At 44.4% G+C, this 288,358-nt stretch overlaps 1 protein-coding gene and 1 pseudogene across 1 annotated transcript; both read right to left on the bottom strand.

Annotated features, from left to right (window-relative positions):
* Positions 1–17,493: 17,493 nt before the first annotated feature.
* On the bottom strand, positions 17,494–17,612 carry LOC134945220 (5S ribosomal RNA; annotated as a pseudogene).
* A 55,235-nt stretch (positions 17,613–72,847) lies between these two features.
* On the bottom strand, positions 72,848–229,269 carry MATK (megakaryocyte-associated tyrosine kinase). Its single transcript, XM_063914846.1, has 11 exons — positions 229,162–229,269; positions 228,489–228,604; positions 227,988–228,207; positions 224,434–224,527; positions 180,126–180,191; positions 127,413–127,512; positions 95,150–95,234; positions 75,554–75,627; positions 73,340–73,535; positions 73,135–73,221; positions 72,848–73,052 (listed from the first exon to the last, which is right to left on the bottom strand). Exons 1-11 carry the CDS (start codon positions 229,264–229,266, stop codon positions 72,885–72,887), a joined length of 1,311 nt encoding a protein of 436 aa, XP_063770916.1. The 5' UTR covers positions 229,267–229,269; the 3' UTR covers positions 72,848–72,884.
* Between the last annotated feature and the right edge of the window lie 59,089 nt (positions 229,270–288,358).

Raw genomic sequence — 288,358 nt, forward strand, 5'->3', positions numbered from 1 at the left:
TCTTATATTTGAATGTATGTGAATTCATTGCTACTATGCTACCAGGCTCAGACTGACACACATGCTGCGTACAAACCACATCTTATATTTGAATGTATGTGAATTCATTGCTACTATGCTACCAGGCTCAGACTGACACACATGCTGCGTACAAACCACATCTTATATTTGAATGTATGTGAATTCATTGCTACTATGCTACCAGGCTCAGACTGACACACATGCTGCGTACAAACCACATCTTATATTTGAATGTATGTGAATTCATTGCTACTATGCTACCAGGCTCAGACTGACACACATGCTGCGTACAAACCACATCTTATATTTGAATGTATGTGAATTCATTGCTACTATGCTACCAGGCTCAGACTGACACACATGCTGCGTACAAACCACATCTTATATTTGAATGTATGTGAATTCATTGCTACTATGCTACCAGGCTCAGACTGACACACATGCTGCGTACAAACCACATCTTATATTTGAATGTATGTGAATTCATTGCTACTATGCTACCAGGCTCAGACTGACACACATGCTGCGTACAAACCACATCTTATATTTGAATGTATGTGAATTCATTGCTACTATGCTACCAGGCTCAGACTGACACACATGCTGCGTACAAACCACATCTTATATTTGAATGTATGTGAATTCATTGCTACTATGCTACCAGGCTCAGACTGACACACAGTAGAAAGAAAATGTATACCAGCGCTGGCTGAACCAATTAATTAGTATTAAATAAAATATTAATAAGGATGGTTTGCTCTATGTAAAAAAGTAACAATTTATTGACATATCACATGTAAACAAATCTAAAAAGAAGGAATTCCTGTTGCCACAAGGTGGCGATAAAACTTGGTAATGTCTTATCTGAATAAAATTTCATGGATTTCACATTCTCCTATATTGAAATTGTCCATTCCTAAAGGCTAGGACACCCTCTCCTTGTGCATTCACTGTAATAGGTAAATAATTACCAGATCCCCACGTTAGTAAGCATCAGCGTTGGAACAAGTCCGTTTTGCAGCTGTAGGGGTAGATTAAACCGGTTTTGATGAATGAGTCCAGTGATGGGAGAGAAGTCCAAAGTATGCCGAAGGATGTCAAAGGCTTTGCGGGCCGGTTGGAGAGTGAAGTCCAGATGAGTAAGGAAAGCTCAACGCGTTTCACTGGTATAATCCAGCTTCCTCAGGAGCATAAGTTCCATATGTATGGGGTACTCTATTTATACCCTTACTGATGAATTGATAAGCACCACCTGTTTGGGTCAATATTAATACTTAAGAGCAAACCATCCAAAATAACAATGTAAAAAACTAACAATACAAAACACAAACTTAGTGTCTATTTATAAAATATATATATTTTTTTTTATTTAAAAACGAGTGTTATTACTCTATTTAAACAAAGGAAATATAAGATAGTGCCGATCATGTGACGTACCTCATCACATGATCGGCAAAAAGGCAGTCCCATTGGTCAATAGATGTAACTTAGTGGTCCCGTGGTCTCAGACACATGACCAACCATGTTCTTAAAACACCTTCCTCTAAACGTACAATCTCACTCCTAAAATTATATTTCCTTTGTTTAAATAGAGTAATAACACTCGTTTTTAAATAAAAAAAAAATATATATATATTTTATAAATAGACACTAAGTTTGTGTTTTGTATTGTTAGTTTTTTACATTGTTATTTTGGATGGTTTGCTCTTAAGTATTAATATTGACCCAAACAGGTGGTGCTTATCAATTCATCAGTAAGGGTATAAATAGAGTACCCCATACATATGGAACTTATGCTCCTGAGGAAGCTGGATTATACCAGTGAAACGCTTTGAGCTTTCCTTACTCATCTGGACTTCACTCTCCAACCGGCCCGCAAAGCCTTTGACATCCTTCGGCATACTTTGGACTTCTCTCCCATCACTGGACTCATTCATCAAAACCGGTTTAATCTACCCCTACAGCTGCAAAACGGACTTGTTCCAACGCTGATGCTTACTAACGTGGGGATCTGGTAATTATTTACCTATTACAGTGAATGCACAAGGAGAGGGTGTCCTAGCCTTTAGGAATGGACAATTTCAATATAGGAGAATGTGAAATCCATGAAATTTTATTCAGATAAGACATTACCAAGTTTTATCGCCACCTTGTGGCAACAGGAATTCTTTCTTTTTAGATTTGTTTACATGTGATATGTCAATAAATTGTTACTTTTTTACATAGAGCAAACCATCCTTATTAATATTTTATTTAATATTAATTAATTGGTTCAGCCAGCGCTGGTATACATTTTCTTTCTACTGTTTAGTTTTGAGGAACTGACCTTCCTCTTACCTGCTGCTGTTGGTCGCGCACCTGCTTATTTATTATTCAGACTGACACACATGCTGCGTACAAACCACATCTTATATTTGAATGTATGTGATGTTTTTCTTGTAATTTCCTATGTATGTGATTGAATTTATTGTGAATAGCTAGAGTAGTTTTAGTCTGTTGAACCACCCTGTGCAATTTGTTCTATGATCAATTAGCATTTCAATCAGGTGACCAAATGTTCAGAGGTAGGCCTGTTCCTAATCAGAGACAGTATTTCCTTAGAGTCAGTTAAGGGGTCAGCTTGCTGGGGGTAGCTTGCTGGAATTTAATAAGTGTGAAATTAATAAGTGTGTTATCCGAACAGTTAAAAAAACAGTTGAACAAACATTGAAAAACATCAAGAAAAGGTAACTTACGTTAACAATTTACTCTAACTCCACTTAACCCATAAAACACAAACAACCTCAGCATGTTCATCAAACTACTGTGTCTAATTTCAATTCATGGAATTCTCACCAAATTTAACACATTCTACACTCACCCTGAAACTCACCCCTCTGTACACATTACAGCTTCTATTCTCCACTCCCCTCTTCTAAACACTCATGAGATTTATACTTTCCTCTCTGCAAGTACTTTGACAACCACAATTGGCCACCAGTACAAACACTCGCAAACATCCACCAAGATTTATCTCACTCTTCTGCTTTTATTAGCTGGTGATATATCACCAAATCCAGGCCCCAACCATCTTTCCCTCTCACACTCTGCTGTCGCAAAACAACATAGAAATCCATCTAACCTCATAAATATCACGTGTCTCCCATCCCCCTCCAAATCACTAAAATGTGCCTTATTGAATGCACGCTCTGTTTGTAACAAATTAACATCCATCCATGACCTCTTCATATCTCACAACTTTAATCTGCTGGCTATAACAGAAACATGGCTCACACAATCAGACACTGCCTCCCCTGCAGCACTGTCACATGGTGGTTTCCACTTCTCACACACATCTAGGCCTAATAATAGTAAAGGTGGTGGGGTCGGAATCTTACTGTCACAGTTTTTCACATACACTGTTCTACCTCAGGTTCCATCACTTGCATTCACCTCATTTGAAGTTCACTCTATCAGGATTTTCACCCCCTTCTCTCTGCGTGTTGCAGCTATCTATCGCCCTCCTGGGCAACCTAAACAACAATTTCTAGAAGATTTCTCTGCCTGGCTCCCACACTTCTTATCCTCTGACATCTCCACCATCATTATGGGCGATTTCAATATAGCTCTTGACAGTCCACAATCCGTTCATGCATCCAAACTCCTCTCTCTAACCTCCTGTCTTGGCCTAACCCAATGGTCCGACTCCTCTACTCACCATGAGGGCCACTGCCTTGATCTTGTGTTCACCAGGCTCTGCTCAGTTTCCGAATTCACTAACACTCCTTTCCCTCTCTCTGATCACAACCTGATCACCTTCACAATCTCTTCTATTACTTTAAATTCTAGGACACTAAAACCAAGCAAGCCTCCTCTAACCCGCAGAAATACTAACAATATACATTTTCAACAACTTTCCACTTCTCTGCAACAACTGCTCTCACCAATCTCGACATTTACTACACCTGACACTGCTGTATCACACCTGCACCAGACCCTAGAGAGTGCCCTTGATGAAGTGGCTCCAGCTACCCATCACACTCCACGTAGGCTTAGATGCCAACCATGGCACTCTAAATCAACAAGACACCTACAAAAACTGTCACGTAAAGTAGAACGTCAGTGGCGGAAATCTCAGAATCCAAGTGACTTTCTCACATATAAGACTACCTACCACTCCTATCGTCAGGCCCTGGACACTGCCAAACAAACATATTTCCAATCTCTCATCTCTTATCATGCCAACAACCCCAAGCGACTTTTTAATACATTTAAATCACTTCTTTACCCTCCCTCACCTCCCCCACTAGCTACTATCCGTGCACAAGAACTTGCTTCCTACTTCAAGGATAAGATTGATAAAATCCGAGATGAATTGTATGCTCTAACTCAGCCAGTGACCTGCTCAATTCCCTACCTGAACCCTCTGGCACTTTCTCTTCATTTGATCCCACAAGTGAAGATGAAGTATCAACACTCTTTTCATCCTCCTACTCCACTACCTCTCCTCCTGATCCTATACCCTCACAGGTCAGTAAAACTTTGTCTCCTGTGCTTATCCCAGCCTTAACTAAAATCTGTAATCTCTCTCTCTCTACTGGTATCTTTCCCTCTCTGTTTAAACATGCAGTCATTACTCCCATTCTAAAAAAACACAACTCTGACCCAAACACACTCTCTAACTACCGTCCCATTTCTCAGCTACCCAGTCCCTCCAAGCTACTTGAGAGGCTTGCCTACACTCGCCTTACACACTTTCTTAACTCGCACAACTTATTGGATCCACTTCAGTCAGGCTTTCGTGCCCAACACTCCACAGAGACGGCACTGACCAAAGTAGTGAATGATCTAGTCACTGCTAGATCAAAAGGCCATTACACACTACTTATTCTTCTAGATCTCTCTGCTGCTTTTGACACTGTTGACCACTCTCTTCTCATACAAACACTACAATCCCTAGGTCTTCAGGACACAGCCCTTTATTGGTTCTCATCCTACCTATCTAATCGCTCTTTCAGTGTTCACTTCTCTGATTCTACCTCCTCTTCTCTACCTCTATCAGTTGGAGTACCGCAAGGCTCAGTCTTAGGTCCTCTGATTTTCTCAATCTATACCTCCTCTCTTGGTAAACTAATCAGCTCCTTTGGATTTCAGTATCATTTGTATGCTGATGATACTCAAATCTACCTATCCTCCCCAGATTTGTCACCACCAGTATTGGCTCGTGTCACTGGATGCCTGTCTGCCATTTCATCTTGGATGTCATCTCGCCACCTCAAACTCAACATTTCCAAAACCGAATTAATTATTTTCCCACCAGCTAAGAGTAGTTACCAACCTGATATCTCTATAACTGTTGACAATGCAACTATCCACCCCACCCCACAAGCTTGTTGCCTAGGTGTCACCCTTGACTCTGAACTGTCCTTTGTTCCACACATTCAATCTGTCTCTAAATCATGTTACATGCACCTTAAAAACATATCCAAAATACGCCCTTATCTTACACAAGACACTGCAAAAACTCTAATCCATGCACTCATCATCTCCCGCATTGATTATTGTAATAGTCTCCATACTGGTCTTCCCAAACATAGGCTATCACCACTTCAATCCATTTTAAATGCAGCTGCGAGGCTAATCTTCCTTGCCAGACGTTCTTCATCTGCTGATCCGCTCTGTCAGTCCCTCCATTGGTTACCGGTATTCTACCATGTGAAATATAAAATACTTTTACTTACATACAAGGCTATTAACCAAACTGCACCATCATACATCTCCTCACTCATCTCAAAATATCTCCCTACCAGACCTCTCCGCTCTGCACAAGATCTGCGTCTCTAATCCACATGTATTACCTGTTCCCACTCAAAATTACAGGACTTTACCCGGGCTTCACCCACTCTGTGGAATGCACTCCCACGCACAATAAGACTCTCCTCTAGTCTACAAACCTTTAAACGTTCTCTGAACACTCATCTCTTCAGACAAGCCTACCAAATTTCAGACCCACACACATAACCTTCACAGCTTCCCTATCAAGTTACATCCCCTCTGTACAGTCCACATAAACTCACATTTTGTCTTCCAACATTGCTGGGTGATCATATCATATACAACCCATTAAGAACCTAGCAACCTGTGGAACCATTATGTGACAGGTAGCATCTATCCTTGTGTATCAATGCCTATTTCCCTATAGATTGTAAGCTTGAGAGCAGGGCCTTCCTACCTCTGTCTGTCTGTCTGTCTGTCTTTGCCCAGTTTTGTTCTATAATTGTTGTTCTAATTGTAAAGCGCAACGGAATATGCTGCGCTATATAAGAAACTGCTAATAAATAATAATAAATAAAATAAATAGAGTAAATAGGCTCTTAAGGTACATACCTGGATATATTAATAATAATTAATAATAATAATAATAATTTTATTTATATAGCGTTCTTTCTCCAACAGGACTCAAGGCGCTTACAGCATTAATAACCATAATTGGTTTTACTTGGACATGATAAAATATTTGTATCTACAAGAAAAAGGGGGAATTGGTGTTTGATTGACGTGGGGTATATCAGCCATTTGAGACCACACCCAAACAATATAAACATACAACCCATAAGGTATAACCGGAATACAAATATTTTTATGTGCACTGAAACTTCCCAGTAGATTCACAGTTGAATCTTAAAAGTAAACAACATTAATTCAGTTTTCATACCTAAATGCAAATAACACAGAGTTCTTTATAAGAACGTCTGCTTATTTTAACTGTAGCCTTTAAAAACAGAAGGAAGTAAATGCGTTCCACCAGTCATGATCTAATATTTACTATAATAAACTTTTTTTTCAAGGCTACAGTTGTACAAAAAAAACCACCGTAACAGATAATAGTGTAACACACATGCCATACCTTGATACATATACATAATAAAAACACATATAAGTAGTTTATACAGCTTTTAAAAAATTACATAATTACACTACGTGAAATAATCAGAAATACCCTACATATAGTAATTTTAATAGGTTACAAGAACTTTTAAGTATAGCATAAAGTGTACTGCCAAAAGGTTCTTTATTAATTAATTTAATGTGTTATTAATACATTCATCTTTTAGTAATTAAATGGTGACTAAATAATTATATTGACTTAATTGGGAATAGGTCTTAAAAAAAAACCTTCCCAATATTATTAATAGGTTTTTACAGTGAACTAGTGAGACCCTGTGTTCCTGATACTTAGTGAGGAGATTATAATGATCTCATAATAATCCTTTAGGTGATATCATTGTGCTTAATCTATCTTTTTATAAAAAGGACACAATATCTATGTTCTTATTCAGTCCTTTTGGAGAGAGGGTGTTTAGAGTGAGAAGAGAAAGTGCTTTTCTCTATCACCCCCTCTTGGTCCTAATCGCACCAATTCTAAAATAGTGAACTTAAAATCCTTGGTATTAGAATTATGTGACTCTAAAAAATGCTGAGGTAGGCTGTGATTTATGACTTTATTTTTTATACTTTGTAGGTGCTCTTGTATTCTAAGTTTGGCATTATTTTTCCGTTTTGCCAGCGTACATCAAATTACAGCTGCATGTTATTCTGTAAACTACGAATTCACTGTTACAATTTACTTTTTCTCTTAGGGTATATTTTGACCCATTTTCAAACTCCCAAGAAAAAGTGTTTTTTTTCCATGAACTTGCAACAGATACAGCGTTTACAAGGGAAACATCCCACACTATTCTTCAAAAAAGAGGATGTAATAATTTCTGATTGTGTGGCTGATTTTCTAGAACGTAATGCACTAGGTGCTAAAATGTTTTTCAAATTGTAAGCCCTTTTAAGCACTACTTGTGGTTTGGAGGGGAGTGACGGTCCAAGTATAGGGTCCTTCAACAGGATGGGCCAGTGTTTATCCAAAATCTTAGTGATTAGACGATTTTCTTTACTAAATTGGGTTATAAAAGGCTTGCATTTCTTGTCTTTCACATTATTAGGTATTGTATTTTTAAATAAGAGACTGTCAAGAAGTCACTGAAAATACTACAATTTTTCCTTAATCTGAGGAACTGAGAGTAGGGGACTCCATCTATACAGACAGGATGATGGCAGCTGGATGTAGGAATAAAGTTGTTAGCATCAACTTCCTTGAAGAAAGTTGTTGTTTTCACAATTTCTCCTATTTTGCTCTCCAGTTTGAGCTCTAGATAGTCGATTGTATTTGCATCAGATTTATAGGTAAACTTCAAGTTAAAAGAATTGGTCTGGAGATGGTGGCCAAATTGTTCAGCGCTTTGCTCGTCTCCATTCCATATAATGATTCGATTGTCAATATATATCCGATAGAACTTGATGTGATCCCTCTCAAAGTTGGTTCCATAAATGTCTGACTCTTCCCACACCCCCATCAGCAGGTTCTCATACGATGGGGCAAATTTTGTCCCCATCACAGTCCCCTGCTGCTGGAGGTAGTGGGAATCCTCGAATCGGAAATAATTATGTTTCAGAATGAAACTTATACTATCCAAAATGAATTTCCTTTCGACCTCCGATTTGTCAGGATCGTCTGTTAAAAAAGACTGAACTGCCTCAATCCCTTTGTTGTGTGGAATGGAGGAATATAATGCCTGAACATCAATAGTCAGCCACATTTCCTCTACACTCCACATATATTTATCTAATGTTTGTAATAAACTTGTGGAATCTTTAAAATACGAAGGCAATACTTTCACGTATGGTTGTAATTTCAATCTATATAATGAGAGAGGTTAGCGGTTAATGAATCCACACCCGAGATAATTGGACTGCAAGTTCTTATGCACGTTTGGGAGATTATAAAATATAGCTGTGATGGGATGCTCCACCCATAAGTAATCCATTTCTTTTTTTACAGATTACGTTATTCCTTTGTGCATCATATAAAAGAACTCTGAGGTCCTCTTTGAATGTTATTGTGGGGTCTTCATTGAGCTTAGTATATGTTAAAGTATCATCTAATATATTGTGGGTTTCTTTAAGATAGTCTATTCTGTCCTGGAGGACCACTGCTCCTCCCTTGTCTGCACTTTTAATTATCAAATTGTCAACTTTTTTAAGTTGGTTGAGAGCTTTCTTTTCCCCTAAATTAAGATTAGAACTAAACTTATCGTTTTTTATTTTTTATTTTTTAAAATCATCCTTGACTGACTCATAGAAAATGTCTGTATTGCTTCCCCTCAACTCTACCAGATAGAACTTTGTATAATAATAATAATAATAATAATAATAATAATAATAATAATAATAATAATAATATATTATATTAAACAGCATTAATAACCATAATTGTTTTTACTTGGACATGATAAAATATTTGTATCTACAATAAAAAGGGGGAATTGGGTGTGGTCTCAAATGGCTGAATCAATCAAACACCAATTCCCCCTTTTTCTTGTAGATACAAATATTTTATCATGTCCAAGTAAAACCAATTATGGTTATTAATGCTGTTTAATATATCCAGGTATGTACCTTAGGAGACTATTTCCTCTATTTATCTAATATAGACACCCTAATTAGAATATATGACACATTTTGCCCTCCATCTCCATTAGGTGGTTCTGAGGACATCAGTTCATAGGTGCCAATCATTTTTAGAACTCTAATATAAGCTTATTTAGAAGCTAATTTTGGAAGCCCCATATAAGATGAATTCACTTTTATATGAGGTACGTCCATTAAGTTAAATAAATATAAAAGAAAATGACCACAGTGTATATAAATTATATTACACATAAATAAATGATACAGAAACTTTTATTGTATAGATATCCAGAAAGAGTATGTTCTCTTTTCGAGATTGAGAAAATAACCTTAAAGAGTGTGTCTTTTTTGTTCCATCCAGGCTACCGTATGAATTCTCATTCACTGATTCTAAAATTATCTATTCGGTCCTACTGTTATTATTGGTAGGTACCTGCACATTTAATTAAATTCCCTACTACACTCATTAATCAGTATTTTAATTAAGATAATTAATTTGTTTATCCCCAAACAAGTTACTCCTGATGAAGTTGAATAGACGAAACGCGTTGGGTCTGTCAGCTAAGAGTCATTAACCCAGTTTGTGGAGACACTCCCTTCTTGAGCTCACACCTTGATAAGGTGAGGGAGTATCTGAACCACCGCCACATTCTGGACATTTCTCACTGATGTACATATTTTAATTCTTTGTACAAATTCTATGTAAAAATTTTTTTAATAAAATCTTTTTAATATATATGTGTTTAATCTGTGACATTAAACCAATATTTTGTTCTAATTGGCCGTGGGCCTCTTGTTTGGGTGATTTTCTGGTGAGGGGTTATCTGTTTCAGGACCCCAGGAATTAATATTCTCCAGTATACAGAGTATATCCCAGTGGGTCTTCTTGGAAGAATTCCTGCAAATTTCATGCAATCAATATAGCGCACTTGGGAATTGTGGCCCTCATTCCGAGTTGATCGCTCGCAAGGCGATTTTAGCAGAGTTACACACGCTAAGCCGCCGCCTACTGGGAGTGAATCTTAGCTTCTTAAAATTGCGACCGATGTATTCGCAATAATGCGATTACTAACTACTTAGCAGTTTCAGAGTAGCTCCAGACTTACTCTGCCTGTGCGATCATTTCAGTGCTTGTCGTTCCTGGTTGACGTCACAAACACACCCAGCGTTCGCCCAGGCACTCCCACCGTTTCTCCGGCCACTCCTGCGTTTTTCCCGGAAACGGTAGCGTTTTCAGCCACACGCCCCTGAAACGCCGTGTTTCCGCCCAGTAACACCCATTTCCTGTCAATCACATTACGATCGCCGGAGCGAAGAAAAAGCCGTGAGTAAAAATACTATCTTCATTGTTAAATTACTTGGCGCAGTCGCAGTGCGAATATTGCGCATGCGTACTAAGCGGAATTTTACTGCGATGCGATGAAATATACCGAGCGAACGACTCGGAATGAGGGCCAGTGTTCTTTTATTTGTGTATTTGAGATTTATCAACAGAGATCTCTCCCATAGTGCTGATCCTATTCGGGTGCAAGATAAGGATACTGTTGTTTTGTGTGTGTGTCTATATATATATATATATATATATATATATATCTCGAGGGCCCCAGTATTTATATATCTCGAGGGGCCCGGCACTGCTGATAGTAACGTTTCTTAGCTGGTTGCCCGCAAAAGAAAGAAATGTAGAATTCAACAGACAGCTGCACTCCAAACAATAATTTTCAATGCATTTACATATCATACGATATTTTCATCAGGACTCCTGGAAATCGCGATCTGGCGCGGCCATTAGGAGGTGGGCTGCGCGCACTGGTGTGGACACTGTGTCAGTACAGGGACCCCACTAAACCACCAGGGCAAGGGCACAGGTCGGTTTTACTAAAAAACTTTTTCATATGGCCCACAGTGCCCGGTGGTGAAGTCCAGGAAGGGGATAAGGCTCTGACCTGTAGCCCATCCCCCAGCCCCAGGGCGCCATTTAGAGTAAATGTTCCCACCCTGGAGCTGCATCATTCTCTCTCCCTCACTCCCTGTCAGTGTTTGGGCGCCATTTTCACATGCTGAGCTGATCCTGGGACTGTTTGGGCAAAGCTTCCTCTGTAAAGCCGCCTGCATTATCATCGCTGTGCATTCTACATGTCTGTTGACAGTGTTAGTTAAGAAATAGTGCATTACTTCAGGGCTATGTAGTACAAGTACCCTGTGATATACATCCAGTCTTTACTGTGCATTGTTATATCTATTACTCTGTATAGCTATATTTAGTATTACTTAGTATTGCTAGTCCAGTGCAGTTTTATTGCTTGTCATAATTTCTGCATTGTACATGTGACTGTGTGTGTGCATGTAGCGGCTGCGTGATTTCTACTCCGTGTATCTCACTCAGATTGCTATCCCTATATTCTGTACTCTAAGGGGGGCTAGGTGCGTCAGGGCCATTATTTGATATAAGTGTTTCACAGGATATACTTATTGTGTATTTTTCTCTGTGATTTTCAATCACTGTATACCTCTCGAATCCTCTGTGCTATCACACTGCACAGGGGGTTCTTGGTCAGGTATTATACTGCTGATATTGTACTGTGTTGCCCGTGATTTATGCTTACAGATATGTCAGCTTCAAGGGGCGACGGTTCTGCGGCTGATACCACAATGTGTGGTGGTGACGCTGCAGACACATTAGAGGAAAACATAGCAGCAGAGGGTTCAGGTTCTAGGGGTTCCCTACCCTCCAGTAGGGCCGTAACAATGGGGGTCCATAATGACCCACCTTTGGCTACTTTCTCTACTCTACTAAATACGCTGGTAACTAGACTTACGCCCCCTATGGGATCTCACGTGCCGGTACAGCCACATATTGTCCCTGCGGTTAATCCGCCATGGGCATATCTTCTGTCCACTCAGTTACAGCAATTGAACCACTCACTGAACAAACAGAAACTTAACCCTCGTCTGCTTAATTCCAAGGGGTCCTCTAGGCGGGCCATTACTTCCTCACAATCCACCCATGTTCCAGACACTTCATCTGATAAAGATGGTGTATATACTGACCCCTCAGACACTGATCCAGATGCTTCTGATGGGGAATCTGTTTCACGGGTGTATGTTCCTGACCTAATGGAGGCTGATTCTTCAAATTGCTGATGACCCAGAACATGTTGTTACCTCTAAGAAACCAGATAGATTTAAACGTCAGAAGGTTATTAAACATGTTTTACCTCATTCTGACCACTTAGTTGACATAAGAAATTCACACCTCACAAGAAGATGCTGGCTCGCTATCCCATCGCTGTGGAGCTAAGTAAGAATTGGGAAACACCACCACCGGTGGATTCGCAAGTGGCACAGCTGGTGGTGTCCTCTGCTATGCCTGTAATTACTGTTACCTCTCTGAAAGAACCGACGGATAAGTGTGTGGAGGGTTGTTTAAAAGCTATTTACACCCTCGCAGGAGCTGTGCATCGACCGACTATTGCAGCTAATTGGGCTGCAGAAGCTATTGAAGCATGGGCTCAGGGTGGTGGAAGCAGAGCTGCCGTACAATTTTTCTGATAATGCTAGACAATGTCTCTCGTATATTGTTACAGCATCTCATTACATTAAGGAGGCGGCTACTGATGCCGATATTCTGGCGGCCAAGGCTTCTACTACGTCCATTTTGGCTTGTTGGATTCTCTAGTTATGGTCCTGGTCTATGGACCTAGACTCTAAGAAAACCCCGGAGGTGCTCCCTTTTAAGGGAGACATTATTTTTGGTAAGGATCTCAACAAGATTGTGGCTGACTTAGCCTCTGCTAAGACGGCGTGTCTTCCTAGTACGGCTCCTTCCGTCCCGAAGGTTAAGAATACTTCCTTTCGATCATTTTGTCCTCCAGGTAAAGCAAAGGGTCAGGTATACCCAAAACAGGCTTGCACTTCCAAAACCACTAAGCCCAAACCTAAGCGTGCCTGGGCTGCCCGTCAGCCTTCTTCCAAATCAGTCAAGCCTACTGCATGACAGGACGGGCCGACTTCTAAGGTTTACCCAGGAATGGTTGAAGACCACTTCTGATGCCTGGGTATGGGAAGTCGTCACTCACGGATACGCCATATCCTTCAAGAATCGTCCCCCTCATCGATTTTGCCTGACGGACATCCCTTCGGATCAGGTGAAGGCAAAAACTCTTCATTTGGTGGTACAATCCCTCCTGGACACAGGAGTGGTAGTATAGGTGCCTCTGGCTCAGAGAGGCAAGGGGTACTATTCACCGCTGTTCCTAGTCCCGAAACCAAATGGTTCCTCCCGGCCCATTCTCAACCTCAAGTCCTTGAACAAATTTGTGAGAGTCTCCAAGTTTTGTATGGAAGCTCTTCGCTCTGGCTTTGGAGCCTGGGGACTATATGGTCTCCCTGGACATACAGGATGCTTACCTCCATATTGCGATTTCCATGTCGCATCAGCAGTACCTGCGGTTTGCTATTGGCAACCTCCATTATCAATTTTGGGCTTTACCTTTTGGTTTGACCACAGCTCCATGAGTCTTCACAAAGGTTATGGCGGTAATGTTGGCTGTACTTCGCCGTCAGGGTGTCATGATCCTACCGTATCTGGACGACCTGCTGATCCTGGCGAATACCCCAGAAATTCTCCTCCGTCTCATGGATCTGACGGTCCAGTTTCTGAAAGCCCACGGGTGGCTCATCAACTGGAAGAAATCTACCCTGGTCCCTGCTCAGAGCATGGTGCACCCTGGGGCATTGTTGTTCTTGTCTCAGGAGAAGGTCCTGAACCTTCAGGACAGAATTCGATGCTTCCTCTCTAGTCCACGGGTGTCGATTCACTCGGTGATGCAAGTACTAGGCCTCATGGTGTCGGCTTTCGACATGGTGGAGTACGCTCAATTGCATGCCCGCCCTCTGCAGAGATTGATTCTTGCCAAGTGGGACGGACTGCCTCACCGGCTCAGGTCTCACATGATCTCATTGTTTCTAGAGGTTCGTCGGTCACTGAATTGGTGGCTCCAGGACCAACAATTGAGCAGGGGTCGTCCCTTCTGGATATCCAACTGGGCCCTTCTGATAATGGATGCCAGTCTGAGGGGTTGGAGAAACACTCCCTTCAGGGTCGGTGGATCAAGGAGGAGTCTCTCCTCCCGATAAACATTCGGTAATTGCGGGCGGTGTTCAATGCTCTGACCCTGGCCCAGCATCTGATACAGCACAGGCCTGTTCAAGTGCAGTCGGACAATGCCACCATGAGGATGTACATAAATAATCAAGGCGGCACTCGAAGCCGCATGGCAATGATGGAAGTATCAAGGATTCTTCAGTGTGTGGAACGCCATCTGCCAGCCATATCGGCAGTGTTTATTTCGGGGGTCCTCAACTGGGAAGCGGACTTCCTCAGTCATCAGGACATACACGTTGGAGAGAGGAGCCTCCATGCAGAAGTATTTCAACTCCTTGTGGACAAGTGGGGCCTACCAGACGTAGACCTGATGGTGTCTCGACACAATCACAAGGTTCCGGTCTTCAGAGCAAGGACAAGGGATCCTCAAGCAGCATTCGTGGATGCACTGGCAATTCCATGGAACTTTCGGCTGCCGTACGTGTTCCCTCCAGTGTCACTTCAGCCCAGGGTGATAAGGAAGTTCAAGCAAGAAGGAGGAATCCTGCTCCTGATCGCTGCAGCGTGGCCCAGACGGCATTGGTTTTCAGACTTTCAGGGTCTCACGATAGAGCGTCCTCTTTTACTTCCTCATTCAGGGCCAGACTTCCTCATTCAGGGCCCTTTTGTATACTAGGATTTGGCCCGGCTGGCTTTGATGGCATGGCTCTTGAAGCTTCAGTTCTGAGGGCCAAAGGAATTTCTGAGGCAGTCATTCAAACCATGTTGAAGGCCCGGAAACCATCTTCTGCTCGGATTTATCATAGGGTCTGGAATTCTTACTTTGCTTGGTGTGCAGCCAACAATCATGACGCTTACAAGTTTAGTAAGACCAAACCTTTGGCTTTCCTGCAACAGGACCTGGACTTGGGCATTCGTCTAGCCTCCCTCGAGGTTCATATTTCTTCCTTGTCGGTTTGGTTTCAGAGAAAAATTGCGACTCTGCCTGATGTTCATACATTCACTCAGGTTGTGTTGCGGATTCAACCTCCCTGTTGCCTGTGGCTCCTTGGGATTTGTCGGTGGTTCTGGAGGCCTTGCAAGAGTCTCCGTTTGAACCTCTTGAGTCTGCGGACCTTAAGTGGCTTACTCTTAAGGTTTTATTTCTGCTGGCTATTGCCTCTGCTAGACAGGTTTCAGATTTGGGTGCCTTATCCTGTTGGTCTCCCTTTCTGAATTTTCACCGTAACTGGGCGGTTCTTCGGACACGCCCTGGTTATCTACCTAAGGTGGTGTCTTCTTTCCACCTTTACCAAGAAATTGTGGTTCCGGCCTTTATCTCTCCTGAATTGTCATCCAAAGAGTGGTCTTTGGATGTGGTACGGGCTCTCCGTATTTATGTGAAGAGGACAGCTTCCATTCGGAAGTTTGATTCTCTCTTTGTCTTTTTTGGTTTTCACAAATGTGGCTGGCCTGCGAATAAGCAGACCCTGGCTAGATGGATTAGAATGGTGATTGCACAAGCTTATGTACAGGCTGGTCTTCCAGATCCTGCTACCATCAAAGCCCATTCTACTCGGTCGGTTGGACCTTCTTGGGCGGCCCGCCGTGGTACTACCCTTGAACAATTGTGCAAGGCGGCTACATGGTCCTCAGTGAACACGTTCTTAAGGTTCTATGCCTTCGATACTTCCGCCTCCCAGGATGCTTCCTTTGGATGCCGGGTTCTTATGCCCACTACAATGCGTACCCTCCCATGAGGAACTGCTTTAGGACATCACTGATGTTATCCCTGTGGAACCCAGTGTACCTCGCTGCAGAAAAGGAGATTTATGGTAAGAACTTACCATTGTTAAATCTCTTTCTGCAAGGTACACTGGATTCCACAGGGTGCCCACCCTGACGCACTTAGCTTATTTGGGTTTGTATGGCATTAGCCGCTGATACCTTCTCCTGTCTTGAGAATGTGGTGTATGTGGCTACTAACGGTTGTCGTCTCTTTTGCCTGCTACTGCATTGGACTGGTTAACGAAACTGAGCTACTGTGCACGGAGGCGGGGTTATAGAGGAGGCGGCACTGAGCATCTTGGGAACAGTCAAAGCTTTAGCCTGTTGATCCCTTGGATCAAGATCCTACTCTACACCCCGATGTTATCCCTGTGGAACCCAGTGTACCTCGCAGGTAGAGATTTAACAACGGTAAGTTCTTACCATAAATATCTCTCTCTCTCTCTCTCTCTATATATATATATATATATATATATATATATATACATTTTCTTCAATTATTTTTGTAAAAATGTCACTATTGGAGAGCGCTGGGTGACACGAATTTGGGATTACTAAAGCTAACAAAGCGCTTTGCTCCTATTGGAACACATCATTAATTAATGAAAAGCTATGTATTAATGGGCCACACTGATTGTAAATTCTACTGTTTTTAAAGAAGTATGTTTTAAATAAATTGAAGTTCTTTAATCTAATGATATTTGGTTGTACTCAAGAATACTGATAATACTATTGGTTACCAGCCAAGTTGAAACAATTTAATAGGCACCCCTGTAGATACAACTATGCTATTCATATACTATATATATATACATATACTGTGTGTGTGTGTGTGTGTGTGTGTGTATATATATACTGTATATATATATATATATATATATATTATATATGCAGCAAAAAGGAATGGGGATAAGCGACCAATGGTGCAATAGATAATTAATAAGGGAGCAATACCCAATGTATATAAAAAGATATACAATTTATTGTAACAACAGGAGCGTAAAGGTAAAAGATAAAAATGATATTAAATAGTTATCATCCTTTATATAGTGATATATTTCTAATTATTGTTGTTACTGGACTATTGTACTCACGTTTGGTTCTTACAGTACCTGATATTCCCAGGTAGTCTTCCTCCCTGGTACTGATCAGGCCCAACACTGCTTAGCTTCCAAGATTGGGCGGATTTGGGCATTTCCAGTGTAGTTTGACTGTAGGTAATATTGTGCTGTACACATTCTACAATATTTATTAATCTTTATTAAAGTGAAACAGTGAGTCATATATAGTATACAAATAGATGTGAGGAATATATACATAAATGACGTCTTTACAGGAAGGGCGCAATTTCATAACTTTCATTGAAGCCTGAGGGGTACATAGTCTGTAGTTGAAAGATCCAGAACATCTCACAGCATGATTACTTATTTGCCAAGTCTCATCTCTTTCTCCTAATTTCACAAGTTCAGTGGGTTTAAATGTCAGTACATCTGGATCTGAGTTGTGTTCCGAGATAAAATGTTTAGATACCGCATGACTTTCTACTTTATTCTTGATGTTCTGAATGTGTTAATGTATCCTTAGTTTTAGTATCCTCTTGGTTTTACCACATATTGTTTACCACACTTGCATTGTAATAAATAGATCACTGATGAAGAATTGCAGTTCATAAAGTCTTTGATCTTGTATTCCTTTGTATTTCCTATGTAGGTGAAGGTCTTTCTTTTGGGATGTAAATACTGGCACACATTGCATCGTCCACACTTGTATGAGCCTGTAAACTTTAACATAGTGCAGTCGCTGTCTATTTTTTGTGTCAACATACTCGGTGCTATTAGGTCTTTTAGGTTTTTGGATTTTTTTAAAGATAATTTCCGGGGCGGAATTGCCGGGCATGCCCAGAACTGAGTGTCTATCACCGGAAGTGTGGCGGAAGTGCCGTTTTTATGTTATATTATGTATTTTCTGCTGCTATATCTATAAAGACAACTAGTTTTTAGCATAAATTAATACATTATTAATCAGCACTTTGGTCACTTTATATAGATACCAGTATTTACGAGAGTTGATATAATTAGGTCACATGACATGTGATGATGTCAGATTTAGAAACCTCATTACTATGGGTATAAATAGACATATAGTCCCATCATGTCCCTACTCCATGAAGAAGTCTGTATGACGAAACGCATTGGTCCAACCAATTAGATAACCTCCAATTGAGATCAGAGATCAATATATATATATATATATATATATATATATATATACACTTTTTTAAATGATTTTTTTTAGATGTTTTCATTAAAAAATTACACATTTTTAATGAATCTATGTCACGTGAAGTTTTTATATATATTTTTTACCTTTACACTCCTGTTGTTACAATAAATTGTATATATTTTTATATACATAGCGTATTGCTCCCTTATTAATTATCTTTTGCGCCATTGGTCGCTTATCCCCATTCCTTTTTGCTGCACACATTTTTTACGCGGACCTACCACCCCTGGGTACCTTGGGGAACAGCGGACACCATTATATATTAGGGAGTGCAATTTTATATCTAGTACATATATATATATATATATAGCAGTGGAAAAAAGCTATTTCCTCTTCTTCAGGAACTGGTCCCCGAAACGTTGATGCCACTTTTATTCAATACACTTTGATTACACAGTCTCCGAGTGCCGCCTCTTTTTTCCACTGCTGTCTGTACCGGAGGGAGACCCCCGGAGGGGGAGGGCCCAGGAGCGAGACATATCCTACCGTGGATAACGTGAGTGCCGGGGCTTTTGTACAGATATATATATATATATATATATATATATATACCTTTATACGAATTTGAAGTGTCCTAATTATTGCCTGATAAAATCAGGTTCATTTCACAAGTGGTGCTGTATTTTTCCATGATAGACTATATATATATATATATATATATATATATATATATATATAAATAAAAAATACATATTTGCATTTTCTTGAATAAATTATTTTTGTAAGAATGTCACTTTTGGAGAGCGCTAGTTTAATATTTGTTTATATCAATTGTATTCTGCCAATCCTGATCAGACTAATTTTTGCATCATGTTGCTAATTAAATTACCCTCTTGCAAAAACTGTTTATCTAGAAACTAATCCCACAGCCCACAGCTGCAGCTGGCTCCATTTTCAGACAGACACTAGAGGTCATAACTGACCTGTAGTGTCTGTGCGGCGCTGTTATGGGAGAGACGTCATGACGTCTATCCCATAAAGAGGAGCCGACGGTGGCCAGAGACGAAGCAGAAGCAGAAGCAGCAGCGGTCGGGAAGCAGAAGTAGAGCTGGTTAGTATTGGTTTGTTTTTTTATTTTTAGTATTTGTAAGCGGTGCTGCAAGGGGGCATCTCTACTGGCAGCACATCTAATGGGGGAATCTCTACTGGGAGCACATCTAAGGGGGCATAACTACAGGGACACCTCTACTGGCGGAACATCTAATGGGGGCATCGCTACTAGGGGCACATCTAAGGGGGCATAACTACAAGGTCATCTCTACTGGGGGCACATCTACTGGGGACACAACTACTGGGAACACAAATTCTGGCGGCAAATCTACAGGGGGCACAACTACAAGGGGCCATGCCCCTTCCCTTTGAAGCCACGCCCCTATTTTTTTACGCACTAACCCTGTCGGGGAAGGGGGGGGGGGAGGAAACTTTTTCCTGGATGCAGCACCAACATTGTGAGGATATCATAGAGGCAGGAGGTGACTAATCTATTATTGGATCGTATACTGTGTTAAACTCACCGCCGATATTCAAGGAATACAGAGTACGGCTGGCCAATATTTGAGTTGGGTAATGGAAAAACGCACCGGGGTTGACATTAGGTGTGTAAACATTTACCTAGGTATATCATGTGCCCTCCATATCCACATCTACCACCACATACTGACTATTTGGATCAAACACAGATTCTAAAATGGTATATCGTAAGTCTCTGTGAAAGAGTATGGCCACACCACGCGATTTTGGGCGATAAGATGCCGACAGGCATTTCCCAACCCAATTAGCCCGAAGAGTGGAGCCATTCCCCACCACCCAATGAGTCTCCTGCAAGAAAATCAGCTGAGAGCGTAACCTATGAATATGCGTGAGCACCTTTTTGCGTTTTATTGGAAAATGAAGACTACATTCCAGGACAGCAAAGAGATAGAAGGCTGTACCTGGGGAGCAGAAATACTATCAGCCTGTGCTGCCATAATGTGTACAAAAAAGGAATTTGCCTAAAAGAGACAGGTTCACAGCACTCCCCCCTCGGCTCCCCACACACCCCTCCACATAGTGACATCATACATCAGAAACATAATGTACAGATATTAAGTGCATACATTTCAGGAAAACAGTCAATAGTGCAAAGTGGTGCAAATATTTTCCAAACCAAATAAAGAAGAAAAAAACAAAAATGGTGGAGCACCAATTGTTCCACCAACATAACTGGAGGACCCCACCTCTGGGGAAGGTGGGTGCTCCCAATAAACAACCATATGGTAAATGAGAAAAAAAGAAAAATTGCATACATTACAAAATGGGGTCTATAGCCTAAATAAGAAAAGGCCGAAAGCAACAAGAATTATTATAAGTGCAAATTTTAATAATCAAGGTATCACGTTCTAGAACCTTCAACAGATCTGGCTACAGAGTTAGAAGGAGAGGGCGAGTGACCTCTTTGAAAGTGAACTTTGGCCCTTTGAGGGTCTGTAAAGATCACGGGGCAACCATTAATCATTACTGGAAAAGTGTTTATAAAAAACTTGAACAGCGCTGGTATGTGGCTAAAAGATATTAGCTTTTATTTATAGATACATAAAAACTTAATAAAATAATCTCAATATTAATACATTATATAAACATACAACGGCCAGCCGTTATCCAGTACTTCCACATCTGAAATATGGAAGTATATATTTTTATATATTCCTAAAAAGGATATCAATGATAACAACTGAAAATATCCAATGTGCAGTATAGTATCAGTTCAGATCCACTCTGCTTGTAACGTGGGATTGTGGAAAGTTTCCAGTAAAAAACACAAGAAGTATTTGTGCTTGCTATAGCACTATCTCCCTGCAGAGGTATATTAATATCTGTTTTGTATTTGTTACAGTTATTAAATGAATAGTGCTGCCGAGCTCAACTCATTACTGTTAGTAATCAGCATACAGAGGGAAAGTCATGAGATGTATATATTACCGCTGTCTTGCATCTTACAAGCAAAGTCCTCCCAGCCACTGGTGCTGTTCATCCATTGATGGTGGCCATATCCAGAGGTAAAGGATGAATACCTGCATGTGTATCGGTATGAGTGAATTCCTCTCACCGGCTCCGTGATTGATCTTGAAATATTAATATATGGTGACTATGCAAAGGGAGATTTTGCTTGGCTCGATAAGCCAAATGCATTTGTTCTTTGGCCCGATAATCAAGGAACTTGGCTATGACTGGACAGGATCTGGAGTCACCATTGGACGCATGGGTCTTATTCTATGTACCCTCTCAATTTGCAGAACATTGGCATCATTATGGAAACCCAAAGCTTAAGGGATTTGAATACTAATACATTTACTCAATTCTGCATATCTGACATACTCAAGAATGCCAATAAAGCATGGATTACTATGGATTACTATGATTATTCCTGTTTTCTAAATCGTCGAGTTTTTCTGACAGAATGAATAGTCTGGGATTGGGAAGCGACAGTTGCCTGTATGGTATGTACTTTGTCTTCGGTTGCACTAGTACGCTGCTCCAATGCCTCTATTCTTGTAATATTAGCATCTATTTTAGCTAAAGATGTATGACAGCGAGCATGGAGATCTTCGAAGTGTTTATCCATTAAGGGCATTACCAGAGAAATAACCTCTTTGGCATTGTCTGCTGGAGATGGAATAGTAATGCCTGTTGGGATTTGATGATGGACTGGGACATCTCCAATAGAAGAAGGAGACGAGGCTGTTTGAGATGGAGGGGAAAAGGGGTTTGGAGTTTGTGGGGGAGGTTGTTTCCATATCATATTAGTATTAGCAGAGTGGTTAGATGTGTTGGAAGTACCTGGTCGATCCACAAATCTGTCCATAACATGATAAACTGGTCAGCATTAATGAGAGCTCACTGATAGGGCATTCAAAGATAAGATACGATAAGATAAGATACCACTCTGAGAAAGCTTACACTTAAGGGGGTACTCACGGAGCGATCCCAGCCTAAAATCCAAGCAATCTGACTAGATTGCTTAGATTTTAAGAATGATCTCTCCATGTGTACCCCCCAGAGCGATAGCGATGCGCAGCCCTGCGCATCGCTATTGCTGGTGCTAGATTGCCCCCCCGCACGCTCAGCACACATCGCGCTGTGCTGAACGGGGGGAGAGATGTGTACTGAGCGGTTCGCTCTGCACACATCTCTCCCCACATCTGCCTGTGAATTAAATGACCCACAATTGAGAATGTAATTACATGTCTTTTGAACTGTGTTTCAAATGCGATATACGCAGAGGTGTTTTTTCAAAGACACTAAGTGATCTTCCACAAATAGGTGTGGCGTAGCTGCTTTTGTTATGGTGAGACCATAAACCTCAGTAGAATCATACACTTACGAATAAATGAAGAAAAAAAAAGGAATATTGGAATGCAAATCAAGGTACAGTATAGCCCCAAGATGGTGAATTACGCAATACAATTATGCTGAGTGAGTTAATCAAATTCCCAGTTAGGAGTAATTGTATCCAGACAGTTGAGCTACTTAATCCAAAGGTAGTATTAAACAGTCATTAATATCACAAACAAAAATGGTATCTTGTACTTACAGGTAAGTGTGAAGATACAAGACAAGCTGAGATCACCAGGTGGCTGTTGTGGTTTTAGTGCACACTCACAATATGCAATTACAGTGTATTAAGCAGAAGCCACCAGGTGGAAATACAGAACTGCAAATGGTATCAGAATAGACGTTATTGTAATCAGTGGCCACCAGGTGGAGATACAGAGCTATAATTGATATCAGAATAGCAGTAGCTGTCAGTAGATGCCACTAGGTGAGGATACAGAGCAGCAAATGGTATCAGAATAGCCATTATTGTTATCAGTGGCCACCAGGTGGGGATACAGAGCTATAATTGATATCAGAATAGCAGTAGCTGTCAGTAGATGCCACTAGGTGAGGATACAGAGCAGCAAATGGTATCAGAATAGCCATTATTATTATCAGTGGCCACCAGGTGGAGATACAGAGCTATAATTGAAAACAGAATAGCAGTAGCTGTCAGCAGAGGCCACCAGGTGAGGATACGGAGCAGCAAATGGTATCAGAATAGTAGTTATTATTAGTAATGTCCACCAGATGAGGATATAGAGCGATGAATGATATCAGAATATCAGTAGTTGTCAGCAGAGGCCACCAGGTGTGGATATAAATCTGCAAATGGTATCATAGTAACATAGTATTTGAGGTTGAATAGAGGCAAATTGCCCATCGTGTTCAACCTGTTTTAAGTTGTGATGATTCTACATACTTGTTGAATAATGTTTTATGACTAGTTCGCTACTGTAACTCATGTTACCCCCGGATTAACCACGTTGATATTTTAAGTATTATAACCTTGGATAGCTTTTTCATTCAGAAATTTATCCATTCCTTTTTTAAATCCAATTACAGAGTCCGCCATTACCACCTTCCCTGTCAGGGAATTCCACATCCTGTTTGCCCTAACAGTGAAGAACCCTTTCCTCCATTCAGTTGCGTTCGGAACTTTCTCTCCTACAGTCGCAGCGAGTGCCCACGTGTCCTAAACTATGTTCTTTTAATAAATAATTCCTCTGATAACTCTTTGTGATGTCCCTTTACATATTTGAAGATATTAATAATATCTCCTCTTAGGCGCCTCTTTTCTAGTGTATACATATTCAGCCTAGTAAGTCTTTCCTTATAGTCCAGTCCTTCTAGGCCTTTAATCAATTTAGTAGCTCGCCTTTGAACACTTTCGAGTTTACTGATGTCTTTTTTATACAATGGTGCCCAAAACTGAACACATTCCAGGTGTGGACGTACCAATGCCTTATACAGCGGCATGATTACATCCGAGTCCTTTGTCTCAATTCCCCTTTTTATGCACGCTAGCACCTTACTTGCCTTCTTTACTGCATTTTGACATTGTGTATGGTCATTAAGCCTATTATCAATGAATACCCCCAAATCTTTTTCCAACTCTGTTTCCCCTAGGCGTTCCCCATTTAATATGTAGGATGCAAGTTTGTTTTTAGTCCCAAAATACATAACCTTGCATTTGTCTGTATTGAACCTCATTTTCCATTTAGACGCCCAGAGTTCAAGTTTAGGTAGATCATTCTGCAAGGACTCCACATCCAATTCTGAATTAATTACCTTACACAGTTTAGTATTATCTGCAAAGATTGACACTGTGCTTTCCAGGCCTATTTCTAGGTCATTGATATATGTTGAACAGTAGTGGTTCGAGTACGGACCCTTGTGGTATTCCGCTGACTACTGGGGACCAGGTTGAGGACTTCCCGTTGACCACTACTCGCTGTACCCTGCTATCCAACCAGCTACTTATCCATGTGCAAATAGTTTTTCCATAGTTGATCATCAGTCTCCTGTGAGGAACTGTATCGAAGGCTTTTGCAAAATCTAGGAAGACCACATCCACTGCTTTTCCTTGATCAAGATTATTGCTCACTACCTCGTAGAAGCTAATTAAGTTAGTCTGACATGATCTGTCCCTCACAAACCCATACTGGTTCTTGCTAATATTCCTAGCGGACTGTAGATACTCCTGTATGCCGTCCCTTAGAATTCCTTCCAATATTTTCCCCACTAAAGATGTTAAACTAACTGGTCTGTAGTTTCCCGGAAGATTTTTGGATCCCTTTTTAAATAATGGCACTACCTCAGCTATACGCTAATCCTTCGGTACCATGCCTGATCTAATTGAACTATTGAAAATCAAGTATAGGGGTCGTGCTAGTTGTAAACTAAGCTCCATAAGAACCCTCGGGTGAAGTCCACAGGACCAGGTAATTTATTAATCTTAATTTTGCTTGGTCTCTCCCGGACTACTTCTTCGCTTAAACAAGTATCTAACCATGAATCATTACTGTCACAATTGTTATGCTCTACTCCCACCATCAGTTCTTCACTGGTGAATACTGATGAAAAGAATTTGTTCAGTATTTCCGCTTTTATTTCGTCATCATTTATCAATTCTCCTAATTCATCTTTTAATGGACCTATATACTCCTTTTTTAACCTTTTACCGTTTATGTATTTAAAAAACGTATTAGGATTGGTTTTACTCTCTATAGCGATTTGCTTTTCATTTTCCATTTTAGCTGCTCTTATTGCTTTTTTGCATTTCTTATTACACTCCTTGTAATACTTGAAAGACTCCACCTGTCCATTAGATTTAAATGCTTTGAAAGCCCACCTTTTTTTATCCATTTCTTCCTTAACCTTCTTGTTAAGCCACATTGGTTTGAGTTTAATACTCCTGCGTTTACTGCCCATGGGAATTAAATTATGAATATTGCTATCCTGCAACCCTTTTAAAACATCCCACATTTCCGAAGTGTTCTTGTTATTAAACAGAACCTCCCACTCTATGTCATTAAGTGCACATCTAAGCATACTGAAATTAGCCTTCCTAAAGTTAAAAGTTTTGGTGGTACCCCTGTAGCTATGTTTCCTGAAACTGATGTCAAATGTGATCATATAGTGATCACTGTTACCCAAAGTCTCCCCAACTTTAGTGTTTGATATAATGTCCACATTATTAGTAATTACTAGATCCAGGGTAGTTTTACCCCTAGTTGGGTCCTCGACTAATTGAGACAAGTAGTGATCCCCAAACATATTTAAGAACCTGCTGCCCCTCGCTTTAGCACATGAATCGTTACTCCAGTTTATATCTGGGTAATTAAAATCCCCAATCACAAGGATGTCCCCCAGTCCCGCAGCCATTTTGATTTGCTGCAATAGTTGTTCTTCCTCATGTATGCTAATTAGAGATGAGCGGGTTCGGTTTCTCTGAATCCGAACCCGCCCGAACTTCATGTTTTTTTACACGGGTCCGAGCGACTCGGATCTTCCCGCCTTGCTCGGTTAACCCGAGCGCGCCCGAACGTCATCATCACGCTGTCGGATTCTCGCGAGGCTCGGATTCTATCGCGAGACTCGGATTCTATATAAGGAGCCGCGCGTCGCGGCCATTTTCACACGTGCATTGAGATTGATAGGGAGAGGACTTGGCTGGCGTCCTCTCCGTTTAGAAATTAAAATAGATAGGAGAGTGAGAGTGAGACACTTCATTTACTTACTGGAGCTTAGGAGGAGTTATACTAGTGACTGATGACCAGTGACCTGACCACCAGTGCAGTTTTATAATTTATTATTATTTAATAATCCGTTCTGTTCTTGTTCTCTGCCTGAAAAAAACGATACACAGTGACTCAGTCACACTCACATGCCATATCTGTGCTCAGCCCAGTGTGCTGCATCATCTATGTATAATATCTGACTGTGCTCACACAGCTTAATTGTGGGGGAGACTGGGGAGCAGTTATAGGTTATAGCAGGAGCCAGGAGTACATATTAAACAGTGCACACTTTTGCTGCCAGAGTGCCACTGCCAGTGTGACTGACCACTGACCACTGTGACCAGTGACCTGACCACACTGACCACCAGTATAGTATATTGTGATTGAATGTCTGCCTGAAAAAGTACACTCGTCGTTTGACTTGTGTGGTGTTTTTTTATTCTATAAAAATTAAAAAACTCATTCTGCTGACAGACAGTGTCCAGCAGGTCCGTCATTATATAATATATACCTGTCCGGCTGCAGTAGTGATATATATATATTTTTTATATCATTATTTATCATCCAGTCTATACTAGCAGCAGACACAGTACGGTAGTTCACGGCTGTAGCTACCTCTGTGTCGGCACTCGGCAGTCCATCCATAATTGTATACCACCTACCCGTGGTTTTTTTTTTCTTTCTTCTTTATACATACTACATCTCATTATCATCCAGTCTATATTAGCAGCAGACACAGTACAGTACGGTAGTCCACGGCTGTAGCTACCTCTGTGTCGGCACTCGGCAGTCCATCCATAATTGTATACCACCTACCCGTGTTTTTTTTTTTCTTTCTTCTTTATACATACTACATCTCATTATCATCCAGTCTATATTAGCAGCAGACACAGTACAGTATGGTAGTCCACGGCTGTAGCTATCTCTGTGTCGGCACTCGGCAGTCCATCCATAATTGTATACCACCTACCCGTGTTTTTTTTTTTCTTTCTTCTTTATACATACTACATCTCATTATCAACCAGTCTATATTAGCAGCAGACACAGTACAGTACGGTAGTCCACGGCTGTAGCTACCTCTGTGTCGGCACTCGGCAGTCCATCCATAATTGTATACCACCTACCCGTGGTTTTTTTTTCTTTCTTCTTTATACATACTACATCTCATTATCATCCAGTCTATATTAGCAGCAGACACAGTACAGTACGGTAGTCCACGGCTGTAGCTACCTCTGTGTCGGCACTCGGCAGTCCATCCATAATTGTATACCACCTACCCGTGGTTTTTTTTTTCTTTCTTCTTTATACATACTACATCTCATTATCAACCAGTCTATATTAGCAGCAGACACAGTACAGTATGGTAGTCCACGGCTGTAGCTACCTCTGTGTCGGCACTCGGCAGTCCATCCATAATTGTATACCACCTAGTCCTACCCGTGGTTTTTTTTTTCTTTCTTCTTTATACATACTACATCTCATTATCATCCAGTCTATATTAGCAGCAGACACAGTACAGTACGGTAGTCCACGGCTGTAGCTACCTCTGTGTCGGCACTCGGCAGTCCATCCATAATTGTATACCACCTACCCGTGTTTTTTTTTTCTTTCTTCTTTATACATACTACATCTCATTATCAACCAGTCTATATTAGCAGCAGACACAGTACAGTACGGTAGTCCACGGCTGTAGCTACCTCTGTGTCGGCACTCGGCAGTCCATCCATAATTGTATACCACCTAGTCCTACCCGTGGTTTTTTTTTTCTTTCTTCTTTATACATACTACATCTCATTATCATCCAGTCTATATTAGCAGCAGACACAGTACAGTATGGTAGTCCACGGCTGTAGCTACCTCTGTGTCGGCACTCGGCAGTCCATCCATAATTGTATACCACCTACCCGTGGTTTTTTTTTCTTTCTTCTTTATACATACTACATCTCATTATCAACCAGTCTATATTAGCAGCAGACACAGTACAGTACGGTAGTCCACGGCTGTAGCTACCTCTGTGTCGGCACTCGGCAGTCCATCCATAATTGTATACCACCTACCCGTGGTTTTTTTTTCTTTCTTCTTTATACATACTACATCTCATTATCATCCAGTCTATATTAGCAGCAGACACAGTACAGTACGGTAGTCCACGGCTGTAGCTACCTCTGTGTCGGCACTCGGCAGTCCATCCATAATTGTATACCACCTACCCGTGGTTTTTTTTTTCTTTCTTCTTTATACATACTACATCTCATTATCAACCAGTCTATATTAGCAGCAGACACAGTACAGTATGGTAGTCCACGGCTGTAGCTACCTCTGTGTCGGCACTCGGCAGTCCATCCATAATTGTATACCACCTAGTCCTACCCGTGGTTTTTTTTTTCTTTCTTCTTTATACCTACTACATCTCATTATCATCCAGTCTATATTAGCAGCAGACACAGTACAGTACGGTAGTCCACGGCTGTAGCTACCTCTGTGTCGGAACTCGGCAGTCCATCCATAATTGTATACCACCTACCCGTGTTTTTTTTTTTCTTTCTTCTTTATACATACTACATCTCATTATCAACCAGTCTATATTAGCAGCAGACACAGTACAGTACGGTAGTCCACGGCTGTAGCTACCTCTGTGTCGGCACTCGGCAGTCCATCCATAATTGTATACCACCTAGTCCTACCCGTGGTTTTTTTTTTCTTTCTTCTTTATACATACTACATCTCATTATCATCCAGTCTATATTAGCAGCAGACACAGTACAGTATGGTAGTCCACGGCTGTAGCTACCTCTGTGTCGGCACTCGGCAGTCCATCCATAATTGTATACCACCTACCCGTGGTTTTTTTTTCTTTCTTCTTTATACATACTACATCTCATTATCAACCAGTCTATATTAGCAGCAGACACAGTACAGTACGGTAGTCCACGGCTGTAGCTACCTCTGTGTCGGCACTCGGCAGTCCATCCATAATTGTATACTAGTATCCATCCATCTCCATTGTTTACCTGAGGTGCCTTTTAGTTGTGCCTATTAAAATATGGAGAACAAAAATGTTGAGGTTCCAAAATTAGGGAAAGATCAAGATCCACTTCCACCTCGTGCTGAAGCTGCTGCCACTAGTCATGGTCGAGACGATGAAATGCCAGCAACGTCGTCTGCCAAGGCCGATGCCCAATGTCATAGTACAGAGCATGTCAAATCCAAAACACCAAATATCAGTAAAAAAAAGGACTCCAAAACCTAAAATAAAATTGTCGGAGGAGAAGCGTAAACTTGCCAATATGCCATTTACCACACGGAGTGGCAAAGAACGGCTGAGGCCCTGGCCTATGTTCATGGCTAGTGGTTCAGCTTCACATGAGGATGGAAGCACTCAGCCTCTCGCTAGAAAAATGAAAAGACTCAAGCTGGCAAAAGCACCGCAAAGAACTGTGCGTTCTTCGAAATCCCAAATCCACAAGGAGAGTCCAATTGTGTCGGTTGCGATGCCTGACCTTCCCAACACTGGACGTGAAGAGCATGCGCCTTCCACCATTTGCACGCCCCCTGCAAGTGCTGGAAGGAGCACCCGCAGTCCAGTTCCTGATAGTCAGATTGAAGATGTCAGTGTTGAAGTACACCAGGATGAGGAGGATATGGGTGTTGCTGGCGCTGGGGAGGAAATTGACCAGGAGGATTATGATGGTGAGGTGGTTTGTTTAAGTCAGGCACCCGAGAGACACCTGTTGTCCGTGGGAGGAATATGGCCACTGACATGCCTGGTGAAAATACCAAAAAAATCAGCTCTTCGGTGTGGAAGTATTTCAACAGAAATGCGGACAACAGGTGTCAAGCCGTGTGTTGCCTTTGTCAAGCTGTAATAAGTAGGGGTAAGGACGTTAACCACCTCGGAACATCCTCCCTTATACGTCACCTGCAGCGCATTCATAATAAGTCAGTGACAAGTTCAAAAACTTTGGGCGACAGCGGAAGCAGTCCACTGACCAGTAAATCCCTTCCTCTTGTAACCAAGCTCACGCAAACCACCCCACCAACTCCCTCAGTGTCAATTTCCTCCTTCCCCAGGAATGCCAATAGTCCTGCAGGCCATGTCACTGGCAATTCTGACGAGTCCTCTCCTGCCTGGGATTCCTCCGATGCATCCTTGCGTGTAACGCCTACTGCTGCTGGCGCTGCTGTTGTTGCTGCTGGGAGTCGATGGTCATCCCAGAGGGGAAGTCGTAAGCCCACTTGTACTACTTCCAGTAAGCAATTGACTGTTCAACAGTCCTTTGCGAGGAAGATGAAATATCACAGCAGTCATCCTGCTGCAAAGCGGATAACTGAGGCCTTGACAACTATGTTGGTGTTAGACGTGCGTCCGGTATCTGCCGTTAGTTCACAGGGAACTAGACAATTTATTGAGGCAGTGTGCCCCCGTTACCAAATACCATCTAGGTTCCACTTCTCTAGGCAGGCGATACCGAGAATGTACACGGACGTCAGAAAAAGACTCACCAGTGTCCTAAAAAATGCAGTTGTACCCAATGTCCACTTAACCACGGACATGTGGACAAGTGGAGCAGGGCAGGGTCAGGACTATATGACTGTGACAGCCCACTGGGTAGATGTATGGACTCCCGCCGCAAGAACAGCAGCGGCGGCACCAGTAGCAGCATCTCGCAAACGCCAACTCTTTCCTAGGCAGGCTACGCTTTGTATCACCGGTTTCCAGAATACGCACACAGCTGAAAACCTCTTACGGCAACTGAGGAAGATCATCGCGGAATGGCTTACCCCAATTGGACTCTCCTGTGGATTTGTGGCATCGGACAACGCCAGCAATATTGTGTGTGCATTAAATATGGGCAAATTCCAGCACGTCCCATGTTTTGCACATACCTTGAATTTGGTGGTGCAGAATTTTTTAAAAAACGACAGGGGCGTGCAAGAGATGCTGTCGGTGGCCAGAAGAATTGCGGGACACTTTCGGCGTACAGGCACCACGTACAGAAGACTGGAGCACCACCAAAATCTACTGAACCTGCCCTGCCATCATCTGAAGCAAGAAGTGGTAACGAGGTGGAATTCAACCCTCTATATGCTTCAGAGGTTGGAGGAGCAGCAAAAGGCCATTCAAGCCTATACAATTGAGCACGATATAGGAGGTGGAATGCACCTGTCTCAAGCGCAGTGGAGAATGATTTCAACGTTGTGCAAGGTTCTGATGCCCTTTGAACTTGCCACACGTGAAGTCAGTTCAGACACTGCCAGCCTGAGTCAGGTCATTCCCCTCATCAGGCTTTTGCAGAAGAAGCTGGAGACATTGAAGGAGGAGCTAACACGGAGCGATTCCGCTAGGCATGTGGGACTTGTGGATGGAGCCCTTAATTCGCTTAACAAGGATTCACGGGTGGTCAATCTGTTGAAATCAGAGCACTACATTTTGGCCACCGTGCTCGATCCTAGATTTAAAGCCTACCTTGGATCTCTCTTTCCGGCAGACACAAGTCTGCTGGGGTTGAAAGACCTGCTGGTGAGAAAATTGTCAAGTCAAGCGGAACGCAACCTGTCAACATCTCCTCCTTCACATTCTCCCGCAACTGGGGGTGCGAGGAAAAGGCCCAGAATTCCGAGCCCACCCGCTGGCGGTGATGCAGGGCAGTCTGGAGCGACTGCTGATGCTGACATCTGGTCCGGACTGAAGGACCTGACAACGATTACGGACATGTCGTCTACTGTCACTGCATATGATTCTCTCAACATTGAAAGAATGGTGGAGGATTATATGAGTGACCGCATCCAAGTAGGCACGTCACACAGTCCGTACTTATACTGGCAGGAAAAAGAGGCAATTTGGAGGCCCTTGCACAAACTGGCTTTATTCTACCTAAGTTGCCCTACCACAAGTGTGTACTCCGAAAGAGTGTTTAGTGCCGCCGCTCACCTTGTCAGCAATCGGCGTACGAGGTTACATCCAGAAAATGTGGAGAAGATGATGTTCATTAAAATGAATTATAATCAATTCCTCCGCGGAGACATTGACCAGCAGCAATTGCCTCCACAAAGTACACAGGGAGCTGAGATGGTGGATTCCAGTGGGGACGAATTGATAATCTGTGAGGAGGGGGATGTACACGGTGATATATCGGAGGATGATGATGAGGTGGACATCTTGCCTCTGTAGAGCCAGTTTGTGCAAGGAGAGATTAATTGCTTCTTTTTTGGTGGGGGTCCAAACCAACCCATCATATCAGTCACAGTCGTGTGGCAGACCCTGTCACTGAAATGATGGGTTGGTTAAAGTGTGCATGTCCTGTTTATACAACATAAGGGTGGGTGGGAGGGCCCAAGGACAATTCCATCTTGCACCTCTTTTTTCTTTAATTTTTCTTTGCGTCATGTGCTGTTTGGGGAGGGTTTTTTGGAAGGGACATCCTGCGTGACACTGCAGTGACACTCCTAGATGGGCCCGGTGTTTGTGTCGGCCACTAGGGTCGCTTATCTTACTCACACAGCTACCTCATTGCGCCTCTTTTTTTCTTTGCGTCATGTGCTGTTTGGGGAGGGTTTTTTGGAAGGGACATCCTGCGTGACACTGCAGTGCCACTCCTAGATGGGCCCGGTGTTTGTGTCGGCCACTAGGGTCGCTTATCTTACTCACACAGCTACCTCATTGCGCCTCTTTTTTTCTTTGCGTCATGTGCTGTTTGGGGAGGGTTTTTTGGAAGGGACATCCTGCGTGACACTGCAGTGACACTCCTAGATGGGCCCGGTGTTTGTGTCGGCCACTAGGGTCGCTTATCTTACTCACACAGCTACCTCATTGCGCCTCTTTTTTTCTTTGCGTCATGTGCCGTTTGGGGAGGGTTTTTTGGAAGGGACATCCTGCGTGACACTGCAGTGACACTCCTAGATGGGCCCGGTGTTTGTGTCGGCCACTAGGGTCGCTTATCTTACTCACACAGCTACCTCATTGCGCCTCTTTTTTTCTTTGCGTCATGTGCTGTTTGGGGAGGGTTTTTTGGAAGGGACATCCTGCGTGACACTGCAGTGCCACTCCTAGATGGGCCAGGTGTTTGTGTCGGCCACTAGGGTCGCTTAGCTTAGTCATCCAGCGACCTCGGTGCAAATTTTAGGACTAAAAATAATATTGTGAGGTGTGAGGTATTCAGAATAGACTGAAAATGAGTGGAAATGATGGTTTTTGAGGTTAATAATACTTTGGGATCAAAATGACCCCCAAATTCTATGATTTAAGCTGTTTTTTAGGTTTTTTGGAAAAAAACACCCGAATCCAAAACACACCCGAATCCGACAAAAAAAATTCGGTTAGGTTTTGCCAAAACGCGGTCGAACCCAAAACACGGCCGCGGAACCGAACCCAAAACCAAAACACAAAACCCGAAAAATTTCCGGCGCTCATCTCTATCCGGCTGCTTATAGCATGTGCCTATGACTAGTTTTTTTGCATCAATTCCCCCTCTTGAGATTTCAACCCATAGTGACTCCACATTATCGCCAGTCTCCTCATAGATAACCTCCTTTAGGTATGGTTTAAGTAATGGTTTAACATAAAGACATACAACTCCTCCTCTTTTGTTACCCCTGTCCCTCCTGAAAAGAGAATACCCCTCCAAGTCGTGAGAGTCGTCCCACCATGATTCTGTAATACCTTTAATGTCATACTCAGCCTTTGATGCTAACAATTCCATTTCCCCCATTTTACCTGCTAGACTTCTTGCGTTTGCAAGCATACATTTTAGTTTATCGGTTCCTTTATTTGTTTGTTTTCCTAAAGATTTCCCATCCTGGTTAACTAGTGCATCTGTAGAGTTACTGATACAGACTGTCCTTCTCGTTCCCTCTCCAACCCCACCATACTTAGTATTGCCCACCTTACTTTTCTCTTTGGTCAACCCAATGTTCCCGTCTAAATTCACCGCCCTGACATAAGTATTGTCCCTTAAGTCCCGTACAACATTTTCTATAGGCTGTAATGATGACACATAATTGTTATTTAATGCTTTAGCAATACCTTTCTTAACACCCTTATTAGAACCCATCTAAATACCCTTACCGGCTGCACTTTCCCTCCCCCCTTCTCCACCACCTTTTATCTCACTACCACCATCCCTACTATACTCGCTGCATGACCCATAGTTTCTAGCTAAACCCTACCCCCAGGCTCCTAGTTTAAAAGCTCATCCAACCTACTAACCATCCTACCCCCCAACACCGCAGCCCCTTCCTCATTCAGGTGCAATCCGTCACGAGAAAAAGATAGCACCTGACTGAGAAGTCCGCCCAGTGTTCCAAGAACACAAACCCCTCTTTCCTACACCAGTCTCTGAGCCACACATTTACCTCCCTAATCTCCCTCTGTCTCCCTGGGCTAGCGCGTGGCACTGGTAATATTTTGGATAAAATTACCTTAGATGTCTTTTTTTTAGTTTCTGGCCTAAGTCCCTATAATCTTTCTTAAGCCCCTCCCAACAATCTATCTACCCGGTCAGCGATGTGCCGTACCCGACCACCCGGGAGACAACAGACCATATGGCGATCATGGTCCCGGTAGCAGATTGCCCTATCTGCCTTCCTACTGATAGAGTCCCCTACCACCACCATCTGCCTGGGCGCCTCTCTAGCTTTCATCCCACCTGAGCCAGAGGGACCACTCTTCTGGTTTCTAGAGGGAGCAGTCTCCTCCAGCTCCGTCATTTCATCGCTATCATCCACCGAATCTTCGTCCAATCGGACAAATTTGTTCGTGTTTGATATATCCGAGATGTCGTGCCTCCCCCTCTTTTTCTTCCTTCTAACAGTGACCCAACTGCCTACCTGATTTTCCTCATCTACCAGTGACCCCTGCTGCAACTCATCCACCGTTCTATCTAAACTTCGCTCAAGATTGTGAATATCCCTCAGTCGCGTAACGGTCTGCTCTAGATCAGTTACCTGGGCTTCCAGGGCAACCGTTCACTCACATCTCGTGCATATGTATTCGCCCTGGGTCGGCTGCTCCAGGTGCGCATACATCTTGCACGACATGCACTGAGTGAGACTCTCAATCACGGCCCCTCCCATTGTTTGAAAACTCAACTCCCTATTACCTTTCGAAAGTACAATAAAGAGAATAAAAACGAACTAAAAACCAACTAGCCAATACAATCAATACACAATAAGTAAGTAATCAATACTTATCTGAGTGGGACCTCTTCTGCGGCACAGATACTCCACCTAGCAGTTGAAGTTGTTCCAGCTCACTGCACCTGTAGGTTCTTTCCCCACCGGCAGCGTCACTGGGCAGTATCTAGTATGCTCACACACAAAATAAAACAAAAACAAAGACAGAAACAAAGGCAGCCCTAAAAAAAAATAAAAAAAATCTGCCCCTCACAAACGCAACAATCACAGCCCCTCTGCTACTCCAAGTTAGAGACCCCCTCACTCACTCACAAGGTCAGCCCCTTGCAGCCTCACCAGAAGTTTAATGGTATTGCAAATATGTGTGTTCCTGATTGTGTATTATAAAACTCACCTTTTTCTGTATTCTTAAGGCCAGTACTCACGGCCCGATGCTGGAGAGATGTGTGCTGAGCGAACCGCTCAGCACACATCTCTCCCGGCGCTCAGCACAGCGCGATCTGTGCTGAGCGTGCGGGGGGAGACTGGGGGGCAGCTCACTTCACCCAGCGGGTGAAGTGAGCGACCCGCTAGATTGGCCTGCATGCAGGCCAATCTAGCAGCAGCGATAGCGATGCGCGGGGCTGCGCATCGCTATCGCTGTTAGGGCTACACACGGAGCGATCTTGCTGAAAATCTAAGCAATCTAGTCAGATTGCTTAGATTATCGCTCCGTGTGTACCCCCCTTAACTCACCTGCTGCTGATTCCAACTCACATACACTTAAAAATCCAAGCTTCACTTTAAAATACAAGCCTCCTTACAATGAGCAAACTTTAATGAGTCTGTTCACTGATTATATAGGCTCTCAGCCAGCTGCTGTAATCAGCCCCTGCTCCTCCTGATTACTCACACCTGATTCAACCCCCTCCCCCTGGATTTCTCCTCACACCTTTTAAAAGAAGCACAGTACAGACACAGACAATCACTCAGATTCACACTAACTTTCTCCCACAATATTACTTTCCCTATACGGGTAGACAGAGAATAATCAGAAACTCACCTGCTGCTGATTCCAACTCACATACACTTAAAAATCCAAGATTCACTTTAAAATACAAGCCTCCTTACAATGAGCAAGCTTTAATGAGTCTGTTCACTAATTATATAGGCTCTCAGCCAGCTGCTGTAATCAGCCCCTCCTCCTGATTACTCACACCTGATTCAACCCCCTCCCCCTGGATTTCTCCTCACACCTTTTTTTAAAAAAGCACAGTACAGACACAAACAATCAATCAGATTCACACTAACTTTCTCCCACAATGGGGGTCATTCCGAGTTGTTCGCTCATTGCCGATTTTTGCTATGCTGCAATTTGTTGCTAACTGCGCATGCGCATGGTACACAGAGCGCATGCGCTAAGTTATTTAACACAAAACTTAGTAGATTTGCTGGTGTTAGAGCGACGCTTTTCAGTCGCACTGCTGATCGGTGAATGATTGACAGGAAAGGGGCATTTCTGGGTGGTAACTGAGCATTTTCCGGGAGTGTGCTAAAAAACGTAGGCGTGTCAGGGAAAAATTCGGGAGTGTCTGGAGAAACGGGGGAGTGGCTGGCCGAATGCAGGGCGTGTTTGTGACATCAAACCAGGAACTAAACAGACTGAGCTGATCGCAATCTAGGAGTAGGTCTGGAGCTACTTAGAAACTGCAAGAAAATATTTAGTAGCAATTCTGCTAATCTTTCGTTCGCTATTCTGCTAAGCTAAGATACACTCCCAGGGGGTGGCAGCGTAGCGTGTGCAATGCTGCTAAAAGCAGCTAGCGAGCGAACAACTCGGAATGAGGGCCAATATTATTATCCCTTTATGGATAGACAGAATAATCAGAAACTCACCTGCTGCTGATTCCAACTCACATACACTTAAAAATCCAAGCTTCACTTTAAAATACAAGCCTCCTTACAATGAGCAAACTTTAATGAATCTGTTCACTGATTATATAGGCTCTCAGCCAGCTGCTGTAATCAGCCCCTGCTCCTCCTGATTACTCACACCTGATTCAACCCCCTCCCCCTGGATTTCTCCTCACACCTTTTAAAAAAAAGCACAGTACAGACACAAACAATCAATCAGATTCACACTAACTTTCTCCCACAATATTACTTTCCCTATACGGGTAGACAGAGAATAATCAGAAACTCACCTGCTGCTGATTCCAACTCACATACACTTAAAAATCCAAGCTTCACTTTAAAATACAAGCCTCCTTACAATGAGCAAGCTCTAATGAGTCTGTTCACTGATTATATAGGCTCTCAGCCAGCTGCTGTAATCAGCCCCTCCTCCTCCTGATTACTCACACCTGATTCAACCGCCTCCCTCTGGATTTCTCCTCACACCTTTAAAAAAAAAAGCACAGTACAGATACAAATGAGCAATCAGATTCACACTAACTTTCTCCCACAATATTACTATCCCTATATGGATAGACAGAGAATAATCAGAAACTCACCTGCTGCTGATTCCAACTCAAATACACTTAAAAATCCAAGATTCACTTTAAAATACAAGCCTCCTTACAATGAGCAAAACAATAGCAGACTAGCAGTTATTGTTATCAGTGGCCACTAGGTGGGGATATGGAGCTACTAATGATATCAGAATATCAGTAGTTATCAGCGGAGGCCACCAGGTGGGTATATACATCTGCAATTGGTATCAGAATAGCCGTTATTGTTATCAGTGGTCACCAGGTGGGGATACAGAGCTATAATTTAAATCAGAATAGCAGTAGCTGTCAGCAGAGGCCACCAGGTGAGGATACAGAGCAGCAAATGGTATCAGAATAGTCATTATTATTAGTAATGTCCACCAGGTGAGGATATAGAGCTATGAATGATATCAGAATATCAGTAGTTGTCAGCAGAGGCCACCAGGTGAGGATACGGAGCAGCAAATGGCATCAGAATAGTCGTTATTATTAGCAATGTCCACCAGGTGAGGATATAGAGCTATGAATGATATCAGAATATCAGTAGTTGTAAGCAGGGGCCACCAGGTGGGGATATAGATCTGCAAATGGTATCAGAATAGACGTTATTGTTAGCTGTGGCCACTAGGTGGGGATACGGAGCTATTAATGATATCAGAATATCAGTAGTTATAAGCGGAGGCCACCAGGTGGGTATATATATCTGCAAATGGTATCAGAAAAGCCGTTATTGTTGTCAGTGGCCACCAGGTTAGGATACAGAGCTATAATTGAAATCCGAATAGCAGTAGCTGTCAGCAAATGCCACCAGGTGAGGATACGGAGCAGCAAACGGTATCAGAGTAGTCATTATTATTAGCAATGTCCACCAGGTGAGGATATAGAGCTATGAATGATATCAGAATATCAGTAGTTGTCAGCAGTGGCCACCAGGTGGGGATATAAATCTGCAAATGGTATCAGAATAGCTGTTATTGTTATCAGTGGCCACTAGGTGGGGATACAGGGCTATAATTGAAATCAGAATAGCTGTAGCTGTCAGCAGATGCCACTAGGTGAGGATATGGAGCAGCAAATGGTATCAGAATAGCCGTTATTGTTGTCAGTGGCCACCAGGTGGGGATACAAAGCTAAAATTGAAATCCGAATAGCAGTAGCTGTAAGCAGAGGCCACCAGGTGAGGATATGGAGCAGCAAATGGTATCAGAATAGCCGTTATTGTTATCAGTACCCACCAGGTGAGGATACAGAGCTATAATTGAAAACAGAATAGCAGTAGCTGTCAGCAGAGGCCACCAGGTGAGGATACGGAGCAGCAAATGGTATCAGAATAGTCATTATTATTAGTAATGTCCACCAGGTGAGGATATAGAGCTATGAATGATATCAGAATATCAGTAGTTGTCAGCAGGGGCCACCAGGTGGGGATATAAATCTGCAAATGGTATCAGAATAGACGTTATTGTTATCAGTGGCCACCAGGTGGGGATACAGGGCTATAATTGAAATCCGAATAGCAGTAGCTGTCAGCAGAGGCCACCAGGTGAGGATATGGAGCAGCAAATGGTATCAGAATAGCTGTTATTGTTATCAGTGGCCACCAGGTGGGGATACAGAGCTATAATTGAAATCCGAATAGCAGTAGCTGTCAGCAGAGGCCACCAGGTGAGGATATGGAGCAGCAAATGGTTTCAGAATAGCCGTTATTGTTATCAGTGGCCAGCAGGTGAGGATGCAGAGCTATAATTGAAAACAGAATAGCAGTAGCTGTCAGCAGAGGCCACCAGGTGAGGATACGGAGCAGCAATTGGTATCAGAATAGTCATTATTATTAGTAATGTCCACCAGGTGAGGATATATAGCTATGAATGATATCAGAATATCAGTAGTTGTCAGCAGAGGCCACCAGGTGAGGATACGGAGCAGCAAATGGTATCAGAATAGTCATTATTGTTAGCAATGTCCACCAGGTGAGGATATAGAGCTATGAATGATAACAGAATATCAGTAGTTGTCAGCAGAGGCCACCAGGTGAGGATACGGAGCAGCAAATGGCATCAGAATAGTCGTTATTATTAGCAATGTCCACCAGGTGAGGATATAGAGCTATGAATGATATCAGAATATCAGTAGTTGTAAGCAGGGGCCACCAGGTGGGGATATAGATCTGCAAATGGTATCAGAATAGACGTTATTGTTAGCTGTGGCCACTAGGTGGGGATACGGAGCTATTAATGATATCAGAATATCAGTAGTTATAAGCGGAGGCCACCAGGTGGGTATATATATCTGCAAATGGTATCAGAATAGCCGTTATTGTTGTCAGTGGCCACCAGGTTAGGATACAGAGCTATAATTGAAATCCGAATAGCAGTAGCTGTCAGCAAATGCCACCAGGTGAGGATACGGAGCAGCAAACGGTATCAGAGTAGTCATTATTATTAGCAATGTCCACCAGGTGAGGATATAGAGCTATGAATGATATCAGAATATCAGTAGTTGTCAGCAGTGGCCACCAGGTGGGGATATAAATCTGCAAATGGTATCAGAATAGCTGTTATTGTTATCAGTGGCCACTAGGTGGGGATACAGGGCTATAATTGAAATCAGAATAGCTGTAGCTGTCAGCAGATGCCACTAGGTGAGGATATGGAGCAGCAAATGGTATCAGAATAGCCGTTATTGTTGTCAGTGGCCACCAGGTGGGGATACAAAGCTAAAATTGAAATCCGAATAGCAGTAGCTGTAAGCAGAGGCCACCAGGTGAGGATATGGAGCAGCAAATGGTATCAGAATAGCCGTTATTGTTATCAGTACCCACCAGGTGAGGATACAGAGCTATAATTGAAAACAGAATAGCAGTAGCTGTCAGCAGAGGCCACCAGGTGAGGATACGGAGCAGCAAATGGTATCAGAATAGTCATTATTATTAGTAATGTCCACCAGGTGAGGATATAGAGCTATGAATGATATCAGAATATCAGTAGTTGTCAGCAGAGGCCACCAGGTAAGGATACGGAGCAGCAAATGGTATCAGAATAGTCATTATTATTATTAGCAATGTCCACCAGGTGAGGATATAGAGCTATGAATGATATCAGAATATCAGTAGTTGTCAGCAGGGGCCACCAGGTGGGGATATAAATCTGCAAATGGTATCAGAATAGACGTTATTGTTATCAGTGGCCACCAGGTGGGGATACAGGGCTATAATTGAAATCCGAATAGCAGTAGCTGTCAGCAGAGGCCACCAGGTGAGGATATGGAGCAGCAAATGGTATCAGAATAGCTGTTATTGTTATCAGTGGCCACCAGGTGGGGATACAGAGCTATAATTGAAATCCGAATAGCAGTAGCTGTCAGCAGAGGCCACCAGGTGAGGATATGGAGCAGCAAATGGTTTCAGAATAGCCGTTATTGTTATCAGAGGCCAGCAGGTGAGGATACAGAGCTATAATTGAAAACAGAATAGCAGTAGCTGTCAGCAGAGGCCACCAGGTGAGGATACGGAGCAGCAATTGGTATCAGAATAGTCATTATTATTAGTAATGTCCACCAGGTGATGATATAGAGCTATGAATGATATCAGAATATCAGTAGTTATAAGCGGAGGCCACCAGGTGGGGATATGGAGCAGCAAATGGTATCAGAATAGCCGTTGTTTTTATCAGTGGCCACCAGGTGAGAATACAGAGCTATAATTGAAAACAGAATAGCAGTAGCTGTCAGCAGAGGCCACCAGGTGAGGAAACGGAGCAGCAAATGGTATCAGAATAGTCATTATTATTAGTATTGTCCACCAGGTGACGATATAGAGCTATGAATGATATCAGAATATCAGTAGTTGTCAGCAGAGGCCACCAGGTGAGGATAATGAGCAGCAAATGGTATCAGAATAGTCATTATTATTAGCAATGTCCACCAGAAGAAATTATAGAGCTATGAATGATATCAGAATATCAGTAGTAGTTAGCAGGGGCCACCAGGTGGGGATATAAATCTGCAAATGGTATCAGAATAGACGTTAATGTTATCAGTGGCCACCAGGTGAGGATAAAGGGCTATAATTGAAATCCGAATAGCAGTAGCTGTAAGAGAATGCCACTAGGTGAGGATACGGAGCAGCAAATGGTATCAGAATAGCCGTTATTGTTATCAGTGGCCACCAGGTGGAGATACAGAACTATAATTGAAAACAGAATACCAGTAGCTGTCAGCAGAGGCCACCAGGTGAGGATACGGAGCAGCAAATGGTATCAGAATAGTCATTATTATTAGTAATGTCCACCAGATGAGGATATAGAGCGATGAATAATATGAGAATATCAGTAGTTGTCAGCAGAGGCCACCAGGTGTGGATATAAATCTGCAAATGGTATCAGAATAGCAGTTATTGTTAGCTATGGCCACTTGGTGGGGATACGGAGCTATTAATGATATCAGAATATCAGTAGTTGTCAGCAGAGGCCACCAGGTGGGGATATAAATCTGCAAATGGTATCAGAATAGACGTTATTTTTATCAGTGGCCACCAGGTGGGGATACAGGGCTATAATTGAAATCAGTGTAGCAGTAGCTGTCAGCAGATGCAACTAGGTGAGGATATGGAGCAGCAAATGGTATCAGAATAGCCGTTATTGTTGTCAGTGGCCACCAGGTGGGGACACAGAGCTAAAATTGAAATCCGAATAGCAGTAGCTGTCAGCAGAGGCCACCAGGTGAGGATATGGAGCAGCAAATGGTATCAGAATAGCCGTTATTGTTATCAGTGGCCACCAGGTGGGGATACAGAGCTATAATTTAAATCAGAATAGCAGTAGCTGTCAGCAGAGGCCACCAGGTGAGGATACGGAGCAGCAAATGGTATCAGAATAGTCATTATTATTATTAGCAATGTCCACCAGAAGAAATTATAGAGCTATGAATGATATCAGAATATCAGTAGTAGTCAGCAGGGGCCACCAGGTGGGGATATAAATCTGCAAATGGTATCAGAATAGACGTTAATGTTATCAGTGGCCACCAGGTGAGGATAAAGGGCTATAATTGAAATCCGAATAGCAGTAGCTGTAAGAGAATGCCACTAGGTGAGGATACGGAGCAGCAAATGGTATCAGAATAGCTGTTATTGTTATCAGTGGCCACCAGGTGGAGATACAGAACTATAATTGAAAACAGAATACCAGTAGCTGTCAGCAGAGGCCACCAGGTGAGGATACGGAGCAGCAAATGGTATCAGAATAGTCATTATTATTAGTAATGTCCACCAGATGAGGATATAGAGCGATGAATAATATGAGAATATCAGTAGTTGTCAGCAGAGGCCACCAGGTGTGGATATAAATCTGCAAATGGTATCAGAATAGCAGTTATTGTTAGCTATGGCCACTTGGTGGGGATACGGAGCTATTAATGATATCAGAAAATCAGTAGTTGTCAGCAGAGGCCACCAGGTGGGGATATAAATCTGCAAATGGTATCAGAATAGACGTTATTTTTATCAGTGGCCACCAGGTGGGGATACAGGGCTATAATTGAAATCAGAATAGCAGTAGCTGTCAGCAGATGCAACTAGGTGAGGATATGGAGCAGCAAATGGTATCAGAATAGCCGTTATTGTTGTCAGTGGCCACCAGGTGGGGACACAGAGCTAAAATTGAAATCCGAATAGCAGTAGCTGTCAGCAGAGGCCACCAGGTGAGGATACGGAGCAGCAAATGGTATCAGAATAGACATTATTATTAGCAATGTCCACTGGGTGTAGCTATAGAGCTATGAATGATATCAGAATATCAGTAGTTGTCAGCAGAGGCCACCAGGTGGGGCTATAAATCTGCAAATGGTATCAGAATAGACGTTATTGTTATCAGTGGCCACCAGGTGCGGATACAGGGTTATAATTTAAATCCGAATAGCAGTAGCTGTCAGCAGATGCCACTAGGTGAGGATATGGAGCAGCAAATGGTATCAGAAAAGCTGTTATTGTTGTTAGTGGCCACCAGGTGGGGATACAGAGCTATAATTTAAATCCGAAATAGCAGTTGCTGTCAGCAGAGGCCACCAGGTGAGAATATGGGGCAGCAAATTATATCAGAATAGCCGTTACTGTTATCAGTACCCACCAGGTGAGGATACAGAGCTATAATTGAAAACAGAATAGCAGTAGCTGTCAGCAGAGGCCACCAGGTGAGGATACGGAGCAGCAAATGGTATCAGAATAGTCATTATTATTAGTAATGTCCACCAGGTGAGGATATAGAGCTATGAATGATATCAGAATATCAGTATTTGTCAGCAGAGGCCACCAGGTGAGGATACGGAGCAGCAAATGGTATCAGAATAGTCATTATTATTAGCAATGTCCACCAGGTGAGGATATAGAGCTATGAATGATATCAGAATATCAGTAGTTGTCAGCAGGGGCCACCAGGTGGGTATATAAATCTGCAAATGGTATCAGAATAGCCGTTATTGTTATCAGTGGCCACCAGGTGGAGATACAGAGCTATAGTTGAAATCCGAATAGCCGTAGCTGTCAGCAGAGGCCACTAGGTGAGGATATGGAGCAGCAAATGGTATCAGAATAACCGTTGTTGTTATCGGTGGCCACCAGGTGGAGATACAGAACTATAATTGAAAACAGAATAGCAGTAGCTGTCAGCAGAGGCCACCAGGTGAGGATACGGAGCAGCAAATGGTATCAGAATAGTCATTATTATTAGTAATGTCCACCAGATGAGGATATAGAGCGATGAATAATATGAGAATATCAGTAGTTGTCAGCAGAGGCCACCAGGTGTGGATATAAATCTGCAAATGGTATCAGAATAGCAGTTATTGTTAGCTATGGCCACTTGGTGGGGATACGGAGCTATTAATGATATCAGAAAATCAGTAGTTGTCAGCAGAGGCCACCAGGTGGGGATATAAATCTGCAAATGGTATCAGAATAGACGTTATTTTTATCAGTGGCCACCAGGTGGGGATACAGGGCTATAATTGAAATCAGAATAGCAGTAGCTGCCAGCAGATGCAACTAGGTGAGGATATGGAGCAGCAAATGGTATCAGAATAGCCGTTATTGTTGTCAGTGGCCACCAGGTGGGGACACAGAGCTAAAATTGAAATCCGAATAGCAGTAGCTGTCAGCAGAGGCCACCAGGTGAGGATACGGAGCAGCAAATGGTATCAGAATAGACATTATTATTAGCAATGTCCACTGGGTGTAGCTATAGAGCTATGAATGATATCAGAATATCAGTAGTTGTCAGCAGAGGCCACCAGGTGGGGCTATAAATCTGCAAATGGTATCAGAATAGACGTTATTGTTATCAGTGGCCACCAGGTGCGGATACAGGGTTATAATTTAAATCAGAATAGCAGTAGCTGTCAGCAGATGCCACTAGGTGAGGATATGGAGCAGCAAATGGTATCAGAATAGCCGTTATTGTTGTCAGTGGCCACCAGGTGGGGACACAGAGCTATAATTGAAATCTGAATAGCAGTAGCTGTCAGCAGTAGCCACCAGGTGAGGATATGGAGCAGCAAATGGTATCAGAATAGCCGTTATTGTTATCAGTGGCCACCAGGTGGGGATACAGAGCTATAATTGAAATCCGAATATCAGTAGTTGTCAGCAGAGGCCACCAGGTGAGGATATGGAGCAGCAAATGGTATCAGAATAGCCATTATTGTTGTCAGTGGCCACCAGGTGGGGACACAGAGCTATAATTGAAATCCGAATAGCAGTAGCTGTCAGCAGTAGCCACCAGGTGAGGATATGGAGCAGCAAATGGTATCAGAATAGCCGTTATTGTTATCAGTGGCCACCAGGTGGGGATACAGAGCTATAATTGAAATCCGAATATCAGTAGTTGTCAGCAGAGGCCACCAGGTGAGGATACGGAGCAGCAAATGGTATCAGAATAGTCATTATAATTAGCAATGTCCACTAGGTGTAGCTATAGAGCTATGAATGATATCAGAATATCAGTAGTTGTCAGCAGAGGCCACCAGGTGGGGCTATAAATCTGCAAATGGTATCAGAATAGACGTTATTGTTTTTTTTGTTTTTTTTTTTCAAAATGTTTTATTGGACATTTCCAAAAAATATAAGCATACATTACAGTATATGACAACTGAAAATGATGTTAGTATGTCAACATGGCATAATAGAAACAATAAACATTAGTGGTCAGGCAAAGGAAGAAACAGGTTACAAACCATGTCAGTTTAACAATTCCTAGAAAGGGGGGTGACCTAGGATAAGTGATTCAAGATTATACCAAGTGGTGTATTTTACAGCCTGTCGGAGGGGAATCTTGATAGTATCATCTAACCTCTGCACATAAGGGAGCCATATATCAAAGAATTTTTCAGTTTTACGTTCTTTATCAATAGACATCTCAAGCCACTCCATGTGAAATAGGTATGATAACCTTGGTAGCAACAGAGCTAGGGACAATGAATCAGTAGCTATCCATTGTGACAGGATAGTTTTTTTGCTTGCAGCTGCTATCTTGGTCAACAGCCTGCGCTGGCCAAGGGACAGCCCAGGTGTTGAAGATTGACAGTGGACGTCCCAAATAGCCCACCCAGGGGTGGCCACCACATCAATATGTAGTTTATTTTTAATATAGTTTTGTACTAGATCCCAGAACTTGAGGATTTCAGGACAGCTCCATAGACAGTGATATATATCTGCCTCAGGCGCTCCGCATTTAAAGCATTTGGAGTCAGGAGCCGTACCCATTTGGAATCTTAATTTCGGTGTGATATAGGAACGATGTAATATTTGATAGTTCATTTCAGCATAGGATGCCGACGGGAGAATTTTGTTGATTTTGTTAAACGCTATGAGCATATCGGAAGTGGTGATAGTTGGGAAGTCCACTGCCCATTTAGTCAGTCCTGTTGGTGTAGTTTCCCAGTCTATGACCCTTTTGAGAAATGTGTAAAGAAAGGCTGTAGAATATCGAGTCTTTGGTGTGTCTTGTAGGGCGACATCTAAACTGTTAGTTTTGTCATGTACTGTCATTGCGGCCAATGATTTGTGAAGATAGCTACGAATCCGAAAGTATACAAATAGTGGGATTGGAAGTTGTGGAAACCTCTCGCAAAGAGTGGGATATGTGTACATCTGGTAAGTGTCTCGAGCAATCAACTGGTACAGTAATCTAATGTCTTGTCGTGCCAGAGCAGCCAGCGTGTTATGTATAGCCGTTCCACGAAAATCTGGATTGTGTGATAAGGGGAGAAAGGTGGTGGTATTGCTGGAGACGCCCATCCTAGAACGTGCTTGTCTCCAAGCCGTGCATGTCGACATTAGTAGGATGTTACGTTGTATCTGAGGGGGGAGAGAGGACGGACGTGTGTGTAGCAAGCTAACGAGTGGGGTGTCAGGACAAAAGGCCTGTTCCAAGCCGGTGTTAGCGAAAGCCTCCAACCCATGTATCCAGTCGACTGCGTAACGATAATTCGCAGCCAGCGTATAACTTCTGATGCAGGGTAAGTTGACACCGCCCAGTTTTTGGGATTGGGACAACTTAAATAGCGAGATCCTAGGTTTCTTATGTGCCCAGATAAATTCACTGAAGGTCTTGTTAAGAGTTTTCAGGTCTGTCTCAGAAATCAGTAGAGGCAACATTTGAATGGGGTATAATAATCTCGGGAAGGTGATCATTTTAATCAGCTGGCATCTGCCTAGGTAAGAGAGGGGTAAGTGTTTCCACTTCTGAAAGTCGTCAAGGATACGTGCAATGACTCGTGGGTAGTTGTATCTATATAAGTCAGCTGGGTTTATAGGTATAGTAAGGCCTAGGTATGTGATCGTCTGTTTTGCCCATTGAAAAGGGAATTGGCCATCCCAGTCGCGGGTCGCTCCGGGATGGAGGGCTAAAGCTTCAGTTTTGGATTTATTGATCTTGAACCCAGAAATTGATTCAAAAACCGTCAGCAGAGACATTAAGCTAGGAAACGCATCTATGGGATTCGAGAAGTATAGCAGTAAGTCATCTGCATAGGCCGTGACTTTAAGGTCCTGATTACCAAGTTTAATCCCGCGCCAGGTGGTATTGAGGTGACAGTGTCTGATGAGCGGATCCAGTGCCAGGTCAAATAAAAGTGGGGATAGTGGGCATCCCTGTCTCATGCCCCTATGCAACATAAAGGTATCAGTGTTCATTCCGTTCACAGTGAGGAATGCGGTCGGAGAGGCATAGATAGTGCGAAAAAATTTAACAAAATCAGCCCCAAATCCCTGACAATGAAGGACTCTCAGCAGATGTGACCACGACACACGGTCAAATGCTTTATCAGCATCGCAACTCACCAGTAGGGATGTTCCCCCCGGGGACTGGGTCGATGCGGTCAATGCCGCCAACAATTGTCTGGTATTATGTACCGAGGTTCTCCCCTTTACGAAGCCGGTCTGGGACGGATGTAAGAGTGTGGGCAGTAAAAGTTGCAGCCTATACGCCATCAGAGCACTTAGAATCTTAAAGTCCTGATTTAGGAGGGAAATTGGGCGATACGACTGAACTTGGGTGGGGTCTTTCCCCGGTTTTGGTAGAACTATCACACGGGCTTGATTAAAAGTGGAAGGAGCATCATTTCCTGATAAAATGGAATTAATGAGTGATAGGAGATGAGGTGCAACATGGGGTAATAATAATTTATAGTATTCTGCGCTCAAACCGTCTGGGCCAGGAGATTTGCCGTTAGCTAATTGTTTAACCACCGTCACCAATTCTAAGTCGGTGACCGGTGCCATGAGGGAAGCCCTGTCTTCTCCAGTCAGTGTAGGGGATCCGGCAGAGCGGAGGAAGGCCATGCCACTAATAGGTTCATCTGGGGGGGCAGTGTAAAGTTCCTTATAGTAGGTCAAAAAGGAGTCTGCGATGACCGTTGGGTCAGAGGTCAATTGAGGGCCTGCATGCAGGGATAAAATAGTTGGGGTGGGGCGCTGACTACGAACCATGTTCGCTAGAAGTTTGCCTGCTTTGTTGCCCCATTTATAATATCTATGTTTTTGAAAGTCCAGGGCGTATTGCGCCCTCTCCGTGCAAAGAGTATCATAGAGGTGTTTCGTTTCGATATAGGTTCTACGGTTATCATCTGTTGGGGAAGATAACAGTAGTGCATATGAATTAGTGAGTGCCAGACCCAGCTCCTGATATCTCTGATTAAGGTTCTTACGCTTATTTGCAACATATGCAATTACGTGACCTCTCATCACCGGCTTGGAGGCAGACCAGAAGAGATTTATGTCATCTGCATGCTGTGCATTGTCTTTAACATAATGTATGAAATTAGTCTCTAAGTAGGTCTTAAATTCAGGAGATGTGTATAAGTAGGAGGGAAATCTCCAGTTAAATGAGGTAGTTTGGGGAGATTGCAGGTCTAGTGTGAACCAGGTGGGTGCATGGTCAGAGATGGCAATGTTTTCTATTTTGGAGTCTCCTACCCTGGAGAGCAGTGTATCGGAGAGCATCCAGTAGTCAATTCGGCTGGAAGTGGCATGTGGGTGCGAGAAGAACGTGTATTCTCGGCCGACAGGATGCTGATGTCGCCAAGGGTCAACCAAATTAAGCGAGGACAATAGAAATTGTAAAGCGGCTGGTGTGGAGTGTGCGCGGCCACTAGGTGTATCTGATCTATCCAAAGTAGGGTGAAGTGTAGAGTTGAAATCTCCCCCAATTATTATCCTGCCCTCAGCCCAATCCTGAAGTCGGACATATATATCCGTGAAGAAAGCGTTATGTTCTGAATTAGGCGCATATAACGTCACAAGGGTATAAAGTTCCCCTTCTAGTTGTAGTTTTATAAACAAAAACCGGCCTTCTTCATCAGTATGGGTATCTAATATCGTATATCTGAGAGATTTGTGGAATATAATTATCACACCTCTCTTTTTGGAAGTGTATGAGGCCGATTTGTAGTCTTGGAACCAATTGTCTCTCAGGACATTAGGATCTCCTAATTTCCAGTGTGTCTCTTGTAACATCGCAACATCTGGCCGTAGCCGCTTAAGGTGTTGCAATATCTTCCTACGCTTGATCGGGGTATTTAAGCCTTCAACGTTCCAAGTAAGGAGCTTGAGATTTGTCTTAGTCTCCGAAGAAACTGCCATTTTAAACAAAAATCAACCGATGCATGTCCTGTCGGACGTGTAAAACATCAATACAATAAACCATGTGGCTCTCCCCATCCCAGCGAGTAGGGAGGCCCAACTATTGTAAATACCAATGAATCCATGCCATGTGTTCAGTAGGAAAAACTGTTGTATGCAAAATATAGTGGTGTGTCCATTTTCTGATGTAGTTTTTTTTAACCCAAAACAGTGGTCCAAAGGACACTTTATAGACCATAAACATAATTCTATCTAAATAAACAGAAAAGGGAGGGGGAAGAAAAGGAATGAGGATTAAGTAAAGAGGGAGAAGGGGAATGAAGGGGGGCAGGTATATCCAGGAACAATCGGTTCCACAAACATACAGTGCAGTAATGACCATGACAATAAGGTAATTTGTAGGCAGCCATACATTACCAAACATGAAAGCATTAGGAAAGATGGGTAATATTCTGAGTCCATGGGAAAACATGTTATAAGTCTTTGTCTCTGGAGGCCGGCGAGGACGGATCTCGTAATGATTCCGCAAACATCTTGGCTGCTGAAGAGGTGTCGAACAAATACGTTTTCCCATTATATTGAGCACGAAGCTTTGCTGGATAAAGCAGGGCGAAACGGATTCCTTCTTCAAATAGGATCTTGCAAGCTGGAGAGAATTCCCGCCTTCTCATGGCTACATTATACGAAAAGTCTTGAAACAGAAGCAATTTATCGGCGTGATAGGCGAGGCCTTGAGCTTTGCGGTATGCTTCCATCGTCTTGACCTTGTCCGTGTAGTTAAGAAATTTAAATATGACTGGCCGGGTCTGCGGCGGTCTGCCTGGAAGTCAGGGCCAATGCGATGAGCTCGCTCGATCGACATGGATTCACCTCCCGGCAAACATCCAAGTTCCATCGGCAGCCAGGTAGAAACCAAGGACAGCAGCTCTCGAGGTTTGACTGATTCCGGCAAGCCGATCAGCCGGAGATTATTTCGACGATTACGATTTTCTAAATCTTCGAGCTTTTCTTGTATGGCGGAGATAGTGGATGCTTGACTATCGACGATGGAACGCGTCGCCGTCAGATCATCTTCCAGGTTCGAGACCCGTTGTTCGGCCTCATCCAGCCGGGAGCTGTGTTCTTTTAGCTGCGTCATGGTGGAGTCAATGGCGTCTTTCAGACCGGCGAGTTTCTTATCCAGCAGCGGCGAGAGGATGTCAGAGATTTCCTGTGCCCTGGTCACCGCGTCTGCCATGTATCTGGAGGGGTCCGGTACACTGTCCAAGACATTGGCATTGGGTGAGGGAGGCGGAGAGCAAGCATGCATGGAGGCCGAGGCCCTAGTCTCCTTAGTTTTCACCGGTGCGGATCCGCGACCACCTCGCTGAGATTTCGCCACATATTTATCCATGATAATAAAAAGAGGATGTGTCGTGTCACGATGAGAAAGTAGATGAAATTAATTATCCTGCCCTGCAGGGAGTATTATGTCCGTCGGGATACAAGTGCGTGGGTACAGCTGACGACGATGCGGCACATCAATCGCCTATGGGATAATATACGTTCTGCGCGCAGCAGCTCCAGAAGCTGTGCGAGGGTCAGCAACCTCTCCCCCCTCTTCACGGAGAAATGTGTCGGCACAAATGGATGGTAGGCAGGGTTGTAGGGAGAGCAAGTAGGAGGGCTGTATTTACAGATCCTGTGGCACCTGTGGTATGGGAGAGGCACCAGGCAGTCATGCAGGGCGCAGCCAGTAGCTTTGGAGAGCACACCTCAAGTGCTTGTACTGTTGCTGGCTTATACTGCGCAGCAGAGCAGTCTAGTGCGGTCAGTACCTGTGTTTGTATTGCGGGGGAGGAGGGGGGCCTGCACGGCGTCTTCCCCTGGCTTCCAGCGGCGTCGTCTCCCCGCCGGCTGGGTCCCGCTCCGTTGCCTAGCAGCGTCCGCTGCTACGAGCCGGGACACAGGGGCGCGATGGTCCGTCACAGCACCCGCTTTGCTCGTGTCGGGGGGTAAGCAGGACGGGGGAGAGGGGGAGCAGGGCGCCCGGCCACTTTCAAGATAGCGGCCGCGGGCAGCACACGCCACAGCTGGCGTCCGAAATCCGGGGTTGGAGGCGGCGGGGAGCCGGGGTGTTGGTGCCCTCTTACCCACCTCTATCTCTGCCAGGCCCTGTGATATTTTGAGGGGCCGGAGTGTGTTTTTGCTCCCCTTATTAGTTGGTAAGGGAGCAGGGGGACGGAGAGCTCTGGTTAAAACGCGGCCAGCCGTAGGTCCGCCCACCGGAAGTCCCATAGACGTTATTATTATCAGTTGCCACCAGGTGGGGATATAGGGCTATAATTGAAATCCGAATAGCAGTAGCTGTCAGCAGATGCCACTAGGTGAGGATATGGAGCAGCAAATGGTATCAGAATAGCCGTTATTGTTGTCAGTGGCCACCAGGTGGGGATACAGAGCTATAATTGAAATCCGAATAGCAGTAGCTGTCAGCAGAGGCCACCAGGTGAGGATATGGAGCAGCAAATGGTATCAGAATAGCCGTTAATGTTATCAGGGGCCACCAGGTGAGGATACAGAGCTATAATTGAAAACAGAATAGTAGTAGCTGTCAGCAAATGCCACCAGGTGAGGATACGGAGCAGCAAATGGTATCAGAATAGTCATTATTATTAGTAATGTCCACCAGGTGAGGATATAGAGCTATGAATGATATCAGAATATCAGTAGTTGTCAGCAGAGGCCACCAGGTGAGGATACGGAGCAGCAAATGGTATCAGAATAGTCATTATTATTAGCAATGTCCACCAGGTGAGGATATAGAGCTATGAATGATATCAGAATATCAGTAGTTGTCAGCAGGGGCCACCAGATGGGGATATAAATCTGCAAATGGTATCAGAATAGACGTTATTGTTATCAGTGGCCACCAGGTGGGGATACAGGGCTATAATTGAAATCAGAATAGCAGTAGCTGTCAGCAGATGCCACTAGGTGAGGATATGGAGCAGCAAATGGTATCAGAATAGCCGTTATTGTTGTTAGTGGCCACCAGGTGGGGATACAGAGCTAAAATTGAAATCCGAATAGCAGTAGCTGTCTGCAGAGGCCACCAGGTGAGGATATGGAGCAGCAAATGGTATCAGAAAAGCGGTTATTCTTATCAGTGGCCACCAGGTGGAGATACAGAGCTATAATTGAAAACAGAATAGCAGTAACTGTCAGCAGAGGCCACCAGGTGAGGATACGGAGCAGCAAATGGTATCAGAATAGTCATTATTATTAGTAATGTCCACCAGGTGAGGATATAGAGCTATGAATGATATCAGAATATCAGTAGTTGTCAGCAGTGGCCACCAGGTGAGGATACGGAACAGCAAATGGTATCAGAATAGTCATTATTATTAGCAATGTCCACCAGGTGAGGATATAGAGCTATGAATGATATCAGAATATCAGTAGTTTTCAGCAGGGGCCACCAGGTGAGGATATGAAGCAGCAAATGGTATCAGAACAGCCGTTATTGTTATCAATGGCCACCAGGTGAGGATATGGAGCAGCAAATGGTATCAGAATAGCCGTTATTGTTGTCAGTGGCCACCAGGTGGAGATACAGAGCTATAATTGAAATCCGAATAGCAGTAGCTGTCAGCAGAGGCCACCAGGTGAGTATACGGAGCAGGAGGAAGAGAGATGCAGATGCACACTCCTAGCACTAAGAACACTGATAGTAAAAATAATTTAAATAAACTCTCACAATTAAAATGGAGTATAATTGAAGTTCTTAGCACACATTTGCGCAAATATGCGGGCCCATGTACCGCGGCCAGGTGACTTCATCACATGGGTACCTAACATTCCTAATGCTATCACATTATATAAATTTATACAGGACTTACCTCTAAATAGTGCCCTTACAATGTGTGATCTGAAATGCAGGAACCTAGCTAATTAAAACACCTGAGAGTAAATGGGAGGGGTGCCAATACCAGAGGAAGGAAGCCTTGCCTTCCAGTGTACAATATATACACAAATATAGAGGAAAAAGGGGGGCCTGGACTGCACACCCTAATACTAAAGATTTCAAGAGGTGCTATCATGCTGAGGCTTCTAATACTATGCTGGAGGAAGAGAGATGCAGATGCACACTCCTAGCACTAAGAACACTGATAGTAAAAATAATTTAAATAAACTCTCACAATTAAAATGGAGTATAATTGAAGTTCTTAGCACACATTTGCGCAAATATGCGGGCCCATGTACCGCGGCCAGGTGACTTCATCACATGGGTACCTAACATTCCTAATGCTATCACATTATATAAATTTATACAGGACTTACCTCTAAATAGTGCCCTTACAATGTGTGATCTGAAATGCAGGAACCTAGCTAATTAAAACACCTGAGAGTAAATGGGAGGGGTGCCAATACCAGAGGAAGGAAGCCTTGCCTTCCAGTGTACAATATATACACAAATATAGAGGAAAAAGGGGGGCATGGACTGCACACCCTAATACTAAAGATTTCAAGAGGTGCTATCATGCTGAGGCTTCTAATACTATGCTGGAGGAAGAGAGATGCAGATGCACACTCCTAGCACTAAGAACACTGATAGTAAAAATAATTTAAATAAACTCTCACAATTAAAATGGAGTATAATTGAAGTTCTTAGCACACATTTGCGCAAATATGCGGGCCCATGTACCGCGGCCAGGTGACTTCATCACATGGGTACCTAACATTCCTAATGCTATCACATTATATATTTATATAATGTGATAGCATTAGGAATGTTAGGTACCCATGTGATGAAGTCACCTGGCCGCGGTACATGGGCCCGCATATTTGCGCAAATGTGTGCTAAGAACTTCAATTATACTCCATTTTAATTGTGAGAGTTTATTTAAATTATTTTTACTCTCAGTGTTCTTAGTGCTAGGAGTGTGCATCTGCATCTCTCTTCCTCCAGCATAGTATTAGAAGCCTCAGCATGATAGCACCTCTTGAAATCTTTAGTATTAGGGTGTGCAGTCCAGGCCCCCCTTTTTCCTCTATATTTGTGTATATATTGTACACTGGAAGGCAAGGCTTCCTTCCTCTGGTATTGGCACCCCTCCCATTTACTCTCAGGTGTTTTAATTAGCTAGGTTCCTGCATTTCAGATCACACATTGTAAGGGCACTATTTAGAGGTAAGTCCTGTATAAATTTATATAATGTGATAGCATTAGGAATGTTAGGTACCCATGTGATGAAGTCACCTGGCCGCGGTACATGGGCCCGCATATTTGCGCAAATGTGTGCTAAGAACTTCAATTATACTCCATTTTAATTGTGAGAGTTTATTTAAATTATTTTTACTATCAGTGTTCTTAGTGCTAGGAGTGTGCATCTGCATCTCTCTTCCTCCAGCATAGTATTAGAAGCCTCAGCATGATAGCACCTCTTGAAATCTTTAGTATTAGGGTGTGCAGTCCAGGCCCCCCTTTTTCGAGTATACGGAGCAGCAAATGGTATCAGAATAGTCAGTATTATTAGTAATGTCCACCAGGTGAGGATATAGAGCTACAGTATGAATGATATCAGAATATCAGTAGTTGTCAGCAGAGGCCACCGGATGAGGATACGGAGCAGCAAATTATATCAGAATAGCAGTTATTGAAGCAGTGGCCACCAGGTGGGAATACAGAGCTTTTAATGATTCAGAATATCAGTAGTTATCAATGGAGGCCACCACAACACCCCGCGGCAGTAAACCACAGGCTAGACTAAGGACTAATACAGCAGCCGGCTTGTGCTCCACTGCTTTTGCCGTCCCACAGATCAACAGCAAGTGGAGACAGTCCCAGCACAGCTCCCGCTGCTACGATCTAGGGGGTGACCCAGCGCTATAACCAGTCTCTCAACGTCTCAGCGGTCAAATATGGAGCGGACAGCAATATACGATCAACACCCACAGACGACTTGTTAGCAGACTGTGCACCGAGAGGTTCCACCAAAAAAAGGTCACCCAGAAGCAGGATAGCCGGTCACAGCCAGGGCACATCGCTGGAGGGGACGTCAGACCAGAGCCAATGGCATAGAAAAGGCCCACGGTCCAGCCACATTCTGGCGCCATTGCAGAAAAGTGCTGTCGACTCCAGTATAGGTAGGTCAGCTCTGATTGGGGACTCCAAGTGCCGCAGGATAATAATCACAAACGAGGATAGGAGCAGTCCACCGCCACACCGGTCCTTAGGAAAGGAGGCAGCAAGGGCAAATAAATGACCCTGCTGTCGGGATCGGGTACCAGCTGAAACTACAGACCTATCAGCAGCAGGGAAGGCGGCCATTCAGCTCTGGGAAGCGGCAATGATTTATTAAAAGGTAATCAACCGCAGGCATAGGCAGAGCTATTTGTAGAGAGGGTTCAGCAATTAGGCTAGGGTGGCGTGTTCCCACGAGAGAGGTGATGTTTCCAACCACACTGACACCCACGCCGAGTTTCGCACCATTTCCTCTGCATTCATGCAGGCCTCCACAGCAGGCTGCCAGACTCCGGTGTAAAGGTAGTTTCCTGAGTGGATAAGCACACCTCCAGAATCCCCACCACCTCATCTTCACAATGGAACAAATCTTGTTCCCAAATTCTTCCAATTAGTGGAGGATTAGGGCCGATTGCAGAGGATTCTCTTGGGAGCTCATCTAAAAGGTGGCCATTCCAGATGCCCTGCCCACCGGAAGTATCCAGACAATTTTTTTAATAGTGCACAACAAACTTTTCCACCCACTTATTCTGTCATGTTGTATCCATGAAGCCACCAACTGTGAGGATGTGAGTTAATTAGCCTGGCAGAGGAGTGTATTGGTGCAGTGTCATGGTGCTCAATCAGGATCCAAGCACAGTTTTTTCAGGTAAATATATGAAATACTGTTTTACTGGCAGCATAATAACTGAAATAAACAAATAACAGCTTAGCCCCTATTTAGGGCACCAATTCACTGCTTGGCCCTTAATTCACAAGGCAGCTAGTCTGTATCACAGAGTTATAGAGTCTCATTGTCTTAGCCTGCCACCTGCACGCTAACACAGGCTTTGGTCTGGCTTGGCTTGCTGCTGCAGCTCTGCAGTTGCAGTGTCATAGTTTGGTGGTCTTTTTGTCTTCTGCAGGTGTAGACACTGGCCTCCTTGCCCTGCATCAGTGGCTTCCAAGTGTACACTGGTCTCTGATTACAGTCCCACTTGAACTCTGTGCAAACGGCAGCTCTCCTGACTGCAGCAGTCTTCCACACTGACTCACTCTCCAGCTTCAGCCATTAGGTGCAGGGGCGGATTTGTCTCAGGGGGCCCCGCCGCAGCCTCGGATTGCGCTCAGCGACAGAGGATTTTTTTTGCATTTTGCTGTTTTGACAGCTGCCGCAGGGACCAGAGCCAGCTCACGCCCACAGTCAGTCAGTGCAGCGGCCCCCCCTCCCTCCTCCTCTCCTGCTGCAGTGCATGTGACCGGAAGACGGAGCGGGCTGAGGGACAGGCTCAGCGGGCAGCGTAGTGGTGCGGTGGACTGGATTTCTCTTCCAGCCACACAGAGAGGAGAGGCGCCGCGGCCAATCGAAGCAGGCAGCAGCAGCAGGAACAGGACGGAGACTCACTGTATATCAGCCTTACAGTGAGTATGCTGCTGTATCGCGGCTGCCAGGCGGGGGGCCCAATCGGCACTTGATGAATCAGTAACCACTGCCACTAAGACTGACAGTGTGCCTGCCAGTGTTGGCCTCACCTCCAGCAGCACTGTCCTGGCAGGCACCCATCCCCCCCCCCCCACACACACACACGCTGATTGTTGGCCTCACCTCCAGCAGTACTGACTACTGAGGCCAACAATCAGCATGTGGGGGGGTGGGGGGATGAGTGCTGCTGGAGGTGTAAAAAGGGGATGCTGTCTGCCATAATGTGTAAAAAGGGGGACGCTGTCTGCCGTAATGTGTAAAAAGGGGGCGCTGCCTGCCGTAATGTGTAAAAAGGGGATGCTGTCTGCTGTGATGTGTAAAAAGGGGACGCTGTCTGCCGTAATGTGTAAAAATGGGGACGCTCTGCCGTAATGTGTAAAAAGGAGACGCTGTCTGCCGAAATGTGTAAAAAGGGGGACACTGTCTGCCGTAATGTGTAAAAAGGGGGGCGCTGTATGCCGTAATGTGTAAAAAGGGGGACTGTCTGCCGTAATGTGTAAAAGGGGCTCTACCTGGTGTAGTGACGCTACTGTGCGGCGTAATTTGAATAATGGAGACTACTGTGCACCGTAGTATGAATTGGTATTATTTTGTGGCAACACCCCTTCCCTATAAAGCCATGCCCCTAAATATTTTGTGCATGCCTACGCCGCGCACTGCCCCTGTTTTACACAAGGGGGGCGCCAATGCCGTTTCTTGCACACAGCGCTAAAATGCCTAGTTACGGCACTGGCCTCACATATATATCTCATCCTTTAATAAATCTGTATATAACCCCCCTTCCCCCCCACATGCTGATTGTTGGCCTCACCTCCAGCAGCACTGTCTGGCAGGCATCCATCCCCCCACATGTTTAAAGTTTTAAAAAGTAGACAATGTAAGGGGAATAAATCTGGAATGAAAATATAGTGTTATGGATTGTTTGAGGAAGGGGGACCCAAATCAGTGTCTTGCTTAGGGCCCCATGAGATCTAAATCTGCCTCTGATTAGGAGTGCTCACACCTTCCTTTTCCTCTCTGTATGAATGGATACCTCCTGCCCTATACTGAAACAGCTGGTGACCCTGCCACAAAACATAAAAACCGTGCTATTGCTGATGAGAACATCATAATACATGGCTATGGTGTAAGTAAATTTCCCAGAAACAATTAAACCACACTAGTATTGGGTCATTCAGTGCCTCAAAGGATGGACATGGAAGAGGAGGACATCAATACAGATGGTATGCAGGGGATTTAAGGAAGAGTGAAATTGGAGAAGTATGTAGGAGAGATCCCAGATATTAGTGGTACAGACATTACTTAAGTTGTTTTATGAGTTACTGCTCTGTGGCCTCAAATACATTCATTAGATTGGCTTGGGCTGGACAGTGAAGGGAGTCAAAGCATAGGCCACACTTTGTATTTTAAATAATACCGTTACCACAACATCAATATTTAAGAGAACCATGCATCTTTTATTTAGTTTTTTTTTACAGTATTTATAGGCATGTTTGCAAAACTGAAATTGCAGGAAATATCCCCCCAAAAATCAGATTCCTGCAACATTTAAGTATCTGCTGCATTTATGATGGAGGGATCTCAGCAGAAATCTCCAATATGTGGCCCCTCCATTTGTTATGGCAAACCTGCCCTCATAGGTTTCTATGGGTGCTGTTATGCAGTTGGTACTAGCAACCAAGCTTGGTCCTAGTTGCTATGAAGATAGTGTTACTCTCTAGTAACCTATGAGCTACTTTTGTGAATATTCTTTCAGAGACGGAACCTCCTGCCAGCCGATGGACATACATGTTCAGTACCCACAGTGAACCCAAACCAAGAAGCAGAGTAATACCGTAAGCTATAAATCTGCTTCCATCTCTGCCAGGACAAGCTCTTATTGGAACCAGAAAGAGCATATTCCTAAATTTGTACGAAAATATTAATTTTCATGTTGCAAGTTTAGGCAAAATTATTTAATTGCATCTGCATCTTTAATGCAAATTCAATTAAGGAGGGGGGGGGGGGGGGGCTTGTAAATTCAGTGTTAAAAAATATAGCTTCATTGGCTAAAGTAATTATCACTGTCAGAAAGGGGATTAGACGGGTGATAGGGGAGGTTGTACTCCACATGGAGAAGTCAGCAAGAAAAACAAAACATCAAAGGCGGGCAGCATACAACAAAGATACCAAAAACAATGAAGGCTCTGGATATGAACATATAGATTGCTAATATGATAGAAAAATAATAATACATGGGTGGTCATTCCGAGTTGGTCGCCAGCTGCCGTTGTTCGCAACGCAGTGATCAGGCTAAAAATCGGCTTTTCTGCGAATGCGTATGCTCCGCAATGCGCATGCGCGACATACATGTACAAAGCCCATTGTGGTTGTGCACAGGTTCTAGCGAAGTTTTCAGTTGCACTGATGGCCGCAAGAAGATTGACAGGAAGAGGGCGTTTCTGGGTGTCAACTGACCGTTTTCAGGGAGTGTTTGCAAAAACACAGGCGTGTCTGAAAAAACGCAGCCGTGGCTGGGCGTTAGCTGGGCGGATGTATGACGTCAAATCCGGACACAAATAGGCTGAAGTGATCACAAGCGCTGAGTAGGATCAGAGCTACTCTGAAACTGCACATACTGTTTTTGCAGAGCTCAGGTGCACATGCATTCGCACGTCTGCTAAGCTAAAATACACTCCCCAGTGGGCGGCGGCATAGCGTTTGCACGGCTGCTAAAACTAGCCAGCACGCGATCAACTCGGAATGAGGGCCCTGGTGTGGACCAATCTGCTCTTCAGTGACTGCAAGCCCCCCAAAAAATAACCAACAAAAGGGAAAAAGAACAGTGCTGCATGCATGCATACATAGCAATGTGCAAATAAATGTTAGAAAAGAAAAAGAAATCCTGCCGCAGATACTGTATGCTAAAATAATTACAAATGTAATGAAACAACATAAAAAATGAATATAAAAGAAATACATAAATGCAAAAAAAATACAACTACATAAAATATAAAATCTGAATATGATAATACAATAAAATAATGTTGCATAAATATTTAGCACTTAATGGATAAACAAACACAGTAATTCAAGAGCATGGAAATTATTGATTGAACAAGATGTGTAACAATGTGTCCTAAAACACGCTAGAGCATTTAGCATATTGTAGCACATTTATATTGTAGCATTTCAAAAAAGATATTTATTGTCTCATAATTTGTATCTGCACATCTGTATGAAAAATGTTAATGCAAGATTACACCATGATGAAGCATATTTGGAGAACCTAGGGTTATACTGGGAGATTTTATTGATACTGGACCATGGGGGGGAGGGGGGGATATAACAAATCTTGGAGAGAAATAAAATGGGGAGACAAAGTACCAACCAATCAGCTTCTCTCATTTTACAGGCTATGTTAGAAGCTAATTTGTTGGTAGTTTATCTCTCACCACTTTTTCCAAGGTTTAATGCATCTCCCCCCATGTTTTATATGTATCCTTTCAAAAGAACATAGGATTGTAAGATAATAGGGTTCAAACATCTAGCGGAGTGTAGCAAGACTGCAGGGCCATCCGATTTAAAATACAAATTAAAAAAGCAGTACAGGAGAAAGCCACATATGTCTGGGATACCTAGACAGAGGCAGATTGGACATAGGGTTCACAGGGAAGATTCCTGGTGGGCTGACGCACCCGTGGTGGCCTGTTTTGTTTGAGGACATGTGGTCCTTTTTATAGACATAATGAATAAGATGCTAAATAATTTGCATATATGAAAATTACTTTGCCACTTAGCCTGTGATTGCAGATGATCTAGTGTATGCTCTGTCTGCCTGCTTGGCTGACATATAAGATTGAGTGAATAGTGATTGGGATACGGTTGGTGTAATAAGCAAGAAAATATATCTTTCTAAAGAATTATAGTTTCCTAAATTCTGAAGGTGTATCATATAATGTGCTCATAATATTTAATTTTATTTATTTTTAACTTCCCCCTTGATGCTGGACATGCCCACTATCTGGAAAGTCTTGGGGGGAGGGTGCTGCTGCCATGGCCCATGGCTAGACCTTACACCCTGGCGCTGCCCATTTGGGGCCACTATTACACATTTTTCCAGGGCTGCTTTTTGCTCCCAATCCGCCCCTGTACCTAGATCACCTTATTGTTTGAGGAGGAACAATTTTTTATTTTTTTTGGTCAACCTGTGCTTTTTATGCAGCCAAATAAATTTAGAATAGTTTTAAGCGCATTTAAGGGTACCTACTTTTGTTATAAAGATAGGGACATTGGATATGAGAATTTGGGGAAAGTAACTCTTTTCAGAACTGCTATATGTAATGAAAATATTAGAAGTTTCCAATTATTTAGTTGTTGCATAATTTTATAAATAATCAGGCAAACTTGAATTTATATAATTGCCGTAAATTAGATGGGGTGAAAATCTCAGTGAAGAGAGATGCAATTTGGTTTAGAAAATAAAAGAACATTAAGGGATACCAGATCCAGGGCCTGATTCATTACCAATTGTAAATGTGAGATTGCACGCATGCGCTGCGAACGCATTGCGTGTGCACGAAGGGCAAAATGCGATTGACTTGCACATGTAGCCTAATTGTTAAGTGAACGCATTTTGATTGACAAGAAGTGAACGTTGTGGGTGGTAACATGGCGTTTGTGAGGAGTGGTTGGAAAAACGCAGGTGCGTCATGGCTGTTTTGGGGGAGCGTATCTGCTGCATTCAAAAACATGGCGTCCAGTGCGATTGCATTCTCACTGATTTGAGTATGCTGGGGTCAGCCACAAATGTCGATGGTGTCCTTTTTTTGCGTACGCATTGCAAATCTGCTAATGCCTATGCACTAAGGGCTTCTTTTATCCTTTCTGGGAGGCTAATCACATGCAAATTGTAGGAACAGTAGATTTGTGAACATCGCTATCAAAGCCTCAGTAGCGATCCATAATGAATCAGGCCCCCAATTTGTTCATATTGATTCTATAACATGTCAATGAACTGAACAATACTATAGTATCTAATATTGACAGTATAGCTACTAGAGGATATCTGCAAAAATGCAGCGATGTGTGGTGAGGTAAATAGCTGAGGAGGCACTGGATAGTACCAGAGCCAGACTTACACACAATATATGAGCCAAAGGGTGCATATTGGCATTATACACAGGTGCAGCAATATATACTGCTGGAAGTTTGGTGAGGTGTGTGGAAAAGATAGGCAGGGGAGACACTGTCTCACCTTTCATAGACTTTTTACTCCAGAGTTTTGACTATAAACATGATTACAATAATACAAAGAATCTATTTCTAACAGATTCTTTGCATTTTTCATATACTTTATACAGTCGAAACTCTGGTTTAAATGTTAGTATGATGGGAATGGTGCTCCCCCCACCCCCACCACCACTACAAGCACCACCACTGCATCTCACTGCAAAAATGTAAAATTGTCTGCAAAGAGAGAGAGAGGTTATTTCTGCAGATGCCAGCATGTATACAAGCAAATTATGTATTGTTTATGTATTGATTTTTAATGCAGGTGTCAAGGGTTTGCAGTAAATAATAAAGGGGAATGGGGGCAGCCTTGGCAAATGCCTCATTATATGTAAAAAGAGGGTCATTAGTTACAATTTGAGTATGGGGAATGGTATATTCTGTTCAGATCAATTGGACATTGGAAAGCCAAATCCATGGAGTGCCTCAAACAGGTAAGATAAGAAATATGCATTAGGAAAGTAAAATCTTGGGATCCACCTGTTGAATCCATTAATGATTTTAAAATTGTTAGGAATTTTCATATATTCGTCACTGAATTACAACCCCAAATAAGGCCAGACTGATCTTTATGCATTAAGGGAGGCAAGATTAACTTCAACCAGTCTGATAACATTTTTTTTAAGAGTTTATAATTCATATAGACGAGGAAGATAGGTTGGTAAAAGTCTGTGGATTTTAAGGGGTAAATTTACTAAGCTACCGTGTTTCAGACGATTTTGACCGAGATCAATCTTGGCTGACATCGGCCGTTTTAGATTGCAACTTTTTTTTTTTTTTTAAATTCTTTATTTTGTATGGTGAAACAAACTGGAAAGGACAAATGGTTATAGAACCACCGTCCAACATAAACCATATTATTTTTGGAGAAAAAGAAGAACAACAATTGGAAGAAAAAAAACAATCGTCAGGAAAGCATCAAATGTAGGAGGGGGGAAGGAGGGTAGGGAGGGATGGGGGGACCACGATACAGTCATATATTAATAGATATTTTGAGAACTTTCAAAGAAGAATAGAAAAAGAGAGAGAAGGAAAGAGGAAGGAGAAAAAGTAACAATTGTCACCCATGGGTCCACGGAAGGAGCTAACAACAGGAGGGAGGAGGCGTTAATCTATGCTCTGCAAGGAGCCAGGGGGTCCAAACCTGATCAAAAGTGTGCCCTTGATCATGAAGAAAAAATGTGATCTTCTCCATAGCTGCAATGTGCCATATTTTGGCTTTGAGAGCTGAGAGAGAAGGGGGAGACGTATTTTTCCAATTAAGAGCGATCAGCGATTTTGCCGCACTTAAAATGTGTGTAGCCAGTTTTTTGGAGAAGTTATCAAGGATCGGGGGAGGGTAACATAGCAAAAAATTCCAGGGATCTTTCGGCACCGGGGATTCCAGAAGGGAATTCAGGAGGGAATGGACTAAGTTCCAGAAGGGAACGATGATTGGACAGGCCCACCATATATGTAGCATAGTACTTCTGCAACCGCAATCCCTCCAACAGTTTGGAGAGGCAGACGGGAATAGTTTATGGAGTCTATCAGGAGTATAGTACCAGCGATAGTAAATCTTGTATGCTGTCTCTTTGATAGAGGTAGCAATAAAGCTCTTAGCTATCCCCAGTCTCATGTCGTCCCAGTCCTCGTCCTCCGGGGGAGCTCCAAGATCCCGTTCCCAGGCAATTTCGCGTGGGACCTGGAAGAGGGAAGGGTGGAGTCCAGGAGGAGGGAATAAAGCTGGGATATTAAGCCTTTGGAGAGGTGATGGTTTTTACATATATTTTCAAAGGAGGTAAGGTCCCGAAGTAGAGTGGAGGAGGGCAAAGAAGATAAAAAGTGGCGAATTTGTAGGAATTGGAAAGGGTTGAGTGTCCGTGAAGGAGTCATCTGTTTGAGATCAGATAGGGGTAACCATTGGCCCCGTTTGGCAAAATCAGCTGGGAATTTAAGACCAAGCAGTGTCCATGTACGGAATCTCGTGATCGAGGATCCCGGTGGAAACAGGGGGTTCTGCCAAATAGGGGTCAAGGGCGAGGGATAGGAGGTAAGATTCATCTTCACAGAATAATAGTCCCAGAGTTTAAGATTAAATTTGATAGTGGGGAGTAGTTTGGATGTGGGGGGTCGGGAAGCGGGAGATAGACCCCACAAGGCAGTTAGGTCTGGAAGATTAATGTAGGCTGATTCAATATCTAGCCAGGAAGCAGAACCATAAGGAGCATAGGAGGTGACAATGTGGGAGAAATGAGAGGCCAGATAATAGAGTTTAATATCAGGGACACCCCTACCGCCAGCGGAGACCGGTCTTTTCAGAGTATTGGCAGCAATGCGGGGGGGCCTGTGATTCCAAATGAAATGGACAAGGGCTTTCTGGATATTGCGATGGAAGGAAGGAAGCAGGGACAGCTACAGGGAGGGTCTGGAAGAGATAGAGCCATTTGGGGATTATATTCATTTTGACCGCTATAAATCTACCCAGCCACGAGATGATAAGACTATTCCAAGATGACAAATCAGATAGCGTCTTGGAGAGAAGTTGTGGGAAATTTTCACGAAAGAGAGAGTCGTAGTGGGAGGTCAAATAAATCCCCAAATATTTGATTTTTGTAGGTTGCCATTTAAAAGTGAAGTTAGTTTGAAGAGTTTCGGCCTCCTGGGGGAAGGGGGACACATGGAGCAGCATAGCCTCTGACTTGGAGTAGTTAATCTTATAGCCCGATACAAGACTATAAGAATGGAGGACCGAGAATAAGTTTGGGAGCTATATGAGAGGTTGAGTCAGGAAGAGGAGGACGTCATCTGCGAAGAGAGAAATTTTGGGGTCGGTATGGCCCACTTGGACACTATGTATGTCCCGATGGGATCTAACTTGAGAGGCGAGCGGTTCAATTATAAGGGCAAACATCAGTGGGAATAAAGGGCAACCCTGCCATGTGCCATTAGAGATGTGGACTGGGGCAGACGGGACGCCGTTGATCAACACCGTAGCATAGGGAGTGGAGTATAGTGCCAGGACACCAGCGAGTAAGACACCAGACAGGCCATAGGCCTCAAGAGCGGCTTTCAGAAAACTCCAGGAGATCCAATCAAAAGCCTTTTCGGCGTCTAAAGAGAGCAGGATCATAGGGGACCCCCTGGAGTTCGAGATATGAATGAGATCAACTGCGCGTCTAGTGTTGTCCCTTGCCTGGCGGCCCGGAACAAACCCCACTTGGTCATAGTGAACCAGAGAAGGGAGATATGGGTTCAGGTGGTTAGCTAGAATTTTAGCAAATATTTTTAGGTCCAGGTTCAAGAGGGAAATAGGTCTGTAACTAGCACAATTAAGGGTATCCTTACCTTCCTTAGGGATCACTACAATTCTAGCTTCCAGTATCTCAGGAGGAAAAGAGTCGCCATGGATAATCCTATTAAACAGTGAGTGGAGGTGGGAAGTGAGCAGGTCAGAATTTTTTTTATAGTACAAAGCCGTGATAGATTGCAACTTTTTGAAAACAAAATCGTGAATTTACTGTACTAAGATCCCGTGTTTGTTCAATTAGAATTTTCCAATGCCGATGTCAGTCGTAATGCAGAGCAGTGTTTTACGGGGGAGTTTAGTAAAGCACTGCAGAACTTGAAGGCATAAAACCCATCATGTGTAGGGCTTCATTGTGTTAAGTTTTGAAACAGTTAAAAATGAAAAAATGAACTTCACAGGGTTTCCCCCTCATAAGCATAACCAGCCCGGGCTCTTTGAGCTGGTCCTGGTTCTTAAAATGCTGGGGAACAATTGCATAGGGGTCCCTGGTATTTTAAGAACCAGAGGCAGGCTATTGGACTGGTCCTGGTTCCAAACATATGGAGGGGAAAGGACGCAAGGGTCCCCATATGTTTTAAACCATCACTGCGCTCCATTAGTAAATAAGATAATGCCACAGCCAGGGGACAGATTTATATAGGTCCCCAAGGCCGTGGCATTCCACTCCCCCCCCACCCCACACTAGTCAGCCCTGGCTGGGGTTCCCTGGAGGAGTGAGGACCCCCCTCCAGGCACCCAAGGGTCAGGACTGAAGCTCAAGGCTGTCCCTGGCACCTGTGGGTGGTAGGAGACAGGGCTGATAGCCTTTGTGTTAAAATCAGAAAAAATATTGTCTTTTGCAGTGAAACTATTGGTGCCAGCAAGCCTCCCCCGCATGCTGGTATTTGGAGAACCACAAGTACCAGCATGTGGGGCAAAAAAGGGCCTGCTGGTAACTGTAATTCTACTGAAAAAGAAATATTAGAATAAAGACAAGGCACACACACCTTACACAGTATAACTTTAATAAAACATAACTGCACACTCACACTTACATATACTGTACTTACCTACATCCCACATAGCTATTCACATCCACTTGTCCATGTAGAAATCCATAGGTCACCTGAAAATAAAAAAATTATTCTCACCTATTTCCAGTGTAGATTGTTCCTCTTCAGTCCATGTAGGCATCCACAGGGTTAAAAAATAACAAACCGCAAAAACCCGAACCAGAACAGACAAGTTCAAGTATATGTTTACACATACACTTGTACTACGCAACTGCCAGGCCTCCACATGACTAATGTCACTAAAGGCACCTGGCAGCCAATCAGAAGTCGCTGCCATAGCAAAAGCTTACTGACTGACTTGTCTCCCTGGGCCCAAACTACCACTGTTTGACTATAGGAATGAATGGAGACACTCTGGTTCATTCATTCCTATGGTGGAAACTACTTAATTAAAAAATCCACAAGGGCCATCCCCAATTGACCTTGTGGTTAGAGGGAGAAACACTTTTACACAGAGAAGCATGCACTAATCTCACTAATCCATGCATGATTCTCCAAACACCCCAGCCAAAAGCAGGTCTATTTTTGTAAGAATTCCATCCTTTTGCAGTAATGTTTTTGCAATGTCAGTAGTGATTGAGAATACCAATTCTTGGTAAACTGCTGTGTTCTATGATGTGTATGTAAAAATCCAACCGTGTTTGGCCAATGGTATATTTATTTGTACAGGTGTGACCGGCCATGTAGCTCAATACTAAATGGTGAAACTTTATTGTGATTGGTGTTTAGTAAATTACAGCGATGCATTTTCGACTGGCAGTGCAATCTGGAATGGACACGGGAGCTTAGTAAATTTACCACAAAGTATCTACCTGGCTTAGGAAGGATCTTCAATAGGGCAGAATTAAAATATAAAAGGAAAAAAAAGAAGTTTTTTAGTGATAATATGGGGTTACACCGCTTAGCCCAGTGGGCTTCAAAAGGCTTCAGACCTTTGTTAGCTTGTTAAGCCCCGTACACACGGGGAGAGATGTGTGCTGAGCGATCAGTCACAGGCCCTCATTCCGAGTTGTTCGCTCGCAAGCTGCTTTTAGCAGCATTGCACACGCTAAGCCGCCGCCTACTGGGAGTGTATCTTAGCTTAGCAAAATTGCGAACGAAAGATTTTCAAAATTGCGAATAGAAATTTCTTAGCAGTTTCTGAGTAGCTCGACACTTACTCTGCCACTGCGATCAGTTCAGTCAGTTTCGTTCCTGGTTTGACGTCACAAACACACCCAGCGTTCGCCCAGACACTCCACTGTTTCTCCAGCCACTCCCGCGTTTTTCCCAGAAACGGCAGCGTTTTTTCAAACACTCCCATAAAACGTCCAGTTTCCGCCCAGAAACACCCACTTCCTGTCAATCACACTCCGATCAGCAGAACGAAGAAAAAACCTCGTAATGCCGTGAGTAAAATACCAAACTTCTTAGCAAATTTACTCGGCGCAGCCGCAGTGCAAACATTGCGCATGCGCAGTTGACGGAAAATCGCACCGATGCAAAAGAAAATAACGAGCGAACAACTCGGAATGAGGGCCACAGACTGCTCAGCTTACATCCCTCCCCTCGCTCAACACAGTATGATGTGTGCTGAGCGAGGGGGGAAGGGGGGTGGTGGTGGGGCGCTCATTTCACCCAGCGGTGAAATGAGCGACCTGCTAGATTGTGCCTACATGCAGGCCGATCTCGTACCAGCAATAGTGACGTGCGGGACCACACATCGCTATCGCTGTGGGGCATATACACGGAGAGATACGTGCTTAAATTCTAAGCAATCTGATTAGATTGCTTAGAATTTAATCACAGATCTCTCCGTGTATACCCCCCTTTATACTTTTTCTGGAGTGATTTGTTGGAGTAAATCAGCAGAAAATGCTTGTGAGATATAAAGTTATCTCATCTTCAGTAGCGGATCCTGCCACGGGCAAGCAGGACTTTTCCCGGGGCGCCGCCTTACAGAGGGCGCAGGGTGCCATCCGGAGGGCACCGCACCAGAGCAAGATCCGCTGCTGCTGTACCCCCCCGCTGCCTGTTTCCCCCTGCTGCCGCTGTGAAGAGAAACTAAACGCTTACGCGTCTAGTTTCCCTTCATGGAGAGGTCCTTTACTGTGCGGTGCGCAATGACGTCATTGCGCACCGCACATCATTTCAGTCTGTACAGGGGGCGTAGATGACCACGCCCCCTGGACGTAGCCACGCCCCCTATTGTCGCCCAGGGCGCACAGCACCCAAGAACCGGCCCTGCTCATCTTGTGTATACAACTATTCATTAAGTGTTCGGGAGATAGCCTCCTCACTCCTATAACAAACATTGTCAGAACTCTTCTACTAATTCCCCTTTTCCACTAGTAGCACGGGTCGCAGCCGTGTCGCCTGAATTTGCAGGGGGATCCTTTTCCACTAGGGAAAAACACGGGTAAATGCGTGCCCCTGCGCATTTACCCGTGTTTTAAGGAGCTAGTGGAAAAGGGGTATATATATGTATGTGTTTGGCCCCTGACGAATTGTACAGTAAGCATTTTGGTTTATTTCCAAATCTGTAGAATTTCTGTCTGACTCATTTAAATACTTATTACACATTGTGTTATGCAGAGCTGGCCATAGCTATAGGCAAACTAGGCAATTGCCTAGGGCATTTGATATGCCTAGGGGCATCTGCAGCTTCTGCTGATTAAAATGATATGCGGCATGCCTATATTCTGTATAGCATTTCATATGCAGATACAGCCACAGTCTCACACAGTATATAGGCATGCTGCATATCATTTTAATCAGCAGAATCTGCTTGTGCATCCTAGCCACATAGCAATGCAAATAAGATGCATTTTCATAAAAAAAGGTGCCCGACGTAAGCATTGAGGCAAGATTTATGAGGACACATCTGTATCCAAGCAGAGGCAGAGATCACAGTGTTAGTGGAAGTGTGAGTGCTGTGTGCATGTGAGTGGGTTGGTTGTGCAGTAGTGTTCGGAATATGTGTAAGGAGCATTATGTGTGTCATGTAAAAATGCATTAATAATGTGCAACTATGTGTGTCATTATGTGTATAAGGGCATTAATAATGTGTGGCATATGTGTAACAGGGTACTACTGTATGTGTGTCATTATGTGTATAGGGGCACTAATAATGTGCAGCAAATGTGTAGGGGGCACTATGTGTCATTATGTGTATAAGGGTATTAATAATGTGCGACATATATGTAAGGGACATTATGTGTCAAAGGGCATTAATAAAGGTTGTCATAATGTGTAAGGCACATTATGTTTATAAGGACATTAATAATGTGTAAGGGGCATTACTGTGTGGAATTATGTGTATAAATGCATTACTAATGTGTGGCATTATGTGTATAGGGTGCTCTACTATGTGGCGTTGCGTATAGAAAGGGCACTACTGTGTCATCTAATATGAATAAAGAGCAATAGGGTGTGGTGTAATGTGAATAAGGAGCAATTCAATGTGATGTTATGTGAATAAGGGGCTCTACTGTGAGGAGTAATGTTTATAAGGTAAAGTAATACTACTGTGGGATGTAATATGAATTATGGACACTATCGCATGATGAAATGTGAATAAAGTTGCAGTACTGTGTGGCGTAATTTGAATTGGGATTACTATTGTGTGGCCATGCCCCTTGCCAGCAAAAACACACCCTTTTTGGGCTGTGCGCCAAATGTGCGAACTGTTCCTATTTAAAATATAGGGGGTACAAACACCAAAATAAGGACTGCTATGGGTGAGGGGTGATGGTGCTGGGAAAGAGGTGCAACCAGTGGTGGTGCTAGGGGGCACCAGCCAAAATCTTGCCTAGGGCATCATATTGGTTAGGGCCGGCCCTGGTGTTATGACATGATCAAAGAATATTTTTTAGCTCTTTACACTTAGTGCCTAATTCAGACCAGATCGCAGCAGCAAAATGTTTCTCTAATGGGCAAAACCATGTGCACTGCAGGTGGGGCAGATATATATATATGTGCAGAGAGAATTAGATTTGGGTGGGTTATTTTGCTTCTTTGCAGAGTAAATACTGGCTGCTTTATTTTTACACTGCAATTTAGATTTCAGTTCACCCCACCCAAATCTAACTTTCTAACAAAATAAGTTATAACCCACCAAAATGTAACTCTCTCTGCACATGTTACATATGCCCCACTTCAGTGCACATGGGGGGTCATTCCGAGTTGATCGCTAGCTGCTTTCGTTCACTGAGGCAAAAAAATGGTACTTCTGCGCATGCGTATGCGGCTCAATGCACACACGCAAAGTAATTTTACAACGAACGATGTAGTTTGACACAAGGTCTTGCGAAGCTTTTCAGTCGCACTGCTGGCCGCAGAGTGATTGACATGAAGTGGGCGTTTCTATGTGTCAACTGACCGTTTTCAGGGAGTGTTCAAAAAAACACAAGTGTGCTTGGAAAAACGCAGGCGTGGCTGGGCGAATGCAGGGTGTGTTCATGACGTCAAAACAGGAACTGAACAGTCTGAAGTGATCGCAAGCGCTGATTAGGTATTGAGCTACTCTAATACTGCACAAAAAAATGATGCCGCCGCTCTGCGATCCTTTCGTTCGCACTTCTGCTAAGCTAAAATACACTCCCAGTGGGAGGTGGCATAGCGTTTGCACGGCTGCTAAAAACTGCTAGCGAGCGAACAACTCGGAATGACCACCATGGTTTTGCCTATTAGAGACAAAAGGTGTTGCTGCTGCGATCAGGTCTGAATTAGGCCCTTTGTTTTGTATGATAGGATGGCAGATTGTTTCATGGCTCGGAAAGTGGTTGTGAGGTTGGACTTGGCTTTATTGTACTTCTCTGTTTATACTTTATGGCAAAGGAAATGATTTTCCCTATTAAGACGGCTTTAGTGGTTTACCTTTGTAAGCACAGTTTTATAACATCTGAACTTAACACTGCTAGTAAGCTAATAAAAGCAATTGTTTTCTATTATCACACTTAAGTGGCTGTAGGTTGTATACAGTAGTTTGATGTTCTGCAAAGAAAAAAGTCTGTCTCATCTATCTCTGCAATTGATTTAGTATATTGGAGCATGGTACCAACTATTACAATGACAACTAGAAAGATGTTTACTCTGCAGTTACAGTATTATCTTCTCCAATTTTTCTTTCAGTTTTTTAAATGTAGGACGTTTTCCTGGATCATCCTCCCAACAGCTTCTCATTAATGTGTATATACCATGAGGACAATTTTCAGGGCTTTCCATGCGATAACCATTCTGCACCCCATCAACCACCTCTTTTACAGACTGCAAAATAGAGATGGGGAGATGAACTTGCAAGAGAAACAATATGCATATTTTGGACTGATAAGTGGAAATCATATCTTACCATTTTGGGATATGGTGCCCGTCCATAAGAAAAAATTTCCCACAATAGTATCCCAAAACTCCACACATCTGACCGAGATGAGAATTTCTGAGAATTTAATAACAATAATTAAGTATTTAAATTGAAGTTATATAATTTCAACATACTGTAGTTTAGAGATATCAAATAACAATACAGAGTTAAGAACCCAGTGTATGCTCCTCACATTATGGCACAGTGCCTCTGGTGCAGTCCACTTGATAGGAAGTCTGCTTTGGTCCTCTGCCAGGAACTTCGACTTGGAGAGACCAAAGTCACTGATTTTTGCCTCTCCATTCTCAGACACAAGAATGTTCCGTGCAGCTAAATCCCGATGGACAAGTCGCTTTTCTTCCAGATAATGCATACCTTGAGCAACATCCCTGAGATTTTATAATGAAGCAGAAGATAATAAATGGATTATAGTAATAATACTAATAAAAGACACTACAGTATATCAAACACAGTTGTTATAGCCAGTAAATAACCCTCAAGGTATATATACAATATGGAACAATATGGTTAATCAAACAGTATAATGTATACACACCAGAAATTATTGTTTATGTTAGAACATATTTCTGTCTCTGTAAATTAGGCATGCACCAAATCTATTAATTTAGGTGTCTATTATGTTAACATAGGGTTAGGGCTACATGAATGAAGACATTCAACATGTAAAACATTCCATCATGTACACGTCCATAGGAAGCATCTAAAGAGAGGAGGGGGTCCCGTGTGCAGACTTCGGATGGGCCCCCTCCTCTCCACGGCGTGCCATAGGCTTCGGCAATAAGCCGTAGGCTACTGTGCATACGCTGGTCTCAGGAAACATGGTGCCCTCCATGTTCAGGAGACAAAAGTCGTACTGTGCGGCTGCCATTTTGGAAGTGTTTATTTGCCGCGATGGCTGCAGCACCCGCCGCTGGACTCCGGAGAGGTGAGTATTAAAATATGGGTGCAATGTGCGCGTTGTGAGCTGCAATGATAGAAATGCCTATGCCAGGAAGGGTGGGGGGACATAAGGGAACTTGTTTTTTTTAACGGACAGCATCATTGAAAGAACTATCAGTGGTGCAGCCAATGAAGTGCATTGAAGTCCGCCACAATGAAGGAGTCCGCAGCAGCATTGTTAGAAGTACTAATAATGAGTCAGACTGATTCATTACAGTAACGATGCAGTAGATGGTAGTCCAGCTGGTCTATCCCCTTCCATTTCCTCCCCTCTTGTTTGCTCCCCTTGTCTCTTACTTCCACTCCTCCTCTCTGACACTGTTTGTTGCCAGGGCTCTGACCAGCCCAGCAGCAGAAACTAGAGGAGAGGACCTTTTTCACTCTCTCTCTTCCTTCTGCTTCTCTCTCTCTTTCACTCTCCCTCTCTTTGGGGTACATGTACTAAGCAGTGATAAAAGAGAAGAAGTGAGCCAGTGGAGAAGTTGACCATGGCAACCAATCAGCACTGACGTAACATTTATAAGTTGCATACTACAAACATATACAGAGCATCTGATTGGTTGCCATGGGCAATTTCTCCATTGGCTCACTTCTCCACTTTTATCACTGCTTAGTAAATGTTCCCCTTTGTCCCCTCTCTATCTCTTTCTCTCCCCCTCCCTCTCCCCCCACTCCCCCCCCCCCCCCGCTCATATTTCTCTCTCTGTCCCGCTCCCTCTCAGGCTTCATGTTAAAGCCCTTGTTTTTATCTGCCTGTCCCCCACTGATACTTTCTCTTCATGTCCCAGTGAACCCATTCAGCCCAATTTGACCCCTTTACTCCCACATACAGAGATGTCAGATATCCTCTGCCTCTCCTCCCATCACCCTCTGCCTTTCACCCACTGCCTCTTCGCATTACCCTCTGCTTGTCACCTTCTCCCAGTCATCCTCTGCCTCTCCCTGTCACCCACTGCTTATTATCCTCTTCCTGTCCCCCTCTACCTTTCCCTTTCACCCACTCTCCATCACCCTCTAGCTCACCGTTACCTACTCCCTATTACCCACTGCACTCCCCTCTTGTTGTTACCCACTCCCTGTAATCCACTGCATCTCCGTCATCCCCTGCTTGTCACCATCTCTCTGCCACCTTCTCTCTCTCCCCATCACCCACTGCATCACCCTGTCATCCTCTACCTCCCCCTGTCACTCACTATCCTGAGAGGTCACGCCCTTTGTAGTGAGGCCCCACACACTTTCTGGTACCACGCACCCTCTGGTGTGCGCAAATGTCCCTAGCAAAACTAACCACCCCTTCCCCTATCATGGTGTCCACGCTGTCAATTTTTTCTGGATCCGCACCTGTACATGTCACTAGTATATTTCAATAACATACTGCTACCATGCAAACAAACATTTTTGTATGTGTTTAATATGCTAGGAAATAATCAGTATAATCGATACTCACAAACAGAAATGGAGAAGTTGCTGGGGAGTCACCATACTCCGACCTCTTGTCCGCAGATAGTTTACTAGGTTTCCCTGCAATAAATATAAATGAGCAGAGAAAACGGGCTTTACAGTGAGCTATTTATACGAGATGCGGTTAACATTTCAGTTGTTGTAATATCGATGTACAAAATACCAACTAAACAACAATTACCATAATCCCGACATGGACAACATACCCACATACAAAATACTGACACAAGTACAATACCGACACTATGAAAATACAGATAAACTAAATACCGACAAATAACCATACCGAAAGTCCCGCTACGAGTTGGGACTTGACTGAGCCGGCAGATGAAGAAGTCCTCCTTTCCACTCTGGTGAAGGCGCCGCCCCCGGTCATCGCGACGGGCGGGAGAAAGGAAGGTGTGAGTGACGCAGCCGAGGGAGGAGGGAACAGCGCCGGACATGTGGGTCCAACCCGGATGAGCAGAGAGCACCGCGGGTGCCTCACTTTTTTTTTTGGCACACTCAGCACCGCCCTCCAAGTGCTGGCGCCCATAGGCAGCTGCCTAAAGCTTTCTAATGGTAGCGCCGGCCCTGGGTAACATGCAGGAGCCTAATCGTGGGTGGGGAGGTGTGGGTAACAATCTTGCTGGAGCTCAATCGCGGGTGGGAGGGTTAGAAACAAGCGGGGGCCCAATCGTGGGGGTAGGGGGTGATCAGGTAATTAGACGCGGGAGCCGAGCCCACTTGCAGGGGGAGCGGGTAACATGTTGGATGTTGGAGACCAAACGCACCAGGGGGAAGAGGGAAAAATTATGCGCGTGCTCCTGCCATGCGGGAGACTGATAGAGGGGGTGGAGCTGGTAACAAGATAAAGGAGGAGGGGGGAGGCAACATGTGGGATCCCAATTGCGGGTGGGGGGGAATCTAGTAACAAGATGCAGGGGGGGGGGGGAACATGTGGGAGCTGAATTGCAGGGGGGGGTCTAGCAACAAGATGCAGGAGGGGGGGAGGCAACATGTGGGAGCTGAATTGCGGCGGAAGGGGGGAATCTAGTGACGAGATGCAGGAAGGGGGGAGGCAACATGTGGGAGCTGAATTGCGGGGGAAGGGGGAATCTAGTGACGAGATGCAGGAGGGGGGGGGCAACATGTGGGAGCTGAATAGCGGGGGGGATCTAGTGACAAGATGCAGGAGGGGGGAGGCAACATGTGGGAGCTGAATTGCGGGGGGGATCTAGTGACAAGATGCAGGAGGGGGGAGGCAACATGTGGGAGCTGAATTGCGGGGGGGGGAAATCTAGTGACAAGATGCAGGGGGGAGGAAACATGTGGGAGCTTAATTGCGCGGGGGGGGGATCTAGTGACGAAATGCAGGGGGGGGAGGCAACATGTGGGAGCTGAATTGCGGGGGGGGAATCTAGAGACAAGATGCAGGAGGGGGGAGGCAACATGTGGGAGCTGAATTGCGGGGGGGGGGGGGAATCTAGCAACAAGATGCAGGGGGGGGCAACATGTGGGAGCTGAATTGTGGGGGGGGAATCTAGTGACAAGATGCAGGAGGGGGGGAGGCAACATGTGGGAGCTGAATTGCGGGGGGGGGAATCTAGTGACGAGATGCAGGAGGGGGGGGGCAACATGTGGGAGCTGAATAGCGGGGGGGATCTAGTGACAAGATGCAGGAGGGGGGAGGCAACATGTGGGCGCTGAATTGCGGGGGGGGGGAATCTAGTGACAAGATGCAGGGGGGAGGCAACATGTGGGAGCTTAATGGCGGGGGGGGGGGAATCTAGTGACGAAATGCAGGGGGGGGGGGAGGCAACATGTGGGAGCTGAATTGCGGGGGGGGATTCTAGTGACAAGATGCAGGAGGGGGAGGCAACATGTGGGAGCTGAATTGCGGGGGGGGGATCTAGCAACAAGATGCAGGGGGGGCAACATGTGGGAGCTGAATTGTGGGGGGGAATCTAGTGACAAGATGCAGGAGGGGGGGAGGCAACACGTGGGAGCTGAATTGCGGGGGGGGGTGGGGAATCTAGCAACAAGATGCGGGGGGGGGCAACATGTGGGAGCTGAATTGTGGGGGGGAATCTAGTGACAAGATACAGGAGGGGGGGCAACATGTGGGAGCTGAATTGCGGGGGGAGGGGAATCAAGTGACAAGATACAGGAGGGGGGGGGCAACATGTGGGAGCTGAATTGCGAGGGAAAGAGGAACCGCTAGTAGCAAGATGCAGGAGGGAGGGAGGCAGCTGGAGTCCAATAGCCGTGGGGAGAAGAGAAGGTGACGTGATGCAGGAGGGGGAGGGAGGCAGCGGGAGCCGAATAGCCGTGTGGGGGGGACGACAGGTGACAAGTGACAAGAGAGGGGGAGAGCGGAGCGGGTAACTGATCCAAAGTTGCAGGAGCCGATCATGGGGGGGGAGAGAGTCAGAGCGGGTGACTGATCTGTAAGCCCAAACTCAGGATGGGGGGGGGACGGATGCCGGATCGGGTAAAAAGATGCGGCAGCGGATGACTGCTTACTGAACCCGGGGGGGGGGGGGGAGCGGGCATCATAACGCGGGACACAGTTGTGGGGGGAGCACCAGTGCCAGCTAGTAAGAATAATGGCCCTCATTCCGAGTTGTTCGCTCGCAAGCTGCTTTTAGCAGCTTTGCACACGCTAAGCCGCCGCCTACTGGGAGTGAATCTTAGCTTATCAAAATTGCGAACGAAATATTAGCAAAATTGCGAATAGACACTTCTTAGCAGTTTCTGAGTAGCTCGAGACTTACTCGGCATCTGCGATCAGTTCAGTGCTTGTCGTTCCTGGTTTGATGTCACAAACACACCCAGCGTTCGCCCAGACACTCCTCCGTTTCTCCAGCCACTCCCGCGTTTTTCCCAGAAACGGTAGCATTTTTTCGCACACACCCATAAAACGGCCAGTTTCCGCCCAGAAACACCCACTTCCTGTCAATCACATTACGATCACCAGAACGAAGAAAAAACCTCGTAATGCCGTGAGTAAAATACCTAACTGCATAGCAAATTTACTTGCCGCAGTCGCACTGCGGACATTGCGCATGCGCATTAGCGACTAATCGCTCCGTTGCGAAAGAAAAATAACGAGCGAACAACTCGGAATGATCACCCATGTGCAGTGGGACTACAGTCGGGAACACATGCGGTAGCACAACTGCCTGATTGAACATTCCACTATATAATGCCGGGTGCTGCTATCGTAGAGGTAGGGGGGGGAGGGGGGCGGCAGGGTTGCATAAACAGGGACTCACACAGTCAGTCACTCACGTTGAAGACAGACAGACTTGGTGGGCGCCCACGAGCTGCTGCTTATTTTTTAAAGAATAGGAGGAGTTTGGCTGAGCTGAAGCTTTCTCTCTTTCATTCACTGTGCGGTGCCGCCCTCCAGTGGTCGCCGCCCATAGGCAGCTGCCTAAAGCTGCCTAGTGGTAGCGCCGGCCCTGCTGAATCCATTTATACACTAAGCCCGGGTACACATTTGAGCATCTTGTTCCATCCCTAATAAACATGCATACGATATCTTTTTATTGACCATGCAGCACAATCAACCAAAAGATCTCATATGCAACCCAAGGAAGCACGCAATCGAGCATACACACTAAACTATATGCACAATTTGTCGTTACAATATGACAAATCGTGTCGATATTATTTAGGTTTGTACCCAGGCTGCCCAGCCTAAGAAGTTCATTCTAAGTTTGACGCAAAACATAGGCCCTCATTCCGAGTCGTTCGCTCGGTAATTTTCTTCGCATCGCAGCGTTTTTCTGCTTAGTACGCATGCGCAATGTTCGCACTGCGACTGCGCCAAGTAATTTTGCTATGAAGATAGTTTTTTTACTCACAGCTTTTTCTTCGCTCCGGCGAACGTAATGTGATTGACAGGAAATGGGTGTTACTGGGCGGAAACACGGCGTTTTATGGGCGTGTGGATGAAAACGCTACCGTTTCCGGAAAAAACGCAGGAGTGGCTGGAGAAACGGGGGAGTGTCTGGGCGAACGCTGGGTGTGTTTGTGACGTCAAACCAGGAACGACAAGCACTGAACTGATCGCAGATGCCGAGTAAGTCTGAAGCTACTCTGAAACTGCTAAGTAGTTTGTAATCGCAATATTGCGAATACATCGTTCGCAATTTTAAGAAGCTAAGATTCACTCCCAGTAGGCGGCGGCTTAGCGTGTGTAACTCTGCTAAAATCGCCTTGCGAGCGAACAACTCGGAATGAGGGCCATAATGCAGAGGAAGCCAAACCTATGCTAATGCAAATATCCATAGTTCTAATGTGAGGATCTGTAATGCTTCAAGTGGCAAGTCACACCACCCACTATTTTTCACAGCTGCAACCATCATCATTATTATCTGTAATGGGTTACAGAAGATTTACCATGAGGTACTTATTGGAAGAGGTTCTGCTATTCCTTCAATGTACTTTAATTCTCTTCTCGAAGATTTCAATATGGAGATGCCAACAGGGTCATATTAAGAAATGCGAGTGCCTGTGTGCAGTTTTGTTTGGGTCTCCTCTTCTCTAGTCATCGGCGCAGAGACTTAGGGTCCTAGAGTTACTACCCTAGCGCTGTCCCAGAGTCTAGTGTGCAAGCACAGGTCTCTAGGGAAATGGCAGGGTGTGCGGTAGAGGTCCCATGGACACGCTACTGGATGCCAACCTTTCCATCACTTGTATCCATTCATTGTCAACAATATGCAATATGACTTTTATTTCAGTACACGTTAAAGCATCACATTAAATATGAATTTATCTAAGGCTTTAAGGGATGTATGTACTAAGCCTTGGAGAGAGGGGATAAAGATAAAGGGCCTAATTCAGATCTGATCGCTGGGCTGCGTTTTTTGCTGCCCTGCGATCAGATAGTCGCGGCCTACAGGAGGAGAGGATAATGCTGTGCAAGTGTGCGATCGCTTCATTAGCAGAGCTGCACAAATATCTGTTTGTGCAGTCTCTGCGCAGCCCAGGACTTACTCAGCCACTGCGATTGAATCCTCCTGATTGGGGCCGGAGCTGATGTCAGATACCCTCCCTCAAAAAGCCTGAGCCCACCTGCGTTTTTTCCGGGCACTCCCGGAAAACACTCAGTTGCCACCCACAAACGTCCTCTTCCTGTCAATCTCCTTGCAAACGCCCGTGCAACTGGATCCTTCGCATCATCCCGTTGCAGGGTGCCGATCCCCGTAGCAGACATCCGTTGTGCCGGCGCAGTGTGGCTCAGACGCATGTGCAGTTTAGATCTGATCTCATGCTGTTAGTTCCAACTAATCAGCTCCTAAATGTCATTTTTCAAACTCAGCCTGTAAAATCAGGAGCTGATTGGCTGGTACTTTATCTCCATCTACTTTATCTCTCTAAGGCTTAGGACCGTATTCAGATCACACCACTAATGCAAAACGACTGCATTCTCCCGTGTTTGCGGCCACTGCAAATACGCAGCTGGGAAAATGCAATTGCATTGCATTGACGCGAACTCCTCTGCCTGATTGAGAGACAGAGGCGTTCACGGGGCTGCCTTGCAGGGGCGTTGACTTCGCGTTGCATGGGAATGTCATAGGAAATGGGGGCGGGTTCTGGACGGTCGCATGACATCACATGAGGCCACTGCAACCCAAAAAATGGCTGCTCTGCGCCTGCCCTTGCAGCCTGGTTGCGGTTGAAGGGGGGCTTCCACAAATCAGTGATTCGATCGCAATTACATTACCTTTCACCCATGACAGCAACAACTGATATATGTGCAGAAGGCCTATCACACACCTTATATACCCACCAAGCCAGCGTACGACACGTGACATACTTCCTGGGCTATGTGCTGCCGACGTCAAATGTAGGAGGTCATAAGAATGTGACCATGTATGTATATATATATATAGATAGATATATCTATGTATATATACAGTATATATATATATATATTTATCCATCTATTTATATATATATATATATATATATATATATATATACACATTCTCCTTGTTCATTCTATATTACACCTACACCATTCTATTCCCCTGAACACTACTGTACCAAATTATGGCTCCTCAATCCTGTCACATACCAATCCTCACTGCCAGGTCTCACCCCCCAAATTCAAAATCACCCACACTCAGAACCCAGCCAACCTTATCCCTATCTCCCCTGTCCCCTCCCTTCCTTTCTCCTGTGCACTCTGGAATGCTAGATCAATCTGCAACAAGCTGCCAACTATCCACGACCTCTTCATCTCACACTCTTTTCACCTTCTCGCCATCACTGAAACCTGGCTCTCCTCCTCTGACACCACCTCCCCTGCTGCCCTCTCCTACGGAGGCCTCTCCTTCACCCACACAGTCAGAACTGATGGTCGCCAGGGTGGAGGCGTGGGCGTCCTTCTCTCCCCTAACTGCACCTTTCGTGTCATCCCACCTGAGCCCTCTCTCACCTTCTCCACCTTCGAGGTCCAGACTATCCGCCTCTTCTACCCCATTCACCTCCTTGTGGCAGTGATCTACCACCCCCCTGGCCACTGTTAACCTTTCCTTGACAACTTTGCTGCCTGGCTTCCCCACTTTCTCTCCTCCGACCTCCCCTCTGTCATCCTCGGAGACTTTAACATCCCTATTGACATCACTAATGCCGCTTCCACTAATCTTCTCGCCCTTTCCACCTCCTTTGGACTTTCTCAATGGACCTCCACCCCTACTCACAATCTCGGCCACTCTCTCGACCTTGTCTTCACCCACCGATGTGATCTCTCTGATTTCTCAAACTCTTCCTTCCCTCTCTCTGACAACCATCTGCTCTATTTCACCCTCTCATCCTCCCTCCTCCTCTCCACGCCCAGACCCACCACCACCAGACGCAATCTCTGGTCTCTCAACCCCACTTTCATGTCCTCCCTCGAGACTTTCCTCTCTCCTCTTTCCACTATGACTTGTCCCAACCAGGCAGCCACCTTCTATAACTCTTCCCTAACCGCTGCTCTCGACTCTGTGGCCCCCCTCTCCTCTGTCCCCCTCCGCCGCTCCAAACCCCAACCCCGGCACACCAAACTAACACGTTTCTTACAAAAATGCTCACGCTCCGCTGAACGCTCCTGGAGGAAATCTCACTCTCTGCCGGACTTCCTCCATTTCAAGTTTATTCTCTCCTCCTACAGCTCTGCTCTTTCCCTCGCCAAGCAATCCTTTTTCAAAGCACTCATCTCTTCTCAGTCCTCCTGTCCACGCCGTCTCTTTGAAACTTTCAACACTCTCCTTCGCCCCCCTCCTCCTCCCCTCCCATCATCCCTCACTGCTACTGACTTTGCCTCCTTCTTCATCTCCAAAATTGAGGATATCCGACACGACATCTTCCGCCGTCACCTCTCTGCTACCCCCCTGCCCCCTTTATCCCTCCCCTCCATCTATCCCACCCTGTCCTTCAGAAAAGGAAGTCCACTCCCTCATCTTATCCTCCCCCCCACCACCTGCCCCCTGGACCCCCTTCCCTCCCGTCTTCTCCTCTCCCCCACTGCCTGCTCCCACCTTGCTCACCTCTTTAACCTGTCCCTCTCCACCGGCATCTTCCCCTCACCATTCAAACATGCTCTGGTCTCACCTATTCTCAAAAAACCCAACCTCGACCCCTCATCACCCACTAACTACCGCCCCATCTCTCTTCTCCCTTTTGCCTCCAAATTACTTGAACGACTAGTCTACAGCCATCTCACAAGCTACCTCTCTGACAACTCCATCCTCGATCCACTACAATCTGGCTTTCGCCCACTCCACTCAACTGAGACTGCCCTGGAGAAAGTCACCGATGACCTGCTTTCAGCCAAATCCAGGGGCCACTTCTCTCTGCTCATCCTTCTGGACCTCTCTGCTGCCTTTGACACCGTAGATCATCCTCTCCTCCTCGGCACACTCCAAAACGCTGGCCTCTCTAGCACTGTCCTTGACTGGTTTTCTTCTTACCTCACTAACCGCTCCTTCTCTGTGTCTGCCTCCAGCATCACCTCACACCCTTCCATCCTTCCTGTTGGTGTCCCTCAGGGTTCTGTCCTTGGACCCCTTCTGTTCTCCCTGTATACCTCTTCCCTGGGTGCGCTCATTAACTCATTTGGCCTTCAATACCACCTCTATGCTGATGACACACAACTCTACCTCTCATCTCCTGATCTGTCCCCCTCTGTCCTCTCTCAGGTTTCCAGCTGCCTCTCTGCAATCTCCTCCTGGATGTCTGAACGCTTTCTAAAGCTCAACATGGACAAAACGGAACTCATCATCTTCCCCCCATCCAGAGCAACACCCCCGACCAATATCTCCATCATTGTTGACAACACCACCATCTCCCCCGTTCCCCAACTCCGCTGCCTGGGCGTCACTCTTGACTCTTCCCTCGCCTTTGCACCCCACATCCAAGCTCTGGCACAATCCTGTCGTTTCCAGCTACGCAACATTGCTCGTATCAGGCCATATCTCTCCCAGAGTGCAACTAAACTCATCATCCATTCACTGGTCATCTCACGACTTGACTACTGCAATGTCCTCCTCACTGGCCTCGCTTGCTCCCATCTTGCTCCCCTCCAATCTGTCCTGAACTCCGCAGCTAGGCTTATCTTCCTCTCCCGCCGCACCACATCTGCCACTCCCCTTCAACAAAATCTACACTGGCTCCCATTCCCCTACAGAATCCTCTTCAAACTCCTCACCCTCACATACAAGGCCATCTCTAATTCCACTGCTCCCTACATCTCCAACCTCCTTTCCCTTCATACTCCCTCCCGCCCCCTACGGTCGACTAATGACCGTCGCCTCTCCACCGCCCTGGTCACTGCTTCCCATGCACGAGTTCAGGATTTTGCCCGTGCTGCACCCCTTCAGTGGAACGCACTCCCCCGCTCCATTAGACTGTCCCCAACCTTGCAAAGCTTCAAACGGGCACTAAAAACCCACCTATTCATCAAAGCATACCCTCCTGATGTATAACCCAGTGCTGAAGCCACGCCTCCACCCCCCTGCCTCATGCCGTGAACATCTCAGCTTTACTTGCATACTGCCATCAGGCTACCTCCCACTTGGCGCACCTCTTGTCATCTGCCTGTTGCCCCTCCCCATTAGATTGTTAGCTCTTTAGAGCAGGGCCCTCTTTCCTCTTGTTATCTAAGCCCTCGTCTCAACACATTTCACTCACAGCTCTCCCCTACTCAACGACCATCTTTATCCTGCTAGTAAAGGCTCATCTCCATCTATGGCCACCAGCCTCTAGTAGTACGATGATCACTCCCTCAATACTTACATCTTAGCTGTATTATGTCTTGAGAATGTGTGGTGCTCTGTTACCTGTACTCTATTTCTGTTATTTATTTACTGTAATGCAATGTTTTGTCCCCTTTACTGTCCTTTGTACGGCGCTGCGAAACACATGTGGCACCTTAGAAATAAAATGTAATAATAATAATAATAATAATAATAATAATATATAATAATATATATATATATATATATATATATATATATATAAATGAAGACTACGGCGCTTAGGTGCAATTTTGTGATTCTATACCATGAGTATGTGTAACCCTTGTAGAAAATAAAAACACTTCTCAATATATTATATGAGCAGCAGCTTATAGTACAAAGACATGTGCTTGGCATGCACATATAATTTGTTGCAAGAGTTGGTGGATACAAGTGCCCAAGAGTGTAGTGAGTATATCAAGGGGAGAGAAGGTATAAAAGAAAGGGATGATAAGAACTGGCTTAGGTCACTTATCTGGTAACAAGAGAAGCTCTGCTCAAGCAGCACTCTTTTGTGGCTTAATACATGCGAATAAAACAGAAGAAAGCAAACATAGTGTGTACCGTTCAAGATTTCATATTGTGTCACTGCATAGTCTCACAGGCCTAATTAGGGAGCCAGCTTATTCCCAAAACACAATCAATTTGCAGCCTGAGCAGTGTATATATTAAAAATACAAAAATGTAATACACATAATAACATAAGAATACATAAAATAGCTGAATAACATGCGTACAGAATAAAAAATTATATAAAGCTTATCTGTCCATAAGAATGGCTGTAAGGCATGCGTACAGAATTAAAAATTGTATGAAGCTTATCTGTCCATAAAAGGAGATGTCTGCAGGTAGTGCCAACGCGTTTCGTCCGTCAGCAACAGGACTTCATCAAGGGGATGGACACACTGAGCAAGCATGCTCTATTTATACCCAAAGATGGCAATTGATGATGACATCACTTCCTGTGATGAGTTTTACTAGAGCACTAGAGAAAACGATTTTTAATATTCTAAATGGCACTCAAAAGGTGACAGATAGACTTAGATAGGAGAAGACCAGGAGAACTAAAGAACCAGTATCAATATCACAAAGTAGCGGCCCTGCCGTCGGAAATAGCGGTGCAACGCATGTGTAATTTCCGGCCGGCATGATTAGCTTATATTGTAATAAAGTGCAGCTATCATATAAGTGGGAATAGAAGGTTATAGCTGGTGACTATTATATCATAAAATGAACGAAAGAAGTAAGCTATTAAGAAAAGAGAAGCTATTAGAGAGAGTGGCTGTGATACGCACCGCCGTGACGGTGACGTCACTTCCATTCTAAATACGGAAGTGAGTGGGCGGGTGAAGGTGATGTGAAATGCACCGCCATGACAGTAACGTCACCTCCGTCCTAAATACGGAAGTGCACGGCCGGGTAAATGTGTTGTGTTCGTTAATGCGGTGAACCGCACCGCCATTAACTTCCGGCCATGATGAAAGTGAATGTGCACAAAGTACAGCAGCGGTGAAACGCACCGCCATTACTATAGCGTGATGACGCGGAAGTGCACATTGATTGTGATAGCCAACATAATTTTAATAAAGAAACATTTAAAGTGATTATTTATCAAGTGTTTAGAGTAGAGGCTTATTGTAAGGCTAATATAGTCTGCTCTTTAATTGAGACACACCGCCAAATTTATGGTGAGGTGCAACAGATAGTAATATTTTAAAGTGACAGTGTTATATATATATAACGTGGTATTGTTTTGAGTGCAATTAGATATAATTAATTCATCACTACAGTAGTACTAATGATTTTATATATATATATATATATATTGTAAACAGGACCTAGACCAATTAATTTTTCAAAAAAGAACAGTATATCAAATCCAATAATAAGATCTCATTCTCTTTTAATCATTCCGATGTCAATTGTTTGAAGGTTCATAAATCATGTCTTTAAACTTTGTCTTTGCACATCGCTTAGAGTCCTATTATGCTTCTTTCCAAAGTCGTCTTGTCTAATATCAACGTCTGGTGGAGAGTTTATAATTGTTTTCTGAAAAAGAACCATAGGATGGCTAATGACATTGAGTCTGAACTGGATGTAAATTTACATATTAATAGAAGAAGAAAAAAGAAAAAAACAAATATTCTACATAATTTTGTGCAAGAGGAAATATAGTGTGTGAAGGAATGGAGTGTCAAAGAAAAAGAGCAATTTCAAAAGCTCCATTTAATCCTAGAGCAGTGGCGTCACAAGGAGGGTGCGGGGGGTGCGGCCCGCTCCCGGGTGTCACCCGCCGAGGGGTGACACCAAAATGCCGGCTCCTGCAGAGTGACAGAAGCCGAGTGCTGCACTGTTATATTATGTGCAGCACTCGGCTCCTGTCACTTTGTAGGAGCCAGCACTGCAGGGACAGCACCTCCCGAGAGTCAGCCCTCACCTCCCACACCCCCCAGTTAAAAAAAAAACGGGTGTCGGGACGTGAAGCCCCGCCCCTCCGCAAAGCCCCGCCCCCTTTGCGTACCTGCAATGGTGTAAAAATAGGTTCCACCCGCGAAGCCCCGCCCCTCTTTTTAAGCCCCGCCCGTTCCCGCAAAGCCCCGCCTCTTTTCTCCTCGCTGCCGCACCGGGTGTCACAGAGGTGAGTGACGCCTCTGTCCTAGAGGTGATAGAGTCTTTAGTTCATGGATCCAGAACATTTCTCATTTAGAGAGCTTATTTAGGATATCTCCCCTCTTTCTCCAAGTTTCACCAGTTCAATTGCTTTAAATGAAATATCTTCGGGGTTCGATTTATGTTTTTCTGTAAAGTGTTTGGAGACCGTGTGGTTGTCTATCTTATTTTTGATGTTTCTGATATGCTCTTGGATTCGTAGCTTTAACACCCTTTTCGTCTTTCCGACGTATTTAAATCCACATGTGCACTCCAGTAGGTATATTATCATTGTTGAATTACAGTTTAGGTAATCTTTAATACTGTATTCTTTGGTATTGTCGTGATTAGTGAATTTTTTCCTATTCGGATGAAGATATTTACAGATATTGCAGTTTCCACATTTATAGCATCCTTTGCAGACTATGAAAGTGCTGTTTCCAGATTTATTCTTACTTTGTAAATGACTTGGTGCCTTAAATGGAAATCTAAATTCTATCCCCTGGAATCTAAAGGTAACCATATAAATGTATTTCAGGAACTAGTGAGAAAAGGCCTATGTGACATTGAACTAAAGAAACCTCCTTTTTCCAATTTGAAGAATAAAGAAAAAGAAGCCCTTAAATATCTGCAAGAAATTAATGAAATTATCAAGCAGGCGGACAAAGGAGGAGGCATTGTACTCCTAGACAGAGATGCATATGAATTTGAAGCTCTACGCCTTTTACATGATACATCCTCTTACAAACAGCTTCCACAAGATCCCACCAATTCTTATGTAGAAGAACTTAGAATCTTACTGGTACATTACTTTCATAACAACATTTTGGATAAAAATGAATTCCAGTATCTTATGATGACAACACCCATAATTCCAACATTTTACTATCTCCCAAAGATACACAAGAACCTCTCAAAGCCACAAGGCAGACCTATTATTGCAGGGATCGACTCCCTTACTAGTCATCTATCGGAATATGTAGACATCTTTTTGTGCAAATATGTAATCAACTTACCATCTTTTTTGAAAGACACCAATAGCGTAATCAACATACTGTCCTCAGTTGAATGGAAGGATTCCTACCTTTGGATTACTATAGACGTGCAAAGCTTATACACCTCCATTGTTCATGAGAAGGGAATAGAAGCCTGCAGAAGATTCCTGGATAAAGACCCAGAACTATCAATGACTCACAAGAATGCAATTTGTGATTTCATGAAATTCATCCTGGGTCATAACTACTTTATATTCCAGCGGATCTTCTTCCTACAAATTTGTGGAATGGCCATGGGCACGTCATTTGCGCCCAGTTTTTCTAATTTACTAATGGGCTCATGGGAAGAAGAGTGCATTTATAACAACAATCCATACCTGAAAAATCTGATTGTCTATAAACGATATATAGATGATATTCTGATTATCTGGGAAGGAGAGGAGGAACTATTCAGATGTTTTTTTCAATTACTCACCACAAATCAATATAACTTGAAGTTTACATAAGAGATCAGTAAAGAAAGTGTACATTACCTGGATCTAACTTTTTCAAGTACCAAATCAAAGATCATAACAAGTAACCATATAAAAGAAGTGGATACCAACAGTTATCTTCATTTCAAATGTTGCCACGCTCAGAATTGGAAAACCAACATCCCATATTCTCAGTTCTATCGCATTAAATGCAACTGCAGCAATGAACAAGATTGCCAAAATCAACTAACAACATATGCCACCAGATTTAAAGAAAGGAAATATCCAGAACATGTGATAAATAAAGCATTAGAAAAAACAGCCAACAAACAAAGAACAGAATTATTCAACAAACAAGTACAGAAGAAATCTGAAAACTTCACTCCCTTCATCACCACATTCAGCAATCAAGAACAGAATATCAGAAAATCCATCAACAAGCACAGGAACATCTTATTAATGGATCCAATCTTAAAAGAAATTCTCCCACCAAAACCAGACATTGTATTCCAGAAAACTAGTAACTTGAAGGACATCTTGGCACCACGTCATTTACAAGTAAGAATAAATTTGGAAACAGCACTTTCATAAACTGCAAAGAATGCTATAAATGTAAAAACTGCAAAATTTGTAAATATCTTCATCCGAATAGGAAAAAATTCACTAATCACAACAATACCAGAATACAGTATTAAAGATTACCTAAACTGTAATTCAACAATGATAATAAACCTACTGGAGTGCACATGTGGATTTAAATACGTCGGAAAGACGAAAAGGGTGTTAAAGCTACGAATCCAAGAGCATATCAGAAACATCAAAAATAAGATAGACAACCACACGGTCTCCAAACACTTTACAGAAAAACATAAATCGAACCCCGAAGATATTTCATTTAAAGCAATTGAACTGGTGAAACTTGGAGAAAGAGGGGAGATATCCTAAATAAGCTCTCTAAACGAGAAATGTTCTGGATCCATGAACTAAAGACTCTATCACCTCTAGGATTAAATGGAGCTTTTGAAATTGCTCTTTTTCTTTGACACTCCATTCCTTCACACACTATATTTCCTCTTGCACAAAATTATGTAGAATATTTGTTTTTTTCCTTTTTCTTCTTCTATTAATATGTAAATTTACATCCAGTTCAGACTCAATGTCATTAGCCATCCTATGGTTCTTTTTCAGAAAACAATTATAAACTCTCCACCAGACGTTGATATTAGACAAGACGACTTTGGAAAGAAGCATAATAGGACTCTAAGCGATGTGCAAAGACAAAGTTTAAAGACATGATTTATGAACCTTCAAACAATTGACATCGGAATGATTAAAAGAGAATGAGATCTTATTATTGGATTTGATATACTGTTCTTTTTTGAAAAATTAATTGGTCTAGGTCCTGTTTACAATATATATATATATAAAATCATTAGTACTACTGTAGTGATGAATTAATTATATCTAATTGCACTCAAAACAATACCACGTTATATATATATAACACTGTCACTTTAAAATATTACTATCTGTTGCACCTCACCATAAATTTGGCGGTGTGTCTCAATTAAAGAGCAGACTATATTAGCCTTACAATAAGCCTCTACTTTAAACACTTGATAAATAATCACTTTAAATGTTTCTTTATTATAATTATGTTGGTTATCACAATAAATGTGCACTTCCGCAGCATCATGCTATAGTAATGGCGGTGCGTTTCACCGCGGCTGTACTTTGTGCACATTCACTTTCATCATGGCCGGAAGTTAATGGCGGTGCGGTTCACCGCATTAACGAAAACAACACATTTACCCGGCCGTGCACTTCCGTGTTTAGGACGGAGGTGACGTTACTGTCATGGCGGTGCGTTTCACATCACCTTCACCCGCCCACTCACTTCCGTATTTAGAATGGAAGTGACATCACCATCACGGCGGTGCGTATCACAGCCTTTCTCTCTTTCTAATAGCTTCTCTCTTTTTAATAGCTTACTTCGTTCATTTTATGATATAATAGTCACCAGCTATAACCTTCTATTCCCACTTATATGATAGCTGCACTTTATTACAATATAAGCTAATCACGCCGGCCGGAAATGACGCATGCGTTCCACATGCGTTTCACCGCTATTTCAGATGGCAGGGCCGCTACTTTGTGATATTGATACTGGTTCTTTCGTTTTTCCTGGTCTTCTCCTATCTAAGTCTATCTGTCACCTTTTGAGTGCCATTTAGAATATTAAAAATCATTTTCTCTAGTGCTCTAGTAAAACTCATCACAGGAAGTGATGTCATCATCAATTGCCATCTTTGGGTATTAATAGAGCATGCTTGCTCAGTGTGTCCATCACCTTGGTGAAGTCCTGTTACTGACAGACGAAACGCGTTGGCACTACCTGCAGACATCTCCTTTTATGGACAGATAAGCTTCATACAATTTTTAATTCTGTACGCATGCCTTACAGCCATTCTTATGGACAGATAAGCTCTATATAATTTTTTATTCTTTTATTCAGCTATTTTATGTATTCTTATGTTATTATGTGTATTACATTTTTGTATTTTTAATATATACACTGCTCAGGCTGCAAATTGATTGTGTTTTGGGAATAAGCTGGTTCCCTAATTAGGCCTGTGAAACTATGCAGTGACACAATATGAAATCTTGAACGGTACACACTATGTTTGCTTTCTTCTGTTTTAGTCGCATGTATTAAGCCACAAAAGAGTGCTGCTTGAGCAGAGCTTCTCTTGTTACCAGATAAGTGACCTAAGCCAGTTCTTACCATCCCTTTCTTTTATACCTTCTCTCCCCTTGATATACTCACTACACTCTTGGGCGCTTGAATTCACCAATTCTTGCAATATATATATATAATTATATATATATATCTCAGCGGCTGCTCCTACCTGTGCGGAGGAGAGGGGCTGCCGCTGCCTGGTCCGTCTGAGGAGTAAGAGAGCCCTGCTGCCACCGCTGCTGGCCATCCCGACACCTGCATAATGAAGCTGACTGAAGCTGGACCTGGTGCATGCGCACAAGCGGCAGCTTGACTGCGCATGCGCAAACACCAGCTTTAGTGGACTGCATCATCTGCAGTCCATAGAAGCCAGCTAGGGCTGACGAGGCAGGAAGCTGGCTTCCTACAGGAAGCCAGCTCTCTGCCTATTGGAGCCCGGTCTGGCAGTCACAGAGATATGAAATACCTCCCAGTGGGACTGCCTGTAGTGTTTGTGATTGACAGTTAGTACTTCCAATAGGAAGACTCTGTTAGTCACAGTAAAGCCAGTGCAGTGCATATGGTTTCACAGACAGTGAGCAGGGTGGCGGATTTTACCTGGTGGCTGCAGTCCTGCAGGAACAAATTGGCTGGTACTTAATCTCCATCCACTTTATCTCCATCCAAGGCTTAGCAAATAGACCCCTAAAGCTTCTATCTCTACTGTTGTGTGAAGTGCTTCTGAAGTGAAGGAGGGGTTTTGTTTCCATTCTCTCTAATGGGCTATTGTGTGGCACCCCGGTACTTGGAGAGTGTGTTGTGTGATAGAAGGCAGGGGAATACAGAGCAGAGCAGGAGCTGAGTGTTGTAGACAGCAGCAGGATGCTAGGTGGTGAGAGCAGCACTGGTGAAGGAGAGCAGAGGGGGGTTACCGGGGAAGTGTTTCCGGATAGCAGGTGTTGAGACTCTGCAGCCGGAGGACCAGAAACCACCAGGCCTGGTGAGAGGCGCAGACGCCGCGGCCATCTTGAGACATTCAAGAGCCATTACGGCAAGTGTAGCCAGCTTGAACCTCCGTTCCCCGGGACTGACTGAGTAGTTTGAAACTGCCAGCCAGCCTTAGGCAAGTGTGCCCCTCAGCCTCCGCCACCTGTGTTACAGACCAAACAGTATTTAAAAAGGGTGCAGCCAGCAACACCATATTGTGCCAGTTAAGACCCATAGAAAGAGAGCTAAATAAGGACTAAGTTTAATACAAGTATCAGAGAAATATTTGTGCTAAAGAACTGAGTTTTGTGCACATTATCAGACAGATAGTTATTGCTGGAAGGGCTGAGCTTATTATACAAAGGTTCATCAAGCACTGCACTGAAAAAGACTGACTTTGTTCCACACAAAAGCCCCTTATTGTGACATAAGTGCCATTGTCAGGAGACCCTGTTATTCCTTCGCTAATTACATCCTCTTTGAATAAAGAACTGAGCACCATTGACATTTGCCTAACCCAGTATTCTCTCCATGGCCTTCATTCCGAGTTGATCGCTCGTTGCCGTTTTTCGCAGCACAGCGATCAGGTGGAAAATCGGCATTTATGCGCATGCGCATGGTACGCAGCGTGCATGTGCTAAGTACTTTCACACAAAACTTTGTAGTTTTACAGAGGATCGAGCGACGTTTTTCAGTCACTCGAGTGTTTGTAGTATGTTTGACAGGAAGTGGGTGTTTCTGGGCGGCAACTCAGCGTTTTCAGGGGGTGTGCTAAAAAACGCAGGCGTGCCAGGCAAAAACGCAGGAGTGGCTGGGGAAACGGGGGAGTAGCTGGCCAAACGCAGGGCGTGGAACTAAACTGCGTCAAAGCAGGAACTAAACTGACTGAGGTGATCGCAAGGTAGGAGTAGGTCTGGAGCTACTCAGAAACGGCATGACATTTTTCCTGTGCAGTTCTGCTAATCTTTCGTTCGCACTTCTGCTAAGCTAAGATACACTCCCAGAGGGCGGCGGCTTAGCGTTTGCACTGTTGCTAAAATCTGCTAGTGAGTGATCAACTCGGAATGAGGGCCCATATCTGTGTGTCCATTCTTCATTGACATGCTGGGGCGCAATAGACTATATTTGCCAGTGAAGATATTTGTTACCTTGGCTAGGGAAAGCTAGAAAGTTAGTATTTGGAATTACTGAACATATTGCTATCATTCTCTCATCATCACATTATAGAATGGAATGCACAGTAGGGTGCATCAAACGCCCCATGAATTTTTAAAAGTAAGAAAAATGATTTGTCCCCATGCTACATTTTTTTAGAATTGTTAAGGATATATTGCATACAAAATCTGAGATGATATTTATGTGGCCCATGGTGATTAAAGATTTCTATTTATTTCTATTTTTCTATTTATTTTATTTTATTTATATTTATTTCTATAAATTTCTATTTATTTTATCTGAAAAAGAAATAATGATTTGATTAATGATTTGTGATTTGGATGGGAACAGCCACAATAGGCCCATGAGGCTTCATGCTGTTCCCTTTCTTTGTTATGCTCTTATGTTCTTAAATCAATGTAAGACAAGCATTCATGGCACACATACAAAAGTTGGCTTCGTTTTGCTAAAGTTAGTTGTTTTGTATAATACAATACAATACACGTGCTTTAGTACCAAGATACAGACAATTTTTGGGTGTGGAGGTGGACCACCTAAGTCAAATTGAACATCAAAAAAATTTGCACAGTTGTTTCTATGCTAAAAAGGTACATTTTAAGAATAGGGACAGCAAGCATTCCGAATGTCGGGGCATTTGATGCACCCTAATGCACAGTGTCTTATATTATTTCATGATTCCAATGATTTTATGTTAATTTGTGAATCTAATTGTTCTTCGTCCTGATTCCAATTCTTCTTCTTCTATGATTCAAATTGTTTGTCTTTTGCATGATCTTTTGTGGTGTGCACTATAGTGAATTGTATATTCCTGTTCTTCTTGTATGCCAAAGCCTTCTTTTTGTAATTTACAACCTAAGCAACATCCCTTAACCAATCATCCCTAATCCAGAGTTCATTGCTGATAAATAAAAAGACTTCATGTTGCAATTGCTGACTCATTTCTGATCCATATCAATCTATCTTCCATATCAATCTATCTCTGAGCACGGTACTACGAAACAATTTACAGGGAACAACATTTCAGGGGAAAGGTTTGTCACATATCCACCCAACACCTGTGATACCTCTCTCAGCCACTTAGACATACCCTGCTAACCCCGGGGGTGTTACAATTGCACCTTCAATCAATAGCAACCACCGTTTTGCCATACAATTCCTACCCTGGAATGCCCATTTTTCACAATGAGAGAACCCACCACAATATACCTGAATTAAAATTGCCTAGTTATGCGCAATAATCACGATTTATGAATGCCAGTGGATCGGTGTCCACCTCAGATTCATGCCTGATGTCTTTAACCAACTTACCTTACTTAATAGTTCCATTACAAGATAGAGGCCATTGTGGAGGACAACTCCGAGCAAATTTACTAGATTCTTGTGTTGGAGCTTTCTGGAATGATAATGGTTTTAAGTTAGGGTGAGCAGATTTCAGTGTACAGTATATGGAGAATATTTATCATTCACTATTTGAGACATATCCCCCCAAAACACCGCAAATATTAAGTATCACCCTAATGTACAGTATAATGTATATCTGCTGCGGCTCTTCCTTCATAAATGGTCCCTCCATTTCTGTAGCTACCAGATTTACCAAGCTCTGAAGATGGTGTTACAGCTGAAGCTTTTGGGCTACATTCCGCAGAACCCTCCATGGTAATGGACACATTACATGCGTGGTCACCAGGTCACGCCTGTGCAGATAATTGCTGGGGGGGTTCCGATAGAGGAGTGAAGTGGCTGCTACTGTGATCACTTCACTCCCAGCAAATTGCAAAGAACAAGCTATTTTCAGAGACCCTATCCTTCATGTGCATATTAGCACATATGGGCGAATGTTAATTATTATTATTTTTTTCATATAAAGTTTATTGGCAGGTCACACAGAATAAATACAATGACACATATAGCAAAACATAATAAGCAGGAATGTAATACAGACTATAGTTATCAAAATATACTGTGTATTACAGTATAGTGACTAATGTTATAGTAAAGAAAGGAGAAAGAGGGAAAGAAGAAGCTCAAGTGAAGGACTGTGTGGCAGCGATTCAGAGACAGACAAAGATATAAAAGGAGATAAAACAAAGAGAGATCTTGACAGGTGGATACCAATCAAAAGGATGAGGAATCTCATCCTAACTTTAATGGAGAGGGAGCAGGAATACTGGTCATGTATTACACATGATTCATATACCAAATTCAAGATGCAATTAAAGATAAAGAAGAAGGAGCCAGTTGTTTCCAATCAGCGGCTATCTGACAAGTGGTAGCATAAACTATGTGGCGTATTAATTAGTTTTGGGACTTGGTTGCTGTTTGGAGACTCAGTGGGAGGGGGAAGAACATAGGTTCTCATGGAATGGGAATTTGGAGAGGGTTCAGTATAATTTACTGCCGGCCGGAATGCTGGCCGTCAATATGCCAACAGTGCCATCCTGGCCGCCAGTATGCCGGCATTGGGGTGCTCACCACAGGTTCTATTCCTGCTCTATGGGTGTCATGGACACCCACGAGTGGGAATAGCCCTTATGTGCTGAGATTCCAGATGTCGGCATTGGTATCCTAATCGCTGGGATCCCGACAGCCAGCCAATTAACTGCATCCTTTTGTATATTATGGGATATGAGATTAATAACTTCCTGCCAGAGGTTTCAGATTTTTGGGCATGACCACCACATATGAATAAAAAAACCTTTAGAGGCGTAGCCCTTCCATCTAGGAACATTTTACTAAGATGAGATGGTACATAGGGCCTGGTTCAGAGAAGTATGCAGCTGCAAGTGGGATTTCCTACACAAAGCAACTGCAGATACCAGCAAGTGAAGCTGCTGCCCAGAAATTAAAAGATACACCCACCAGTGCTACCACAACTCATTCAAAATTGCATACACACACACAGCCTATACGCAAGAACAATGAACACTGGGCTGAAGGGGAGATCTATAGCTACTCAGACTGGACCTGTCAGTAATCACGCAGGTGCATGTTTTTGTACATTAGGGCTCACAACTAACATCAGATACACTCACTGTCACGACGCTGCCGGCCAATTCTACAAATATGCCAATTTGAGAATTGCCACATGCGACGTGGGGGTCACTTTTGACACACGGGATTAATCAAACACCTTAGAAGCCACCAGCAAGAAGAATTTAGCATCTAAATGCGAGGTAGTCTTCGCTTCTACCTGTCTCTCACACACACACACACACACACACACACACACACACACACACACACACACACACACACACACACTGCAATACTTAGAAAAGTAGGTAGACGTGGGCCACACAAGGTTTTGGTTCATAAGCATCACAGAATCAGAACTAAAAATTAGATGTTTTATTTCAAGAATACTTCAGAGCTTTAGTTACAAGAAGATGTTACAAAACTTATTAAGAATATTTTAAAAACACAGAGTACAGTAATCTTAAAACCAAATTAAAATAAATAAAAATACAGAAAACCTAGCTCACATACTCAAACGAACTTAGGTGGTTCTGTTGTGGGGGAATTTCACAGAATAGCCCTAGTCATTTCCAACATATAGTTGAGTCCCAAAGAAATGCCCTCTTTGTCCCAGTGAGAGGGACAGATATAGCCCTCAGCTGCAGCAGGCCCCCACCCTTGGGATTTTTAACCACTTCCCTGCTGGACAATAAACATACACCATTTTTACATACTGTTGGTGATAAAAAAGAAAGACAGGAGAAGGGGAGGGGTGTAGCCCAAAGGCATTTAAATCTCCTTCAAAGAGAGCGAGGATCTGTACCATGTCACCCCTGGATGGTTTTATGACTAGCCAGGAAGTTTAGTGGCTTAATCATCTCAACATGTGGAATTCATTTCCTTTCCATCGGGTGATTGATCCGGACATATCCCCCTTATCAAGATTTATAACCTCTGGTCTGGTCATTGCACATGGAGCATTGCTTTCATTCCTAACTTTAGGGTCTGTAGATAAGACAGAATCTACTCTCTCTCTCACACAGCCTAGATGCATGGAGGTCAAATACAGGACATCACCTGCCAGCCATTTTGGCACATCTAAGCTGAAAGAATACAAAATGATATATATACAGTCACTTGTAAATATTATTGGTGATTATTTCTGCAGGTAATCACCACACCTTAGATCACATATAATTTGAGATCTTCCTTTCTGCATTTAAACATGACACTCACTAAAAGTGGAAATGACATGGCTGCGTTTTAACAACCACTCCCTGCTAAAATGTATTAACACCCCCACACGGTCACTTCCTGTCAATCACTTTGAGAAAGAATCCTCATTGTGTGTAGGTACTCAGCTGCACCATGATGCATGCACAATGTGAATGCAGCACATACACAGTCTGATGATAATTGCTCAGCTCTGTGGAACATCGGCTTTGCGTACTTCTCTGAATCACACTCATAGTACCATTGGTAACAAATTGTAAATGTTTTCTCTAACTTTAACACAAATTGAGCTGGGGGCAGCAATTTCCAAGATATCCGAGCAATCATCCTCATCCAATGTGCCACCCAAGTTTGTCTCCCAAGCTATTTTTGGGGGTTCATGTAAAGATGATGATTCCGCAGACAATATTAAAAAATCAAAGAGTTGGAAAGGATGTGGAACAGTCAAATATTTCTGACTAGTACAGTCCCACACAGTCAGTGAGTGAGCTACAAACTAGGATGTAGTGGCCAGGTAAGCCAGAGGAGGGATGATACAGTAGATAGCTCCAAACTATCTGCCTACATTTCTGCCCAAATTTTTTGTCTCCAAGATTGCACCATAATACACACTGAGCTAGTTGCGCGGCCAAATACATTTTTTTTGAAGTTCGGAATATTGAGTCCACCACTTTGCATAGGGCATTGGAGAAGTTTTAGATGAACAAAAGGGTGTCTGCCTGCCCAAGTAAAACAGGAAGTGTGAAACTGCGGAAATTTAAAGACCTATGAATGGACAAAGAGTGGAGGGTTTGGAAGAGGTAAAGGAGCCGAGGGAGAATGATCATCTTCACTGAATTCACCCTACCTATTCAGGAGATAAAGTGGGTGGACCAAGAGTGTAGATCAGATTTAATTTGAGCGAAAATGCAGGGATGATTAGCTTGAAAAAGTTGGTGATGTCGACAGATGACAAAAACACCTTGGTGTTATCTTCTGTTTATGCCAGTGGAGTGGGTATGTCTCTTACAGAGAAGATTTAACTGCATTGGAGCTATAGAAGTTTAAGATCTCTATTTTACAAGTGTTATACTTATATTCTTAATAGCAAGTATATAGGTCTATCTCAGCAAATAGGGACTGCAAGAACTGGGTTGGAGTAGCTAGCGAAAATGAGAATATCATCAGCATACAACACAATTTTGTGTTTGGAAGAACCAACTGTTATTTCAGCAATGTTAGTATTAGTGCAAATCCTTGCTTCTAGGGGTTCCATCATCAGAACAAAAATTATGGGAGAAAGGGGACCCTGCGATTGGTAATCCCGAAGGAGGGAGAGAGGTAATTTGGCTAACCGTGACCGTGGCTGATGGTAAGCAATACAATGCTAGTATACCTAGAAATTTGGCAGAAAACCTCATAGCTCTAAGCACCTCAAATGTAAATGACCAGGAATTACAGTCAAAGGCCTTTTCTGCATCGAGCGCCAGGACAAGTGAAGGGAGTTTCTGTCTAATAAATCCTGTGTGATGTGGGTTGACCAAATGAGTGAGGAGGGGATGCAAACGGTTGGCTAAAACGTTTGCGCACATTTTTAGAGCAACATTCAGTAGCGAGACTGGCCGAGGTTGAGGCAGGGGCAAAAGAGGCACCTCCCAAAATTTTATTAAAAACAGTGGTGAGGTGGGGAACAAACTCCTTCGTAATCTTTTGATAGTATTGAACAGAGAAGCCATCAGGAACCTGGGCAGCAGAGGATCGCATGGATTCGATAGTGGCACGTTTCCTATATAGAAATAGCCTCATTAAGCACAGAGAGCTGGTTTTCCGGCACGCATGGAAGAAGAATGTTTGATAAATATGAATGAAATCCCTCAGACTCCCCAGGAGAAGATGACAAGGGTTGGGGAAGATTATAAACGGAACTATAAAGTTCTTTCTATTGGGGTCATATTTATTTATTACCCGAAAATTATATAGCACACATATTTTGCAGCGCTTTACAGAGAATACTTAGCAATTCACATCCGTCCCTGCCCCAGTGGAGCTTACAATCTATATTACCTAGCACATTTATACGCACACACATTCATACTAGGGTTCATTTTGTCTGAAGTCAATTAACCTACCAGTATATTTTTGGATTGTGAGAGGAAACCAGAGTACTAGGAGGAAACCTACGCAAATACTGGAGAATATACAAACTCCACACACTATGACCTTACTTTTGTGAGGCAGTAATGCGAACCATTACACCATCCATACTACTCTCATATGTGAGCAAACCTTATTTCTCAGAAAACTAATCGATCAAACCTAGGACCCGTTTATTCACCAGCATAGAGTAATTTTTTTTTTCATTTTGTACTAAAAGTTTTGGTGAAGTTTCCTAATGCTAACTGAAGCCTTATGGGAGAGGAAAATGTTCAACTCACCCTTGAGATTCTCATGCTGAAGGGAAAAGGGAGGCAGATGGGGATTGTTTGTGTGTGGCTAAAAGAGACGAGATTTGTTATTCAAGTCAAAGAATTTCTTGCGCCACTTTCTTTTTAGCACTGAAGAGCTTCCCGGAGAAATATTGGTGGAGGCAGTTTCAGCAAAGTAGTAGTATAGCCGATAAAATATTAGAGAATGTGGAAGGTTATAATAAAAGGGAATCATCTAGACACCATCTATGCTCGCAACGCAGAGGTTTTATATATACATGGCTGTCAGGTCAGGCTGTAGTAAGGTATCTGACGAATGGACTGGAGCTGAAGTGACAGAGACCACTGAAGGGAGAAGGTGTGAAGATCGAATTTCGTTTCTTCTCATAGACAGGACACTATATAACTGTGATTACGAAGACTGTAACCTGAGTAGCTGTGATCGTCAGACACAGGGCCGGTGCAAGGTTTCTTGACGCCCTAGGCAAAACTTCAGCCTTCTGCGCCCCCCCAACCACACACAGAGTTTTAGTACATACAGGAAATGCGGTAGAACACAGAAAACAGGTTTTTACTGCATTTTCCTTTTAGTACATCCCGTCCAGCATGCTGACCAGTGGCAAACTCAGGATTTAGCAAGGAGGGTTTCCGTGGGTATGTATGTATATGTGCATGTATGTGTACTATATATATATATATATATAGACAGAGAGAGAGAAACAGAAGTAAAGTTTTTGCTACTTATAAATCCTGCAGTGCCGTGTGTTACTCTCCCTGCCAGGGATATATACATGAACAGTTCAGCGGCACTCCTCCCTAGCGTGTATAGCACAGATGTAAATGCCGGTGCCCTCCATGGGAAACAAGCAGCTCCCAAATCACAGCAAAGTATTCGGCGCCGGCGGCACTCATGGCAACAAACGACAGAACTCAGCTCTCAAGCCAACGTTTCAGTGTTATATTGTCAACATTTTCGTCAGGGCATGTAGTACAGCCATGCGCCGCTAATATCATGTGTTTTTCTATTCTAATAGCTCCTAATCTATTCACTTATGTAGTGTACACTTATGTGACTGCTTATCACTCAAAGATAACATAGTGAGAAACAACCACATGCTTATGTATACTTAAGAAAGTGCTGCTCTCAGACACATTAATATGCACAACAGTAACTAGTAACTAGGTCGACCACTATTGGTCGACAGTAACTAGGTCGACAGGGTGTCTAGGTCAACAGGGTCTTTAGGTCGACATGTTCTAGGTCGACAGGTCAAAAGGTCGACATGAGTTTTTCACAATCTTTTTCTTTTTTGAACCTTTTCCTACTTAACGATCCACGTGGACTACGATTGGAACAGTAATCTGTGCCGAGCGAAGCGGTAGCAGATCGAAAGCACCATGCCCGAAGCATGGCGAGCGAAGCGAGCCATGCGAGGGGATGCAGTGCACTAATTGGGGTTCCCGGTCACTCTACGAAGAAAACGACACCAAAATAACATTAAAAACTCATGTCGACCTTTTGACCTGTCGACCTAGAACATGTCGACCTAAAGACCCTGTCGACCTAGACACCCTATCGACCTAGTTACTGTCGACCAATAGTGGTCGACCTAGACATTGTCGTCCTAGTTACTGTCGACTTTCAATACCACACCCCACGTGACTATAGGAAGCGGGGCATGAGGATCGTCTAATTATATTTAGTCTGTCAGAAAATGTGTATCTTTTTGGCTAAATAGTATATTAAATCATGCAATGTATGCCAGCTTTCGGTTTCTATACGTAAGAAAACCAGTATACCACAACACCAATCTTGTTGTACGGTCTGACACAGCCTGTCATTTTATAATCTATGATCGCTGGTGTGATTTAGTATGAATGAACAGCCCATCATAGCCCTCATTCCCACGTGTGCATGCATTTTTGTATAACTGCACAATAGAATTTATGGAGTTAATGCAAATGATGTGAGATATGGGAACTGGTAATTCAGTTCCATATTATTGTTCCTAATTATAGGAGGCAGTAACTCCTACTATTAATATCACGTCTATCAGTTATGTAGGAAATATATGGCCTTATAGTGCAGCTCCAAACTGAGGACAAATACTATAGCATCACTTATGGTTAAACAATCCTTGTATACACACAGGCGTACTGGGAGGTCAACTAAATGTCACTCCCCGGACGTCTGTGGGCAGACAATATCTCAGGCGCACCAATATACTGGTTATAATAAATATTGCCCTAATCCCAATTAAGGAAAAGGAACCAAAATTTTATACCGATTGCCACTTATTAAAAAAACAAGCTGCTCCCACTTATAGCTAGAAGTAAACTATGCAACAGTCACAAATATATTATAAAGAGAGCGCTAAACACCTGCAGTATCTATAAATTAATTGTGCAAAAAAGGAAAAGTGCTTATAATATTTTTTGCATAGTATAAAATTTATTACACATAAAAAGCTAAATATTATAATCTTTCACAACTTTTGTATTAATCACGGATTCACATAAAAATAAAAACTAGATATTATAATCTTTCACAGTTTTTATATATAATCACAGATTCACATAAATGGGAACACTCAGGGAGCTAGATGGTAACTATAGATAGCTATTGGGACAGTCCTTGGTCTCCAACCCAAATGAAATACATACGTTGCCAATCCTAGTAACGAATTTTATTTTGTATCACATAACCATGGTTAGTAATTTTGTATCAAAATTTTGACATTACCTTTTGAGCTAGATAACTGTAGTGAGACAATAACGATTGTGGAGACTGGGAACTTGTCAACAGTGGTTTACAAACAATAACTGTGGAAGCTGAGAACTTGGTAATGGTGGCTTGTAGATAGTCACTGAGAAAACTGGATACTAGGAAATCATGGATGAAAGACCCAGACTGTGGGAATTGAATACTTGGAAAGCGTGGATGAAAGACTCAGACTGTGAGAATTGGAGACCTGGTAATAGTGGATGCAAAATTCAGACTATAAGAACTAGATTCTTGAGAAACATGGCTAAAATGCTTGGACTGTAAACTCAGGATACTTGGAAAACGCGACTGAAAGACTAGGACTGTAAATTCTGAACACTTGATAAATGTAACTGAAAAACTTGGAGTGTGAACTCTGGATACTTGGTAAATGCAACTGTAACACTTGAACTGTGAATGCTGGATACTTGGTGAATGTGACTGAAAGACTTTGACTGCAAACTCTGGAAATATGGAAAATGTGACTGAAAGACTTGAATCATGGAAACGGATTACTGAGCAACTGAGCAGAGAACTGAAGGAATCACCAACACCTCTGGATATCCCACAGCTTGCACCTGGCGAGCTGGCAGCTACAGGAGGTGGTGCCGGTACCGAAACTGGAACCAGAGCGCAGAGGATAGTTGAGTATTGTGCTGGCGAGAAAAGCAGGAGATTTCCAGTGACTCAGAGAACCAAGCAACGAGGATGTCTGCGTTAGCACAAGCTAAAGCACCTTCTAGGAAGAGTAACATAAAGCACTGGCAGAGTTCGATTCAAATCCAACCCCTTTTTATAGGGGAAGTAGACTGAGATTGGCTGAGAAACCACAAAGAGCACTGCTATTGGTTATACTGTATGCATTGGTCTCCAAAATAGCGGCTCCCATAACTGCAGAAACACAAGGAAGCAGTCTCTTTTCATGAAGAGTACCCAATTCCAGAGCTTCAGTGCTCACACCAACCGACTCTGGCAGACACACTGCAACCTCGCACCATGAGTGGGAGCCGGCCACCTGTCGCCGCAGCACAGCCATGACCCGAGCAGGGAGACTCTGGCACCCAAGACAGATGGCGAGACTCCGAACCCTTACAGTCGTCTGTCCAGGACAGCAGAGTGATGCTTGCAAATCTTAAATTCTTAAACAGCAGTAATAAGAATTGACAATTATCGGTAAAAAAATTGTGATAATTGATAAATATGTGAGTTATGTCCTAACCAGAGCTGGCAGAACCCACTCATCAAAGGGATGCAAAGCAGGGAGGCGCCAGGCTGGAAAGGCGCTCTCCCTGCTCTGCATTCCTGTGCTGTGAGCTGTTGCTGCCGGCTGCCACTGCGCCCAGTAGCGGATCTTGCCATGGGCAAGTAGGACTTTTGCCCGGGGCGCCGCCTTCCGGAGGGCGCCGGCGCCATCCGGAGGGCGCCGCACCACTGCAAGATCCGCTGCTGCTGTGCCCCCTGCTGCCGCTGGCCACTGTCCCGCTGTGAAGGGAAACTAGATGCTACGCGTCTAGTTTCCCTTCGTGGAGAGGACCTTTTCTGTAATGATGTGCGGTGCGCGTTGACGTCATTGCGCACCGCACAGCAAAGGTCCTCTCCACGAAGGGAACTAGTCGTGTAGCATCTAGTTTTCCTTCGTGGAGAGGATCTTTGCTGTGCGGTGCGCGATGACGTCATCGCGCACCGCACATCATCTCAGCGGCGCTCCTACTGTACAGGGGGCGTAACTGACCACGCTCCCTGTATGAAGCCACGCCCCCTATGGCCGCCCGGGCGGCAAAAAGACCCTTAGCCGGCCCTGACTGCGCCTATCCCTGTACATGCAGAATGAATTGCGGCTCTTCTAGTCCCCACTCCAGCCATGCCGCTGATCATCAGCCATGCCGCTGATGTAATCTCCTCCTGTGTCAGTGCAGTGGCGCTACAGGGGGAGAGGGGAGGAACGGACTTACAAAGAATAGCTTTGGGAGGAGCAGAGAGCTGCAGTTACTGCTGACTGCAGTACTGCCAGGAGCCACTAGATGCCCCCATCTCCATGGAGCCATCTCATCACCTGCCAAGACTCAGGATCATTAGCCCAAGACCCTACAGAGGAACTAATGTGAGTTTTTATTTGTGGTTGTCTGTCTGTCTGTCTTGTCTATCTATCTATGTGTCTGTCTGTCTGTCTGTCTGTCAGTGTGTCTATCATCTATCCATAGGCATTTCTATAATGGGTGCAGTGTGTGCAGTGCATATGGGTCCCTGGGTCCAGGGGGGCCCACACCACACACATTTCACTCATAAATTATACTTACCCTTCCGGAGTCCTGCAACGGCGGCCCTGCTGTGCGGTCACAAATCACTTCAAAAATGGCCATGGCGGCCATTTCCAAGTGATTTGAGCATGCGCACTGGAGGTGTGCCCGGGAACAAGGTTTGGGCGCCATGTTCCCGGAGACCTGCGCATGCATAGTAGACTCTGGCATTATGCCAGAGTCTACTGCTGCCGGAGAGGAAGGGGCCACTCAAAGTAGGGAGGTATACAGTGGTATGGTATGGGATACCGCCACTTCGAGCACCTATAGTGGGAAGATTCTCTGTGGGGACACTTGTCACCTGTGGCCCCATCCCCCTAAGCGCAGTACCCATCACAGCTTTCTTGCATTACATAAAGCCTGCTGGCACATCTGTTAGAGCGAGAAGAGGCTCCAAGCCCCCGCAGAAAGGGAGCTCCACCACACACACCAGTGATGCTGCGCACATCGGAGGCAGAGCAGGTCCGTGTTCGGCAGTAAAGTAAGTTAAATACTGCACTCCCAGCTGCCACTTGCCAGCCTGCCACATTTGTTGTATTGTAGAGGGGATGGAGTGGAGACAATTGGGGCTGGCCGGGAAGACAAGACGGATTTGGTATGATTTACCGACGTTCAGAATCCCAGCGGTCAGGAAACCGATGCCGGAATACCGACAGCGGCGCATCGAGTCCCCTCTATATGCGCTATGTGTGGTGTAATGTGAAAAAGATTGTGCTACTGTGTGGATTAATTTGAATTGGTACTATTGTGTGGCCATGCCCCACCCGTTTTTTGTGGTGTGCAACTTCAGCGTACATTGGGGGTAATTCCGAGTGGATCGCAGCAGAAAAATGTGTTAGCAGTTGGGCAAAACCATGTGCACTGCAGGGGAGGCAGATATAACATATGCAGAGAGAGTTAGATTTGGGTGGGTTATTTTGTTTCTGTGCAGGGTAAATACTGGCTGCTTTATTTTTACACTGCAATTTAGATTGCAGATTGAACACACCCCACTCAAATCTAACTCTCTCTGCACATGTTATATCTGTCCCCCCTGCAGTGCACATGGTTTTGCCCAACTGCTAACAAATTTGCGCTGCGATCAACTCTGAATTAGGCCCATTGTCCCTTTATTAGGTATGGGAGGCAGGGTGCAAATTTCTAGTTTGCAGGGGGACGCCGAACACCCTTGCACCGGCCTTGGTCTGAACTTTCTCTGATATAGATGAGAAACGACTGAAACAATCCTCCTACAATAATACATAAGTTGCATTAAAAGATACTAATGTTTAAAATTTAGAACTTATACAGATAATATCTCGGACTATGCGATGGCTCAGTTCACCACTCAATATGGGTTACAAAGAAATATGTGATACAAAGAAATGTACACTGGGATCAATAACACAAAAGTCATATGGGATACCCATGCACACTATGGTAGTATTTACTGTATATGAGCAACAGTCTTATGGATATATTTAATAAAGTGTGGGTTTATACTACAGAAATGAAGATGTTGTCCATCTCAACCAATCAGATTCTACTTATCATTTATCAAGGGGATCAGTATACTGGTCAGTATACCAACAGCGGCATCCCATCCATCAAAATCCCGAAAGCCCCCCAGGAAGCCCCCTAACCCTCACCTTTTCCCTACCCTAACCCTCCCTTGTGGGTGTTTAATAAAATTCTTCTAAAAACGATAATGGTCATATAGGTGCACATATACACTTGAAATCAAAACTTGTATAGGCCAGTCACTGACCAGTTTTAATAAACATATACTTAAAATAAAGCCATATAAGCCAATCTCTGACCGTAGTTAGTCTCTCTTAGGGCAGTCTCTGTGCAGAAGCTACTAATATGCAACCAATGCCGATTGTGATGGAATTAGGTCCTGCAGGACAAATAATATATGGATTTTTGTGACATCCAATTCGGAGATCAATAATTACCTTTGATAAAGCTGCCAATTGACAGTGAAACGCGTTAAGGAGCCGTATCTCTGACCAGGGCATTGCTGAAAATTCTACAGGACTCTGCTTATTATACATCTTGGTAGACTCCAAAACCCTTTTTGTGGACTTAACAAAGGGAGAATCACCACACTACTGCGTTGGAGCAAGGAGGGACACTCCGGACACCCGCTAGGTGGAATACCCGGCAGAAAGACCACAAGGGACTTGGTAATTATTGATCTCCGAAGTGGATGTCATAAAAATCCATATTTCTCTGACGTCCTAGTGGATGCTGAGTACTCCGTAAGGACCATGGGGTATAGACGGGCTCCGCAGGAGACTGGGCGCTCTTAAAAGAAAGATTAGGTACTATGGGGCAGATGTATTAACCTGGAGAAGGCATAAGGAAGTGATAAACCAGTGATATGTGTAAGGTGATAACGGCACCAGCCAATCAGATCCTAACTGTTAATTTACATATGGGAGCTGATTGGCTGGTGCCTTTATCACCTTACACATATCACTGGTTTATCACTTCCTTATGCTTTCTCCAGGTTAATACATCTGCCCCTATATCTGGTGTGCACTGGCTCCTCCCTCTATGCCCCTCCTCCAGACCTCAGTTAGTATCTGTGCCCGGCCAGAGCTGGATGTACCCTAGGGGCTCTCCTGAGCTTCCTAGAAAAGAAAGTATTTGTTAGGTTTTTTATTTTCATTGAGATCTGCTGGCAACAGACTCACTGCTTCGTGGGACTGAGGGGAGAGAAGCGAACCTACCTGCTTGCAGCTAGCTTGGGCTTCTAAGGCTACTGGACACCATTAGCTCCAGAGGGATCGAACACAGGCCAAGCCTCGGTCGTCAGGTCCCGGAGCCGCGCCGCCGTCACCCTCGCAGAGCCAGAAGAACGAAGAGAAGTGGAAAATTGGCGGCTGAAGACTCCGGTCTTCATTAAGGTAGCGCACAGTGTAACGTTCGAGTAGATATTTTATTAAACGATCTTAATTTTACCTCTTGGTGATTGTTCGAAGTATTTTCTTTCTTGAATCTTCGTAGAGAGGTGAGAATAATTTCTTTTTTAATAAATGCTCGTCACTTTCTTTGGTACATTATAACTAGATATTAATTTATTAATATATGGATTTTTTAAAAGAATTCTATAAAATTTACAGAATTAAAGAATTGCGAAAAAAACAATTTCAATTTCATTCACTTTTCAGATATTAATCCAATATTTCACCCTCAAACCCATAAACACATTTATTAATCTGCTCCGTGTCGGATCTTCTCTTGTTCTCGGGTAAGTAGCCACCTAAATCCAAATTGTTAACTCATACTGAACATACATAACCATAGATATTGTTATATGTAACAATCAATTGCCAACTAGAATATAATAACATTTTTGTACGAAGTTATACTCTATATCTGTCCCTACAATAGCGCTCTTATAAATACTATATATCTCAATGTCTTTTGAAACAAATGAAAAATTTTATTTATGGTGCACTAGTAAATCCTATATAAGGAAGTAATTACTCTCAGACTGACTGTTCTTTTTCCTTTCGCAGTGTTAGTCCAGATGACGATTTATAACTCCATCAAACTAGGTAAGTATGATAAATGTATCTATAGTTACGTAACTATGGAGGTTATTGGTTATTGGTATTGTGAACAGAGAGGAAATAAATATTGAATAATCACTCCTGTATTGACGGATTGATTGCTCTAGTTTTAGGTCTCTGTGTGTTTAGTAACTTGAATGCATTACCATTAAATTATTTCTGTGAGGTTGCTTTCTAACAGGAGGTGCAAGACGCTGACGGCTGTAGTCTGTAATCAACTCTGTCTGTAAAACTGACGTCTTTAGCTGTCCCTGTGCTGTGATCCAATATTAAATGGATATGGTATTTTCTTATACTGCAGTATTTATATTTAATAAGTGCACTTATTATTATTTCTTTTTAACATTCCCTGGTTGTTGTACCAGTGTTGTTGTAATGCAGGTTAGTGTTATTGTAACATGCACTATACCTGAACAGTAGTTTTAACTGTGAGAGGTTACTTGTTCATATATGGGCGGTGGATCCGCCTCTCCAGCCGTCCTCCTTCAATGCTTTAACACTAGGGCTCCTGTATTGTTCCCGCCCAGCGCGGTCAATCACTGGCAGGCCATACCTCTTTTCAGCTGGTCCCCCAGGAGAAGCCGCCGCCTACTCCCGCCTCTTGGGCGGATCGATTACGCCTCCTAAAGTGAGTCACCAGGGTCTTGGAGGATGGTCGCTTGCAGCACTGTCCTCCGCTGCACGGCTCTGAACCGGAGCTCACCGCCACCTCCTCGTATCAGTCCCGCCACCGGAGCTCAGGTAGTACACCTCTATTCCTCTCTCCGTCCTCTACCAACTGCGCCACACCAACCCCCCGCTCCTGCCGCGCGAGAGTCCCCAACCGTTCTCTCACGTGCGGGCCGGGTCTCCAGAGCCCGCTCGTGCTGCCAGACTCTCTCTCTCCTACTGCCACTGTCCATCCATCCCGTGCAAACCCTCTGTTTATTGTTTCTTACAATTCTCCACTGGGCAATCCTCTACAGCTCTCCTCTTCATGGGGAGCATTTTATGGATTAGATATATTATTTTTCCCTCTGTGAGGGAAGCACAGTTATATTTCCCTCTATGAGGGATGCACAGTTATATCTCCCTCTATGAGGGATGCACAGTTATATTTCCCTCTATGAGGGATGCAGAGTTATAATGCACCATTGTATTTACATGCAATACACTATTAATTATACAAGCTTATGAATTCTATTTTTTATCTATCAGGGTGTCACATGTAGCCCCCCTAAAAGGGTGCGTGTCCTCACGCATTGTGATATTAACTAACCCTATTTAACCAGTTACATAACTTGGCACTCTAATATCTATATCGTAGAGGTAGAACTCCTTTCGTACTCCTCTCTGATCTCCTCAACAGAGAGGGGGCTTCTGTCGTTTTATGATTCATTTCCACTACAACACCTTCAGATACATCAGACAGCCTATCATCCAACTCTAGTATCTTGTTACTGTTACTTTCAAATAGCCATCCATGTTTTCAATTACATTAGTTAATTCTTGACTAACAGGATTCCCCACTCCAACCAGTACCGGGCAAAACATATTCATTGGGTCATTCCAATAGTCCTTGTAAGTCGAATCTTTTGAGGTACTTAACCTCTCTGCCTTTTCCTGATCCACGTAGTCTTGTGGGGGTATTATACATTTCTTGAGCTGATTTCGATGAACCACCAAGGAGTACTCTCCATGGTCTTTAGAAATCTTGTATACATCAACCTCTGGTCGTGGAATCTCGGTGATAATATAAGGGGTCACTTCCCAGTGTCCGTCCAATTTGCTTTGGCGCCGATTATTTCTTTTCCAGACCTTATCGCCTATATGGAATGGCTCAGCTAGGGCAGTTTCATTGTAGTGTTCGGATTGCCGTTGTCGCACCTGTTCCATTTTCTGGTTAACTACTGTCTGTGCGGCTTTCAGTCTCTTTTGATGCTCTTTCACCCATTCCGTTTGTGGAATGATCTCTTGAGCACTTCCTTGAGGTATCTCCAGAAGTAAATCCACTGGTAACTTGCCTTCTCGGCCGAACAGTAAGTAATACGGGGTGTACCCCGTGGAACTATGCTCTGTATTATTATACAAGAACGTAAGTTCTGGAAGTAGTGTGGGCCACTCCTGACGTTCCGGAAATGGAATAACTCTCAACATATTGATTAAAGATTGATTCATCCTCTCACAGAGTCCGTTACATTGCGGATGATATGCAGTAGTCCTTAGTTTCTTACACCCGTAAAGATCACACAACTCTTGAAATAACTTTGACTCAAAAGCGGCTCCCTGATCAGTGAGTATCTTTTCTGGATAACCATAAGGTCTTACAAATGCTCTCCACAGTAATTCAGCAGTGGTTTTGGCTGATAAGTCCCGGACCGGGAGAGCTACTGCAAACTTGGTGTAATGATCTATTATAGTAAGGGCGTATTGATAGCCCGCCCGGCTGGGTTCTAACTTCACGTGATCAATAGACACTATCTCCAAGGGATAATGACTTACAATAGGATGCAATGGTGCTTTCTGATCTGACTGTGCTCTTCTTTTAATAGTGCAGTTAAGACACTTCTTACACCAGTTGTCAATATCATCCCGCATGCCAATCCAGAAAAATCATTTTCGTACATTTGTTTCCAACTTTTGAGTGCCAAAATGACCCGACTGGTCATAGTAAGCCCGTAGTATACAGTCATTATCTTGTCTAGGTAGGACAATTTGCTTGGTGGGACAGTGAGTCCGGGGATTAATTCCGCAGCGAATCAAGAGCCCTTTGCAAATTCGTAAGCGATCTCGCTGTCTCCATAGTTTCAGCAGTTCAGGCTCAGCTTCTTGTCTTTCCTGCTTATTTAAAATCTTCCCAGAAAGTAGTAGACTTTTTAGTTGAGACAACAGCGGACTCTCTTCTTGCATTTTTCTCCACCTCTCACCATATGCTTCTTCGGAGTTAGCTTGATTATGGCCATTGCGATTAGGAGAAGCCTTTACGGTTGTGGCATGTTGAATGAAGTATGCGTGGAAAGCTGGCATTTCTACATCCTCCCACTGATCTTCCTGCATGTCTTGTTCATACGATTCTGGTTGGCGTGACAAAGCGTCTGCGTTCGTGTTACTCTTCCCACTTCGGTATTTGATGGTATACTGATAATTAGCCAACCTGGAAGACCACCTTTGTTCCAATGCGCCTAACTGAGCCGTGGGTAAGTGGGACAGCGGGTTATTATCTGTGAAGGCGATAAATGGAGTGGCTGCCAAGTAATGCTTAAATTTTTCCGTCACGGCCCACGTTAAAGCTAACAACTCTAATTTAAAGGCGCTATAATTAGCATCATTACGTTCCGTTTTCTTCAAACTCCTGCTAGCGTATGCAATTACACGTTCATGGCCTTGTTGTTTTTGGGATAAGACGGCTCCCAAGCCTTGATTGCTGGCATCCGTATATAAGTGGAAGATCTGACTATAATCAGGATACGCAAGCACAGGCGCTTCAGTCAATGCCTTCTTCAACTGCTCAAATGCATCTTGTTGAGTTTGAGTCCATTTTATCGGGAAATTTCTATTATGATAGGTCTTAGGAATCCCACGAAGCAATTCGTGTAATGGAGCCGCAATGTGTGCAAATCTCCTTACAAACCTCCGATAATATCCTACAAATCCCAAGAACCTACGTACTTCTTTCATGGTGTTCGGAACGGGCCAATCTTGAACCGCTGCTATTTTCCCTGGATCAGGTGTAACTCCATCGGCACTTACAATATGGCCCAGGTATTGCACACTAGTTTTTAACAGATGGCACTTTGAGGGTTTTACTTTCAAACCATACTCTGCGAGTCTTGCAAACACCTCTTGAAGATGTTGTAGGTGTTCATGATAGGTCTTGGAGTAGATTATAATATCGTCTAGGTAGAGAAGCACCATGTCAAAGTTCCTATGACCAAGGCAGTGTTCCATGACTCTCTGAAACGTTCCGGGTGCATTGCAAAGACCAAAAGGCATGCGATCAAATTCATATAGCCCCATAGGCGTCGTAAAGGCTGTTTTCTCTCGATCTTCCGGAGCCATCTCAATTTGCCAATATCCACTAGTTAGATCGAGAGTGGAAAAATAGGTGGCAGATTTCAAGGCTGTTAACGACTCCTCTATTCTCGGTAAAGGATAGGCATCCTTATGGGTGACTTGGTTTAACTTTCTATAATCTACACAAAACCGCAGGCTTCCATCTTTTTTTCGGACTAAGACTATGGGAGCTGCCCACGGGCTGTAACTTTCTCGAATGACTCCTGTTGCTTCCATTTCTTCTAGCATTTTGCGAACACCCTGATACAATGCCGGTGCAAGTGGTCGATAACGTTCTCTAATTGGTGGTGCATTCCCAGTTGGGATGTAATGTTGAATTTGATCCACTCTGCCAAAGTCGTCCGAACTTTTACTGAAAGTAGCAGTGTTTTCCTTCACTATTCGCAACACTCCAGCCTTGAGTTCCTCGGGAGTTTCAGTTTCTCCTATCTGAATTTCCTGCCACCAAGAAGCCGGCTCGTCGCTCTCTCCTCTTTTTCCAGCGGTCGTATTCATTTGTGTGATTCCAATAGGGATCTCAATTATGTCCTGGATTGCCGTCCATACTAGTTTTGCTATGGTGAAATTTCGAAGTAACTTAACGGGATGGTCATGCGGATTGAGGATTCTAATTGGTACTCGTCCTCCCTCTACGGTAGTTAAGGACCGGGCCACCACCAAATCACTTCGAGTGGACATTGAACAAGGCTCGACCACTGCAGTGTAACTTCTTCCTTGTGGACCGCACCTCACCTTTCCCCAAATTATGGTCTCCGTATTTGGCCGTAAGGTGATAGGTCTATGATCCGCAATCTTCACCTTTCCAATTTCTCCATCTGGCTTCACTAATTGCCGTTGACCTTGAAGCACTCTAATGGTCTTGTTTAAGGCTTGTTGAGTTGCATGAGGTGCATCAGTTAATTCACTCTTCAGGGCCACAATCAATTCTTCTGGACAATTCTGTAATACGTTCATTCCAATGATAATTGGAGGAACCGTTTGATCATTGACGTTAGTGATTAGACATCCTTGACGAGGTAACACAGCCTCTCCAATCTTAAAATCCAGTTCACAGTAGCCCTTACAGGAAATATTAAGTCCATTGCTGGCAAACAATCGGAACCATGCAGGCGGGGGTGGTATTATTCCCTTTTCTTTCCAATAATGCCGGAAAGCCTCTACTTGTATGGTTGTCACTTGTGAACCGGTATCGAGTGTAGCTGGTACTTCTACCCCATCCATATATACATTAATGACAGGGCATTGCCCCACATAGGTAGGGCACCACTCTTCTGGTGTGGGACCTATTCCTTCTGTTCCCCCCGAGGGTTGGTCTCCGGCCTCGGGGCATTGGCGTTTAAAGGTTCTTGTTGTCTACATACGCGTTCAACATGTCCACTGCGGTCACACCTTCTACAGATAGGTCTGCCTTGGGAATCAAACCGATCGGTAGGTCTGCGGCCCCTTGCCTGTGATGATTCCCACCAATCGCTATAGCCTCGTCGTCGGTCAGGATGCCAATCAGTTTCAGGTCTTGCAGGGGAGGAACGTTTCAATAACTTCTGTAATTCTCTACTCATCTCAGCCATCCCAAGAGTCAGTTCCTCCATTTGTCCCTTCAGAGTGGGCAAAGGATCTGAGGTTGGTGTTTGTATGCTTTGAACCGCTGGTTTCTTCTGCTTGGAGGCCTCTCCCGACACTAGGTAAGTGACGTCGTTACCCCCGGCTTGCTCCTGATACCCGGGCAATTCAGGAAAATAGCTTTCTTTCTGTTTTATTGGACCAACTACTTTAATTGCTGCTTCCTTGAAGTCTAAGAAGGAATCCGCACTTTTTTGCATCCTTAATAACTTCAATTGTGTTCGAACACTTTCACTATTAACTCCGTCTATGAACTGATTCACTAGAACTTCATCGGGTTCCCTCACTTCCAACTCGTCTACCTCTTGTATATCTCGCAACGACTCTTGCAAGCTTAAGGCAAAGTCTCTTAAGGATTCTAAAGATTGTTGTTTGTGTGCATAAAAACGAGACTTCAGTTCTGCCAGAGTGCTGATATCAAACGTAGTGGTGAGTCGTTGAAATATTTGCTCTGCAGTTTGTCTTTCTCCCAATGGCCAGGATAGTACTTCTCTCAATGCGGATTCTTTTAACTGTCCGACTAAAATCTCTACCCGCTGTTGTTCAGCCAATGGGTAAAGCCGGAACATTGATTGTAATTTCCGCTTAAATTCCGTGAAAGTGCTCGAGTCCTTTCTTCTCTCACCTGTATAAATAGGAAGCCACGGGGCTCCAAAATAATAAGGGAGTGTAATCGGATTTACGGTGGTACTGGCCATAGCAGGTTGATTGCTTATTGTAGCGCCAGAACTCATGTTGGCACTAGTCGTAGCTGGTTGAGTACTTTCAACAGGTATTTGTTCATTGGTTGACATGTTTTGTTCGTGATCCCGTTCGTGGGACGCCAAAAATTTCTTTATGTAACGTTCGAGTAGATATTTAATTAAACGATCTTAATTTTACCTCTTGGTGATTGTTCGAAGTACTTTCTTTCTTGAATCTTCGTAGAGAGGTGAGAATAATTTCTTTTTTAATAAATGCTCGTCACTTTCTTTGGTACATTATAACTAGATATTAATTTATTAATATATGGATTTTTTAAAAGAATTCTATAAAATTTACAGAATTAAAGAATTGCGAAAAAAACAATTTCAATTTCATTCACTTTTCAGATATTAATCCAATATTTCACCCTCAAACCCATAAACACATTTATTAATCTGCTCCGTGTCGGATCTTCTCTTGTTCTCGGGTAAGTAGCCACCTAAATCCAAATTGTTAACTCATACTGAACATACATAACCATAGATATTGTTATATGTAACAATCAATTGCCAACTAGAATATAATAACATTTTTGTACGAAGTTATACTCTATATCTGTCCCTACAATAGCGCTCTTATAAATACTATATATCTCAATGTCTTTTGAAACAAATGAAAAATGTTATTTATGGTGCACTAGTAAATCCTATATAAGAAGTAATCACTCTCAGACTGACTGTTCTTTTTCCTTTCGCAGTGTTAGTCCAGATGACGATTTATAACTCCATCAAACTAGGTAAGTATGATAAATGTATCTATAGTTACGTAACTATGGAGGTTATTGGTTATTGGTATTGTGAACAGAGAGGAAATAAATATTGAATAATCACTCCTGTATTGACGGATTGATTGCTCTAGTTTTAGGTCTCTGTGTGTTTAGTAACTTGAATGCATTACCATTAAATTATTTCTGTGAGGTTGCTTTCTAACAGGAGGTGCAAGACGCTGACGGCTGTAGTCTGTAATCAACTCTGTCTGTAAAACTGACGTCTTTAGCTGTCCCTGTGTGTTATGCACACCAGTGCCTGCAGGAAAGTACTGGTGTCAGGACTGTTATGCACTCCAGTGCCTGCAGGAATGTACTGGTGTTTGAACTGTTATGCAAAACAAATGGACTTACAGACAGACTGGGGAATATGACATAACTTACACAGAAGGTGATAGGTTAACAAAATACACACAAAGTGAACAGAGAAGCCCAGAGGCTAAGGAACTGGGTATCTCCCTTGTATTAGAACTGCTCAGATGGGAAAAGCAAGATGTTGTGTTTTAATACGTAGAGAACCCGAAATGCTGTTGCTAAGGGCAACAGCAAAACCCTAAAGGGTTACCAACGGGTGTGGCAGTAAACTCCTTGGTCAGAGATGGAATGATAGACACAAGGAGAGTCTCCACAATCCTAATTCTCACTTGCAGTGCACAGGTTCAGCTTACTGCCACTAAACTGACCCCTGACACCTAGCACAGTGAGACAGGATTAGACAGGCAAGTCTTAGAATACAGCCGCAAACTTGCTAAGTTCACAGAGTAGTAACAGAACCCCAGCAAGCTAAACGACTGACTCCAGTCTTACTGCTAGGTCTGGATTGGCAGAGTGTAATACCAAATCCCCAGGCCTATTTGCAGTAAGCAACAAACAAATACAAAGCTACACAGTACTGGCTAACTTTCAGAAACTGACTAACCAACAAAGATTCAGCAGCATCTGCTTACCCTGAGAAGAGGCCTTATAAAGCAGGTGCTGTCCACGCCCCACTCAGACCTCACAGACTGTGAGCACAAAAACCAGCACCGGATCCCCTGCCATGCACAGAGCCTATAACCACTGCACAGCAAAAGACCCGAACCGGAGTATCAGCTGCGCTCAGGTCACTCCGCTAGCACTTGTCTCCCGGTTGCCATGACGACGTGGCAGCACAGGGCAGGAGACCCTAACACTGTGCTGTGATCCAATATTAAATGGATATGGTATTTTCTTATACTGCAGTATTTATATTTAATAAGTGCACTTATTATTATTTATTTTTAACATTCCCTGGTTGTTGTACCAGTGTTGTTGTAATGCAGGTTAGTGTTATTGTAACATGCACTATACCTGAACAGTAGTTTTAACTGTGAGAGGTTACTTGTTCATATATGGGCGGTGGATCCGCCTCTCCAGCCGTCCTCCTTCAATGCTTTAACACTAGGGCTCCTGTATTGTTCCCGCCCAGCGCGGTCAATCACTGGCAGGCCGTACCTCTTTTCAGCTGGTCCCCCAGGAGAAGCCGCCGCCTACTCCCGCCTCTTGGGCGGATCGATTACGCCTCCTAAAGTGAGTCACCAGGGTCTTGGAGGATGGTCGCTTGCAGCACTGTCCTCCGCTGCACGGCTCTGAACCGGAGCTCACCGCCGCCTCCTCGTATCAGTCCCGCCACCGGAGCTCAGGTAGTACACCTCTATTCCTCTCTCCGTCCTCTACCAACTGCGCCACACCAACCCCCCGCTCCTGCCGCGCGAGAGTCCCCAACCGTTCTCTCACGTGCGGGCCGGGTCTCCAGAGCCCGCTCGTGCTGCCAGACTCTCTCTCTCCTGCTGCCACTGTCCATCCATCCCGTGCAAACCCTCTGTTTATTGTTTCTTACAATTCTCCACTGGGCAATCCTCTATAGCTCTCCTCTTCATGGGGAGCATTTTATGGATTAGATATATTATATTTCCCTCTATGAGGGATGCACAGTTATATTTCCCTCTATGAGGGATGCAGAGTTATAATGCACCATTGTATTTACATGCAATACACTATTAATTATACAAGCTTATGAATTCTATTTTTTATCTATCAGGGTGTCACACACAGCACTGCAGCTGTGCGCCATTGCTCCCTCTGCACACCACACACTCCGGTCACTGATGGGTGCAGGGCGCTGGGGGGGGGGGCGCCCTGGGCAGCAATTAGAGTACCTTACATGGCTAAATAGCACATAATACAGCTATTAAACTGTATATGTGCATAATCCCCCGCCATAAAGCATATAAAAAAGCGGGAGAAGTCAGCCGAGAAAGGGGCGGGGCTATCTTCCTCAGCACACCAGCGCCATTTTCTCTTCACAGCTCCGCTGGAAGGACGCTCCCCAGGCTCTCCCCTGCAGTTCCAGACTTCTAGGGTAAAAAAGAGAGGGGGGGCACATAAATGTAGGCACATAACTGTGTATATAAGCTGCTATAGGGGAAAAATCACTCTGTATAGTGTGCATCCCTGCATTATATAGCGCTGTGGTGTGTGCTGGCATACTCTCTCTCTGTCTCCCCAAAGGACTTGGTGGGGTCCTGTCCTCAGTCAGAGCATTCCCTGTGTGTGTGCGGTGTGTCGGATACGGCAGTGTCGACATGTTTGATGAGGAAACTTATGTGGAGGCGGAGCAGGTGCCGATAAGTGTGATGTCACCCCCGGCGGGGCCTACACCAGAGTGGGTGGATATGTGGAAGGTATTACACGACACTGTCAGCTCCTTGCATAAAAGGTTCGATGACATAACAGCTGTGGGACAGCTGGCTTCTCAGCCAGTGCCTGCCCAGGCGTCTCAAAGGCCATCAGGGGCTCAAAAACGCCCGCTACCTCAGATGGCAGACACAGATGTCGACACGGAATCTAACTCCAGTGTCGACGAGGACGAGACTAATGTACAATCCACAAGGGCCATCCGTTGCATGATTACGGCAATGAAAAATGTGTTGCACATTTCTGACATTAACCCAGGTACCACTAAAAAGGGTATTATGCTTGGGGAGAAAAAGCAACCAGTGGTTTTTCCCCCAACAGATGAGTTGAATGAAGTGTGTGAAGAAGCGTGGGCTTCCCCCGATAAGAAACTAGTGATTTCAAAAAAGTTACTGATGGCGTACCCTTTCCCGCCAGAGGACAGGTTACGTTGGGAGACATCACCTAGGGTGGATAAGGCGCTCACACGCTTGTCAAAAAAGGTGGCACTGCCGTCTGAGGATACGGCCGCCTTAAAGGAGCCTGCGGATAGAAAGCAGGAGGGGGCGCGTCTCTGGAACTTCAGCGACCAGTGGGTTCGCTCACAGGTGGATCTCTGGGTTCTGCAAGTGGTATCTCAGGGATACAAGCTGGAGTTCGAGGCCACTTCCCCTCGCCGTTACCTCAAATCAGCCTTGCCAGCTGCTCCCAAAGAAAGGGAGGTAGTACTGGCAGCCATTCACAAGCTGTACCTCCAGCAGGTGATTATCAAGGTACCCCCCCTTCAACAGGGGCGGGGTTACTATTCCACAATGTTTGTGGTACCGAAACCAGACGGTTCGGTGAGACCCATCCTAAATTTAAAATCCTTGAACACTTATATAAGGAAGTTCAAGTTCAAGATGGAATCGTTCAGGGCGGTTATTGCAAGCCTGGAAGAGGGGGATTTTATGGTGTCATTGGACATCAAGGATGCATACCTCCATGTCCCCATTTACCCACCTCACCTGGAGCACCTCCGGTTTGTGGTACAGGACTGTCATTACCAATTCCAGACGTTGCCGTTTGGTCTATCCACGGCACCGAGGGTATTTACCAAGGTAATGGCCGAAATGATGATACTCCTCAGAAAGAAGGGAGTTATAATTATCCCGTACTTGGACGATCTCCTGATAAAGGCGAGGTCCAAAGAGCAGTTGCTAGTCAGCGTAGCACTATCTCAGGAAGTGCTGCATCAGCACGCCTGGATTCTGAATATCCCAAAGTCACAGCTGATTCCTGCGACGTGTCTGCTGTTCCTGGGCATGATTCTAGACACAGAACAGAAGAAGGTGTTTCTCCCAGGGGAGAAGGCCCAGGAATTATCATCTCTGATCAGGGACCTCCTGAAACCAAAACAGGTGTCGGTGCATCACTGCACGCGAATCCTGGGAAAGATGGTAGCTTCTTACGAAGCAATTCCCTTCGGCAGGTTCCATACAAGGATCGTCCAGTGGGATCTGTTGGACAAGTGGTCCGGATCACATCTTCAGATGCATCGGTTGATCACCCTGTCCCCGAGGGCCAGGGTGTCTCTGCTGTGGTGGCTGCAGAGTGCTCATCTGCTCGAAGGCCGCAGATTCGGCATACAGGACTGGGTCCTGGTGACCACGGATGCAAGCCTCCGAGGTTGGGGGGCAGTCACCCAGGGAAGAAACTTCCAAGGACAATGGTCGAGTCACAGAACCCCTGCTTCAAAACCAACCAGTTCTGATTCAGTCAGACAACATCACAGCGGTCGCCCATGTAAACCGCCAGGGCGGCACAAGAAGCAGGATGGCAATGGCAGAAGCCACAAGGATTCTTCGATGGGCGGAGAATCACGTACTAGCACTGTCAGCAGTGTTCATTCCGGGAGTGGACAACTGGGAATCCGACTTCCTCAGCAGACACGACCTCCACCCGGGAGAGTGGGGACTTCATCCAGAAGTCTTCAAGCTGATTGTAAACCGTTGGGAACGGCCACAGGTGGACATGATGGCGTCCCGCCTAAACAAAAAGCTAAAAAGATATTGTGCCAGGTCAAGGGACCCTCAGGCGATAGCTGTGGACGCTCTAGTGACACCGTGGGTGTACCAGTCGGTGTATGTGTTCCCTCCTCTTCCTCTCATACCAAAGGTACTGAGGATAATAAGAAAAAGGGGAGTAAGAACTATACTCATTGTTCCGGATTGGCCAAGAAGAACTTGGTACCCAGAACTTCAGGAAATGATCTCAGAGGACCCATGACCTCTGCCGCTCAGACAGGACCTGCTACAGCAGGGGCCCTGTCTGTTCCAAGACTTACCGCGGCTGCGTTTGACGGCATGGCAGGTGAACGCCGGATCCTGATGGAAAATGGCATTCCGGTGGAAGTCATTCCTACGCTGATAAAAGCTAGGAAGGATGTGACAGCAAAACATTATCACCGCATATGGCGAAAATATGTTGCTTGGTGTGAGGCTATGAAGGCCCCAACAGAGGAATTGCACACCGCTCAGCATTCAGGCAGCGCTAGCAATGTACAGGGGGCGTAATTGACCACGCCCCCTGTATTAGGCCACACCCCTTTTCCTGCCCGGGGCGCAGAGCGCCCTTGAACCGGCCCTGATCTCAATGTTGTGTTGGATTTCCTAAAATCACATTGGTTTAAAACCGTGGAGCTAAAATATCTCACGTGGAAAGTGGTCATGCTATTGGCCTTGGCTTCAGCCAGGCGTGTGTCAGAATTGTCAGCTTTGTCATGTAAAAGCCCATATCTGATTTTCCATATGGACAGGGCAGAATTGAGGACTCGTCCCCAATTTCTCCCAAAGGTGGTAGCAGCTTTTCATTTGAACCAACCTATTGTGGTGCCTGCGGCTTCTCGTGACTTGGAGGATTCCAAGTTATTGGACGTAGTCCGGGCCCTAAAAATCTATGTTTCCAGGACAGCTGGAGTCAGAAAAACTGACTCGCTATTTATCCTGCATGTACCCAACAAGCTCAGGGCCGTCTTAACAGCAGTGTGGGCCCCTGGGCACAGCAATACACTGGGGCCCCTACCCATCCTCCATGGGTGGGGGTGCTATCAGCAGCAGCTTTGATGTCCCGCGGGCGGTAGGGGGTGTTCTATATTCAGCTCAGCATGTAGGACTTGGAGCAGTAATTTCTGCTAATTACTCCTTTACTGCACAGATAGGGTGGAAGGGAGAACACTAAACTGTACAAGGAGGCACTGGGCTGAATGAAGGGGCCCCAGTATATGACTTTCAGGGTGGTAGGGGGTGTTTAATACATAAGGAAGGGGTCAATAGTGGAGTGGGCTTAATTTTCATCATTTTCTGGTGAGAGAGTAGCTTGCTTGACTGCAGATATCTCAAGTTCCTGGAAAAAGATTTCTTAGCTGTGAATGGGATAAAAAATTAGAGTGTCTCACCTGTCAGGAGGAACTGGGGACTTGGGTATCAGAGTTCAGGAGCCAGAGCAATTAACCAACAAATATATAAAACTTGATATTAGACATGTGGAGCTTGAGCAGGTACCAGCTGCTTGAAGGCTGATATATTTGGTTCTGGGCATAGTAGAGACAAGCTGCTAGTGTCCACCGAAAGTGGAGAGTCACAGCTTTTGAAATATACCCTCAGAAAAACGCTAAGTCATACAGAGCCCGAGATATCTGGCTGGGAAGAGCAATTAACAGGCTTGGATGGGGACCACTGCTTTGAAGTCGGATATCTCTGGTTCCCTAGGGCCGATTTTCAAAAATCTGGTACCCCTGGAAAGAGGGGACCCTCAGCTATCAGCCTGGGGCCCTTATACTCCTGGAGCCCTTGGGCAAGAGCCCATTGAGCCCATACGAAAAGACGGCCCTGAACAAGCTGGGTGCTCCAGCTTCAAAGCAGACTATTGCTCGCTGGATCTGTAGCACGATTCAACTTGCACATTCTGCGGCTGGACTGCCGCATCCTAAATCAGTAAAAGCCCATTCCACGAGGAAGGTGGGCTCTTCTAGGGCGGCTGCCTGAGGGGTCTCGGCTTTACAACTTTGCCGAGCTGCTACTTGGTCGGGTTCAAACACATTTGCAAAATTCTACAAGTTTGATACCCTGGCTGAGGAGGACCTTGAGTTTGCTCATTCGGTGCTGCAGAGTCATCCGCACTCTCCCGCCCGTTTGGGAGCTTTGGTATAATCCCCATGGTCCTTACAGAGTACCCAGCATCCACTAGGACGTCAGAGAAAATAAGAATTTACTCACCGGTAATTCTATTTCTCGTAGTCCGTATTGGATGCTGGGAGCCCGTCCCAAGTGCGGACTCTCTGCAATACGTGTATATAGTTATTGCTTAACTAAAGGGTTCTGTTAATGAGGCTCATTTGTTGTTCATACTGTTAACTGGGTATAGTTATCACAAGTTGTACGGTGTGATTGGTGTGGCTGGTATGAGTCTTACCCTGGATTCCAAATCCTTTCCTAGTAATGTCAGCTCTTCCGGGCACAGTTTCCCTAACTGAGGTCTGGAGGAGGGGCATAGAGGGAGGAGCCAGTGCACACCAGATATAGTACCTAATCTTTCTTTTAAGAGTGCCCAGTCTCCTGCGGAGCCCGTCTATACCCCATGGTCCTTACAGAGTACCCAGCATCCACTACGGACTACGAGAAATAGAATTACCGGTGAGTAAATTCTTATTATTATTTGTCCTGCAGGACCTAATTCCATCACAATCGGCATTGGTTGCATATTAGTAGCTTCTGCACAGAGACTGCCCTAAGAGAGACTAACTACGGTCAGAGATTGGCTTATATGGCTTGATTTTAAGTATATGTTTATTAAAACTGGTCAGAGACTGGCCTATACAGGTTTTGATTTCAAGTGTATATGTGCACCTATATGACCATTATCGTTTTTAGAAGAATTTTATTAAACATTCAGATAGTAATTAATTTTTGAGTAAATATATTATTGTAATTATTTGCATCAGCACAGTTGGTTTCCATTTGTTTGTATATATATGTTATGTTTTGAGGTGATTGACTACCAACAGCGCTTTAGAGAACCAGCTCAATTACAGCGCCTGTATCTTTACCAACACTTGGTAAAAAATTCCTCCCTTGTGGGTGCCTAACACTAACCCTTCCGGGGGTGCCTAACACTAACCCTCCCAGCAGCTTCTGCCTAAATCTAACCCTCGTCGCTTGGTGCCTAACCCTAACCTACCCATCTATGTTCCTAACCCTAACCATTCCTGCACGGTGCTTAGCCCTAACCTTTCCGGCACTGCACCCTAACCCTAACCCCCCTTCTGCAGCCTAAACCTAACATCCGCAGGACAGCAGTGTGTCACGCTGTCAGGACGATCAGGATGCTGTTGGTATTTAGATACCGGCATCCCGTTTGGTGTCGGTATAGTGACGCTGAGTTTCTGTCCTCTCTCGGGATCCCTGCGTCAGTATATTGTCCGCCAGGATCCTGTTCGTCGGGAAGCTAACTGCTTCCCTTATCAAGCACCTTATCTTAGAAAATAGCTAGAATCCAATTGGGTGATATGGGCAACATCTCCACTTCTATAAACCCGCACTCTAGTAAATGTACCCCTTACTCCCGGATTAGGGCAACAAAAGCAGCTCAGTTGCAGTTCAGAAGAGTATAAAGCAGGTAAATGGCATGCACTATTTCATGTAGATTGAGACTTAAGAGACATCCTTTTGTTTTCAATCATTCCCTAATTTTTTGTATAAAACATTCTGGATTATTGTCACAGCCAATTAAAGGTGTTGACTACATATGGACAGGAACTCCCTCAATTTAACCGACTCTCAATGTTGCAAGTACTGTAGCCGGGGACTAGGGACAGGCTGGGACTGTGTAAGAGTACTGGCATCATAGTGGCCACGCACGCTTGTGAGAAGGGGTCACGGTCACAGCTCATTGGGCATGGCACACCACTGTGCCTCTGTATGCTGGGTGACCCGGGAGGAGGAGCTGCTAAGCTAGCATCTGTCTCCAGGTGTCGGGCAGCCGAGCAGAGTGCTGGGAGACTGCACTGCTTGGTCAGCCCGTCTCTCTGTGCATTTGCCAGATGGCCAGTCCAGGCCTCGTGGGGACACTTATCTGAAGTCAATGAATTCACTCATAATAGTCCTCGAGGACTGAACAGACTGAACAATAAAACAGTATATTCTGTGATCTGCGGTGGTTCTTAGTTTAAGGCAGGCATGTCAAACTCGTGGCCCTACAGCTGTCGTGAAACTACATGTCCCAGCATGCTTCGCCAGCATACCTTCCACTGATTAGCTGGTAAAGCATGCTGGGACTTGTAGTTTCACAACAACTGGATGACCATGAGTTTGACAAGCCTGGTTTCAGGTAATGGGTGGATCTCCAGCTGATACACTCAGCGAGGATAATATTAACAGGTTTGTTCAAAAACAAATTACTCCTGTAAGCTTTAAATAAGATTGTGAGGTTTATGCTTATTGCTGTATGGGAAATGCATATATATCACGGTAACAATTTGGCCTCACTCTTATTTTCCTTTTGGCTGTAAAGGCCCCCATCCACTAATGCGTTATGGCCACTTTTCATCTGATTCCGAGCTTTCGGAACGAGGGATTGGATGAAAAGTGTCACGTGTTCCCGTGTTCCTCGGATCGGAGTCGCAGATCGTAATGGCTGCCATGAATATTTATCACAATCGGAGGTAAAAAGGTGCACATCAGAGTGCATTTGTACACGTGTGATCTCACACACAGACGATAGCTCGGAGGAGTCACTTGACTGGCACCTTGGACACACCCATCCACGCGCCCAGCAGCAGCAGCATGCGATATATAGGATGCGATATTTAGGATGTAAAAAAAACCCACTCAAGTAGCAAATTGTAATCGCAGGACTCCCGGGCAGATCAATGGTTAATCGGATCCGACTTTTAGTTCAGATAAGTCCCACTAGTGGATGGGGGCCTTAAGGATGACGTTTGTAAAGTTGGTTTGCTAAAGCGTTATTACTACATCGATTAAGAAATACTTTTCCAACAATGAGCTAATTTTTATCTGTTATTTACAGTATGATACTAAATAAATTGTGTTGTTAATGGGGTCAAATTTAGATTTGGGTACGAAATACCGGCAGTCAGGATCCTGACAGTCAGAAGACCATCCAGGTCTTCATTTTTACCCTACCCCTAACCCAACCCTCCAGTAGCCTAACCTGAACCTCCCCCTCCCGTAGCCTAATCTTAACTTCCCCCTCCTGCAGTCTAACCCTAATCCCCCCCCCCCTGCCCCCGCAGCCTAAGCCTAACCTCCCCTTAGTGCATAACGCTAATGGTGTGACTGTGTCCACACAGGGAGATTTGACTATATAGAAAAGTTAGTGCAGATTGCAAGGTGAAAGTCATCTTGCGACCCGATGCGATGCCAATGCGCAGTCCCGCGCGGTCAGCATCGCAAGCCTAGATAGACTGTGCAGGTAAATTAATTTTGACTATCTCGTAGTAGAGATAGTCAAAATTGACACTTAGCCAAAATCACACATAGGGGTATATTCAATAACTGTCGGAAACCCGACTTGTCGGAATGCTGTCGGAATGCACACTGATCGGCGGCTTCAGCTGCCGATCCGCCTGCATTGTCGGAAGCGGGGCCAAACCCGACAGGTTTTAGCCCCGTTTCCGACAATCTCAATCCGACTTTAAAAAAAGTCGGATTGAGATAAGTGATCTGAGACCAGGAGACGGGGGAGCAGCGGGGAGAGCAGGGACCCAGCGGCAGTGTCCACCCGGCTCCAGCAAGCGACGTCCTGCTTGCTTGAGTCAAGTGGACGCTGCCGTGAGCCGCAGCTGCTGCTCCCCCGTCTCCTCCCCCGCCAGATCCGTCTCCTCCGCTGCTCTCCCCCCGGCGCCACAGACGTCACCTGCTCCCGGCTCCGAAAACATCTCTTCCTCCAGGCGGCCAGCGCCGCTGATAGCTCTCATCCCCCGGCGCCGCTGACAGCTGCCCCCGCAGCAGCAGGACACGGGAGCGGCCAAATCCGACAGTCGGATTTGGCCGCTCCTTTGAATAGGGGTTGTCGGGTCCATTGCGACAACTGCATGTCGGAATGGACCCGACTCTTATTGAATATATCCCATAGTCAGTATCACAAGCACAGTCATTATGTGCTTGCGATACCGACCTAGCCCCTATCGCATAGTGAGAATCGGGGTTAACCCGAATCTCACCGTGTGTACACAACTTAAGTTTTCAATTATTGTCTTATTGTGTGTTTTTAAAGCCCAGTGAATTTCAGTATATGTAATTGAAATAGAATGATAGGTGGAGTTCAATCTGCTGTGCATGTGTCTGTGTACATGTTTATGTGTGTGTGTCTCTGCTGGTGTCACAGACTCAATTAACTCTTCACATATACTGTACATAGGTAAAGTACCTAAAAACTCCTGTCTCCATCAAAAAGTGGATTTACAATAGTATACTCACGTCATTATGGTGGTTTCTGCTAAGAAGTTGTTTGCTGTGACATCACACTTGATGTTCTTAATGGCCACAGGTCGCCCCATATACTGCCCTTCTAGAACATCTGAAAACAAAGAGCATAGAATAAGTTTAACAGATGAAACATAAACATATGCAGCAGATTTTACATTCTACAGCATCTTTGAAGGCTAGATTCTATTTTAAAACTAAAGTACTATCACAGAAGCTACATATATTTGTGATCTTCTTGCATAACATCAGACTTTAGGCACAACCACAACACATTGTATTTTATTTCATTTCAAGAACAATTGTTTCATATTTGTCTCTGCCCAGCATACTCCAGTAAAATGCATAAATAATAATGAAATTACTTCAAATAGGTGTACAGTATATTACAGTTGACATTAAATTGTGAAGAGTTTTTTTGTACATTTTTATTATTTTACAGTAAACTTTAAGGATAAATATAATACGTATTATTTTAAAGAAGCATTTAGAGTTTAGTGGTCAATCAAGAGGTGGAGGTAACTTACAGGTTACCTCCAGGTTAAGTGACCACAGGAGAAACCAGACATAGAAGGAGTAGGTAAGGCTGCACACAGATCAGGCAAAGTCGTGGGTGTGGCCTAACCAGAGACCTCTGTGACCACTGCCCCTTTAAAAAACAAACCCTACCATACAGTGGGCACCTTGAGGCGGCCTGGGTGAGGAGGTACAAGTCCAGTGGCAGATCAGTCAAGTGCTCACAAAACCGCCACTGCCACTGTCAAGTTGAGCTGACCCTAGGCTTGGCATGCATGCCCCTAGGCAGAGGTGTCACCGGGTGTGGTGACAACCGGTGCACACCCTTCATATACCAGCGTGCCAGAGGCTCGCATGGGCCTCTGGCGTGTTCCATGCGATTCATTCGCACAGGCGGTCGCAAGGAGATTGACAGATAGAAGGCGTTTGTCAGTGTCAAATGACCATTTTTAGGGAGTGTCTGGAAAAACGCAGGCATGTCCATGTGTTAGCAGGGAGGGTTCCTGACGTCAAATTCGGTTCCAGACATGCTGATGTGATCGCAGCGGCTGAGTAAGTCCTGGGCTGTGCAGAGACTGCACAAAATCTGTACAGCCCTGCTACACATGCATTCGCAAACTTGCACAGCTAAAATACACTCCCCTGTAGGCGGCGACTATCTGTTTGCAGCAGTGCAAAAATCGCCTGCTAGCGATCAGGTCTGAATTAGGCCCATGGTCAATTATATGGTAGTAAAAAGTGGAAAGGTTATGTTTGGATAGGACAAAATATCTAGCCACTGGCTGTTCTCTTGTGCCAGATCGCAGCCTTGATCGCCGAACGATGCTGGGTCATGTGCTTCTTATCCAAATTAGAGGGATCAGAGAGAGGTTATGAGTCCTCTACTTTGAGTAAACCTAAATCAAAAGCTTTAGCTGTTCCTCCTGAGTCGCTATTGTTACCCAGACAGGCTAAATAATTTGAGAATAGGCATATATGGGTCAACAAGTACAATCACTTGAGTCTTTTCATCAAAAGGGAAAACAAAAAAATGTGGCCCCTGATTGCCACTGACAAAGATTTGGGCCCATTACAAGATTTGGGCCCATTACTTGGTTCACAACTCATGCCCTGTTAAAGCAGGGGCAAAAATCTTAAAGATTATCTTGTACGCACTTACATTACCAATTTTGGTTAAAAAACATGCCATTTTTCTGGAAACAGAAGAATGGCTGTTTTAGGTGACCACACTACACCACATGCAGTTTAAGTAAACTGGCCTTGTGCTCTTTCATCCTTTTTCTGGCATCAAATGTAATATTGGTTTTCACCTTACATGCACCAGTAAATTTGTTGTTCATGTAAGTACATGCCCTTGTGCAAAGATTTATGTGGGCAAGACTGAACGCCAGTATAAGGGGCGCATAACCCAGCATCGTTCAGCGATCCGGGCTGTGCTCCGGGCTGTGCAAAGCCGTTTGGCTGTGCATTTACTATCTAAGCGTGCATTGTATCAAAGCGTGATAAAATTGCCAGATAACAGCAGCGTTCTATCAGCGTTAATTTATCTTCAGTCGATATCGATTGTGAATTGACGTTTCTTCTCTTCTTGTCACCTACAGGTAATTACAATTGACTACAACCACCAACATATTCTGCTGCACTATATGTGTATATGCAAAGCTAATTCTGCTAGGTAATTACAATTGACTACTACCACCAATATATTCTGCTGCACTATATGTGTATATGCAAAGCTAATTCTGCTAGGTATGAATGATATAGACCCAGTTTAATGTTTGTGGAATGCATGGTTGTTTTTGTAAGGTAATTTACTGCTTGGCATTTGAGGGGGTGGGGTGTGGCTACAGATTTCAATTATTGGTTTCACTTGTAGTAGTCCTCTAGTTAAGTTCAATGGTGTAGGCTGTGCAAAGCCGTTTGGCTGTGCATTTACTATCTAAGCGTGCATTGTATCAAAGCGTGATCAAATTGCCACATAACAGCAGCGTTCTATCAGCGTTAATTTATCTTCAGCCGATATCGATTGTGAATTGACGTTTCTTCTCTTCTTGTCACCTACAGGTAATTACAAATGACTACAGCCACCAACATATTCTGCTGCACTATATGTGTATATGCAAAGCTAATTCTGCTAGGTATGAATGATATAGACCAGAGGTTCTCAAACTCGGTCCTCGGGGGCCCACACAGTGCATGTTTTGCAGGTCTCCTCACAGAATCGCAAGTGAAATAATTAGCTCCACCTGTGGACCTTTTAAAATGTGTCAGTGAGTAATTAATACACCTGTGCACCTGCTGGGTGACCTGCAAAACATGCACTGTGTGGGCTCCCGAGGACCAAGTTTGAGAACCTCTGATATAGACCCAGTTTAATGTTTGTGAAATGCATGGTTGTTTCTGTAAGGTAATTTACTGCTTGGCATTTGAGGGGGTGGGGTGTGGCTACAGATTTCAATTATTGGTTTCACTTGTAGTAGTCCTCTAGTTAAGTTCAATGGTGTAGGCTGTGCAAAGCCGTTTGGCTGTGCATTTACTATCTAAGCGTGCATTGTATCAAAGCGTGATCAAATTGCCACATAACAGCAGCGTTCTATCAGCGTTAATTTATCTTCAGACGATATCGATTGTGAATTGACGTTTCTTCTCTTCTTGTCACCTACAGGTAATTACAAATGACTACAGCCACCAACATATTCTGCTGCACTATATGTGTATATGCAAAGCTAATTCTGCTAGGTATGAATGATATAGACCAGAGGTTCTCAAACTCGGTCCTCGGGGGCCCACACAGTGCATGTTTTGCAGGTCTCCTCACAGAATCGCAAGTGAAATAATTAGCTCCACCTGTGGACCTTTTAAAATGTGTCAGTGAGTAATTAATACACCTGTGCACCTGCTGGGTGACCTGCAAAACATGCACTGTGTGGGCTCCAGAGGACCGAGTTTGAGAACCTCTGATATAGACCCAGTTTAATGTTTGTGAAATGCATGGTTGTTTTTGTAAGGTAATTTACTGCTTGGCATTTGAGGGGGTGGGGTGTGGCTACAGATTTCAATTATTGGTTTCAGTTGTAGTAGTCCTCTAGTTAAGTTCAATGGTGTAGGCTGTGCAAAGCCGTTTGGCTGTGCATTTACTATCTAAGCGTGCATTGTATCAAAGCGTGATCAAATTGCCACATAACAGCAGCATTCTATCAGCGTTAATTTATCTTCAGCCGATATCGATTGTGAATTGACGTTTCTTCTCTTCTTGTCACCTACAGGTAATTACAATTGACTACAACCACCAACATATTCTGCTGCACTATATGTGTATATGCAAAGCTAATTCTGCTAGGTATGAATGATATAGACCCAGTTTAATGTTTGTGGAATGCATGGTTGTTTTTGTAAGGTAATTTACTGCTTGGCATTTGAGGGGGTGGGGTGTGGCTACAGATTTCAATTATTGGTTTCACTTGTAGTAGTCCTCTAGTTAAGTTCAATGGTGTAGGCTGTGCAAAGCCGTTTGGCTGTGCATTTACTATCTAAGCGTGCATTGTATCAAAGCGTGATCAAATTGCCACATAACAGCAGCGTTCTATCAGCGTTAATTTATCTTCAGCCGATATCGATTGTGAATTGACGTTTCTTCTCTTCTTGTCACCTACAGGTAATTACAATTGACTACAACCACCAACATATTCTGCTGCACTATATGTGTATATGCAAATCTAATTCTGCTAGGTATGAATGATATAGACCCAGTTTAATGTTTGTGGAATGCATGGTTGTTTTTGTAAGGTAATTTACTGCTTGGCATTTGAGGGGGTGGGGTGTGGCTACAGATTTCAATTATTGGTTTCACTTGTAGTAGTCCTCTAGTAAAGTTCAATGGTGTAGGCTGTGCATTTACTATCTAAGCGTGCATTGTATCAAAGCGTGATCAAATTGCCACATAACAGCAGCGTTCTATCAGCGTTAATTTATCTTCAGCCGATATCGATTGTGAATTGACGTTTCTTCTCTTCTTGTCACCTACAGGTAATTACAATTGACTACAACCACCAACATATTCCGCTGCACTATATGTGTATATGCAAAGCTAATTCTGCTAGGTATGAATGATATAGACCCAGTTTAACGTTTGTGGAATGCATGGTTGTTTTTGTAAGGTAATTTACTGCTTGGCATTTGAGGGGGTGGGGTGTGGCTACAGATTTCAATTATTGGTTTCACTTGTAGTAGTCCTCTAGTTAAGTTCAATGGTGTAGGCTGTGCATTTACTATCTAAGCGTGCATTGTATCAAAGCGTGATCAAATTGCCACATAACAGCAGCGTTCTATCAGCGTTAATTTATCTTCAGCCGATATCGATTGTGAATTGACGTTTCTTCTCTTCTTGTCACCTACAGGTAATTACAATTGACTACAACCACCAACATATTCTGCTGCACTATATGTGTATATGGAAAGCTAATTCTGCTAGGTATGAATGATATAGACCCAGTTTAATGTTTGTGGAATGCATGGTTGTTTTTGTAAGGTAATTTACTGCTTGGCATTTGAGGGGGTGGGGTGTGGATGCAGATTTCAATTATTGGTTTCACTTGTAGTAGTCCTCTAGTTAAGTTCAATGGTGTAGGCTGTGCAAAGCCGTTTGGCTGTGCATTTACTATCTAAGCGTGCATTGTATCAAAGCGTGATAAAATTGCCACATAACAGCAGCGTTCTATCAGCGTTAATTTATCTTCAGCCGATATCGATTGTGAATTGATGTTTCTTCTCTTCTTGTCACCTACAGGTAATTACAATTGACTACAACCACCAACATATTCTGCTGCACTATATGTGTATATGCAAAGCTAATTCTGCTAGGTATGAATGAAATAGACGCAGTTTAATGTTTGTGGAATGCATGGTTGTTTTTGTAAGGTAATTTACTGCTTGGCATTTGAGGGGGTGGGGTGTGGCTACAGATTTCAATTATTGGTTTCACATGTAGAAGTCCTCTAGTTAAGTTCAATGGTGTAGGCTGTGCAATTACTATCTAAGCGTGCATTGTATCAAAGCGTGATCAAATTGCCACATAACAGCAGCGTTCTATCAGCGTTAATTTATCTTCAGCCGATATCGATTATGAATTGATGTTTCTTCTCTTCTTGTCACCTACAGGTAATTACAATTGACTACAACCACCAACATATTCTGCTGCACTATATGTGTTTATGCAAAGCTAATTCTGCTAGGTATGAATGATATAGACCAGAGGTTCTCAAACTCGGTCCTCGGGGGCCCTCACAGTGCATGTTTTGCAGGTCTCCTCACAGAATCGCAAGTGAAATAATTAGCTCCACCTGTGTACCTTTTAAAATGTGTCAGTGAGTAATTAATACACCTGTGCACCTGCTGGATGACCTGCAAAACATGCACTGTGTGGGCTCCCGAGGACCGAGTTTGAGAACCTCTGATATAGACCCAGTTTAATGTTTGTGAAATGCATGGTTGTTTTTGTAAGGTAATTTACTGCTTGGTATTTGAGGGGGTGGGGTGTGGCTACAGATTTCAATTATTGGTTTCAGTTGTAGTAGTCCTCTAGTTAAGTTCAATGGTGTAGGCTGTGCAAAGCCGTTTGGCTGTGCATTTACTATCTAAGCGTGCATTGTATCAAAGCGTGATCAAATTGCCACATAACAGCAGCATTCTATCAGCGTTAATTTATCTTCAGCCGATATCGATTGTGAATTGACGTTTCTTCTCTTCTTGTCACCTACAGGTAATTACAATTGACTACAACCACCAACATATTCTGCTGCACTATATGTGTATATGCAAAGCTAATTCTGCTAGGTATGAATGATATAGACCCAGTTTAATGTTTGTGGAATGCATGGTTGTTTTTGTAAGGTAATTTACTGCTTGGCATTTGAGGGGGTGGGGTGTGGATACAGATTTCAATTATTGGTTTCACTTGTAGTAGTCCTCTAGTTAAGTTCAATGGTGTAGGCTGTGCAAAGCCGTTTGGCTGTGCATTTACTATCTAAGCGTGCATTGTATCAAAGCGTGATAAAATTGCCACATAACAGCAGCGTTCTATCAGCGTTAATTTATCTTCAGCCGATATCGATTGTGAATTGATGTTTCTTCTCTTCTTGTCACCTACAGGTAATTACAATTGACTACAACCACCAACATATTCTGCTGCACTATATGTGTATATGCAAAGCTAATTCTGCTAGGTATGAATGATATAGACCAGAGGTTCTCAAACTCTGTCCTCGGGGGCCCTCACAGTGCATGTTTTGCAGGTCTCCTCACAGAATCGCAAGTGAAATAATTAGCTCCACCTGTGTACCTTTTAAAATGTGTCAGTGAGTAATTAATACACCTGTGCACCTGCTGGATGACCTGCAAAACATGCACTGTGTGGGCTCCCGAGGACCGAGTTTGAGAACCTCTGATATAGACCCAGTTTAATGTTTGTGAAATGCATGGTTGTTTTTGTAAGGTAATTTACAGCTTGGCATTTGAGGGGGTAGGGTGTGGCTACAGATTTCAATTATTGGTTTCACTTGTAGTAGTCCTCTAGTTGAGTTCAATGGTGTAGGCTGTGCAAAGCCGTTTGGCTTTGCATTTACTATCTAAGCGTGCATTGTATCACAGAGTGATCAAATTGCCACATAACAGCAGCGTTCTATCAGCGTTAATTTATCTTCAGCCGATATCGATTGTGAATTGACGTTTCTTCTCTTCTTGTCACCTACAGGTAATTACAATTGACTACAACCACCAACATATTCTGCTGCACTATATGTGTATATGCAAAGCTAATTCTGCTAGGTATGAATGATATAGACCCAGTTTAATGTTTGTGGAATGCATGGTTGTTTTTGTAAGGTAATTTACAGCTTGGCATTTGAGGGGGTGGGGTGTGGCTACAGATTTCAATTATTGGTTTCACTTGTAGTAGTCCTCTAGGTAAGTTCAATGGTGTAGGCTGTGCAAAGCCGTTTGGCTGTGCAATTACTATCTAAGCGTGCATTGTATCAAAGCGTGATCAAATTGCCACATAACAGCAGCGTTCTATCAGCGTTAATTTATCTTCAGCCGATATCAATTATGAATTGACGTTTCTTCTCTTCTTGTCACCTACAGGTAATTACAATTGACTACAACCACCAACATATTCTACTGCACTATATGTGTTTATGCAAAGCTAATTCTGCTAGGTATGAATGATATAGACCAGAGGTTCTCAAACTCGGTCCTCGGGGGCCCTCACAGTGCATGTTTTGCAGGTCTCCTCACAGAATCGCAAGTGAAATAATTAGCTCCACCTGTGTATCTTTTAAAATGTGTCAGTGAGTAATTAATACACCTGTGCACCTGCTGGATGACCTGCAAAACATGCACTGTGTGGGCTCCCGAGGACCGAGTTTGAGAACCTCTGATATAGACCCAGTTTAATGTTTGTGAAATGCATGGTTGTTTTTGTAAGGTAATTTACAGCTTGGCATTTGAGGGGGTGGGGTGTGGCTACAGATTTCAATTATTGGTTTCACTTGTAGTAGTCCTCTAGTTGAGTTCAATGGTGTAGGCTGTGCAAAGCCGTTTGGCTGTGCATTTACTATCTAAGCGTGCATTGTATCAAAGCGTGATAAAATTGCCACATAACAGCAGCGTTCTATCAGCGTTAATTTATCTTCAGCCGATATCGATTGTGAATTGATGTTTCTTCTCTTCTTGTCACCTACAGGTAATTACAATTGACTACAACCACCAACATATTCTGCTGCACTATATGTGTATATGCAAAGCTAATTCTGCTAGGTATGAATGAAATTATTTATTTATTTATTAACAGTTTCTTATATAGCGCAGCATATTCCGTTGCACTTTACAAATAGAACAACAGTAATAGAACAAAACTGGGTAAAAACAGACAGACAGAGGTAGGAAGGCCCTGCTCGCAAGTTTACAATCTATAGAATAGAACCAGTTTAATGTTTGTGGAATGCATGGTTGTTTTTGTAAGGTAATTTACTGCTTGGCATTTGAGGGGGTGGGGTGTGGCTACAGATTTCAATTATTGGTTTCACTTGTAGTAGTCCTCTAGTTAAGTTCAATGGTGTAGGCTGTGCAAAGCCGTTTGGCTGTGCATTTACTATCTAAGCGTGCATTGTATCAAAGCGTGATCAAATTGCCACATAACAGCAGCGTTCTATCAGCGTTAATTTATCTTCAGCCGATATCGATTGTGAATTGATGTTTCTTCTCTTCTTGTCACCTACAGGTAATTACAATCGACTACAACCACCAACATATTCTGCTGCACTATATGTGTATATGCAAAGCTAATTCTGCTAGGTATGAATGAAATAGACCCAGTTTAATGTTTGTGGAATGCATGGTTGTTTTTGTAAGGTAATTTACTGCTTGGCATTTGAGGGGGTGGGGTGTGGCTACAGATTTCAATTATTGGTTTCACTTGTAGTAGTCCTCTAGTTAAGTTCAATGGTGTAGGCTGTGCAAAGCCGTTTGGCTGTGCAATTACTATCTAAGCGTGCATTGTATCAAAGCGTGATCAAATTGCCACATAACAGCAGCGTTCTATCAGCGTTAATTTATCTTCAGCCGATATCGATTATGAATTGACGTTTCTTCTCTTCTTGTCACCTACAGGTAATTACAATTGACTACAACCACCAACATATTCTGCTGCACTATATGTGTTTATGCAAAGCTAATTCTGCTAGGTATGAATGATATAGACCAGAGGTTCTCAAACTCGGTCCTCGGGGGCCCTCACAGTGCATGTTTTGCAGGTCTCCTCACAGAATCGCAAGTGAAATAATTAGCTCCACCTGTGTACCTTTTAAAATGTGTCAGTGAGTAATTAATACACCTGTGCACCTGCTGGATGACCTGCAAAACATGCACTGTGTGGGCTCCCGAGGACCGAGTTTGAGAACCTCTGATATAGACCCAGTTTAATGTTTGTGAAATGCATGGTTGTTTTTGTAAGGTAATTTACAGCTTGGCATTTGAGGGGGTGGGGTGTGGCTACAGATTTCAATTATTGGTTTCACTTGTAGTAGTCCTCTAGTTAAGTTCAATGGTGTAGGCTGTGCAAAGCCGTTTGGCTGTGCATTTACTATCTAAGCGTGCATTGTATCAAAGAGTGATCAAATTGCCACATAACAGCAGCGTTCTATCAGCGTTAATTTATCTTCAGCCGATATCGATTGTGAATTGACGTTTCTTCTCTTCTTGTCACCTACAGGTAATTACAATTGACTACAACCACCAACATATTCTGCTGCACTATATGTGTATATGCAAAGCTAATTCTGCTAGGTATGAATGATATAGACCCAGTTTAATGTTTGTGGAAAGCATGGTTGTTTTTGTAAGGTAATTTACTGCTTGGCATTTGAGGGGGTGGGGTGTGGATACAGATTTCAATTATTGGTTTCACTTGTAGTAGTCCTCTAGTTAAGTTCAATGGTGTAGGCTGTGCAAAGCCGTTTGGCTGTGCATTTACTATCTAAGCGTGCATTGTATCAAAGTGTGATAAAATTGCCACATAACAGCAGCGTTCTATCAGCGTTAATTTATCTTCAGCCGATATCGATTGTGAATTGATGTTTCTTCTCTTCTTGTCACCTACAGGTAATTACAATTGACTACAACCACCAACATATTCTGCTGCACTATATGTGTATATGCAAAGCTAATTCTGCTAGGTATGAATGAAATTATTTATTTATTTATTAACAGTTTCTTATATTGCGCAGCATATTCCGTTGCGCTTTACAATTAGAACAACAGTAATAGAACAAAACTGGGTAAAAACAGACAGACAGAGGTAGGAAGGCCCTGCTCGCAAGTTTACAATCTATAGAATAGACCCAGTTTAATGTTTGTGGAATGCATGGTTGTTTTTGTAAGGTAATTTACTGCTTGGCATTTGAGGGGGTGGGGTGTGGCTACAGATTTCAATTATTGGTTTCACTTGTAGTAGTCCTCTAGTTAAGTTCAATGGTGTAGGCTGTGCAAAGCCGTTTGGCTGTGCATTTACTATCTAAGCGTGCATTGTATCAAAGCGTGATCAAATTGCCACATAACAGCAGCGTTCTATCAGCGTTAATTTATCTTCAGCCGATATCGATTATGAATTGACGTTTCTTCTCTTCTTGTCACCTACAGGTAATTACAATTGACTACAACCACCAACATATTCTGCTGCACTATATGTGTTTATGCAAAGCTAATTCTGCTAGGTATGAATGATATAGACCAGAGGTTCTCAAACTCGGTCCTCGGGGGCCCTCACAGTGCATGTTTTGCAGGTCTCCTCACAGAATCGCAAGTGAAATAATTAGCTCCACCTGTGTACCTTTTAAAATGTGTCAGTGAGTAATTAATACACCTGTGCACCTGCTGGATGACCTGCAAAACATGCACTGTGTGGGCTCCCGAGGACCGAGTTTGAGAACCTCTGATATAGACCCAGTTTAATGTTTGTGAAATGCATGGTTGTTTTTGTAAGGTAATTTACAGCTTGTCATTTGAGGGGGTGGGGTGTGGCTACAGATTTCAATTATTGGTTTCACTTGTAGTAGTCCTCTAGTTAAGTTCAATGGTGTAGGCTGTGCAAAGCCGTTTGGCTGTGCATTTACTATCTAAGCGTGCATTGTATCAAAGCGTGATAAAATTGCCACATAACAGCAGCGTTCTATCAGCGTTAATTTATCTTCAGCCGATATCGATTGTGAATTGATGTTTCTTCTTTTCTTGTCACCTACAGGTAATTACAATTGACTACAACCACCAACATATTCTGCTGCACTATATGTGTATATGCAAAGCTAATTCTGCTAGGTATGAATGAAATAGACCCAGTTTAATGTTTGTGGAATGCATGGTTGTTTTTGTAAGGTAATTTACTGCTTGGCATTTGAGGGGGTGGGGTGTGGCTACAGATTTCAATTATTGGTTTCACTTGTAGAAGTCCTCTAGTTAAGTTCAATGGTGTAGGCTGTGCAAAGCCGTTTGGCTGTGCATTTACTATCTAAGCGTGCATTGTATCAAAGAGTGATCAAATTGCCACATAACAGCAGCGTTCTATCAGCGTTAGTTTATCTTCAGCCGATATCGATTGTGAATTGACGTTTCTTCTCTTCTTGTCACCTACAGGTAATTACAATTGACTACAACCACCAACATATTCTGCTGCACTATATGTGTATATGCAAAGCTAATTCTGCTAGGTATGAATGATATAGACCCAGTTTAATGTTTGTGGAATGCATGGTTGTTTTTGTAAGGTAATTTACTGCTTGGCATTTGAGGGGGTGGGGTGTGGCTACAGATTTCAATTATTGGTTTCACTTGTAGTAGTCCTCTAGTTAAGTTCAATGGTGTAGGCTGTGCAAAGCCGTTTGGCTGTGCATTTACTATCTAAGCGTGCATTGTATCAAAGCGTGATCAAATTGCCACATAACAGCAGCGTTCTATCAGCGTTAATTTATCTTCAGCCAATATCGATTGTGAATTGATGTTTCTTCTCTTCTTGTCACCTACAGGTAATTACAATTGACTACAACCACCAACATATTCTGCTGCACTATATGTGTATATGCAAAGCTAATTCTGCTAGGTATGAATGATATAGACCCAGTTTAATGTTTGTGGAAAGCATGGTTGTTTTTGTAAGGTAATTTACTGCTTGGCATTTGAGGGGGTGGGGTGTGGATACAGATTTCAATTATTGGTTTCACTTGTAGTAGTCCTCTAGTTAAGTTCAATGGTGTAGGCTGTGCAAAGCCGTTTGGCTGTGCATTTACTATCTAAGCGTGCATTGTATCAAAGCGTGATCAAATTGCCACATAACAGCAGCGTTCTATCAGCGTTAAATTATCTTCAGCCAATATCGATTGTGAATTGATGTTTCTTCTCTTCTTGTCACCTACAGGTAATTACAATTGACTACAACCACCAACATATTCTGCTGCACTATATGTGTATATGCAAAGCTAATTCTGCTAGGTATGAATGAAATATACCCAGTTTAATGTTTGTGGAATGCATGGTTGTTTTTGTTAGGTAATTTACTGCTTGGCATTTGAGGGGGTGGGGTGTGGCTACAGATTTCAATTATTGGTTTCACTTGTAGAAGTCCTCTAGTTAAGTTCAATGGTGTAGGCTGTGCAAAGCCGTTTGGCTGTGCAATTACTATCTAAGCGTGCATTGTATCAAAGCGTGATCAAATTGCCACATAACAGCAGCGTTCTATCAGCGTTAATTTATCTTCAGCCGATATCTATTATGAATTGACGTTTCTTCTCTTCTTGTCACCTACAGGTAATTACAATTGACTACAACCACCAACATATTCTGCTGCACTATATGTGTTTATGCAAAGCTAATTCTGCTAGGTATGAATGATATAGACCAGAGGTTCTCAAACTCGGTCCTCGGGGGCTCACACAGTGCATGTTTTGCAGGTCTCCTCACAGAATCGCAAGTGAAATAATTAGCTCCACCTGTGTACCTTTTAAAATGTGTCAGTGAGTAATTAATACACCTGTGCACCTGCTGGATGACCTGCAAAACATGCACTGTGTGGGCTCTCGAGGACCGAGTTTGAGAACCTCTGATATAGACCCAGTTTAATGTTTGTGAAATGCATGGTTGTTTTTGTAAAGTAATTTACTGCTTGGTATTTGAGGGGGTGGGGTGTGGCTACAGATTTCAATTATTGGTTTCACTTGTAGTAGTCCTCTAGTTAAGTTCAATGGTGTAGGCTGTGCAAAGCCGTTTGGCTGTGCATTTACTATCTAAGCGTGCATTGTATCAAAGAGTGATCAAATTGCCACATAACAGCAGCGTTCTATCAGCGTTAGTTTATCTTCAGCCGATATCGATTGTGAATTGACGTTTCTTCTCTTCTTGTCACCTACAGGTAATTACAATTGACTACAACCACCAACATATTCTGCTGCACTATATGTGTGTATGCAAAGCTAATTCTGCTAGGTATGAATGAAATAGACCCAGTTTAATGTTTGTGAAATGCATGGTTGTTTTTGTAAGGTAATTTACTGCTTGGCATTTGAGGGGGTGGGGTGTGGCTACAGATTTCAATTATTGGTTTCACTTGTAGTAGTCCTCTAGTTAAGTTCAATGGTGTAGGCTGTGCAAAGCCGTTTGGCTGTGCATTTACTATCTAAGCGTGCATTGTATCAAAGCGTGATAAAATTGCCACATAACAGCAGCGTTCTATCAGCGTTAATTTATCTTCAGCCGATATCGATTGTGAATTGATGTTTCTTCTTTTCTTGTCACCTACAGGTAATTACAATTGACTACAACCACCAACATATTCTGCTGCACTATATGTGTATATGCAAAGCTAATTCTGCTAGGTATGAATGAAATAGACCCAGTTTAATGTTTGTGGAATGCATGGTTGTTTTTGTAAGGTAATTTACTGCTTGGCATTTGAGGGGGTGGGGTGTGGCTACAGATTTCAATTATTGGTTTCACTTGTAGAAGTCCTCTAGTTAAGTTCAATGGTGTAGGCTGTGCAAAGCCGTTTGGCTGTGCATTTACTATCTAAGCGTGCATTGATCAAAGCGTGATCAAATTGCCACATAGCAGCGTTCTATCAGCGTTAATTTATCTTCAGCCGATATCGATTGTGAATTGACGTTTCTTCTCTTCTTGTCACCTACAGGTAATTACAATTGACTACAACCACCAACATATTCTGCTGCACTATGTGTATATGCAAAGCTAATTCTGCTAGGTATGAATGATATAGACCCAGTTTAATGTTTGTGGAATGCATGGTTGTTTTTGTAAGGTAATTTACTGCTTGGCATTTGAGGGTGTGGGGTGTGGATACAGATTTCAATTATTGGTTTATTTATTTATTATTTATTTATTAACAGTTTCTTATATAGCGCAGCATATTCCGTTGCGCTTTACAATTAGAACAACAGTAATAGAACAAAACTGGGTAAAAACAGACAGACATAGAGGTAGGAAGGCCCTGCTCGCAAGCTTACAATCTATAGGGAAATAGGCATAGATACACAAGGATAGATGCTACCTATTGCATAATGGTCCACCAGATTGCTAGATTCTTAATGGGTTGTATGATGATACCCCACAAAGTTATCCAAGTGTCAGGAGGGTGTGAGACTAAAGAAAGACAAGATATGTGATGTTATGAATACTCTACAGAGGATGTAATTAGATAGGGAAGCACTGAAGGTTATGTGGGTGGGTCTGGAATTTGATAGGCTTGTCTGAAGAGGTGAGTTTTCAGGGAACATTTAAAGGTTTGGAGACTAGAGGCGAGTCTTACTGTGCGTGGGAGGGCATTCCACAGAGTGGGTGAAGCCCGGATAAAGTCCTGTAATTTTGAGTGTGAACAAGTAATGCGTGTGGATGAGAGACGTAGATCTTGTGCAGAGCGGAGAGGTCGGGTAGGGAGATATTTTGAGATGAGTGAAGAGATGTATGTTGGTGCAGTTTGGTTAATAGCCTTGTATGTGAGTAAAAGTATTTTATATTTAATACGGTAGAATACCGGTATCCAATGGAGGGACTGACAGAGCGGATCTGCAGACGATGAACGTCTGGCAAGGAAGATTAGCCTCGCAGCTGCATTCAAAATGGATTGTAGTGGTGAGAGCCTATGTTTGGGAAGACCGGTCAGGAGACTATTACAATAATCAATGCGGGAGATAATGAGAGCATGGATTAGAGTTTTTGCTGTGTCTTGTGTAAGATAAGGGCGTATTTTTGATATGTTTCTTATATGTATGTAACATGATCTTGAGACAGATTGAATGTGGGTAACAAAGGACAGTTCAGAGTCAAGAATGACACCTAGGCAGCGAGCTTGTGGGGTAGGGGTGATTGCAGAGTTCTCAACAGTGATAGAGATATCAGGTTGGAAACTACTATTGGCCGGTGGAAATATAATTAATTCTGTTTTGGAAATATTAAGTTTGAGGTGGCGAGATGTCATCCAAGATGAAATGGCAGAAAGGCATTCAGTGACACGGCCCAATACAGATGGTGACAAATCAGGGGAGGATAGGTAGATTTGAGTATCATCCGCATACAGATGGTACTGAAATCCGAAAGAGTTGATTAGTTTGCCAAGAGATGTGGTATAGATAGAGAAAAGCAGAGGACCTAGGACTGAGCCTTGCGGTACTCCAACTGAGAGAGGTAGCGAAGTAGAGGTGGAATCAGAGAAACGAACACTGAAGGAGCGATTAGATAGGTAGGATGAGAACCAAGAAAGGGCTGTGTCCTGAATACCTAGGGATTGTAGTGTTTGTATGAGAAGAGAGTGGTCAACAGTGTCAAAAGCAGCAGAGAGATCAAGGAGAATAAGGAGAGAGAAATGTCCTTTAGATTTAGCAGTGACCAAATCATTCACTACCTTAGTCAGTGCTGTCTCTGTGGAGTGTTGGGCACGAAATCCTGACTGAAGTGGGTCCAGTAGGCTGTGTGAGTTAAGAAAGTGTGTGAGGCGAGTGTAGGCAAGTCTCTCCAGTAGCTTGGAGGGGCATGGGAGCTGAGAGATGGGACGGTAGTTAGAGAGAGAGTTCGGGTCAGAGTTTTGTTTTTTCAGAATGGGAGTAATCACTGCATGCTTGTGTAGAGAAGGAAAGATACCAGTAGACAGGGAGAGATTACAGATTTTCGTTAAGGTTGGGATGAGCACAGTAGACAGAGCTTTACTAATTTGTGAGGGTATAGAGTCAAGGGGAGAGGTATTAGAGTAGGCAGATGAAAAGAGTGCAGATACTTCATCTTCATTTGTAGGATCAAAGGAAGTGAAGGTGTTAGAGGGTTCAGGCAGGGAATTGAGCAGGTCACTTGCTGTGGAAGAGCATACCATTTCATTTCGGATCTTGTCAATCTTGTCCTTGAAATAGGAAGCAAGATCTTGCGCACTGACAGTGGCTGGTGGGTTAGGTGAGGGAGGGACAAGAAGTGATTTAAATGTATTAAAAAGTCGCTTGGGGTTAGAGGCTTGAGCAGAGATGAGAGATTGAAAATATGTTTGTTTGGCAGTGTCCAGAGCAGTACGATAAGAGTGGTAGGTGGTCTTATATGTGAGAAAGTCATTTGAACTACGAGATTTACACCACTGGCGTTCAACTTTTCTTGAGAGTTTTTGTAAGTGTCTAGTGTATTTAGAGTGCCACGGTTGACATCTAAGTCTACGTGGAGTGTGATGGGTAGCTGGAGCCACTTCATCAAGTGCTGTTACTAGAGTTTGGTTAAGGTGTGACACAGCAGTCTCTGGAGAGGTGAATGTAGAAATTGGTGAAAGCAGTGGTTGCAGAGAGGTAGATAGTTGTTGAAAATTAATAGCGTTAATATTTCTGCGGGTAAGAGGTGTCCTTGTAGACTTTAGGGACATGGAGTTTGAAGTAATGGAGGAGAGCATGCATGTGATAAGGTTGTGATCTGAGAGAGGGAAAGGAGTGTTAGTGAGTTCAGAAACAGAGCATAGTCTGGTGAATACAAGATCAAGGCAGTGGCCCTCCTGATGAGTAGGGGAGTCAGTCCATTGGGAGAGGCCAAGAGAGGAGGTTAGAGAAAGTAGTTTAGAGGCATGGGGAGATTGTGGACTGTCAATAGAGAGATTGAAATCACCCATAATGATGGTGGAGATGTCAGAGGATAGAAAGTGAGGGAGCCATGCAGAAAAATCTTCCAGAAACTTTTTGGGTTGCCCAGGTGGGCGATAGATAGCTGCAACACGCAGAGAGAAAGGGGTGAAAATCCTAATAGAGTGTACTTCAAAGGATGTAAATGTGAGTGAGGGAACAGGTGGTAAAACAATGTGCGTGTAACATTTGGATAGTAATATTCCAACACCCCCTCCTTTGATGTTACCAGGCCTGGGGGGGTGTGTGAAGTGGAGGCCACCATGTGACAGTGCTGCAGGGGAGGCAGTGTCTGATTGTGTGAGCCAGGTTTCTGTTATAGCCAGCATATTGAATTTTTTTGCTATGAAAAGGTCATGAATAGCTGTTAATTTGTTGCAAACAGAGCGTGCATTCCATAAAGCACATTTTAGTGACTTGGAGGTAGATGGGAGACAAGTGATGTTGATAAGGTTTGTTGATTTTATATTCTGTTGTGAATCAGCTGAATGTGAGCGTGGTATGTGGATGGGACCTGGATTTGGGGATATGTCACCAGCTAGTAGAAGCAGAAGAAGAGAGAGATAGGTATAGTTAGGGGAGGTGTGTGATAGTTTCTTATGGTGACAGGTAGAGGATGTGACAGTTAGTGTACATAGATAGGTTAAAAGCTCATGAGTGTTAATAAGAGGGGAGTGGATTAATGAGGCTGCAATGTGTACAGAGCGATAAATAACAGGAATAGTGAAGGACGATGTCATTTTATAGAGGATACCATGAAGTGCTATGAAGAAAAACAGTTTGTGGAGCATGGTGTTTATAAAGAGTAAAGTATAGATAGGAAAATGCTGATGGAAATTGTTAATTAAATGGTAGATTTACCTGCTTTCCAATGTTTTTCAATGTTTGTTCAACTGTTGGTTTAACTGTTCTTTTTAAAATTTCCTAACTTTATAATTTCCAAACTTCGTATATTTCTAAACTTCTGACAACTGCCCCGCAGACAACTGCCCCATAACTGAATGCTAACATATACTAGTTCTGATTTACAAAGGCTTCAGCTGAAGCTAATTGGACATCTAATCAAAGGAATTATATTACCCTGTGTTAAGTAAACACCAGGCCATGTATGCTAATAAACTCCACTCCACTGACCCACATCTATACAAGAGATAATATCAGCTATAAGCAAGTACTAATATTCTACAAATACAATTACATACACTGCTAAAATATACATTGGTGTGAATAGAGATCAAAGTTATAGTTTGCAGGGATCAGCAAGCAGAAATCGACATACATTTGAAAATATAGCATGGAGATGTCTGTGGGTTATTGCAGAGGTGTACTTATCAGCAAGCAGAAATCGACATACATTTGAAAATATAGCATGGAGATGTCTGTGGGTTATTGCAGAGGTGTACTTATCAGCAAGCAGAAATCGACATACATTTGAAAATATAGCATGGAGATGTCTGTGGGTTATTGCAGAGGTGTACTTATCAGCAAGCAGAATTCGACATACCTGTGAGATGAAAAGATATATAGAAAGCTGATCAGTCCATATTCAGTGAGATATATGTAGACTAACTGTTGGTTTAACTGTTCTTTTTAAAATTTCCTAACTTTATAATTTCCAAACTTCGTATATTTCTAAACTTCTGACAACTGCCCCGCAGACAACTGCCCCATAACTGAATGCTAACATATACTAGTTCTGATTTACAAAGGCTTCAGCTGAAGCTAATTGGACATCTAATCAAAGGAATTATATTACCCTGTGTTAAGTAAACACCAGGCCATGTATGCTAATAAACTCCACTCCACTGACCCACATCTATACAAGAGATAATATCAGCTATAAGCAAGTACTAATATTCTACAAATACAATTACATACACTGCTAAAATATACATTGGTGTGAATAGAGATCAAAGTTATAGTTTGCAGGGATCAGCAAGCAGAAATCGACATACATTTGAAAATATAGCATGGAGATGTCTGTGGGTTATTGCAGAGGTGTACTTATCAGCAAGCAGAAATCGACATACATTTGAAAATATAGCATGGAGATGTCTGTGGGTTATTGCAGAGGTGTACTTATCAGCAAGCAGAAATCGACATACATTTGAAAATATAGCATGGAGATGTCTGTGGGTTATTGCAGAGGTGTACTTATCAGCAAGCAGAATTCGACATACCTGTGAGATGAAAAGATATATAGAAAGCTGATCAGTCCATATTCAGTGAGATATATGTAGACTAACTGTTGGTTTAACTGTTCTTTTTAAAATTTCCTAACTTTGTAATTTCCAAACTTCGTATATTTCTAAACTTCTGACAACTGCCCCGCAGACAACTGCCCCATAACTGAATGCTAACATATACTAGTTCTGATTTACAAAGGCTTCAGCTGAAGCTAATTGGACATCTAATCAAAGGAATTATATTACCCTGTGTTAAGTAAACACCAGGCCATGTATGCTAATAAACTCCACTCCACTGACCCACATCTATACAAGAGATAATATCAGCTATAAGCAAGTACTAATATTCTACAAATACAATTACATACACTGCTAAAATATACATTGGTGTGAATAGAGATCAAAGTTATAGTTTGCAGGGATCAGCAAGCAGAAATCGACATACATTTGAAAATATAGCATGGAGATGTCTGTGGGTTATTGCAGAGGTGTACTTATCAGCAAGCAGAAATCGACATACATTTGAAAATATAGCATGGAGATGTCTGTGGGTTATTGCAGAGGTGTACTTATCAGCAAGCAGAAATCGACATACATTTGAAAATATAGCATGGAGATGTCTGTGGGTTATTGCAGAGGTGTACTTATCAGCAAGCAGAATTCGACATACCTGTGAGATGAAAAGATATATAGAAAGCTGATCAGTCCATATTCAGTGAGATATATGTAGACTAACTGTTGGTTTAACTGTTCTTTTTAAAATTTCCTAACTTTATAATTTCCAAACTTCGTATATTTCTAAACTTCTGACAACTGCCCCGCAGACAACTGCCCCATAACTGAATGCTAACATATACTAGTTCTGATTTACAAAGGCTTCAGCTGAAGCTAATTGGACATCTAATCAAAGGAATTATATTACCCTGTGTTAAGTAAACACCAGGCCATGTATGCTAATAAACTCCACTCCACTGACCCACATCTATACAAGAGATAATATCAGCTATAAGCAAGTACTAATATTCTACAAATACAATTACATACACTGCTAAAATATACATTGGTGTGAATAGAGATCAAAGTTATAGTTTGCAGGGATCAGCAAGCAGAAATCGACATACATTTGAAAATATAGCATGGAGATGTCTGTGGGTTATTGCAGAGGTGTACTTATCAGCAAGCAGAAATCGACATACATTTGAAAATATAGCATGGAGATGTCTGTGGGTTATTGCAGAGGTGTACTTATCAGCAAGCAGAAATCGACATACATTTGAAAATATAGCATGGAGATGTCTGTGGGTTATTGCAGAGGTGTACTTATCAGCAAGCAGAATTCGACATACCTGTGAGATGAAAAGATATATAGAAAGCTGATCAGTCCATATTCAGTGAGATATATGTAGACTAACTGTTGGTTTAACTGTTCTTTTTAAAATTTCCTAACTTTGTAATTTCCAAACTTCGTATATTTCTAAACTTCTGACAACTGCCCCGCAGACAACTGCCCCACTTGTAGTAGTCCTCTAGTTAAGTTCAATGGTGTAGGCTGTGCAAAGCCGTTTGGCTGTGCATTTACTATCTAAGCGTGCATTGTATTAAAGCGTGATCAAATTGCCACATAACAGCAGCGTTCTATCAGCGTTAATTTATCTTCAGCCGATATCGATTGTGAATTGACGTTTCTTCTCTTCTTGTCACCTACAGGTAATTACAATTGACTACAACCACCAACATATTCTGCTGCACTATATGTGTATATGCAAAGCTAATTCTGCTAGGTATGAATGATATAGACCCAGTTTAATGTTTGTGGAATGCATGGTTGTTTTTGTAAGGTAATTTACTGCTTGGCATTTGAGGGGGTGGGGTGTGGCTACAGATTTCAATTATTGGTTTCACTTGTAGTAGTCCTAGTTAAGTTCAATGGTGTAGGCTGTGCAAAGCCGTTTGGCTGTGCATTTACTATCTAAGCGTGCATTGTATCAAAGCGTGATCAAATTGCCACATAACAGCAGCGTTCTATCAGCGTTAATTTATCTTCAGCCGATATCGATTGTGAATTGACGTTTCTTCTCTTCTTGTCACCTACAGGTAATTACAATTGACTACAACCACCAACATATTCTGCTGCACTATATGTGTATATGCAAAGCTAATTCTGCTAGGTATGAATGATATAGACCCAGTTTAATGTTTGTGGAATGCATGGTTGTTTTTGTAAGGTAATTTACTGCTTGGCATTTGAGGGGGTGGGGTGTGGCTACAGATTTCAATTATTGGTTTCACTTGTAGTAGTCCTAGTTAAGTTCAATGGTGTAGGCTGTGCAAAGCCGTTTGGCTGTGCATTTACTATCTAAGCGTGCATTGTATCAAAGCGTGATCAAATTGCCACATAACAGCAGCGTTCTATCAGCGTTAATTTATCTTCAGCCGATATCGATTGTGAATTGACGTTTCTTCTCTTCTTGTCACCTACAGGTAATTACAATTGACTACACCACCAACATATTCTGCTGCACTATATGTGTATATGCAAAGCTAATTCTGCTAGGTATAAATGATATAGACCCAGTTTAATGTTTGTGGAATGCATGGTTGTTTTTGTAAGGTAATTTACTGCTTGGCATTTGAGGGGGTGGGGTGGGGTGTGGATACAGATTTCAATTATTGGTTTCACTTGTAGTAGTCCTCTAGTTAAGTTCAATGGTGTAGGCTGTGCAAAGCCGTTTGGCTGTGCAATTACTATCTAAGAGTGCATTGTATCAAAGCGTGATCAAATTGCCACATAACAGCAGCGTTCTATCAGCGTTAATTTATCTTCAGCCGATATCGATTATGAATTGACGTTTCTTCTCTTCTTGTCACCTACAGGTAATTACAATTGACTACAACCACCAACATATTCTGCTGCACTATATGTGTTTATGCAAAGCTAATTCTGCTAGGTATGAATGATATAGACCAGAGGTTCTCAAACTCGGTCCTCGGGGGCCCTCACAGTGCATGTTTTGCAGGTCTCCTCACAGAATCGCAAGTGAAATAATTAGCTCCACCTGTGTACCTTTTAAAATGTGTCAGTGAGTTATTAATACACCTGTGCACCTGCTGGGTGACCTGCAAAACATGCACTGTGTGGGCTCCCGAGGACCGAGTTGAGAACCTCTGATATAGACCCAGTTTAATGTTTGTGAAATGCATGGTTGTTTTTGTAAGGTAATTTACTGCTTGGCATTTGAGGGGGTGGGGTGTGGCTACAGATTTCAATTATTGGTTTCACTTGTAGTAGTCCTCTAGTTAAGTTCAACGGTGTATGCTGTGCAAAGCCGTTTGGCTGTGCATTTACTATCTAAGCGTGCATTGTGTCAAAGCATGATCAAATTGCCACATAACAGCAGCGTTCTATCAGCGTTAATTTATCTTCAGCCGATATTGATTGTGAATTGACGTTTCTTCTCTTCTTGTCACCTACAGGTAATTACAATTGACTACAACCACCAACGTATTCTGCTGCACTATATGTGTATATGCAAAGCTAATTCTGCTAGGTATGAATGATATAGACCCAGTTTAATGTTTGTGGAATGCATGGTTGTTTTTGTAAGGTAATTTACTGCTTGGCATTTGAGGGGGTGGGGTGTGGCTACAGATTTCAATTATTGGTTTCACTTGTAGTAGTCCTCTAGTTAAGTTCAATGGTGTAGGCTGTGCAAAGCCGTTTGGCTGTGCATTTACTATCTAAGCGTGCATTGTATCAAAGCGTGATCAAATTGCCACATAACAGCAGCGTTCTATCAGCGTTAATTTATCTTCAGCCGATATCGATTGTGAATTGACGTTTCTTCTATTCTTGTCACCTACAGGTAATTACAATTGACTACAACCACCAACGTATTCTGCTGCACTATATGTGTATATGCAAAGCTAATTCTGCTAGGTATGAATGATATAGACCCAGTTTAATGTTTGTGGAATGCATGGTTGTTTTTGTAAGGTAATTAACTGCTTGGCATTTGAAGGGGTGGGGTGTGGATACAGATTTCAATTATTGGTTTCACTTGTAGTAGTCCTCTAGGTAAGTTCAATGGTGTAGGCTGTGCAAAGCCGTTTGGCTGTGCATTTACTATCTAAGCGTGCATTGTATCAAAGCGTGATCAAATTGCCACATAACAGCAGCGTTCTATCAGCGTTAATTTATCTTCAGCCGATATCGATTGTGAATTGATGTTTCTTCTCTTCTTGTCACCTACAGGTAATTACAATTGACTACAACCACCAACATATTCTGCTGCACTATATGTGTATATGCAAAGCTAATTCTGCTAGGTATGAATGATAAAGACCCAGTTTAATGTTTGTGGAATGCATGGTTGTTTTTGTAAGGTAATTTACTGCTTGGCATTTGAGGGGGTGGGGTGTGGCTACAGATTTCAATTATTGGTTTCACTTGTAGTAGTCCTCTAGTTAAGTTCAATGGTGTAGGCTGTGCAAAGCCGTTTGGCTGTGCATTTACTATCTAAGCGTGCATTGTATCAAAGCGTGATCAAATTGCCACATAACAGCAGCGTTCTATCAGCGTTAATTTATCTTCAGCCAATATCGATTGTGAATTGATGATTCTTCTCTTCTTGTCACCTACAGGTAATTACAATTGACTACAACCACCAACATATTCTGCTGCACTATATGTGTATATGCAAAGCTAATTCTGCTAGGTATGAATGAAATTGACCCAGTTTAATGTTTGTGGAATGCATGGTTGTTTTTGTAAGGTAATTTACTGCTTGGCATTTGAGGGGGTGGGGTGTGGCTACAGATTTCAATTATTGGTTTCACTTGTAGAAGTCCTCTAGTTAAGTTCAATGGTGTAGGCTGTGCAAAGCCGTTTGGCTGTGCAATTACTATCTAAGCGTGCATTGTATCAAAGCGTGATCAAATTGCCACATAACAGCAGCGTTCTATCAGCGTTAATTTATCTTCAGCCGATATCGATTATGAATTGACGTTTCTTCTCTTCTTGTCACCTACAGGTAATTACAATTGACTACAACCACCAACATATTCTGCTGCACTATATGTGTTTATGCAAAGCTAATTCTGCTAGGTATGAATGATATAGACCAGAAGTTCTCAAACTCGGTCCTCGGGGGCCCTCACAGTGCATGTTTTGCAGGTCTCCTCACAGAATCGCAAGTGAAATAATTAGCTCCACCTGTGTACCTTTTAAAATGTGTCAGTGAGTAATTAATACACCTGTGCACCTGCTGCGTGACCTGCAAAACATGCACTGTGTGGGCTCCCGAGGACCGAGTTTGAGAACCTCTGATATAGACCCAGTTTAATGTTTGTGAAATGCATGGTTGTTTTTGTAAGGTAATTTACTGCTTGGTATTTGAGGGGGTGGGGTGTGGCTACAGATTTCAATTATTGGTTTCACTTGTAGTAGTCCTCTAGTTAAGTTCAATGGTGTATGCTGTGCAAAGCCGTTTGGCTGTGCATTTACTATCTAAGCGTGCATTGTATCAAAGCGTGATAAAATTGCCACATAACAGCAGCGTTCTATCAGCGTTAATTTATCTTCAGCCGATATCGATTGTGAATTGATGTTTCTTCTCTTCTATTCACCTACAGGTAATTACAATTGACTACAACCACCAACATATTCTGCTGCACTATATGTGTATATGCAAAGCTAATTCTGCTAGGTATGAATGATATAGACCCAGTTTAATGTTTGTGGAAAGCATGGTTGTTTTTGTAAGGTAATTTACTGCTTGGCATTTGAGGGGGTGGGGTGTGACTACAGATTTCAATTATTGGTTTCACTTGTAGAAGTCCTCTAGTTAAGTTCAATGGTGTAGGCTGTGCAAAGCCGTTTGGCTGTGCAATTACTATCTAAGAGTGCATTGTATCAAAGCGTGATCAAATTGCCACATAACAGCAGCGTTCTATCAGCGTTAATTTATCTTCAGCCGATATCGATTATGAATTGACGTTTCTTCTCTTCTTGTCACCTACAGGTAATTACAATTGACTACAACCACCAACATATTCTGCTGCACTATATGTATATATGCAAAGCTAATTCTGCTAGGTATGAATGATATACACCCAGTTTAATGTTTGTGGAATGCATGGTTGTTTTTGTAAGGTAATTTACTGCTTGGCATTTGAGGGGGTGGGGTGTGGCTACAGATTTCAATTATTGGTTTCACTTGTAGAAGTCCTCTAGTTAAGTTCAATGGTGTAGGCTGTGCAAAGCCGTTTGGCTGTACAATTACTATCTAAGCGTGCATTGTATCAAAGCGTGATCAAATTGCCACATAACAGCAGCGTTCTATCAGCGTTAATTTATCTTCAGCCGATATCGATTATGAATTGACGTTTCTTCTCTTCTTGTCACCTACAGGTAATTACAATTGACTACAACCACCAACATATTCTGCTGCACTATATGTGTATATGCAAAGCTAATTCTGCTAGGTATGAATGATATAGACCCAGTTTAATGTTTGTGGAATGCATGGTTGTTTTTGTAAGGTAATTTACTGCTTGGCATTTGAGGGTGTGGGGTGTGGATACAGATTTCAATTATTGGTTTCACTTGTAGTAGTCCTCTAGTTAAGTTCAATGGTGTAGGCTGTGCAAAGCCGTTTGGCTGTGCATTTACTATCTAAGCGTGCATTGTATCAAAACGTGATCAAATTGCCACATAACAGCAGCGTTCTATCAGCGTTAATTTATCTTCAGCCGATATCGATTGTGAATTGATGTTTCTTCTCTTCTTGTCACCTACAGGTAATTACAATTGACTACAACCACCAACATATTCTGCTGCACTATATGTGTATATGCAAAGCTAATTCTGCTAGGTATGAATGATATAGACCCAGTTTAATGTTTGTGGAATGCATGGTTGTTTTTGTAAGGTAATTTACTGCTTGGCATTTGAGGGGGTGGGGTGTGGCTACAGATTTCAATTATTGGTTTCACTTGTAGAAGTCCTCTAGTTAAGTTCAATGGTGTAGGTTGTGCAAAGCCGTTTGGCTGTGCAATTACTATCTAAGCGTGCATTGTATCAAAGCATGATCAAATTGCCACATAACAGCAGCGTTCTATCAGCGTTAATTTATCTTCAGCCGATATCGATTATGAATTGACGTTTCTTCTCTTCTTGTCACCTACAGGTAATTACAATTGAATACAACCACCAACATATTCTGCTGCACTATATGTGTTTATGCAAAGCTAATTCTGCTAGGTATGAATGATATAGACCAGAGGTTCTCAAACTCGGTCCTCGGGGGCCCACACAGTGCATGTTTTGCAGGTCTCCTCACAGAATCGCAAGTGAAATAATTAGCTCCACCTGTGTACCTTTTAAAATGTGTCAGTGAGTAATTAATACACCTGTGTACCTGCTGGGTGACCTGCAAAACATGCACTGTGTGGGCTCCCGAGGACCGAGTTTGAGAACCTCTGATATAGACCCAGTTTAATGTTTGTGAAATGCATGGTTGTTTTTGTAAGGTAATTTACTGCTTGGCATTTGAGGGGGTGGGGTGTGGCTACAGATTTCAATTATTGGTTTCACTTGTAGTAGTCCTCTAGTTAAGTTCAATGGTGTAGGCTGTGCAAAGCCTTTTGGCTGTGCATTTACTATCTAAGCATGCATTGTATCAAAGCGTGATCAAATTGCCACATAACAGCAGCGTTCTATCAGCGTTAATTTATCTTCAGCCGATATCGATTGTGAATTGACGTTTCTTCTATTCTTGTCACCTACAGGTAATTACAATTGACTACAACCACCAACGTATTCTGCTGCACTATATGTGTATATGCAAAGCTAATTCTGCTAGGTATGAATGATATAGACCCAGTTTAATGTTTGTGGAATGCATGGTTGTTTTTGTAAGGTAATTAACTGCTTGGCATTTGAAGGGGTGGGGTGTGGATACAGATTTCAATTATTGGTTTCACTTGTAGTAGTCCTCTAGGTAAGTTCAATGGTGTAGGCTGTGCAAAGCCGTTTGGCTGTGCATTTACTATCTAAGCGTGCATTGTATCAAAGCGTGATCAAATTGCCACATAACAGCAGCGTTCTATCAGCGTTAATTTATCTTCAGCCGATATCGATTGTGAATTGATGTTTCTTCTCTTCTTGTCACCTACAGGTAATTACAATTGACTACAACCACCAACATATTCTGCTGCACTATATGTGTATATGCAAAGCTAATTCTGCTAGGTATGAATGATATAGACCCAGTTTAATGTTTGTGGAATGCATGGTTGTTTTTGTAAGGTAATTTACTGCTTGGCATTTGAGGGGGTGGGGTGTGGCTACAGATTTCAATTATTGGTTTCACTTGTAGAAGTCCTCTAGTTAAGTTCAATGGTGTAGGCTGTGCAAAGCCGTTTGGCTGTGCAATTACTATCTAAGCGCGCATTGTATCAAAGCGTGATCAAATTGCCACATAACAGCAGCGTTCTATCAGCGTTAATTTATCTTCAGCCGATATCGATTATGAATTGACGTTTCTTCTCTTCTTGTCACCTACAGGTAATTACAATTGACTACAACCACCAACATATTCTGCTGCACTATATGTGTTTATGCAAAGCAAATTCTGCTAGGTATGAATGATATAGACCAGAAGTTCTCAAACTCGGTCCTCAGGGGCCCTCACAGTGCATGTTTTGCAGGTCTCCTCACAGAATCGCAAGTGAAATAATTAGCTCCACCTGTGTACCTTTTAAAATGTGTCAGTGAGTAATTAATACACCTGTGCACCTGCTGCGTGACCTGCAAAACATGCACTGTGTGGGCTCCCGAGGACCGAGTTTGAGAACCTCTGATATAGACCCAGTTTAATGTTTGTGAAATGCATGGTTGTTTTTGTAAGGTAATTTACTGCTTGGCATTTGAGGGGGTGGGGTGTGGCTACAGATTTCAATTATTGGTTTCACTTGTAGTAGTCCTCTAGTTAAGTTCAATGGTGTATGCTGTGCAAAGCCGTTTGGCTGTGCATTTACTATCTAAGCGTGCATTGTATCAAAGCGTGATAAAATTGCCACATAACAGCAGCGTTCTATCAGCGTTAATTTATCTTCAGCCGATATCGATTGTGAATTGATGTTTCTTCTCTTCTATTCACCTACAGGTAATTACAATTGACTACAACCACCAACATATTCTGCTGCACTATATGTGTATATGCAAAGCTAATTCTGCTAGGTATGAATGATATAGACCCAGTTTAATGTTTGTGGAATGCATGGTTGTTTTTGTAAGGTAATTTACTGCTTGGCATTTGAGGGGGTGGGGTGTGACTTATTGCTTTATGGAATCTTATTTATGAATATTAATATTTAATATATCATATATGGTATTTAATATATGGATATATTTCAATTAATATGCATTTATCATATATATCTGCAAATATATTATGTCAGGCTTACAAACTAATTGGCTGATACATATATGCAGTCCTTATACATATGACTTATGAAGTTATTAAGTTAAGATTCCTTAAAGAGAGTTCAAGCTTGAATATTACCGCTCTTTTTATATGATTCTTTATTTACAGGCAGATCAAATCGTACAGAATAAGATATACACAGTAGTGATATATATACTAATTATAATTATATATGCTTCCTTCGTTACATAACATAAAACAACATGACATAAGTTTCACAAACAGTTTCAATTGCTAACATAAAATGTATACTTGCAAGTTAAAGATTGCCATCCCAAGAATCATTCCTTCTGCATGTTCTCCATGACTTCTCCTCCTGACTGACTTCCTTCCTTCTCCTTCTTCTTCTCCCTCTCCCTCTTCCTTCTAACTCCTAACTACAAGTCTGGTCCTTTTATCTCATATTTTACCAATTCAAACTATCATATTCTCATAGTTTCCAATGGAATAGGTAATTATAGGTTTGTCAGATTCCAAGGTGTAATAAAACAAACATTGAACTGGGCTGTCGTGTCCTGTTCACGGAGGCATGGTGTCATAAAAGTGTGGTGTCCACACTGCCTTAAGCAAGTATAGTATTGTAAAATCTGGAATGTCTTTTCATCCAAAGTTCTGTTGTATTGACAAGTTTTCCTGGGGTCGGTTACACAATGTTTTATCAATGGATGTGATCTCTTTTCATAGTAGTTAATTTATACTCCCTAGCTTTTAACCTTCACTGGACAATAGACAAACCAGTAGATTCTGATCTACTGTAAGCACACCTGTGAATTCCAATGACCAACAGAGCTCTGTCACATACCTATTATCATTTATGGCCTAATACCTTTTCTCTACAATGACTCTTGATCTTACTGTAACCTCTCTGGCCTTATTTATGACTAGAGCAGAATAAACCTGTTCCCTACACTAATATACAGTATATCTATATAAACACATACACAAACCTAATTTCTTAAATCAGCTAAACATTACCTCATACATTCAAACTTATTTCATATCTATTCCTTACTATATATATCCACTATACTGTCCACTATGGTAACATCGCCTATTTATAATGAATTATATTTTGATTCAGACAATATCCATTGCCCTAATATTATACTAAGTGCAGACAATTACCTATAAGGCAACAGACTACAGATTTCAATTATTGGTTTCACTTGTAGAAGTCCTCTAGTTAAGTTCAATGGTGTAGGCTGTGCAAAGCCGTTTGGCTGTGCAATTACTATCTAAGAGTGCATTGTATCAAAGCGTGATCAAATTGCCACATAACAGCAGCGTTCTATCAGCGTTTATTTATCTTCAGCCGATATCGATTATGAATTGACGTTTCTTCTCTTCTTGTCACCTACAGGTAATTACAATTGACTACAACCACCAACATATTCTGCTGCACTATATGTATATATGCAAAGCTAATTCTGCTAGGTATGAATGATATAGACCCAGTTTAATGTTTGTGGAATGCATGGTTGTTTTTGTAAGGTAATTTACTGCTTGGCATTTGAGGGGGTGGGGTGTGGCTACAGATTTCAATTATTGGTTTCACTTGTAGAAGTCCTCTAGTTAAGTTCAATGGTGTAGGCTGTGCAAAGCCGTTTGGCTGTACAATTACTATCTAAGCGTGCATTGTATCAAAGCGTGATCAAATTGCCACATAACAGCAGCGTTCTATCAGCGTTAATTTATCTTCAGCCGATATCGATTATGAATTGACGTTTCTTCTCTTCTTGTCACCTACAGGTAATTACAATTGACTACAACCACCAACATATTCTGCTGCACTATATGTGTATATGCAAAGCTAATTCTGCTAGGTATGAATGATATAGACCCAGTTTAATGTTTGTGGAATGCATGGTTGTTTTTGTAAGGTAATTTACTGCTTGGCATTTGAGGGGGTGGGGTGTGGCTACAGATTTCAATTATTGGTTTCACTTGTAGAAGTCCTCTAGTTAAGTTCAATGGTGTAGGTTGTGCAAAGCCGTTTGGCTGTGCAATTACTATCTAAGCGTGCATTGTATCAAAGCGTGATCAAATTGCCACATAACAGCAGCGTTCTATCAGCGTTAATTTATCTTCAGCCGATATCGATTATGAATTGACGTTTCTTCTCTTCTTGTCACCTACAGGTAATTACAATTGAATACAACCACCAACATATTCTGCTGCACTATATATGTTTATGCAAAGCTAATTCTGCTAGGTATGAATGAAATAGACCAGAGGTTCTCAAACTCGGTCCTCGGGGGCCCACACAGTGCATGTTTTGCAGGTCTCCTCACAGAATCGCAAGTGAAATAATTAGCTCCACCTGTGTACCTTTTAAAATGTGTCAGTGAGTAATTAATACACCTGTGCACCTGCTGGGTGACCTGCAAAACATGCACTGTGTGGGCTCCCGAGGACCGAGTTTGAGAACCTCTGATATAGACCCAGTTTAATGTTCGTGAAATGCATGGTTGTTTTTGTAAGGTAATTTACTGCTTGGCATTTGAGGGGGTGGGGTGTGGCTACAGATTTCAATTATTGGTTTCACTTGTAGTAGTCCTCTAGTTAAGTTCAATGGTGTAGGCTGTGCAAAGCCGTTTGGCTGTGCATTTACTATCTAAGCGTGCATTGTATCAAAGCGTGATCAAATTGCCACATAACAGCAGCGTTCTATCAGCGTTAATTTATCTTCAGCAGATATCGATTGTGAATTGACGTTTCTTCTCTTCTTGTCACCTACAGGTAATTACAATTGACTACAACCACCAACATATTCTGCTGCACTATATGTGTATATGCAAAGCTAATTCTGCTAGGTATGAATGATATAGACCCAGTTTAATGTTTGTGTAATGCGCGGTTGCTTTTGTAAGATAATTTACTGCTTGGCATTTGAGGGGGTGGGGTGTGGCTACAGATTTAAATTATTGGTTTCACTTGTAGTAGTCCTCTAGTTAAGTTCAATGGTGTAGGCTGTGCAAAGCCGTTTGGCTGTGCATTTACTATCTAAGCGTGCATTGTATCAAAGCGTGATAAAATTGCCACATAACAGCAGCGTTCTATCAGCGTTAATTTATCTTCAGCCGATATCGATTGTGAATTGACGTTTCTTCTCTTCTTGTCACCTACAGGTAATTACAATTGACTACAACCACCAACATATTCTGCTGCACTATATGTGTATATGCAAAGCTAATTCTGCTAGGTATGAATGAAATAGACCCAGTTTAATGTTTGTGGAATGCATGGTTGTTTTTGTAAGGTAATTTACTGCTTGGCATTTGAGGGGGTGGGGTGTGGCTACAGATTTCAATTATTGGTTTCACTTGTAGTAGTCCTCTAGTTAAGTTCAATGGTGTCGGCTGTGCAAAGCCGTTTGGCTGTGCATTAACTATCTAAGCATGCATTGTATCAAAGCGTGATCAAATTGCCACATAACAGCAGCGTTCTATCAGCGTTAATTTATCTTCAGCCGATATCGATTGTGAATTGATGTTTCTTCTCTTCTTGTCACCTACAGGTAATTACAATTGACTACAACCACCAACATATTCTGCTGCACTATATGTGTATATGCAAAGCTAATTCTGCTAGGTATGAATGATATAGACCCAGTTTAATGTTTGTGGAATGCATGGTTGTTTTTGTAAGGTAATTTGCTGCTTGGCATTTGAGGGGGTGGGGTGTGGCTACAGATTTCAATTATTGGTTTCACTTTTAGCAGTCCTCTAGTTAAGTTCAATGGTGTAGGCTGTGCAAAGCCGTTTGGCTGTGCATTTACTATCTAAGCGTGCATTGTATCAAAGCGTGATCAAATTGCCACATAACAGCAGCGTTCTATCAGCGTTCAATTGAAGTGAAAAAGAAGGAAAACAGAAGGACACCTATCTAACAAAACAAAGAAAACTGAAGAACTAATTACAATTGTGAGTGACTTCTCAGATCGCTCACCTCCTGATTGTTCCATCTGGTTAAATAGCACGGAACTACCTTACTTGGACAATTCAAAAACCATCCATTTCACTTACAAATGCTTGTATCTGTATTATTGTAATTTTGTTTATTAAGCACAGCTGCACCAATGCAATTTTACCTGGAAACACGTAAAACATCTAACATAATTGCCATCGCTTCTTAAACCTCTCACAATCCTTTCATTTCTTACACTCCAGATACATTTCTGCACCCACTTTATCTACGCTTTTGACTCATTTCATACAAAATCTACACCCATTAAGCCTACACTGCTTTTCTCACCTTCATTTCTTCAATTCTTCTGCTCGGATTCCCTTACTGTCCTCTCCTACTTCCACTTTCCCTCAACCTATTTACCTACTTAACACTATGTCAAGGCTTTCTTACACTCCCCACATCAGTCACTGTCTACCTAATAATGTATCTTTATCCTTCCCCCCTAGTCTCCTACACCTCCTCCTCTCTCCCCTCCTCTGTCTCCCCTCCATCTCTCTGTTTCCTTCCCCCTCCTTTCCTGTTACCCCACTTTCATTCACCTCTGCCCCATGGTCCTGCTACCCCACAACTCAGCCCTGCTCCCTCTCTCCCTTCCCTGTCACCTCCCCACACCCCCATCCACATCACACTGACCTCCCTCCCTGCCCACCTCCTGCAGTTTCCGCTCCTAGCTCAGGCACCCGCACCATTACCACTCTCTCATCATCCCTACCCTCAAAGTTAATCTCACCTCATCGCTACAGCAATCCTGATAATCTCATTCACATCGCTCCCACAAACTCATACCCCCTATCCTGTGCCCTCTGGAATGCCAGATCTGTTTGTAACAAACTGGTCCCCACTCATGACCTTTTCATTTCCAACTCCCTACACATACTAGCCATTACTGAAACTTGGATTACGCCCTCTGACACTATTTCTCCTGCTGCTCTTTCTGCTGGGGGCCTCACATTCACACACACACCCCGACCTGGGGTTCGCCATGGGGGTGGTGTTGGGGTCCTTTTACCTTCTAGTTACTCCTACCAACTCATACCAACAGAACCATCCCTTACATTCTCTATATTTGGGGTCCATACTATATGCCTCTTCCAACCAGTACAACTTAGAGTAGCTGTCATTTACTGCCCCCCTGGCACTGCTTCCAAATTCATCGACAACTTTGCTTCCTGGCTTCCTCACTTCCTCTCTTCTGACATTCCCTCCATTATCCTATGTGATTTCAACATCCCTATTGACATCCCCACACAATCCCCTGCCTCTAAACTCCTTAACCTCACCTCTTCAGTTGGTCTCTCCCAGTGGACCTCCTCACCCTCCCATGTGAATGGGAGCTCACTGGATCTGGTCTTCACTCACCGCTGTGATATTTCTGATTTTTCCAACTCCCCATTTCCCCTCTCTGACCACCACTTGCTCTCCTTTAACCTATCTCTCTCGACTTCCCCATCTCTACCTCCTAAGGCTACCATCACTAAGCGTAACATTTAAGCTATTGACACCACATTCCTTTAGTCCTTGTTTGACTCACTTCTCTCTCCTATTCTCTCTCTCTCATGCCCTGAACAAGCCACTTCCACATACAATGCATCCCTTACTTCTGCTCTTGACTCTGTTGCTCCACCAACCACTATTCACCCTCGCAAATTAACACCTCAACCCTGGCACACCAAATGCACCAGATATCTGCAAAAATGCTCACGTACTACTGAGCAACACTGGATGAAATCACGCTCTAAGGCAGACTTCCTCCATTTCAAACGTATGCTCTCATCCTTCAGTGCTGCCCTTTCTCTTGCTAAACAGTCATACTTCAATAATAATAATAATAATAATAATAATAATTTTATTTATATAGCGCTCTTTCTCCAACAGGACTCAAGGCGCTTTACAGACATCAAAAACAATGCACATGATACAGAGGATTTGAGTAATACAACAATTGATAAGCAACAGACATAAAAGAAAACCTTAAGTCCACAGAAAGCATAACGCAGGATTGGTGCAGGCATTTTGGGTAATAACTTCCAAGGGTTGTGTATTCCACCCTCACAAGGTACCAGGTGCAGCAGCCATCTTAGGCGCTCGGCGTAGGATTACCCAGGGTGGGATAGTCCACCCCTAGAAGTGATGACACAAAATGGGGGTGATTTCAGAGTCCTACAGTTCAGAGTAGGGTTCCATCAAAACCATCAGGCCTATGTATTTTTCATCCCATCCACAAGTGTACCATATGGGGCAGCCATGTTGGGCGCACTTTGGAGGTTACACTGTGGAAGGTGAGCCATACAAGGGCCAAGTTCATATATGGGAAAACTGATGCTTATGTAGTAGTATGATGTACCCTGCATATAGGGCACAATGGAAAGGTGTGCAATCAGTGGAGGTAAACATTACAGGAAAAACACATGGTGGGGTGGAAGCGAGCAATGGAGGGAAAAAAAAAATAACAGGTAACTAGTGGCAGGGTAGGATTGGGCTAACATTTTGATCAGATCTTAGTACGGGTGGGTAGGAGAATGTGGGGGGCATACTCAATACTCCGAAGCAATGGGGATGTCCCTGCTGAACCTGGTCCTGTGCCCCACAGTTCCCTGTTCATCTTGGGGGTTAGGCCCGGGGGCAGGCTTGATGTTCTCAGCCAGAGAGGTGCTAAGCCTGGTCTTGGTGTTCTCATGTTTGCAGCAAGATTTTTACTAAGAGAGTAGCAATGTTCTGCAAATAATTACCAGCAAGATTTTTACTAAGAGAGTAGCAATGTTCTGCAAATAATTACCAGCAAGATTTTTACTAAGAGAGTAGCAATGTTCTGCAAATAATTACCAGCAAGATTTTTACTAAGAGAGTAGCAATGTTCTGCAAATAATTACCAGCAAGATTTTTACTAAGAGAGTAGCAATGTTCTGCAAATAATTACCAGCAAGATTTTTACTAAGAGAGTAGCAATGTTCTGCAAATAATTACCAGCAAGATTTTTACTAAGAGAGTAGCAATGTTCTGCAAATAATTACCTGTTGACAAGAAGGAGAGACAGGAGTCAATTTTGAATATCAGTTGAAGATGTAACTAATGAAACACAGGTATAACACTGCTGTTTTGTGCTGCCACTTTATAACTAGCCACTTCATAAAATAGCCACTGCAGCGTCCAAATAGGCCTAGCGTCCTATGCTCCTAAGAACCTCATGTCCTCCCAGTCTTCCAACCCCCGGCGCCTCTTTACCACTCTCAACTCACTCCTCTGCCCACCTCCACCTCATCTCCCTTCCTCACTCTCTGCTCTTGACTTTGCCACTTACTTCACATCCAAAATTGACTCCATATGTCAGGACATCACACCAGACCATCAGTAACCAGCCTTCTCCCATCCCTTACCAACCCTCCCCATCCCTCGCACCAACTCTGACATCTTTCTCCCATGCATCTGGAGAGGAAGTCATGGCCCTCATTCGTTCCTGTCCCCTCACCACCTCCCCACTTGACCCTATCCCCTCCCGCCTTCTCCGCTACCTCTCTCCTTCTGCTTGTTCCCATCTTTCCCACCTTCTCAATCTCTCCCTCTCATCAGGCACTGTCCCTTCTGCCTTCAAGCATGCACTCATCTCTCCTATTCTTAAAAAACCTACCCTTGATCCAAACACTCTCTCCAACTACCGACCCATCTCTCTCCTCCCTTTTGCCTCCAAACTCCTTGAGCGTATTGTCTACAACCACCTTACTTCCTTTCTTTCCTCACACTCACTGCTTGACACATTCCAGTCTGGCTTCCGTCCTCTCCACTCCACTGAAACTGCCCTTACAAAAGTATGCAATGACCTCCATGCTGCTAAATCTAAGGGACACTACTCTCTACTTATTCTACTGGATCTCTCTGCTGCTTTTGACACTGTGGACCATCCTCTCCTAATTCACTCCATTGGTCTGCGTGACACTGCCCTTTCTTGGCTGTCCTCCTACCTTTCTGACCGTTCATTCCCTGCCTCCTCTTATGACTCTACCTCCCCCTCACTTCCACTAACTGTAGGGGTACCCCAAGGTTCCGTCCTTGGTCCTCTACTCTTCTCTCTCTACACATCCTTACTAGGTAAGCTCATTAGTTCTTTTGGTTTCTAATATCATCTCTATGCTGATGACACTGAAATCTATCTTTCCTCTCCAGACCTCTCCCCTGCTCTCCTCACTCGTATCTCCAACTGTCTCTCTGCTACCTCTTCCTGGATGTCCCAGCGCTTTCTTAGACTTAACATGTCTAAGACCGAGCTGATCATCTTCCCTCCCTCCCGCATAACCTCACCTCCCACAATCTTATTATCTATTGATGGCACTACTATCTCCTCTAGCCCCCAAGTGCGCTGTCTTGGAGTAATCCTTGATTCCTCCCTCTCCTTCAAACCACACATTCAGCACCTCTCACAAACCTGCCGTTTTCATCTAAAAAATATTTCCAGGATCAGACCCTTTCTGACCCAAGATGCTACTAAGACTCTTATCCACTCACTGGTCATCTCCAGACTGGACTACTGTAATCTCCTCCTTACTGGCATTCCTGACAAATACCTCTCTCCACTCCAATCTATACTCAATGCTGCTGCCCGGCTCATCTTCCTCACCAAACGCACTACGTCCACCTCTCCTCTCTTACTAGACCTTCACTGGCTCCCATTCCCTTTCAGAATCCATTTCAAGCTTCTCACACTTGCTTACAAAGCCCTCACCCACTCCTCTCCCATCTACATCTCTAACCTTATCTCCCTTTACACTCCCACCCGTCCTCTTCGCTCTGCTAATGCACGTCGACTCTCCTGCCTACGGATTACTTCCTCCCACTCCTACCTCCAAGATTTTTCACATGCTGCACCACTTCTCTGGAATTCCCTACCTCTCCCCCTCAGACTCTCCACCTCTCTACAAAACTTCAAACGGGCTCTCAAGACCCACTTCTTCACCAAACCCAGCCAAATCTCATCCTAAACCTCTGTTCAACGCTCTCTATGTACCCCATCTGTCTCACCCCTGTCTGTCTACCCTCCCCTTTAGAATGTAAGCTCTCACGAGCAGGGCTCTCTTCCCTCATGTGCTTATCCTTTTCTTACTTTAATAATATTCAACTGCACCAAATCCAGCAGTCTTCTGCCACCTGATACTTATTTCAGTGTCATCTGCTGATGTAGCTATGTTTATTTACCCTGTACTTATCCTATATTGTCAACTGTAAGTTTCTGTTTTCCTGCTTGATTATTTGTGTATGTACTCTGTAAATGGGCGCTGTGGAACCCTTGTGGCGCCATATAAATAAAGGATAATAATAATAATAAAATTATTATTATTATTTTTTTGATATACCTCTTAATATTTATGACCTGCTCAGTTTTTCAGCCATCTTTAATGATTCAGTTCCATTTCCTTTGAGCTGACATAGCTGTTTGTCCGGGATGTAGTATTGTAGTTGCCATCCTGGCGGTCGGGATACCGACCGCCAGAATGCCGGCAGGGGACCCAAGGCTATTCCAACTCGTGGGTGTCCACGACACCCATAGAGTGGGAATAGAACCTGTGGCGAGCGCAGGAGCCACTGAGCCCGCAGCGCGGTGAGAGCAGCGAACCTGCAAGGGGCTTCGTTGCACTCACCCCTCTGACGGCTTTCTGTCATCCGGGATACTGTCATCTATATGCTGACCGCTGGGATCCTGGACGCCGGTTACCCGTAACCAAAGTGTTTGTACATGTATCAGGCTAGTATAGTAACAGCTGTGTAAATATATAGGGCGGTATTCAATTGTTTGAAAAGTCAGTTGGGTGCCTGTTTTTTCCTATTTAATAGACAGGAAAAAAACAGACACCCAACCAACTTTTCAAACAATTGAGTCTGTCCGCAGGGTAACGGTGAGAAAAATGTAGAGACTACAGGCAAAAACCCATCTGGGATGGACCCAGGGGTGGATTGGCCCACCAAGACACCATGACAGATTCCGGTTCTGGTTCATTGGACCGCAATCTGGAAGTTAGGCTAGTGGGCACTTCCAGGTGCCATTAGCTGTGAGAAGTGGTGAAGCTGTTCTACCAACGGGGGACCTCACTGAACTGACCAAAATGGCGACTGAGCACTGAAGGGGACCCAGCAGAGAGGTTATTTTTAATTACATTATTTGCATCATCATGATGGTGTAAGGGTTAGAGCGTCCCCGGTCACAGTGTATGGTTTGGGGACTGGACAGGAGCAGGACGTACCTTGTTCTCAGGATGCCAGCTGATCAGGCAGCACTAACAGCCAGCCCTGGGACAATCTCTAATGCAAAGTCCTTCAGCCCTATAGCTGCCCAATGTCTGTCCCTGATGATGGGCCTATTTATGTAGGCCCTCATTCCGAGTTGTTCGCTCGGTATTTTTCATCGCATCGCAGTGAAAATCCGCTTAGTACGCATGCGCAAAGTTCGCACTGCGACTGCGCCAAGTAACTTTACTATGAAGAAAGTATTTTTACTCACGGCTTTTTCTTCGCTCCGGCGATCGTAATGTGATTGACAGGAAATGGGTGTTACTGGGCGGAAACACGGCGTTTCAGGGGCGTGTGGCTGAAAACGCTACCGTTTCCGGAAAAAACGCAGGAGTGGCCGGAGAAACGGTGGGAGTGCCTGGCCGAACGCTGGGTGTGTTTGTGACGTCAACCAGGAACGACAAGCACTGAACTGATCGCACAGGCAGAGTAAGTCTGGAGCTACTCTGAAACTGCTAAGTAGTTAGTAATCGCAATATTGCGCATACATCGGTCGCAATTTTAAGAAGCTAAGATTCACTCCCAGTAGGCGGCGGCTTAGCGTGTGTAACTCTGCTAAATTCGCCTTGCGACCGATCAACTCGGAATGAGGGCCGTAATGCGATGGCTACGTATGTAATGCGGTGGCTACGTATGTAATGTGGTGGCTACGTATGTAATGTGGTGCTATTCGTGTTATGTGGTGCTATTTGTGTAATGCAGTGCTACACACGTAGGTGGTCATTCCAAGTTGATGGCAGCCAGCAACTTTTTGCTGCTGCTGCGATCAACTAGCCCACGCCTATGGGGGTAGTGTATTTTAGCTTAGTAGGGCTGCGATCACTTGTGCAGCTCTGCTAAAAAAAATTCAAGCAGAAGTAGACTAGCCCTGGACATACTTACCTTGTGCGATGGATCCAGCGATGATGGGCCGGCTTTTTGACGTCACTCCTCCGCCCTCCGTTCTGCTGGACACGCCTGCGTTGCACTCACCACTCCCCGAAAACGGCTTCAAATGGTCCGGATCCGCCCTGTCACGCCTCCTTCCTGTCAATCTTCTGTGCGGTCCGCTTTGCGACCGTTTCCTTCTCAAGATGCTACGTAACCCGGCGACCCCCGTCGCCAGGCAACGGCGCGCACTGCGCCCGCTGCACATGCGCATTCCGCACCCATTCGCACCGCAGCGATAAACCGATGCGTGCGAACGGGTCGGAATGACCCCCCTAGTGCGGTGCTATACATGTAATGCAGTGCTATAAGTGTAATGTGGTGCTTTTCATGTAAAAATGTGGTGGCTATGTATGTAATCAGAGGTGGATTGGCCACTGGGACAGATTCCGCTGTGCTGGTCCCCTGTGTCTGTGTTTCACTACTTGTGTGTGCTCCCTCCCTGTACTGTGCTGTATGTAGTGTGTGTTCACTCCCTGTACTGTGCTGTATGTAGTGTGTGCTCCCTCCCTGTACTGTGCTGTATGTTGTGTGTGCTCCCCCTCCCTGTACTGTGCTGTATGTAGTGTGTGCTCCCCCTCCCTGTACTGTGCTGTATGTAGTGTGTGCTCCCTCCCTGTGCTGTGCTGTATGTAGTGTGTGCTCTCTCCCTGTACTGTGCTGTATGTAGTGTGTGCTCCCTCCCTGTACTGTGCTGTATGCAGTGTGCTCTCCCTCCCTGTACTGTGTAGTATGTAGTGTGTGTTCACTCCCTGTACTGTGCTGTATGTAGTGTGTGCTCCCTCCCTGTACTGTGCTGTATGTAGTGTGTGCTCCCTCCCTGTACTGTGCTGTATGTAGTGTGTGCTCCTCCTCCCTTTACTGTGCTGTATGTAGTGTGTGCTCCTCCTCCCTGTACTGTGCTGTATGTAGTGTGTGCTCCCTCCCTGTACTGTGCTGTATGTAGTGTGTGCTCCCTCCCTGTACTGTGCTGTATGTAGTGTGTGCTCCTCCTCCCTTTACTGTGCTGTATGTAGTGTGTGCTCCCTCCCTGTACTGTGCTGTATGTAGTGTGTGCCCCCTCCCTGTACTGTGCTGTATGTAGTGTGTGCTCCCTCACCGTACTGTGCTGTATGTAGTGTGTGCTCCCTCCCTGTACTGTGCTGTATGTAGTCTGTGCTCTCTCCCTGTACTGTGCTGTATGTAGTGTGTGCTCCCCCTCCCTGTACTGTGCTGTATTTTGTGTGTGTTCCCCCTCCCTGTACTGTACTGTATGTAGTGTGTGTTCACTCCCTGTACTGTGCTATATGTAGTGTGTGCTCCCTCCCTGTACTGTGTTGTATGTAGTGTGTGCTCCCTCCCTGTACTGTGCTGTATGTAGTGTGTGCTCCCTCCCTTTACTGTGCTGTATGTAGTGTGTGCTCCCTCCCTGTACTGTGCTGTATGTAGTGTGTGCTCCCCATCCCTGTACTGTGCTGTATGTAGTGTGTGCTCCCCCTCCCTGTACTGTGCTGTATGTAGTGTGTGCTCCCTCCCTGTGCTGTGCTGTATGTAGTGTGTGCTCTCTCCCTGTACTGTGCTGTATTTAGTGTGTGCTCCCTCACCGTACTGTGCTGTATGTAGTGTGTGCTCCCTCCCTGTACTGTGCTGTATGTAGTCTGTGCTCTCTCCCTGTACTGTGCTGTATGTAGTGTGTGCTCCCCCTCCCTGTACTGTGCTGTATGTTGTGTGTGTTCCCCCTCCCTGTACTGTGCTGTTTGTAGTGTGTGTTCACTCCCTGTACTGTGCTGTATGTAGTGTGTGCTCCCTCCCTGTACTGTGTTGTATGTAGTGTGTGCTCCCTCCCTGTACTGTGTTGTATGTAGTGTGTGCTCCCTCCCTGTACTGTGTTGTATGTAGTGTGTGCTCCCTCCCTGTACTGTGTTGTATGTTGTGTGTGCTCCCCATCCCTGTACTGTGCTGTATGTAGTGTGTGCTCCCCCTCCCTGTACTGTGCTGTATGTAGTGTGTGATCCCTCCCTGTGCTGTGCTGTATGTAGTGTGTGCTCTCTCCCCGTACTGTGCTGTATTTAGTTTGTGCTCCCTCCCTGTACTGTGCTGTATGTAGTGTGTGCTCCCTCCCTGTACTGTGCTGTATGTAGTGTGTGCTCCCTCCCTGTACTGTGCTGTATGTAGTGTGTGCTCCCTCCCTGTACTGTGCTGTATGTAGTGTGTGCTCCCTCCCTGTACTGTGCTGTATGTAGTGTGTGCTCCCCCTCCCTGTACTGTGCTGTATGGTGTGCTCTCCTTCCCTGTACTGTGCTGTATGTAGTATGTGCTCCTCCTCTCTTTACTGTGCTGTATGTAGTGTGTGCTCCTCCTCCATGTACTGTGCTGTATGTAGTGTGTGCTCCCTCCCTGTACTGTGCTGTATGTAGTGTGTGCCCCCTCCCTGTACTGTGCTGTATGTAGTGTGTGCTCCCTCACCGTACTGTGCTGTATGTAGTGTGTGCTCCCTCCTTGTACTGTGCTGTATGTAGTCTGTGCTCTCTCCCTGTACTGTGCTGTATGTAGTGTGTGCTCCCTCCCTGTACTGTGCTGTATGTAGTGTGTGCTCCCCCTCCCTGTACTGTGCTGTATGTTGTGTGAGTTTCCCCCTCCCTGTACTGTGCTGTATGTAGTGTGTGTTCATTCCCTGTACTGTGCTGTATGTAGTGTGTGCTCCCTCCCTGTACTGTGTTGTATGTAGTGTGTGCTCCCTCCCTGTACTGTGCTGTATGTAGTATGTGCTCCCTCCCTGTACTGTGCTGTATGTCGTGTGTGCTCCCTCCCTGTACTGTGCTGTATGTAGTGTGTGCTCCCTCCCTGTACTGTACTGTATGTAGTGTGTGCTCCCTCCCTGTACTGTGCTGTATGTAGTGTGTGCTCCATCACCGTACTGTGCTGTATGTAGTGTGTGCTCCCTCCCTGTACTGTGCTGTATGAAGTGTGTGCTCCCTCCATGTACTGTGCTGTATGTTGTGTGTGCTCCCCCTCCCTGTACTGTGCTGTGTGTAGTGTGTTCTCACTCCCTGTACTGTGCTGTATGTAGTGTGTGCTCCCTCCCTGTACTGTGCTGTATGTAGTTTGTGCTCCCTCCCCTTACTGTGCTGTATGTAGTGTGTGCTCCCTCCCTGTACTGTGCTGTATGTAGTGTGTGCTCCCTCCCTGTCCTGTGCTGTATGTAGTGTGTGCTCCCGCCCTGTACTGTGCTGTATGTAGTGTGTGCTCCCTCCCTGTACTGTGCTGTATGTAGTGTGTGCTCCCTCCCTGTACTGTGCTGTATGCAGTCTGTGCTCCCTCCCTGTACTGTGCTGTATGTAGTGTGTGCTCCCTCCCTGTACTGTACTGTATGTAGTGTGTGCTCCCTCCCTGTACTGTACTGTATGTAGTGTGTGCTCCCTCCCTGTACTGTGCTTTATGTAGTGTGTGCTCCCTCCCTGTACTGTGCTGTATGTAGTGTGTGCTCCCTCCCTGTACTGTGCTGTATGTAGTGTGTGCTCCCTCCCTGTACTGTGCTGTATGTAGTGTGTGCTCCCTCCCTGTACTGTGCTGTATGTAGTGTGTGCTCCCTCCCTGTACTGTACTGTATGTAGTGTGTGCTCCCTCCCTGTACTGTGCTGTATGTAGTGTGTGCTCCTTCCCGGTACTGTGCTGTATTTAGTGTGTGCTCCCTCCCTGTCCTGTGCTGTATGTAGTGTGTGCTCCCACCCTGTACTGTGCTGTATGTAGTGTGTGCTCCCTCCCTGTACTGTGCTGTATGTAGTGTGTGCTCCCTCCCTGTACTGTGCTGTATGTAGTGTGTGCTCCCTCCCTGTACAGTGCTGTATGTAGTGTGTGCTCCCTCTTTGTACTGTACTGTATGTAGTGTGTGCTCCCTCCATGTACTGTGCTGTATGTTGTCTGTGCTCCCTCCCTGTACTGTGCTGTATGTTGTCTGTGCTCCCTCCCTGTACTGTATGTAGTGTGTGCTCCCTCCCTGTACTGTGCTGTATGTAGTGTGTGCTCCCTCCATGTACTGTGCTGTATGTAGTCTGTGCTCCCTCCCTGTACTGTGCTGTATGTAGTGTGTGCTCCTTCCCTGTACTGTGCTGTATGTAGTGTGTGCTCCCTCCCTGTACTGTACTGTATGTAGTGTGTGCTCCTTCCCTGTACTGTGCTGTATGTAGTGTGTGCTCCCTCCCTGTACTGTGCTCAGAGGCGGAACTGTGGGAGGCAATGGAGTCGGCTGCCGCCGGGCTCCTGACCTGCAGGGGGCACTTCTCCATTGCCTTCCACTGCCCGACAATCCATCCCCGCATCTGACTGGATGGAGGAGCATGTCAGCTGCCTCCTCGTATGCAGGGAGATGAGCTGGCAGCTGGTTGCAGCTAGGGGGAGCTCCATATACAGCTGCTCACAGGACTTCCAATTGACCTGGGCCGTCTGAAGCTCTCTCTTCCTCCGTCCTGGTGATAGCAACAGGTAGGCACTGGCACCACCTGCCTCCAGCTGCTGCATTGTGTGTGTGTGTGTGTGTGTGTGTGTGTGTGTGTGTGTGTGTGGTGTATGTCTGTGTGTGTGTGGGAAGGGGGGGTGATTACCGGGGGTATCTTTAATAAATGTTAGCAGCACTGTATTTGTGTGTGTGAATGGTTTTAAGTGAGGTGTGTATGTCTGAGTTTTTTCAAGGAAAGTTGTGTGTTTAAGTAAAAGAGGTGTGTGTGTGTGTGTGTGTGTGTGTGTATGTGAAAGTGTTGTGTGTGTGTGTAATTGTGCGTGTGTAAGTGAAAGTGTTGTGTGTGTAATTTGTGTGCATAAATGAAATAGGCGTGTGTGTGTGTGTGTGTGTGTGTAATTGTGTGAAAGTGGTGTGTGTGTGTGTATGTGTGTGTATGTGTGTAAGTGAAAGTGGCGTGTGTGTGTAATTGTGTGTGTAAGTGAAAGAGGCATGTGTGTGTGTAATTGTGCATGTGTAAGGGAAAGTGACATGTGTGTGTGTAATTATATGTAAGTGAAAGTGGCACGTGTGTTTGTGTGTAAGTAAAAGAGACGTGTGTGTAATTGTGTGTAAGTGAAAGTGGCGTGTGTGTGTAAGTGAAAGTGGCATGTGTGTGTAATTGTGTGTGTAAGTGAAAGTGATGTGTGTGTGTGTGTAATTATGTGTAAGTGAAAGCGGCGTGTGTAAGTGAAAGCGACATGTGTATAAGTGAAAAAGGTGTGTGTGTGCGTGTGTAAGTGAAACAGGCACGTGTGTAAGTGAAAAAGGTGTGTGTAAGTGAAAAAGGTGTGTGTGTAAGTGAAAAAGGCACATGTAAGTGAAAAAGACACGTGTAAGTGAAAAAGGCATGTGTGTGTAACTGAAAAATGCATGTGTGTAAGTGAAAAAGGTGTGTGTGTGTGTGTGTGTGTGTGTGTGTGTGTAAGTAGAAGTATGTGTGCAAGTGAAAGAGGCCTGTGAGTTAGTGAAAAAGGCATGTTTGTGTAAGTGAAAGAGGTGTGTGTGTTTTTAAGTGAAAAAGGCATGTGTGTGTGCAAGGAAAAGAGGCATGTGTGTGCGTAAGTGAAAGATGTGTGTGTGTATGTCTATACTACTATTGTGAAAGGCATCTGAGTACGCTGCTACTGTTCACACTGAGTACCAGATATCAACATATGGCATATATGTGTGTGGGGGGGGGGGGGGGGGGGGGACACCAACATTTTATCATGCCTCCGGGTGACTGGGGCGAACTTACGCCACTGACTGTGCTGTATGTAGTGTGTGCTCCCTCCCTGTACTGTGTTGTATGTAGTGTGTGCTCCCCCTCCCTGTACTGTGCTGTATGTAGTATGTGCTCCCTCCCTATACTGTGCTGTATGTAATGTGTGCTCCCCCTCCCTGTGCTGTGCTGTATGTAGTCTGTGCTTCCTCCCTATACTGTGCTGTATGTAATGTGTGCTCCCCCTCCCTGTACTTTGAAACATAAAGGGATATATTCAATTAGGGTTTAAAACTGCAAAATTTGACAGGATTTGGCCCCATTTCCGACCATCTCAGTCCGACATAAAAAAATGTCGGACTGAGATGAGGGACAGACGGGGAGAGCCGCAGGCAGCCAGACGGGGGAGAGCAGTGCTGGAGGATGTCACAGCCGCCACTCACAGCAGCGTCCACCCGGCTCCAACAAGCGATACCTCGCTTGCTGGAGCCGGGTGGACGCTGCTGTGATGCGGATACGGGGAGCGGAGGGACGTAGAGATGGAGGCAGAGAGACGGGGGAGAGCCGTGGGCAGACTGGGGAGAGCAGCGCTACAGCAGCGCGCTGTAGCGCTGCTCTCCCCAGTCTGCCAGCGGCTTTCCCCCATCTAGCTCCTGCATCTCAATTCAACTTTTTTAAAAGTTGAATTTAGATGACATTGAATAGCCCAAGTCGGATCCATTTCTGACAAATGAATGTCGGAATGGATCCGACTTCAATTGAATATACCCCATAAGGTTTAAAAAACAGGGGTTTGTAGAATGAAAAATCAATAAAATCAGAAGTAGATTAAAGGCATAACAGCAGTGTCAGTAGACACTGAAAGTGGGCATATTAGTCCTTGTATATTCAGACGTACAGATGTACATCAGGAAAGGGCATTGTAGCAGCATATGCATAAAGTCGCAGGTAAACATTAGCATAATGTGAAGCAAAGGAGGCCCCAACTGTGTCTATCTCAGAATCAGGACCTCTGAGGAGTGACCCTGCCCTCTTTACAGGCCCCTCCCCCTCAATAGGCTCCACCCCCTATTAGGGCTGCTTCCATAAATTTCCTGGGCTGGTGTTCGATCCCAATTCGCCCCTGGATGGACCCTAAGTTTTTCAGCCTTGAACACCAGCTGGCAACACTTTTTATTAGCAGAATATCACACCTTTGTGATGTCATCTGAGGCCCTGCTGATTGGCTGATTCCAATTGCAATCCTTGCTCATACAGCTTCTAACTGAAATTCACATAATTGGACATAACTTCCCCAGCAACATGATAATCTTAGATCTGGGGTGTCCATTCAACCCTGTGCTATTTTAGAAACAATATGAATCTAACTATCCTATGTTTGTGACATGGGATACAGTGGCGCACCCAGAAACCCCCCTCCACCAAAAAAAAAAAAAAATATATATATTTTTTTTTTTTTTTTGCTTCATGAGTATTATTAGTGGCTTTCTAGTGTCCTCTGCAGCCTGCTTTCTTCCTGGTGGCACTTGTAAGTGCTTAATACAAGTTTACTTTATTTTAATTATAGTACATATATATCCATGTGCAATTTGTGCATACATATATACACATGTCTATACATACATACATATAAACACACACACATATGATATAAATACATGCGTATATATACGTGTACTCTATGTGTGTGTATATATATATATATAATGTATGCATGTTAAATATGCTATGTGTATATGTGTATATATATATATATATATATATATATATATACATAGGTGTATATACGGAGTATATATATGTGTAGATATGTATATATATATAAAGGCACTCGCTTTTCCAGCTCATTGGAAAAAGCAAAACAAGCCAGCACTCACGGTTTAGATGAGAAAATGAAGAAGATTTATTCCATATCAAGGCGACAAGTGTACATACAGGCACTGCCCAACAGCTGTTTCAACCGATACAGGTCTTCCTCAGGGGCTGAGGAAGACCTGTATCGGTTGAAACAGCTGTTGGGCTGTTTGGAATAAATCTTCTTCGTTTTCTCATCTAAACCGTGAGTGCTGGCTTGTTTTGCTTTTTCCAATGAGCTGGAAAAGCGAGTGCCTTTATGTTATTTTACTGCCTTGCACCATCTATTCATTCTGCACTATGGTTTTGAGTGCTGTCATTTTTGCTCATATATATATATATATATATATATACACAGACACACTAGTTTTACGGACCCAGCATATACTGGGTCACCTCAGTCTCCACCCCCGTGCTTGGCTCCACCCAGTTCTGGAAAAAAAAACCATGCAAATCCTGCGTTTGCCACTGGGATAGTGGAGAGGTTTTATATCATGGAAAGGATGCTTCTCAGGGATATGAAAAATGCAGTCCACCTCCGTATATACTAGGTCTCTCTATGGGGAAACTTATATGCATTTAGGGAGTATTGAAACATTAATTTTACTCCATATCCCATATGATGTATGTCTCAATACACGTCTCAATACATGCGTCTGATGACTCTCCTGTGGGATGCTTCCCTTGAGATGCCAACACAGACAGAAGACTGTCCTGTCAGGTAATTGGCATTTTCCTCTGAATTCAGTTACCTTTGATGTAAAGACCTGACATCACCCCCAGGCCTTCCTAGACCTGAATTAGCATTGACATGCTAAGGATACCTTTCGGTGGTTCCCGTTTTTATCCTGCATTGACTCTGATCCACACGGACTTTTGACCATCTGCCTGGGGTTTGATCCTGCATACTGTTTAGGCATCCGGAAAGCCTGACAGTATTCCACACTATCGATCCATGTGGCCTTGAGGATTCCTTTGGTGATATATCCGCTGTGTGATTTGATGACAGGCTGTGTTTTTATATGTATTCTGTAAATTTAATCTGTGGCATTAAACTTGTGCGTGTTTTTAAATACTACTACACTATGGTCTGCAATTTCTAGTACCTCTTATCATTTCCATTCATATTGGGAAAAGAGGTACTTATTTTCCAGGTGCCTTTAAGGAATAATCAGGCCTGCTTGTGTTCTACATGCGAAGGAAAAGATATCTCAGAGAACCAACTCTTCTAATCTGCTTTCTCAAATACTGAGGACTATCATCCATTTTAAGGTGAATGTATTTATTTCATACCACTATGTTTTTTGGCTTGCACATGTGGTGTCATGGTGCTTGGTGAGCGCTGCAGTTGTGTGTACATTATTTCTCCTTTCTCCTATTATCTCTGATGTGTGGGATACACCTCCATTTGTACACATTGTAGCTGAACATCAAGTTTTGTTGCGCATACTTACCAGGGACATTTGTTGTTGTATGGTGAGTACTATGGCAGTCAGATGTTAATCTGATTGCCAGCTCCTGGCTCATCCTATGTCCCAAATCCCAATTCTTATACTGTAACTTAATATCTCCTAAGTGTGAAGAGGCTTTTCAAGAATATACAGAGATACATCAGAGATAGATAACATATATATGTCAAATAGACCTCTTGCCCAGGACACACAGCTTATGTATTCTAATGAATCTAACAATAGGTATTCATTTACTGGAGTGTCCTGGACCAGGGTTACTCTGCTGGAAACCCAGGACACATTTCCAAAGGGACCTCCTATGCCTGAATTAACATTAGAATGCCAACATTACCTTTGTGAGTTAACGAGAGCTTCCCTAAGTCCAGGAGCGGTTCTTGGTGCTGGCAAGCAGTGCATGCGCCCAAGGGGCGCGGCTGCAATCACCCCGCAGGAACCACTGCCTACCCGCACCCCGCTCCCCGGCTGCAGCAGATGCCGTGGGCTGTGTGGGCGTCCGCTGCAGCTGGCTCCAGTGACAGACTCTAGAGGTCATTATTGACCACTAGTGTCTGTGCGGCGCTGCTATGAGAGAGACGTCATGACGTTTCTTCCATAGAGAGGAGCTGGCGGCCAGACACAGCAGCAGCAGCAGTAGTAGCAGGGCAGTGGTAAGTATAGTTTTTTTTATTTTTGTGTATGTTTGTAAACGGCTACTAAGGGGCACAGTGACAGGGGGCACAACTACTGGGGGCACAGCGACAGGGGGCACAACTACTGGGGGCAAAGCAACAGGGGGCACAGCAACATAGGGCACAACCACTGGGGGCAAAGCAACAAGGGGCACAACTACTGGGGCAAATCTACTGGGGGCATAGCTACAGGGGGCACAACTACTGGGGGCACAGCAACAGAGGGCACAACTACTGGGGGCAAAGCAACAGGGGACACAGCGACGGGGCAAAACTACTGGGGCAAATCTACTGGGGGCAAAGCTACAGGAGACACAGCTACAGGGGGCAAATCTACTGGGGGCAAATCAACTGGGGGGCACAACTACTTGGGGCAAATCTGGGGGCATAACTGTGGCCACGCCCCTCCCCTATGAAGCCATGCCCCTATTTTTTTACACGCGCCTCCGGCTGTTTTGCCGTGGGGGAAAGCGCCAGTGGAAACTTTCGCACTGGGCGCCACAAGGTGTAGAACCAGCCCTGCCTAAGTCTGCTGTTTCTGTTAATTGACAGAGCAAACTCATGCATCATAGAAACTAATCAATTTATAGATAAATGGGCATCAGATTCATAACCCTATTTAAAAACAACATCATTTCAACTACCTTAATGATCTGAGATTCTACCCTAATAGCTCTGAACCTCACACAACAGTGCTATTGTTATATCATGCCCATATAAAACTGGCTTGTGAATTTAATCACAAATAATGGCGTGGGATCATTGGAATCACAGTCTTTAATGTCCCATGGCAGTCATTTAGTTTTCCAGCTCCTGCTCTGCTCTGTGTGCAACAATCATTCCCACACCTCCTCTGTCTCAGCACACCACCAATGCCTCCTCCCTTCTTCTTCCCACACGGCTCTCGTCTCCCAGCTGCCCCTGTCCAGTCTGTGGTCTGCATTCAGACCATGGGATTGGACCAGGGTCTCAGCTTTAACTCCTCCTGTGCCACACCCCTTGTGCTGCAGCTGACCCATGTGCTAGGTCTTAAAGGGGCACACACAGCGCTTTTCAGGGTACCACTTTATCACAATGTTGGAGGGGAGTCTGCCTATTTTGTCAGTCCCGGGCCCCACAATTACTGGTGGCAACCGTGTTTGATGGCACTGTAGGGATTCCAGCAGGATGGAGGATACATTATCTGCAAATAAATTTGGAAACTCATTGCATCTTGACTGGGAGAGGGTTCATCAGGGTGCCGGCATGCTAGTTTGCAAAGTATCTACACTACGTAAAAGCTAAGCTAGTCTATTGTCTGCTGTCATGATCTCACTTGAAAAGAAATCTATTTTCTTATGGGTGATTGTTGACTGATATTCTCCAATATGTTTGATTGTTTTTTACTTATCCTTACCAGGTTCATCTTCCTCTATTGTCTTTCAAGTCTACGACACCTTTTATTGAGTTCACTTACACTATTGTCAAACCAAGAGTTTTGACAGTGTGGTATGTGGGGTCATGTACACACAGAGGCGATAATATCCACTGCAGCTGTCACATCCCTGTTATATTAATGGACTAAGGAACAGGGATCTTCACAGGCCCTTCACTACTGCAGATAGATACAGGTTTGCTGTAAGAACCTGGGGAGTCATACCCTTCCTTGGACTGTACTTGGTCAACTTCATGGGTAAAGTTGTATTTCAAGGGGTTGAAACTGAGAACTGAGCTGCAGTCTGACCACGTGACTAGGTTTATTTTTAGGTCAGAGACTTCTAGTCCAATCTGGAAGACAAGATCAAGAGTGTGACCACTTTTATTTGTGGCTGAAGGAATGACTTGTGTGAGGCCCTGAGCATTCATTGTGCACAGAAGGCCTTTACCAAGGCATGAGAGCTCATCATTGTATTGAAATCCCGAAGGATCAGCCACCTTTGATGTTCCAGAGCTAGTCCAGCAACAATATCTGCAAATTCTTGTAGAAATATATTTCCATCTCAAAGGGAGATAGTTCTGCAATTTGCAGCATTTTGAGGGTGGGTTTGGACTATTTGCGCCATCAGATGCAGCGCATCTTCTCTCTAGGTTATCCTGGAGAGGAGATTTTTAAAGTTGGCAAATATGATTTAGTGAAAAGCCAGATGACATGGCATTATATTGTTGGAAAATGATGGGAAACTGAAACACCCACAGTAAACTCATGTAAATATGGAGACGGCATTCAAGTGCCATGTAGATACAGTAGTTTCCTACTTGGTCTCAAATGCAAACAACAAAGTCTGCAAAATAACTATGATGCCACGGTCGCTTGAGGTGCTCTTTTCTAATTGTACGTAAATTTTGCTTGCCCACTTGTATAGGAGGTGAATTTGAAACCCAATCCTAGTCAAGCAGTACAGTCTTTCAGCAGGCATAGTGACAATTTCTATCAGAGTCAAGTCATTTGGTTATTTTATGTGAATGATAGATGTAATTATACATTTTCACTGTTTCTTTTTGTTTTGTATGTGTAAGTAACTGCAAATAGGGATGGTACAGTGGCTGAACTACCGGCAGTGCAGCAGGTGCATTGAACCGGGGGGCCAGTGGCAGTGAAAAAGTGGCTCATTATAGTACGTTAGCCAGCCGGGACCAATAATGAAGAAAGTGGAGCGACCTCATAAGAAGCAGATCTATCATACCTATCATCTTGTGCATAGCTCTGCCCCTCAGCTCCCCTGCATCAATGTAACATAATGATGTCACTCTCTGCTTCCGTCGCTTGCTGCTGTGGAGGAGGCACAGCCACAGGCACTCATTGCAGGTACTAATCACCTTCTTTTCTTTAGCGGGGGCCCAACACACACTAATTCCGCCACTGGGTTGGAATATGGCAGCAGATATGGGTAAAGGGGGGTGTAAATCTCAGGATTTGTGCAAAGACCTTGCTGTTTTTAGCTTTAACACTGTGCAATGCACCTGTTAGAAACTAATGTATAACAGTTTGATAATTTTAAGATTCACCTCCAAACTCTCCCTCTCCAATCTTCTTTCCAAGAGTCAGGCGTTCAAAACGCAGCAACCACCCAGCTGCAAGAAAAGGACAAGATGACGGTTATAACAGCAAATGCAGCATATTGAATAAATTACAGAAAACAAGCTGTGGACAGAGCAATAAATTGAGAATATATATATATATATATATATATATTGTGTGTATATATATATATATATATATTGCTGGAGAAAAAGGTACAGGTGCGCTGGTGATCCTATAATGGGGGTTTATCAGTCCACAGTGAATGAATCCCTGGGCTGTAGCACTGGTGTAACCAACACCGCTGCAAGTCTCCAAATAACGCTCAGAACTCCTTGAGCAAAGTATGTCTGGAAAAAATCAGGAGAATGCGCCCATAGTGCAGATAAATTTATTTCACACATAAATTAAAAACGGAACATTCCATGGATTATAAAAGACTCGTACCATAAAAGACCCACTCTTTGGGCCAGTTTAAGCACATAAAACAATCCACCAGGCAATCCACCAAACCTGCTGCAATCAAAGACCGGACCATGCACCGCGCCGGTGTAAGCCGAACCCGTCAGGTTACTCACAGTGAAGCAGCCGGGATGTGTGAGCCGGGTGGGAGAAGACGCACGTCTGGCAAGCCCCGCCTCTACGCGTTTCATAGTTACTTCGTCAGGAGGCTGGCTTGTCAGACGTAATGGGAGCTATATATATCACACAGCAAGATATTTTACAAGCTGTATCCACTAATTAACAGCAGTTATATTAGTTCTCCTCAATTACTACAGCCTTAGCATACAACGGGAATACACAGATAATTAAACATCTACCGGACAAGCATATATCAATGAATACCCTGTAGACCACATACTTAAAACATTTTAAGAATGTATTATACAATTTGTGTCAATAAAACAAAGTTATCTAACCTCAGTTGAGCTCATTAGTTTCCACATTAATGTTTGGTTTTTTAGTCATTAGGTGTCTGCTAAATAAAGTGCTAGTGCAACCTTCATACAGGAATATGCTACCATCCGTCTGCGCTAATTATACAGTTTAATAATAATGTCTACTTATGGTCTAGCCCTACATTTTTTTCAATTTCACATAATGTCCGAATGGCAGCCGGCCACAATCAAAGACAATGGGGGTAATTCCAAGTTGATCGCAGCAGGAAATTTTTTAGCAGTTGGGCAAAACCATGTGCACTGCAGGGGGGGCAGATATAACATTTGCAGAGAGAGTTAGATTTGGGTGGGTTATTTTGTTTCTGTGCAGGGTAAATACTGGCTGCTTTATTTTTACACTGCAATTTAGATTGCAGATTGAACTCACCACACCCAAATCTATCTCTCTCTGCACATGTTATATCTGCCCCCCCTGCAGTGCACATGGTTTTGCCCAACTGCTAAAAAATTTGCTGCTACGATCAGGTCTGAATTACCCCCAATAAGCGGCTAAACGCACTGTGAGAAAACATGCAATTATAGTTATAATAAACAGTATTGCAATAAACGTATCTAGCAATTTCAGATTGCTCACAGTATATTATCAGATTATTCCCATTAACAAGCAAAGCTAGTCGCTTCCATTACACAATCCTACTACATTTAGAAACCCATTTTCTCACATCAGAAAAATATGAGTGTGAAAAAATGTCACTACCAATATACTATACGTTGTTAATAGAAATTACATATAGCAGCCATCTCCTGGAGCCCAGAATACTGGCGCACCTTATTTGAGGAAATCTATGAGCAGAAAGGATCCAGACAGAATATATTATCTGTCTCTAATAAACGGAGTGATCTCATAGTTTTCATTGAGACCATGAGGGATCAGCGTATTGAGTGTTAGTATCCAGAATGTCTCCCTCTTAAGTAAACGTTCCTCTCTATTTCCTCCCTCTTTAGTGAGTGCCACATGTTCAATACCGGCAAATCTTAAAAGGGGCGGATCTGCATTATGTCGTTCTAAAAAATGACTTGGGACGCTGTGATTCATAACTCTATTCTTAATATTTCTACTGTGCTCAAGTATTTTAGTTTTCAGTACTCTTTTGGTCTTTCCAACGTATCTAAGACCGCAAGGGCACATCAGAACGTAAATACAAAAGCTGGTATTACAATTTATAAAAGATTGAATAGTGTAATTATGACGTAGGGAATTTTTCTCCATGATCTTTTTGGCCCCTTTATCAGCCAAATTACAGACTTTGCACCCCCCACACTGAAAAAAACCTTTCACGGGTGCAAGGAAATGAGCGTCCTTTTCCACCTGAACCTTCTCAAGTTTACTTTTTGACACCATAGTTTTTAAAGATCTTGCCTTTCTATAGATAATGTCGGGTTTTTTGGGGAGCTCAGGTCCCAATACGGGGTCCAATTTAAGAATCTTCCAATTTTTTTGGGCTATTTTCTCCAAATCCCTGAAACCAGTACTAAATTGTGTAACCAGTGGACAAAAAATCTTACGTTCTCCCTTATCTTTATTCTTATATACCAGTAACGAATCTCTTTCCCTATCCCTAGCTTTAAGCATAGCCTTCTGTGTAAGATCTTTAGGGTAACCCCTCTCCATGAATCTGTCTGAATATATTTCTGCTTGTTCATCAAATTTGGAGAGGTTGGTACAATTTCTTCTTAGTCGAGTATATTGGGAGTAAGGTATATTCTCCCTCCACTGAGGAAGATGACAACTCTTAAAATCCAGATAGCTGTTGCTATCCACCTTTTTGAAATGTGTAGAGGTCTCTATCTGACCTGTATTTATAAAATCTTCAGTAGATATGACTAAATCCAAAAATTCTAACCTATTTGGATCAAACGTACCAGTGAATCTCAAATTATATGTATTCACATTAATTTTTCCCAGAAATTCAAGCCACTCCATTTCATTCCCGTCCCAGACAATAATCAAATCGTCTATGTATCTTTTATACATGACAATTTTGGATCTCATCTCACCTTTCAACGTTTCAACCTCCCATTGGCCCATGTAGATGTTAGCTAGGCTTGGGGCACAAATGCTCCCCATAGCCGACCCGCATACCTGTTGGTACCATTCTTCCAAAAATGTAAAGTAGTTATACTTGAGCACAAATTCTAAACACTGGCAGATGAATTTACACTTTGTATCACTAATCTCAGGGTTTTTCTTGAGTTTGGACTCTACTGCCAGGATTCCCTTGTCGCGTGGAATCGACGTGTAGAGTGACTGAACATCAATCGAACACCATTTGTAAGATTCCTGCCATTTTAATCCCTTTAATAAGTGCAAGACCGCAGTAGTGTCTTGAATTTAAGAATCTAGACTAGAGACATATTTCTTAATGTAACAGTCCACAAACTCAGAGACTCTAGATGTAAGTGACCCAATGCCACTAATGATGGGTCTTCCTGGGGGGTGGGATAGACTCTTATAGATTTTGGGAATATGATAAAATGTGGCCAACCGTGGATGCCGATTATATAGATAATTATATTCACTGAGTGAGATGCTATTAGTGGCTAAACCATCCTTCAGGATACCCTCCAGGATAGATAAAAATCCAATCGTGGGGTCATCCTTTAACTTTAAATATGATTCAGAATCATTGAGTAACCTATGGGCTTCTCCACATAGTATTCCCTATCCATAAGCACTATCCCACCCCCCTTGTCAGCATTTTTTATTACTATGTCCCCATTTGTGGCTAGACCCTTCAGGGCCTGATGTTTTAATTTGCTCAAGTTGTTAGTTTTCCTTACATTAGTATCAAGACTTTCCAGATCCTTTTTCATCATTTGACTGAACATCTCTATGGGGAGCATTTGTGCCCCAAGCCTAGCTAACATCTACATGGGCCAATGGGAGGTTGAAACGTTGAAAGGTGAGATGAGATCCAAAATTGTCATGTATAAAAGATACATAGACGATTTGATTATTGTCTGGGACGGGAATGAAATGGAGTGGCTTGAATTTCTGGGAAAAATTAATGTGAATACATATAATTTGAGATTCACTGGTACGTTTGATCCAAATAGGTTAGAATTTTTGGATTTAGTCATATCCACTGAAGATTTTATAAATACAGGTCAGATAGAGACCTCTACACATTTCAAAAAGGTGGATAGCAACAGCTATGTGGATTTTAAGAGTTGTCATCTTCCTCAGTGGAAGGAGAATATACCTTACTCCCAATATACTCGACTAAGAAGAAATTGTACCAACCTCTCCAAGTTTGATGAACAAGCAGAAATATATTCAGACAGATTCATGGAGAGGGGTTACCCTAAAGATCTTACACAGAAGGCTATGCTTAAAGCTAGGGATAGGGAAAGAGATTCGTTACTGGTATATAAGAATAAAGATAAGGGAGAACGTAAGATTTTTTGTCCACTGGTTACACAATTTAGTACTGGTTTCAGGGATTTGGAGAAATAGCCCAAAAAAATTGGAAGATTCTTAAATTGGACCCCGTATTGGGACCTGAGCTCCCCAGAAAACCCCGACATTATCTATAGAAAGGCAAGATCTTTAAAAACTATGGTGTCAAAAAGTAAACTTGAGAAGGTTCAGGTGGAAAAGGACGCTCATTTCCTTGCACCCGTGAAAGGTTTTTTTCAGTGTGGGGGGTGCAAAGTCTGTAATTTGGCTGATAAAAGGGCCAAAAAGATCATGGAGAAAAATTCCCTACGTCATAATTACACTATTCAATCTTTTATAAATTGTAATACCAGCTTTTGTATTTACGTTCTGATGTGCCCTTGCGGTCTTAGATACGTTGGAAAGACCAAAAGAGTACTGAAAACTAGAATACTTGAGCACAGTAGTAATATTAAGAATAGAGTTATGAATCACAGCGTCCCAAGGCATTTTTTAGAACGACATAATGCAGATCCGTCCCTTTTAAGATTTGCCGGTATTGAACATGTGGCACTCACTAAAGAGGGAGGAAATAGAGAGGAACGTTTACTTAAGAGGGAGACATTCTGGATACTAACACTCAATACGCTGATCCCTCATGGTCTCAATGAAAACTATGAGATCACTCCGTTTATTAGAGACAGATAATATATTCTGTCTGGATCCTTTCTGCTCATAGATTTCCTCAAATAAGGTGCGCCAGTATTCTGGGCTCCAGGAGATGGCTGCTATATGTAATTTCTATTAACAACGTATAGTATATTGGTAGTGACATTTTTTCACACTCATATTTTTCTGATGTGAGAAAATGGGTTTCTAAATGTAGTAGGATTGTGTAATGGAAGCGACTAGCTTTGCTTGTTAATGGGAATAATCCGATAATATACTGTGAGCAATCTGAAATTGCTAGATACGTTTATTGCAATACTGTTTATTATAACTATAATTGCATGTTTTCTCACAGTGCGTTTAGCCGCTTATTGTCTTTGATTGTGGCCGGCTGCCCTTCGGACATTATGTGAAATTGAAAAAAATTTAGGGCTAGACCATAAGTAGACATTATTATTAAACTGTATAATTAGCGCAGACGGATGGTAGCATATTCCTGTGTGAAGGTTGAACTAGCACTTTATTTAGCAGACACCTAATGACTAAAAAACCAAACATTAATGTGGAAACTAATGAGCTCAACTGAGGTTAGATAACTTTGTTTTATTGACACAAATTGTATAATACATTCTTAAAATGTTTTAAGTATGTGGTCTACTGGGTATTCATTGATATATGCTTGTCCGGTAGATGTTTAATTATCTGTGTATTCCCGTTGTATGCTAAGGCTGTAGTAATTGAGGAGAACTAATATAACTGCTGTTAATTAGTGGATACAGCTTGTAAAATATCTTGCTGTGTGATATATATAGCTCCCATTACGTCTGACAAGCCAGCCTCCTGACGAAGTAACTACGAAACGCGTAGAGGCGGGGCTTGCCAGACGTGCGTCTTCTCCCACCCGGTTCACACATCCCGGCTGCTTCACTGTGAGTGACCTGACGGGTTCGGCTTACACCGACGCTGTGCATGGTCCGGTCTTTGATTACAGCAGGTTTGGTGGATTGCCTGGTGGATTGTTTTATGTGCTTAAACTGGCCCAAAGAGTGGGTCTTTTATGGTACGAGTCTTTTATAATCCATGGAATGTTCTGTTTTTAATTTATGTGTGATATAAATTTATCTGCACTATGGGCGCATTCTCCTGATTTTTTCCATATACATATATATATATATATACATACACACACACACATATATATATATATATATATATATATAAAATTGGTATTGAGATTTTTTATATATATTAATTTTATTTTGCTGGGTTTTTCTTAATCATGATCAGAGTGTCCTAAGCTGAGTATGCAAGTGTCAAATACATAGATATCAAGCATAAAAAGAGAATGCAGACAATTACAAAATAATAAAAATTAATAAAATTACACTGTTCTGGGGGCGTGGCCTGGCGGCTGAAAGGAGCAAACAAGTATTGGATGGGCTCCTGAGTTCTGGGGCTCATTTCCCTTTTATAAGCCCCTTACTGTGCTCCCTAGACGCTCTCAGCGGCTTCCCTGTCCCTCCAGTACCCCCTGCGGTGCACCTGGTAGTGCCGCGGAATCGGGGTACCGTACCTGCTGTTCCCGCGGATTGCGGCATTCGGGGCTCCCAGAAGCCAGGGTCTCAATTTACTTCCCGCCCCCGACGGCGCTTCCGGAGACCTCCGAATCCGGCCGCGACTGTCACCCGGACCCGTGGCACTCCCGCTGTCGCTAGCTGCGGCTAGAAGACGCGCCCTGCTGCCCATGAAGAGCCTCTGCAGACTGGAGACGCTGGGACCCACTGAATCCAGACGGAGCCGCGGGACGCCCGGCGGCCATCTTAGCGGCGCACTTCCGGCTCCCTTCTGCCTCTCTCCTGCTGGGCCCCTGTGTGAGTTCATCTATTGGATCTGTGGTGCACGGGGCTCCGGCGGGGGGGGGGGGGTGGGGGAGGTGGTGGGAGCAGGCGCTGGGCTGCACTCTGTCCTAGAGGTTGTGTCCCCGGAGCTGCCTATCTTACCACCTACCATTGCTTTTCAAAGCCAGCCCGGCTCCTCTGGACAGGGGGAGACTCAGGTTCCTGAAGTTGTGTACCAACCGCAAATTTGCTGGCGCACATAATTACATCCCGACTGGGCCGTGCCCTGAAGCAGTGCTGTTAAGGTCGACAGCGCAGTCCCCAAGCTATGTGTCTGTCTACCTGATGTCACCCTAAGGCCATGGAGGGGGCTACTGCACGGCGACGGCCCACGTGTTTGTATATTGCCAAGGTCATATGAAAGTGTAGCACCGCTCCGCCTGCTTGCAGACCGATCTCATGGTAAGAATCAATAAGAAAAAGAAGGCCAAGACCAAGCCAGACGCAACTCCGTCTCCTGCGGCCCGCCATTCGGCCGATCTCCGTCAGTTCTTATCTCCGCCTACCGTTGAACCAGTTGCTACCTTTGCCGTTCCGGCCTCTCCGATTTTATATTCTCGGATGGACGGCATGTCGTCCCCCAGGGACACGCAGCCCTCAATGGCCTCTTCTTCGTCTGCAGAGATTAGCGAGATTCTGTCTCATGTCAGATCACTTCCCACGAAACAAGACTTTTCGGCATTGGAGACTCGCTTACTTTCCACCATCAAGCAGGAAGTGACAGCGATCCGACAGGATATGTCTCAAATCGCGTCCCGTGTAGACGTGTTGGAGCGACACAAGTCATCTGCCATCGATACCCTTACCAAATTTCGGGAGGTGCTTTCGCTTCAGAGGAGTGATATCTCCTTTCTCAAATCAAGTATTGAGGAAATGGATAATCGCGGCCGGCGGAATAATATCAGGGTCAGAGGTCTCCCTGAGAGCGTCCAACAGGCTGATCTGATGAATGCTTTAACCGCGATATTTGGAGAACTTATTGACCTAGACTCAAACAAGGACATTGTATTTGACAGGGTGCACCGTGCTCTCCGTCCCCATGGCATACCATCTGCCAGGCCGCGAGATGTGATTTGCAGGCTTCACTATTATGTTCAAAAAGAGGAGATAATGAGAAAGGCCCGCCAGCTAGATGGGATTGACTTTCAAGGCACCAGGATTCAGTTATTTCCGGATCTTGCATGGTCGACCCTACAACAGCGTCGGGCCTTGAAACCCCTCACCGATTCACTGCGGAAACTTGAACTGAAATACAGATGGGGCTTCCCTTTTTCTCTTCAGGTTTCTCATAATGGCAAGGTTGCTACTCTTTCCAGACCCTCGGATCTACAGGTCTTCTCCACAACTCTAGGTTTGCCTCCAGTGCTATTACCTGATTGGGAAGCTTTTCACTACCAGCCTGATTTGCCTGTCGTGATCCCTCCAGATGATATGTGGCAACAAGTGCGTTCCCCTCGGTCACGGGGGAGTCATCCTGCCAGCTCACGATCCTATGAGCCTCCGTGATTGAGTGACTTTTGTCTTGTTTTGATGTGAATTCTCCTGTTAATGCTGTTGCATCATTGGTTTTTCTCCTTAATGTTGCAATATGTTTCTCACGTGAGATCGGTTTTGTAATGGTTTCATAGTTTAGTAATAGGTTATCGTTGGAATGTATATTTGATTATGTTCAAGCTGCATCTATATTTCCGTGATAATATCCCTTTAAATAATTTTATAGCTTTCAAGAAGATTTGCAGAAAGGTTTTAAAAAATACTTTTTCTATGTGTTCATATTGTGCACATCTGCACTCCTTGGTAATTCTTTATATTTAATTGACTTCCATACCGTGGGTGGTCGCTGTCCTTGGCTGTCCCCGTAGGACCCCCATTATGCTGCTTCCCCTGTCTCTTAGGGTTGGGAGTCGGCAGGAATCCGCTCCTGCCCCTTTTGCAGCTGCTCTTTTTATAATATTGCTATTAGCATTGTTATTTATTGTTGTACTTTGCAGTGTGACTCTTCACTCTGCACTTTCTCTCCTGCTGTTCTTTGCTTTCCTTCTCGCTCTCTCTCTCTTCTTTGCTGTCCTTTCCTTCCCCCATCCTTTAGCTGTTGTAGAGGTGACTGTTGCAATTCTCTTTAGACTGCTATGAAAATGGGGCTGAATGATTTACACGTCACTACCCTTAATGTAAAGGGTTTAAATGTTCCTGAGAAGAGGTCTAAACTCCTCAAATGGCTTAGAGATGAAAAAGTTGATGTTGCTTTTATTCAGGAAACCCATTTTAAGATGGGACATGTGCCGTCTCTGAAATGTCACTATTATCCTCATGTTTTCCTGTCTAATAATCCCTCTGGCAAGACATTAGGTGTGGCTGTCTTACTGGCTCGCCACCTGCCTATCCTTAATGTTACTTCCCATAGACTAGCTGAAGGTAGGGGGTTGCTGGTTAAATGCGATATATACGGCCAACGCTTTTCATTTTTGAATGTTTACGTTCCCAATGCTAAGCAGCCTTCCTTTCTGACCTCGGTTTTGGAAACTGCTGAGACTCTCCTTGAAGGAGTGGTAGTGATGGGAGGCGACTAAAATTGGACCCTTGATCCCCTCCACGACACTTCTAAAAAGAATTCCTATAGACCGGAGAAGGAGTATAGGAGAGTGAGGCGTACCTTGCTCGACCACCAGCTGATTTATACGTGGAGATTGACACACCCTGCTGAAGTAGATTATTCCTTTTTTTCGTACCCACATCAGACATACTCCAGAACTGATTACCTATTTCTGAGCCACCGACACCTACATCTTTTAGCCGAGGACTCTATAGGACAAATTGTATGGTCAGACCATGCTCCTGTTAACCTTACAATATGCCTGCCGTCCTGCACACGTAGCCAATGGTCTTGGCGTTTTAACGACACCTTTTTACAAGACACGGAGTGCCGATCTCGAATTGACTCCGCCTTAGACTCTTACAACTGTACTAATGACTTAGATGATATTTCTAAGGTTTCGGTCTGGGAAGCACATAAATGTGTCATAATGGGGGTATGTATCAAGTTAGGCTCTTTTCGTAAAAAACAGAGGGAAAAAATTAGGGATGATTTATTATCTAAGATAAAAACCCTCGAACTCGTACATAAGAAATCCCAAACCACACAACATTATGATGATCTTGAGGCTGCCAGGGCCGATCTGAATAAACTACTCTCTGATAGAGTTAAATTTTCATATCGGAAGTGCCGTAGCAGATATTATCAATGGGGCAACAAACCCGGGAAATTGTTGGCCAAAGCTCTCAGAGAACAACGTGCACTCACTTTTATCCATTCAATTAAAGATGGTCATGGTCAACCACAAAACGAGACACTTCAAATTGCTAAGGCCTTTCGGGCATATTATTCCACATTATACAACCTTTCTGGTCCATCTGGAAGGGCTGATAAGCTACCCCACCGCGCGGCTATATCTGACTACTTAAAGTCCCTAGACTTCCCTAGTTTATCCACAACTGAGGCGGAAGGTCTGGACGCCCCCTTCTCTACTGAGGAGGTTATGAAAGTTATTGATTCCTCTCCCAATGGCAAAAGTCCGGGCCCTGATGGATATACAATTGCCTACTATAAAGCTTTCAAGGTGAAATTAACCCCTCTTCTTACGAGAGCCTTTAACACTATTTCAGAAAACTCACATTTCTCCCTACAATCCCCTGAAGCCCACATTACAGTTATACCTAAGGAGGGCAAAGACCCCAGTCTCTGCTCTAGCTATCGACCAATCTCACTATTAAACATAGATATAAAACTTTTTGCCAAACTGATTGCAAATCGCCTTAAACTATTATTGCCCGATTTGATTCATGGAGACCAGGCCGGATTTTTTTAGGCCGAGAAGCCAGGGATAACACCACTAAAGCGCTTAACATGATTCACTATGCTGGCCAGGTTAAGTCCCCCTCAATCATGTTGTCGACCGATGCTGAAAAAGCGTTCAACAGAGTGGACTGGGACTTCTTGTCTGGCATCCTGAGACATCTAGGGCTTGGTAATACCTGTCTCCATAGAATCTTATCTCTTTATACTTCCCCGTCCACAAAAATTAGAATTAATGGCTCCCTTTCTGATTCCTTTTTAATATCCAACTGCACAAGACAGGGATGCCCACTATCCCTGCTACTCTTTGTTTTGGAAGCTTTTGCCCGAGGCATCAGGGCTAATCCAAATATTTCGGGTTTGGTGTTGAAGGGGACCGAATACAAACTGGCTTTATATGCCGACGATTTACTCGCTCTAATCTCAAACCCGGTCACTTCACTACCAAATCTGATGGTAGAATTTGATAGGTTCGGAGCCCTCTCTAATTTTAAGATAAATTACTCTAAATCTATTGCAATGAACCTGACTACTTCTCCTGCCGTGGTAAAAGGTTTGAAACACTCCTTCCCCTTTGCTTGGCACGACCATAAATTAAAATATTTGGGGATATTACTCTCCAACGATTTATCCAAACTATTCTCCTTAAACTTTAGCCCCTTATTGACGAGACTCCGCCTGGACTTTCAGAGGTGGAAGAAACTGCGATTATCATGGTTTGGCAGAATTAATGTAGTCAAAATTAATGCCCTCCCTAGGATATTATTCTTCCTCCAAACCCTCCCTATACACATCCCTCCACTTTGGTTCCGAGATGTCCAGAATCTTATCTGTGCATTTGTTTGGGGTTGCAACACACCTAGATTTAAACACGATATCTTATTTAGGAGAAAACACCAAGGTGGACAACAGCTCCCACATATTTCTAGCTATTACCATGCGGTTCATTTGAATAGGATTCTGGAATGGTCACGAGCCAAAGATTGCAAACAGTGGGTTTTGCTGGAGGAGGGATGTCTCCCACATTATATCGAAATTGTGCCATGGCTACCTATCCTTCCGAAGGTTACTCACCCCATAGTCTCCCCTACGCTTAAATTGTGGTCCAAGCTGAGGTCTAAGAGCCATATATCCTCCAAATGGTCCCCCTTAACTTCCTTTCTTCGTAATCCTGAATTTGCTCCAGGTCTCAATGGGACAGCCTTTGCTCAGTGGGCGGAAGCTGGATTTTTCAGGGTCGGTCAGCTGGTGAGTTCGGGCAAGGTGCGATCATTTCCAGATATTCAATCTCTTTGGAATATACCCAGTTCCGATTTTTGCAAGTTCCTTCAGGTACATAATTTCATAACTTCTTCTAGGAACCTATCTGATATAGCTAGAGATCTCACCACTTTCGAAAAATTGTGTGTCTCTCCTAGATCTCCTACACATACTATCTCTCAAATTTATGCGCTTATTATTGAAGACTTGTTTCCGCAACCCCCTGCCTTTATGTCTTCCTGGGAGAGAGAATTGCCAGGGCTAGTTACGCAGGCCAATTGGGTATTCATATTTCGTAACACCCAGGCGAGCTCCTTATGACTAGCGACAATGGAGACTCTTTACAAACTCGTTTATAGGACTCCCCTTGTCCTTAATAAGATGTTTCCCTCTCTCTCGAACCTTTGCTGGAGATGTAAAAGCGCCCCAGGGAGCTTTGTGCACATATGGTGGGAATGCCCTCTCATAACCCCATTTTGGATAGAAGTATTTAAATGCTCTGAGTTGATAATGGCAGACGTAGTCCCTAAAGGCCCAGAATTTTGGCTTCTCAACTACACCCCTGCGGGTGTTCATTCCTACAATTGCTCCCTATTGAGACATCTTAGCAACGCTGCTAAGGCGGTTATCCCGAGTCTTTGGAGATTCACATCACCACCCTCGATTAAGCTATGGTTTAAAAAGATTGATTACTTTTTGGAAATGGAAGACCTTATCTCCTTCTCAACAGGAAAGACCATTAATTTTACGGCCATCTGGTTCCCCTGGTTCAAGTTCAAGGAGTCACCTGTATACCGGTCTTTTATATCTACTTAGTTTTTCTCCCGTTGTATACTTTGATATCTCCTTGACAGGTTTTAGATCTCTAATTGAAAAAGCCCTCCCTCTTCTCTCCCACAAGACTCACCCTTTCTATGCAGATACTCTAACCTCCCCCTACGTCTCACAGCTTCTCCTTCCCTTTTCTTTTCTTCCTTTCCTTTCCTCTTTTTCTCTTCTTTCCTATATTTTCCTCAGCTGTTTGGTTAGGAGGTTTTCTTTTTCTATGTTTTGATGTTGGAAAAATTGGCAGACTACTTTTTTCTATCCTCTAGGTGCTTAAAATGTATTGTGTTGAACTACATGTTATGCAATGATTTTTGTCTCCTATTCTTGGAAATGTACTGTTCTAATGATTTGTCTGCTGCCTCAATAAAAACAGTTTAAAAAAAAAAAAAACTACACTGTTCTATGCTATACCACAGGACTAATGTATGTGGTGGAGGCTATGGGAAAGGGGAAGGAAGGTTGCACCACAAGAATATAAATGAAAAAATAAATTATTGAAATTAACAAAATAAAGTGTAGAAAAAAAAATACATAAAAAGCAAACTAAAAACAAAATGAAGAGGTTTTTAAAGAGAAGGGATCATTCACAATGTAAAAAGTTATTTTCCTGATTTGTTGTTGCTTGAGCAAACAGGGTGATGCCCAGCTGTCTCTCTCTCTATCGTTTGCACCCGCTCCCCAATGTGTTTTCAATCCTGCTGGCTTCTTTGTCAAGGATCTTGAGTGTGTCTCTGAGTGCTTCTTAAATACTAAAAATCTTTATTCAATAACTGAGCTGTCCGGAACCGGAAATGGGTCATTTGGGCGGTAAACATATGTTTCCCTGTTGGCCAGCAAAAAACTCTAAAAAAATAGGTAAATGCTATAAAAGTTTTTAAATTGATGCAATTAGTTCCTGAGCTTTCTTTGCATAAGAATAAGTCAGACTGAGTAAGGTTTATGTATAAATAGAAATAGAGGTAATTAATTAAATAATATTAAAAAAATAATAATAAATAAAATAAGAGGAAATAAAAATAAAATAAAGGTATAAAATAATATAAAAATAATAATTATTAAAGCATTCCTCTAAAACAGACATAACTACAATTTAATAGTAATAATAATAATAATAATAATAATAATAATAATAATAATAATGTTATATATATGTAGCACTTTTCTCCTAATAGGAGTCAAAGTGCTTTACATTTGTCTTTACAGCTCAAAATACAAAACACTTAACAGTAGATATTAGTGAAAGTCTTTAGTCTATTTTTGAAGGATTCTAGAGTGGAGGCTTCTCGAAATGTGTGGGGAAGAGAGTTCAATAGAGTTGGAGCCACAAAGTTGAATGCTCGACCCCCAGATAAATTCAGGGAGATTCTAGGCACTGTTAGAAGTCCTTCATCTACAGATCATAGTAATGGAGCCAGTGGTGTAAGTTTGCCCCGGTCGCCCAGAGGAAGATAAATGTTGGTGCCCCTCCACGCAGATACATTACATATATAAATACACACACGCATGCATGAACATATATATTATTTAGATATAAATCTCTCTCTGTATATATATATGTTGAAAGTCAGTCCGTGGATCCGGTTCTTGTGTCTGGATGAAAAGTCTTTGAGTGCCGCCAGCTCCAGCCATTATATACAGTTGGCCTAAGCCATCTGCCACCTAGCTTCATGAACCATATGGTGTTTTACCCTGCTTTACGGCTACAGTGTGTGCAATTTATTCTACAGTATTTTATATATATACTCCACAGTCCCGGCACTCCAGCGGTTTCCTGACTACTTGCCAGGTCCCCTCCACCAAAGCCAGAATGGCTTCTCAATGTAGTTGTACTGAGAATGGTGGCACTCTGGTCCCAAATATAGAAAACCTTCACCGCAGGGGCAGGAAGAAATGCAGAGCAACGTGCAGGTGAAGGTTTTCTATATTTGGGACCAGAGTGCCACTATTCTCACTAATATATATATATATATATATATATATATACACACATATATATATATATTAGTATTTTTTCTTCACAACAGCAGCTCTACTCTGACCCCCACCCCTCTCCCCTCCAGAACAGTGACAGCATTGTCCCCCCTCCCCTTTGCAGAACACAATGACAGCCCCCCCGTGACACCAGTGACACATGATCCCTCCCCTCCAGTGACACCAGCGGCACCCCTTGCAGAACATAGTGACAGTGACCCCCAACAACAGAGCACCACAGCGGCTGACTTCTCCTTCCCCTCTCTACCCCAATGGAGTATCACGGTGGAAACTTCTCTCCCCACTCTCTCCCCCAGAGCGTGCAGAGCCGTGGCTGACCGTTTACACGGTATAATACATACCAAGGTCCACAGTCAGAGCTACATAGGTCCTCATTCTGCAGTGCACCGCCCGCACTGTGACTTCTCCTCCGTCAGGGGTTGATGCTAGATCCAAGTGGCCTAAGGGACCTTTTCCATCAGGGGGAGGAGCCACGAGACAAGGGGGAGGAGCTAGGCCAGCGGGACAGTTGCTCTACTATCCACGCCACCAACTATTACCTTAGTAATCAGGTGGCGAGTGAAGCGAGCCACCGAGCCCGAAGCGTGGCGAGCGAAGCGTGGCGAGCGAAGCGAGCCTGCAAGGGTACTTTTCGGGTACCCTGTTTGGCCGTAGCTCCTCCCCCTGGTGACGTGTCTCCTCCCCTAGATACGCCGGAAGGTCCCTTCTCCCACTCCGATATAGAATCAACCCTCAGTCAGGGCCGGTCACACACCATCGAGTGTACGTCAGGTAGAAGGAGAGTTGCTGATGCTGATCGGCGCTCTGCTCCTTTACACACAATAGGTGACAATGGAGTAAGTGCCCCCTTCAGGTATAGAGCCCGGCGGCAAAAGTCTCCGTTGTCTCCCGCCTCTGAATGGAGCAGTACAGTAAGGAATCAAAAGCTGCCAGTGAGGAATCAGAAGCTGCTTCAAGTACCTAGGGCACCGGTCATGTAGGGCTGTGAAAGTGAGTAAGCCAATCTTGAAAATGATTAGCCATTTTACAGGTAGCCAGTGAAGGGAGAAGAGAATGGGTGTTACACAATACCCCATAATGACAACGTGAATTGCAAATTTATTACAAATATTACAAATAAAAAACTAAGAAATCACATGTACATATGTATTCATAGCCTTTGCTCAATACTTTGTTGATGCACCTTTGGCAGCAATTACAGACACAAGTCTTTTTGAATATGATGCCACAAGCTTGGCAAACCTATCTTTGGGCAGTTTCACTCATTCCTCTTTGCAGCACCTCTCAAGCTCCATCAGGTTGGATGGGAAGCGTTGGTGCTCAGCCATTTTCAGATCTCTCCAGAGATGTTCAATCGGATTCATCTGGGCTCTGGCTGGGCCACTCAAGGACAAATCACAGAGTTGTCCTGAAGCCACTCCTTGGGTGTGTGCTTAGGGTCATTGTCCTGCTGAAAGATGAACCGTCGCCCCAGTCTGAGGTGAAGAGCGCTCTGGAGCAGGTTTTCGTCCAGGATGTCTCTGTAAATTGGTGCATTCATCTTTCCCTCTATCTTGACTATTCTCCCAGTTCCTGCCGCTGAAAAACATTCCCACAGCATGATGCTGCCACAAACATGCTTCACTGCAGGGATGGTATTGGCCTGGTGATGAGCGGTGCCTGGTTTCCTCCAAACATAACGCCTGGCATTCATGCCAAAGAGTTCAATCTTTGTCTCATCAGACCAGAAAATCTTGTTTCTCATGGTCTGAGAGTCCTTCATGTGCATTTTGGCAAACTCCAGGCAGGCTGCCATGTGCTTTTACTAAGGAGTGGCTTCTGTCTGGCCATTGCCATATAGGATGCACCTGAGCTCAATTTTGAGCTTTATGGCAAAGGCTGTGAATACTTAGGTACATGTGATTTCTTAGTTTTTTTATTTGTAATACATTTGCAAAAATCACAAAAAAACTTTTTTTATGTTGTCATTATGGGGTATTGTGTGTAGAATTTTGAGGGAAAAATTAATTTATTCCATTATGGAATAAGGCCGTAACATAACAAAATGTGGAAAAAGTGAAGTGCTGTGAATACTTTCCGGATGCACTGTATCAACAGCTGCAAAATGGGGTACAGCACACACCACAATTTGTACCAAAAATCTACCACCTACAGTGTCACACAATACGTGTATGAAATAAATAGAGATAGTCTGTGTGTTTTTAATACGTGTATGAGTCAGAAATAGTAATCGAACACTGTGGTTTAATTTCACCAACAGTGTCGCACAATAGGTGTATGAGTCAGAAATAGTAATCGCACACTGTGGCTTAATTTCACCAACAGTGTCGCACAATATGTGTATGAGTATGAAATTAAAAATATTACTGTGGTACCACCTTCACCAACAGTGTCGCACAATAGGTGTATGAGTCAGAAATAGTAATTGTACACTGTGGTTTAATTTCACCAACAGTGTCGCACAACATGTGTATGAGTATGAAATAAAATATATTACTGTAGTACCACCTTTACCCACAGTGTCACACAATACGTGTATGAGTCAGAAATAGTAATCGAACATTGTGGTTAATTTCACCCACATTGTCGCACAATATGTGTATGAGTCAGAAATAGTAATCGTACACTGTGGTTTAATTTCACCAACAGTGTCGCACAACATGTGTATGAGTATGAAATAAAATATATTACTGTAGTACCACCTTTACCCACAGTGTCACACAATACGTGTATGAGTCAGAAATAGTAATCGAACATTGTGGTTTAATTTCACCCACATTGTCGCACAAGGGCCCTCATTCCGAGTTGTTCGCTCGCAAGCTGCTTTTAGCAGCATTGCACACGCTAAGCCGCCGCCTACTGGGAGTGAATCTTAGCTTCTTAAAATTGCGAACGGAAGATTCGCAATATTGCGAAAAGACTTCTCTGTGCCGTTTCTGAGTAGCTCGAGACTTACTCTGCCAGTGCGATCAGTTCAGTGCTTGTTGTTCCTGGTTTGACGTCACAAACACACCCAGCGTTCGCCCAGCCACTCCTCCGTTTCTCCAGCCACTCCCGCGTTTTTCCCAGAAACGGTAGCGTTTTTTCCCACACGACCATAAAACGGCCTGTTTACGCCCAGAAACACCCACTTCCTGTCAATCACATTACGAACACCAGAACGATGAAAAAACCGTGAGTAAAATACCTAACTGCATAGCAAATTTCTTGGCGCAGTCGCAGTGCGGACATTGCGCATGCGCACTAAGCGGAAAATCGCTGCGATGCAAAAAAATTTACCGAGCGAACAACTCGGAATGACCACCAATAGGTGTATGAGTCAGAAATAGTAATCGTACACTGTGGCTTAATTTCACCAACAGTGTCGCACAATATGTGTATGAGTATGAAATAAAATATATTACTGTAGTACCATCTTCACCCACAGTGTCACACAATACGTGTATGAGTCAGAAAAAATAATCAAACACTGTGGTTTATTTTCACCAGCAGTGTCGCACAATAGGTGTATGAGTCAGAATAGTAATCGTACACTGTGGCTTAATTTCACCAACAGTGTCGCACAATACGTGTATGAGTATGAAATTAAATATATTACTGTGGTACCACCATCACCCACAGTGTCACACAATACGTGTATGAGTCAGAAATAGTAATCGAATACTGTGGTTTAATTTCACCAACATTGTCGCACAATAGGTGTATGAGTCAGAAATAGTAATCGGACACTGTGGTTTAATTTCACCAACAGTGTCGCACAACATGTGTATGAGTATGAAAAAATATATATTACTGTAGTACCACCTTTACCCACAGTGTCACACAATACGTGTATGAGTCAGAAATAGTAATCGAACATTGTGGTTTAATTTCACCAACAGTGTCGCACAATATGTGTATGAGTATGAAATAAAATATATTACTGTGGTACCACCTTCACCCACTGTGTCACACAATATGAGTATGAGTCAAAAATAGTAATCGAACACTATGGTTTAATTTCACCAACAGTGTCGCACAATATGTTTATGAGTATGAAATGAAATATATTACTGTGGTACCACCTTCACCCACAGTGTCACACAATACGTGTATGAGCCAGAAATAGTAATCGAACACTGTGGTATAATTTCACCAACAGTGTCGCACAATACGTGTATGACTACACAGTGGTCTGACCGGCAGTGTCACCGAAAAATAAAATAGTGTAGTACACTGTGATATAGCACAAAAAAAAAATAGTTTTTTTTCAAATAATATATTTAGCTATAAGGTGCAGAGTACCCCTAGATTGGCAGAGGACCCCTTTATGTACAGTAAAGCATGGACCACCTACAGTGTCACAATACGTGTATGATTATACACTGCGGTCTGACCGACAGTGTCACAGAAAAATAAAATAGTATAGTACACTGGGGTTGTGCCGCTTACTGACCCTAAAGCTACTTTTCTGCTCAGTTCTGACTCTAGAATCCTTGAACTGTTGGAGTTACTTTCCAGATTAAGGTTCATACACACTGGGCGTTTTTGCCCAGCAAGTATGCACAGCGATGACCGTGAACATCGCTGGCAGGAAAATATCTCAGTGCATACGTACTGAGCGATTTTCAGTGTGCCAGTGATTTTCACGTGGGGGGGTGAAAGGGGGGGTGGTGAAGCACTTTCCACAGAAGGTGTTAGGCGTAGTGGCTCTTGTCCGTGCTCCGACCGAGCAGCGGTCATGGCCGCCGCGCCTCTCTCTTCTCCCGCACGGCGCCTAGCAACGCCGGGACGCCGTGCACGCTGTAGCCGCCGGGTCCCTGGCAACGCTAGGACGCCGTGCGCCCAGAGCCGCCGGGTCCATGGCAACGGGTACGCCAAAGGCGGACCGCGTTCCCCGTTGCCATGAGAGTACTCACACCTGCTCTCCTCTGGTCGTGCAGCAGGGCAGCTGCACGACATTCATCAATTAGGCTCTGCACTGTCATTGGAGGGTTCCCTGTTATATGCCTCCTCAGTGCCTCACACAGACGCCGGTGATAGCTTCCTGTATGCTGTTCCAGCCCAGCAGTTTACCTTGTCCAGCGTGCTGTGATCTGGTTTGCTCTGTTTCCCGGTGGTCCCGAGTCCTGGTGTCCTGAAGCCGGTCGTGGCAGTCTTTTCTGTTCTCCAGCCGATTGTTACCTGTGCCTACCATCTTGGGAATCTTGTTCGGTTGGGTTACCTCCCGATGTCGTGAGTAGCGGCGTAGGCCACGTCTTGCGGCCTAGGCCGCTGTATTATTTTATGTAACCTTTTACTGGTGTTTTGCGGAGGTTTCCGCCCTAACTGTCCTCCCCAGTACACGGCGGTGCCGTGTAGGGTGTGGACAGTGATACCTTTGTTGTCCTTTTCCTTTGGCGGCGTGCCGCATATACGTTTAGTTTTAGGTCTCTTTGTAGCCCCTAGCTCTCAGTTTGGTTTAGTTAGAGGTCCCCTTGTTATCATCCCGTCTCGGTTTACACCTTGTCTCACATTAAGACCTGGGGGCATCGGAGTTGGGAAGACCTAATCCGCCCTTCAAACGCGGCTGCCGTAGGCCCAAGAAACCACAGTCTCGCAGGCGTAAACTGACCACGCGGGTGAAACAACGGAGGTAGGCTGCTAGGGGCTATTGCTACACCTTGCCTTTATTTCAGCGTCACGTTCTGGTGCTTTGGACTCATTACGCAACACCTCTTTTGTTCTGAGCACAAAGAACGTAACAGTAGGAGACTGTGGAAAGTGCTTCACTCAGCTGTTCAAACAGCCCGATGCACAGCGGCGGGCAGCGATGATGCGGGAGCGCGCATAAGTGCCCACCGCTATCCCATACACACTGGCCAAGTTTGAGCTCGTAGTAGCTCAAAATGCCAAAAGTGAGTTACTTTGAGCTCAGAATCGCCCATTGTGTATGGGCCTTTAGTCTTTTGGAATTATCTGCGTTATATTTTGATTGAAGGGGATTTGGGACTATGTAACATCTCACTGGGGGACACTCGTCGTGACTGGAATGTTTTTGTGTCTTTATCTTTCTCATTATGTTGTTCTTCATACCGCTTTTTGCATTGTGTATGTAATATTTACTATTTTAATAAAAATTATATTTAAAAAATAATATATATATATATATGTTTGTTTGTTTGTTTGTTTTTAAACTACATATTAAGCTTTTAGAAGTGGTGCAGATCACCCCTAGATTGGCAGGGGACCCCTTTATGTACAGCAAAGCACAAATCACCTACATTGTTACAATACGTATATGATTTTAATAAAATCAGTATGCCCCAGTTGCACAGTAGTACTGTACAGTATGTCCCAGTAACAGTATGCCACAGTAGTACAGTATATAGTTACATAGTCAGTGAGGTTGAAAAGAGGCAAACTGCCCATCGGGTTCAACCTGTATTCTGTGTTAATCTATACATATTATTATGTGCCACTGCCTGCTGAAGTAATGGCTTAGTATCAAATGAAAACAATGATTCACACAGCTCCCAGATAATATAATGTCCATATGTTATATGCTATAGCCCTGGATACATTTACCAGTTAGGAATTTGTCCAATCCGCTTTTAAATACATTTACAGAGTCTGCCATTATTACCCTCTCCGGCAGGGAGTTCCAAATCTTTATTGCCCTTACCGTGAAGAACCCTTTCCTATGTTGTGTATGGAATTTCCTCTCCTCTAACCTAAGCGAGTGCCCACGCGTACTATATATCTTCAATATCTTTTTTATAATACGGTGCCCAGAACTGAACACAATATTCCAGGTGCGGACGTACCAATGATTTGTACAGTGGCAGGATTACATCCTCGTCCCTTGTCTCTATGCCCCGTTTAATGCACGCAAGCACCTTACTTGCCTTCTTTGCTGCACTTTGACATTGTGTACTGTTATTTAGCCTATTATCTATAAGCACCCCCAAATCTTTTCCCACCGTAGTTACCCCTATATTTTCACCATCCAGAGTGTAGGATGCATGTATGTTTTTTCTCCCAAAATGCATATCTTTGCATTTGTCTATATTTAAACCTCATTCCCCATTTAGACGCCCAGGTTTCCAGTTTAACTAAGTCATTCTGTAAAGACTCCACATCGCCTACTGAATTAATTACCTTACACAGTTTAGTATCCTCTGCAAAGATTGACACTGGGCTTCCCAGACCCATTCCTAGATCATTAATAAATATAGTGAAGAGCAGAGGGCCAAGAACTGACCTATGTGGTATTCCGCTGACTACTGGGGCCCAACTGGAGAACCTCCCATTGAGCACTACTTGTTGCACTCTGTTATCCAGCCAATTACCTATCCATGTACAAATAATATAACCTAGACCAAGTTCCCGTCATTTGTTGATCAGTCTCCTGTGAGGCACTGTATCAAAGGCTTTTGCAAAATCTAAATAGACCACGTCCACTGCTTTTCCATGGTCAAGATTATTGCTCACTTCCTCGTAGAAGCTAATTAAGTTGGTTTGGCATGATTTGTACCTTACAAACTCATGCTTACTTTTACTAATAAACTTTGTGGCCTGTAGGTGATTCCCTGTGCTATCCCTCAAAATGCATTCCAATATTTTACCCACTATAGAGGTTAAACTAACTGGTCTATAGTTTCCAGGATCATTTTTATTTCCCTTTTTAAATAAAGGCACTACCTCCGCTATGCGCCAATCCCTTGGTACCATGCCTGACCTAATTGAACTATGGAAAATCAAGTATAGGGGTTTTGCTAGCTGTAACCTAAGCTCCGTAATAACCCTTGGATGAATACCGTCTGGCTCTGGTGATTTATTAATTTTCACGTTACCTAGTCTCTCCAGGACTACTTCCTCACTTAAACAAGCATCAAGCCAAGAGTCATTACCCTCACTGTTGTTATGCACTAATGTCACCAGCTCATCCTCCCTGGAATGCCCCAGTAAGAGTGTGTCCCAGTAGAACAGTATTACATTATGCCCCAGTAACAACATGCCCCAGTAGCACAGTATTACACAGTATGTCCTAGTAGCACAGTATTACAGTATGCTCCAGTAGCACGGTATTACACAGTATGACCCAGTCAGTATCTGGTCCCAGTCAGACTCTCTACTGCCCTGACTGTATATGAATACAAACAGTACATACTCTGCATATACTGAGCTCCCTCTGTCCCTTCCTACACAGTCTTACCTTGCACCAATCACCCAGCAACTACAGGTATGACAATGGGGTCTATTCATGAAGCAATGAAAAGAGTAGAGAAACAGATCAGTAGAGAAGTTGCCCATGGCAACCAATCAGCATCTCCCTTACATTTTATAGATTACATTTTATAGAAAGGCTTCCTTCAAATCTGATTGGTTGCCATAGGCAACTTCTCCACTGGTCCTTTTCTCCCCTCTTTTCACTGCTTCATGAATAGATCCCAATGTGCAGAGAGTTGTCAACCACACACCAGCCAAAGTAGTAGTAAATCTAGTAGTTAAGAGAGTCGTTCACCACACCCCACCCACACCAGAGCGAGATTACAAGTGCGACTGGACTGAACTGAAGCATAGCTACACAGTCACCTCTTCGTTCATTGGGTTTCATTGCTGGAGGCTTGGCCAGGAGCTCACTCCTGTTACACTGCAGAGACAGGTAACAGACAATTGTTCTTTTGTTCAGTGCTTATTTCATTGTAAATAACCTGTAACCCGAGTACACTGCTGCAGCTCTGCTGGCAACAAAGAATCTTCCAGTTAAAGAAGCCCCTTACTTATTTAGTTTGTGATGGTGCATAGACTGTACATCGAGGGTGTATGCGGGCGATTCTCATCCACAGGGCATATGTGCTGTGTGCTGAGCACTGTCTGCACCACCCTAGTTATGACCCTGCTTCTTCCCAGAGTGCATCCTGGTGCCATCTCTATCTCAAGTAAATACTGTCCACATGAAGGCCTTTGTCAAAATCACTCAGATCCTTACTCTTGCCCTATCCTCCTGCTTCCAATACATCAACTTCAAGAACCGAGTGTTCATTTGCTGCCTAATATATCCCACCCATTGACAGGTGCCATTGTAATTTTGATAATCATTGTTATTTATTTCCCCAGTCAGTGATTTTAATGTTATGGCTGATCAAAGCTGTATTATTGGCAATTGTGGATTTAGCACTGAAGTTAATATGTGGATTGCATGCCCACACAAAATGATTTTTTGAGTATATTTTTTTAACAGGTCTTTTTTGTTTGAACATCTGAATGCTAAAAATTGAAGGCTATGTTTGGACAACTGTCCCACTAACTTTCCTTTCCCTTGGTTATCTGAAGCCAGTAAAAATCACAGAGTGGGTTCTGATCATGGTGAGAGGGATTCTCACTGGCACTCTGTGGGAGAACCATTATTGACCCTCTCGAAATGTTGTAAGCCCACTGTTTGATTCATGACTCCTGGTCACCAAGGCAACCAGTCTTTTTATTTTATTTGTATACAAATACAGATACTGGAACAGGGGGGACAAGGGGGCAGCTCACCCCCCAAATGTCACAAACTGCGGAGTTTGTGAATCCATTGAGTGAGAGCTAGTGGAAGAAGTAGATTCTTCTGCAAGGAGGACCTGAGGAGGCTGAATCTAATTTCTTCTCATAAACTTTTATTAAAGTTGAGACATGTGAGAGTAAAAATAACTGAAGAATAAGATGCAAAATCCGGAAAACTTAAATGAGGAATGTCCATGAACAAAAGTACAGAAAGAGTTTGTTAGCTGGATAATTACTGATGTGGCTGAAGAACACTGAATGAGTTTGTATGCTGGATGATTACTGATGTGACTGAAGAACACTGAAGGAGTGTGTATGCTCGATGATTGCTTGTCATGGCCGGAGAACACTGAATGAGTTGGTATAATGAATAATTACCTGTTGTGGCTGAAGATCACTAAAAGAGTTTGTATAATGGATGATTACTTGTCGTGGCTGAAGAACACTGAAAGAGTTTGTATAATGGATGATTACTTGTCATGGCTGAAGAACACGGATGGACTGCGGAGTTTTCCTCTACAAATAGGACTCCGGGAGGCGTTGTCCTAAGCCGCAAGCTGTGGCCCGCGGGGATGAGGTAACCACTGGTGGTTAATGCAGCAGCTAAGGTGACGATTCCATGGAGTTGAAGATCCTTGAGGCACTGGAAAGGCTCACAGGTAAACCTGTGTGCAGCATAGAGCTAAGACACCTGTACTGAGACAGAAACATAATGCACTGGCAAGGTTTGAAACCGGACTGCCCCCTTTTACCAGGGAGCTCAGCCTGTGATTGGCTGGGAGAGACCAGAGACCAAATCCCATTGGCATACTATGAATTGGTCTCCAACATGGCAGCCCCCAGTAATGTAGACACGCCAGAGAAGGGGATCCTACTCAGGCAGCCTCTCTGCACAGTGCTCCAGAGAAGGGGATCTTACTCAGGCAGCCTCCCTGCACAATGCTCCAGTGGCCGCAGGCTCAGGGCCAGCTCCAGGCATGTTCCAATAGAGCGGCCGCGCAGGGCATCACCCTTAATGGGTGCTGCGCGCTGGTGCCACCATATTGGAGCCTGGTACTGTAGCCTGCAGCAGCGTATGTCTGCCCCGGCCCGCCTTTGACTACCAGCAGTGGCTGCCTGTGTGTTACGACGAGGGAGTGCTGCGGGTGGGACTATGCTAAACTGTGCTGTGCGGTGCTGACGTCTGACGTCAGATGCCGGCGCCGCACAACGTGCATAGCACGCACTGAGTAGTTCAGCTTTAGTCCGCCCGCGGCCCACAGCACTCCCCCTCCCTCGTCGCCGGGGCATATCTGGCACTGTGGGGGCATGTGTATCTGGCACTGGGTGCATATCTGGCACTCTGAGGACATGTGTATCTGGCACTGGGGGCATATCTGGTACTGTGGGGGCATGTGTATGTGGCACTGGGGGCATATCTGGCACTGTGTGTGGACATATGTATCTGGCACTGGTGGCATATCTGGCACTATGTGGGGACATGTGTATCTGTACTGGGGGGAAATCTGGCACTATGGGGACATGTGTATCTGGCACTGGGGGCATATCTGGCACTATGAGGACATGTGTATCTGAAACTGGGGGCATATCTGGCACTCTGGGGACATGTGTATCTGGCACTGGGGGCATATTTGGCACTGTGTGGGGGCATGTGTATCTGGCATTGGGGGCATATCTGGCACTGTGTGGGGACGTGTATCTGGCACTGGAGGCATACCTGGAACTGTGGGGGCATGTGTATCTGGCACTGGTGGCATATATGGCACTCTGGGGACATGTGTATCTGGCACTGGAGGCATATCTGGCACTCTGAGGACATGTGTATCTGGCACTGGGGGCATATCTGGCACTCTGAGTACATGTGTATCTGGCACTGGGGGCATATCTGGCACTGTGTGGGGGCATGTGTATGTGCCACTGGGGGCATATATGTATCTGGCACTGTGGGGACATGTGTATCTGGCACTGGGGGCATATATGTATCTGGCACTGTGGGGGCATATATGTATCTGGCACTGTGGGGGCATATATGTATCTGGCACTGTGGGACTATATATATATATATATCTGGCACTGGGGCATATTTATCTGGCACTGTGGGGACATATATATATCTGGCACTGTGGGGACATATATGTATCTGGCACTGTGGGGGCATATATGTATCTGGCACTGTGGGGGCATATATGTATCTGGCACTGTGGTGGTATATATGTATCTGGCACTGGGGCATATGTATCTGTCACTGTGGGGACATATATGTATCTGGCACTGGGTGCATATATGTATCTGGCACTGTGGGGGCATATATGTATCTGGCACTGGGGGCATATATGTATCTGGCACTGGGGGCATATATGTATCTGGCACTGTGGGGGAAGATATGTATCTGTCACTGTGGGGGCATATATGGATCTGGCACTATGGGGGCATTTATGTATCTGGCACTGTGTGGTCATATATGTATCTGGCACTGTGGGGCATTTAGGTATCTGGCACTGGGGGCATATATGTATTTGGCACTGTGGGGCATATATATATCTGGCACTGTGGGAACATGTGTATCTGACACTGCTGGGGGGCATATCATATGTATCTGGCACTGCTGGGGTGCATTTCATGTGTAGCTGGCACTGCTGGGGGTCATATCATGTGTAGCTGGCACTGCTGGGCGGCATATCATGTGTGTATGGTACTGCTTGGGATCATGTCTATCTGGCACTGCTGGGGGCATATCATGTCTATCTGGCACTGCTGGGGGGCATGTCATGTCTATCGTTTATCTGGCACTGCACTACTGTAGACATTATGTGCATTTGGCACTATACTGTAGACATTATGTGCATCTGGCACTATACTGTAGACATTATGTGTATCTGGTACTATACTGGAGACATTATGTGTATCTGGCACTATACTGTAGACATTATGTGTATCTGGTACTATACTGGAGACATTATGTGTATCTGGCACTATACTGTAGACATTATGTGTATCTGGTACTATACTGGAGACATTATGTGTATCTGGCACTGTTGGGGGGCATATCATGTCTATTTGGCACTGCACTACTGGGGTCATTTTGTGTGTCTTGCACTATACTGGAGACATTATGTGTAAGGAACACTACTGTGGCTGTTATATGTAAGGCTGCTAATTGTGTGCATAGAGGGGGTGTGAAAATATATTTATTTATAGTTTGATAATATGAAGTTGCGAGGTCATGCCCACTTTTCTAGGTGTGCGCGCATGGGAGTGAGGGGTTACACTTTTAAATTTTCTCGCTCAGGGTGCTAGTAGGCCTGGAGCCGGCTCTGCGCAGGCTGCACAGTCACCCGCTCCCCCTCAGCTGCAGCACACCAGCGGCCCTTGCAGTCCTCCGCTGCCGCACCACTAGCCATCAGACAGGGAGCCCAAGGAGACTGTCACTGGAGGTGAGTTCCCAGTCCATGACACCAAATATTTGAGAGGTGCCCAGTGCCACCATCTACAGTTAATATGGGCAGTGTCAGGATGGAGCTAATACACTTTCTGACTGTTCCACCTCCCCTCTCCCTACAGCCCTTCTTCACCTGCCTCCAGGGCCCTACTCCCTTATGCGCTCAGGTCCAATCCCTACAGTGTATGGCTAGTTAATGTAGGCTGGCCCCTCCTCTGGGACCAGCCCTGAGCCTTTCTCACCTCCCACTTTATATGTTCCTCACCTCTTCCCCCTCAGCTCCCCTTTGTCCTCCCACCCCCTTCCCTCATGGCACCCCTTGACTTTCCCCATTTCCAATAATATTCAGCTAAAAATGTACCCTGTAAGTCTCATTACCTTCCATATACAGCCTCAGCCATGGTGTGAGCTATGAGTGGATGTCTCTTCATCTACTACATAAAGTCATACACATGTTACATTTATGTTTTTGGGGTATATTTATTATACAAATTTTGTGGGAAATCATCCCAAAAATTGGAATAGTCTTAAAATGTAAGCATTCCCCGAAAGTATTACAGTGGTTTTTCGCAGTAGATATCAGAAATATCAGCTGCACTTTCCCTGTTTCCCATTGCAAAAGTGATGGCATTAGCCATTGTAGTCTATGGGCCACATAACATGATTTACCAGGAAAGGGATTTTCTGGATCTCTCCCTGGTAACAGTCACTGGTGCATGCACTGTCTAATGACCATGTATGCGCAATACTATAGGTCTGCAATGTAAAGCGATCACTGATGCAATCACTTTAGTTTACAGTCACATAGCGGGGATGGACTACTATCAGAGCGCCTGTACCTGGATATGAATTTTAATACATAATGGTGGAACTAGCGGCAATAGGAAATAATTTTTTATTGTGACTAAACATCAATAATCAGTAAATGGACCCCTTAATGTTGTATTGTTCTTCTAATACACTATTATTTGCATTCCCCATAGTGTGCTCTATGCTGGGGGTTTTTTTTTTTACATTAATAAATAGCTATCCATCTCTGTCATTAGTTAAGTCCAGCTAAGAGAGACCTCACTTCCACTATTGCTCAACCCTGTCCAGGTGATCTGAACTTTGTTTTCCCCTTTATTTTTCTGTCTTGTAATGTATAGTAACTTGTGTGAACTTTTATTCATTTTTATAATCTTTGTAACCTTTTCTAACCATAAGCTTTGAAGTGATTACTTAAAATTAGAGATGAGCGCCTGAAATTTTTCGGGTTTTGTGTTTTGGTTTTGGGTTCGGTTCCGCGGCCGTGTTTTGGGTTCGACCGCGTTTTGGCAAAACCTCACCGAATTTTTTTTGTCGGATTCGGGTGTGTTTTGGATTCGGGTGTTTTTTTTAAAAAACACTAAAAAACAGCTTAAATCATAGAATTTGGGGGTCATTTTGATCCCATATTATTATTAACCTCAAAAACCATAATTTCCACTCATTTTCAGTCTATTCTGAATACCTCACACCTCACAATATTATTTTTAGTCCTAAAATTTGCACCAAGGTCGCTGGATGACTAAGCTAAGCGACACTAGTGGCCGACACAAACACCTGGCCCATCTAGGAGTGGCACTGCAGTGTCACGCAGGATGTCCCTTCCAAAAAACCCTCCCCAATCAGCACATGACGCAAAGAAAAAAAGAGGCGCAATGAGGTAGCTGACTGTGTGAGTAAGATTAGCGACCCTAGTGGCCGACACAAACACCGGGCCCATTTAGGAGTGGCACTGCAGTGTCACGCAGGATGTCCCTTCCAAAAAACCCTCCCCAATCAGCACATGACGCAAAGAAAAAAAGAGGCGCAATGAGGTAGCTGACTGTGTGAGTAAGATTAGCGACCCTAGTGGCCGACACAAACACCGGGCCCATTTAGGAGTGGCACTGCAGTGTCACGCAGGATGTCCCTTCCAAAAAACCCTCCCCAATCAGCACATGACGCAAAGAAAAAAAGAGGCGCAATGAGGTAGCTGACTGTGTGAGTAAGATTAGCGACCCTAGTGGCCGACACAAACACCGGGCCCATTTAGGAGTGGCACTGCAGTGTCACGCAGGATGTCCCTTCCAAAAAACCCTCCCCAAACAGCACATGACGCAAAGAAAAATAAAAGAAAAAAGAGGTGCAAGATGGAATTGTCCTTGGGCCCTCCCACCCACCCTTATGTTGTATAAACAAAACAGGACATGCACACTTTAACCAACCCATCATTTCAGTGACAGGGTCTGCCACACGACTGTGACTGATATGACGGGTTGGTTTGGACCCCCCCAAAAAAGAAGCAATTAATCTCTCCTTGCACAAACTGGCTCTACAGAGGCAAGATGTCCACCTCATCATCACCCTCCGATATATCACCGTGTACATCCCCCTCCTCACAGATTATCAATTCGTCCCCACTGGAATCCACCATCTCAGCTCCCTGTGTACTTTGTGGAGGCAATTGCTGCTGGTCAATGTCTCCGCGGAGGAATTGATTATAATTCATTTTAATGAACATCATCTTCTCCACATTTTCTGGATGTAACCTCGTACGCCGATTGCTGACAAGGTGAGCGGCGGCACTAAACACTCTTTCGGAGTACACACTTGTGGGAGGGCAACTTAGGTAGAATAAAGCCAGTTTGTGCAATGGCCTCCAAATTGCCTCTTTTTCCTGCCAGTATAAGTATGGACTGTGTGACGTGCCTACTTGGATGCAGTCACTCATATAATCCTCCACCATTCTTTCAATGGTGAGAGAATCATATGCAGTGACAGTAGACGACATGTCCGTAATCGTTGTCAGGTCCTTCAGTCCGGACCAGATGTCAGCATCAGCAGTCGCTCCAGACTGCCCTGCATCACCGCCAGCGGGTGGGCTCGGAATTCTGAGCCTTTTCCTCGCACCCCCAGTTGCGGGAGAATGTGAAGGAGGAGATGTTGACAGGTCGCGTTCCGCTTGACTTGACAATTTTCTCACCAGCAGGTCTTTCAACCCCAGCAGATTTGTGTCTGCCGGAAAGAGAGATCCAAGGTAGGCTTTAAATCTAGGATCGAGCACGGTGGCCAAAATGTAGTGCTCTGATTTCAACAGATTGACCACCCGTGAATCCTTGTTAAGCGAATTAAGGGCTCCATCCACAAGTCCCACATGCCTAGCGGAATCGCTCCGTGTTAGCTCCTCCTTCAATGTCTCCAGCTTCTTCTGCAAAAGCCTGATGAGGGGAATGACCTGACTCAGGCTGGCAGTGTCTGAACTGACTTCACGTGTGGCAAGTTCAAAGGGCATGAGAACCTTGCACAACGTTGAAATCATTCTCCACTGCGCTTGAGACAGGTGCATTCCACCTCCTATATCGTGCTCAATTGTATAGGCTTGAATGGCCTTTTGCTGCTCCTCCAACCTCTGAAGCATATAGAGGGTTGAATTCCACCTCGTTACCACTTCTTGCTTCAGATGATGGCAGGGCAGGTTCAGTAGTTTTTGGTGGTGCTCCAGTCTTCTGTACGTGGTGCCTGTACGCCGAAAGTGTCCCGCAATTTTTCTGGCCACCGACAGCATCTCTTGCACGCCCCTGTCGTTTTTTAAATAATTCTGCACCACCAAATTCAAGGTATGTGCAAAACATGGGACGTGCTGGAATTTGCCCATATTTAATGCACACACAATATTGCTGGCGTTGTCCGATGCCACAAATCCACAGGAGAGTCCAATTGGGGTAAGCCATTCCGCGATGATCTTCCTCAGTTGCCGTAAGAGGTTTTCAGCTGTGTGCGTATTCTGGAAACCGGTGATACAAAGCGTAGCCTGCCTAGGAAAGAGTTGGCGTTTGCGAGATGCTGCTACTGGTGCCGCCGCTGCTGTTCTTGCCGCGGGAGTCCATACATCTACCCAGTGGGCTGTCACAGTCATATAGTCCTGACCCTGCCCTGCTCCACTTGTCCACATGTCCGTGGTTAAGTGGACATTGGGTACAACTGCATTTTTTAGGACACTGGTGAGTCTTTTTCTGACGTCCGTGTACATTCTCGGTATCGCCTGCCTAGAGAAGTGGAACCTAGATGGTATTTGGTAACGGGGGCACACTGCCTCAATAAATTGTCTAGTTCCCTGTGAACTAACGGCGGATACCGGACGCACGTCTAACACCAACATAGTTGTCAAGGCCTCAGTTATCCGCTTTGCAGCAGGATGACTGCTGTGATATTTCATCTTCCTCGCAAAGGACTGTTGAACAGTCAATTGCTTACTGGAAGTAGTACAAGTGGGCTTACGACTTCCCCTCTGGGATGACCATCGACTCCCAGCAGCAACAACAGCAGCGCCAGCAGCAGTAGGCGTTACACGCAAGGATGCATCGGAGGAATCCCAGGCAGGAGAGGACTCGTCAGAATTGCCAGTGACATTGCCTGCAGGACTATTGGCATTCCTGGGGAAGGAGGAAATTGACATTGAGGGAGTTGGTGGGGTGGTTTGCGTGAGCTTGGTTACAAGAGGAAGGGATTTACTGGTCAGTGGACTGCTTCCGCTGTCACCCAAAGTTTTTGAACTTGTCACTGACTTATTATGAATGCGCTGCAGGTGACGTATAAGGGAGGATGTTCCGAGGTGGTTAACGTCCTTACCCCTACTTATTACAGCTTGACAAAGGGAACACACGGCTTGACACCTGTTGTCCGCATTTCTGTTGAAATAGTTCCACACCGAAGAGCTGATTTTTTTGGTATTTTCACCAGGCATGTCAACGGCCATATTCCTCCCACGGACAACAGGTGTCTCCCCGGGTGCCTGACTTAAACAAACCACCTCACCATCAGAATTCTCCTGGTCAATTTCCTCCCCAGCGCCAGCAACACCCATATCCTCCTCATCCTGGTGTACTTCAACACTGACATCTTCAATCTGACTATCAGGAACTGGACTGCGGGTGCTCCTTCCAGCACTTGCAGGGGGCGTGCAAATGGTGGAAGGCGCATGCTCTTCACGTCCAGTGTTGGGAAGGTCAGGCATCGCAACCGACACAATTGGACTCTCCTTGTGGATTTGGGATTTCGAAGAACGCACAGTTCTTTGCGGTGCTACTGCTTTTGCCAGCTTGAGTCTTTTCATTTTTCTAGCGAGAGGCTGAGTGCCTCCATCCTCATGTGAAGCTGAACCACTAGCCATGAACATAGGCCAGGGCCTCAGCCGTTCCTTGCCACTCCGTGTGGTAAATGGCATATTGGCAAGTTTACGCTTCTCCTCCGACAATTTTATTTTAGGTTTTGGAGTCCTTTTTTTACTGATATTTGGTGTTTTGGATTTGACATGCTCTGTACTATGACATTGGGCATCGGCCTTGGCAGACGACGTTGCTGGCATTTCATCGTCTCGGCCATGACTAGTGGCAGCAGCTTCAGCACGAGGTGGAAGTGGATCTTGATCTTTCCCTAATTTTGGAACCTCAACATTTTTGTTCTCCATATTTTAATAGGCACAACTAAAAGGCACCTCAGGTAAACAATGGAGATGGATGGATACTAGTATACAATTATGGACGGACTGCCGAGTGCCGACACAGAGGTAGCTACAGCCGTGAACTACCGTACTGTGTCTGCTGCTAATATAGACTGGTTGATAAAGAGATGTCGTAGTATGTATGTATGAAGAAGAAAGAAAAAAAAACCACGGTTAGGTGGTATACAATTATGGACGGACTGCCGAGTGCCGACACAGAGGTAGCCACAGCCGTGAACTACCGTACTGTACTGTGTCTGCTGCTAATATAGACTGGTTGATAAAGAGATGTCGTAGTATGTATGTATGAAGAAGAAAGAAAAAAAAACCACGGGTAGGTGGTATACAATTATGGATGGACTGCCGAGTGCCGACACAGAGGTAGCCACAGCCGTGAACTACCGTACTGTACTGTGTCTGCTGCTAATATAGACTGGTTGATAAAGAGATGTAGTAGTATGTATGTATAAAGAAGAAAGAAAAAAAAACCACGGGTAGGTGGTATACAATTATGGACGGACTGCCGAGTGCCGACACAGAGGTAGCCACAGCCGTGAACTACCGTACTGTACTGTGTCTGCTGCTAATATAGACTGGTTGATAAAGAGATGTCGTAGTATGTATGTATGAAGAAGAAAGAAAAAAAAACCACGGTTAGGTGGTATACAATTATGGACGGACTGCCGAGTGCCGACACAGAGGTAGCCACAGCCGTGAACTACCGTACTGTACTGTGTCTGCTGCTAATATAGACTGGTTGATAAAGAGATGTCGTAGTATGTATGTATAAAGAAGAAAGAAAAAAAAACCACGGTTAGGTGGTATACAATTATGGACGGACTGCCGAGTGCCGACACAGAGGTAGCCACAGCCGTGAACTACCGTACTGTACTGTGTCTGCTGCTAATATAGACTGGTTGATAAAGAGATGTCGTAGTATGTATGTATGAAGAAGAAAGAAAAAAAAACCACGGTTAGGTGGTATACAATTATGGACGGACTGCCGAGTGCCGACACAGAGGTAGCCACAGCCGTGAACTACCGTACTGTACTGTGTCTGCTGCTAATATAGACTGGTTGATAAAGAGATGTCGTAGTATGTATGTATAAAGAAGAAAGAAAAAAAAACCACGGGTAGGTGGTATACAATTATGGATGGACTGCCGAGTGCCGACACAGAGGTAGCTACAGCCGTGAACTACCGTACTGTGTCTGCTGCGACTGGATGATAAATAATGATATAAAAAATATATATATATCACTACTGCAGCCGGACAGGTATATATATTATATAATGACGGACCTGCTGGACACTGTCTGTCAGCAGAATGAGTTTTTTATAGAATAAAAAAAAAAACACCACACAAGTGAAGTCACACGACGAGTGTTTAACTTTTTCAGGCAATCACAATATAGTATACTAATATACTGGTGGTCAGTGTGGTCAGGTCACTGGTCAGTCACACTGGCAGTGGCACTCCTGCAGCAAAAGTGTGCACTGTTTAATTTTAATATAATATGTACTCCTGGCTCCTGCTATAACCTATAACTGGCACTGCAGTGCTCCCCAGTCTCCCCCACAATTATAAGCTGTGTGAGCTGAGCACAGTCAGATATATAATATATACATAGATGATGCAGCACACTGGGCTGAGCAGTGCACACAGATATGGTATGTGACTGTCTTGTACTCCTGGCTCCTGCTATAACCTATAACTGGCACTGCAGTGCTCCCCAGTCTCCCCCACAATTATAAGCTGTGTGAGCTGAGCACAGTCAGATATATAATATATACATAGATGATGCAGGCATGCAGCACACTGGGCTGAGCAGTGCACACAGATATGGTATGTGACTGAGTCACTGTGTGTACCGTTTTTTTCAGGCAGAGAACGGATATATTAAATAAAACAACTGCACTGCTGGTGGTCACTGTGGTCAGTCACTAAACTCTGCACTCTCTTCTACAGTATCAGCCTCAGGTCAATCTCTCTCTCTCTCTCCTAATCTAAATGGAGAGGACGCCAGCCACGTCCTCTCCCTATCAATCTCAATGCACGTGTGAAAATGGCGGCGACGCGCGGCTCCTTATATAGAATCCGAGTCTCGCGAGAATCCGACAGCGTCATGATGACGTTCGGGCGCGCTCGGGTTAACCGAGCAAGGCGGGAAGATCCGAGTCGCTCGGACCCGTGAAAAAAAACATGAAGTTCGTGCGGGTTCGGATTCAGAGAAACCGAACCCGCTCATCTCTACTTAAAATAAAAATGTAATTTTTAGTTCTGATACTCTGTGGATCTAACTCAGACTGGATTGCTGCAGCGGCAGCGTTCGCAGTCTAAAGCCCATTGTGGAGTGCGCTCGTGCAGCTGGAGTACTGCGTGTGTGCACCCCGGGAGCCAAGTGAGATGCTAACAGCATCTCAGGGCTGTGAACATCTCTGCCTGATTAACAGGCAGAGGCAGTCGCGGGGCGGCAGGGGGCGTTCCAACGCCATTAGGACGCCGTTGGCGGGGCGCAGTCTGGACAACGCAGGCGCATCTGGATTGTTGCGGGGGCAGGCCACGGCAGCTGCATGACATCACACTCAGCCGCTGCCACCCGGGATTCTTAAACTCACGACCTCCTTGAAACTGAGTCAAAACGTCATCATCCAGTGTCGGATTCTTGCAGTTTTGTATATTATATTTTAGTTCATTCTGCAGTGATTCGGGCACCATTTCATACTCTCCAGTCCACGCTTCTGTGCTGTGCTGTGTCCAGTGGCTGCTGTGCTGTGTCCATCCACTCAAGTGGCTGTGCTGTGTCTAGTAGCTGCTGTGCCGTGTCCATCCACTCCAGTGGCTGCGGCTGTGCTGTGTCCAGCCACCCCCAGTGTCCATCCACTCAAGTGGCTGTGCTGTGTCAGTGGCTGTTGTGCTTTGTCAATCCATTCAAGTGGCTGCTGTGTCCATTCTCTCCAGTCGCTGCTGCTCTGCTATATCCATCCAGTCCAATGGCTGAGCTGATCTGACCTATCTGTCAACTCCAGTTCCCTAAGTGCTAATATTGGCCAAGCTAGATTTACAGTACAGGCAGAGAGCAATTCATTGTTTATTGGGGGTCATTCCGAGTTGTTCGCTCGCAAGCGGATTTTAGCAGATTTGCTCATGCTAAGCCGCCGCCTACTGGGAGTGAATCTTAGCATCTTAAAATTGCGAACGATGTATTCGCAATATTGCGATTACACACCTCGTAGCAGTTTCTGAGTAGCTCCAGACTTACTCGGCATATGCGATCAGTTCAGTGCTTGTCGTTCCTGGTTTGACGTCACAAACACACCCAGCGTTCGCCCAGACACTCCTCCGTTTCTCCGGCCACTCCTGCGTTTTTTCCGGAAACGGTAGCGTTTTTTTCCCACACGCCCATAAAACGGCCTGTTTCCGCCCAGTAACACCCATTTCCTGTCAATCACATTACGATCGCCAGAACGATGAAAAAGCCGTGAGTAAAATTCCTAACTTCATAGCAAATTTACTTGACGCAGTCGCAGTGCGAACATTGCGCATGCGCACTAAGCGGAAAATCGCTGCGATGCTGAGAAATTTACCGAGCGAACAACTCGGAATGACCCCCATTATTTTTTACAGTGCAGGAATTATTACTAGTCTAATTAGTCTGTCAGTGCTGCACTGTGACTCCCCACTGCATTCACATAAATATAAGCAGTGTGATGCCGCACTGTCATTTGCTAAAAAAGTTTTTAAAAAGTGTTCTTTTTTGTTTGTACAATCTCCCCCAGTATGTTCACATTGTCAGTGTTAGTTGTCATTTGCTGCAAAAAAAAAGTGAAAAGGTTTTTTTTAAATAAATTGCTGTTTCCTGTACCCAAGTGCATTCGTTCACATACATATAAAAGCGCAGTGACTCCATGCAGAGTGAACTGAGCTGTGAATTTAGAAAAGTAGAGAAAAATATATTGTTATATTATCTGTGCTACGTCTGTGTGCTGTATCCCAGTTCGTTTGATCACATACATATAAAAGTGCTGTGACTGCACGCAGTGTGAGCTGAGCTGTGTATTAAAAAAGGAGAAAAAATATATTGTTTGTACTACATCTGTGTGCAGGATTTACAGGTGGGGGTTTCCAGAGAGGGTGGAGCCAAGCATGGGGATGAAGACTGAGGTGACCCAGTATATGCCGAGTCCGTTAAACAGAGCCGTAACTACGTGTGTTCCAGGTGTGCCTAGCACACAGCGCAGTCTCCCTGAGGGCGCAACTACAGACTGACTCACTACAAGCCGCCCGTGATGTGTGCTGTGGCTGCTGCCGCCGGAGTGAGGGGATTAGGAGGGGGAAGTGAACTCTGGAGCCCCAGCAGCGTCCCTCACAGTTGCCTGTTGCTGAAGTCCCCGAGACAGCAAGGCGGAGACTCCGCCCAGCAACACCTGTTGCTTGAGAGGAGCACCTGATCTAAACTTATGTGCTGCAGTGCTGGGCATTGCAGGTGCTTGCCTGCGTAACCGGATCTCCTCTCCCAGCCAGGTCAGCTGGAGGTGCCTGCTCTATGGGTCGGAAATGGTTTCAAAAAGGGGGCGTGGTCATGGAGATCCACGATTAGGCCATGCCCCCGACTTTGCCTGGGGCCTGGGCAGATTGTGTGCAGCCCTACCTGCTTGGTGTGCTCTCACCTTTTGACAATTCCTGCTGCCATTCACCCTGGAGGTAAAGTGTGTGGTGACTGGAGGGGACAGACAGTATGTGTGTATATAGGGACTGTGGGGGGTGGGGGTGATGTGACAGGCTGTGTGTGTGTATATATAGGGGCTAGTGGGGGCAAGCTGTGTGTGTATAAGGACTGGAGGGGGAACGGTGTGTGTGTGTGTGGGGGAGGGGGGGTTGACAGGCTGTGTGTGTAAAAAGGGGGACGCTGTCTGCCGTGATGTGTAAAAAGGGGGACTGGCTGCCGTAATGTGTAAAAAGAGGGACGCTGTCTGCTGTAATGTGTAAAAAGGGGACGCTGTCTGCTGTCATGTGTAAATAGGGGGACGCTGTCTGCCGTAATATGTAAAAAGGGGGACGCTGTCTGCCGTAATGTGTAAAAAGGGGGACGCTGTCTGCTGTAATGTGTAAAAAGGGGACTCTGGCTGCCGTAATGTGTAAAAAGGGGGACGCTGTCTGCCGTAATGTGTAAAAAGGGGACGCTTTCTGCCTTAATGTGTAAAAAGGGGGACTGGCTGCCGTAATGTGTAAAAAGAGGGATGCTGTCTGCCGTAATGTGTAAAAAGTGGGACGCTGTTTGCAGTCATGTGTAAAAAGGGGATGCTGTATGCCGTAATGTGTAAAAAGAGGGACGCTGTCTGCCGTAATGTGTAAAAAGGGGGGACGCTGTCTGCCGTAATGTGTAAAAAGGGGACGCTGTCTGCCGTAATGTGTAAAAAGGGGGACGCTGTCTGCCGTAATGTGTAAAAAGTGGGACACTGTCTGCCGTAATGTGTAAAAGGGGAACGTTGTCTGCCATCATGTGTAAATAGGGGGACGCTGTCTGCCGTAATGTGTAAAAAGGGGACGCTGTCTGCCGTAATGTGTAAAAAGGGGACGCTGTCTGCCGTAATGTATTATGCTGTAATGTATAATGTATTATGTATTGGTATCATTTTGTGGTCACGCCCCTTCCCTATGAAGCCACGCCTCTATATATTTTTTGCGCACCTACGCCGCGCATCTGCCCTTATCTTGCATGGGGGGCGCCAATGCCGTTTCTTGCACACAGCGCTAAAATGCCTAGTTACGGCACTGCCGTTAAACTAGTGTAGATAGATAGATCTACATGATAATATAGATAGAATGTATTTTATAATAGTCATAGAGCAATTTCCATTCAAAAAATGGGATGTAGTTGGCATGCTGGTGGACGGAACACTGGCGCTGGAATACCGACACCTGTCAGGTAAGTAATAGCGGAATCCCGAAAGCTGACATCCCTAATATATGTATCAGGGGTAGCTTATGGTTAGGCTTCGGGGGGGAAGGGTTAGGCTGCGGGGAAGGAGGGTTAGGGGAGGGAGGGGACAAGGTTAGTATACTTCCTTACAACTGTCGGGATTGTGGCTGTCGGGATGCCAGTGTCGGTCTTCTGACTGCCGGCATTCTCAGCGCCGGAATCCCATACCCAAACCCTAAAAATGTATTAGAGAATCACCACCTACCAGAAGCCAGACTAAGGAGAACAATATCCATAATATATATATATATATATATATATATATATATACTGTATAGATAGATAGATAGATAGATAGATAGATAGATAGATAGATAGATAGATAGATAGATAGATAGATTTGAAATTATACTACAGGAGGAACTAGATACATATGTATTTTTGGAATAATCTAAACTTGAAATACCTGGCTTCATTAAGCACTTGCAAGTGCCTCCAGGCATAGGATCGGGCAGTGGGCTGAGATAGAAAGCAGCAGCGAGTGGAGGGACTGAGTCAGAGGTTACAGCAGCTACCAAGACACAGGCAGTGACTGATGAAAAGTGCACATTCCACAATGTGTGGGTCTTCAAAAGGGGCAGAGCCAAATGCTGGAGGGGATTGGTCTGTCGGGGGGTTTCTGGGTACTTAGAACCCCCCCCCATGCATGCACTAGTGGTGTGCTGTACTCCAGTGTGTTTGTTCATGTACATCTAAAAGTGCTGTGACTTCACATAATGTCAGCTGTACTGTGAATTAATAAAAAGTAGAAAAAATATATTGTTCTACTGTTTGTACTACTTCTGTGTGTTTGACAATATATATAATGATCAGTTGAGAGAAGAGCAGGATCAGTAACCAAATACTAGCACTGCAGCTGCCACCAGTCATGATGATATTAGTTCTTCAACATCATCTACTAAAGCTGATGCCCAAAAGAATAGACGGTTTATGTCAAGGCATCTGATATCAAATATCCAATATTTATTTTTTTTAAACACCTCTTATAAGGGAAAGTTTAGTACAGAATAATATAAAATTGGCAACATGCCATTCACTACATACAGTGGCATGGAAAGGCTCAGGCCCTCACCTATATCTATGAGTAGTGAATGTGATTCTGCAACTGTCAGTGAGGTATCTTTGCATGACTATGTAAGCCCTTCTGACCCAGAATGCAGAAGAGGTGTATTTGTGTAGCTGACACCAGTGTTAATGAGTTTGTTGATGATGAGGCTGAGGATGTTGCTTGTGTAAGTCAGGCACCAGTGGAAGCAGTTCTTGCCCATGATAAGAAGAAGGCCATTGTTATGATTGGGCATTAGACCAAAAAATCGACCTCTTATGTGTGTAATTATTATTAGTAATGACAACACTTTTTTAGCCATCTGTTGCATTTGGAAAGCCACAGAAAGTAGAGGTAGGAACCTTAACCATCTAGGAACCTCCTCCCTGATACATTCGTTGCAGCGAATTCATGGAAAGTTTTTAGTAAAATCAGAAAATTATGTAAAAAAACCATCAACAAGCAGTTCAGCATCAGCTACCTCCCTTCTGTCAGCTAGATACCAACACATGCAATCTCCACCACCAACACCTTCATCATCAATATCCTCAGTAATGGTTGGAGGTAGCCCTGCATCCAGGATAAGGCTAGGTGACTCCTCCCCTATCCAGGATCCCTCAGAAGAATCCATGAGTGGAGGTGGATCTTCAACCCAGAAGGGGACCAAGAAGACTACTAGTAATTTGAAACAACTGACTGTTAAACAATCTTTTTCAAGAGGCAGCAAGTATGACAGCTGTCATTGAGTTACACAGCAGATCACTAATGCTATGATGGCTATGCTAGTATTAGATCTGTATCCAATATATGCAGCAGGTTTTAGATAATTAATTGAGGTCCTGTGTCCCTGCTACCAAATTCCATTCCATGTTACTAGACAAGCAATTCCTCGGCTGTACCAGGACATTAAAAATTTAAAATCTGTTAGAAAAACTAAAGGAGGTCATAGCAAAATGGCTTACCCCGCTTGGACTCTCCTGAGGATTTGTGATTTCTGATTACACCACAAATATTGTGAAAGCATTACAGCTGGGTGAATTCCAACACATCCCATGTTTTGCTCACACAATCAGTGTCTGAACTCACTTCACAGGTGAATATTTTAAATGGTTTCAGCACCTTGCACAACAAGGTTAGTATTCTCCACTGTGTTGGAGTAAGCAGAGCCGGCCTTAGGCATAGGCAAACTAGGCAAATGCCTAGGGCATTTGGTATGCTTAGGGGCACCAGCAGCTTCTGCTGATTAAAATGATATGTGGCATGCCTATATTCTGTGTATGACTGTGGCTGTATCTGCATACGAAATGCTATGTTGCGTGTATTCCTGGAAATCACTGTAATGTAGCATTTCGTATGCAGATACAGCCGCAGTCGCACACAGAATATAGGCATGCTGCATATCATTTTAATCAGCAGAATCTGCTTGTGCATCTTAGCTACATAGTGAAGGCACCCAACGTTATCAGAGCTGCCGGTTGACTCATGCCAGGCATCTCCTGCAGAACTAGCGGCGGTGCTAGGGGGCACCAGCAAAAATCTTGCCTAGGGCATCATATTGGTTAGGGCCGGCTCTGGGAGTAAGGTATATCCAGCCTCCTCTCCCAATGTCACCACCTTGATACTACATCTTGCTTCATTTGGTAGCTGGGTAAATTGAACTGTTCTGCTATTCGCTGTCTCTCTGAACAGTAACATGGACACAGACCTCCCTAATAGTCCCATCATTTACTTAAAGCTGCAATTTAAAAATAAACAATCAATGTTAGTTATTGAAATGTGTAAATAACATTTGTCCACAGAGCCACTTTGAAGCTGGGTTTATGCTGGGAACACACCTGAATGACATAACATTCATTTAAGCAGCAAACAATGGGGGTAATTCCAAGTTGATCGCAGCAGGAAATTTTTTAGCAGTTGGGCAAAACCATGTGCACTGCAGGGGGGGGGGGGGTAGATATAACATTTGCAGAGAGAGTTAGATTTGGGTGGGTTATTTTGTTTCTGTGCAGGGTAAATACTGGCTGCTTTAATTTTACACTGCAATTTAGATTGCAGATTGAACTCACCACACCCAAATCTATCTCTCTCTGCACATGTTATATCTGCCTCCCCTGCAGTGCACATGGTTTTGCCCAACTGCTAACAAAGTTCCTGCTGCGATCAACTCAGAATTACCCCCAATATACAGTATCGTTAGTTTTTCAGCAGGTGTGTACACCTGATATGCTTATGAACAATATCACTCACAGACATTTCAGGTTAGGCCTGCAGCACAGACAGTACTGATACATCTTGAAGACATATCTGCATGTTTGGCTGCATGCAGACCCGGCGCATACCGCTCAGCAAAGGGATGCAGTGCAGGTAGGCGCCAGGGGTTAGATGCGCTCTACCCGCTCTGCATCCCTTTGCTAAATTCCCCTGCCCTGCTGATGCCGGCTGCTGCACCTGTCAAACTCTATGAAGCCTCCTCTCCTCCCCTCCTCCCCTGTCACAGACTCACAGTGTGCTGGGCGGATCTAAAAGGGGGTGGAGCTTCATGGGAATAAGGGGCGGAGCTACACGGGACCAGGCGGCAGCCTGCATTACAGGAGGACGAGTTTCCAGACTTTTTTGTATGCAAGTGGCTGGAAAGAGAGTGTGTGTGTGTGTGTGTGTGTGTGTGTATATGTGTGTGTGTGTGTGTGTGTGTGTGTACAGTGGGGGTCATTCCGACCCGATCGCACGCTGCACTTCTTCGCAGCCGCGCGATCGGGTCGGAACTGCGTGTGAGCAGTGGCTGCATTGCGCAGGCGCGTCGTTGCCGGCGACAGCCGTCACCGGGCAGCGATGCCACAAATGAAGAAAGCGGTCGCAGGGGCGACCGCAAGAAGATTGACACAGGAGGAGGGCGTTCCAGGGCGTCAACTGACCATTTTCTGGGAGTGGTTCGGCGAACATAGGCGTGTCCAGGCGTTTGGAGGGTGGATGTCTGATGTCAATTTTGGGACCTGCATCGCTGGATCGATTGCACAGGGTAAGTAACTATTACCCTGGTCTAGTTCTACACAAAACTTTTTTTTACATAGCAGGGCTGCACAAGCGTTCGCAGCCTTGCTATGCAAAAAAGCCCTCCCCCATAGGCGTCATCGAGTTGATCGCACGGGCAGCAAAAACTTGCTACGTGCGATCAACTCGGAATGACCCCCAGTATGTACATGTGTGTGTATGTATATGTGTATGGGGTGTATGTGTGACTGTGCAGCATAATGTGTGTAAGCATTACTGCTTCAGGGGGTGTTGCATCTTGCATAAGCGTCACTGGTACAGGGGGAGTTACGTGTGCAAGCATCACTGGTACAGGGCGTGTTACGTGTGTAAGCGTCAATGCTACAGGGTGCGTTAAGTGTGTAAGCATCACTGCTGCAGGGGGCGTTACGCGTGTAAGCGCCACTGCGTCTTGTATAAGCATCACTGGTACAGGGGTCGTTACGTGTGTAAGCGTCAATGCTACAGGGTGCTTTACGTGTGTAAGCGTCACTGCTTGCAGGGGGCATAACGTGTGTAAGCGTCACTGCTTCAGGGGGCATTACGTGTGTAAGCGTCACTGCATCTTGTATAAGCGTCACTGGTACAGGGGGCGTTACGTCTGTAAACATCACTACTGAAGGGAGCGTTATGTGTGTAAGTCCCACTACTACAGGGAGCATTATGTGTATAAGCATTATGTACGCTGTTCCTTTGTAAAGTACGGGAGGGCGCAAATTTATAGTTTGCAGGGGGGCGCCAAACACCTTAGCACCGGCCCTGGCTACATGTATGGCCGATCCGTCAGATGTCCCATATGCTGGCCACAGCAACGGCCGACACTGATGTCACAGATGGATGTGCACCCAGCTGTGTCAGCAAATCAGCCACTCTGTGCAGATGCGTCAGTTGGTGGATCACTTGGCATAGTGTGTACCGATCCTTAACATTCTGTTTGAGAATACACACCTTTTTCAAGTTCCTCCTCTGCTGATTTTGTCCCATGTTTGGGTTTGGGCTTTTTTAGCTTTGTACAAAGAACTCCCTGGTGAAGTGTGTAGTACTGCAAATAAAACAAAGCAAGTGAAAATAGCCACAATTAGGAAGACAAAAAAGTTTACTTATTGGTGTCATTGACGTTTCAAGATTTACCTACTGTATTGTGAAATGTTATTGTAAGTCTATTTGTCAGGTTGACAGACAACTTACAGAAACACATTTCTCCTTTGTGATCTTTATCTCTAATCTAAGAGATCACCTCTCTATTAACTCAGCAAGCCTGTCCAGCATCAATCTTCCCCAGGGCCTGGCAGGCAACTTCCAGATGCCACCCCGGCCCCAGCCCACCTCTGATCTCTCCTGTCACAGGAAAACAGAACCTTTATAAACCTTAAGCTCTACCACAGCTCCATCCTAATTGGTTGGTATTAGACCCATGCTCCCTTTTCCCCTTTATAAAGCACACTAGTCCATGTGCACTGTTTGTCAGCAGCAGCGAAAGCAGTAACACCTCTAATCACATGTGGTCACTTACTTTGCCATACTATATATCACCACTGTATATATATATATATATATATATATATATATATATATAAACAACGCAAATGGTGCGGCACTCCAATGATTAAGAAATCAGATGAGACGTAGATTCAACGTTTCAATGCCCTATTTTAATGTGGCATTTTCGTCAGGATATAAGCATAAATACAAAACATACCTTATATAGGAAACAACCCCATGTGCAAACGCCGGACGCCGTGGCGGGACCACTCACCCGTCAGACGCACAGCGGAAATGACGTCATGACGCGCTAGAAGGAAGCGTCAGACTGTGAGAGATTTAGTAATTAGAAGCCAAAGTCGCAATACCGGACTGTTCGTTGAGGCCCCTTGGTACTAGGGTACTGAGGCGAAATGTCTCACCTATATAGGCAAAACCGAACGTCCGTTTAAGGAACGGATGGCTGCACATCGGTCAGCCATTAAGGCTGCTCTAATCTCTGGCAATAGTGATCAGCCTGTGGCGAGACATTTCGCCTCAGCATCCCATAGTTTGACCTCCCTTAAATATAGGATGATTGACCATGTGCCACAGTCTCTACGGGGTGGTAACCGTGGTCTTAAACTACTTCAATGTGAGGCACGCTGGATTTTCCGTTTGGGCACCCTAGTACCAAGGGGCCTCAACGAACAGTCCGGTATTGCGACTTTGGCTTCTAATTACTAAATCTTTGTTGCAGGTTATAACATTAACATTAGCTTCTCTTTGCCATGTTTCTTTTTGTGTCTAATTGATATTTTATGCTTTTATCTACCTGTAAAGCATTTATTACTTTATTGATTATGCATTCCGATTACGCATGTGATATGCTCTGTGTCTATTTATGTATTGTTTATTGCTGTTGCTATGGTGACGGGCTTGTCATTACTCACAGTCTGACGCTTCCTTCTAGCGCGTCATGACGTCATTTCCGCTGTGCGTCTGACGGGTGAGTGGTCCCGCCACGGCGTCCGGCGTTTGCACATGGGGTTGTTTCCTATATAAGGTATGTTTTGTATTTATGCTTATATCCTGACGAAAATGCCACATTAAAATAGGGCATTGAAACGTTGAATCTACGTCTCATCTGATTTCTTAATCATTGGAGTGCCGCACCATTTGCGTTGTTTGTACTTTTCTCTGTGAGGGCACCCAGTGTACTATTATTATTAAGTGGCTGTGCCGGACCCCTGCCTTTTTCTATATATATATATATATATATATATATATATATATATATATATACATATATATATATATATATATATATACTATTCATCTAAGGGAAAATAAACCCTGTGTCTATATTAGTTTGTATTTATCTTTCAGTTCTACCTTCCTTATTTTAATTCTCATGATAGGAGCTCATACCTCCCAACTGTCCCGATTTGTTTGGACAGTCCCGTTTTTGGGGCACTGTCCTGCTTTCCCACCCGTGGGCCACAGTGTCCCACATGAGGGGAGGAAAGTTGGGTGGCTCCCTGTCACTCAAGCAGAGTGGCAGTGAACAGATGCTGTGTGCATGCGCACAGCGTCTATTCATGGGAGACAGAGAGACTGGGGCATGCCAGCAGCTCATAGAGTGCCGGGCATGCCCCCACAGTGATGAAAACGGAGGCATGGCTTGAGATTGCGGCATTCCCACAAGGTCAGGCCCCCTTTTCGGAGTGCCGTGTCTGTGATTGTGGATGTGGGAAAGTATGTGAGCTACATATGTTAAAAATGACATTACAACAGAATCTATATTATATAATATTTGGAAGAAAGGAAAATGTATATTGTTAAACATGCAGTTTCTTGTAAACAGAACATAAGTATGCCATTTAATAATAAAATGATATCTGTTTTGTATCAATGATTATTTTCTGAAGAAATGGGTATTAACTTAACAGATGTCCAGGTTGATTGCAACTGACTTTAGATTAACAATTTAGGAGTATATTACTAAACCTAAAGGAGGGTACACATGGAGAGATCCGTGTTTAAAATCTAAGCAATCTGACTGGATTGCTTAGATTTTAAGCACGGATCTGCCGTGTGTATGCCCCCCAACGATAGCGTTGCGTGGCCCCGCGCATCGCTATCGCTGGTGCTAGATTGAGCCTGCATGCAGGCTAAATCTAGCGGGTTGCTCACTTCACCGCTGTGTGAAGTGAGCGCCCCCCCCGTCCATCCCCTCCCTTGCTCAGCACATCGCGCTGTGCAAAGCGGGGGGAGAGATGTGTGCTGAGCAGTCTGTGTTAAGATCGCTCAGCACACATCTCTCCCGTCAGTACCCCCCTTTAGATGGAGATAAAGTGGACGGAGATAAAATACCAGCCAATCAACTCCTAACTGCCATGTTACAGGGTGTGTTTGAAAAATGACAGTTAGGAGCTGGTTGTTTGGTACTTAGGGGGATATGTACTAAGCAGAGATGAAAGTGGAGAAGTGAGCCAGTGGAGAAGTTGCCCATGAAAACCAATCAGCTGCTCTGTATACTTTTCTAGTATGCAAATTATAAATGTTACGTCAATGCTGATTGGTTGTCATGGGCATCTTCTCCACTGGCTCATTTCTCAACTTTTATCACTGCTTAGTACATGTCCCCCTTAGTGTCTGTTTACTAAGCCGAGGACGGAGATAAAGTACCAGCCAATCAGCATCTAACCACCATCTCACAAGTTGTGTTTGAAAAATGACAGTTAGGAGCTGATTGTAAGGTGCTTTCAGGTCTATTCATAAAGCAGTGAAAAGTGTGGAGAAATGAGGCACTGGAGAAGTTGGCCATGGCAACTAATCAGTATTGAAGTAACATTTATCATTTGCATACTATACAATTGTACGGAGCAGCTGATTGGTTGCCATGGGCAACTTCTCAACAGGCTCACTTCTCCACTGTTATCACTACTTCATGAATAGACCCATACATCTCTGTCCACTCCCACCAAGGCTTATTAAATAGACCCCTTATTTAATCTTTTCCATAAAATAATTATCACCTCAATCATGTCCATGAGGTTGCTGAATTTCTGTATGAGATCAATGCTTAGTTTGCCATCCTGGTAACAGATACGGTACTGTGTGTCTTCACCTTGATGAGACACACATAGTACATAGTCTCCAGGGTAGCGGGATGACTCTCGCACCAAGAATAATCCTTCTTCTTTTGTCTGAAGCTGTTGGATAGCCTGCTGCCCAGAAATAGGTCCATGGAACCAACTATGATTTAAACAAGAGAGATTAATTAAGGACTATTAAAAAACAGTGAACATAAACTAACCACAGGAAAAAAGATAAGGTACTAGAGAAAAGAATAATGATGAATCCCAGGTAAGAAAGACAAGCAAGAAAGTAAGAAGGTTTGTGAAACAGAAATGGGTCCTGATAGTGATAATATGTATGTGAACCAGGTATATATACAGTAGAAGGTGGTATTTGTGAAGGAGTAGTATATAATTTCAAGAGAAAAGAGTATATGAAGTTACAAGAAATAAACTCACGGCATTAAGCTAAGCCGTGGATCAATTTTGATGGGCGGGCGCTCACGTAAAGCACTGGCACACACCAGACCCTCCAAGCCACTGGAATGGTGATGGGCACGGTACCAAGCTCTATCCTATACATTTAGGATAATATAATAGTTTTGTAATATACATTACATTTTCATAAATAATATATAGACAAAGCATTGTCCCATACTACACAGTTAATTATGCATGAGGAATGAGTTACATATGTTATAGATGCAAACCATGTACATATCAGTCATTTAAAGCAGTAAATTTGCTGCAATGGTCTCTCACAGACTATGGTCATGAATCATTTGGTGGCGGGTACATTACAGTACAAGCAAATGTTTTGTTCTGTGGAACAGCACATGACTTTACAAGTGTATGTTAGTAGGGCATTGTCATTTACATATAGAGGAAAATAGACATATGTTTTAACAACTAAGTGCCCCCTCTTTCTACATTCAATCATAAGGCAAGGATACATATTAGTCTTAACAGATAATCAGTTGTTGAACTAGATTCATTTATCTACCGCTTTTATTGCTATATCATTTATTATATATAATATGTGATGCTGGGTATGACTATGTCTATTTAAAAATCCTAAAGAAGATACATTTTGAAAGATAACAATGGTAAAATACAACCATTCAGAGCTCACCTGGCATGTCCTTATTATAGTAACTAGGTCACCTTTCCGATATGCAAGCTCTTGTAGTTTAGGCTTTGTATTGTTATTCCTTGTGATGCACTGCATTCCAGGCATCAGGTTTCTCTGGAAGTGAAAAAATTAAAATTGGGTGCCATTATAGAAATCATGGTAGCCACTTCAGCTCAGCTGCATGTAAAAATAAATATAAAACTTGGGAAAATCACAATTAATGTATATTAATAAACCATGTAAAGTGACTCTACCATGACATGTGGTATATCAGGTTGGTTTTAGAACTAAAAGAACAGTCTTTCATAAAAATTTGTATAATCTGAACTGGCATTCCACACCTCATGTGGTAAGGAGAACAGAAGCTTGACCACCATTTGTCACGATCCAGGTAATTCCTTATCAGTATTTACCTTCCAAGTCCCTCCTGAGACTGTCCCAGTGTTCCAATCCTGGATTCCATCTGCACTGTCTGTGTGCAGCACGCTGCATCTCATTGTCTCTAATCTCTTTACTGTGATTCTGGCAGCATCAGGGTTAAGTTTCACATGCAAGTTACAAACAATCTTTCCCTCCAAAAGCTAACATGGGCGCAGCCATGTTTTCCTAATCACATGTTACCTTTCAGCCTATCAGCTGCACTCTGCTCTCAGCCTGATTACCCAGCAGCTGCACTCTGGTCTCTGGTTAATCAGCCAGCCAATCCCTGTTTCCCAGCTGGTATAAATATCTTGTTCCTGGGGTGGAAAGATGTCAGTGCTTCAATTGTCTTCAGTGATCCCAGTGTGCAGTCCTCCCATGGACTTTCTCTGCAGTACAGCCTGACTCTGCAGTGTCTCATCATTGCATCCTGTGACTGGCAGTTACTGACACCAGCTTCCAGCAGTGCTCTGCCCTGCCAGTAATCATCGGTGTTCCACCATCGATCTCCAGTGACCATCGGTGTTCCGCCATCGATCCCAAGTCACCATCGGGGTTCCACCATCGATCCCAAGTCACCATTGGTGTTCCGTCATCGATCCCAAGTCACCATTGGTGTTCCGTCATCGATCCCAAGTCACCATCGGTGTTCCGCCATCGATCCCAAGTCTCCATCGGTGTTCCGCCATCGATCCCAAGTCTCCATCGGTGTTCCGCCATCGATCCCAAGTCTCCATCGGTGTTCCGCCATCGATCCCAAGTCTCCATCGGTGTTCCGCCATCGATCCCAAGTCTCCATCGGTGTTCCGCCATCGATCCCAAGTCTCCATCGGTTTTCTATCATCGGTATTCCTCTGAACTGTGTTTCCTATTACCAGTACCAAGTCATTAGTATTCCTCTGAACTGTGTTTAATAAAACCTTTGAACTTTCCTTCGTTGTCTTGGTCACGCCTTCAGGCATTTGTTCTAAAGGTATCCTGTATGTCCAAGAACCCTGTACTGCCTCCCAGGTACACATATACCTCAGCCCCTACAACTGAGGCTTTCCCCTGGTCAGCATCAGCCCTCAGTTGTGACACCATTACAGTGAAGAGCCCTTTCTCTACTAATGGTGAATTGGGACAAAAAACAGGAGCCAATAATTGTGGAGACAGTGGAACGCAAACAGGAAGTGATGCGGCGGCTGCGCAAGAGATCCGCTGTGGGAGGCGGATGTTAGTAATAGATCCAGCGGCCGCCAACACTGCCGGGACTGAGGCATAACATACACTTGTATGTGTTCCACTAATCATGTGGAACGCATAATGGGCGTGGCTTGGGTCATCATGGAGTTGCTGCTGGAAGCTTTAGCTCTCCACACCAATCCTGTTAAAATATCCTGTTCCCTGGCACTTTTTTAAGAGAAATTGCCCTACAGCTGTGTGAATGTGAGCTGTACCCTCCGGTGTGAGTGCTGCAGCCGCTACTTATATATCACTCCACTTCTGGTAACGTACATGCAGCGACCTAGCTACTGACTGCCGCGGCCGGCCCGCTGGAAGTCCCTGCTCCGTGCATTGCAGCACTTCCAGTCGCGGCTCTCCTCTCCTCCGTCCGCTCCGTATGGCAGGGCAGTGTCGAAGACTACAGACCCTGAGCAGGTGAGTCAAAACAACTGTGCACTGCTGGCGATCGGGGTCCGAGCAGCTGGGCAGCATACCTGCTACTCGCGGGCCCGCCATTTTCCCCGCTTCCCTGGGACTATCTGTTTAGAGCACCGCTCAGCTGAGCTGGATATAATCTCGGCCCTTGCACCTGGTGTAGTGATTGCTGTATGGTGCGGAACACTGGACCAACACTGCTGTTGCTGGGTCTGGAATGCTGCTGCAGGTGGACGTGGTTTCTAGTCCCAAGGCCGCCATTTTGAGTTTGTGCTCCTGATGTCCTATAATCCTGTTTATGAAATGGTGTCTCCCCAGCGACTTCCTGTGAGTACACACTTTTTTACGCTAGCTGTCTTCCAGATGCTGGTCACATCAGTGAATCAGAACTGCTGCTCTATATCCTCAACATAATTTGCTAGTGAGCCTGAATTATTGCATAATTAATTCTTCATTGACTCCTGGCCTGGGCTGACTCGGCAATACAGCTCCTCTCATTAATAGCTTGGCTATCCAACTCTGTACCATACCACCCGTTTGAGGATAATACTAGAATTGGGCGGCTGCCTTCCCACTATTCTGCCTGGACTCAGATCCTATTTTTGTATTCTACCTCATCATATACATACTGCTGCTCTCCAAGTATTATTATTATATGTACACCTGAGTAATTGTACATTGCCTCCAGTTAGGAGCTCTCTGTGTTGTGCAGCTCCCCCCCCCCCCCTTTGGAAATATTCCCAATATAACGTCTCCGTGGCTTGGGTCCCATACCTGGCGTTGCCATTGTGAAGGATGGTCAAACGGCGGGGGCAAAATTGGAAAAGTTTTCCAGATCCTCCCAAACGTTCCAAACGACAAGACAGGGAGACACCAATTCATCTTCTTCTGCAGTGGAGGGTGACGCCTCTTAGCTGGCTGAGCCTGTGCATTCTACTCGGCAAATATTACAGGCAATCTCTGCATCTGAACAGAGGGATACTGATAGGATTCGACAAGTACAAGTGGACGTCCTCTGCTTCGACAAGATTTACAGAAAATACGGGAGAGAGTGGGCGAGACTGAACATCAGATCTCGGCTCTTGAGGATACGTCTCCCCTACAAACCAAAGTGGATTACTTAATATCTACCCAGATGGTCTCTATGCAAGCTAAGATGTCTAATATAGAGGGTAGACTAAGGCGCAACAATGTCAGGTTCATCGTGCTTCCTGAGAGGGTGGAAGGTACTTCTCCAGAGACTTTCCTTGAAAATTGGCTCATTAAATTGTTCAATAAGGAGGCGTTTACTCCTCAATTTGCTGTGGAACGTGCACACAGACTCCTGCCTCGTCCACCACCACCGGTAGCCCCTGCTAGAACCTTTATTGCACGTTTCCTGCATTACAAGGACCGTGATGCTATACTCCTACTGGCTTGGACGAAGGGTCTTCTTCAATTTGATGGACATAATATTTCCGTCTTTCCAGATTTTGCTTTGGAGGTGCAAAAAAGTTGCTCACAATGCCTTCATGTTAAAAGGAAGCTACGAGATCAGAACATACAATATTCCATGTTCTTCCTAGCCAGGCTAAGGGGGTCCTCCGTGTTGATCGCTAGCTGAAAATGTTCGCTGCGGTGCGATTAAGGGAAAAAATGGCACTTCTGCACATGCGTGTGCACATGCGATGCACTTCAGCACATGCGACGCACATGCAACGCACTTTTACAACGGCCGATGTAGTTTCACACAAGGTCTAGCGAAGCTTTTCAGTCGCACTGCTGACCGCAGAGTGATTGACATGAAGTGGGCGTTTCTGGGTATCAACTGACCATTTTCAGGGAGTGTTCGGAAAAACGCAGGCGTGCCAGGAAAAACGCAGGCATTGCTGGGCGAACGCAGGGCGTGTTCGTGACGTCAAAACAGGAACTGAACAGTCTGAAGTGATCACAAGCGCTGAGTAGATCTGGAGCTGCTCTAAACCTGCACAATTTTTTTTTGTAGCCGCTCTGCAATCCTTTCGTTCACACTTCTGCTAAGCTAAGATACACTCCCAGAGGGCAGCGGCTTAGCGTTTGCACGACTGCTAAAAACTGTGAGCGATCAACTCGGAATGACCCCCTAAGTGTGGTATTTAATAATACAACTCATTTCTTCTCTTCCCCAAAAGATGCAGATGACTGGCTGGAGCTTCAACCTCGTGCTCCTCATTGATGCACTTATCTGCTGATCTTGTTTGGTATTATTTTCAATTGCTTGTTCATATTCGTTGGGAAATGCGGCACAATGAATCTACTATATGTGTTTATATGGCGCAGTCTGTCTTTCAATGTTTTAAGGAATATTATTGCAATTTCATTTTCTACTTTCTATAGTTGTTTGATATTTGTAATGTAGTGTCAGGGTAATATATTCTATTGTTATCAGTGGGGAGTCCCTGCTGAATATAGTGTAGGTTTTTTTTTCTCTCCCCTATCCCTTAGCTTTGTTTCCTTGGGTACGGTTTGGTTATGGGCTCTAGGTATACCTTAGGTTCGCGAGGTTATACAGGGTGGGTGTGGGTGGGATTAGTTTTTTTTTTTTTTTTCTTGCCATCAATACTTGCTTCTATGTGTGTTTTTGTAATATTATGCCGTGTGTGCTGGAAACTGCTCGGATGTTTGATACTCCAGAAGTCCTATTGCAACTTCTTATCTCTATTAGCTATGTGCTCAGTTTTATTATAAAATGTTACCTCACTTCTCTATATCTTTCCATGCTCCATGCTGTTATTCTCTTCCTCTTTGACTTCTATGGCTTCTACCTCTGATGGACTCCATTTGCTAGGCTGGAACATTAGGGGTTTGAATAACAAGATTAAGAGATCCTTGGTCCTAGTGCAGGTTAAAAAATATCAGGCAGATACAGTGGTGCAAGTACAGTATGCGGGTACGCTCGGGTACGGAGTACCCTTAAGAATATGGCAGCAGGTACTCAGTACCACCTGCCACACACTTTGCACCCTTGACCGCCATTACCACAATTATAATGCGCCACAAAGTAACAAGACCATGGTGTTTCACTCCACCTTCTCTACTAATGCTAGAGGTGTCTCTGTGCTTATTAGAAAATTGGTACAGTTTCATTTAGATATCTGTTAAGTTGATGCATATGGCAGGTATGTTTTTTTGCATGCTCATGTAATTTGCAAATTACTACATGTGCTGGCTGTGTATGTCCCCCCTCCTTATAATAATGAGGTTCTCCGTCATGCTGCCAGGTTTGTTGCCCAGTCCCCTGCAACCCCTGTAATGTGTTTGGGAGACTTCAATAACGTATTGGATCAAAACCTAGATAGATGGAGAGAGGCAGTCGTACCTAACCCCCACTCACCTTCCTCTACTCCTTTTACGCATTTAGTGGCAGAGCTGGGGTTGGTAGACATATGGAAAAACCGAAATATTGGTGTTAGCCAATTCTCATGTCATTTTGCTACTTTCCACACTCTCTCCCGTATAGACTTAATATTAATTTCCCCTGATTTGTCACCGGATGTGGTGGAGGTGAACTATCTTCCTCAGGGTATATCGGATCATTCCCCTGTCTCCCTCACTTTAAAATTGATTGGGATAGAGGCGCGAGAATGTGGAAACTTAATTCCTTCTGGTTAACTTTACTGGCGGCAGGCACGGATCTTGTCACTTCCTGGGAAGGGTTTCAGGTTAATAACTCAACGTATGCAGATCCAGCAATCAAACATGATGCCTTTAAGGCGTTAATGCGCGGTTCATTTAAGTGGATTTCTGAACTTAAACTATTTAGTAAACGTGGGGAAATGCGCTTAGACAACCAGTGTCAGCGATTAGAAGCACATTATATTCTTATACACCTGCAATCTGATAGGATACTATGGCGGGATGCGCAACGGGAGTGGTCAGATTATTTATTTGAGAAGTCCAGACGTAGGCTCCTTTTCTCTGGGCATGAGCAATATTATCAGGCTGAAATGAGTGGCAGCTACTTAGCTGAGTCTAACAATAATATTGTTCAGTGTGTGAGGAACTCTAGTGATCCGATGTGCTACTCTGGAAAAGAGGTGGCTGGACTGTTCCATGATTATTACTCTTCGTTATATGCTTCTCGAGTCTCCTACTCCACTGAACAACTACAGGAATATTTGGCTCAAATTGAGCTGCCCGGCTTGTCTCAGGCGGATGTTAAGGCTTTGGATGCACCGTTCACGCTGGAGGAGATAGAGGCTGCAGTTTCATCTCTTCCTACATCGAAAGCCTCCGGTTGTGATGGACTTCCAGTTGAGGTGTATAAAAAATTTAAGGAGTTCTTCATTCCCTACCTCTTGGAATTGTTTAACTCACTTATTGAGTGTGGAGCTCTTTCTCATTCTATGTCTGAGGCTAATATTATTGTTTTGGTAAAGCCAGGAAAAGACCCCCTGTTACCGGAATCTTACAGACCCATTTCCCTTTTAACTACTGGTGTCAAAATCTTTGCAAAGGTTTTGGCAACTTGTTTAAATTTATTTATAGCATCCATTATTCACCCTGATCAGACGGGGTTTATGCCGTGTAAATTCACCTCCCAAAATTTGTGTTGACTGTTCTGCACCTTCAGAGGCATGAAGTAATAGAGTCGGAGGCAATGATGGTATCTCTCGTTGTGGCCAAGGCCTTCGACTCGGTGGAATGGGTGTACTTGTGGGGAGTACTCCAAAAATTTGCTTTCGGGTCGCGAATTATTAGTTTTCTCCAATTATTATATTCCTTCTCTTTGGCTCGCGTGACTGTGAATGGATTTACTTCAGATGCCTTCCCACTCGAGAGGGGCACCCGACAGGGATGCCCTCTGTCCCCTGCTATAGAACCATTGGCTGGCCTGTTGCGCACTGATGAGAGGATTATGGGGCTTAAAATTGGGGACAGTGTGGATGTAGTAGCTCTTTACACGGACGATATGCTCCTCTTCCTGCAAGATTCTAAGGACTCATTGCAGACTATGTTTCGAATAGTTGACTAGTTTGGTACCTTTTCAGGTCTGTTGATTAATTGGGATAAGTCGCATATTCTCCCCATATCCGGTCTCTTACTTGAAGATATGCATGAGGCTCACCCCTTGCAATGGACATTACGGTTCGAATACCTTGGTATCTGGATCACACCCAAAGCCACTGATTATGTGACCCAAAATATTGACCCCATTATGCTGACCTTTAAGGAGAGAGCTCATGCCTGGAGAAAATTGCCTTTATCTGTACTAGGCCACATCAATCTATTTAAAATGGTGACGCAACCTAAATTTTTATATGTTTTGCACCAATCCCCAATTTACAGTATATCCCAAAAAAGATATTTAGTGTGATTGAGGGTGTCTTGTCGTCATTTATTTGGGGCAACAAGCCAGCACGAGTCTCCATTAAAACATTATATAAACCACAGTCTTTGGGGGGAATGGGTCTCCCTAATTTAAGATTTTACTATATTGCTGCACAACTGTCTCATCTATCCAGTTGGACTAAGGACTCATGGGATCTGAGTATGGTGGGATTCCTGGCAGAGCGGGTGGAGTGCTCTTCTACTTTTTCCTTTTCTCCCCTTCAATTCCTTTTCTCCGGCCTATCAGCTACTAGTTTGCCTCCTCTGTTACGTCAGGCCTTACTGGTCTGGCACTTTGCGCATACTTTTTACGATTGGTCCGACCAGGATAATTGTGCTCCATTATGGTTTAATAACACGTACTTCGAGTTGGTTAAGCTATCACTAGATAACTGTTATGAGCCACGGCTGTGGCTCATTCCTGTTTTGCATGTCAGTTAGGTATTTTATGTTTATAAGTTGTTTCGCAGGCCAGGATTTCCCGTTGCTCTGTTTAAGAGTACTCTTGGTTGCTGCCGCTGGTGAGTCTGTGTAATTGCAGCTTGTTCCCATGTGTTCAGCCTCACCTGGCTGCTAATTGCATCTTGTCAGTTTGGAGTCATGCAACAGGGCAGCTGCATGAGATTATTAATTAGGCCTCTCTGTTATATGCTGGCTCAGTGCTATTCACAGACGCTGGTGATATTTCTGGGTTTCCAGTCTGCTTGAGTTCTGAGCTTGGTTCCTGCTAGTTCCTGAGCTTCCTGTGTCGATTCCTGTGTCAGTCCCTGTGTCGATTCCTATGTCTGATCCCGTGTCCTGCCGTGAGGCGTTCCTGTCCTGAGGTCCAGTGCCTTTGCCTGTGCCTGGTCAAGTTTCTGGCTTCTTGGTGTCCACCGGTCTGTCGTTTGGGATTCTGCCTGTCCTCCAGTTCTGAGAGTCTGTGTCAGCAGCATTGGGAGTTCCTGTCCGTTTGCCAGTATTCGTACCGGTTCCGTGAGTAGCGGCACTGCCACGTCCGTCGGCCTAGGCCGCTGTATTCCCTTATTATTTCTGTCACTGGTCTTTTGCAGAGGGTTCTGCTTATGCTGTCACCGCCGGTACACAAAAGTATTGTGTCGGCGTGTGGTCAGCATTTCCTTTGTTGTTCTTTTCCTTTGGCGGCAAGTCGCACATATTTTGGTTTTAGGTTTGTTAGTAGCCCCTGGCCTTGTTGTTTAGTCAGAGGGCCCCTTGTTATCACCCTGTCTCGGTTCACTCTTTGTCTCTCATTAAGACCTGAGGGGGCATCGAAGTTGGGCAGACGTAATCCGCCCTTCAAACGCGGCTGCCATGGGCTCAAGCAACCATAGTCTCGCAAGAGTGTACTGACAGCACGGGCGAGACAACGGAGATAGGGCGCCAGGGGCTATTCCCTTTCCATTCCCCTTTCCCAGCATTACGTCCTGGTGCTCTGGACTCGCTTCATAACATCTCCCTTGTTCTGAGCACCAGGAACCTAACAATAACATATGGATTATTAAAGTAGTGCTATCAGTGGGTCAATTGTATCATGAGGGAATATTTAAATTCTTTCAGCAAATAAAAAAGTAATTTATTATTCCTAACACTGCTATGTTCAGATACTTCCAGTTATGACACGCTGTGCAAGCCCAATTTCCCCATGGTTCCCTGGTGATCTCGGATTCACCAGTCAAAATGCTATTGTCTACACTAGGCCAGAGAGGGAAAATATCCACCACGTATACTGCTCTAAATTACGGATTCAACCCGGACCAATTAAATGGTCTCCGTTCAAAGTGGGAATTGGATCTGGGACCCTTACCTAATGAGCAATGGCTCCAAATAATTGGATGTATCAAATATACCACACCCTGTATTAGATATACGCAGGTGTTTTTCTATGTTTTGCATAGGATCTACTGTACTCCTATGTCCATGCAGAGGGCTGATCTCAGAGATAATTCCTTTTGTCCTAAATGTCAAGTTGCTGATGCTGGGTTTTGGCACTTATTCTGTGACTGTCCTGTGATTTCTATTTTCTGGGAGGGTGTGTGGCAGGATATTACATTAACTATTCCTTCCCTTCCTGCTCTGAATCCTAGTGTATGCATGTTTGGCCTGGACCTTGAAGAGACACACTCGGTCACAACCTATAAATATGTTCTTTGCCTCACTACTCTAGCTAAAGTCATTATAGCAAGGACTTGGTTCTCAGCTGACTTCTCTAACATATATCGGTGGAGGGCGCTAGTTAACGATGAAGCCAGGCATGAGCAACATATGTACAAAACGCGTGGCTCCATTTCTAGATTTAAGGAGAAGTGGGATGGGTGGTGTAGTTCTAGACTGGGCAGGCCTGAATTGTGTGTATAGAATTCCTTAACTATATGGAAAATTAATGGAATGGACACCCTTTCTAATGCCTGACTCAGTTCACATTTCGCTGATATGCTATAGATGGATGTTGTAAATACTATACCTGCATTTGCTGAAGTTTCTAATTCCTTGACATAGTAATGTAAATTAATACCATAGAAACACACATGCAGATTTTGTTTTCAATATACTTCTTTATTGATGGCACATGTTACCGTGAGTGTTTATGTTTATATGTTACTGTTTTGTTTTTTACACTGTACCATATTGTACTTTGAAAATCTCAATAAAACATTACATGATTCAAAACATAATCATGTGGAATGCATAGAGGAAATACAGGGGCTACATATTTACAGGGCGTTATGGGTAAAACACCCAATTTACTTTTTTTTTTTTATTAAAAATCCAGGCTGGAAGCACTCATTTAGTTGTATATACAGTTCAATAAGTGTATCTATGGGAAAGGCGCTTTGTGGGGACTATCATTCCCTCTATGACCTTTTTATACTTTACACACGCCAGAATTTCAGGATGTGATGTCACACCTTGAAGGGTATCTCAGCCATTTCAGTCTGGCTGGTGATCTGTGTGCATGCACATGTTGGAGTCTGTAAATATGAGTTACCTGTCCACCTTGTTCACGGTTAAACCATAGTATTGGTTTATTTCTGTATACATCTTGTCTGCATCTCTGTTCCTTGATACAACATGTTTTTCAGATAATTTTAAGTATGTTTTAAACATAAAAAAAATGTATGGCTTATTGCCAATTATGCACTTGTTGCTTATGTGATCCTATAAGAAAAGTTATGTGGATCAATTTATTGTTAATTATGTATTCTGATCAGTATGGTGTATTTAATATGGTACATAGATCATGTTCAATATGAATTATGAATAAAAACTTTACTACACAATAGTTGCTCAGTAGAAAGTGATTGAAAAAAATAAATTTTGTTTGCTGTTTTTTAAAGGTGCAAATTCTCTAGTGGAGTTATTGATCACCAGTAAGAGAATATATTATCTGTATTTGGTAATTTTATGTTTATATTTTTGTTCTTGTTGAACCCTATATGTAAACCGCTCGGTGACAGTCACCCACTAATTAGATGCATCACTGTTATTATTTTTTAGGGCATTTATAAATGCCATTTATATACCCTTTTGGGATGTTTACCTAACAGATTTTACATCCCTATACCAAATGGTACTTATGGCCTTATACATTTTTGCTGGTATCTATTTAATATTTAAGTATATAATAGATCCATAATTAGGAACTTTTTTCTTTAGAACCTTAATTAAGTCTACTAAAATGAACCAGGGGGTTGGCTGTGTCCATGTAACCCTATTGGGATCTAAGTAGTATGAACCTTCTTAAGCACATATAGTCCCGAAATTGTGGACTTTTTCTTCGTATATCAACATTTTCTAACTCCTTCTCGTTCTTTCTTTTTTTACCTGAAAAGGTCTATGCCCCTGATGAAGTCATAGAGATGAAATGCGTAGGATTCACCAATTTATATCCATGGTGTTGTTGAAATAATAATCTCCACCTTGAGCTCACACCTTTACTAAGGTGAGGGAAGATTTACACCAACTACTGTACAATGACATGTATATTGATTTCTTTGGGAATATGATTTTATACGATTTTTATATTGATAACTAAATAAAATATCAGTGCTTTGATATTAATTGTTCTTATCTCTTGGGTGACTTTTTCTTGGTGAGAGGGTTCTTATCTTAGGGTACTACATGTTAAAGGCAGACCTCTGGTACATTGAATATATGATTGGCCACTGAGGTGGATCTGTCCATTATTCCACCATATACTGACTTTACAGTTATATATGTATTAGCGCACTGGGATATCTGTTTATATATATATATATATATATATATATATATACACACACACACACACACACACACACACACACACACACACACACACACACACACACACAGTACTGTGGAACAGTTTTGGGCAAGTGTGAAAAAAATGCTGCAAAGTGAGAATGCTTTCAAATATAGAAGTGTTAATTTTTATTTTTATCTACTAACAAAATGCTAAGTGAATGAACAGGAGAGAAATATAACACATCTAAATCAAATAAATATTTGGTGTGACCACCCTTTGCCTTCAAAACAGCATCAATTGTTCTAGGTACAGTTGCACACATTTTTTGAAGGAGCTCGGCAGGGAGGTTGTTCCAAACAGGACTCCATGTTCTTCTTTATGCTGAAGATAGTTCTTAATTACATTGGCTGCGTGTTTGGGGTCGTTGTCCTGCTGCAAAATAAATTTGGAGCCAGTCAGATGCCTCCCTAATGGTATTGTATGATGGATAAGTACCTGCCTTTATTTCTTAGAATTGAGGACACCATTAAGAGTTAAATTCTGCAGCAAGACAATGACCGAAAGCACACAAGTCATTCGAACAAAGAATAGTTAAAAAAAGGAATACATTTAAAGTTTTGGAATGGCCAAGTCAAAGTACTGGCCTTAATCCAACTGAATGTTGTGGCAGGATCTGAAGCGGACAGTTCATGGGAGGAAGCTGTTTTGTACGGAGGAAGAGGGTAAAATTACTCCAAGTCGTTGTTCAGGACCAGATCAACAGTTACCGGACACGTTTACATGCCGTTATTGTTGCACAAAGGGTTCATACCAGATACTGAAAGCAAAGGTTCACATACTTTTGCCACTCACAGACCTAGACGGATCCAGGGGGGGGGGAAGGGCACTCTGGTCCGTGCCCCCCCTGTCGTTTCTGACTTATTTTTTTTCAAAAGGAGAACAGTGGCAGCACTACTGCTATTTACATCAGTCAGATTTGATATAAGAGCCGGCAGGCACTAGAACCCACCGCGGCTCTAACAGCAAGTCCATGTGGTAACCAATGGGGAGGCTTGAGCCACCGCAAACTACCTCTCCCACTGCCAGACGGCCAGAGTTCAGCCCAGGCGCGGGGTTCAAATGCCAGCATAGAGTAAGACTGTTACTTATGACGGCGCAGAAGGCTTCATTAGCCCTCACTGCACCGCACAGTTACCCAGTGCTTCCTCCTCCACTTCCTTTACCACCATGCTAGGTGCAGTCAAACTCAGCCTCAGCTTTGAGAAGGCGGCCCGTGTGATTGTGACAGGGCTGTCCTGCAGATGTCTTATGCTGCTTGTTGGAGATCCAGCTAACTGCTTCTGCTAATCAAAGATGGGCAGTTCTGAGTCTCAGTGCAGTGCCCAAAACAAGGTATGCTGCACCTGCCACCACCAACTAAAAACATATTGTGCTGGGGTGCCTTCCAGGCTCCCATAACTAATGGAACAGGTGACCAACATTTCGAGGCCCAACCAGCCTTTTCATCAGGGTGAAACATTGGCAATAACCCAGGATGGGCTCCTACAGCCAATCATTACCGATTGGCGTATTCTGTGAGGCCACGCCCCGTGATACCACACCCCTTATATGGGAGCACTCATGCTTTAGGTGCATGTAAATATAACTATTACCGATCCCCTATCACGGTGCCCCCCCCCCCCCCCCACCTTTAATTTTCTACTGGATCCGCCCCTGCTCACAGATGTGTGATATTGGATCATTTTCCTCAGTAAAAAAAATTAGCACATCTATTTTTTTTGTCTCATATGTTTCTTTTGGTTCTCTTTATTATTTACTTTATTTTTATTTTAGCAGAAATATTTAGAATTGTGAAGTGTTCACAAACTTTCAAGTACCAATGTATTATTTAAAGACAATTTGAGTATAACTGCAGGCAGTGCCGTTTCTTGCGGCGGGCGAGCCGTGCAACCGTACGAGGCGCATGCCGCGGCACTTCTTGAACACTTTAAAATCCCCCCTCCTCCCGAGTACCCAGCTCGGGGGGTGGAGTTTTGTGGAATGATGCGGTGCGTCGTGATGTCACGACGCAATCGCGTCATTCCGCTAAACTCCGCCCCTCTAGCTGGATACTCGGGAGGAGGGGGAGCCAAGCCGGCCGGCGCCGCAAAGAGGAGGGAGAGGTGGCGAAGAGCGGGAAGAACCGCTTCAACCGTAAGTCAGCCTCTCCCTCTCCCCCCCCCCCCCTCTGCCACCTGCCATCATGTGTAAAATGGGACACCTGCCTGCCGTACTGTGTAAAATGGGGACACCTGCCTGCCATCATGTGTAACATGGGGACACCTGCTTGCCATCATGTGTAAAATGGGGACACCTGCCTGCCATAATGTGTAAAATGGGGACACTCGCCTGCCGTATTGTGTAAAATGGGGACACTTGCCTGCAGTATTGTGTAAAATGGGGACACTTGCCTGCCGTATTGTGTAAAATGGGGACACTTGCCTGCCGTACTGTGTAAAATGGGGACACGTGCCTGCCGTACTGTGTAAAATGGGGACACGTGCCTGCCGTATTGTGTAAAATGGGGACTCTTGCCTGCCGTACTGTGTAAAATGGGGACACGTGCCTGCCGTATTGTGTAAAATAGGGACTCTTGCCTGCCGTACTGTGTAAAATGGGGACACGTGCCTGCCGTATTGTGTAAAATGGGGACACGTGCCTGCCATAATGTGTAAAATGGGGACACCTGCCTGCCATATTGTGTAAAATGGGGACACTCGCCTGCCGTATTGTGTAGAATGGGGACACTCACCTGCCGTATTGTGTAAAATGGGGACACTCGCCTGCCGTATTGTGTAAAATGGGGACACTCGCCTGCCGTATTGTGTAAAATGGGGACACTCGCCTGCCGTACTGTGTAAAATGGGGACACGTGCCTGCCGTACTGTGTAAAATGGGGACTCTTGCCTGCCGTACTGTGTAAAATGGGGACACGTGCCTGCCATATTGTGTAAAATGGGGACTCTTGCCTGCCGTACTGTGTAAAATGGGGACACGTGCCTGCCGTATTGTGTAAAATGGGGACTCTTGCCTGCCGTACTGTGTAAAATGGGGACATGTGCCTGCCGTATTCTGTAAAATGGGGACACTTGCCTGCCGTACTGTGTAAAATGGGGACACGTGCCTGCCGTACTGTGTAAAATGGGTACACGTGCCTGCCGTATTGTGTAAAATGGGGACTCTTGCCTGCCGTATTGTGTAAAATGGGGACTCTTGCCTGCCGTATTGTGTAAAATGGGGACTCTTGCCTGCCGTATTGTGTAAAATGGGGACACCTGCCTGCCGTATTGTGTAAAATGGGGACTCTTACCTGCCGTATTGTGGAAAATGGCGACACTTGTCTGCCGTAATGTGGAAAATGGGGACACTTGCCTGCCGCATTGTGGAAAATGGGGACTCTTGCCTGCCGTAATGTGGAAAATGGGGACTCTTGCCTGCCATAACGTGTAAAATGGGGATTTAATGTATCAAAGGCATTGCGGTGTATAGCATAATATATATATATTTTTTTCCTGTGCTCGCCGTGATCTGTCGGTGCAAGGTCAAAAACTGGGGTGTAAGGTAGTCGTTTCAAACGAGACCACGCCCATTTTACAGAGACCACACCCATTTTACCAAGGCCACGCCCCCTTGACGGGAGTGCGCTCACATACCTTTTACTTTTTATATCTATGGGGGGGGGCGCATTTTTTTGTTATGCCAATGGGGGGGGGGGGGGCGCATTTTTAAATCTCACACTGGGAGCCAAATTGTTCACTGGAACAAATGTATTCACAGTTCCTAAAACTCAAAAAATGTGAAAAGATTACTATCTGCATGGTGTGACCTTGTCACGCTATATCAGGGACCGTCTTATACCTAGGGGGTTTAGAGTGAAGAATGTGCCAACCATAGGCAAATGTAATCCAGAGTTTTGTTACAAGTGGGCAGCAATTTTAAACAAGTGCTCTTTCAATCTAATCCTGTTAGTCTTTGAAGAATCAGTTAGGGACCTGTCTTTGGATGACATTAAAATAAGTGAATTTGAATCAAAGTCCTTGGATAAATTACAGATTGATAAGATTGCCCTTTGTATGCAACAATTGACAGGACAGATTGAAAAGTACCGTGTGGATCTGATAAAGTTTAAGAAGATGAAACTTGCGACTGTCCAAAAAGATTATGCAGAGCAGAAGGTTTACAACTGGGTGAACAATAACCAAACAAGTAAGGCAGAGATACAATAAGCGCACTCCATTTGATACAAAAACTTCCAGTGGAAGAGCATCTATGGCTAGTGATCAAATGTGCTGGGCCTAGTGGTCACATCTTTGCCCAAAAGCCCTCTTTAGGGGTTACTACAAAGGGCCAAAGCAGATGAGGGGGTCAATGGGCATGAAGTATGAAACAAAGATTTTTGGAACACAGACGGAACGTACAGAAACAGCTTTGTAGTTACAGTTTGTCCAGACACATTTCTGTTTGTTATGGTGAAAAAGTTTCTGCACTGAAAATTCAAGGTGTTGAGTATATCAGACCCACTCCAAGAGGAGGGGACAGGTATAGCCTACTATGCAGGATAGAAGCATTCTGGATATTGGTTTATGGTAGCTTAAATGAAAGCATTGAACTCAATAGATTTTAGAATGCTATACAGTAGGAGCCATGGCGGCATCATTTAGTGAGTATGCCACGGGTTTCTGGTTGCTCACATTTGGTTTTAGTTGTTCTAGTTAGGGGGAGGTAATAACAAGGTAGGGTTAGTTATTGGTTACATAGAGAATTAGAGTTTGATACAGGTAACAAAATCTATAGTGGCAGATTGAGGGCCTAATTCAGAGTTGATTGTAGCCGTGCAATCATTTACTCTGACATGTGGGGGGACGCCCAGCACGGGCGTACTTTACGATCCACGTGGACTACAACTGGGAACAGTAACCTGTGCCGAGTGCAGCGGTAGTGGAGCAAGGCACCGTGCCCAAAGCATAGCGAGTCATGCGAGGGGTTACAATGCATTAATTGGGGTTCCCCATCACTAATTGGGGTTTCCCATCACTTTCTGAAGAAAACAACACCAAAAAAACAAAAAAAAAACTCATGTTGACCTTTTTTCCACGTCGACCTAGTACATGTCGACCTAATGACCATGTCGACCTAATGCATGTTGACAAAATGTGGTTGACCCAATGTATGTCAACCTAACTCATGTCAACCTAATGAACCATACCCGTTAATAAAATGCAGTCATTTTTAATGAAGATTTCAATTTATAACATTAACTATTTAATTACGCGCTCCCTATAGTGATTTTTCTCACTTTTTTGTTTATAGTATCTATCTCACTTTAATCCAGGATTAATAAGGGTAGCAGCGATTTAAATAAAACTCAGACTGAAAAAGTATACAAAACCCATATAATTGCGCCTGGTGTGTTTTGGTTTTAAATTTAAAGTTTAACCAATTACTGAGACTTAAAAGTTTTTTTGTGTTAATACGAGATCAGATAATTCTGAGCTTTTACCAACATGGCAATTAAAGTTGTAATGTTTGTAGTGCAGTGGCTTAACTTTAGCAAACAGTCTTTGCAATAAATGAGCTTTAAAAATCAATTCAACACAAGCAGGCTACTGTAGTATTTGCAGTGCATCAACATAAGTTTAGCATGAACTGATTTTTAAAGCTAATTTATTGCAGAGACTGTTTGCTAAATTTAAGACGGTGCACTACAAACGCTACAAAGTGTTCACTAACCGGATGGAAAATATTATTGCCAGTACCCCTAATCCTGAGATAAACCGCCTTTAATTTGACAATTGGGGAGAGACGCACTTTGAGAGACCTTGAAAATGATCAGGATATCATTATATATGGGTGGCCAACAAGAATGGTTGCATTGTGGTCCTCAACTTGGAGGATTACAAAAAAGAAGCTTGTAGGCAGCTACTTGACACTGTTGTTTACTAACAGCTGTATAAAGACCCCACAACTGTATAAAAAAGAATTTGATTCATTAGTGAAGATTGCTAGGATTAACCTAAAATCACAGTTTTTTATCTGATCCCCAAATTATACAAGGATCCAACCAATCCCCTAGGGAGGCCAATTTTTCCGGCAAGGGATTCATTGTGCTATGTTGCCTCGCAAGTCTTGGATTATTATTTGCAGCTGGACATTCAAGCTGAGAGACAGTTCCTTAAGGACACTACTTCATTGCAAGAATTGTCACCTCTTCTCTCAAAGAATTGGATGTGTACGATTGAGGTTAATAGTTTTATGGGGTGTTTCAACAGAGGAGGGGCCCTGTGTGCACGTCCGGGTGGGCCCCCTCCTCTGTACAGCGCTGTAGACTCTGGCATTGTGCCGGAGTCTACTGCACATGCACAGGTTTACAGAAAAATGATGCCCGCCATGATCTGGATACCAATTTGGCTACCGCGCATGCGCAGCAGCCATTTTGGTGGAAATTCCCGCCGTGATCGCAGTGCTCGGCGCTGGACTCCGGAAAGGTAAGTAATAAAATGGGTGCAATGTGACCCAGGAGCCCATGTGCACCGCACCCATTGCACCCATTATAGAAATGCCAATGATTAGTTTATATACAAATATCCCGCATCAAAGAAGTTTACCTGCACTGCGTCATCTTTTGATTTCTAATCCTAATTATAAAGGCCCTGGTTTTGATTTTTTTCTTCAATTGATGGAATTAACACTAAAAGACATTTCTTTACTTTTGATAGTGAACTCTACCTTCAACTTGTAGAATGTGCTATGGGTTTGTGTGTCGTGCCCAGTTTTGCAAATGGATTTAGGTTTTCCATTGATTTGAACATAAGAAAGCATTTTTTTTTTATTGTCACTATGTCTACAATATTTGGCTTTCTTGGAGTGGTCCAGAACAAGATTTAAAAGATTTTCTCAGCACCATTAATCTTAAAGATAATAATATAAAATTTACATATTAATATTCACTATCTTGGCATCTCAGTAACCGTACAGGATCTACAGATTAACACCAGAGTGTACCACAAGTCGATTGAAAGAAACATTTATCTAATATTCCCAGTTCCTGCACATGTTAAGAATATGCATTGACCGTCAAGATGCAGAACAGCAGATGGTTTTAATGATCGACAAGTTTTTCACTAGAGGATACTGATCTGAAATTTCTTAAACAAGCCAAGGAAAGAGCTCTGATGCTTCTTAGAGAGCAAACCCTAAGGGGTAGTCATAAAGGATCAGCAATAAATAACCAGATTTGGACTAATCAATATACAACCAACTCAGAGTCTATGATGCAAGCAGCTAAGACCTTTTATCCCTCTTTGCTGGCTATGTAAAAAAATTTATTATGCCTGGATATTGTAGAGGACGCAACATTAGAAGAACGGAATGACTGAAATAGGAATGGAGAGGGTTAAACATCCATGGGTGTTAGGGTCTCCTGCTCTGTGCTGCCACGTCGTCATGGCAACCGGGAGACAAGTGCTAGCGGAGTAACCTGAGCGTAGCTGATACTCCGGTTCGGGTCTTTTGCTGTGCAGTGGTTACAGGCTCTGTGCACGGCAGGGGATCCGGTGCTGGTTTTTGTGCTCACAGTCTGTGAGGTCTGAGTGGGGCGTGGACAGCACCTGCTATATAAACCCTCTTCTCAGGTTAGGAAGATGCTGCTGAATCTTTGTTGGTTAGTCAGTTCCTGAAAGCTAGCTAGTACTGTGTAAACTTTGTATTTGTTTGTTGCTTACTGCAAATAGGCCTTGGGATTTGGTATTACACTCTGCCAATCCAGACCTAGCAGTAAGACTGGAGTCAGTCGTTTAACCTGCTGGGGTTCTTTTGCTACTCTGTGAACCTAGCAAGTTTGCGGCTGTATTCTCAGACTTGCCTGCCAAAATCCTTTCTCACTGTGCAAGGTGTTCAGGTGTCAGTTTAGTGGCAGTAAGCTGAACCAGTGCACTGCAAGTGAGGACTAGGATTGTGGAGACTCTCCTTGTGTCTAATATTCCATCTCTGACCAAGGAGTTTACTGCCACACCCGTTGGTAACCCTTTAGGGTTTTGCTGTTGCCCTTAGCAACAGCATTTCGGGTTCTCTACGTATTAAATCACAACATCTCGCTTCTTTCCATCTGAGCATTCCTAATACTAGGGAGACACCCAGTTTCTTAGCCTTTGGGCTTCTCTGTTCACTTTGTGTTTATTTTGTTACCCTATAACCTTCTATGTATGTAATGTCATATTCCCCAGTCTGTCTGTGAGTTCATTTGTTTTGCATCCCTCTCCGTTCAGACACCAGTACATTCCTGCTGGCACTGGTGTGCATAACAATGGGCTAGGGATGACTCTCTGGGGACATGTGATTAGACATCCAATAGGGATGCAGGCTGACAGGATGTAGTTGGTTCAGATTGCTGGGGAAGAGGAGGAGTTTCCTCTTTTTCTGGTGTCTCAAGCAGGGGTAAGTCCTGTGCTTTTCCCTGCATTTACTTGAATCATGTTCAGGAGAATTGGCTTGTTTTAATTCCTTTTATTTCAATTACTGTCTCCCTTGGCTTAGCCCCCCCCTCCCCCGTCCTGCTCCTAGCTCCGTTAATGGCGCCTCCTCACCCCCGGCGCTCCCTCTGTGTCCCCCCACGATACAGCTCTCCCTCTCACCTGGCTGCAGCCCGCGACGCCCCTTTCCCCCTGCGCCAGCTGCCGGTCCCGCGCCCACGATATCTCAGCTGGGTGTAGTGGCTTCAGCCGCAGATTCCCCGCCCTCTGCACCTGCTCCCGGCCTCGCTGGATGTAGTGGGGGGGGGGGGGGGGCGGCCGGCGGCCGGGGATAGACGGGTGTGGGGGACGTCCGGGCGGTCGGCTGCCACTGCCGAGGCTCTGCAAGTGCCTGCGGCAGGCGGGAGGGCTCAGCACTGGCGTACTGCAGCTGGGGAGCGCACACGCAGCACCTCACCTCATGGTGCTGGGGGCCTAGTGGTCACGTCTCCTCGCGTTCCCACAGGACTGCGAGATGCTGGGGGCATGGCAGAGGTGCGGGCGCAGTGAGTGGGCTTACCAGGGCTTCGGCACGCCTGAGCGCAGCGGCCGGTAGTGTTCAGGGTGGTCAGATGTTTGCAGATGATGGCGTCCAGGCTGGCGGGCGGCGGTATGGAGCGGCCGACGCTGCCATACGCAGCTCCTCCCGTGGCTCACACGGCTCTGCGGCTTTGTTGTCCTCTCAGGACGCTGCACCCTCTGTCCCTGGCCGGGCGCGCAGGGGCCGTAGGGGGGCTGGGGCGATCGCTAGAAATCAGGCTGGCGTTACGGAGGGTCCGTCTACTGTGGTTTTTGACCCCTCCCAGTTGTTCACGGCCTATTCTTCAATGGCTGCTGCCCTGGCACCTTTCATGTCGGCCATGTTGCCGAGCTTGGACTGGCCCGTCCATGGGGGGCGGGATTCTAGGGATACTCCCAGGGTCTCCCGTTTGCAGGGGATGGGTAGGGGCACGAGGTCGGCTGTGTCCCCTTCCATTGGTGGTCCAAGGGTGAGTGCTTGGTCTCCGCCAGCCCTGGCGGATGTGTCTGTGTCTCCCGGCTCCGGGGTCGGATTTGCTTTGTTTTTCAGATCCGGAGGAGGTTTCCTGTCTGTGGCCGGTCAGCGGCAGTGACTCTGAATCCTGGGCGGGTCTGCCGGAAGCATCAGGTGAGGGGTCCAGGGAGTCAGTCTTGGTTCTGTCGCGCGCTTCTTCCTCTTCTGCCTCTCGTTCCGGCTCCTCTTCCTCGTCTTCTCTTCTTCTGTTAGCATCACTGCGCGAGTTCGCAAGCGGCTGCTAAATATGCGAAGAGGGAGGTTGGCAAGCATGCCCACCGCACTAAGTTCAAGAGGGTGGCTGAGCTTTCCCGCAGGGAAAGAAAACGGCGTAACCTGCCTGGGGTCGTCCATTGCGTCTACACGGCAGTGTTGCGAGGGTTGCATGAGAGCTGCCGGAAAAAGATTCAGATGGGCAATTTTGTTGACATGTTCACATTGACTGACAAGACTAAGAAGGAGTTTAAAGTCGCCAAGGTGAAAGGGGGTGTTGGCGTGGAGGAATTTAAGTCACATGATGCTTGGTTAGTGTATTCGCAGCCTGTTATTTGGAGGATCGTCCTGGTGAACATATCAACATAATCCGGTACATATACTTGGTTCATGACATGCATCACAAGTATCCGGGTGTCGCCTGGAGAGTGTATGATTACCAGTTTAGGTGCAAACAGGATTGTTTGAGGATCATGGATTTCGGATGTAAGGATGTTGAGGTTTCCACGGTGCAGCTGGGTGAGGGGGTGGGCCCACGGTCCCGAGCGGCCCCTGCTTCAGTTGCCTCCGGGGGGTCCCGGACCTTCGGGGATGCTCCACAGGAACGGCGGTTCGGGGCACCTAGTCGGGCGCAAGGGACGGGAATGGCTAAGGGCACATGCTTTGCCTTTAATAGTTCCACGTGTCCTGTTTGGCAACAGTGTCATTTTCAACACATCTGCTTGCGTTGCGGCGGTGCCCACCCGGCCTCCAGCTATTTTTGTGGGGGGGCTCTTTCCCGAGAATGAGCAATTTCCATTTCTGCAGACCTCCCCCTGCGGCTGCACCTAGGTAGGGCTCCTACCCCTATTCGGCTGGAGGCCATGGGTAAGTGGTTGTCCTGGTATGTGGACGAAGATGTTGCTAGTTTTCTTTTTAATGGTTTCAGTTTTGATTTTCGGTTGCCAGTTCAAGGGGAGGTTCGTGTCGGCTTGTATCTGAACCTGCGCTAAGCCCGTTCCCTTCCCGACGTCCTGCGTGGCAATGTGGATAAGGAGATCCAGCTTGGTCGCATGGCGGGTCCTTTTTCTCAGCCCCCGTTGGAGGATTTGATTATTTCTCCAGTGTGGGGTGTTCCAAAAAAGGCCCCTGGTAAGTTCCAGCTCATTCAACATCTTTCTTACCCGTCGGGGCGCTCGGTCAGCGACGCCATTCCCTCCGATTATTGCTTGGTGGGCTATCAGTCATTTGTGGATGCTCTCGATATGTTTCGGTCACACGGGCCCGGGGCTCTCATGGCTAAGATTGATGTTGAGTCGGCTTTTCGGCTTCTCCCGTTGCACCCCGACTCTTATTGATTTATGGGCTTCCGCATTGGGGACGAATATTTAATTGACAAGTGCTTGCCAATGGGATGTTCTGTTTCATGTGCCTTTTTTGAGAAGTTCAGTTCCTTTTTGCATTGGTGTGTGGAGTTTTCGTCGGGGCCTCGCTTATTACTTGGATGACTTCCTGTGCATTGGCCCGGCAGGTTCTGGTCGTTGCTCCGAGCTCCTTTTTAGTTTACGAGCGTTGTTTTATCATTTTGGCGTTCCTATCACGTCGGAGAAGACGGAGGGCCCCGTTTCCTGTTTGTCTTTTTTGGGGATTCAAATTGACACTGTGGCAGGCTGTTGCAGCCTCCCTGGGGATAAGGTGGAAAAGTTGCTGGAGTTCATTCTACTGTGTGTTTCGGCGCGTAAGGTTACTCTTCGGCAGGCACAATCGCTTTTGGGCCTGTTGAATTTTTCCTGCAGAGTCATCCCTATGGGCAGGCTTTTTTGCCATAAATTGGAACGAGCCACCGCGGGTGTCACCAGGTCGCATCACTTGATTAGGTTGTCATCCGAGATAAAGCGAGACCTAGCTGTTTGGGCTTTGTTTCTGGATGACTTTAACAGTGTTTGGATCTGGCTGGCTCCCGTGGTTGATAATTCTAGCTTGCAGTTGTTTACGGACGCAGCGGGTTCTGTTGGTTTTGGCTGTTTTCTGGCGGATTCTTGGTGCACCGCTTCATGGCCCCGGGTCTGGTTCGAGCGAGGTCTTACTAGGGATCTTTTGATGTTGGAGCTCCTTCCCATCATGGTCGCTATGGAAGTTTGGGGCGGGCAATTGCGCAATCGCAGCATCCTGTTCAGGTGCGATAACCTGGGCGTGGTGCATGCAATCAATAATCAGTGAGCCAAATCCTTGCTGGTATTGCGGATTTTGGCCCAGTTGACACTGCAATGCTTACGTTTCAATGTGCTCTTTCGAGCGCAGCATGTCCCGGGCGTGGATAACGGCATGGCCGATGCCTTATCCCGGAGCCAATGGGGTACGTTCCATGCGCTTGCGCCTTTTGCTGACATTGTTGGAGTTCTTTGACCCCCTTACGTTTGGCAGGTGATCGAGATGGATTGGAGGGACTAGCGGAGCCAGCTTGGACCGAGTGGGAAGCTTTCTCCGGTGGCCGGGGGCTCTCAGGTAAGAGCAGGCATCATTGGATGCTTTCTTTTATTTGGCAGATATATGTCTCTAGGAGGTCCAGAGCGGTGGCCTCCCATTACCTGGCTGGCATCTCCTTTTTTGCAAAGATTAAGGGTGAGCCAGATTTCACTAAGAGTTTTTTGGTTGCGAAAGCCATGAAAGGTTGGGCGCGGGTAGTTAGTGTTCCCCCGGATAGCAGGCGGCGCTGGGCGCGGTTGAGGATATGGCCAACTCAGCCTTTGAGTCCTTGCTATTTCTTTTGGCTTTTTCCATGACTTACCACAGCGCCTTTCGGGTTTCGGAGTTGGTTGTGCCCTCCAAGATGTCGCATGCGATTTTGCTTAGTTCGGATGTCCGCCTTGACGGTACGTCACTCTGGTGCAGGATTTGGCGGTCTAAGACAGATCAGATGTCTCGAGGGAAATGGGTTTCCTTGGGTCCCTCATTGTCCTCGGGCGTCTATCCAGTGTCTCTTGCTGTTCATTATGCCTCGGTCAGACCTTCTTTGGGAGGTTCTTGGTTGTTTCACTATGACCGGTCGCCTCTAACTAAATATCAGTTTGGTTGAATGCTGCGTCGCAGTCCTTTCCGGTGTTGGAATTTCCCCTCGCGACTTTGGCACTCACTCCTTTAGGATCAGTGCGGCTACAGCGGCGGCGGCCGGTTTGCCCGTTAGAGGTATTAAAGCATTGGGTCGTTGGAGCTCTACCATTTATAAGCGGTATATTAAGCCCGATCCTTTGTGTTAAGGTTTTTTGCTGTGAATTCTCTGGTTTATGTCATGTTCTGGTTGTTGGCATTTGTGTTTGTCTTCCCCATGTCCAACCTACTTGAGGATTAGCTACAAACTTTTCATTTTCTATTCTTTTTTTCATAGTTCATATTATTTTCCCTTTGTGTGTTTCTGTTGCTTCCTATTGGCTGGAAGCGAGTCACCTATGTCACTGTGGTGTACTTCGCAAAAATTTTCTTTTGGAAGTTCCTCCTATATAGCCTACTAGTATGGTCTCATATCACACATCCATACTAACCTATTTTTATTCTTTTTCCATTTCCTATAGGTTTGGTGGGTGATAGGTGTAAGGTCTGGTTGTAGGCCACTCCTTTGTGTTCTGGGTGGCTAGGTTTGTTGCCTTGGGTGATGCATCTGTTTTTCCTGGCTCAGAGGTTGTGAGGTGGTTAGGTGTCAGAGGCATGTGGTGGAGTGCTTTGAAGGCGTTTTTACTGGAGAATGTCTGGTGTCATGGGTTGCTCAAGGTATTGGTGCTTGATTTAAGTGGTAATGACCTGGGGAAGAATTCACAATTGGAATTGCGTGGTATGATCTTGGAGGATTTTGCACTCATTAGGAAGGCATGGCCTTCTTTCATTTTGATATGGCCTTTTATAATGCCCAGGTTGAGTTGGCGAGGTGTCACGGACTGTAGAGCGATTGATGAGGCCAGAAAAAAATTCAGCTGTGTCCAAATGGGTGCTAAATGCTGGTGGGGTGATTGTGCCACATGAGAGAATCAGGTTTAGGTATCGCTATTTTTTCCGCTATGTGTACGCCTACCTCCACATCCCAATTTGGCCTGCTCATCAGACCTATCTGAGGATCGCCCTGCTGAACGATCACTACCATTTCCAGGTGTTTTCCTTTGGCCTGTCTACAGCTCTGAGGGTCTTCACGAAGGTGATGGCCAAAATTATGTTCCAGGTCAGAATCCAGGGGTTCAATGTGGTCCCTTACTTGGACGATCTACTGATAAAAGCGAGTTCCAGGGAGCTCCTACTGCTCCATATAGATTGTGCTATACACCTTCTGTCACACCACAGGTGGATCCTCAAGCTACAGAAGTCCCACCTGGAGCCATCTCAGCGGCTCCTGTTTCTGGGAATGCTACTAGATACTGTAGAGCAGAAAGTGCTCCTCCCAGAGGACAAAGTGAGAACCTTCCAGGAAATGGTGTGCATGGTTCTCCGACCCAGTCGAGTTTCCATTCATCTTTGCATAAGATTGTTGGGAAAGATGGTAGCCTCGTACGAGGCCATCCAGTATGGATGGTTCCATGCTGGACTCTTTCAACTGGACTTCCTGCACAAGTGGTCCGGTTACCATCTTCAGATGCACCGGATGATTCACCTATCACCCCGGGCTAGAATTTCACTCCTGTGGTGGCTGCAGTCTTCCAATCTCCAGGAAGGTTGACGCTTTGGATTTCAGGATTGGATTCTTCTCACAATGGATGCGATTCTGAGAGGATGGGGGGGCAGGCATGGCATATAATTCCACACATTAAAAAATGGAGAACAAAAATGTGGAGGGTAGTAAAATAGGGAAAGATCAAGATCCACTTCCACCTCGTGCTGAAGCTGCTGCCACTAGACATGGCCGAGACGATGAAATGCCATCAACGTCGTCTGCCAAGGCCGATGCCCAATGTCATAGTAGAGAGCATGTAAAATAAAAAATAAAAAAGTTCAGTAAAATGACCCAAAAAACAAAATTAAAAGCGTCTGATGAGAAGAATAAACTTGCCAATATGCCATTTATGACACGGAGTGGCAAGGAACAGCTGAGGCCCTGGCCTATGTTCATGGCTAGTGGTTCAGCTTCACATGAGGATGGAAGCACTCATCCTCCCGCTAGAAAAATGAAAAGACTTAAGCTGGCAAAAGCACAGCAAAGAACTGTACGTTCTTCTAAATCACAAATCCCCAAGGAGAGTCCAATTGTGTCGGTTGCGATGCCTGGCCTTCCCAACACCGGACGGGAAGAGGTGGCGCCTTCCACCATTTGCATTCCCCCTGCAACTGCTGGAAGGAGCACCCGCAGTCCAGTTCCTGACAGTCAAATTGAAGATGTCACTGTTGAAGTACACCAGGATGAGGATATGGGTGGTGCTGGCGCTGAGGAGGAAATTGACAAGGAGTCTTCTGATGGTGAGGTGGTTTGTTTAAGTCAGGCACCCGGGGAGACACTTGTTGTCCGTAGGACGAATATGGCCATTGACATGCCTTGTCAAATTACAAAAAAAATCACCTCTTCGGTGTGGAATTATTTTAACAGAAATGCGGACAACAGGTGTCAAGCCGTGTGTTGCCTTTGTCAAGCTGTAATAAGTAAGGGTAAGGACGTTAACCACCTAGGAACATCCTCCCTTATACGTCACCTGTAGCGCATTCATCAGAAGTCATTGACAAGTTCAAAAACTTTGGGTGACAGCGGAAGCAGTCCACTGACAACTAAATCCCTTCCTCTTGTAACCAAGCTCCTGCAAACCACACCACCAACTCCCTCAGTGTTAATTTCCTCCTTAGACAGGAAAGCCAATAGTCCTGCAGGCCATGTCACTGGCAAGTCTGACGAGTCCTCTCCTGCCTGGGATTCCTCCGATGCATCCTTGAGTGTAACGCCTACTGCAACTGGCACTGCTGTTTTTGCTGCTGGGAGTCGATCGTCATCCGAGAGGGGAAGTCGGAAGACCACTTGTACTACTTCCAGTAAGCAATTGACTGTCCAACAGTCCTTTGCGAAGAAGATGAAATATCACAGCAGTTACCCTGCTGCAAAGCGGATAACTCAGGTCTTGGCAGCTGCGGTGGTGTTAAACGTGTGTCCGGTACTCACCGATAATTCACAGGGAATTACAGAATTGATTGAGGTACTGTGTCCCCGGTACCAAATACCATCTAGGTTCCATTTCTCTAGGCAGGCAATACCGAGAATGTACACAGACCTCAGAAAAAGAGTCACCAGTGTCCTAAAAAATGCAGTTGTACCCAATGTCCACTTAACCACGGACATGTGGACAAGTGGAGCAGGGCAGACTCAGGACTATATGACTGTGACAGCCAACTGGGTAGATGTATTGCCTCCCGCAGAAAGAACAGCAGCGGCGGCACCAGTAGCAGCATCTCGCAAACGCCAACTCGTTCCTAGGCAGGCTACGCTTTGTATCACGCTTTCCATAAGTTGCACACAGCTGACAACCTCTTACGGAAACTGAGGAACTTCATCGCAGAATGGCTAACCCCAATTGGACTCTCCTGGGGATTTGTGACATCGGACAATGCCACCAATATTGTGCGTGCATTACTTGTGGGCAAATTCCAGCACGTCCCATGTTTTGCACATACATTGAATTTGGTGGTGCATAATTTTTCTAAAAACGACAGGGGCGTGCAAGAGATGCTGTCGGTGACCCGAAGAATTGCGGGCCACTTTCGGCATTCAGCCACCACGTGCCGAAGACTGGAGCACCAGCAAACACTCCTGAACCTGCCCCGCCATCATCTGAAGCAAGAGATGGTAACGAGGTGGAATTCAACCCTCTATATGCTTCAGAGTATGGAGGAGCAGCAAAAGGCCATTCAAGCCTATACATCTGCCCACGAATTAGGCAAAGGAGGGGGAATGCACCTGACTCAAGCGCAGTGGAGAATGATTTCAACATTGTGCAAGGTTCTGCAACCCTTTGAACTTGCCACACGTGAAGCCAGTTCAGACACTGCCAGCCTGAGTCAGGTCATTCCCCTCATCAGGCTTTTGCAGAAGAAGCTAGAGAGATTGAAGGTGGAGCTAAAATGGAGTGATTCCGCTAAGCATGTGGGACTTGTGGATGGAGCCCTTAATTCGCTTAACCAGGATTCACGGGTGGTCAATCTGTTGAAATCAGAGCACTACATTTTGGCCACCGTGCTCGATCCTAGGTTTAAAGCCTACGTTGTACCTCTCTTTCCGGCAGACACAAGTCTGCAGAGGTGCACAGACCGGCTGGTGAGACACTTGTCAAGTCAAGCTGAACGTGACCCGTCAACAGCTCCTCCTTCACATTCTCCCGCAACTGGGGCTGCGAGGAAAAGGCTAAGAATTCCGAGCCCATCCGCTGGCGGTGATGCAGGGCAGTCTGGAGCGAGTGCTGACATCTGGTCCGGACTGAAGGACCTGGCAACGATTACTGACATGTCGTCTACTGTCACTGCATATGATTCTGTCACCATTGAAAGAATGGTGGAGGATTATATGAGTGACCAAGTAGGCACGTCAGAAAGTCCGTACGTATACTGGCAGCAAAAAGAGGCAATTTGCAGGCCCTTGCACATACTGGCTTTATTTTACCTAAGTTGCCCCCCCCTCCAGTGTGTACTCCGAAAGAGTGTTTAGTGCAGCCGTTCACCTTGTCAGCAATCGGCGTTCGAGGTTACTTCCAGAAAATGTGGAGAAAATGATGTTCATCAAAATGAATTATAATCAATTCCTCCGTGGAGACATTCACCAGCAATTGCCTCCAGAAAGTACACAGGGATCAGAGATGGTGGATTCCAGTGGGGACGAATTAATAATCTGTGAGGAGGGGGATGTGCACAGTGAAAGGGGTGAGGAATCTGACGATGAGGAGGAGGTGGACATCTTGCCTCTGTAGAGCCAGTTTGTGCAAGGAGAGATTGATTGCTTCTTTTTTGGTGGGGGCCCAAACCAACCAGTCATTTCAGTCACAGTCGTGTGGCAGACCCTGTCGCTGAAATGATGGGTTCCTTAAAGTGTGCATGTCCTGTTTATGCAACATAAGGGTGGGTGGGAGGGCCCAAGGACAATTCCATCTTGCACCTCTGTTTTCTTTCATTTTTCTTTGCATCATGTGCTGTTTGGGGACTATTTTTTTGAAGTGCCATCCTGCCTGACACTGCAGTGCCACTCCTAGATGGGCCAGGTGTTTGTGTCGGCTACTTCTGATGCTTAGCTTAGCCATCCAGCGACCTTGGTGCACCTCTTTTTTTCTTTGCATCATGTGCTGTTTGGGGACTATTTTTTAAATCTGCCATCCTGTCTGACACTGCAGTGCCACTCTTAGGGGGAAATTTACTAAGCTCCCGATTTTGACCGAGATGCCGTTTTTTCATCAAAGTGTCATCTCGGTAATTTACTAAGCACTAATCACGGCAGTGATGAGGGCATTCGTAATTTTTTGCAAGTTCAGGTAAAAAATTACGAATGAATACACCATCGGTCAAAACGCGGCTGTTTAAGTATGAATCTCGGTCATTTACTAAGAAGTGCAAAGCAAAAAAAGTACAAACACTGCCGTGAAAAATTACAACTCGTAAAAAAGTGCTAAAAAAAAACAGACCTTTTTTTTTTATTCGTGATTGGATAGGCATGCACGGATCCATGAGATCCGTGCATGTATATCAGTGGGAAGGGGTGGGAAAGTCCTTATTTTTTTTAAAAAAATTGCGTGGGGTCCCCCCTCCTAAGCATAACCAGCCTCGGGCTCTTTGAGCCGATCCTGGTTGCAGAAATATGGGGGGAAAAATGACAGGGGTTCCCCCATATTTAAGCAACCAGCATCGGGCTCTGCGCCTGGTCCTGGTCCCAAAAATACGGGGGACAAAAAGAGTAGGGGTCCCCCGTATTTTTAAAACCAGCACCGGGCTCCACTAGCTGGACAGATAATGCCACAGCCGGGGGTCACTTTTATATAGTGCCCTGCGGCCGTGGCATCAAAAATCCAACTAGTCACCCCTGGCCGGGGTACCCTGGGGGAGTGGGGACCCCTTCAATCAAGGGGTCCCCCCCCCCCAGCCACCCAAGGGCCAGGGGTGAAGCCCGAGGCTGTCCCCCCCCATCCAATGGGCTGCGGATGGGGAGGCTGATAGCCTTTGTTGTAAAAGAAAAGATATTGTTTTTAGTAGCAGTACTACAAGGCCCAGCAAGCCTCCCCCGCATGCTGGTACTTGGAGAACCACAAGTACCAGCATGCGACGGAAAAACGGGCCCGCTGGTACCTGTAGTACTACTACTAAAAAAATACCCAAAAAAAGACAAGACACACACACCGTGAAAGTATAATTTTATTACATACATACACACATACATACACACTTACCTTAAGTTCCCACGCAGGTCGGTCCTCTTCTCCAGTAGAATCCAAGGGGTACCTGTTGAAGAAATTATACTCACGAGATCCAGGGGTCCAGGCTCCTCGGGAAATCCAGGGGTAATCCACGTACTTGCATAAAATAAGAAAACGGAAAGCCGAGCCACGAACTGAAAGGGGCCCCATGTTTTCACATGGGACTCCTTTCCACGAATGCCAGAAACCCACTCTGACTGATGTCTAAGTGGGTTTCTTCAGCCAATCAGGGAGTGCCACGTTGTAGCACTCTCCTGATCAGCTGTGTGCTCTTGTCCTCACTGACAGGCAGCACACGGCAGTGTTACAATGTAGCGCCTATGCGCTACATTGTAACCAATGATGGGAACTTTCAGCTCAGCGGTGACGTCACTTTAGGTCAACCGCAGGGCAGAAAGTTCCCATCATTGGTTACAATGTAGCGCATAGGCGCTACATTGTAACACTGCCGTGTGCTGCCTGTCAGTGAGGACAAGAGCACACAGCCGATCAGGAGAGTGCTACAACGTGGCACTCCCTGATTGGCTGAAGAAACCCACTTAGACATCAGTCAGAGTGGGTTTCTGGCATTCGTGGAAAGGAGTCCCATGTGAAAACATGGGGCCCCTTTCAGTTCGTGGCTCGGCTTTCCGTTTTCTTATTTTATGCAAGTACGTGGATTACCCCTGGATTTCCCGAGGAGCCTGGACCCCTGGATCTCGTGAGTATAATTTCTTCAACAGGTACCCCTTGGATTCTACTGGAGAAGAGGACCGAACTGCGTGGGAACATAAGGTAAGTATGTATGTATGTATGTGTGTATGTATGTAATAAAATTATACTTTCACGGTGTGTGTGTCTTGTCTTTTTTTGGGTATTTTTTTAGTAGTAGTACTACAGGTACCAGCGGGCCCGTTTTTCCGTCGCATGCTGGTACTTGTGGTTCTCCAAGTACCAGCATGCGGGGGAGGCTTGCTGGGCCTTGTAGTACTGCTACTAAAAACAATATCTTTTCTTTTACAACAAAGGCTATCAGCCTCCCCATCCGCAGCCCATTGGATGGGGGGGGACAGCCTCGGGCTTCACCCCTGGCCCTTGGGTGGCTGGGGGGGGGACCCCTTGATTGAAGGGGTCCCCACTCCCCCAGGGTACCCCGGCCAGGGGTGACTAGTTGGATTTTTGATGCCACGGCCGCAGGGCACTATATAAAAGTGACCCCCGGCTGTGGCATTATCTGTCCAGCTAGTGGAGCCCGGTGCTGGTTTTAAAAATACGGGGGACCCCTACTCTTTTTGTCCCCCGTATTTTTGGGACCAGGACCAGGCGCAGAGCCCGATGCTGGTTGCTTAAATATGGGGGAACCCCTGTCATTTTTTCCCCAATATTTTTGCAACCAGGATCGGCTCAAAGAGCCCGAGGCTGGTTATGCTTAGGAGGGGGGACCCCACGCATTTTTTTTAATTATTTTACAGTGTTTAATTAAAAAAAAAAAAAATAAATAAACCCCAGCACGGATCACACAGATCCGGCCGAGATTGATTGTAAAAAAAGTCGGCAGTGTTTTGCTAATCACTGCCGTAAAAATAGGTAAAAAACCACGAATGACATCGACATCGGAAGAAAAGAAAAACCCGAATACGACAGCTTAGTAAATCCATCGTAATCAATTCAAAAAGTTGCAATTTTACACTGTCGATGTCATTCGTGATTGAACTTGGACATGATTCTGGAAAATACGAATCTTAGTAAATGTACCCCTTAGATGGGCCAGGTGTTTGTGTCGGCCACTTGGGTCGCTTAGCTTAGCCATCCAGCGACCTTGGTGCACCTCTTTTTTTCTTTGCATCATGTGCTGTTTGGGGACTATTTTTTAATCTGCCATCCTGTCTAACACTGCAGTGCCACTCCTAGATGGGCCAGGTGTTTGTTCTGGCCACTTGGGTCGCTTAGCTTAATCATCCAGTGACCTCGGTGCAAATTTTAGGACTAAAAATAACATTGTGAGGTGTGAGGTGTTCAGAATAGACTGGAAATGAGTGGACATTATGGTTATTGAGGTTAATAATACTATGGGATCAAAATGACCCCCAAATTCTATGATTTAAGCTGTTTTTGAGGGGGTTTTGAAAAAAAACACCCGAATCCAAAACACCCGAATCCGACAAAAAAATTTCAGGGAGGTTTTGCCAAAACGCGTCCGAATCCAAAACACGGCCACGGAACCGAATCCAAAACCAAAACACAAAACCCGAAAAATGTCCGGTGCACATCTTTAATGGCTACACAATAGTGCCCCCAATTCAAATTACACCACACAGTAGCACAATCATATCGTCATTACTGGTTGGGTCCGCATCCTGCCATTACACCACACATAGTGCCCCTAATTCCTATTACACCAGTAATAGTTGTGCCCCTTATGTTATGACACACAGTAGTGCCCATATTCACATTGGATTACTCAGTAGTGCCCCTTATTCATGTTACACTACACAGTAGTATCCCTTATGCATGTTACAACACACAGTAGTGCCCCCTATACCGCATGTACCGCGCTGCCGGAGTAAACATTGAATCGGGCAGTACATTACTTCTCACAGCAGGAGTCAGACTGCATGGATGTGCATTCCTCCATCCCTTACCTCCAGAGCCATCCCCTGCTGTCATACTGCAGCCATACTGATAAGTACCACCAATACATTGTGTTACACTGTATGTTATAAGGGGCCAAATGCCTACTATTGCAGCATACCCAAGTCACCTGTGTGTATTACAAATAAACCTGCTTGCTATTAACATCAAGCACCGCAATACTCTGCCAACAATTATAACTGATGGAACACAGTTCCACCCCATATTGGCCCACTTTAACCCCTGGACCTGGGTACTCGGGTGTTATGCATATAAGGCATCTAAATTTATTATTTCATTTTCTGCTGTCCTGACAAAGGAAATTAAAGGGTATCCGAAACGTTGACAGATTAGAGATACCTCTAGTGCCTATTTATCTGAGTGCCGTCTGGATTCTGTAGACAAACCGGCACTCACATATATAGGGCACTGTGCTCTGCTATTCAGAGTCAGCTGTGTTGCTCCAATCAGGGCCGTTTTAACCCACGGGCGGGCCACTAGACTGTCGGATATTTTGAGCCCTCTCCGACACTTCAGTCTATCACCCTACTACAGCTGACGTTTGGGAAGCAGAGCTTATGCCACTTTCAGTATTCACATGGACACCGATACTCAGTTGAAATAAAGTCTGCTGACCTCTTTTCTCACAGCGTAATCGTTCTTCCTTTTCTTTCCTTTTTTTAAATAGTGGTATTGTGCTATTGGTCTGCTGCCCCTACTCCCCTTCCCATTGTCTCAAAACATACCACAGCTGACAAGTGTGCTTTGCTATGGCACAGAGTGCAAAGTGCCTTTAACCATTTGGGCCCTAAGTCGCAAGTAAGTGCATCAGCAAAAACAATTGATGGGCCCCTTGTCTCTGTTGGTCCTTTAGGCTTCATCCTAGTCAGCCTTATTGATAATATGGCCCTGGCTCCAATACAGATCACTGAAGAGTACATAAAAACAAGGTAGCCAAGTAAATTATAATAGAGATAAGCGCCGGAAATTTTTCGGGTTTTGTGTTTTGGTTTTGGGTTCGGTTCCGCGGCCGTGTTTTGGGTTCGACCGCGTTTTGGCAAAACCTCACCGAATTTTTTTTGTCGGATTCGGGTATGTTTTGGATTCGGGTGTTTTTTTCAAAAAACCCTAAAAAACAGCTTAAATCATAGAATTTGGGGGTCATTTTGATCCCAAAGTATTATTAACCTCAAAAACCATAATTTCCACTCATTTTCAGTCTATTCTGAATACCTCACACCTCACAATATTATTTTTAGTCCTAAAATTTGCACCGAGGTCGCTGTGTGAGTAAGATAAGCGACCCTAGTGGCCGACACAAACACCGGGCCCATCTAGGAGTGGCACTGCAGTGTCACGCAGGATGTCCCTTCCAAAAAACCCTCCCCAAACAGCACATGACGCAAAGAAAAAAAGAGGCGCAATGAGGTAGCTGTGTGAGTAAGATAAGCGACCCTAGTGGCCGACACAAACACCGGGCCCATCTAGGAGTGGCACTGCAGTGTCACGCAGGATGTCCCTTCCAAAAAACCCTCCCCAAACAGCACATGACGCAAAGAAAAAAAGAGGCGCAATGAGGTAGCTGACTGTGTGAGTAAGATAAGCGACCCTAGTGGCCGACACAAACACCGGGCCCATCTAGGAGTGGCACTGCAGTGTCACGCAGGATGTCCCTTCCAAAAAACCCTCCCCAAACAGCACATGACGCAAAGAAAAAAAGAGGCGCAATGAGGTAGCTGACTGTGTGAGTAAGATAAGCGACCCTAGTGGCCGACACAAACACCGGGCCCATCTAGGAGTGGCACTGCAGTGTCACGCAGGATGTCCCTTCCAAAAAACCCTCCCCAAACAGCACATGACGCAAAGAAAAAAAGAGGCGCAATGAGGTAGCTGACTGTGTGAGTAAGATAAGCGACCCTAGTGGCCGACACAAACACCGGGCCCATCTAGGAGTGGCACTGCAGTGTCACGCAGGATGTCCCTTCCAAAAAAACCTCCCCAAACAGCACATGACGCAAAGAAAAAAAGAGGCGCAATGAGGTAGCTGACTGTGTGAGTAAGATAAGCGACCCTAGTGGCCGACACAAACACCGGGCCCATCTAGGAGTGGCACTGCAGTGTCACGCAGGATGTCCCTTCCAAAAAACCCTCCCCAAACAGCACATGACGCAAAGAAAAAAAGAGGCGCAATGAGGTAGCTGACTGTGTGAGTAAGATAAGCGACCCTAGTGGCCGACACAAACACCGGGCCCATCTAGGAGTGGCACTGCAGTGTCACGCAGGATGTCCCTTCCAAAAAACCCTCCCCAAACAGCACATGACGCAAAGAAAAAAAGAGGCGCAATGAGGTAGCTGACTGTGTGAGTAAGATAAGCGACCCTAGTGGCCGACACAAACACCGGGCCCATCTAGGAGTGGCACTGCAGTGTCACGCAGGATGGCCCTTCCAAAAAACACTCCCCAAACAGCACATGACGCAAAGAAAAATAAAAGAAAAAAGAGGTGCAAGATGGAATTGTCCTTGGGCCCTCCCACCCACCCTTATGTTGTATAAACAAAACAGGACATGCACACTTTAACCAACCCATCATTTCAGTGACAGGGTCTGCCACACGACTGTGACTGATATGACGGGTTGGTTTGGACCCCCCCCAAAAAAGAAGCAATTAATCTCTCCTTGCACAAACTGGCTCTACAGAGGCAAGATGTCCACCTCATCATCATCCTCCGATATATCACCGTGTACATCCCCCTCCTCACAGATTATCAATTCGTCCCCACTGGAATCCACCATCTCAGCTCCCTGTGTACTTTGTGGAGGCAATTGCTGCTGGTCAATGTCTCCGCGGAGGAATTGATTATAATTCATTTTAATGAACATCATCTTCTCCACATTTTCTGGATGTAACCTCGTACGCCGATTGCTGACAAGGTGAGCGGCGGCACTAAACACTCTTTCGGAGTACACACTTGTGGGAGGGCAACTTAGGTAGAATAAAGCCAGTTTGTGCAAGGGCCTCCAAATTGCCTCTTTTTCCTGCCAGTATAAGTACGGACTGTGTGACGTGCCTACTTGGATGCGGTCACTCATATAATCCTCCACCATTCTTTCAATGGGGAGAGAATCATATGCAGTGCCAGTAGATGACATGTCCGTATCCGTAATCGTTGTCAGGTCCTTCAGTCCGGACCAGATGTCAGCATCAGCAGTCGCTCCAGACTGCCCTGCATCACCGCCAGCGGGTGGGCTCGGAATTCTGAGCCTTTTCCTCGCACCCCCGGTTGCGGGAGAATGTGAAGGAGGAGATGTTGACAGGTCGCGTTCCGCTTGACTTGACAATTTTCTCGCCAGCAGGTCTTTCAACCCCAGCAGACTTGTGTCTGCCGGAAAGAGAGATCCAAGGTAGGCTTTAAATCTAGGATCGAGCACGGTGGCCAAAATGTAGTGCTCTGATTTCAACAGATTGACCACCCGTGAATCCTTGTTAAGCGAATTAAGGGCTCCATCCACAAGTCCCACATGCCTAGCGGAATCGCTCCGTGTTAGCTCCTCCTTCAATGTCTCCAGCTTCTTCTGCAAAAGCCTGATGAGGGGAATGACCTGACTCAGGCTGGCAGTGTCTGAACTGACTTCACGTGTGGCAAGTTCAAAGGGCATCAGAACCTTGCACAACGTTGAAATCATTCTCCACTGCGCTTGAGACAGGTGCATTCCACCTCCTATATCGTGCTCAATTGTATAGGCTTGAATGGCCTTTTGCTGCTCCTCCAACCTCTGAAGCATATAGAGGGTTGAATTCCACCTCGTTACCACTTCTTGCTTCAGATGATGGCAGGGCAGGTTTAGTAGTTTTTGGTGGTGCTCCAGTCTTCTGTACGTGGTGCCTGTACGCCGAAAGTGTCCCGCAATTCTTCTGGCCACCGACAGCATCTCTTGCACGCCCCTGTCGTTTTTAAAAAAATTCTGCACCACCAAATTCAAGGTATGTGCAAAACATGGGACGTGCTGGAATTTGCCCATATTTAATGCACACACAATATTGCTGGCGTTGTCCGATGCCACAAATCCACAGGAGAGTCCAATTGGGGTAAGCCATTCCGCAATGATCTTCCTCAGTTGCCGTAAGAGGTTTTCAGCTGTGTGCGTATTCTGGAAACCGGTGATACAAAGCGTAGCCTGCCTAGGAAAGAGTTGGCGTTTGCGAGATGCTGCTACTGGTGCCGCCGCTGCTGTTCTTGCGGCGGGAGTCCATACATCTACCCAGTGGGCTGTCACAGTCATATAGTCCTGACCCTGCCCTGCTCCACTTGTCCACATGTCCGTGGTTAAGTGGACATTGGGTACAACTGCATTTTTTAGGACACTGGTGAGTCTTTTTCTGACGTCCGTGTACATTCTCGGTATCGCCTGCCTAGAGAAGTGGAACCTAGATGGTATTTGGTAACGGGGGCACACTGCCTCAATAAATTGTCTAGTTCCCTGTGAACTAACGGCGGATACCGGACGCACGTCTAACACCAACATAGTTGTCAAGGCCTCAGTTATCCGCTTTGCAGCAGGATGACTGCTGTGATATTTCATCTTCCTCGCAAAGGACTGTTGAACAGTCAATTGCTTACTGGAAGTAGTACAAGTGGGCTTACGACTTCCCCTCTGGGATGACCATCGACTCCCAGCAGCAACAACAGCAGCGCCAGCAGCAGTAGGCGTTACACGCAAGGATGCATCGGAGGAATCCCAGGCAGGAGAGGAATCATCAGAATTGCCAGTGACATGGCCTGCAGGACTATTGGCATTCCTGGGGAAGGAGGAAATTGACACTGAGGGAGTTGGTGGGGTGGTTTGCGTGAGCTTGGTTACAAGAGGAAGGGATTTACTGGTCAGTGGACTGCTTCCGCTGTCGGCCAAAGTTTTTGAACTTGTCACTGACTTATTATGAATGCGCTGCAGGTGACGTATAAGGGAGGATGTTCCGAGGTGGTTAACGTCCTTACCCCTACTTATTACAGCTTGACAAAGGGAACACACGGCTTGACAAATGTTGTCCGCATTTCTGGTGAAATACTTCCACACCGAAGAGCTGATTTTTTTGGTATTTTCACCAGGCATGTCAACGGCCATATTCCTCCCACGGACAACAGGTGTCTCCCCGGGTGCCTGACTTAAACAAACCACTTCACCATCAGAATCCTCCTGGTCAATTTCCTCCCCAGCGCCAGCAACACCCATATCCTCCTCATCCTGGTGTACTTCAACACTGACATCTTCAATCTGACTATCAGGAACTGGACTGCGGGTGCTCCTTCCAGCACTTGCAGGGGGCGTGCAAATGGTGGAAGGCGCATGCTCTTCACGTCCAGTGTTGGGAAGGTCAGGCATCGCAACCGACACAATTGGACTCTCCTTGTGGATTTGGGATTTCGAAGAACGCACAGTTCTTTGCTGTGCTTTTTCCAGCTTGAGTCTTTTCATTTTTCTAGCGAGAGGCTGAGTGCTTCCATCCTCATGTGAAGCTGAACCACTAGCCATGAACATAGGCCAGGGCCTCAGCCGTTCCTTGCCACTCCGTGTGGTAAATGGCATATTGGCAAGTTTACGCTTCTCCTCCGACAATTTTATTTTAGGTTTTGGAGTCCTTTTTTTACTGATATTTGGTGTTTTGGATTTGACATGCTCTGTACTATGACATTGGGCATCGGCCTTGGCAGACGACGTTGCTGGCATTTCATCGTCTCGGCCATGACTAGTGGCAGCAGCTTCAGCACGAGGTGGAAGTGGATCTTGATCTTTCCATAATTTTGGAACCTCAACATTTTTGTTCTCCATATTTTAATAGGCACAACTAAAAGGCACCTCAGGTAAACAATGGAGATGGATGGATACTAGTATACAATTATGGATGGACTGCCGAGTGCCGACACAGAGGTAGCTACAGCCGTGGACTACCGTACTGTACTGTGTCTGCTGCTAATATAGACTGGTTGATAATGAGATGTAGTATGTATGTATAAAGAAGAAAGAAAAAAAAAACACGGGTAGGTGGTATACAATTATGGACGGACAGCCGAGTGCCGACACAGAGGTAGCTACAGCCGTGGACTACCGTACTGTACTGTGTCTGCTGCTAATATAGACTGGATGATAATGAGATGTAGTATGTATAAAGAAGAAAAAAAAACCACGGGTAGGTGGTATACAATTATGGATGGACTGCCGAGTGCCGACACAGAGGTAGCTACAGCCGTGGACTACCGTACTGTACTGTGTCTGCTGCTAATATAGACTGGTTGATAATGAGATGTAGTATGTATGTATAAAGAAGAAAGAAAAAAAAACCACGGGTAGGTGGTATACAATTATGGACGGACTGCCGAGTGCCAACACAGAGGTAGCTACAGCCGTGGACTACCGTACTGTACTGTGTCTGCTGCTAATATAGACTGGATGATAATGAGATGTAGTATGTATAAAGAAGAAAGAAAAAAAAACCACGGGTAGGTGGTATACAATTATGGATGGACTGCCGAGTGCCGACACAGAGGTAGCTACAGCCGTGGACTACCGTACTGTACTGTGTCTGCTGCTAATATAGACTGGATGATAATGAGATGTAGTATGTATAAAGAAGAAAAAAAAAACCACGGGCAGGTGGTATACAATTATGGATGGACTGCCGAGTGCTGACACAGAGGTAGCTACAGCCGTGGACTACCGTACTGTACTGTGTCTGCTGCTAATATAGACTGGATGATAATGAGATGTAGTATGTATAAAGAAGAAAGAAAAAAAAACCACGGGTAGGTGGTATACAATTATGGACGGACTGCCGAGTGCCGACACAGAGGTAGCTACAGCCGTGGACTACCGTACTGTACTGTGTCTGCTGCTAATATAGACTGGATGATAATGAGATGTAGTATGTATAAAGAAGAAAAAAAAAACCACGGGTAGGTGGTATACAATTATGGATGGACTGCCGAGTGCCAACACAGAGGTAGCTACAGCCGTGGACTACCGTACTGTACTGTGTCTGCTGCTAATATAGACTGGTTGATAATGATATGTAGTATGTATGTATAAAGAAGAAAGAAAAAAAAACCACGGGTAGGTGGTATACAATTATGGACGGACTGCCGAGTGCCGACACAGAGGTAGCTACAGCCGTGGACTACCGTACTGTACTGTGTCTGCTGCTAATATAGACTGGATGATAATGAGATGTAGTATGTATAAAGAAGAAAGAAAAAAAAACCACGGGTAGGTGGTATACAATTATGGACAGGCTGCCGAGTGCCGACACAGAGGTAGCTACAGCCGTGGACTACCGTACTGTACTGTGTCTGCTGCTAATATAGACTGGATGATAATGAGATGTAGTATGTATAAAGAAGAAAGAAAAAAAAACCACGGGTAGGTGGTATACAATTATGGATGGACTGCCGAGTGCCGACACAGAGGTAGCTACAGCCGTGGACTACCGTACTGTACTGTGTCTGCTGCTAATATAGACTGGATGATAATGAGATGTAGTATGTATAAAGAAGAAAAAAAAACCACAGGTAGGTGGTATACAATTATGGATGGAATGCCGAGTGCCGACACAGAGGTAGCTACAGCCGTGGACTACCGTACTGTACTGTGTCTGCTGCTAATATAGACTGGATGATAATGAGATGTAGTATGTATAAAGAAGAAAGAAAAAAAAACCACGGGTAGGTGGTATACAATTATGGATGGACTGCCGAGTGCCGACACAGAGGTAGCTACAGCCGTGAACTACCGTACTGTGTCTGCTGCGACTGGATGATAAATAATGATATAAAAAATATATATATATCACTACTGCAGCCGGACAGGTATATATTATATAATGACGGACCTGCTGGACACTGTCTGTCAGCAGAATGAGTTTTTTATAGAATAAAAAAAAAAACACCACACAAGTCACACGACGAGTGTTTAACTTTTTCAGGCAATCACAATATAGTATACTATACTGGTGGTCAGTGTGGTCAGGTCACTGGTCAGTCACACTGGCAGTGGCACTCCTGCCTGCAGCAAAAGTGTGCACTGTTTAATTTTAATAATATGTACTCCTGGCTCCTGCTATAACCTATAACTGCTCCCCAGTCTCCCCCACAATTAAGCTGTGTGAGCACAGTCAGATATTATACATAGATGATGCAGCACACTGGGCTGAGCACAGATATGGTATGTGACTGAGTCACTGTGTATCGTTTTTTTCAGGCAGAGAACGGATTATATTAAATAAAACTGCACTGGTGGTCACTGGTCAGTGGTCAGTCACTAGTAAACTCTGCACTCTCTAGTACTCCTAAGCTCCAGTAAATCAAGTGTCTCTGTCTCAATCTCACTCTCTCTCTTCTAATCTAAATGGAGAGGACGCCAGCCACGTCCTCTCCCTATCAATCTCAATGCACGTGTGAAAATGGCGGCGACGCGCGGCTCCTTATATAGAATCCGAGTCTCGCGATAGAATCCGAGCCTCGCGAGAATCCGACAGCGTCATGATGACGTTCGGGCGCGCTCGGGTTAACCGAGCAAGGCGGGAAGATCCGAGTCGCTCGGATCCGTGTAAAAAAAGCTGAAGTTCGGGCGGGTTCGGATTCCGAGGAACCGAACCCGCTCATCTCCAAATTATAATGTGCCTTGTTTCATGATTGATTATTGATCACACTCCCTGCCCGACTGCTCCGCTCTTTCTTTGACTACCACCACTACTTTTTCCTGGTCACCTCCTCTTACACCTGCCTCCAAGCTTACTCTCACTCTGCCTTCCTCCTCTGGAACTCACTCCCACACCAAGTCAGACTTTCTGCCAGTCTCACCATCTTCAACCCCTTCAAACATTCACTCAAACAAAACATACCTTTTCACCAAATTCTACTTTTCCTCCTCCTAAATCGCTACTTTTCTCCCATTCTCTGATCTTCTCTTCTTCCTTGTTCACCCATCTCCATAGCATGTAAGCGCTCACGTGCAGGGCCCGCCTTGCTCGTGTTCTTCCGAAGCACTATCATAACTTCCTGTGCTCGTTGACTCTTATCTATTGTCACTGTTACTTGTATTTCTGCAGCGGGGTACACTGGTATTCCACAGGGAATAACATCGGGGTGTAGAGTTGGATCTTGATCCGAGGCACCAACAGGCTAAAGCTTTGACTGTTCCCTGGATGCACTGCACTGCCTCCTCTATAGCCCTGCCTCCAGGCACTGGAGCTCAGTTTGTAAGTTGGTGCCTGCAGTGCAGGCAGCAAACAGGTGGGGCTGCGCTAGGCAGCCCTAATAAGAGCTTTTTAAGAAGAAAGAAGACTTCAAGGGCCGCAGCACAGGCATTAGATGCTGTGTATGACATGCTGACATTCTATGCTGCGGCTCCATCACCTCCCCCAGCGGCGCTGGTTGCTGGGTACTTCAGGCAGAGGCACTCTGGTCATCAGGCACACATCACTGCTGCTGCTGTCCTGGATCGCACTTCAGGGAGGAGGTAAGAGGGTCCCCCAAGTGGGACCTGCCGAAATCGTGATCCGGTCATGGTCCAAGGAGGAGGGCCGCGCCGCAGGCGTGGACACTGTGGCCGTGCAGGGACCCCACTATATCCACCAGGGCAAGGAGCACAGGTCGGATTTACTCAAATCCGTTTATTATAGGCAGAGCCGGCCATAGGTATAGGCAAATTAGGCAATTGCCTAGGGCATTTGATATGCCTAGGGGCATCAGCAGCTTCTGCTGATTAAAATGATATGCAACATGCCTATATTCTGTGTGTACCATTTCATATGCAGATACAGCCACAGTCTCACGCTGTATATAGGCATGCTGCATATCATTTTAATCAGCAGAAGCTGCTTGTGCATCCTAGCCACATAGCAATGCAAATAAGATGCATTTTCATTAAAAAAAAGGTGCCCAACGTTAGCATTGAGGCAAGATTTATGAGGACACATCTGTATCCATGCTGTGTGCATGTGAGTGGGTTGGTTGTGCAGTATTGTTTGGAATATGTGTAAGGAGCATTATGTGTGTTATGTAAAAATGCATTAATAATGTGCAACATGTGTAAGGGGCACTATGTGTGTCATTATGTGTATAAGGGCATTAATAATGTGCGGCATATGTGTAACAGGGTAGTACTGTATGTGTGTCATTATGTGTTTAGGGACACTAATAATGTGCAGCAAATGTGTAGGGGGCACTATGTGTGTCATTATGTGTATAAGTTGCATTAATAATGTGCGGCATATGTGTAAGGGACATTATTTGTGAAAGGGCATTAATAAAGGTTGTCATAATGTGTAAGGCGCATTATGTTTATAAGGACATTAATAATGTGTCCCATATGTGTAAGGGGCGTTACTGTGTGGAATTATGTGTATAAATGCATTACCAATGTGTGTCATTATGTGTATAAGGTGCTCTATGTGGCGTTGCGTATAGAAAGGGCACTACTGTGTCGTCTAATGTGAATAAAGAGCAATAGAGTGTGGTGTAATGTGAATAAGGAGCAATTCAGTGTGATGTAATGTGAATAAGGGGCTCTACTGGGAGGAGTAACTTTTAAGGTAAAGTAGTACTACTGTGGGATTTAATATGAATTATGGACACTATCGCATGATCAAATGTGAATAAAGTTGCAGTACTGTGTGGGGTAATTGGAATTGGAGTTACTATTGTGTGGCCATGCCCCTTGCCAGCTAAAACACACCCCTTTTTGGTCTGTGCGCCAAATGTGCGAACTGTTCCTATTTAAAATATAGGGGGTACAAACACCAAAATAAGGACTGCTACGGGTGAGGGGTGATAGTGCTGGGAAAGAGGTGCAAGGTCAGAGGCAGAACCAGCGGTTGTGCTAGGGGGCATCAGCCAAAATCTTGCCTAGGGCATCATATTGGTTAGGGCCGGCTCTGATTATAGGCTCCATAGTACCCAGTGGTGAAGTCCAGCAGAGGGGATAAATAAGGCGCTGACCTGTAGCCCCTCCCCCAGCTCCAGGTGCCATCTACAGCAGGTGTTCCCGCCCTGGAGCTGCATCTCTCTCTCTCCCTCATTCCCTGTCAGCGTTTGGGCGCCATTTCACATAGCTGCGTTGATCCTGGGACTGCTGGGCACTGTTTCCTCTGTAAAGATGCCTGTCTCATTAGCGCTGTGCATTTACAGGACACTTAAGTATTCTACATGTCATTTAGACAGCGTTAGTTAAGAACAAGTGTACTGCTATATGAATATTTACATCCAGTGTTTACTGTGCTTTGTTATATCTGTATACATACATTTCTATATGTAGTATTACTAGTCCAGTGCAGTTTTATTTTTTATATGTAATAACTTCTGCATTGTACCTGTGACTGTGTGTGCCTATAGCTGCTGTGTGGATTCTATTCTGTGTATCACACATATTGCTATCACTATTTTCTGTACCCTGCGGGTCTAAGTGCGCCAGGGTCTCATATAGTGTTCCACAGGATATACTGTTTTGTATTTTTCACTGTGTGTTTCAGTCACCTCATACCACTTAAATGCCTTTTGCAGCCCAAGAGGCTGCCATAGTGGGTCTATGTACAGCACCTGTAAGATTGTAAATAGACTTCAAGCAACCATCCACACGCTTATCCGTTGGTTCCTTCAAAGAGGTGATGGTGGTGACAGGCAGAGTAGATGACACCACAAGACGGGCTACATGTGAGTCCACTGGTGGCGGGGGTTTCCCACTTGTTACTCAACTCCGCAGAGATAGGATAATGAGCTAGCATCTTTTTAGACAGGGCAAATTTCTTTCCTGGAGAATACCAGGATTCCTGACTTATGTCAATTAAATGGTCAGAATGTGGTAAGACTAATTTGGTAACCTTCTGACGTTTGAACTTATCAGGTTTCTTAAACGTATCAGGAGGGTCAATCTCATCATCAATCTGAAGAATCAGCTTGATAGCCTCCACTAGGTCAGGAACATCAACCTGTGTTGTAGAATCTTCAGCAGAAGCAGCGGTATCAGCATCTGATGGATCAGTATATTCCCCATCCGAATCGGAAGAATCATCCGAAATATTAGTGGATTGTGAGGAAGAAATGGCCCGCTTAGATGACTCTTTGGTTCCAGTAGGGTGAGGGTTAGGTTTTTGTTTAACCAAGGACTGATTTAATTGCTGTAACTGGGTTGACAGAGTATCCGCCCATGGTAGATTAACTACAGGGACAATATGTGGCTGTAATGGCTCAGGAGGTCCCACAGGGGGCGTAAGTCTTGTTACAAGCAATGAAAAACATGGCGCCCAGTGTGAATGCATTCACATAATTTTGAGTGGGCATGGGTCAGCCACTAATTTCAATTGTGCTAGTTTTTTTGCGTATGCATTGCGATAATGCTAAAGCATACGCAGATTTGCGAATGCATTGGTGGGTGTCTTTTATCTTTTCTGGGCGGCTCTTCATATGTGATTTTTAGCAGTAGCAGGTTTGAGAAAAGCACAATTTCAGCCTCAGTAGCGATCCATAGTGAATTAGGCCCTAAAGGGCCCCATACATTAGAACGAAATGTCTAGAGGCTGAAGTCGGGGCGATTTCCCTTAAACTCTCCCGGGAGCTTCCCAGGAGTGGTTACATACGATTCCAAAGGATTTTGTCAATTTTGCTTGCGATATATCGTATGCGATCCCAGCCATACCACACGAGTGCAGCACTAGTGATCTGGAGGATCCAATTCGACGCTAACGGGGCCGCGCATCGGATCAGATCGGATAGACAGCCAAAATGCTGGTATATCGGTCCAAATGCCCGAATTGGGCTGAAATCGGGCATAATCGTTCTAGTGTCCCTTAAGTGACCTACAATCTGATTCTCAGTTTATGATAGCAGTGTTTAAAAAAGCATCTTAAATTAATTTCATACAATCCAAAAAAGCATCTGGGGATCTAGGCATCCCCCAGGCCCTTGGCACTTCATCTACAATTCCCATGTCATCACTCCTACTTCCCCACTTTAACCGCTGTTAATAACAATCCCTTTTATGCCCCTTCTTATTTATGAATAGGGTAGTAATTGTAGTTGTATGGGCTGTGTAATTGAAGTAAAGAGTCAAGAGATGGCGTAGAGCAATAGCACCAGTTCAGTTTGGAAGGGAGAGGTTGGAGGAAGTGAGTAGTTTCAAATACATATGTACAGGCATTAGTAAAAGGATGACTAGAAAATAGGATTTTAATTACCTACTGGTAAATCTTTTTCTCGTAGCCCGTAGAGGATACTGGGAATCCATTTAGTACCATGGGGTTTTATACGGGTCCACTAGGAGCCTTGGGCACTTTAAGAATTTGATAGTGTGCGCTGGCTCCTCCCTCTATGCCCCTCCTACTAGACTCTAGCAAACTGTGCCCAAGGAGACGGACATACTTTGAGAGAAGGACAGATAGGGAAAGTGGTGAGATAACGAACCAGCACGCAGAACAATAGGAAAGCCAGGCTAACCAAACTTGAAACATGAACAGCAACAGCTGAACAAACCAGAATACTTAACCAAGTAAGAGTGCAGGAAGAACAAAGCACCGGGCGGGCGCCCAGTATCCTCTACGGACTACGAGAAAAGGATTTACCATTAGGTAATTAAAATCCTATTTTTTCTTACATCCTAGAGGATACTGGGAATCCATTTAGTACCATGGGGAAGTACCAAAGCTCCCCAAATGAATGGAGGAGTGCTGAGGTTCGTGCAGAACTGATTGACCAAACTGATGATCCTCAGAGGCCAAAGTATCGAACTTGTAAAACTTTGCAAACGTGTTTAAACCTGACCAAGTAGCTGCTCAGCAGAGCTGTAAAGCCGAGACACCCCGACAGTCATCCAAGAAGAACCCACTGACCTAGTAGAGTGGGCTTGTACAGATTTTGGAACCGGCAATCCTGCCATGGAATAAGCATGCTGGATAGTGAGCTTGATCCAGAGTGCAATACACTGCTTTGAAACAGGACATCCAATTTTATTGGGATCATAGAGAACGAACAGGGAGTCGGATTTTCTGTGATGAGCTGCTCTCTTTACATACACCTTCAAAGCCCTCATAACATCCAAATACTTTGAAGTAGCAGAGGTGTCCGTCACGGCCGGAACCACAATAGGTTAGTTGATGTGAAAAGCAGACACCACCTTAGGAAGAAATTGCTGACGAGTTCTGAGTTCAGCTCTGTCCTCATGGATAATTAAGTAGGGACTCTTGTGAGACAATGCCTCTAGCTCCGACATACGTCTTGCTGAGGCCAAGGCCAACAGTGTGACGGTCTTCCATGTAAGGTACTTTACATCCACCTCAAGGTGCCGTGGGAGGCACAAAGGGAGGCTGGATGCGCAGAACATCTTTCAAGAATGTCTGGACCTCAAGTAGAGAAACCAATTGTTTCTGAAAGAAAATAGACAAAGCCAAAATCTGGAATTTTATGGAACCTGGGCGTAGGCCCACATCCACTCCCGACTGCAGAAAAAGCAGGAGACGTACCAGATGAAATTCCACAACGGAATATTGTCTGCTTTCAAACAAAGAGACATACTTCTTCCATATATGGTGGTAATGTTTAGACGTTACCCCCTTTCTGGCTTGGCTCATAGTCGGGATGACCTTGTCAGGAATCCCTCTCCTGGCTAGAATCAGACGTTCAACCTCCATGCCATAAAACATAGTCGCGGCAAGTCTTGATAGACGAATGGGCCCTGTTGCAGAAGATCCTCACGAAGAGGCAGAAGCTACGGATTTTCGAGGAGCATCTCCAGAAGGCCCGCGTACCAGAACCTTCTTGGCCAGTCCGGAGCAATAAGTATTGCTTGAACCTTTTCCCGTCTTATTTTTAGAATTCTCGGGATCAGAGGAAGTGGAGAAAACACGTACACCATCTGGCAGACCATGGAGTCGTCAGAGCGTCTACTGCCAGTGCCACTGCCTGTGGCTCTCTCGACCTGGAACAATACCACTTGAGCTTCTTGTTGAGACGAGAGGCCATCATGTCGATCTGTGGATATCCCCACCGACGTGTCAAGCACCTGAACACTTCCGGGTGAAGGCTCCACTCCCCCAGGTGCAGGTTGTGTCTGCTGAGGATTTCTGCATCCCAGTTGTCTACTACTGGAATGAAGACCACCGACAATGCATTGGCGTGTTTTTCCGCCCAGAGGAGAATTCTTGACACCTCTGACATTACTGCTCTGCTTTTCGTTCCGCCCTGTCGGTTTATGTACGTTACTGCCATTACATTGTCCAGCTGGACTTGAATGGCCTGACTCTGAAGTAGAGATGAGGCCTGCAGAAGGGCGTTGTAGATTGCCCTGAGTTCCAAGATGTTTATTGGAAAGACGAATTCCTGACTTGACCATCTTCCTTGAAACTGCACCCCCTGGGTGACTGCTCCCCACCTCTGAGGCTTGCATCTGTGGTTAGCAGAATCCAATTCTGAATCATGAACCTCCGTCCCTCGATAAAGTGAGAAGTCTGTAGCCACCACAGAAGGGAGATTTTGGCGGCAGACAGATCCTCTGGTGCATGTGAAGATGTGATCCGGACCATTTGTCCACTAGATCCAGCTGGAAGGGCCTCACATGAAACCTTCCATACTGAAGCGCCTCGTAAGAGGCCACCATTTTCCCCAGAATGTGAATGCACAAATGCACCGAGATCCAGGTTGGCTTCAGGACAGCCCAAACCATTGACTGGATTTCCATTTACTTCTCTCTGAGACTCTGTGTCCAGTATCATTCCCAGGAAGGAAAACCTCTGTGTCATTTCCAGGTGAGCTTTTGGTAAGTTCAGAATCCACCGATGTTTCAGGAGTAGTCTGGTTGAGAGGCCAATGCTAGTAGTCTGGTTGAGAGGCCATCAACCGCTCCCTGGATGGTGCCTTTATCAGAAGATCGTCCAGGTGCAAAGTAGAAACATCATCTCTGCCATCACCTTGGTGAACACTACCGGTGCCGTGGAGAGACCAAATGGCAGAGCCTGGAACTGGTAGTGGTAGTCCTGCAGTGCAAACTGTAGATAAGCCTGATGAGGCGGCCAGATCGGAATGTGAATGTACGCATCCTTGATATTCAGATACACTAGGAATTCCCCCTCCTCCAGACCTGAGATTACCACTCTCAGAGACTCCATCTTGAATTTGAACACTCGTAAGTATGGGTTCAATGACTTGAGGTTTAAACTCAGTCTTACCAAACCGTCCGGTTTCGGTATTACAAACAAGTTGGAATAATATCCCTTGTTTTGCAGATGAGGTGGAACTGGAACAATGACCTGCGTCTGTACCAGTTTTTGAATGGTGTCCTGTAAGGTTATACTTGCTTCCTGTGAAACTGAAAAGAACCATTTGTGACGATCCGCAACAAGATACCCCCTTGTTCAAAAATGAGAAACAAAATTCCAAACAATATAGAAATACAAGGGGTAATTGTACAGAAAAAAACAAATGCCTATAATTACTGTAGTAGATTCACCATAGATATAGGGTTGGTGTTGCTCCCCAGAGTCAGAAAAATCAACTAGAACTAGAAAGAGAAAAGAAGACTCTATTTTGGGGGCACTTTTCAAAATACAAACAGGGCAAAATATATCCACAAATATCATTAAAATGTAACCTTTAATAGTTCTTTAAAAAAAATGGGGGGAAAAAACATATATTTTAATCGTATCAAAAATTATTATAATTCACATATGTGTTCATTGAACACTGCAAATGCTCACTAGAGAGCTTATTATTTAACCCAAAAGAGGTGCCTCACTGTTAGTCAACCAATACCATATATATAAATTATCAATATAACAACCTAAGTATATTGTTTGAAACCAAGGCTAACAAAATGGCCAATACCACACTTATAGTACTATCGTGGGTGATTGATAATTAAATAATATTACATAACAGTATACTGAAATATTGCTGCCCAATCATAGCCCAGGTATAAACAATTTAATAATCGTAACTGAAAAAGGGGGCTGAAAAGTAAGTCAGCAAACCATGGAACGCTACTTCTGCTGTCTCACAGTCATGAGCCAAAACAAATTTACTGACACAGCGGCCGGCGGATGAGGGGGCAGCGACCTGGAAAAATCTGACCAGAAGGTCAGAGCCCTGTTAGAGCGGGTGCGATGTCCTGATATCATAAGACATTGCAGGACACTACACCGCAATCCGGCGATGAGTGTTAGCCGAAATTTACATAACTACTGCCTAGTAAGTAATAAATGACAGCAAAAAGGCAGCATAAGGAGATTTCTTTCTACAGGCACTAATAGAAAACTTCTTCGTAGTAAATTCCACATTAAGCTAATGGCCTGCACATTCTTATCTTGTATATAAATTTCACTACAAATGTCACTACTAATTACTAGTGACATGTGACATTTTTCGGGTTTTGTGTTTTGGTTTTGGGTTCGGTTCTGCAGCCGTGTTTTGGATTCGGACGCGTTTTGGCAAAACCTCACCGAATTTTTTTTGTCGGATTCGGGTGTATTTTGGATTCGGGTGTTTTTTTCAAAAAACCCTCAAAAACAGCTTAAATCATAGAATTTGGGGGTCATTTTGATCCCATAGTATTATTAACCTCAATTACCATAATTTCCACTCATTTCCAGTCTATTCTGAACACCTCACAATATTATTTTTAGTCCTACAATTTGCACCGAGGTCGCTGGATGGCTAAGCTAAGCGACACAAGTGGCCGACACAAACACCTGGCCCATCTAGGAGTGGCTATGTTTTTATTAGAAAAATTGCAACAACAAAACAAAGCAATCAACAAACACGAGAAAAAATAACTTACATAAACAAAAGTGATACCAGCCAAAAGCCATACTTAAATAATATTGTTCAAAGTCTTTAGTCCGACTACAATGGCATAATATATCAGATTAGTGTATGAAGAGGCAATGCCAAATAAACTCAAAAGTCCATAGCACTGGCAAGATTAATAATAGTTTGTCAAATAGACAATCAAATAGCAATATACAGACCAATATGTACAAAATCAAGCCTTAACACACAACAAAATCCAAACATAGAGAAAGTGAGGTGAGCTTTTAGTCGTATGTTAAAACCATAGCATAAAAAAAAACTATAACACAAAATCTACAGGGGGTGAAAGAAAAGAAAGCCAGAAGGATGAAAGGAAGGAAAGACTTCAGCCACCCACTCAAGGGGGTCTCAGATGGCGCCAAAGCCTGGACCAACTGACGGCATCCATCCTCCCTCGATCCATATCCATCGTCCTCTTTACCTCGTGAAGAATAGTACCAACCACCTCAGTACAGGGAAGGACTAACCTTCTAAGGGAAACTAGACACCGTGCACTCCAAGTGTGGTACCTAACCGCTAAACTAACTAAATAAACGGTGACTAAATCAAACCTCCCAAACCTCTTTTTGAACGCCCCATACGCCCACTCAGGGTAACTAAGCCCCGAAAGGCACGGAAGGCGTAAAGCGGCTGAAACGGCTTTGTAAATTTTTACATTAAAGGGACACTCGAGCAAGAAGTGGTCCACAGTCTCCACCACCCCAGGACACTCCTCACGTGGGCAAACACGATCACTGGCACCTCAAAACCCGATCTTCCCCCTAACATAAAGCTTCCCTTGAAAAAGAAGCCAGGCAATGTCCCTGAACTTCAGTGGGATCCTCCGAGAATTAATCAGATTCAACCCAGCTGAGTACACATTACCCGGGCAGTCCCTTAGCGATGGCTGGGCATAAAAATGAGATCGCAAAATGCTCCTCTCCAACTCCCTTCTAGAGAAGCCTTTGACTTCACTCATCAAAATTCCCCATAGCCTTGTCACCTTCAAACACAAGATAACGTAGATCGGGAGGTATCCGCATTTATCAACTCGGAGGTTTCTCACCTGACCGCCATCTATCCATGACCCGAGAAAGGGGTGCACCCAAACCCTAAAGCCTTCTACCCACCGAGGGGGGGCCTCCAAAAACAGACTCCCAAGATGTAATTTTACAAAAGTGGATGTGAAAAACACCACAGGGTTGACCATACCAAGTCCACCCTCTGCCCTCGGTCTGTAGGTGATGCCTCTCTTTACGAGATTCATCCTGTTCCCCCACAACAACAGGAAGAACAAAGAATAAATCCTGGACCACAAAGATTGAGGCAAACAGCACACATAACTGACATAAAGAAACACCGGGATCAGGTGAGTCTTACACAGGTCAACCCTTTCCCTGAGAGAAAATTTCCATCTTCTCCAGCTCTCTACTTTTCGGGCAGCAACTTCCAGCCTACTCACCCAATTTAGAGTGGTATAATCACCACGACTAAACCAAATCCCTAAGATTTTGATTGACGAATTGGCCCGGGGAAGGCTGTCCGGAAGGCTGAACTCCTCACCTTCCTCCGCCATCCAGAAAGCTTCACATTTGTCTTGGTTTATCATGGAGCACGAGGCCCCAGAGTACTCGCAGGTAAGGTGTTCCACATCACGTGCCTCAGTCGTAGACGACACGACAATCGTGACGTCATCTGCATAGGCCACCACCTTCAGCAGACACTCCGGCCCCAATTGCACCCCTTCGAGTGCACCACTTTCAACCCTCCTGACGAAAGGGTCGATTGCGAACACATACAGAAGGGAGCTCAAGGGACAACCCTGACGGACACCGGAGTTAACCGCGAAGGCAGGACCTACCCAACCATTGACAAGCGGGAAACTCTCGGCCTGATTATAAATAACGCGAAGCCAATCCACCACCCTCACTGGAAGTCCATACCTTTCAAGCAAGGCCCACAGGTACTCATGATTGACTCTATCGAAAGCCTTAGACTGATCCAATGCCAGCAAGTACTTTCCCCACTTCTCAGCACGACACCGCTCCACAGCCTCCCGGACGCCAAGGACAGCACTAAAGGTGCTACGGCCTTTCACGGTATCATGCTGAGAAGAAGAAAGCAACAGCCCGGAAACTTCCATCAGCCTATTGAAGAGCACCTTTGCCAAAATCTTCCTGTCTGTATTGAGAAGAGCGATGGGGCGCCAGTTCTCAACACGAGATGGATCCTTACCTTTAGACAATAATATGAGGGCGGACAACCTCATGGAGGGAGGGAGCAAACCCTCAGCCAGGCTCTCATTAAAAACCTCCACAAGATGAGGAACCAAGAGGTCCGAAAATACCTTAAAAAATTCAGATGTTAAGCCATCCGGGCCCGGAGATTTCTTTATAGACAAACCGTCTATGGCCTTCCTGATCTCCTCCGCCATCACATCACTTCCCAAAGAGTCAAAAGAGGCATCAAGGCCCCCGAGCCCAGGTGTCTCCCTAAGAAACCTTTCCATCCTTTCTCTGATGAGTGGCTGCTCGGACAAAAGATCGGAGTAGTAGGATCTGATGACCCCCAGAATGCCCTCCCTATCCTCACGAAGGACACCCAGAGAATCGACCAAACCCCGCACCTCCTTCAGATCAACCGACTTTCTACAATTCTGACAGGGATCAGGTGAGTGGTAAGCTCCATAATCCCTCTCCAAAATCAAGGAAGCCATGCGACTGTATTGATATTCCCTCATCCGAGCCTTCACCCGAGAGATCTCCCCACTATCTCCACGCTCAGAGATCAAGAAATCAAGTTTCCATCGCAGGTCATAGTAGGCATTTTGTTTTCTCAAGTTTTTCCGGGCTACCAGCCTACGGAAAAACCCCTGAGTACGCTTTTTACACTCCTCCCACCACTCGGATCTACTCCAACCTGCCTCCAAAAGAGTCTCTTGTAGTTGAAAGAAATCTCTAAAGGACTGTCTCACCATCTCCTCCTTCAGGAGCCCCGAATTCAGCCGCCATAGACCCCACCCTTTCTGAGGGGTTTCTGAAGCATTCAAAGCAAAACTCAGAATACAGTGATCGGAGAACTCTACTAGCTTCACCTCAGGAGGCAAAGTTTTCGTGGACTCCTTAACAAAAAACCTATCTATCCTAGACCTACGATTACCACAATAGAAGGTAAAACCCGTGAGGTCTGGAAAATGGCGAACGTGCACATCCACCAGACCAGCCTCCCTAGTCATGCTAGCTAAAAAATTGGAATCATGACCCAGGGTTGTCTTTGTGCCCCCCCTGTCTTTTGGCCTAGTGATAGCGTTAAAATCGCCACCAAAGACAATCTGCCGGGCTGAAAAAAGAAACGGTTTTATCTCTGTGAAGAGACATCTCCTGTCCCTTGGGGACTGGGGCCCATAGACGTTAATTAGCCATAGGTTCTGTCCCTTCAAGTTGATATCCAAAACCATACACCTACCTACCTGTAACTCTACAATCCTGTGCACGGTTACCATACCGGTAAAAAGCACCGCCACCCCACCGTACGGCTCGGCCGCAAGAGACCAGAAAGACGGTCCACGCCTCCATTCACGCTTTGCTCTATGAAGAACCGCCAGATCACCAATCCTGGTCTCCTGCAAAAATAAAAAATCAGCCTCAATTGTGCTGAAAAAATCAAAGGCCATAAAACGAGCACGTTCGGACAAAACGGAAGCCACATTAATTGTGGCACATCGTATAGGCTGGGGATCCATGTTTCATTGGATTGTAAGGTAGGACCCAATCACTTTCTCTTTGCTTGCCTACTTGACTCCTCATCGGAGCCATACCTTTTAAAACTAGTCCCCAAGGGAAGAGGATCATCCTCCCCAACAAACACCTCCTCAGTATCACTCTCACCTGCAGTGGGAGAGACAGAGAGGTCCATGTCCCGAGCCTCCCCCAAAACAGCAGAAATATCTCGGCCCAAAACATCATGAGGAGGACCCGGATCAGGAGGCTCCGCTCCTGGAGAAGAGGGAAAGGACCTAGGGTCCACAGGGACAGGGGGAGGATCCACGAGATCCTGGGGCAATGAGGAACGGATTTGAGGGGTACAGGAAGGCATGGAGGAAAAATCCCCCACATCTTCCCCGACTGAACTCTGAGGTTTCCCATCAGTGTCTGATGTTACCACCGATCTAACTTTTGAAGACACATGACCAGAACTATCAACCTCATTACTTCTTCTCCTCCTTTCACTCCTCCTACACCCCTTCCCCTCCACCACGGACGCTACTTCCCCAAAGGAACTCTTAACAGAGGACCTCCTTCTTTGTTTCTTGGGTTTATCCTTTGGGACCTGGACAAGCTGCCCTTCAGATAAGACGATATCACCGTCCTCCACCTCAGACTCTTCCTCAGAGTTAAACTGAAATCTATTAACACAAAAAATACCAGGGTCTGAATCCCTTCTTTTGGCCAACCTTTTCCTTGACTTAGATTCAACCACCTGAAAGCCATCTTTATCCACCTCAGCAGACACCTTCCTCACCACACTGTTCTCCTCCACCACCGCCCTCACCACTTGCTTTTCTACAACCTCCCGTCGCTCCTCCTCAAAAAGACGACCCATTTCCCTCTCTAGCTCTTCCCCCATAACCTCAAGGTTATGGGAGGCCTTGGGGCACCTACTATAAGGATGGCCTTCGCACCCACAAAGGTTGCAGGTAACATTGCCACAATCCCTCACCACGTGCTCAGTTTTACCACAGAGGGCACATTTCAGGACAGTACAGTCACTGCTTAGGTGACGAAAGTCTCCGCAGCGGTGACACTGTCTAGGTTGACCAGGATAAAAACATTGGATTTTGTCTCTCCCGATGAAAGCAGCAGAGAGAACATGGCAAGGCACCTGACCATTATGCCTAAGCCTGATCACAGCCGACCAGGCTCCACCCCACACACCTTTCGTGAAATCAATCTTCACCAGAGGAGACAAGATGTCGCAATATCGACTTAACCAATAGCCAATATCTGCAGCAGGGAGGGATTCATTCCTGACCAATACAGTTGCACGGACTCTATCCTGGCGAGTAACAGCCGCCGCTTTATAGCGACAATACGGCTCACACCCCTTCTTTAGCTCCCACTGTTCCCAGAACACCCGCAGCCCTTGGTAAGATATGAAACTAAAGTCGTAGTCAGGGGTCTTTACAGGGTGGATGCAAGCAAAAAGATCAGGGGCATGGAAACCCAATGAGAACACCATTTCCAGGAAATCCCCTTTAGAAGGGGATTCCTCAACCCCTATCCACTTAAGTGAAACCACGTTGCGACGCTAACCAGCCTGATCAGAAGCCGAAAACACCTTTGGAGCAACAATCCTATTGCCACTTGAGACAGCACCCGCATAAGAGGACAAGCCCGGCTTAGGAACTACCTGAGGCGAGGCCTGCACAACAGAGCCCACAACATTACTCCGCCCCGCACCCTGCCCAACAGATACAGAACTAGCATTTTTATTGGCCAAAGAGGTTCCAATAACGGATATAGCTGGCAAGGATCTCACAGGTACGCCCAAGCTACCATATAGACCATCAACAATAGCCCGCTCCTCTGCAGATTAATCTTCTTTCCTTAACGCCGGAAGACCTTGGGCAAGTCCACACGATGACACTGGACCCACCGACACACTCTTAACACCAGTCTCGGCAACATGTTTTGTTTTAGCCCTAGCCTTAGAGCAAGTGAAACCATCAACATTAGTACCAGTGGCGTCTTTGGCACCACTCACCCCTGCCACCACGCTTGGCTTGCTAACGCCACCACCCGTAGGTAGATTGGGGAGACTCGCCTCAGCCATCTCACCGGCACGCGCCGGACCCACCATGGACGCAACCTGCTTCCCAGTGGAGGAGGCCAGATCTTGGGAGGTCGACCCCGAGCAGGCAACACCAGCCTGAACAGCGACACCTCCCAGACCACCATCCAACCGCTGTTCCACAATCGAAAGAGGAGACCCCTCCTCCACCATAGCAACATTACACTCCAGGCCCTGATCCATCGCAGAATCCACAGCATCTTCACCAGCAGAAGCACCACCATCACACTTTGGATCCTCTTCCTCAGGCACGGTCGACCCACTTGGCTGACACTCAATTTTCTCCTCTTCCTCCTGCTCTTTCTGAAGTGCTAGCATCCTAGCCTCCAAACATATACATTCAAGCTCCAACCTGCGTATGTCCCCCTCCATCCTCTCCCTTTCCCATTTTGGACAAGTGTTCCTCCTCCTCTTCTTCTCCGCAATCAAAATCCCCTTCTTAACAACTAACATTTTCAACTCAGCAATGTCAATACTCGATTCACCAGTGCTGGCAAAGTCCTGCATCTCCATCTCCTTACTACCCTCATCGATAATTGCTATGCTAGTCCCACAAGAAGATTGGGAGTCGCCAGACGACAAACCCGTTTCACAGACAGACTGCTCTGTCACTTTGTCCTGGACCTCCACAGGCAAGTCAGAGGATACACTCCGGGCACCAGCCGCCCTACACTCCAACTTAATTGTCGCAGGGAGATTACCCCCAATTGCAGCGTATGAGAGTTGTGCTTGCGTTTGTTCGGTGTCAGAGGATACCACATCGAGCAATGAACCTGACTCCACCAAGACATCACACTTCAGCCCCGGGTTCTTTGTTTTTGACACAGAGGCCACAGTGGCTGGTTTCTTGACATCACCGATCCCTGAGCTACTCACAATAAACTTTGCAGGGGCTACCACAGGTTTAACAGCCCTGGACCTGGTCACCGGTCCCACGGTAGCAGCCACAGACTTTCCCTCACCCACCAACAAAGCAGATCCAGATGGCACGGAAACGGGGGGGACTTAAATTCACTGTACAGGGGGTCATCTTCACTAGACACTAGAGATGAGCGCCGGAAATTTTTCGGGTTTTGTGTTTTGGTTTTGGGTTCGGTTCCGCGGCCGTGTTTTGGGTTCGACCGCGTTTTGGCAAAACCTCACCGAATTTTTTTTGTCGGATTCGGGTGTGTTTTGGATTCGGGTGTTTTTTTCCAAAAAAACTAAAAAACAGCTTAAATCATAGAATTTGGCGGTCATTTTGATCCCAAAGTATTATTAACCTCAAAAACCATAATTTCCACTCATTTTCAGTCTATTCTGAATACCTCACACCTCACAATATTATTTTTAGTCCTAAAATTTGCACCGAGGTCGCTGTGTGAGTAAGATAAGCGACCCTAGTGGCCGACACAAACACCGGGCCCATCTAGGAGTGGCACTGCAGTGTCACGCAGGATGTCCCTTCCAAAAAACCCTCCCCAAACAGCACATGACGCAAAGAAAAAAAGAGGCGCAATGAGGTAGCTGTGTGAGTAAGATTAGCGACCCTAGTGGCCGACACAAACACCGGGCCCATCTAGGAGTGGCACTGCAGTGTCACGCAGGATGTCCCTTCCAAAAAACCTCCCCAAACAGCACATGACGCAAAGAAAAAAAGAGGCGCAATGAGGTAGCTGTGTGAGTAAGATAAGCGACCCTAGTGGCCGACACAAACACCGGGCCCATCTAGGAGTGTCACTGCAGTGTCACGCAGGATGTCCCTTCCAAAAAACCCTCCCCAAACAGCACATGACGCAAAGAAAAAAAGAGGCGCAATGAGGTAGCTGTGTGAGTAAGATAAGCGACCCTAGTGGCCGACACAAACACCGGGCCCATCTAGGAGTGGCACTGCAGTGTCACGCAGGATGTCCCTTCCAAAAAACCCTCCCCAAACAGCACATGACGCAAAGAAAAAGAAAAGAAAAAAGAGGTGCAAGATGGAATTGTCCTTGGGCCCTCCCACCCACCCTTATGTTGTATAAACAAAACAGGACATGCACACTTTAACCAACCCATCATTTCAGTGACAGGGTCTGCCACACGACTGTGACTGATATGACGGGTTGGTTTGGACCCCCCCCAA

Source organism: Pseudophryne corroboree, chromosome 1 (assembly GCF_028390025.1).
Source record: "Pseudophryne corroboree isolate aPseCor3 chromosome 1, aPseCor3.hap2, whole genome shotgun sequence".
Lineage (NCBI taxonomy): Eukaryota > Metazoa > Chordata > Amphibia > Anura > Myobatrachidae > Pseudophryne > Pseudophryne corroboree.

Coding starts and splice junctions, on each gene's coding strand:
- MATK (XM_063914846.1), bottom strand. CDS start 229,266: ATGCCTGGAATGCAGTGCATCACAAGGAATAACAATACAAAGCCTAAA. Junction 228,605..229,161: donor CTATAATAAGGACATGCCAG/GTGAGCTCTGAA, acceptor CTAAATGTATAG/GATAGAGCTTGGTACCGTGC. Junction 73,222..73,339: donor CAGAGGCACTGTGCCATAAT/GTGAGGAGCATA, acceptor TTAAATTCTCAG/AAATTCTCATCTCGGTCAGA.